At 43.6% G+C, this 286,432-nt stretch overlaps 3 protein-coding genes and 1 pseudogene across 5 annotated transcripts; 1 reads left to right on the top strand and 3 right to left on the bottom strand.

Annotated features, from left to right (window-relative positions):
* Positions 1-1,553: 1,553 nt before the first annotated feature.
* LOC136652270 (band 4.1-like protein 4B) lies at positions 1,554-35,219 on the bottom strand. Its single transcript, XM_066629200.1, has 8 exons — positions 35,100-35,219; positions 32,319-32,386; positions 31,200-31,304; positions 21,246-21,366; positions 20,186-20,263; positions 9,316-9,384; positions 6,026-6,183; positions 1,554-1,623 (listed from the first exon to the last, which is right to left on the bottom strand). The coding sequence occupies exons 1-8, from the start codon at positions 35,217-35,219 to the stop codon at positions 1,554-1,556; spliced, it is 789 nt and encodes a 262-aa protein (XP_066485297.1).
* A 15,566-nt stretch (positions 35,220-50,785) lies between these two features.
* Positions 50,786-123,716, bottom strand: LOC136651492 (band 4.1-like protein 4B). The gene is made up of 16 exons (XM_066627948.1): positions 123,492-123,716; positions 93,724-93,828; positions 79,841-79,883; positions 78,172-78,250; positions 74,629-74,673; positions 71,122-71,174; positions 64,921-65,041; positions 64,738-64,825; positions 64,514-64,602; positions 63,634-63,703; positions 63,290-63,459; positions 62,417-62,526; positions 61,229-61,259; positions 55,214-55,247; positions 53,422-53,489; positions 50,786-51,092 (listed from the first exon to the last, which is right to left on the bottom strand). The coding sequence occupies exons 1-16, from the start codon at positions 123,714-123,716 to the stop codon at positions 50,945-50,947; spliced, it is 1,479 nt and encodes a 492-aa protein (XP_066484045.1). The 3' UTR covers positions 50,786-50,944.
* On the top strand, positions 102,374-102,493 carry LOC136654584 (5S ribosomal RNA; annotated as a pseudogene).
* A 15,353-nt stretch (positions 123,717-139,069) lies between the features above and the next one.
* PTPN3 (protein tyrosine phosphatase non-receptor type 3) lies at positions 139,070-252,093 on the bottom strand. Of its 3 annotated transcripts, XM_066627906.1 has the most exons (27): positions 251,999-252,093; positions 228,921-229,075; positions 222,306-222,413; positions 222,179-222,221; positions 217,020-217,098; positions 213,720-213,764; positions 211,529-211,581; positions 207,649-207,769; positions 204,440-204,527; positions 200,775-200,863; positions 193,396-193,459; positions 187,525-187,697; positions 186,475-186,609; positions 184,656-184,832; positions 184,442-184,468; positions 182,258-182,432; positions 174,807-174,878; positions 173,203-173,259; positions 172,113-172,269; positions 171,032-171,195; positions 164,368-164,458; positions 163,376-163,437; positions 159,475-159,621; positions 155,632-155,760; positions 152,705-152,850; positions 143,739-143,874; positions 139,070-142,564 (listed from the first exon to the last, which is right to left on the bottom strand). In XM_066627906.1, the coding sequence occupies exons 2-27, from the start codon at positions 229,056-229,058 to the stop codon at positions 142,487-142,489; spliced, it is 2,754 nt and encodes a 917-aa protein (XP_066484003.1). In that variant the 5' UTR covers positions 229,059-229,075; positions 251,999-252,093; the 3' UTR covers positions 139,070-142,486. The 3 variants fall into 3 exon arrangements, with proteins under 3 accessions (XP_066484003.1, XP_066484004.1, XP_066484005.1); XM_066627907.1 differs by lacking the exons at positions 207,649-207,769; positions 211,529-211,581; positions 213,720-213,764; ... (3 more) ...; positions 228,921-229,075; positions 251,999-252,093 and having other exon boundaries at positions 204,445-204,492; XM_066627908.1 differs by lacking the exons at positions 200,775-200,863; positions 204,440-204,527; positions 207,649-207,769; ... (5 more) ...; positions 228,921-229,075; positions 251,999-252,093 and adding an exon at positions 196,102-196,164.
* Positions 252,094-286,432: the final 34,339 nt, after the last annotated feature.

Genomic DNA, 286,432 nt, shown 5'->3' with positions numbered 1-286,432 from the left:
GTTGGCATTCAGTAATACTTTGGTAACAATTGTGCTTATTGAAGTATCAAAGCCAGAACAATTTTTGACTTAAAGCACACGGGTTCTTAAGAATAAAGATTGTTTTTAATAAGGATTATTGTATCCAGCCAAGAGAAAATACAGGTCTCCAATCCTAAACAACAAACATTTCTCTTTATCAAAATTGATGGTTGATAGATGATAGTAGTTTAATTTTGAAACTATTAGGCACAGTTTAAAGCCGGAAAGGGAAATTTTCCTAAGAAGCTTGACTTTTAATAGTGTTCATTTTTTTAAGGCTTCAACGTTTACACATACATTTAACTTTTAAATGTGATAATTTCAAGTATAGTTTTCCAGGAATATTCAAAGTATACTTGTAACACAGATCTTTGCACTTCAGTTAATAGTTCAATTTCAGTTGTACTAATATGTTGTAGGAATTAATGGTAAGCCCATATGAGTTACTGGTACACAGTATTGATTTCAATGTGATATAAAGATGAAAGGGATTTTTAATGAGGTTTTAGATGGAATCGTGCAGTGTGATAATGGAATCTAGAAATTCAGAGAGATTTTTAGTTTTCTGTGGATACTGACAGTCCTAGGATAATTTTTTTCTGATTTGAAATGATACTTTAACAAACATCAGTGATTTATGCTTTTTAAATAAACATCAGTAGATTGGTGCAGTTTTCAGTTCTACAAAATGATTTTCTATTTGCTGCTATCAAAATATTTTGCATAACATTTATTTTAATGCAGTTATTAACACATATCTACAGAACTGTAGCAGAGTAGAAATCAATATTGTATTCCTTGGTGTTTGGTTTTGCAGTCAATTTAACAAAACCAACCCTCAACTTTATTTCTATATTTATATAAAATTCCAAGTACTTGGCAGAAATACACAGCAGACAGAATAACAGGCTGAGATTCAAAAAGCTACTGAACTAATAACAGTAATAGGCTTGTGGAAGCCTAACAAATATTTTGACTTCCTTATCTTTGAATAGCAGTCTTCCATGGCATATTACAGACTACTTTTGAAACGTTCAAAAGCAGTTTGCTATACAGGATGGGGGTTGCTTCTGTTTGGGGGAAAAAAAGCAAGGGCAAGGCCCCTTAGGATCATGCAATTAGTTTATGAAGCTTGGCTATAGTATCAAATATATTTATTTTAGCCATTTATAAAGTATATCACTTTTATATCATAAAAATGATGCCTTGGATAGCTTCCAACAGAACATACATAAAAACAATAGGAAACAATATACAAAGAACCCCCTTTTAAATTTTTGTCAAGCTCAAGCTGCAATCCTAACCACACTTACTTGGGAGTAAGCCCCATTGACTACGGTGGGATTTACTTCTGAGTAGACATGCATAGGATTGAGCTCTCAGACTCAATTTTAGCCAATTGTGATGAATCCAAGAGGATTGCAACATATCACATTGTCACGTTGTTACTGTGGTATGTATACAGAAGCAAAGGAATGTAAACAGACAGAAGGCACAGAAACGGCCCTGATCCATTCTCCATGTGAGAATTTTCATAATTCTGTCATCAGCAGTCTTTTCATAATCTTTTCTCTCTCAAGTTCACGCCTCAGAGTCTCAGCACTGTGGAATTAACATACAAGCAATTATGGGCCACACATTTGATAGCAATTAACATCTCAGTACCACCATAATTAAAAAAAAAAAAGTGAAAACAGATTGCTGCATGAGAAAGCAAATTGGTCTGACATTTTGAAGTGCAAACCCGACCAAACATTTTTCAGCAAAATATCTTCCCCCAGAGATCTGTAACAAATCAGGGAACTAGAGCATAGGTACAGTGAATTATAAAAAGTGGCAAAAGGTACAAGTGTTTTTATTATTTGGATGGTGCTTTATTATTATTGTTGTTATTGGGATGTTTTGATGCATGGTCACATGTTGTTGTTATATCATAACATGAGACCATATTTCAAAGTGTCCCAATACATTCCAATTATGAGCAGACCCTTATCACAATAAATCAGGATAGTACACTGTTTATTCATAATGCAAAATACTTGTGCTGATAAACTCAAAAGGTCACTAAACTTATTTTTGGCAGACTCACCCAGAACTTAATGAAGCACAGGACATTTGTTTCCTCAAAGAAAAACTTTTCATGCTTGGAACAGGTTGGAGCATTTTGATAAGTTTCAGATAATCATGACTGGTTGTAGAGAGTAGTTGCTAAGGAGTCAAAGGGCCCAAGTACTCAGAACAGGGCTGTTCTCACCCTAGAAGGCATTGTGAGAGAGTTCTCTGCTTCTGTACCCCACCTCTTGCAGTTAAGGGTACCCCCTGATGGCAGGGCCTAGGAGAGGGGGGTAAAGGGGGTAATTTGTATCCAGGCCCAGGGTCAAAAGGGGGCCCAGGAGCCAAAGAAGGGGGCCCAGAAATTTCCTGGGATCTTATATTTTCCTATCTTACGTGGACTCGCTGCCCGCGTGGGATGCTTGGTCCATGATTGCTGCTGCTGCTACCGAAAGCCAAAATGTGCTGGGCCAAGGAATGCATACATGATACTCCTTAACCCCAGTGTCAAATCTGGGAGGAAACCGGTCTGCTACAGTAGCTCTTTGGTGTGTAGATCCATTTGCCATGAAGGAGCATATAGAAGCTCAAGGGCACAACTGCACGGCTACAGCTGCTGCAGCAGTAACTTTGATCCAAATAGGACACTTTCCATTCTGGTCTGAGCCTAAATATGATGGTGCTAATTTTCTGCAATTATTTTTTATATTTAAAAGATTTTAGAGAAACTTAAGAGTGTGTTTGGTTTTCCATATTCCAGTATCTAGCAATACTGCATGGGCAGGTAGACCTGGGCTCTTCATTGGGAATCCCAGTAGACCTGGGCTCCAAAGACTTTTCCAGCTGTTGCTGCCCTCCCTTGCCCTGTTTTGCCCCCCTTGTCATCTCTGTTTCATCCCCTCCCATTTCCCTTCAGAAAGAGGCCCAAAAGAAACTTTGTACCTCTGATAAAAATTTCTCTTGGAAGACCTTGCCTGATGGGAACTTATCCAAAGGGTTAACAAGTCCTGGAACAGTTTAAAAAAAAAACCCAACGGAATAAGCAGTAAAAATGGAACAGCATTGCGGAAGGATATTAACCCTTTCTTTTGTTTCTAGAACAAGTGAATCTCAGCTCACTTGCGGTAGAGTTGTCTCATTAAATTGAACGGATAGTTCCTTACCCTTTCTCTACATCATTTCATTTAGAAATGGCTTGTGGTGCTCAAACTGATCTCTCCTGCCAATGTGGGGCCTGTCACCCAAGAGATGGGGAGAGAGTGGGAAGATAAACCAATAAGAAAACTATTCAGAAATGGGGCTCCTTTGTACATGCAGTCCATTTAAGTAAAGTCTGAAGTCTCACACTTTGGGTTTTGCAAAAACTGTACAGCAGGACACAGTAAGCGGTTTTTTTAAAGCATGCCATCACAGAGGCAGCAGGAGTGGATCTGGGGCACCAGCGTCATGTGGCAGACCTCGTTGAGCCATCCCTGATTCTAGGGGTGCTGACGGTAGAGTTGATGCCGTAGTCTAAGGGCTCCCCTGAGCATGAAATGCCATGAGTGTGGAGGAAATGTTCCAGCTTGGGAGGGGGGGGGTCATGAATAGGTTAAAATCTAGGCCCAAGTCTGAACCAATTTTGGAGTTTTAACAGTTTTGCTGCAGCTGTGAGAAAGGAGGCAATTAGCTGGGTAGAAAGGAATGTGTTAGCTGTCCCTCAGGGGCCAGGGAGGAAAGGTAGCCAATCAGAAGGTAGAGCACTTTTTGCAGGTGAAGGTGCCCTTATCAAGAGTAGATTTGCTGCAGCTGTGTGATTCCAGTATAGGAGGGGTAGGAGCAGGGGGCATTAGCAACTAGCCCCTTTGAAAAGTTTCTAGTCATCAAGCACTCTTGTTGGTTAGTTTAGAAGTCATGATCATAAAGGGATAAAAAGACCCCAAGGGGTATGGTGTGTTCCTCTCAGGCAGGGAGTCTTGGGTGTGGCCCTGCCTGCTACGTGTGTTTCTCTACTGTCCATCGTGGACTCCCGTCCCAACAGGTAGCCTCTGAAACCTAGGAAAATCTTGCTCGTACACATGCATGAGTATAAAAGGCTGGCTGTGTCCAGCTGAACTTCACACATGATCTGAGAACATTCTCCTTGTGCCTTTCTTGATTAACCTGCAATAAATAGCTGTTTCTGCACCTTCCACTCAGTGTACTATTGGATCAGGGCACACCGGGCATGACTCAATGCTGCCCTTGCATGGGGGGGGGGGGCAACAGAGTGTAGTATATACATCTCCTGCATGGGTAGAAAGCTGGCCTTGGATGCATCATGTGAGCACCTTCATGCTCTAGAGCCCATAGCATTGTTTGCAGACACACACACTGAGAGCAGGAAACCTAGGAAAATCTTTCTCGCACACATGCATGTATGTATGTATGTTTCTCATGTGCATGTTGGCAACAAAGGGCCATCTGTTCTCATATACCTAAAGCAGTCACTTTGAACCCAATTTCCCTTTTGGAGTAGTATTGGCTACCCTTCATTTTTGCACTCTCCCACCTTCCCCCCATTTCAGTGAGGCGATGAAAGAGGGTTTCATCTTTGCTTTAGTGTAGGCAACCCTTCACAGTAAGAGCAGTAGATGAGGGTTGCAAGTGAAGCCCTTGGGAGTACCAGCTACAATGGGTGAACACAGTCCTTTGCATGCAGAGACAACTCTTGTGTTTTGCATGAAACACATTTTTGGAATTGGGTATCTTTATGTTGTGAGAGGCTGAAAAATGGGCAAGAAAAGAATAATAATTCAAAAGAAAATACAGATGCAGCCTATTCATGGATTTTTTTATCTGAGGATTTGTCTCAATGTGAATGGGATGGGGGAACCGAAAGTCACTCACACCTTTGCCTCCTTTGCCCTGCACTGGCATCTTGTTCCATTTCCAGGCAGCCCAAAACACTGCAAAAAGGCTCTGCCTTGCCCAGGCAGGAAAATAGCCCTGGAGCCCTGGAAGAGGTTCCCCTTGCAAAGGAACAGTAACACTCCTGGAGCCCCTGAGCCAGCAAAGAGGCTGAAGAGGGGAAGGGGGGCCTGAAAATCTCTGTAGCCAGAACACGTGCAGCAAGGTGGAGCTCTCTCACTCACTCACATTCACTCACATAGGGGCAGGTGTGGTAGCAACAGAGGGGATTGCTTTAAAAAACCCAGGGAGTGTTTGCCAAATCCCCCCCCCCATTGAGATGGTGCAGGCAATCACGACACAAGCAAACCCCCCCCCCCATGGTGCAGGCAATTATTGACAAGCCTTCCCAATCCTCTCCACACTTTCCTGGGAGTAAGCCCCATTGACTACAATGGGGCTTACTTCTGAGTAGAAATGCATAGGGCTGGACTCTTAAAAGATCAGCATCCCATGTGAAAGAAGCTGGGCAGCTGGCAACGGAGGGCTGAGTGCGGAGGGGTGGGGATTGAGAACAGCTGCCTTAGTTTCCTTCCATCCAGAAGTGTCAGGCTGCAGTGTATTTGTGCAACTATGGAATTTAGCACAACACGTTTTTTGTTCATTGCACCGAGTCACAGAACGGAACTAACGTGAATAAATAGACTCCACCTGTACATAATTTTGTTTGGTAGATGGAGACACTGATAGGTTAATGCTTAGATGAGTATAGATACTCTTTTATATGGAAGAAAACAACATTTTCATTGACACTCCCCTGATGTCACCATCGGTTTTCACAATATGGCATTTGAGTTGTCATACCCAATTTAAGTCCCATCACCCTGAAGTTGGCAAGAACAAACAGGCATTCTGGAAGTCTAGGTTATATACTGAAGCCTTCTTCACCCACCCACCCCTAAAGTTTTAATTTTCAGTGCTTTGCTGCTACATATGTGAACCGCTTCATTTGACATGCAGATAGAATCCTGGGAATGTGCGGAAAGCAAGGCATAAATATTTCTGTGGAAGGATCACACAGTACCTGTCTGCCAGAGAAATAGGTTTGTCCGATGAATAGACGTTCTGAACAGTGGAGTTTGTCTCCACCAGAGACCTTGTCACAGATGCTGGAGTAGCTGCTAATATTTTTGGAGATGACTGTACCACATAGCATTGTAGCTTACTGTCCATAAATTCTGCCTAAATGAAAATAAAAGAGAATATATGTTGTCATTTGTTTTCCTAGTCCTGTATTCACCCACACATTCCTGATAAAGCAATGTTCTTCTAAACATGGGAGCATACTTGGGAATGAAATCAAACCTACTGAAGTGGCAGAAAAACTCTCATAATGGTGGTAGAGAGAAAATTCCATATTTGCTTGCTGAGGATAACATTTTTTATTATGTGCCTAGAAAACTCCTAGAAAGCATTAAAATCCCTAGATTTTAATGGTTCTCAAATTCTGCAAGATGAAGAATTTAAGTACAGAATCATTTGCTTAAAGCAGGCACATGAGCTGAATTTGGTTCACCACTCAAGATAATGAGGTCCACATGGGTCCCAGCTTGGGAGGCGAACGGGGAAATGTCAGACTCATCTGCCCAGGCTAGCAGAGACTCCAGTACAGTTTGATGCCTGGGCAGGCAGCTCTGCTGTTTCCTGTCCAGGGCACAGCAAATTGAGCAGGAGGTTTGAATCCCAAGCTAATCTCCATGCAGCCGCATCTGGGAGCTTGGCAACCTGGAAGTTTGGTGGTGATTATGTCATTGCTGGATATCCAGCCCCTTTGTGAAAAAGTTTCTGACTAAAAGGATCCTTCACTTGTGACAATTCTATCTAAACTACCAGTTTTCCTAAATCAACAACTATGAATTGCATTAAACTCTACTGGAGAGATGTAGAATATGAAAATGCAGAGAAAGGAGAGAGACAGAAAAGATTCTTCTTGGCTGTGGTATGCAAATTATACAATGCAAAGAGATGTGCTTGGCCCTCTCTCTTCCTGCCTTCAGATATATTGTTTAGGAGAGTTTTTTTTTATTTATTAGAGTTCTAAATTCCTCTTTTTCTGTATTTATTATACTGATGAATGTGCATGCATATGTTGCATTTTTAACAAGTTACCTTGAATGCACTTCAGTGCAGAAAGGTGGAATCTAGATTAATAAACTGAATTTAACTGGGCTAGGACCCAAGTCAAGTTAAACAATACCCCTCATGTTTAGGGCCTTGAAAGCCAGCATTGGTATCATAGTCTAGCAGCTCTCACATTGATGTGGTATTTGTGAAAACTGGTGTTTCTAAGGGACACTGAGTTCAATGAGGGAGAACCACATTTCTTCAGTTACATTAATGGAATACTCATGCATGTGTGGCCTACTCACAAACTCAGTGGCAGCTCTTCATGCTCTTGAGGTGCTCGTGTCATTTACAGCCCAATCCTATCCTTTTCCTCACTATAACATGAAGCCATATCAAAACAGGCTGCACTGATTGCTATGGTAGAGGCAGCAATCAGTCGGGTTAATTGGGAGGGGAAATGGGAAATATTTTCCTTTACTCACAGAGGAGTAAGTCCCAGCAATGGGTCTCTTCAGACCTGCACCAGCTTTTTAGCTGGTGCTAGTCTGAGGAGACAAAGGGGACATGTTAGCTGGCATCAGAGGGGATAGCATCTTGCACTTGTGCCACCTCTTCCTGACTCAGACATGCCCCTGGCCCTCCCCCAATCTGCCCCAGTCCCCCCACCCACCTTCTTACTAGCATCAGCAGGGCTCCTCTTTGCCACTGCCATGTGCAGGGTCCTCTTAATACTATTTAATCTGAAAAGGAATTAGGTATTTTCTCTGCTTTCAGAGTTCCAGAATATCCCAAATGTTAATATAATGTTAATAATATCCCAAATGTTAATATTGCACCGAGTCAAAAGAAGAGGATAATCTATCTGGTTGAACTGTGTTCTCAGTTAGGAAAAAACCCACACCCATGATTCACATGTATAACAAATGTAAACAGGCAACACACAATGTAATTCGGCAGACTCATGAACGAATGGAAGTGTGATTTATTGAAGTATCCAAAAATGTAAACACCTGTGCCATTTCTACACTATTCTTCAAGAGTTTCCAGCCTGAACACATAAGGTGAAATTCATTTTAAATCAGTTCCCCCCCACACACACACAGAAAACTTAATTTTCTCTTTATGAGTGGCAACATTATAAATGCAAATGAGTCGTGAAACCTTATGACTTTTCTGCACAAGCAACAAATGAGACGTTTTACATTTAAATAAAGAAGCACTGAACAGATACACATTTGCAAACAAAACAAATTGAGCATGATAGCAAAACATACAGACTGAGGAACCAAACTGCAGAAACTGTCAGCCCAATCGAACCTACATCCCTGCATGGTGATGCAGTGGCTCTGGCACCAGCTATGCTGCATCCAACAGGGGATTTCTGGCTGCTGCAGGTCTCCTTGGGATATGGGGACCTTTGTTCTCTTGCCCTGGGCCCTAGCAGCCCTAACAGCTACACAAAAAAATGATGTGAGTGTGTGTGTGTGGGGGTGTGTGTGTTGCTGATCCTCAAACACTCCAAAGGGGTTTGCATCAAAAATTTGGCACAGCTCAGGACACAAGCGCATGGCCATCTGTAATAAGTGGCAACAGCTTAAGTTGCTAAGATGCTGTCTTTTATGTTGGATAATATGGCCTGTTTTAATATGTGAAGCGTATGCGAAGATCAGAAGCGTAACTTCACCTTCATAACTGCAGGGCTGTTAATAAAACAGGATAGTTGCAAAGTGGTAACTGTGATCTGTCATGTTAGGGTAACTATATATTTTCTTTTTTAAAACAGAAATATAAAAATATGTTCTATATTCTCATATTTTAGAAGATCTGAGCATAACAGTCACCATGTTCAAGACTTCAGAGAAATAATGGCTACATAAAATGTAGAGAACACCTTTGGAGTGCTTCATTTTAATATAGAGTGCATTCTCTTGTTTTTTGAAATGCTGATTGTGCAGCACTATAAATCTTCATGTTCCTAAACCGGTTTTCATGACTATTAGTTAGACAAAGCATGAACAAAAAATTTAGGAATGCTGATATTTTAAATATATGCTATTCTAGTCCAACAGAATTGTGAGTACTGTGGCAAAATATGGATTCAATCTTCATTCAAAAAATTACAATCTAATTTTTGGGCTTAACCATAGTTGTACTGTGCCTGTATTATGATAGTTAATGGACATTATTTTTAAATAAACTGGACTTTCAAGTATGTTAATGCAGCTTTTGATTGCATCTTCTACTTACAGAAAACTGTGGTAGTGTTGAAAAAGGATCGAAAAAAGGATTAGATGTATCAGCAGGGAATGTCTTTATCTTTAAGGAAGATAAAGAAAGAAACATTACTTTCCGAGCGTACAAAGGGAAAAGAATGTGAAGCAAAGCACTACAAAGCCAGCATTATGACAGACACACTAGAATGGTTTGTTTAAAATCACAAATTAACTGGCAGATCCCAACACACATGCAGAAGCTAATGGTGAAGGAACAGCTATATTCCTTTTATTCATGCATTCAATTTGGACATCATTTCCTAAAGTGGTTGCTTTGACTGAAGCCATTTCTGGAGATTTTTTTCCCCCCAATATGACATAACATCATTATGCAAGACAGGCCCTGTTAAAAACTCTGTGATTGCTTTTCCTGGAGATAGTTGCTGATTCCTGCAGGCTCCCAGCCAATCCTGGGTTGTTGGCAAACCTAGAAGTATGTAGATACTGAACAGATTGCACACACTGTACACCCTGCAATTGTGAACAGTTTTTAAAGCTGATTCTCCAACTTGCTTTAATTAAGATCTGCTCAAGATATGTAACCTTGGACCCATTCATATTAACACCAACTGACCAGCCACTCAATTGCATGTAGCTGTACATCTCCCCATCTTGTGTGTTGTTTTTTCCCTTCCAAGTCACCCCAGTCAAGTGGCTAAAATACTAATTTAAAGTAGTATTTACTTCTCCCCATGTTTGGGCTGATGGTGACTGTGAACCAGCCCACTATTCAACAGGGATATATGTTAAACTGATTACAGTATAAAGCTACTGGAGATCTAGTTTCACTTGTTTTAGGGCACAATTCTAACCCGGGTTTGGGTCGGTGCAAGTCCCTTGCGCTGGCCAAGGAGGGTTGCAAATGTGCCGTAAGGCACGTTTGCGCCTCCTCAGGAGGAAACTGTGTTGGCTTGTTTCACTTGTTTTAGGGTGCAATCCTAACCCGGGTTTGGGTCAGCACAAGTCCCTTGTGCTGGCCCAGGAGGGTTGCAAATGTGCCATAAGGCACATCTGCGCCTCCTCAGGAGGAAACTGCATCGGCGCAAGGAGATGCGCCGACACACGGAGGCTGAATCTGCATCCATGGTGGCTTCCCTGGCAAGTCTTGTATTGGCCCAGCTGGGCCAACGCAAGCAGCGAAGGTAGGTGGGGAGGAGGCAGGAGGGAGGCATTCCTGGGCAGTGGGCAGCCCCGGAGGCAGGCAAATGGGAAGAGGGAGGCGGGGCTAGGATCCGGCAGTTATGCAGGATCCCAACCCCTGTTCCTGGGGAGGTGACTCAAGTCCGAGGAGACCCACAGTGGCCAGCAGCCCTTACCCTTGTCTCTGGCTAAGCTGCTTCTGGCCACAATCCTGCACTGGATACAGCGCAAGCCTCTTGGCTTGCCTGTTCCAGTGCAGGATAGGATTTCGCCCTTAATAGACTATTTAAACTTTTTATGTTGATAAAAAATTTAATATGAAAATATACATCAGATACAAATTCATAGTTTTTTCATCACAGCACAAGCAAAACACACTCTGGAATCTTATTCAATGTAGCTGTCACCTTGCAAATTTTACTATCAGCATGAAATTCAGCAACATTACTTCTGCTTTCCCTATTGAATATGAATAGGAAACTAAACTCCACTCCATTAACATTTTTCACTGTTGGATGACTCAATCATGCAGCAGATGTCTCTGTTTTGTTGTGGTGCAAGGAAACAGTCATTTGAGAATCTAAGCAGCATGCTATCGGTCATCGCATCACTATTTTGCCTGAGAAATATCTTCACTGGAAATAATACACACACAGCTGTCATTCATTGAACTCCAAATACAGCTGTCATACAACTATAGCCAAATTGAGCTAATCAGAAAATGGGAACCCACCAATGAGACTTATTGGCTGAGTCCTATTGGGGGCCAGTGTATGATCACAAAAATGTCATAAAGCACTTTGTGACAGTGCTACTCACAGCAGTGCCAACTGGAAGGCCAGAGCCTTTCCACTGGTGCCAATGGACTTCTTGAGGCCCACTGGATCAGGTAAGTTTGGTGCAGGGGTGAGGGGCAGCAATGGGGGCAGGTAGATTGGACTTGGGAGGGGGGGTAGGATCAGCGATGCTAGCATGTACCATATTCTAGCCTCCTTCCTGGTCCTGATCTGCTGACACAGATCAGCTCAGACTTGTGCCAGAGGTATAGCTATTAAGAAGATTTAACTGTAAAGAATACCTCAAATGTTTTCATCACAGAACTTAACACTAAGGCAGAGCATTAATTAAACTTTTGCACTACCCAGATATAAAAGATACCCTTAAAACATGGCCACTAGGATTAGTTTTTTTTTTTTAATCCATCATTCTTGGATGATATCAACAACCCTTCTCCATCTTCAGAGAGGGGATATGTCAGAAATTCAGATCCTGGGGATATACAACAAAAGAGGGGTGTTATCTTCATGCCCTATACATAAGCTTCACAGAGGGATCTGATTGACCATGGAATAAGCTCTCACTTCAAGCAAGGCAATTTTTAAGTTCTTAAGTATTCACAGTGGCGTCACTAGGGTTCGTGTCACCCGGTACAGGATGCCAGCGCGTCACCCCCCATGCAGTGGGTGGGGCAACACCCCAGGTGATGGGCGTGGTGATGTACCATCACTCTGCCCCGACTGGTTTTTTTGGCTGTACCTTTTGATAGAACAAAGATAGAATACATTCTGCATGAAATTGCGCATTGATTGATATATAACATGATGGTATTATTCTTCCAAACTGTGATTTTAGTGATTTTGGGCACTAGTGGTGTCACCCCCCCCCCCGGGTGTCAACTTACTAACACCTTATTGCAGCAGTTCTCAAACGTTTAGCACTGGGACCCACTTTTTAGAATGAGAATCTGTCCAAGACCCACCAGAAGTGATGTCATGGTGGAAGTGACATCATCATGAAAATTAAAATAAATAAGTATAAATAATTAAAGTAAAACAAATAATTAAATATAGGTCCAGCCTATTTATACACAGATTTTTTATACATGGATTTGACTCCACACGAATGGCCACTGCAAATGAAAAGGAATGTGCTGATCCCTGGAGAAAGGGAAAAATGCATCCCTTTAAAATCCATTTAAAAAACAGAACAGTCCTTTAACAATAACCTCCTTAATGGGAGAGAGAGAGGGCAGCTGGCTGACAATCCATCAATCCTTCTCTCTCCAGGTGACCCCTCCCTTCCCCCTGAGCATGTGAAAGAAAGGTGATCACTTTGCATTGGAGGAGACTGATGGATTGTCTTCTTAATGACTCTTATCTTACATCACAAAGGTCATCAAGGCTGTTTTGAAATCACAAAGCAAAGAAACTTTGTTTTTTAAATTGATTTGCTATAGTGCATTTTTTGCCATTCACCTGAGTGCTTGGAACGGAACCCACATGAATAATGAGGCTCAATCTGTAAGCAGAAGCCAGCCCTGTTCCACCAAGTGAATTTCCTCTGCCTGCAATAACATCCCCCCTCCAAAATCAGTAAGGTTTTCAGTCCTACCCAGTGCCCAATTCAATTTAAGAACTTGGACAGTGGATGACAATAAAGCTAGAATTCTGAGACATGTTCCATGGAGAGTGAGGAAGAAGAGAAAAAAGAATTGTCAAGGCAAGGTGCAGAGACTGGCTGGTGGACGAGCCTATAATTAGATTCAAGATTTGGGAGAGACAAATAAGAAGGTTTCCATATGGAATAGACGTCATTTGATAGACTATTGTTAGAAACAAAAGAAAAATATATTTTAAAAATGTATATGTTTTTATTGGATTTTGAGATGTAGGAAAAAATAATGTATGATAAAGTAGGCATAAAATATAGACTATCATATCACAATAGAACAATGGGAACAGATCTAGAAGCATGATATAAAACTTATTAGAGCAATAAATTTTAAAGAAAAGATATATAAAATGTTTTATAGATGGTACATGACACCAAAAAACTGGTAAAAATGAAACAGAATATATCAAGTAGTTGTTGGAACATGTGGTGGATATGTTAAAAAAATGCAAATCGATTGGAGAATGGTAAGAAATGTAATACAAGAGATTGTTGAATTTATGACATTGCTGAAACCTGAATTATTTTTGTTTAATATTATTTTAGATGTTATAGATAAAGAAAACGATGTGTGTTTAGTTGTTATGATTTTAATTGTAGTGGGGATTTTATATGTTAGATATTGGAAGGATTTTAAAATATTAATGAAAGATGAATTAATAGAGAAAATAATGAGGCAACAGACAGGTGTTCAGGAATTTTGGATTAATAATGAAAACCGACACAAATTGTGTAATGGAAATCTTTTTATGCTTGGTTGAAAATGAAGTTTTAGAAATATATGATAGGGCATTTAGATGATTGTATATATAAATCATCTATATATATATATATATTTGATATGATATAATAGACGAAGGATAAATGAAAAATATTAAGAGGTAAATTTAGAAGAGGAAATTGATTAAGTTATGTAATGATTTATTAGTTGTAATGATATATGATAATGATATATGATTTCCTGCACCCCTTTTTTTTTGTGTGTGTAGTAGTGTTATGTTTTTTTTGTGTTATGTGTGTTTGTTTATATTTAAGAACATAAGAACATAAGAACAACCCCACTGGATCAGGCCATAGGCCCATCTAGTCCAGCTTCCTGTATCTCACAGCGGCCCACCAAATGCCCCAGGGAGCACACCAGATAACAAGAGACCTCATCCTGGTGCCCTCCCCTACATCTGGCATTCTGACTTAACCCATTTCTAAAATCAGGAGGTTGCGCATACACATCATGGCTTGTACCCCATAATGGATTTTTCCTCCAGAAACTTGTCCAATCCCCTTTTAAAGGCGTCTAGGCTAGACGCCTATTTGTTTTTGGCTATTTGTTTTTGGAAAAGAAAAAAAGAAAAAAAAACCTTTTCTAATTATCCCAAGCATGAATTAGCCTTCTTCACCGCCTCCTCACATTGGGTCAACACTTTCATTGAGCAGTTCACCAGCACCCCAAGATCCCTCTCCTGATCCACAACAGATAGTTCAGAACCCATTAGCCTGTATGTGATGTTTTGGTTTTTTGCCCCAATGTGCATTACTTTGCACTTACTTACATTGAAACACATCTGCCATTTTGCTGCCCAGTCTCTCAGTTTGGAGAGATCCTTCTGGGGCTCCTCACCATCTCTTCTGGTCTTCACCACTCAAAAAAGTTTGGTGTCCTCTGCAAACTTAGCTGCCACACTGCTCAACTCTGTCTCCAGGTCATTTATGAACAGGTTGAAAAGCACCAGTCCCAGGACAGATCCTTGAGGCACACCGCTTTTCACCTCTCTCCATTGTGAAAATTGTCTGTTGACACTCACTCCCTGTTTCCTGATCTTCAACCAGTTCCTAATCTATAAGAGGACCTGCCCTCTAATTCCCTGACTGTGGAGTTTCCTCAGTAGCCTTTGGTGAAGGACTGTGTCAAACGCCTTCTGAAAATCAAGGTATATAATATCCACAGGTTCTCCCGCATCCACATGCCTCATGACCTTTTCAAAGAATTCTAAAAGGTTTCTGAGGCAAAATTTACCCTTACAGAAGCCATGCTGATTCTCCCTCAGCAAAGCTTATTCATCTATGAGCACAATCCTAACTGTGCCCTATGCTGGCCCAAGCACGTTTGTGTCTCCTCAGGAGGAAGCCAGGCCGGTGATCAGAGAAGCGCTGGCCTGTGGAGGCTGACGGAAGCTTCCATGTCAGCTTCCCCCGAGCTCCTTGTGTTGGCTCGGATGAGCCAACGCAAGGACAAAAGGTAGGCATGGGGGGGGCAGGAAGGAGAAAGGAGGGAGGCATTCCTGGGCTGGAGGAGGTAGGGCAATGGGTGGCCCTGGGGGTTGGCGGGCAAGGAGTGGGAGGCAGTGCTGGGATCCGGCAGTTATGCCAGATCCCAATCCCTGTCGCCGGGGAGAATGGAGCAGCTTCAAGTAGCTCTGCTCTCCTCGGACCTGTGCCACCTCAGGAGGTGGCGCAAGTTCGAGGAGACCCACTGGGCCAGCAGCCCTTACCCAGAGGTAAGGGGAAGAGTTTTCCCTTGCCTCTGGTTAAGCCATTTCTGGCCACAATCCTGTACTGGATACAGTGCAAGCCTCCTGGCTTGCCTGTTCCAGTGCAAGTTAGGATTGCACCCTATGTGTTTTAAGATTTTATCTTTCATGAGGTATTCCACCATCTTACCTGGAACAGATGTTAGGTTGACTTTCCGATAACACAGGCCTAAAAATTGAGGGTCAGAAAAGTTTTTCCCAAACTTTATGGTGGTTTGATATGAATTTGGTGTAGCCTTCCTCATGAGGAAGCTGCTTGAACCATTCACTAATGAGGCTATACTATATCTCCAAAACTACCACCAAATGCCCCAGGGAGCATATAAGACAACAGGCACAACCTGCATCCTGGTGCCCTCCCCTGTATCTGGCAATCAGAGGCAGCTTGCCTCTAAAACCAAGAGCTTGCACATACCTACTACCACGTGTAACCCATAATGAACATCTCCTCCAGAAATTTGTCCAATCCCCTCTTAAAGGCATCTAGGCAAGAAGCCATAACTACTTCTTGTGACAAAGAGTTCCACAAACTAATTACACGCTGGGTAAAGAAATATTTTCTTCTAACGCTCCCAACACTCTTCGTGGATGTCCCCTGGTTCTGTAATGTCTCTACCTGACTTACCGTAGATACTCGCCTATAGTACGTAAAATTTTTGCCACTTGCTCAAGCAGGTCATTAGAAGTAATGCAGAGGTCATTTGTTTCTATAGTAACTTTCCAGCCAAAGTTAACCTTTTATTCTCTTCTGTTCCATTTTGCAAATGCTGTTGCAGCCTGGTTCTGTTTTGCAATTAGCAGAGATCTGTTTTTTTCAACACCAGGATGAGATCCTCCTTCCCATTTGAAGCAAAGTCCCAGGCTACAATTCAGTGCACCATTACTTAAGAATAACACCCATGGAAAGCAGTGGGTCTGCTTCTGAGTAAAAAGGGTTACAAATATATGCAGCTGCATCTCTCTGCTGCAAATTGAATTGCACACTCTCAGTTATGTGTTATGGGTTGTATATTGTATGTAGAGCTTCTGGTTTAACACACTAGACGCTTTAAAGGTGGATTTGATTCATGGTTCTCTTGCAGTGGTTCCCAACCTTTTTCACTTGCATATCCCTTGGCAGCCTATTTCCATAAATTGTACCCTTCATATTAGCAAAATGTTTGTAATTAATAATACAAGCCCTCCTCTCTGTGAAAACCCAGACTTCATGTATTCATCACTTATTTTCTCTTTTCATCTGTTTGAAGAACAGAAGACTCTGCCTTTGCACTGTTTTGCACCAGAAGTGTGCTGAGAAATTCTGGGTTATTGATCACTTTGCATATTATGTTTCAGTTTTTTTACTGTGCTGGTTTTCAATCACTGGTTCATGGATGAATTGATGACCAAAAACTAGTTATTGGTGGGGCTTTCACAGCCAACTAGCTACCTCCCTTCCTGCCTTGCTGGCCCTGCAAAGCATTCTGGACCACGACCTGCCTTTTTCTGCCATTATACCATTCTTTTTCAGGTACCCCTAAAGGTCCTGTTGAGTGTCCCTGGGAGTACATGAATACCAGGTTGGGAACCACTGTTTTACTGGTATGTTGTTTACTGTGCACTTACTCTGATAGTGTTTACAAAAAGGTGGTGAAGACCAGAATTTAAAAAGAATAAATATGCATCTTATTATCTTTTACTTTGTTGTTAATAAATTAGAGACTGTACAGTTCTTAGGTAACAATTAGTGGTAGGTTATTTTTCAGGATCTGGCCTCTGGTAAAATCAGACAAAACTATAGTTGAACAGCCCCCTAAGTTTAACCCCCGACTTATCCGAGGCTCATAGAAAATTCCATGATTTTTGGCTCAAAACCTGCCCTCGACTTATCTGTGGGATCAACTTATAGGTGAGTGTCTGCGGTAATTCCTTGGTCAAGGCGGGCAATTCAGGCAGTGGTATCTGCCTGCGGTCTTCTGCTGTGAAGATGCAAAGAACTCATTTAATTTCTCTGCCATCTCCAAGTCTCCTTTTATCTCCCGTTTCCCTCCCTAATCTAGTGGGCCAACCGCTTCTCTAGCGGGTTTCCTGCTTCTAATGTATTTGAAGAAGCCTTTATTATTCCCTTTAATGTTGCTGGCCATACACTCCTCAAAGTCTTTCTTGGCCTCCCGTATCATCCTCTTACATTTCTTTCGCCACAGTGTATGTTCCTTTTTATTCTCCTCATTAGGGCAAGATTCCATTTACCAAAGGAAGCTTCCTTGCCCTTTACAGCCTCTCCAGCTTGGCTTGTTAGCCATGCTGGCACCGTCTGGGACTTAGTCGAGTCCCTCTTCCTTTGTAGTATACACTTCTGCTGGGTCTCCATTACTGTTGTTTTAAACAACCTTCACCCACTTTGGAGAGATTGGACTCTTTTTTCCTTCCCTATCAACTTCTGCCTAACTAGACTCCTCATTTGGGAGAAGGTTGCCCTTCAGAAATCAAGGGTTTGTGTGTCAGATTTGCTTTGCACTCTTCCCCGACATGCATGGCAAAACAGATAGCAGCATGGTCACTGTTCCCCAATGGTTCAGTAACATTTACATCTCTAACCAGATCTTGAGTACCACACAATACTAAATCCAGAGGCACCTGTCTTCTGATGGTCTCCACTAGCTGCTGTAAGGCATAGTCATTTAGCAAGTAAAGAAATCCAGTCTCTCTTTCACGACCAGAACATGAATTGACCCAGTCAATATAGGATAATTGAAGTCCCTCATGATAACAACCCTGTCTCTCCTTGACATCTCCCTGATCTGTTTCCTCATTTCAAGGTCCTCTTCAGGTTTTTGGTCAATAGCATGCCCCCAGTATTACTTTGCTTCTCAAGTCTGGTAATTTACTCCACAGTGAATCGACAGCCTATCTAGACAAGACATGATGTCCTCAACCTTTGCACCAGGCAGGCAAGTCATCATAGGGTCTTCACGTCCATCACAGAACCCCCCTCTTTGTATTCCTATTTTGCCATGCTAAATAGGCCCTGTGTGTGTAACAGGTAGCACCTCCAAGAACGCTACCTTTGGGACCATGGCTTTGAGCTTCCTACCCAGCAGCCTAAATTTGGCCTTCAGGACCTCCTGGTGACATTTCCCCACATCATTGGTGGCGACATGCACCACAACAGCTTCCTCTTCCCCCCCCCCCCCACTCTCTACCAGCCTATCTAGATGAGACATGATGTCTGCAACCTTGTCACCAGGCAGGCAAGTCACCATAAGGTCTTCACGTCCATCACAGACCCCCCTCTCTATATTCCTATTTTGCCATGCTATTCAATAACTGTACTGGCTATACATCAGATACCCAGTTCTCGCTGTTAAAAATTACAGTAAGTATAAACTTACACCAAAAGAAAATTCACATTCAAAGAAGTTGACATGCATTTCACTGTCACTCATGCAGAATCCAATTAAGGAGATGTTTTTAAGAAAACTCCATCAGCAAAGATGGTGGTATGCTGCAATATGAATGAAGGCAGTGAGAAATGAGTGTATGTCTTGTAATAATTTTGTTCCCTTTAGTCTAATCCTATGATAAAAGGGAAGGTTTGCTTGGAAAGTACTAGCAAGGTTAGGCTGCTTATTCTACATCGGCGATAGAATCTGTATCTGCAGATGGAATTGAATACTAGGATGGAATACTAGAGTCAAGCCGCAAGGATGCAAGTGTAAAGAGCTGGTCTATGTTTTGTTTTTGTCCAGTGCATATATGTCCCTTCTGTGCTGCACTCTTCCACCTGCTTGCTTCAGCAGGGAATCCTAGAGCTATTCCCTTTGCATGAGTGTGTGAGACACCTCATGGCATGGTGGACTCCATGCAGCTGGTCAGAGTTCATTGAAAGTGGTCGGCAGGCATGCTTGGAAGATCAGGAGGAGAGAGAGGAAGAGAGGAAGTCAAGTAGGGACACATCCCACAGGTCAAAGAGGACAAGAATAAAGGTCTGAGATAGGCAGCCTCCTGGGCAAGACACTGCCCCCTAGTGTCCTACAGATGGAATTGCAGTTATTTTGGAACATATATATCACTTTATCATTGAATACCTGAGAACTAGCAGCTGTACATATAAACAACACCATTGAAAAGCATAGTTTCTAAAGTGTCATTAAGTCATATGGAGGTTCCATCTGTGGTGCTACATCTATGACAGCTCATTTACACATGAAAATCATAACTATATGCTGCAGTCATTTATTGAGCATGCACGTATTGACCTAATGATCTGATGGGAGAAGCTGCATCTCTAGAACTTCTGTCACCCTAATCGCTCTTAAGAGTTAGAGTAACTCTACCCCCCCATAAATTATGGTCACTCAAACATATGGGGACAGAAGTGTTTTAGCAAAAGCCTCCCTCTTCATTCAATATTAAAAAAAAAACATGTCTGACAGCTGCAGTTTTGTCTGGAACCTCTAAACCTTTAACATCTAGAACAATTATTGCATCATGATACAAAAAGAAACTAGTAAAAGAAATTAAAAATCACATGAGCTAGTCAGGAAGATGTAATTTCCTCCAAGTTTGACACTATGGGAACATTTTGCAGAAGTTACCTCCAAACAAAATTTGCCAAAACCCAAACTAGTCCAAATATTAGTCCACAACTATACACATGCAAACACTTTACACATGTGTTATTACAAGAACTAGAATTTAAGACAGTCTTCTTAAAGACTTCAGTTGCGAGCTGAAATAATTTACCATAGGGGTTGCCTCTGTGAAATCCATCAAGAGATCTCCTGGCTCCAAGGCAAACATACTTCCAGTATCCATGGGGCTCTGAAGCACAAGAGTTCAATTCCTGTTAAATAGTTTTCATTCAAAATTCAATATGTTTAATGTTAGTAGCTTAATGGCATGAGGTATAAATCATATAGCAACTACCAATGGTCAAGGCACAACAATAGCATCAGGAAGAGAAGAGACTGTCAAGTTCCACATTTTGAAGAAGACAGATACAAAGTCCATGAGAATTATCCTCCCCCCCCCCCCCAAAAAAAAAAAAATCCCCTGGAAATTTTTATGGAGAATGCAAAGATATTGTATCACAAACAAAACATCACAACCATGAACGACTATATTATCAGTTATGTAATGATACTTTGGACTGACTGAGGGGACAACCACAACTGTTGGCCTAGACAATGTGTAGTATCTACACAGTGTGGAGAAATATGAAGTTTCTTACACAGGTCATCCAAGGTATTCTGATTATCAGAAAATTTTTAAAACCTAATGGACTATGTATCTGTCTTCTTCAAAATGTGGAACTTGACAGTTTATTTCCCAAAAGTTTATCTGATCTCATCTGATCTTGGAAGCTAAGCAGGGTCAGGCCTGGTTAGTACTTAGATGGGAGACCACCAGGGAATACCAGCTGCTGTAGGCTTATACCATAGTCTTTCGAGACTGAAGGTTGCCAACCAATCTATTTTCACACTAGCTAGCCAGCTGAAATGCCTTATAGAATGAGTTAGTGTCTCATAGTACATTTCCTCATGTGTTTACCAGATCACAGAGGCGAGTACCCTAGCATAGACCAAGTTAAGCTGAACATGAGAGGTTTCCCTTTGGGAAACCTTATTGGCCTGTGGCACATTTGAATCAAAACTAGATGGGAAAGGGGATATTTGCATTAACAGCCAGTGTTATTTATTAACATGCTCACAGAATGCAAACTAAATGTATTGGTGCTGTGAACTGTAGTTGACCCCATTAGTTCTATATCCTTTCACACATCCTGCTAGTAGTCTGTAGGTACCTTTGCACATGATGAAAGCTGTCCTTCTGAAGTCGTTTTCTGTGACACAGGAGAAGTTGCTGAGAGTGGTGGAGATGATCCCACTGCTGCTGCAAGGGCCGGGGGAAGGTCATCTTCATCACTGTGTTGTTTAAAAAGGCATGATATTTTGCTCACTGCAATATTACAGTACTATTAAAAAAATACTTATTTTCAAGGGTAGGATGACCTGGAAAATGCTTTCAAAGTATGTGCTATTAATTTCAGATCACCCCTTTATTCCTACTACATTTTCATCAGATTTGTAAGTAAATTCTGTATTTAAAAATGTTGGGTACGATCCAGTCTCACTGCTGCATGTGGCTGTGTGCATACCTGGCTCTGTGCAGAGAAGAGTGGAGCCAGCTTGTTGGTATAGGCACATGCAGAACTGTACGTATCAAGGTGTGGGTTGTTGAGAGGGACAGGACTGGTCCTTTAACACTTACTTAACTAGCAGCTTTACTAGATACTATCCACAAATGCACAAACCTTTAAAGGGCATTTATTCAAGAGAATAACTCCAATAACAACTTAGAACAAAAAAATTTGTATACCAACCACAGGCATATTATTGCATTTCAAGGTCTACTTATACATTCTATAAACACAAATAACCACTAATAGTATTTACGGCAACAAAAGTAAAATAGCTTGTTGATATCCCTATGACTCTTAAAAATTAACAAACCATGACTATTTGAATTCAACATTTTTATTTTATAATTTCTGATTTTAAAATTTTATCATTTTTAAAATGTTGCCACGTTTTATAACCATAATAATTCAGTTTTGATTGGCTTTCTGGTGGTTTCCACACTTAAAGTGACATGTTCCATTTAATTCAACAACTGAAATTAAGGGGTTTTATTTTTATTTTTTTACGGTAGTAATACCTGGACAGTTCAACTTTTTATCCAAGTTTCAAATGTATTCCAAATTAACTAATCCACACATGTGTCGAAACTCAAGGTGGGCTTTGGCTTACTTAGTCAGAGTGTTGCCATTTTGCTCTTTCTCTCTGTGCTTTCAAAAAGTATTAATCTGCTAGTTTTGGAATGCCTGCCAATTAGCCTACCAAGTATGGAGGGGAGGCAGTAGACACTGGACAAGGCCTGTGTCTGAGACACTAACAGTGCTATCTTGCGCTGGAATAGGCAGGCCAGGAGGTCTGTGCTGTATCCAGTGCAAGATAGGGGCCCAAAGTGGCTCAGCCAGAGGTAAGGGGAAACTCTTCCCCTTATTTCTGGTAAGCTACTGCAGCTCCAGTGGATCTCCTTGGACTTGTGCCACCTCAGGAGGTGACATAAGTCTGAGGAGAGCGGAGCGGCTTGCAGCCACTCTACGCCGTTCAGGGAACGGGGTTGGGATCCAGCATAACAAGAAGAGTTTTTTCCCCCCTAACTCTTTGTATGAACTCTGACTGAAATGTGTAAAAGTGTAACACCTCAGTAGAGATGTTTCTTGATTTCAGCTTTACCCCTAGAAGCCGCATAGTATGCTTTGCTCAAATCCTCTAAACCTTCCACCTCTAGTGTTGCTTATTGACTCCGTGGCACTGGACCCAAAACCCACACCTGTCTGCCAACTAGCACTGCCCCTTGGAGGGGTAGTAGTACGACAGAGGGAAGGCTGACTAAGGGGCTGAGATGAGAAAAAAAGGAGTTGCACACTTGGGTTTGGGTACTCTCCCCTTCCATCCACTGAGGGGCCCACCACAAGGTTGACAGGGTGATTCATCACCTCCGTGACAACAGCTAGCTTGGGTAATATTATCTGTGCTGTCTGTTGGTTACTGTATTTGTGGGTGGACTGTAAAATAGTTTCCCTGATAGATCTCCTTCTGTGCAGTGGCATACCTGGGAGGGTCTGGCGTTGTCACTTGACCCCAGGCACCATCCCTCTGCCATGCCAACCCCCACTGGTCCTGCCCACTGCCTCCCTTCTGGAGGCCTTCGGAGGGCCAAAAAACATCACTTCCAGTTTCTCAGGGAAACCAGAAGTGACTTTTTATGCCCTCAGAGGGTCAGGGAGACTGTGCACGGCCTCTCCAGCTCTCCAAAGGCCTCCAGGAAGGAGGAAGTGGGTGGGAACAGCCAGGCTGGTGGGGGGGGGGGGTTGGCGGTTTGCAATTGTGGACCCAGTTAGCGCAGGGGCCAAGATCGCCACTGCTTCTGTGTTGTGCTAAGTGCATGTGGTCAAAATAAAAACTGCAGTGTACTTTATTCAAAAGTCTGAGTGTATTCCTTTCTGCCAAGATGAGATCCTGCTTACTGCTTGCAGTGCAGAGAATGGCCATTCTCCAAGCCTAAAGGGGAAGGGGGCTAGCCCCTCCCAGGCCCTAGTACCTCATTTCTAATAAGTACAAGTGTCTGAACAGTTGCTTCTGAAGGACATAGCCCAAATTGGAGACATCCACAGGTCAAGTTGTAACATTTATATGATAAATTTCCAGAGTTCTTTTTTTATGGCTCTACTCATTTTTCAGTGCTTTTTGGCAGTCACAACTGGGTTTATTCCTCCTTGTATTATATATTTTACTGTTTGTTAGGAAACAATTTCGGATATGAGAATTGTTTCTTTTACTATTGTTAATATGTCAGCAATGCTGGAATTTGTGTACAACATCATCTGCAGGACATCATGGGGGGGGGAAATATACTGTCCAATCACTTGAGACCCTTTATCAGCCCTCTATGAAACCTGTAGGAAGTGTGCCCCTTTGTGCAACTTCCTCCCTTCCTCATGTTCTCTCTCTCAATGACCACTGGAAGGAGAAGGATGCAGACTCCTAAGCTCTGTCTCCATTATGGCAGACAGTCATTATGAGCACACACACACACACACAGAGAGAGAGAGAGAGAGAGAGAGAGAGAGAGAGAGAGAGAGAGAGAGAGAGAGAGAACAGCTATAGTGTTCTCTGTGACACAACTAACAGGAGCCTCTGATACTTCAGAGGTAAAACTGGGAAACTGTGAGTAAAGTATTATTTTTTGGAAACCTTAACTGCCTCTGCTCTTCTGTGTGTTTCTTGATAGCAGCAAGCTAGCTGGGTGGTGGAATTTATCAGAGGAAAATGGTTCTTCTGCTGATTGCTTGAAATCCCAGAACCCCCTTTTCCAACAAGCAGTAACCGATTTCTACATACAAAATGATTTTACATGTACTACATAGTAATTTTGCAATTACAGTTGTGAGCATTTCAATTTTCTGGCTTTCTCAGTTGACATAATATTATTTTGTGCAAAGCTTTCCATCATCCACAAAAGTACAATAAGTTGTCCGCACACAAGACCTACTTAACATGCACTCTTTCCTTGCTTGCCAGAAAACAAGAGACTACTATATGTATTAGTTATTTTATTAATGCAAAGTACAGATTTTAATTCCTGACTTGTGACATAATCCTACACTTACCCTGTGCCAGTGTAGTGACTGCTGAGCCAGTGTGCACAGACACAAACGTGCCATAAAGCACGTCACAACTGCATAGAAGAAAGGGAAGCCAGCAGGAAGGCCTGCACAGTCCTGCCTGCACCAGTGCAAGGAGGAACATGTGCCACAGCAGGTAAGAGATGCTCCAAGAAGAGCAGGGGTGGGAGAAGGCTAAGGAGGGGAGGCAGGAATGGACTGAGTTCTGGGAGGGGCAGGATTGTTGGTAGCCGCACAGGCCATATCCTATTATCCTAACCCCCTCCCCAGACCTGAAACTCTAACACAGCTCAACTCATATCTAAGCTAATTATTTAGTAGATGCAGGTCTGAGTAGACACATTGTGCAGGCTGGACCAAGGGGACAAATGTTCCCTTTCCTTGAGAAGACCTCCAGCCTGCTCACTTCTAGCATAGGATGCAGTGCAATTGCGCTGGCCACACTGCATCACCGCTGGTTAGGATGGGCTGTTTCTTAATCTTCAGATTGTATTGCTGACAGTTTTTCAGCTGCTCCCTTCAAACTCAGCAGGGATACCTTGGCTTTCTCCTCATTCTTGACAGGTAAATCTGTTTCAATATTTTCATTGACACGAGTGGAATTTTCTCCTGCAACCTGCCAATTCTGTAAAGATTATCAGTCACTTCAAAGCAGTCACAGGTTGGAATTGTAATCCAGTTTCATAATACTATTGCTTTGCATTCCAACAGCAAGCTGCAGCCCCAGCTGTTGCTACAAATGCTACTATTTAAAAGGTGCCATTTCAAAAAATAAGGATGTGTTCATCACATCTTGCTCATGCTTGCATACCCATTAGGTATTTAATGAAGCTTTGAAACCATGTATAGAATATCTATACATGCGTCAGTATCACTTAGAATAATAGAATGTTCGTGTTGAAAGATACCTTAGAGGTCATCTAGTCCAACCCCGTGCTCTGTGTAGGTGACTACAAAATCCCTGACAGGTGGTGACCCAGCCTCTGCTTGAAAACCTCCAAATGAGGGAGAATTCACAACTGCGTGAGGCAGATTATTCCAGCACTAGGTAGGTCTTAGAATTCTTTCACACCTCCTTCTTCCTCACTATCTAGCTTAAAACTACTTTCATGTATTTTCAATCCATTGGTTCTAGTTCTGTCCCCAGGAACCACAGAGAGCAAGTTCTTCCCTTCTTCCACATGACAGCTCTTCAGATACCGTATTTTTTGCTCCATAAGACGCACTTTTCCCCCCCAAAAAGGTGGGGGGGAAGTGTGTGCGTCTTATGGAGCGAATACTGCAAAAAAAAAAAAAAAACTCTGCCCTCGGCCCCGCCCCCTGTTCGCTCGGCTCGGCTCGGCTTCCCCAGGCAGTCAGAGGCTGAGCTACGGGGGGGGGGGGGGCTCCTGCCTTCCCTCAGCGCCCGCACGGACTGTAGCAGCGCTGGATGGAGTGCAAGGGCAATGAGCAGGGCTCCAAGGTGCCGCAGCCCGCCAGAGCCTGAGCCTCGCAAGCCCATGTGTCTACTCAGAAGTAAGTCTCAGAGTCACTGGGGCTCACTCCCAGGAAAGCGTGGGTGGGGTGGCAGTCTCGCTGCCCAATCCTGTGCATGCCTACTCTGAAGTGTCCCATTAGAGTCAGGGGGGGCTTACTCCCAGGAAAGCCTCTCTTTCCCCCCCCCAAGCCTGGAGCATCACAACTTCTCTGCAACACAAACACTTTCCCCCCTCTCTCACACACACAGGCTGCCCCATTCTCTTACACACACAGATGCTCTGCCCCCCCCACACACTCACACAGCAGGGGAGGGGTGCTTTCACTCACCTCATCCAGCATCTGAATGTAAGCCCCCCCCATCACAAAGAAAAAACTGTCTCCTTGGTCAGAATGCCAGTGTTTGCTTATTGCACAAGCCCCAGGTAAGGCTCGGTTCTCACCATAAATCCAGAGGTTTGTTGTGTCTTGAGAATTCAAGTTGTGGTTGGACTTTCCACTTGTTCATTTGTATTGTATTATATGGGAACTGGCGAGGAGGTAGATGTGGTGTCAGCAGTGGCCCCTTTAAGGGTAAGGCCTGGGCATCCAGCAGAGTGTGCTGCACAGCTGCAGCCACTGGAAGGCAATAGGGCCCTCAGGGATATAAGGAGTACCTGAGGCAGAAAGGGTTTGTGGGTTTTGGAGGAGTGCGGACTGGAGACAGACAGACAGACATTATTGAATTTGGAATCTTACTGTGGATTGTGACTGGACTTGGATACCCTGACGGATTTGACTGACCTACCGTACCTGGAACCTGACCTTGGACTGTAATTTGGCTTATTGGCTCTGGACTCTGATTTGGCAACTCTGATTGATGGGACTGATTTACTTGGCATCTGTGGACTGGAACGGGACTCACTTTTGCTTGCTGCGCTGGTGAGTTGCACAAGGGGGACTGATCAGCCTTAAGCGGGCACAAGGCCCAGTGGATTGGAATTTGGCAGAACATCATTGTAGCAGAAAGATAATGTGATCCCCTATTTGTGTGCACCTGCTTTTGTGAGCTTTATAAATTCTGAGTTCTTGGGGTTTCCAGAAAACTAGAGTACTCAAACCTTTAAGTCTCTCCATTTGTTAATGACAGTGATAATGGTTCTTAATGCCTCTGTTGACTGCTGTTCACTTTACATGGTTCAAATGTTATTCTGTTATAGTTTATTAAATATTTTATTACACTATTTGGTTCAGAATATTTTTTTTCCTGCTTTCCTCCTCTAAAAAATAGGTGTGTCTTATGGTCAGGTGCGTCTTATGGAGCGAAAAATACGGTACTTGAAAGCAGTCTTCTCTTTGCCAGGCCATCTGTCATAGTCATTTGTCACAGCACTTGTTTCCAGACCCCTCACAATCTTAGTCCTCTGAACTTGCTCCAACTTCTCCTCCTTAACAAGTGGTGCCCAAAACTGAATGCAGTATTTCATATGAAATCTGACTAGTGCAAAATAGCATGGAATGATTTCTTCTTGTAATCTGGACTCAATGCCTCTGCTAATGCAGCCCAGCAACGCATTTGCTTTCTATTATAGCTGCATCCCACTGCTGGCTCATGTTCAACGTATGGTCAACTTATATTATTCAGTAATTTGCACTCAAGAAAAAATAAGATTATCTATAATGGTTAGTATGTTTGTGAACAGTTCATACAAACTGAATGACAATATCAGAATCATTTTTATTGCAGGTTGAAAATTGTCCAAAGTCCACTATAGAATGTAGAACTTACTGCTTAACTCTTTGGAGTGTGTTCTATAACTCAGTGCAAACTGAGAATTATTTCAGTCAATTATTATTTGTTGTTGTTCCAGGCTTTTACAATGTGCTTGAACCCTTAGAACTCCATCCTATTCCTCAATTTGAGATCAACAAAATTGTGAATTTAAATTCTGTTTTAAAGGTGTGCCCCTTTTTAGTTCTGCACAAATCATAGTGTCTTGAATTCTGTCCGCAAGGACAAATAACAATTTTGACCAGCTGAAAAAGATTCTTCTTTCACCACTTTCTCCCCATGCAGTGGCGGACCTTCCCTCGAGGCGCCCTGGGGCCAAGTGCCAAGATGTTGCCCCCTCCGCATGAAGCCACCCCCCGCCACTCACTTAGATCTCCACGTGACTCCAGGACCGACAGCCGTCTGAGGCTTCCCCGTGGTCTTAAACTGTGCTTCCCGAAATTTGGAAATCCAACCATGTTGGGAGCCTCATTAAGGCTTCCTGCATGGTCCTGGAGGCGCACGAGCTTCATGCCTGGGGCATTTGCCCCGTTCTTCGAAAGGGAGGTCTGCTGGTATCCCCACATCATGTGCATTAATGGTCTCTCTCTCTCTCTCTCTGTGCGTGCGCGCATGCATATGCTCTTGGGCATTTATCACTGAAGTCTTCAACACATGTTTTGAGAGTGAGACTCTTAAGAATAAGCCTGGTATCTCAGCAGATGTTGTTCAGAATATACATCCTCCCATTGCAATGTTATGTTATGCAATGTTAAGGAAGCATGCCCAATTTAAGTCACTGGGATCCCGTTAAAGCAGCATTTCTCAACCTTCATCCACCAAAATACCACCCGGCACAGTCCACCTATTGGAAGTAACACCAGAAGTAGCTTGACATGATGTCATTACCAGTTATTTCTGGGTTGGGAGGCCAGACATGATGCAACAAACACCAGTAAGAGGCTCAGGGCATGCAGGAGGGCTTTTTCAAGCATGCAAAAACCACACACTGGATCTCTGCCTGCCAAGCAAAGCCTCCTACCGCTGTTTGTCATGTCATAGTCTTGCTGCCAGTTGGCAAGTGTCAGGAGTGCCGCATGTACCACCAGACACCTCCTCACATACCACTTGTGGTATGCATACCACTGATTGACAAATCCTGATTTAGAGTAAATGTAGATAGGCTTCTCCACTTTCAAGAGTGATGAAAATGAGACACAAATATCCTAATTCCAGATCCTCACTCTCCTTCATGTCACTCCACCACGTTAGCTGAGCGTGTGCAGCAAGAGGGACAGTGTTTGCCCCTTAGAGCAGGGGTGCCCAAACCCCAGCCTGGGGATCACTTGTGGCCCTCGGAGACTCCCAATCTGGCCCACAGGGAGCCCCCAGTCTCCAATTAGCCTGTGGCCCTCCAGAGACTTACTGGAGCCCGTGCTGGCCCAAAGCACCCACGCTCATCCTGAGGGCAACTGTTCAACCTCTCACATGAGCTGTGAGACAAGAGTTCCCTGCACCGCTTGCTGTTTCATGTCTGTAATGCAGCAGTGGCAGTGAAGGAAAGGGTTTGTGCAAGGCCTTTTATGATCTTCATTCATTCATATAAGTTCCATCTCTAATATATTCATTTATGTAAATTTGAAATGTAAATTAATTCCTTTTTTCCAGCCCCCAACACAGTGTCAGAGAGATGATGTGGCCCTCCTGCCATCCTGTTTGGACACACCTGCCTTAGAGCAACTGCCATGTGCTTGAATTGGCATGGCCCTGCTACAGCACTGACTCCTTCTTGAGGAACTTGAGGGATTATTCTGGTCTCTCCTGACTCTGGAGGAACCAAGTAAGTGGCTGAGCAGACAACTGGCTACTGCTGCAACATATACACTTTCCTCCCAGCCTTAGAAATTTGCAATGTCTGGAGTTGTCTGCTCCTTTGCCAGAAAGAAAGCAGGAGAAGAGGAAATTGTTCAAACCCTGCAGAGCTTTGTAAAGCAGGGAGAAAACAGCCCCTCTCTCAATTTGTCTATGTGGCTCAGCAGATAGTCTCACAAAGCTTGTGCTCCTCTTTTGCTCTCCTTATTTTTGACTGTATGTTGTTAATGTACATTTAGATTGTTTCACAGACCTTACATGACTGTTAAAATACTGAAAATTCTCTTTCAGTGTGTGGTATTTGCAGCTTTGAGAATGACCAACACATTCAAAACCACCCCTTAATAAACAAAGGTGAATGATTTCTTGGTAATACAGCAGACAAGTCAGTGGATAGTAGAGCAATCAGGGCGCAATCTAAACAGTGCCGTAGGCCAGCACGTCTCTTGCGCCAGCATCTGGGTGTCACAGAAGTGCCATACGGAGGCACTTTTAAGCAGGCAGATCAGCGCATGGAGGTGTGCCAGCCTTCAGAGGCTGAATCTGACCTTCATGGTGCCAGTGTGTGGTAAGTTTGCTTTGGCAGCAGGCCACTAGTGTGGGGATCTGGGGAGGAGGGAGGATGTTCTGAGCGCATTTCAGAGCACGGGGGGAAGGGGACAAGCGTGGGGGCGAACCAGACCTGGGAGGGGGGGTGGTCCAGTATCCAGCACTTAGGCCTGATCAATACCCCCTCCCGGGAGACTCGGCCTAGTTCTAGGCTGCTCGGATCTGCGACGCCTCTTTTGGTGGCACAGATCTGAGTAGCTCCATTTGGGCTACTGCTGCCAGGGTAAGGGGAATCAGTTCCCTTTGCCCCAGGTTGTGCTGCAGCCAGCCCCAGCCCTGTTCTGGGCACAGCACAGGTCAGCTGGCCTGCCTGCTCCAGGGCAGATTCGGACTAGGCTCCTCATCCTTGAGCAATATTGTGCTCATTAGCATTTTCTGAAATGCTTCGTACGGTAAGAATCTTAGTTCCTAGATGTTTCCTTCACATATGGAAAAAGTCTCCTTTTACAATGCTGTTTCCTGCAGAGTTCCCAAAGGGCTACATACCACTGGCATACCTACTTTGATATTTTTTTTTTCTAAAATCAAAACAGGGAGTTTAGAATCTTTATTGAAAATGATACCTTCATTGTACTAACACTGCTAGTGATCTCTTCAGATTTATAAACATTTCAAGCCTAGAATTCTTGAAAACATATCTATCTGAACTGAACTATATGAGTTCATGGCAGTATCCCACATAGTTCTTCCATTCATTCCATTCCAAAACCACAGCTGGAACAGTAAGGTGAATAAAGACGTAGTTCACCTACTGTTTATTAACAGTATGTGGCAGCAAATGTCAGAATTGTACTCACAAGCTGTACTGTCTTGTCAGTTTCCTTACACGAGATACTTTAACTTCCTGCTTGTCTGGCTCACCACTTGTCTCTGTGGTTTCTGGCCTTGAAGGAGCAGGACTTCTAAAAACAGCAATGGTAAAAATTAGTATCCAATTAAAAACCTTTATTATTATTATTATTATTATTATTATTATTATTATTATTATTAACGGTATTTATATACCGCTTTTCAACTAAAAGTTCACAAAGCGGTTTACAGAGAAAAATCAAATAACTAAATGGCTCCCTGTCCCAAAAGGGCTCACAATCTAAAAAGATGCAAATGAATACCAGCAGACAGCCACTAGAACAGACAGTGCTGGGGTGAGGTGGGCCAGTTACTCTCCCCCTGCTAAAAAAAGGAGCACCCACTTGAAAAAGTGCCTCTTACCCAATTAGCAGGGGTTAATTGGCATCAGATGCTTTATTGGCATCACAACAAAAATTTCAAATACATCAAGAAAATACGTAATGGAAAACCACAACCAGCCACTTAATACTTAATGATGCGCACTTGATCATATTCTTGCATCAGTGGGTCACTGGGAAAAATTAGTACTTATTGACAGATTTAAAAATTGTGTGTCAGTCATGTATTGAAACAACTGATTCATTAATTTAAATAAACTCATTTATTGCCAATATCTCAATAAAGGTGCTTGTTTGAGATAATGAAGGCAGTATGAGCTATTTTATTGTTTAATAAGCAGAACGACTCACCCATTGTTAGAGGGGCAGTCCCATGGCCTAATATTTATTTTAGGCCATGACCTAAATCTTTAATAAAAATATTTTACAAATAAAAGTAACTTTATTAATGTTTACTTCCTTATGCTGTATATTTTAATATAAATTATTTTATTATTAAAATATTTTTTTTATTTAAAATTTTATTTTTATTAAATAGGCCATGTCTTAATTAAAAATAGAAATTCTTAATTTATTAAAACCAAAATAATCTCCCCTCGCCATGTTGGGTTTCCAGGGTGGGTTGCCACTGGATTTGAAGAAGCTTAGCAAGTACATAGTAGATTCCCAGGATATTTCAATATCCTCTGTTAATAATCTCAACCCTACAAATAAGAAGTAACAGACCTTGTATCTGGGTCCTGCCGGGTAGAAGTCTTAACAGGATTTAGCAAAGGGGATTTCTCTTTTCCAACCTGTTGAAAGTAGAGCAATAATTTAGTAGTCTGCAGAAAAGACAAAATCACTACATAAATTATCATTTTGCAAATGGCTTTTTAAAAGTCCTGGATCAACAGCAATAAGGTGAAATAGCCATATGTGAGAACCAGTGGTCTCCATATGGATGCTGCTTGTGGTACCCCCCAAAAGAGGCCCCACCATTACACAATAAGCACCAATAACAATTCAACATTCTGTAACTGCTTTGGTTTTTGAGACTTCACTACCAGAACGTCATACTTAAGAAGGCCCAATACAAACATTCAAAAACTTGCATGGAAATCAGCATTTTCCACAAATGTAGCACAGGTTTGGATGCAAAACCATGTGCATATCTGTGTGCGATCCATGAATTGTTGCTCATGGAATAAGGCAAGTACCCTTTTCACTTCTTAATTCGTGAGTTTGGAATCTTCCACATGGGTTTTGAACATCTGGTTGGAAAGTTCAGGTGGTTGATATCCATGAGTGTTGAGACCTCAGATGATGAAAGACGGCTTCCTAAACTATCTCCAGAGGAAGATTTGCAGAAGCAGAAGGGTAAACCCTGCTTCAGAAGGGCAAAAACCTCAGAGGGAAATTCCTGCCCCTTCTATCAGGCCAGTGCTCCTGGGATACATGCAGACACAGGAAGACAGCTGAAGGATGATTGATAGCCCCGAAGAAGGGAGTAGCAGGGATTTTTTCACAGATAAACCCCTGGTTTTGAGCCATTGCAAATCCCATGTGGGGTGAAACTCATGGATGTAATTTCTGATGGAATAACTGCATGTCTGGTGCAGGCCTAAGTGAGAGAATTATGTCTCTCTATCTGCAGAGTGCCTCACATCATGGACACTGGACTCTTCTTTTTTGCAATTCTAGTTGCAAAAATACTCAGTCCGTCCTAGTCTTATACCTTTGGACTTTCTACATTACTAAGAACTTAACCTTTTCCCATTTAGACAAACTGAATTAAATCCTATTGTTATGAACAATGCGGTTGCTGATGTAACAATGATACCAATGGGAGTTGAAGCTCTTATAATATCTTTTTTTTTTTTAAATGTGTGACTCTTGAGGAGATGAATTTATTGCTCATCTGAGTGGTGACTAATAGCAAAATTCTGAGCCACGAAAAGAATTGTGTGCAAAAACGCAGTCACTGGGGGCAGGGCAAAGATACTATTCAGCCACGGAGTCACATCTATTCTTGTCTTACTTCTGAGTCTCTTGCACTGATATCAGATTCATTTGGAGTGTTTCTAGAAAATGCACAAGTTTTCAGTAAGAAATAATCAAAGATGCATCTTTTCTCATACTCACCCTCAGACAGCCTGTGTACGAATGATCATTTCTCATGCAGCAACAACAATAAAACACTTCATATTTTTACAATTTTACAGATGCATAAGGCATGTGCATTGTGATAGACACAATGGGTTCATTTATAACATTGTGGTTTCATGATAGTGAAGTACTGTTGGGAAACTATCATCCTGGCATGGATAGACATTGCGTAAGATTTGGGCCTGCTGCAGATGTTTCCCTAGAAGTGAGGGAAAATTCTCAAAGTTCCTGTTTTCCCTCTTCTTTTACTTGGGGTTCTTTCCTCTGCTTCATGATGTTTGCTGTAAAATCCAAAATCAGCATACATGTAACTCTTAATCCATTAGGAAAGGATTAAAGAAGCACTGAGACATTTGGTTTTCTAGGTCAAAATCTGATGGCCTTTGTATCATTTGCCCTTTCATGCATCAACTTCAAAGTAGTTTCTAGATCTCACAACTACAGATCGAAGTTTGAAGCAAGCACGCATTTTCTACAGATTAAAACAAAACAAAATAAGGCATATAAAACATATAAAGCGCAGGAGGCCAAGTCCCATCAATGTCCCATTGCTCCCCACCAACCCTATGACCTTGTTGGCTAGATTTGGGGGAAGAGAGAGGGAGTAAATTGAAAATTCCTAGGTAGTCTGATGTGTGCAAATGCAGTATCTGAATTTGGATGGTTAAAAAAAAAGAGAGAATATGGCAATTCTATCCAAATCTGTATTGTCCTGTAAAGCAGGGAGATTCTTTCTTCTGCACCTAATCCAGAATGAACACAGATAATAAACTGCATGGAGAAAGTGGTGTGCGTTTGTTTAGAATGTGTGCTAAAATGCTGCAGTGCAGACAGTCACGGTGCTCTTTGTTTTTAACTATCATGTAGATGCTGTTGCTCTGCCTCTACTTATTAACAGCTCAATCCTGAGCTGCCCAGCGTGCGAGGCTGCAGTGGCGCCGAAAATGGCTGCCACGGCATCCAGTGCACGCCAGGCAGCAGCCACCTCCTCCTTGGGAGAAGGCGATTTTCGTCCCCTTCCCCCAGGTAGTAGCCCCACAATGGGGCCACTCAATTCTACAATGACCCAAAGGTTGGCATAGAGTTCAGAGCCTCCATGTCAGGCAGTCAGCCTTACATGGAGGCTCTGGACCAAGTGGAGCAAAGCTCCACCAGTCCCACCTCCCTTCCACTCCACTCCCCCCACCCTGGAACGCCTCCTCCCCGTCTCCCCCCACGCCCCCACCTACCTCTCTGCTTCTTGGTGGTCAGTGTGACCATTCAGCAGCAGAGCTCTGGAACTCCACCGGCACTAGCCCAGCACCGGCCAGCACTGGGCTAGCACTGGTGGAGCATCGGTGCTAGGGCCCACAAACATACCTTATGGCATGTTAATGACAGTGCACACTTGCGGTGAGCCAGCACGCGCTGGGCAGGATTGGGCCTGTCACTACATAGAATGAAGACATTAACAGAAGTCATCGGAAGCTTCTCAGGCATTGCCATACAGTGGTGAGTCTCTCCCCTCCCAGAAGACGTGTGACTTGATAATCTACAATTTTTTTTCTGTGCTAGCACCTCTACTGTACAATTCATTCCCTAAAGCGATCCACCAAGCCAATGCTATCAAAATCTTTAGACAGATACTGAAAATCTATTTCCACCAGGCTTTTGAATTTCTTCAATAATAATATTCAGCAATAATAATAATAATTTCTTCAATAATAATAATAATATTGAGAACTTTTAGTTGAAAAGCGGTATATAAATACTGTTAATAATAAATAATAATAATAATATTCTTTAGAGATAGACAGAGCTAAATTTGCATTAGTTAATTTTCACTGCATGCTTTTATAACATTTATTCTTAAATTTCCATTGCATTATGTAAGCCAGTTTGTGTGCCTCTTATTGCAAAAGGCAGAATGCATATTTATTTCTAAAGAAAATCATTAAAGCTATTGCTGCTAAACACTTGGCCCAATCCTATTCAAAGGAAGCATGGGCGGAACACAAAGCACTGTAAAGCGCTTTGTGGCAGTGCCAGGGAGTGGGAGTGCTGGCGTGAAAGCCAGAGCCTTCCTTTGCATGCTGGTGGAGTGACAGAGGCCCACTGGAGCAGGTATATCTGGAGCGGGGCGGAATGAGGCGGGGTGGGGTGGGGGGTTGAATGGGGTGGTGGTGAGCAGATTTGGCCCAGGAGCAATTCTGCAATCTGCAGCATCAGTGCAGTCCAAATCCCAACTCCCTTCCCAGGCCTGATCCTCCTGCACAGATCAATGAAGACTTGCACCAGTAATATTGCGCCAGTAATCTGAGTTGACCCATTGTGGTTGCTGGAACTTAGCCCGGTGTAAGGGAACAAATATCCCCTTACCCCAAGGAGACCTCCAGCAGTTAAAAAAAAAACCCCACTGGATACAGTATAGCCCGCTCTGGTGCTATTGCAACACTGTGCAGGGATTTAAATAGGATTGGACTGACAGTGAAGCAACATACTTCAAACCACATACTGTTCATGCTGGTAAGTGGCAATATTGTCTTGATCAAGCTGGGTCTATATAAAAGAACTGTACAAAGAGTAGTGGAACAGGACACCAGTGGATTCGTTTTTCCATTGAACTGCCTTTCAATTGCTGCCCACATTGCCATCTGCAGTATTTTGTAAGGGAAGAGATATAGGGTGAAAAATTTGGGGAAAATATGTATTTCTGCTCGTGCTATTGCTCTTCATCCTAGAGATTAGTAATAGTCTTGATCTAATCTATGCAGTGTCAAAAAGAGTAACAGGTTTCTTGAATTTAATTTGTGCTGTTCATATTGCTTTATTATCAAGACCAGCCTTGACAGACTGATAGCAACTATGGCCTGAGGCTTCAAGCAACAGTCTGAACATGGCTACATTTAATTTAGAGGAGTTTTTCAGGATAATTCTTCATTCCCACGAGATCTGTTTGACAGGTGGCAATAACTAACATGTGACTGTTAAATCAAATGAGGCCATCTTTTCAGACAGTTAGGGCTGCAACCATTTTATTTTTAAAACATACCTCTTGGTAAGTGGAACATAATGTGATAACATTCATTCCAGCAGAGTAAGTATGTGACAGCAAGACAAAGAGAGGTGCCACTTGATTTGAAGAAATGTACATAATCAGAAATTGAAAATAGTTGCTTTTTTAATTGAAAAGTTATCAGCTTACGTGAAATACAAAACAAAGTAACATCAATTTTGCCCATAATACAATTTGTGATGAACACACATCACATTGTGATGAATACACATTATAAGAAAATAAAAGTTTGACTGACTTTCAGTTCTGAAAGTCAAACTAGTTGCAGCAGACTTATTTCTGCCTTAAAACAGCAACAGTGTGATAGTCAGATTTGGATGCGACATGGAAATAAGGGTTGTTTAACCCTTTAACTCTGTGCTGTTATCTTGCTGAAATTCCCTCCCACTTGCTAGAAGCCCCAAAGATGCCCCCCAAATTCCCTATTCCAATGGGGGGGGGATTTTCAGCACCACAGGTAAAGGATTGAAAACCCTCTACTTATGAATCTGTAGTTTTAAAGTAAAAATAAGTTAGACAATAACAGTGGGCGCCTGGCCCCTGCCTGACCGCACAACGACCCCCTCCTGCCCCCATCCCCAAGCTCTCACCTGAGCCCAGCCCGCCTCCCTTCCCACCGCGCTCTGCTTCCCCGCACAGCTTCCAAGCCGGTGGAGGGTGCAGGGAACACGCACCAACACTGAGGAGGAGGAGGACGGACAGCCAGCCAGCCAGCGAGACGGGCTGTGGCACCCATGGAACGCCCAGGTATTGGCTTGGCAGAGGAGGAGGGGAAGGAAGCTGGCTGGTGCAGCCCCCGTGCCAATCTGCAGCACGAGCCTAGGCGTGTCTACTCAGAAGTCTCATTATGCTCAATGGGGCTTGCTCCTGGGAAAGAGTGCATAGCCTTGCAGCCTGAGAGCCCAAGCCTATGCATGTCTACTCAGAAGTAAGTTCCACTGTGTTCAATGGGGCTTACTCCTGGGAAAGTGTCATAGCCTTGCAGCCTGAGTAGACAAGCAGAGGAAGGGCTCTGAGGCTGCAGTCCTCTCCACACTTTCCTGGGAGGAAGCCCCACTGCCTCTAATGGGACTGACTTCTGAGTAGACAGGCACAGGATTGGGTTCTTAGGCTGCAATCCTAGGCACTTTTCTGGGAGTAAGCTCCACTGACTAGAATGAGACTTACTTCAGTGTAGACATACCTAGGATTGGGCTCTTAATCCTGGCAGAGATATATATCTGCACCTGTTTTCACATGCTAAGGGCAGGTGAAAAGGGATTCTACGTGTGTACAACGTGCTGTTCAGCCTTGCCAGAGATCCTCCTCATCCTTCCCCCACAAGCATGCCCTCCGCCAGCCAGCGTTTGCAGCTCCTATCCAGCAATGCACAGCAGCTGCTCAGGGCAGCAGAGAACATACAATTGCATGCCAAGCGCCTTCCCAAAGACACAGAGTATTCTGATACCTGAATTAAACCATATTTAATCACTTGTTTGCAAACATAGCTGTTTCTATGTGCACCTAAGGACCCCTCTCATGTAAGAATTCCTTTTTTGTTCTTACTCCCACAGTTGCTTAGAGTAATTTTACTACATGGAACTCATGCAAGCCATTTTTTGGAATCCATTCACTGCTTCCTCTCCTCGAAGTAGTGCCACACTACATACTAAACGCTACAAGTGCATCTGTACAGTATTTTTCCCCATGTGTAGAAAAAGTAGCTAGGGGGAAGGGGATGTGGAGATTGACAGCCCAATCCTATGCATGTCTACTCAGAAGTAAATTCATCTTTAGGGGGGAAGCACATAAAAAATATTTTATTTCTCCAATAAAAATGGTTTAAAAATAAATAAATAAATAAAGATTAACAAGTTGTGAGTTCCTGCACCTTTTTTTTTTTTTTTTTTTTTTTTTTTTACAAAAAAAGCACTGGATATTCCCTTCCATAATGCTTCAAAACCTGTCTTTATAGAAGTCTGCAATTTTAAAGTCTCCTAGGCATGCAACCTATTAACAGGCAAAGAGTTAACTGGTTTGTATTTTCTGTTCTTGCTGCTGCTTTTTAAAGGTTTTAATGCATTTATTTTAAACCACTGGTTTTTTTTAAGTAATTGTCCTTATTCTTCCCAACATAGCAGCTTTTCCTGTGGCTGTTTGCTGGCATACCCCTTGCAGTGTTGTCTCTCTCTCTCTTTTTTTAAATTAAGATTGCAAGCTTCTTTGGCACAGGGAACTTCTCCATTTCTTTTGCTACGTATTTTTTCACTGCTTCAGTTGATTTCATGGATGGGCCAGCCATGCTTTAAAGCAATTTCAAATTTGAAATTCCCATCAAATGTCATCTGTCAAATATGTAGCAGCATATGGAAGTGGTACTGATCAATGAAAAACTTCAGGCATTACAGTATAATCTTACTTACATGTGTATTATAAATGTGTATAAAGTAGTCTTGTGAATCTGGTACAACAGGCTTTTTTGAGTTTATGGTACTAGTCTGCACTACATTTCAAAAGGAAAGTACGTTTAAGAAATTGACAACTAAACTCAGACTGAAAACGTATCATCAGATAAAATAACATCAAAAAACCTGATTTTTACACACACTAAATTCTTGTAGTGGAATGTATTGGGCAAGTCAGAGGAAGAACCTGTTACATGGTCATCCCATCATTCTGGTGAAACCCTTTGCCTGAGTATTTCAACCAGGTTGAAAAGGAGAAAGTTTTTCCTTTTTAGCCCTTGTTGTTTACTTGCCCACGGAAATTTCCCCAAGCAGCTGCACTATCTTAGCTGCCCTGCAGCATATCTGCCCCCAATCTTGCCCTCAAGGAAAAACAAACTATTTAGGTTTGCTGCTTCAGCCAAGAAATCTTTGACACTGAGGTGTAAATTCCAGACACTAAATCCTATGTTAATGCAATGTCCTAGCTCTCTTGAGCAACAGAATGTATCCAAGCAAACCTTCCAGAAACAGGGTGAGAGCCCAACCTTTCTTCAATCTCTTAATCTAATTACCTCTCCCCAAACAGAAAATGATGACAATGACACACTTATTGAAATTGGGGATGGAACTTGCCAGGGATGGCAAGTTTTCAGGAAACAACAGATTAGTTCAGATTGAGTCCAGAGATTCCAAAGATTACCATTTTAGTCTATGGCCAGAAAAAATCCCAAACGGAAAGAAATTGGCCAGAGACCCCCAAATTGCTCTTCATTTCACCTAACTCTGGTATGTTTGAGAATTTGTCCATGGTACTGTATTATGTACTATCATCACATCAGTGGCCTAGGAATCTAAGTGCCAATTCTAGCACTTATCCTAGGTAACTTATCCCTTTGCTTCCCCCCAGTCTTTTGCCTCCTTTTCTGCATTTTATTTTCTCACCTATGTGGTCCAGTGCCTGTTGAGTTTGCACCCAGAATTCTCTTTTTTGACTCTCTCCTGACATATACAACCTCCTAGTTTTAGAAGTAGGCTACTTCAGAATGCCAGGTGCAAGGAAGTGGCAACAGGATGCAGGTATCTTGTTGCTTTGTGTGCTTCCTGAGGCATCAGGTGGGCCACTGTGAGATACAAGAAACTGGACAAGATGGGCCTTTAGTCTGATCCAGTGGAGCTCTTCTTATACTTTTGCCTCCTTTCTTTCCAGCCTGTTTTCCCTTGGTTTGGTTTCTTTTGGGAGCCTGCTGAACATGGCTACCTAGTCTCACAGATCTCTCCTCACATTTCCTGACCCAGCATTGGTGGTGAGGTTTTGTGCTTCTTCCATTTTCTCTTGCATCTTTATTCTAAGTCTATCTTCAAACCCCCATGTACAGTCTATATTGAGGTGTCAAATGGATGTCATATAGCAGGCGGAATAGCATTTATGCCACCTGCTGAGGGCCAGAAGTGACATAATTAAGCAGGAAGTGATGTCATTAAGCAAATGACAGCCCTCATCTTCATAGACACAAATATACCACCTTGTATGTCCTTTCTCCCACTTATCTACTTTGCATCTTCATGTTCTCCCTTTCTCTTTCAAGAAGTCTTTCACCTGCACAATCTTTCCCCCCAAGAATTGATACCTATTAGGTTGGGGTGGGTGTACCTTCTAAATCACTGCGTATATGATTGCACTTTTCCCTAGTATTGCAAATCTATCCCCCCAATAAATGTAACTGTATTTGCACCTTCATGCCATGAGCCTATGGCCCAAAGATATGCAGAACACATGTGTTTGGATGCACGCATATGACCACATACACATGTCTTGAGCATATGTCATAGTCAGGGCCAGCTTTAAGCCAACTGAACCAGTTGCTCCCAATTGGGCCCTGCACCTAAGGGGGCTCTATGCTAGGGTAATCACCTCTAGTCTTGTATTAAAATGTGCTTCGATCCATCTGGTCAATTATAAGAACATAAGAAAAGTGCGGCTGGATCTGGCCCATCTAGTCCAATCTCCTGTATCTCACAGTGGCCCACCAGATGCTTCAGGGAACACACAAAACAACAGGAGACCTGCATCCTGGTGCCCTCCCTCGCATCTGGTGAGGTAGTAGCCTACCTCTGAAATCAGGAGGTTGCACGTACCCATTCACAGCTTGTAACCCATGATGAACTTTTACTCCAGAAATTTGTCCAAACCCCTTTCAAAGGCATCCAGGTCAGATGCCATCACCACGTCCTCTGACAAGGAGTTCTGTGTTTTTGTTTAGGGATTCTTAAGAAAGGTTTCACTGGTTTGCTGCCCCTCTTCTCAAGGGAAGTGACGGGCAGAGTTTGGAGCCCTGGCTTCCTCGCCCTGCTACTAAACTCGCACAGAAGCTTAACTTGCTCTGTCTTACCTTGGCACTTTGTCCCAGGAGGCACCGAGTCCAAGAAGGCTATGCGCCACTTCATGCATTAACTCATATGCATTTTTAAGAGCACATTTTAATTGCTTTTCAGTCTACCATAAACATATGAATTCTATTTCTATTACAAATTTAATTTATATCTACAGACCTTGGCTTGGGCCCTGTAAAAAATGTTTCCAACTGGGCCCCGCTGCTCCTAAGGCCAGCCCTGGTGGTAATAAAGCCTTCCAATTTCTTTTTCACATTGCTTTTTTCTTCATATCTCTTTCCTCTCTCCCTTTGCCCTTTGCCCTTTTCCCAGCTCCAGTCCTCTTTCTCCATTATTTTCCTATGTCTCCTTCCCACATTCAACACCACCACCTGGTTCCTGAACTCTTCAGACCATCCTCTCTAATGCTCCTCCTAATCAGCATCATTTTGTGAGTTTGAAATAAGCAAAGTCTCCCCAATCATGCTTTCCTGTACTGTACCTTGTTCACATTGATGTGCAGAGCAGGCCATGGACCTACTGCTTTCGCAGTGTCTGTCTCTATCTTCTTTATATGAACAGAAGCATCATCATAATGGTGAGGAACTCCTGGGTGCCCAAAATTAGGAAAGGAAAAGTCTGAAAATAACTTCAAAAATCTTACAAATGCTTTGCACATTTCTAAATAACTTGTGATAGTTGACAGTTTCCCTTTTTTAACTTAACTGCATGCATGATTGTAAAAAATAAGGTTTTGAAAAGTGTGTTAGATGCTCTTTTTCTTAGCAAAAGGCTGTGTTGCTTTTCCTCATGCCAACGGAGCCAGGACTTGGCCATGGATACCAGATAATTTAGCTACTAGACAACAGTAGCAAGGAATGGGAAACCGAATGAGTTTAAGGCTCTCCCTCTCTCTGGGCATATAAACAGGACAGTCCTGTCTTATTTATAACAGTTTAACTGTGCTAGCAGAGGTTTTAGAGCAAGAGAGAGTAGTTACAATTCCCCATCAGAAGAGAATGGAAGGGTAAGCTGTTTGCTAGTTAGGAACTAAAAAATGTTTGTTCTGATGTTGTACTCAGCTCTTTCTAATACTTCCCTTTCTCATTAATTTGGCAATCTGACCTAACAAAGGTGTGTTCAAACAGCAGAGGACCTCCCCAGCCCCGCCCCCAGGGCAAAGGTCCACGATGGTGCCCCCTGTAGGCTATCGCCACCCCCGCGCAAAAATCCACCCCCCCCTACTCACCTGAGGCTCAAAGAGCCTTGTGCAACCCAGGACCACGTCGAGGAAGCCTCTCTTAGGTTCCTCGATGCTATAAACATTTTCCGCCCCTGTCAGGAGCCTCAGAGAGGCTTCCGCTGGGTCCTAGTGGCTCGCACCTGGGCTTTTGCCACATTGGTCCTAATGGTAGGTCCACAACTGTGGTAAACGTGCTTCATCTCTAAAACACTTCTGTGAAGAAGGCCTCACTGAAACAGGTGTTTCAGCTTCTTTTAATTAAAAAACAAACAAATGAGGTACTAGACTACATAGACCATTCTGACAAGCTACCATGGCAGTACTTATACTCTTATAATAGGATACCGCAGTAGCGTCACTAAGAGGTGCAGGGTGTGTGGACAGCACCAGGTGAAACCCTCAAGGGTGTGTGTGACACCACTAGTGACCAAAATTGGTGAAAAACTTGATATTTAACAATAATACCATCATGTTATATCATTCAATAGGTTATTTAATGCAGAATGCAATGAAACAAGTCGCGCTGAACGATCTATATTCTATCAAACATTACAGCCAATTAAACAGAAAAAGAAAACACAACTGCCTTATGTATCAAAAAATGGATTTCTTTAACTCAAAACTGACTAAGGAAACTGATTGTTCCAAGAGCCAATTGGGTGCTGTTAAGACACAGGAGGGTATCAATAAGGAGTTAGCTCTCATTTTGATGTATCAGAGCTAATAAATAAATAAAGTTAATAAGGGTTACACGAACCCTAGTGATGCCACTGCATTTAGGTTGTGCATACTATATTGTAATTTATTCGGTATACTCTAGTACAGGTGGAGGACTACCATGGGGGTGACTCAATGAGCTCTTGCAACAGGTGACGTCTCTGGGATACTGTAAAAAAAAAAAATAGGGTTTGGGGCTCGTGAAAATGAATATGGTTTCCTGAATACCCCATTAGCTATGAATCCAGGATTTTTGATAAATTTATAATAAAAGAAAAAAGCACGCTCTTGAGTGGCAAGAAAATTTAACTTTCCAGTACAGTTCCACTGCCTTCCAAACACTGTAACACTGAGAAGTCATCATGGGAGCCAGGATGGAGTAGGGGCTGTCAAACTTGTTTCATACAACAGACTGAGTAGCATCTGGTGCCTGCCGAGGACTAGAAGTGACATTGTTAAGCTAGTGATGACCAGATGGCACTTTGTTCTCACCTAGGAAATCATTAGCTGCAAATGACAGAAGAGAAAATATGCAAATCCTGACAATATTTTCAAGATATGGGAAAACCCAATTATCAAGTGGGCCATCCTTTTGGTAGTGCCATTTCTGCAGAGACATCACTTTACAGCTCAGCAGATGAGCATCTGATTGTGGTGCTGGGAGAGCCCAATGATCATTTGTGTCTCATTAAAAAGCTCATTCATGGGCTGTACCCAGCCTGTGGGACTTCATATTTGACAATCATGGTGCAATGGTTCTGGTGTTCGACTTCAACCTGGAAGATCCAGGTTCAAATCCCCACTCAGCCGTGAAGTTTCCTGGTTGACTATGGGCCAGTCACTCAGACTAACCTACTCACAGAGTTGTTGTGAGGACGAAAGGAGGAAAGGAACCATTTACGTTCCCTGAGCTCCTTGGAGGAATGGTGGAATAAAAATATGAAAAAAAAATACATAGACATTAATTGCATAGACTTACTATTTGGACTTGGAACACCAGGAATAATGTCCTTGCTGTCAGCAGGAGCAAATGCTCCAAAACCGGAGTGGTGGTGGTGATGGTGGTGGTGCTGGTGTCTTCCAGACTTTTTTGTTGTGAATGATGTACCACCATTTTCTTCAATGTTAAATGGGTGAAGTTCAGTGTTGTTCAAGGTGTAGCTATGGAACACAAGTTATAAATCTTAATAGGAATAATGTTAGCCAAGATATACATCTATAAAGCAACAGTTCTATGTATATATTTGCCACATTTATATTCCACTCTATAGCTTCAAGTCTACTACGCTATCCATGCCACTACATGGGGCTCTCTCATTATTAGTGGTATTACTTATTATTAATATAACAATATCCATCCATGTTACAGAAAATAAAAAGACATCTGGTTCCTGGAAGTGATGTCATAGAACCATAAAAGGATGTATAAACTGCTTGTCAAAAGTTGGGAGTAGTTACTAATGATAAGCTTTTTTTATGAAAGCAGAGATTTGTTCCCAAATTGCTCCAAATCTCACCTATTTCCTTAAGCCCTTCTAGTTATTGTGGAGGTGGTAATTCTGTGTCTATGCTGTACCTGCTCACACTGCAGTTGGGAGTTTAAATGATCGAATGTTCATATTATATATTTAAGAACTCTCACAAGCAGGCCAATCCTAACTAGCACTGGCCCAGCAGGGCCACACGACCTCTGCTGTATCCAGCGCTCATTGGGAGCAGGCTGGAGGTCTCCTTGGGGTAAGGGGAGGCCTGCTGTGCTGATCCCGCCCCCTTCCTGGGCCTGATCCACCCTCTCACCTGAAACATCTCTTCCACATCCATTCCATCCCTGGCTGCCCTCAGCACCCAGTATCCATCTGCCAGAGCTGTCTAGCTCAGGGTCTCAACAGCCAGGGGCAGAACGGCCGCAGTGAGCTCTATCTGGTCAGTGCGCAGCACTGTGTCTTGCCTAGGTATCAGGGCTTACTCTAGAAGCTGATCAGGGTGGGGTCTCCTAGATAGCCCTGCAAGCCCTAGGGCAGTGTACGGCCCGCTAGTAGCTGCTATCTGGTCTGCTTCTCATGTTCCTCGTGTCCTGAAAGCCCCTGGCCCACCTTTGCCAAACATGACTGGAACTGTGCTCTGTTGCATCTGGAGGGTGTCCTAAGGGCCAGAGAGGTTGAATGAATGAGCCCATTCATTCATTTATTTACACATCTAAGTTCCATTTCTCATTTATTTATATAAATTTTATATTTAAATTTTTTTTTCGGCCCTCCAAACCGTGCCAGACATTTGATGCGGCCCTCTGGCCAAAAAGTTTGGAGACTCCTGTTCTAGATGCAGCATCACCAGGCCTCCCCACCAGCCTGCCTACTAACATGGTGCTGCAAATGTGCTGTATGGAATGTCTGTGACACTTAACACTGGTGCAGAAGTTGCTGTGCTGGCACTTTAGCGTAATAGGATTGTGCTGTCAGGTGCATACTCTCAAATCTATTTAGTACAGCACAACCTGGATCAAAAGTTATGAAATATAAGTTTTAGTTCACAGCTGGCTTGTGCATGAAGCAAGTAAAGTGGGTTGCATCAAAAGGCAAGTTGCAGAGAGCAGCAAATAGACTAAGAGTGTATTTCATCACAAATCTGCCACTGTCCCACCTTCCTCCACTACTTCCTCATGTGGTCCCTTTAAACATTCCTGAGAATGCTACCAGCATGTTCCACATTTCCTATTTTGCTTAAAGGGACTGTGAGAGGAAGGAACAAGGTGGGGAGGGAGGGCCAAATTGCCACCTTCTGCATGTATTTTGGGTTGGTTCACCACCTTTAGGTGGGGTGGCAAATCACCCTCAATTATGCCTATTCTAGATCCATGTATTTCAGATCTTGTTTCTGTTCTTACTATTCAACTTACCTTCCTATCTTGGTTTTCCCCCAGTTCTTGCAGAATCTGGGTCAACATGCATTGCTTAAACATTCATGGGCACAGACCAACAGAACAAGTACCTGCCCTATGGATTTCCTTGGGCTTAATCCCAAGTCAATAAAAGCAGAATAATTTCATTTGAATGATTAATCTATCCATCTATGGCACATTTTTGCATGTCTTGTTTTCAATAATTTGTTCCATAGTCTTCACTATTTCAGATTTATTCAAGCCCTATTGCTTGGTTTCTGAGGTTTCACTAGACATTGCTCACACAAAGCAGATTTCAAGCATATTTTTACAAACCTGGAAACTTCCTTTCCTAAAATGAATCCCCAAATTCTGTCACATGCCCTCTGTGCCTGTGCAATATTACATTGTGCAAAACTATCCTGGCTTCTGACACACTCAACTGTGCTTGGAATGTGACATATATCCCCTCAAGTATAAACATGAAGTACAGATAAGTACTAGTTTCCTCATGTACAATGTAGATACCATTAACCTTCTGTTTTGCAAGAACCCACGAATTTTGAACCAGTTGTAAAATCTGGTTCATCTGATGTTCCATACTTCTGATGTTAGAAGTATTTCCTACTTCTAAGCTTCCGTATCTAGCAGGAACGAGACACAGCTAACCACTGTGTGCCAGTGGTCATGTAGCAAACCCCACGGTGCCCTATCTGGAGAAGAAGTAGCTCCTATTCAACTGTATTGCAAGAGCAATGGCCCACCCAGCAAAATACTGTTGACACTGACTGGCAGCAGCCAGTGATGTAGTGGTACATTTTAAACATGACACCTCTCATAGCCATGCCCCACTAAGACTACACAGACAGCGGTAGAAACCTCAGAACTCTGCTTCTACCTCCACTTGCCCTTGACTACAGGTCTGGCAGCAGCTCTCAAGCAAAGGTGTTTCCCAGTCATAAATGAGATATTTTCATTGGACATATTGGAATTGATCCTGGAATCTTCCGTGTGCAAAACATATTCTTTACTACTGGTGTTATGGACCATAGCCATTTTCTCAAGGATTCCCGGAAAGTAAATCATTTTTACCAAAGGTGTAAATAATAAGTGGAACTCTGTATAGGGCAGTGATTTTCAAACCGGGGCACTGTGATGCCCCAGCCTAAAAGCCCTGACCTCTGCCCCCTTAAGGGGCAGGAACAGCAAGGAGGCAGGGAAGAGGCAGCAACATGATCCCCAGGATCACATCACTCAGGGGTGCTGCAGGGGCTTGGCTGGATTTCCCAGAGCCTCCTGCAGCCTCCCAGGGGTGTGGGGAGCCCTGCACAAGCATCTGCAGGGCTCCCCAGGCTTCTAAATGTGAAAGTGGAGCTATCGCGCCTCTCCCTGAGAGTTTTGAGAACCACTGCCGTAGGGTGTTGTGATAGCAATAGCACCTGGCCTAGATGCCCTTATAGGGAGATTGGACAGATTATGAAGAAAAAGGCCATCACAGGTGACAAGCCATGATGACTATATGCAACCTCCAAGTTTAGAGGTTGCCTATATCTGAATGCCAGAATGGCCACAGGATAGAGGATATCCTGTTGTCTTGTGTGCTCCCAGAGGACTCTGGTTGATCACTGTAAGATACAGGAAGCTGGACTAAAAGAGCCTTTGGTCTGATCCAGCAACACTCTTCTTATGTTCTTGTTATAGCACCTGAGCAAAAGTGCCAATGCAGTTTTCCGTAATGCAGATTCCATAACTCAGGAAGCCAGTGTAATTCGAAAGACTTGCCTATGGGCAAAAGTATAAGTTCTGAGTGTCCTCTAGTCCAAAGCAATTACAACATAAGTGGGTGCTGTCAAAAAAATGTTCCTGTGGTAAATGTTTAGTAACATCAAATCAAACTAAATTTTAAGATTTAGAGTAAGATTTTTCTCTGTGTTTGCTTTTTAAGGAGAGTAGGTGAGGGTAGGCATATTTTGACAGGAGGACCACATCATCTCTGACACTGTGTTGAGGGCTGGGGAAAAAAGAATTAATTTACATGAATTCACATAAATGAATACATTAGAGATGGAACTTCTATGAATGAATGAATTTTACTGAGCATATTTATAATACAGGCACACAGACCCAGTAGATGATAGCTGTAGGGGCCTGTATCAAACTCAGCTTTAACCCTCTCCTCCCTCCTTTCTTGCTTGGTAGTGGTAAAAGTGGCAGTTTTGTTATTTTGTTGCTAGAGTCACCTCCATTCAGGGACCACTTTTTCCTCATACGGTATTAATGTTAATTGCACCTTGGAAAATCTCAGGTCTCCCTGTGCCCAATTATATTATAGAGTGAAATTGCATCCAATGTGAGAGTTAGGTTCTGAAGTCAGCACATAAAGAGAAAAATCACATCTAGCTGAAACTACCTTAAATCTGAAAAATACACACTGTATTTAAAAACTGATATCATACTACAAGAGATGCAGGAACTGAGATGTCTAAAGGAACAGTAGATTCATTTCCCCATCACAAGCTGATTCCAGGGCACATATTTTAGTGAGTGGAATTGTGGGCAGAATTGCCCACAAAATTTAAATTGGTTTCCCCTCACCGTTTTTTGCACAAGTAAAATGAGCATATGATGCAACTTTGTATTTAAAGCTATGTGAAAAACATGCAACTTTTATAATCCCCGATAAGTCTATTCATCATAAAAACCAAGAGGATTAGGGCATAACTGACTAAATACAGAAAATTCTAATGAAGAGAGGCTGAATTATAGCCCTTTAAAATTTTGCTTTGAATCAGATGCTTTCATGCTTTTTTTCAAGTCCCTCAACACTGTATTTTAATTCTTCTTTTGGAAATTTATGTGAAAAACTCAAAGATATTGTTAGGATATGCCCTTTCTTTGGGGATCCATTGTGTAATTTTTAAAATGAGGTTTTACATTTCCCTTTTTAAATCACCATTTGGGGATTTGTGCCTTATTTTGTAAAGTTGAAAGTAGACAAAAAGGATGTAGAATACACAGAATTCCAAAGATGGGAAAATAGTCATATTTATTATCATTTGTACAAAGATCAAACCAAGTATTGTAATAGCATCTGTAAACATATTTTTAATAATAATTAAACTTATATATTTGCTCTGATTTTATTAAAATCATATCAAAAACACTAACACTTTAAAATATTCCCCAAATATAAAGACATTCCAATCAACTTCAGACTATCACAGCTTTTAAGGACAAATCAACATTAAGCTGGCACCATTTTCATATTCAGGAGAGTCAAAGCCATCACAAGTTCAAACTTACTTAAGAAACTCCATAGAACTTGTTTATTCATATCTCATTTCAAAATATATGATTCTTAAAACTATCCTTAAGATCAGCAGTGGCCAAACTCACCGCTGCTGCACAATGGAAAAGCAGTCCCCTTTCAGACTGCATCTTTCCATTCTGCCTAGGTGCATGTATAGTCACCCATGATCAGGGGACAGAGACGCTCTGGGCAGTTGTGTCTGCTGTCTGGCATCCCAGAAGGCCATGCTACAGCATTTCTGGGCAGACGCAACTGTCCAGAGCATCCCTGTTCCCCAATCACGGAGAACTATATGCAGCGCCCAGGTAGAACGGTAAGGCCCGTGCATCGGGTGGATTTGTCAGAACTTCGGACTCAGCCCCCAGGTTGGGGTTCAAGTAGCCCTCCTTTAGATAGTCCTTGTTCAGACCTCTGAAGTCCAATGTGTGGTGAGATCAGTACCAGGTCTTGTGATTTTCCCTGTACTCTCTTGCTCCTGGGAGTCAGTACAAACAGGAGCAGTGTGCAGTTAATCAGAGTTAACATCTTTTGCACTTGCATAGGTGGAGACCCAGTCTTGAATTCACTGCCTATGAGCACAGAAACAGCATAGATGCTAATAGCTTTACCAAACTGAGGTGTTTTTTTTTATAGCAGCAAATATTGCATAATTAATAATCAATAAAATTGCAACAGTCAAATGCATTATATATAAATAGTAGTTTCCTCATATTTGTTAACTGTGGCACAAGAATCTCAACAAAACAGATTTTTGTTTAAGCGTTTATTAGTCACTGGATCCCTTTATTGCTGGCCATTACGTTAGATAACTACAATTATCGTGACTCCTGACTCCAGTATCAGTCAAAGCAATAACAAAAGGCACCAGTATACTTGGATTTGATTCACAGATGAAACAATACATTTATCAAGCCTTGTGTGCTACAGTAAAATGCACATAGCAAGGAAAAAAACAACACAAGATTGCTTATGATTGAGTTGTAGAAAAATTAGGAGCTACCTATTATTCTGGAGTTTGGCGTAGTAGAATGGATTATTTTTCTCAGCTCTTTCCAAAGTACTAAACAATAAACTTGCAAGGAAATATATGGATCATAACAATTTTTATAATGTACTTGCAATGTGCACAGACAAATTTTATGGAAGGCAACGATGATTTGAGATGATACATATGATTTGAGATGATACATAAATATGGTGCTTTCTCAAAGGCTTGTCATGAGCTTATCCTGATATGATAGGCTCTGCATCCCACTTAAGTTCTTCTGGTTCTGTTCCTGGACATATCGCAAATTGCTGTCTTCTCCACATAAGGATGGCTTCCAGTAGGGCCTGTCATCATGATAGGGTGGCCTAAACCACACACACAGTGATGGTGAATGAGAAGCAAAAAAGCAAAATTATAGTTACAAATGACAAAATAAATGAAATCACCACACAGGACATAATATATGCATGAAAATGAAGAAGTTGTGAGGATAATAAGAATGGAAAGAACAGAGAACAAACCTAAGTGAGGGTCAAAGGGCTGAACTCATACATGGGACACCATTATACAAGAAGTTCACTATCTCAAGTTCTCCTGGCCTGCTTGCCTAACTCTCACTCACTGCAATTTGACTTGAGCAGGAGAATTTTCTGGAGAAAGAGTTCCCCAATGGTTTTCCTACATGGAGAGCATTCTCAACATATAAGCACTGCACACACAATCACTTGTGAACTGTAGAATGATGTTTGCCTCAAGTATACAGACTGGGAAGTTGATGTGTACAGCAATTTTCTCTCTATACAGATATTTCCATGAAAGAAAAATGTGTGCAAAGCAGCCCTAAGAAATGTTCTGCAAAGTGTGCCATCTCACACATCCTTAGAAATACATTTGAAACATCCTAGACATGCACCCAAAAATATTATATGTGCAGTGGCCTCTCCAGTAAATTTTGGATATCTTCAAAATGTGCTGAAATGCATGTGCTCAAGTGTCCCTGTTTAAAGATGAGAGTTTAACCAGATTACATAATAGGCAATATGGGAGTGCTGCTGAATACGGCTCTTCTCTTTTGAGTTCGTACCCCCCCCCATATGCAAGCAACACATATTGATGTTGGTATATCATCAAGTTATGTATTCCCACAATCCCAGTTCACATTGCTGGATGACATAAGGTATAGAAATGCACAACCATGACAACGACCAAGTTACAGTGAAAGCTTGAAAAGGTGTTGTTCCTGGCTGCATTCCACCCACAACAACTACCACCCACAACAAATAATTTGACACACAGACTTTCAAAACAAATTTCATAAAAGTTACTGACTTTTTAAATAATTATTTGTAATGCAATAGCCTTTGTGTACAATTTGCCAGGAAATCATCCTGCACAAATGCCACTGAAACAACTAGAACTACATGACAATCATATTACCAATTTTCTTCCCTTGCTTCTTCTTTTGCCCCCAAACATTGCTTTGCTTTCATCACTATAAATCAAGGAAATTCATTTCCCAAACCTCAGTTGCCTCTCAGAAAAATTCCTTCACGTGACCTCCTCAACACTCATGTACAAATTTAAGTATTCAAAGGACTTTATATATGATCTCTCAAAGCACTAAAAATCTCAGTTCAGTTCTGGTTTAGGTCAGCAGTATTTTTTGACTCATGGATTCAAATGCTAACTCTAAAATGTGATTCAGCAACCAATGTAGACACACCTTAAACCTGTTTAGACACAGGTTTCATGGAAGACAATTATTTTACTTGCAATTCAGTTGTATAAAAAGAATACTGTAACTATTTTTGCTTGTAAAAACAAGAAATATACATGTAACAGGATGAAAAACCCAGAAAAATACCCTATTGTGGGTGACAAGTAGAATGGCTGCAAGGAGGAACTGCCAAGGAAACACGAGAAACATCATGCTTATTCTGTTGAAGCATCCTTTATACCAAACCTTGTTGCTAGACAACAGTCTGTGGGTGAGGAAGCCTCTAACTAGCAATCAGAGGCCTGCCTACTTCTCCTTTCACGTGGCTCACTAGGAAATAGTTTCTCCAACACAGCTGGAGCAGAAAGGAACTTTTTCCATCCTTTGAAAAAGGAGGCTTAAGAGCTTGGTTCCGGTTCTGGTTAAAGGCAGCCCAGTTTTGGTTTAAGTCCAATTTATTGAAAAAGCCTTGCTAATCTGGTTTTTGTGTTTGTCTTTGACTTTCTGCTTACAACACCATGTTACGAAGACTAGAACTGTCCAGATACACACACTCCCCAATTTATGGAGGTCCTATTTACACACATCTGAGTTATCAAATGCTGTGTTGGTGCTTTCATAGAGGCTTAGTAAGTCTTTTGGTGGTGCTTCCACATAGCGGCAATAGTGCTGGGTGGGCATGAACTAGCTGTACCAACCTGCAGTGGTTTTAGGTTACGAACAGACCTCTGGAATCTCACCTCACCGTAAGTGTATTGTAGATAAATAGTGGCTTATCTATTCTCATGTCCTCCCAGGTCACTGCTGAACCTGGGACTTCCTGGTGCACAACTTGTAAGTAATTTTAGCCAGTTACTAGACAATATGTTGTACATGCACAAAATGTACAAAGCTTTCCCTTCCCTAAACTAGGAGAAGAGCTATTTTTTTCTACACTGCACAATTTATACCAATGCCAATAATGACAGACTGCTTACCTTAGATTCACAGGAAGATGGGGGTGCCAGTGAGACTGGCCAGGGTGCATATTTGGGTGATACGGGGGCTAGAAATAAAACATGAACCTATGTTATTTAAATATTTGTAATCTAGTGGCACAAACTGATGGGAGAAAAGAATAAACTGAATCTACTCTACGTTCATGGCAGAAACCTTTATAGAGTCACCTATAAATGCTAGTTCCTGGCAAACACAAATTCAGAAATTTCTTTTGAAATATGAATGGAATTTTTTCCATTTTCTTCTGAAAATTTCAGGATGGATCTAGGCGCAGTAGTTAGAAATGAGGTGGTAGATCTCAGAGATGGCAGAATAGACCATATCACTTGAGATCGATGGGGCGACTGCATTTCTGAATGCCCCTCTGAGTTAACTCACAATTTTCTGCAATTAGAAAACATGCATATGAAGGGGATGATTGGTCAAGAACCTCTCTGTGCAAGTTTTCCTAATTGCAGTGAGGTTTATTTGGAATACTGTATGTGATGGTTATTAAAAACATCCTGCGCTATGAAGTGGTACAGTCTATTCTCCCACCTCAGGACTCTATCATTTCATTCTGCTGCATGTGCAGGTCTGGCTTCAGAGAAACTATTTGCCCTAGGTGGGGTAAAAAGGATAAACACTGCTGACCTATCACATTCTTGTACAGTTGCAATATCCTGGCCTGGGCACAAATACTGATCTATGTGGTGGGGAGCAATTGCTGCACAGTGCATTTAGTCACTCATATAGCTATGGCCATGTCAACTCTCCTTGATTCTAGAAAGTTGTTCTAGGCTGGGTAGCACGTAAATACCTCAGCAAGACTCCTGTATATATACACATTTGTGCAGTGTGATCCCCCTATCCAGGGATCCGGATTGTGCAGATTTGACTCACCATGGCCACCATGAATATGGGGGAAAGCCTGGCTTACTTGTCAAACTGGACGTGGCTTTCTGTTGCCTCAGGCAGGCCTTTTGAGGCTGTGGAAGCCTCTGCAGGCCTCTGAAGGCTTGCCAGAGGCCTCAGAAAGACACTTCTGACTTGCTCGTCAAACTGTAAACAGCCAGGATTCACATTTGTGGATTCCCATATTTGCTGGGTTCCTGGAATGGATCCCCTGCAGATAATAAGGCCCAACTGTATATCACTGCTGTGTCCAAACTAGAATCAAACTGTGCACTGTGGGGATGGCAAGCAAGATGTCAAAATCTCTCAAGTGGTTTTGCTGTGTCCAGCAGTTCTCACACACAGCACAGAGTAAACCTGGTTTTGTCACTGAAGGAACCTCAGCTAATCCTAGCTCCCATGTAGGTATGATACAAGGGTTAGCAACAACAAGTTTGAACCTATTTCTTATTCAGACCTCTACATTTTCAAGTGTGCATTTCTGCATACACCTAAAAATGTAATGTGTGAGATTTATCAAATTATGCTTGTAACCTAATGGAACAAGTTCAGACAATATTTTCCCTCCTGAACTGGCCCCATGCAAAGACATGCAAGTTCATGCTGCACTCACATCCTGGCTCCTCACCTTCCTTCTTGGCTACTTTCTCTAATCAGATGGGGAAGGGAGTTCATTCCATCCCTCTAACATGCGCTGCTAGTCTAACTTACTCAGCAAGCAGTAGCATGTTGATGAGAAAGATATGCAAAAGGAACACAAAGAGACATTTCATAAACACAAATGGCAGAGACAGTGGTGAAAAGATGAACAACTTTGATCATCATACCATTGGTGCCTATAATTAAGGCAATAAAACAAGTAAGTAGCTCCCTTACCTGACAGTTGTGGACTTCTGGATTATTTTTAGCACTAAAACAAAGACACAAGGATTTTTTGCAGTTATTAAAAAGAATATGATAAAAGCTCATCTTATTCATGAGTGAACCAGGTTGATCAAGAAAAAGAAAACGTTAACAGCATGCAGCACCTCCCAACAAATCAGCATTTTCCCTCTACTGCCTCTGAAATGATCATGTTTGTAACAAGTACAAACAATAAGCTTCATGGGCCAAATAAGACATTGCAGAAAATGCGTAATGTGGTGTGCTGGATTGTTTTTAGTTTTTTTTTAAGAGCGACTAGGGAATTGCAAACTGCAGCTGAACTCTGTGTCTGTGAGAACTCTGCACTACTGTAGTTTCGCTCCTTAACTGTACCCTGCAGCCTACCATTAAAAAATAAAAAAAGCAGAAGAACATAAGAAGAGCCCTGCTGGATCAGGCCCAGGGCCCATCTAGTCCAGCTTCCTGAATCTCACAGCAGACCACCAGATGCCTCAGGGTGCACACAAGACCACAAGATACTTGCATCTCACTACCACTCCCCTGCATCTGGCATTCTATTTACCTTAGCACCCCCTTTCCAACGAAGACACCGGACTGCACTTGGGTTTAACTTGGGCCACTTTATTGAACACATTTTTAAAACATGAGACGTACGGAACACACTGTCCCTCCCTCACCAGTCTGGGGTAGATGAAAAAACTGCCATCCATGGCCAATTTGGATGACAGAAAATGATTCCTACCGGCTCTCATGAATGAGCAACCAACTAATCTCAGACTGGCTTTTAACCTGTGATGGAGTTCTCCTCCAGAAATCTTTCCAATCCCCTTTTAAAGGCATCTAGGCCAGATGCCATCACCGCGTCCTGTGGCAAGGAGTTCCACAGACTAATTACAAGCTGAAAAAGAAATACTTTCTTTTGTCTGTCCTAACTCTACTGACACTTAATTTTAGTGGATGTCGCCTAGTTCAGATGCTGTGAGAGGGAAAAGAGCACCTCTCTATTCACTCTATCCACCCCAAAAGCTTCCACTGACTTTCAGTGAAAAATACCCAAATCCACCAGGCAACGTTATGCATTTTGCAAAATGTGAGGACCACTTTTGGGGTGTTTTTTGTAACTTCCTCTGTCTTCCTCCCCCTTCAATCTTGCATGCCCCTTTTCACACTACTCATGTATATGTACTTCTACATAAAAAGTGAAATTCTTACTATGAACTGTATTTCCAATACTCTCAGAAGGAATTCAATAATTCTTTATTATTTTGGTTGGCCCCTCCTCCAGCAACTCTCCCCAAAGGAAGGGTTATCCAAGTTTGCTATATGAAACCCTTCGAGTAGACCTCCTCAACCCATCCAACAAGAAACCAGAATGGACAAAAACAGGAATCAGTATGATATCAACAAAAATGAGAGGCCACATACAAGAAAAGGAGCCAGAACTTAGTTCGCACAACAAAATGGAAAGAAGTGGGATACTTGGAACCATCCCCAGAATCCTTCCACTACATGCACCAGCTGTACGGCAAAAGCAGAAGTATAAAGTAACAGATGATCTGAAAGAAGTGGAGTGGAATATCCTCCAGGTGTACTGACAAACAGAAATTCACAGCAGGAATTATCATTTTTCTCCCAGGGCTCCCAAAAGGCATTCAATCATTCTTTATTCTTCAGGATATATCAGAGCAGCAGCCTCCAGACTACATGGAAATTCACACACATTTTCTCCTAAGGGTGCTCAATCTTTTGTTAAGACAGCTGAAAATCTAACACTACAATGGGCCTTCCTTATCTACAGGCTTGGCATCTATGGATTTCAGTATTCCTGGATGCAAAACCCTCTGCTGGAGGGACTCTGGTTTGTGCTAGCAATTTCTGGTCACACCCAGAGGGGTTCTGAAGCCCTCTATCTGCAGATTTAATTATCTGCTGAATTCAGTATCTGTGGGTTGTCCTGGAAAGGTGACTCATGGTTGTACCCAGAACTGTTCTGAGGACCTCCACTGATGGATTTAATTATGCAGAATTCAGTATCCACAAGGGGTCCTAGAATGGATTCCCTGTGGATATCAAGGGCCCACTGTAATTATAACAGATACCCATCCTAGAATCTCTACCTGCCTTTTTACACCAAAATAGAAAGGCGTGCCAGATAATGTTATACACTGCAAGTGAAAGCCCTACAGCAGTGGTTCTCATACATTTAGTACCAGGATTCACTTTTTAAAATGAGAATCTGTCAGGACCCACCAGAAGTCATGTCATGACCAAAAGTGACATTATCAAGCAGGAAAATTTTTTAACAATCCTACCCACATTTACCCAGCAGTAAGTCCCATTTACTATCATTATTAAAAGAATATACATAGTAGCTTGTTAAAAGAACAGGTCTGTAACGTTTCCCCAAATGCAGTCACAGACCATAGTAGCATCAAGTCTAATACATTAAAAATAAAATATTGAAATGAATGGGAACCCACCTGAATCTGGTTCACGACCCACCTAGTGGGTCCCAACCCATAGTTTGACAAACACTGCCCTACAGGAAGAAGAAATTCTTGAATAGAGATATTCAAGCAGAGGCTCAACAAGCACCTGTTGGAGATGTTCTAAGAGGACTTCCTGCCTAAGGCAGGGGGCTGGACTAGATGACCTATTAGGTCCCTTCCAACTCAATGATTCTATGAAACATGGTATCTAGTATTTCATCAGAATATACCAGCGGTCCCCAACCTTTTTGGCACCAATTTTGGGGAGATTGTCGGGTGCTGCCCTTACTAACAGCTGGGAAGGAGGGGGTTTTGCAAGTCCTCTCCAGTGGGACTTTGGTAGGGTGAGGCTGCTGGGAGGCCTCAGACTAGACTCCAGGGGAAGGGGTTACATCACTCTGCTTTCATCCCTCTGGGGGTTACAGCCCCGAGATGGGTCCCAGGGTGTTCGCTTCACAGCCTCCTCCCTCACCATACTGCCTGCTCAACACTGCCCCCCTGGGCTTTATGGGACTGGTCAACCTCTCTTGGCCACACTCCTTCCTCTCTGGTGGAGTCATAAAGGGGCCCCAGCTCCCTTTCCCTGGTGACTAGCAGCTTCACCTGGAACCCGACAGCTTCACTTACTTGCCCGCCACCCACCTCCTGCTATATGGCCCAGTTCCTAACAGGCCATGGACTGGTACTGGTCTGCGGCCTGGGGGCTACTGGAATAGACCAAGCTCCTTAGCCATTCTCTTTCAGCTTTCAGGGTGTCAGTCTAGCATCTGTGGGTGAAAATGAGTACTAGGCCTCACGACAGCAGAAGCCTGCAGTGCCCCCCAAATGACTAACTTACAAGGTCCAGGAACCATGGGTGATGAGCCCACAAGAATGACTCTTTCTCTACTGCTTGGATATCACAAAGCAGCAGTAGCACAGAAAACATCTAGGAGAAATCTGCCTCAAGGTTGCTTGCACCCATGTGCCTGGGTGCAGTTGTTTTCACATGAACTTTGGTACCTGAGCATTTTCTGTCATGATGAAAATGTCCATTGATGGCAGGCCAAAACAGTAAACAATCTGCTTGAACACCACAGGGTGAAGAATCCACCCTGCTTCCTGTAGCAACGGGCAGAGAAATCCACTACCTGACTGATATCTTTGCCAGGTATTCTGCCTCAACTGACAAGAGGTGACATTCCACTCATTCGAGAACGGTGCAGGCCTCCTAATGAAGTTGTGTGGACCTAGTGCCCACTTGCCTATTGATATAAGCCTTTGCAGATATATCATCTATGCAAACAAGAATGTTTCCTTGAAACTGCACCTTGAAACTCCAGCATGGCCATTTCCATGGCTCTGAGCTTAGCCAGTTCATGCTGTTCTATGGACAACCACATTCCCTATGCCATCTGTCCTATGCTGTGCTTCCATTCCAAAAGGATGATATCCATACCGATCACTGTTTTGTTCAGAAATTGCCAGAGACATGCAGGTGGTCAAAGCTCTGTGGTGGCTTTCCAAACCACCTGCCCTGGGAAACGCAAAACAGTAGATGAACTAGAAATTGGGCTTGATTGACTTTTTCAGGAGTAGGTAGTCTTGAAAAGAACTGCAAAGTTTATGTTACCTGGCGTGGTAACATTACCATCCAGCTATGTCCTGGCAAGATTACCATTTCTGAACGTTTATAGTAAGATATCAGTTATGTTCTGCTAGATTGTTGGGTCATCACAGCTCCAGGATCTTTTTCTGTAACTCCTCTGTGAGTAACACCCCATCATAGACAGTGCTGAGTATCACCTCTTGGTTTTCCAACTGCTGGGACAGAGTTAAGGAGCACTTGTCCAGACTGACCGTGAAATCTATTATTAAAGGCAAGGTTTCCACATCCTGTGTTCCTTTGTCTGGGCATTAAATTTATGAACAAAAAATCCAGTTTAGAGTATAAATAAATGCCTTTGTTGTTTCAGCTATACTACCAAGAGGATTTTTGGTTGCAAAAGAGAGCTGAGCTTCACAAAACTAAACAATGATCTTCTCAATCACTAGGCAGCAGTGACTTGGGGGAATATGGATAGCACTTTTCCTGGAATAGAAAGTTGCAAAACTGCTGGCCCAGCCTACTGCTGACCCAGGAGAAAAGGCCAGCCCAAGGAAAAAGAAAGACAGAGTACCCTCCAGGACTCATTCTTTCTTTCTCTCTGACTGCTGAGGAACAGTTATCACAGGTATGATAATGCTACCCCACAACCAACACCACTCACCCCCATTTATCTCTTTGTTTAAAGACAGTCTTTTGAGGCAGCTTGAATTAACCTTCTAGAACACCTCAATAGCTGAGCCAGTGGCCGACAGATCATTTTAATCAACTGAAGCCAGAATTCTCACAGTCACTCATTACTCTGCGTTTTTTGGAATCATTGCCTCTTTAGGATCATAGTTAGTGCCCAAAGTTGGTTTTGACTTCTCAAAACAGTTGTATTACAAGTGGAACAGCTATTTAGAGCTTATTAATCTGAATTTATCCTTTTAAAAAGTGTATTACAGTACATGGTACAAAATATCCATCTTACGATTAGCAGCACTGGGTCCATACATTCCAAATTTCATTCTTTTTGAATGAATAAAATGAAGATAACAAGTTGAACAAGAAAATACTGATTTAACAATAGCATCAACCCCTGATTTACGTGTTTGTACCTTGGTGGAAAAAATGGCTACATTATTACCCTGTCCTTTAGCTTAAAATTTATTTAAATCTACATGGCATTTATTAAAGTCTACATATTGAGAAGGCTGCAAGAAACAAAACTGCTAAGATTTTGGAAAAAGCAACACTTGATGGAACAGAACTGCAATAAGTTAAAGCTGTTTATTATATTTAATTACAGAGAGAAAGACGTACAGGTGGGGCCGCTTGTGGGGGATGTATTTTTGGAACCCCCACTGTGGAAAAGGAAATCCATGGTTTCAGCCCCTTTAAATCCTCTCAAGGTGACTGGAGATGCCCCCTGCAGGCTTCAGAATGGCTCCATGGTGCTTAAAAATGCTACTCTCAGTTTCCTCAGGAAAAAGGAAGTGACATTTGTATGCCTTTTAAGGCATTCTGAGGCCTAGGGAGGGCCACATGTGTTAATTTCTTATCTCTCTCCCCCCCCCTTTTGCAGTTTTCTCTTAAACCATGGTTTTTCTTTAACCTATTCTCAAATGAATTCTAGTTATCACCAATAGTGGTTAACATTGGTGTTGCTGTAACCCTTAACCATATTTGAGGCCAGGGGGTGGGGGGAGGAAAAGTACATAATCTTGCAGTGTGCTCCTTAACCATGTGTTAAATTGAGACCATCACAGTTACAACACCTTAAAAGGTTTACTGTAGTGAGACGATTTTTTTTCTATGATCCCCAAACTGTCCATGTTTGAAAGAAAAGCAAGTATCTGTGCTGTGACTCTGCACTAGAGACTTTTAATAAAGTATTCTTATGGCAAATGCCAAATCAAAGAAACAATGCAAAAGTGAGCTCAAACTTACCAAAGTTGGGGTGCTTTCAGAGGGTTATTTGCTTAAGAGAGAGCAAAAAAGCAAAAGTAAATATTACTACACTGAAAAGCAGAAAAGTGTTTTAGGTTCAATGGATAGCATAAAATCCTGCATGAGAATTGAGCCAAAAGCAGTTTTGCTTAAGGGTCACTTTCAAGGAGTGTCCTGCCATGGTAGCTTCTTTTCTTGCTAACTGCCTTTAAATGTCTTCAGAATAATTTTTATAGTCCCACTTCCCATGTCCAAAGATTTAGATTCAGTTTCTGCGGTTTCAGCTATTCACGGTTCAAAAATTCCCTGTCACACTCATGACTCATGTTTTTGTTTGCCCTCCTGTAACTGTCTCCTGTGTGTCCTCCAAACTGCTTCTTTGTACTTGCTTGTTAGCAGCACTTGCTTTCCAAGCGCGAAGAGGAAGCAGTTTGGAGGGCCAGCACAACAGTTAAGTATAGGGTTCGCTGCTATGTATGGCTTTGGGTATCCATGGTAGTAAGAAGATATCCCCATGAATACAGGGGGACGACTATATATGATTTTAAGATTTGAACTTGACCAAGAGCATCTCCAAAACTCCCTGATTTGTCTATCTCAAGGGGTGATGCTTCTCAAGACATACAAGATCAGTACATTTCTTTCGGTTCCCTGCCCTGATCCAAACTGATGAACATTTACAGAGAAATTATTTGCTTCAACTAGTGATTTTTCAAGTACTTCTGAGAAGTAAACAAGGAGATAAAAAAGCATAAAAGGGAACAGGAAGAAACAAAGTAGGAGGGACATAAAATGGAAACAAACAAACCAATGGACAGGACAAAGTGTCCAAAGCTTGTTTATTCTTCTACCTCCCCAAAATGTGCATTCTTGCAGCACTGAACTAAAAGTTGTGCCAGAATGAGGTCATTTGTGCTATCATACAAAAATGAAAAAAACTGTAATTTCAGTTATTGTCTTAATGAAAAATGTCAAATAAGGGTGCAATCCTAACCAACTTTCCAGCACTGACTTAGCCGCAATGCAGGCCCCAAGGTAAGGTAACAAACATGCTCTCAGCTTGAGGAGGCCCCCTTGACTACCCCCCCCCCACTGCAGGATGCAGTGCACACCATATTGGCACAGCTACGTCAGCACTGGAAAGTTGGTTAGGATTCCGCCCTAAGTGGGCTGGCTGCAGATTCCAACCTTTGAACGTTGAATGCCTTCGGGATGGATACCGCTTGCTGGGCCGCCTTTCAAATGTACTGGTTCTGCGTAATCTGGATCCATGCGTTGCCTGATACTCTGTTCTGCCACTTAAAAAAAAAGTGCTACAATTATAAATTAATTTCACTAGTTACTTTGCACCTCCTCCAATAAAATCCACACAACCCTTCTCCACCACATAGGCTGATATAAAAATTAACTGCTTGACCTATCACATCAGTAACATTCACTTCATACAGCAGAAGAATCCAAACCCATCCCAGGTATAACAACTGCTTTTGTGACTGTGTCAGGCAAGTTCCCCCTCTTCTCTTACCCAAAAGAGCTTCTCTGCTATTTCAAAAACTCAGAACCCTTTCTTCTCCCTTTAGGCTCTAATTGCTAAATTATTTCCCTCTCCTCTTACTAGAGAGGACTGGACCCCCACAACTGAACCAAGCCTATTCCAATGGCAGAAAAGAGACCCTCCAAACAGAGGCTAGTTTTGTCCAATGAAGGCAAATTGTAACCACATACAAACTCCACCTCTGGTATTCCCCAGAATAAGGGGCTTCTTCCATACAGTATGATGCAAATCTTTTGTTCTTGGGCAGGAGACATGATAGAAGAAAGTGATGCAACAGATTAATGTTTAATGGCAATAGCAGTAATTTTGCATAGCTGCTCACCTTGTTGCTTCCAGTAAATGAGAATCACTTTAGACAACCAGGCTGGAAAGCTTTTGCAAATTAGAAAAGAACAGAATTCCCCCCCCCCCTTTTCAGGCCATCAGTAAGGCACTATGTATGAGCTAGGAATTTTGGTGATCTAATTTACAATAATTTTATAATTTGTTTATTTACAATAAAATACCTGAACCTGAAGCGGGATCCCAATCTGATAAAATCTGACCGACTAGATTTACTGTTTGCTGGTGTACGCAACCGGAAGAAGGCATGATGCTCCACTGCACATTTCCAGAGGTGCTTGCATGTTTTAGCGTTGTCTAATCTGAAAACAAATGTATGCTCTTGCTCTCTACCCTAAGAGACAAAATGGAAGTCTTGTAATACTGCACACACACTATCAAGCTTGAAGTGATGTCACAGAAGGCAAGTTTGAAACAGTTATATGCTGAGCCCCATTAGTCAATGCTTAATAACCCGCAGAACCCTGGACATTACTGGATCAGTCAGAGAACAACATAAGGAAGTTACCTGATCATCGTCTTCCACCACCACAAGTGTAAGCTTTCTCTTTTTAAAGTCCATTTTAGTGATTTTAGGCCTAATCACATATAAAACAGATGAGAAAAATAATGCTCATTTCAGAACAGGCATAGAATAGGTTGCTGAGAGCACATAAAACATGGCTACTGAATTTTACTTGAATATGTATTTCTCCATTGCTTCAGATCTCTTTCTAGCCACTTCCTCAATTTATCTCAAGTTCTCCAATATTGAGGAATTGTAGCCATTTCTTTCTCTAGTCATCTGAACCATGAACTATGTGCTAGAATCACAGAACGTTAGAATTGGAAGAGATCATCTAGTCCAACCGCCTACTCTGGGCAGGCAGCTACAGCATCCCTGACATAGCTGGCCAGCCTCTGCTTGAAAACCTCCAATGAGGGACAGTCAACAACTGCACAAGGCAGACTGACCCAATGCTGGACTGTACTTACACAGTTAGGAAATTTTTCCTCATGTTTATAGCCTAAATCTACTTCCCGTAGTTTCAATCCAGTGGTTCTATCCTTGCTGTCAGGAACAAATTCTCCCCTTCTTCCATCCAACAGCCCTTCAGATACTTGAAAACAGCTATCATCTCTCTCCTTAGTCTTCTGATAAGCCAGATCTTTTAAACTTTGCCCTCTCCCTGCCACCACCTACAATACAAGAATAATAATACAAACCAACCTTACAGGACTATCATAAAGATAACAGAGATAAGTGCTTTGAATGCACCAGAGTGTTATATAAATGCAAGGTATTACTATACAGAAATGGTTTGAAACACTGCCACTCATCTGCTTTGGAGGAGTGGGTTGGGAAAGACTAATGTTGAATAAGAATAGTGCAAGCAGAAATAACTCACCAAAAAAATAAACCTATTTTGTTTGCACCTTCAAAGATCAAGATACCTGTTGGTGTCAATCCAAGAGCATATTCACAACCATCTCTTCCCTACAAGCAAACAAATGATTCTATATTAAATGCAAAGTTTCTGATACTTATATCAGGAGAATGAAATGAGTGATGGAGGGTAGCTGACAGCTGCCCCATTCTCTTCAAAAGTAAATTGACCTGAGGCTCTCTTACCTTAACAATGTGCATATCTACCCCATACATTTCTAACCACTTGGCTTTGTTCAAGTAGCACATTTCAGCCTGTGCAGGGCTCTTTCCCCTATGAAAACAAAAGTGGAGGGAGAATCAGTATCATTATAAGCTTAATTTTCTTTTTCCTTCTAACTTAAATTCTTTTCTGTATGGGTACTGTACCTGAAGTCTTTCCACTTCTGAAATATTTCATATTCCATTGTTTCCGTTTGGTTAGGAGTAAATCTGAATTCTGAGACCAGTTCTGGAGTGTGTTCAGGGGGTTCACACTCACCAAGTTCAGCTGCCAAAGTTAGAAATTCCAAATCAGAGAACTTTAAGAAAAAAGATTTAACTATCACCAATTATATCTCCTTATTTCCTTATTTCTCCTTATTTCAAGATATTTTTAGATTTCTAGACCTCTCCATTTATGTTTTACTTCAACAAATTCAGACCAAAACATTTATCAACAGAGGGAATTAGGATACAGGCAGACTGAGCCATGAAAGAATTTGGGATTCAGATTTGCAACATGTCATGTTATCCTCCTCCTTCTCTACTAACATGCAGCTCGTTCTACAACAAAGTTTAAAAAAAATTATTTGTGTCCATTCAGATATCCATAACATAGATATCCATAAAGTTAAAGAACATGATGAACAAAATTCAAAATAGCAACTACGTGAAGGGCGTCACTTTTTTGCTTTATATGAAAAACACCTACAACATCTGGGTTCTATAAATGGACAATTCATTCCCCTGACTTTCCTTAGTATAGAGGTATTAAATTCTTCCGAGCAGCTACTGACCACCTAATACAATTCCAGTTTCCCCCTTGCATAGTTTCAACTTTTTGTCTAGTCCAAAGCCTGGGTAAAATGTAATAATAAATGGAAGTTCTTACTTGAGAATTCCTGTTCTGGGAGAGGAAGGGGTGGCATTCATAACATCTGGGATGCCCCTTCCCTTGGGAGGCAGGATCAGTTCTCAAAGAAAGATCCTCCCTCTGGGCATTCCTCCTCTCCCAGGCTAAACTTGAAGAGTAGGAAATGCACAATCCTCATCTTGCAGTGGCTTCGAGAGGGTCACTGTTCTGTGCTGCAAGGGTTGTGTTCCTTAACTGAAACTCTAAGCACAACTGGAAAAACAACCAACTATTAACACTGTCTGTGCCAAGTAGACTGAGGGAGGGATTAGGGTGCTAAGCCCTAGGTTGTCTATGGGCTCCACTCTAACTAGGCCTGTGAGCTGACAGGTGGATGAGACTCCTTCTCCCCAAGCTGGCATCTAAGAGGGCTGAATGCCACCCCTTCCTTTCCCAGAATAGGAATTATCAAGGTAAGAAATTCCATTTTTCTCTGGAGGAGGAAGGGATGGCATTCATAACATCTGGGATGTATCAGAGCTGTCCAAATGGGTGGGACCAGCAAGAGTCTCACTCAGGACCTCATCACCTGTTGCAACACCTTATGCCCTAGAGTGGTGCCTGATAAAGCTGTGGTCACCATGTAGTGCTTGGCAAATGTGTGCACAGAGGCCCAAGTCGCATATCTCCGTGAGGGATGTGTAATGTCAAATGCTGCTGAGGTGGCAGCGCTCCTCAGGGAATGGGCGGTGATCTCCTCGGGTGGCACCTCCCCCCAGAAATGGGGTAGACCAGCTCGATGCAGGCCCTTAGATAACAGGCCAGGGAGCTGGCCTGAGGCCTTGTGGCCAGTGATTGAGCCCTAGCAAGTCAGAAACAGGGACTTGGACTTCCTAATGTTCTTGGTCCTATCTGAGGGCCCTGCGCACATCCAGGGTGTGTGAAAGCTTCTCCTTGGGATGTGTCAGGTTGGGCCAGAATGAGGGCAGAACTAACTCCTGGGCCCTGTGGAAAATGGTGTTAACCTTTGGAACAAAGGTAGGGTCTAGCCAAAGGACTACCTGGTCACGATGGAAAATACACAACTTGGCATTAACTGACAGTGCCCCCAGCTCCGATACCCTCCTGGTGGAAGTGATGGCCACCAGGAACAGGACCTTAAAACTTACGCTTAAACTTGAGGGGGACCTTAGCCAGTGGCTTGAATAAGGGCCCCATGAGTGCCTCTAACACTTTGCTCAAGTCTCAACTAGGGGACCTGTGAATGGGAGGAGGATTGATTAGAGCTAATCCCCTCAAGAATATCTGAACATGGGGTGAGAGGTTTTTGCCCTGAACCTGCACCTAACAGGTTGCCTAGGGCTGCCATCTGCCCTTCTCCAGGCCATTCTGGAGGAACATGCCTTACTTTAGCCCTAGTTGGGGGCTAAAGCCTGCCCACTGAAGAAAGTTATGCCAGGTAGACTCATACACTTTCCTGGTGGAAACTCTGTGGGACGTCAACATGGTTGAGGTGACCCTGTTGGAGTCTCCTAGGCTGGAAAGCATGTTCCGCTCAATCTCCAGGCAGTCAGATGGAAGAGCTGTGGCTGCAGGTGCACGGTTGGGCCTTGCAGAAGAAGGTCCCCTCTAGGTGGCAGAACCCAGTGACTTTGGGTTGACAGGCAACGAAACTCCAGGAACCATGGGCGGTGAAACCACTTAGGACAATTTCCGCCTGAAGCAGCTTGATCCTGTTTAACAGCCGCTGCAGCAACGCCGTCATGGGAAAGGCGTACATCGGGCCCTCTGTCCGTGGGCTATCGGTGCCTTCTACGCCCTCTTGTGTTCTTGAGAAGAACCTGGGTAGTTGAGAGTTTTCCTGGGTGGTGAAGAGGTCCACCGGAGGCCCTGAGAATCTTGCTGCCACTAGGTTGAATAACTGGGGTTCAGCCTCCACTCAGTCTCCTGGATCTGCAGCTTCCTGAGCCAGTCTGCTGCGGTGTTGTCCAGCCCCGCCTGTTGTTCCGCTTTAATCATGGCCAGGTGAACCTCTGAACAGGGCCATGGCTTCCCTGTGAAGGGCTGTGGACTGCAGGCCTCCCTGTTTGTTTACGTATGCCTTAGCTGTTGTATTGTCTGTCTTGATGAGCACTTGTTGGCACTGGATCTGGGGGGAGAAGCTCAGGAGATCCAGGCAGATGGCTCTGAGTTCTAGAAAGTTGATGGGTGGCATCTCTCCTTTGAGGACCATATTCCCTGTGAGAAGCCCCCTGGGTGTGGGCTCCCCAGTTGAGGAGGCTGACGTCAGTTGTAATGACAATCTAGGACTGGCCCCCAAAAGGAGACCCCATCGCCAGCCTCTGCCTGTTCCTCCACCATTCCAGGTCCTTCTTTACTGGTGTGGAGAGCGTTGTGGTGGCATGGACACAGATCTTGATCTTCTCCTGAATGGAGTGAAACCTGGACCACAGAATGACATCCTGGCACCATCCCTAGGAGCTGGGCCAAGGTTATGACATCCTGAGACTGCTCTGCCAGAACTTGGTTCAAGGGCAACCACAACTTGTTCTGCCTGTCCTGTGAGAGGGAGGTCCTGAACTTGTCCGTGTCCAGCAGGAGAACCAGGTGCTCCAGCTGTCATGATGGGAGGAGGCAGCTCTTCTTCCTATTGATGACAAACCTGACTTCCTGCAGGTTCTCCACTGTAATCTGCACATCCCTGGTTGCTTCCTGCCTGGATGAGGAGTGGATCAGGACATCTTCCAGGTAGGGGTATGAGAACACTCCCCTGCAGGTGTAGATGTGCTACTAGAGACACAAGGACTTCGGTGAAGACTCTGGGGGCTATGCCTAGAACAGACAATGGTGTGATCCATAACAGAAGTGCAGAAAACATCTGTGACTGGGCAAGATGGGAATGTACAGATAAACTTCTGAAAGGTCAATCGACACCCTTCTCTAGTATTGTGACTACTGACTGCCAGGTCACCATCTTGAATTAATGTCTCAGCAGGAAGTTATTCAGCCACTTGAGATTGAGAATTGCCCTCACGTCAACCTTTTTCTTTGGAACAAGGAAGAAGATGGAGTAGATGCCCTTGTCTCTCTGGCACTGGTTCAATGGCATTGGCGTCCAACAGGTGCTGGATTGCATTCAGCATGTGCTGATGTTTCTGGGGGGTCTCTGGAGATTGCCACTTTCCAGAAGCGGTTTCTGGGCTTGGTCCAGTGCATACTCCTTGGACACCATCTCAAGAACCCAGGCATCTGAGGTGATCCTGTGCCACAGTCGGGCAAAAAACTGGAGACGGCCACCTATCGGGGAACCCCCTTCCACATCCTGGCATCAGGACAGCAAGCAGACTTGTTGGGGTTGCTGGATGTGGTGGCATTGACTTCCAAGGAGATTCTGATGTTGGGGAAGAACCTGGACCTGTTTCCTCTATGCTTTTAGGTGCCAGAGTCCCTGGGGCAAAAGGTGGATCAGGGCTACGAAAGGAACTAGGTGGCCTAATGGGCTTCTTGCTGTCCTTGTGAGCTGTGGGCTGCACTTTGTGTTTGTCCCCATTCTCCACTAGGAGGGGGTCCAAGGTTTGGCTGAATACCTTGGAACCTGTGAAGGGGACCACTACTAATCTGGTCTGGGAGTCCTGATCTACGTCCCAATGGCGTAGTCAGATGTTCCTTCTGGCTACCACATTTGCCACAAGGACTTATGCACTAAACTTCATGGCATCCAGGGAGGAGTCTGCAGTGAAAGCTGTTGCCAAGGATATCTTCTTAAGGGAGTTGCGAGCAGATCTGGACATCTGAGTTATGACGTTGACAGATCCTCAACCCAGGCCATAAGGGCACAAGCAATAACGGAGTTGGCTACTGAGGTTGGAGGAGTTGGCTACTCCACTAAGACCCACGTAACAATTTATCTGTGCCTGAGACTGCCGTGCAACCTGGCCTCCCCCAGGGGCTATGTAACTATGGTTCACAGGGGCTCCTTTGCACTCATAGCCATTGCCCCTGGATGTGGGGGAAATGGCCTCTGAAGTATGCTGTGGTGCTGCTGTGCTGTGCCGCTGCACTGAGGTAGGGGCAGTCAGCACAGAAGGTCTCCAGCTGGGCTGCTTGTGAAGAGGCAGCATGTGGTGGGACTGCTCTCCTCTGTGTGATGCTCCAAGTAGCGTGGCGTGCTGCTGCCTTGTGTGCACTGACTGCTAGCACTGCGAGGTTTGTCCCAAGCAGACGCACAAAGAAAATGGTGGGCGCTGGTTGCAGGCTGCCAGAGAAGCCGGGAGGTAAAGCTGTGTGCACTGGGGTTCCGGTCCAATCTTCACCACAGCTGTGGCATCCTGAGGTCTGGTCCAAGCGCAGAATGACCTCCCTCTGTGCTATGTGTTGGAAGGGGTGGGTGGTTCACGCCGCTTTGGCCCGGTGGGCTCCTGAGGTGTTCTTTGCTATAGCCGCAGCAAAGAAGGAAGTCCTGGAGCTGGCAGAGGCCATGCTCCACTTGCTGAGGGGGAGGACGCCTCAATTTGGCGTTGTACTCCCTCGCCCAGCCAGAGGTCCCTGCCACAGCCCCGGACTGGGGAGAAGCGCAGGTGGGAGGAGTCCATGTGGCCGGTTAGACAGGCTTCTGACAGTTGCCTGGATGGTGGACAGCGTGCTCTCATTTGAGCCTCTGATCTCCTGTAAGAGTCCAAGGACAGAGCGCTAGATCTTCTTTCTCATTTTCTTCTCCTCTTCCTTTTTCCTTCTTTTATTTTTTCTTTCTTAGGGGTTGAACACAGGCTCGACCTGGAGGACTCGACCTTACTCCTTGAGAGGCAGGTCTGGTCTGGGAGACAAGGGACACCCAGAGGGAGGATCCTTCTTCGAGGACCAATCCTGTCTCCTGAGGGGAAGAGCACCTCAGATGTTATGAATGCCACCCCTTCCTCTTCCAGAGGAAGGTTTTCAATACGGTTTTCAAAGGAGAAAAGACAGCAGAAGCAACATCCAAATTTTAGTTAAGAACACCTAAAAGCAAGATAAAATTATAATGGAAAAAATCTGAGTATTAAAATGTATTTACTACTTCGGTGAGTACCATTTCAGAGAAACAGTGCTAGGAGTTTGGGAGCGGATTGAACGCCACCATTTCCAGGTAAAAAACTTTGTTTCTATTATTCAAGTTTGCATCAGTCCTCTGTAAACAGTCAATGCATAAGTGTAATTGAAAGAAAAGGCTACCATGAACTTCAGAAGGAGTCAGAAAGTTGTAATCACCCTCTCAGCACAGACCCAAAAACCACACAAAAGGCCTATTATGTTTTGCTTTTTAAGGCCAGTTCTTACATACTTTGAAAAGGAGTACGTTTGTTCACAAGTTTTATCTGACAGCACAGGGTCATGTGAAGAAGCCTACTGTGTATACAGTAGAGGCAGGATGTGTACTGATTCTGCATCTTGCCAAAAATCACATTAGCCTGGTCCTTAGGTAGCCACAGGTAAAACAAATAGCCAATTATGTGAATTGATCATGCTGGTGTTAGACTTACCTTGGAGGCACAGAGCTGCGAGTTCCACAGCTGTTTCGTAAGGGCATTTTAGTCTTTAAAGAAAAATATACAACATATTATTCTTTGATATCAATCACCCTACACAGGCAGCACCACTCAGCCTCCATTAAATAAATTTCATATTTTAGTCATTAAAATGTTTACACGTTGTCTTTCTTCCATAGATGACAATCAAGTTAGCTTACAAATCATTAAACATAAACGAAACCCTTAACTGCTGTGTTTACACTAATGAAATAAACTGTACATCCATGCACTGTGGATGTAATCTACCAAGTGCTACTGCTGGACAATCTCAATTCATCAAGGAGGCTTCCATGGTGCTCCATTCAACCGTCGCTGACAGGAAGTTGCTAAACAGCAGTGTTTGGGGGCTAGACATGGTGACAGTTTCCTACATATAAACCGTTCATTTTTTCTTTATATAAATATGGCCTAAATCAAACATATTGATTTGATAGATTATATAATCTATCACAGCGTTTCCCAAACTGTGGGTCATGACCCAATGCTCAAATTTGCCCCCCCAAAGCCTTACCTGGCATCCCTAGAGGCTGCTTTCAGGTTGCACCAGCCTGCAATCCACTTCATTCACTTTTGTGGGTCTCAGAATGCCTCCCACATGCAACATAGTCATGGAAGCAAACCAGAAGTAAACCTGAACAAGCTTCCGGTTGTGTCCGGGAGGCATTCTGAGGTCTGCAGAGGCCAATGGATTGGGCTGCAGACTGGCATGACCTGGAAGCAACCTCTGGAGACTCCAGGTAAGGCTTTTGGGGGCAGACTGGAACATTATATTATGACCCACTGCAGAGCATGAGTCATGGCGCTCAAAAGTTTGGGAACCATTGATCTATCAGAAAGTCTCAGGAGTCACACATTTTGGTTGGCCTCTGCTGTGGCTGCCAGTGCATGAGACAACTCTGCTTATCTTGATGCTCTTGTGATGCTTAGTTTTTCACTGAAGTGGTAGATGTGGGTTATATCACTTTAGGCTGCAAGCCAGCCTAGATGAATGAATTCGCTACACAAAAATATTTCCTTCACACAGAAAACTAGCATGTGTGGGAAAAGAATTCTAGCCTAGCCTTCTCCTTGACATGCAAGTTTTCTAAGTGTGGAGAACTGTTTTGTATGGAGAAAAATTCAAGCATGGGATTCAAGCACTTGCAGTATGATGTGGTACAGCACAAGTTTATAAACTTTAGTGAAAACTAAGCCTGAGTTCCTCCAAAGCACAGCATAACTGCAGGGACAAGCCCTTGCCCTTTCCCCATTCTGCACTTATCAGATCAAAAGATATTATCACCTGGCAAGTACACCTGGTTAATACATTTCTTCCCTCACTACTTGGGCTTACCTATTTAAAGGAAAACACATAGCAAACTCACATTAAATTTCTGTAATTAAGATCCCCAGACCCATAAAACTACACAGGCATGATGAAACCATGGAGATTTGCCAAAATGTCTGGGAGCATGCCAGCAAGCCCTGTCTTCGTGTTCCATAGCCCCATTCCCCCACCCACCACACCTGCAGTGATTTTCATTGCAGAGAAATGGGTTAAGTGTGGCGGGAGGGCTATGGAGCATGTCAGCGGTGAGGTTTGCCAGCACACTCCCAGACAAAAAATAACATTGTAAGTATACACTTTTCCAAATTTATAAGTATTTTCACTATACAAATTTTCTCTTATCCATACTGCACATATTTAGACCATCCCTTTTTAATCCATACCAAGGTGTTTGATACAAGGTATGGAAACGATGTGTGTAGGAGGGTTCGAGTCCCTTGTAAAGGCAATGACTACCTCCTTTTTTATCCAATAGGTATACCTTCCTTCTGCTTTGAGCTCTAGAAGGGAATAAATTTGCCTCATTTGCACAAGATCAAGTTTTAGGAGGTCGGATCAAATTTTGGGATTTCTCCCCCAGTGGGACAGGAGTGCCCTCTTTCTCAAGTATGCTTCTGTGATCTTTAGGAGAACTGCTCTTCAGGACCCTCAGAAGACTGAGCATGGCTGGGAAAGCAATGTTCTCCTTCATGTGAGATGCATTGCCTGATGGGGTAGCGCAACCCGATACCTTCAAGGTATGTGCATTACATGAAGAAGATGGAAAAAATCATGGGGAAAATGGGAAAACAAGTGAAATAGAAAAGAGTGCTCATAACTTACAATTAAATCTTGAGGTGCTAAACCTCATTACTTCTGAGGTTTTATCATCTATTTTAACATTCTATTGATAGAGGTGTTTGAAAACGGTGTTATTTTTCTCAGAAGTAAGTTCACTGTGTTCAGTAAGAGTCTGTAATCCTATCTTATGCATCGGAAACAAACACCTCTACCTATTGATGCTGTATAATGTTATTAAAAGTTATTTACTCTACTGTGTAACACAGCTTTTCCCTTCTGTTACTAGGCATTTTGGGTGATTTTTGGAGAGAACTTTGAAATGAATTAGTTTTTCCCATTGAAATTAATGTAATAAATGTACTCCTTATTCAGATTTTCACGACAAGGGCTGTTTTCAGAAATGGATTACGTACATATAAAGATGAAAAGATGTACGCTAAATTAAATTTCACAATAGAGCAGGGGTGTCCAAACTCATTGGCAAGAGGGCCACATCATCTCTCTGACATGGTGTTGGGGGCCGGGGGGGGGGAAAGAATCAATTTACATTTCAAATTTGAATAAATTTACATAAATGAATATATTAGAGATGGAACTTGTATAAATGAATGAAAGTCTTGCAATAGCTCAAGGCGTATAAAAGGTCTTGCACAAAGGTCTTGCCAGCCTTTTCTTTGCTGCCGCTGTTTTATCACAGATGTGAAACAGCAAGCAGTGGAGGGAACCCTCATCCCACAGCCCATGTGAGATGGCAAACAGTCGTCCTCAGGCTGAGAGCAGTTACATTGGGCCAGGATGGGTTCCAACAAGTCTCCAGAAGGCCAGAGGCTCATTGGAGACTGGGGGCTCCCTGTGGGCTGGATTGGGAGTCCACAAGGGCTGCAAGTGGCCCCCAGGCTGGGGTTTGGGCACCCCTACAATAGAGAAAGAAACTACTCAAAGGATATTCTGCACTACAAGTAACAGTTCTCAATCAAATGTTTCCCTTTTATTGAGGAGCCTTTTCTTGGGGACTCTTGTCAGTCAACACAATACAACTTCTGGTTTTCGGCAAGAAAACTTTTCAGTAACAAGATGGTATGTTGTACTCTTATTTTGGATCACATTTACTATTCAGATTTTTTCAGATCCTGCTGTGATTTTAGCTCAGTGATTTTGAAATGCAGGCAGTAATAAAAAAGTGAATTTTAATATTTCTTAGATAATGAAAAATTAACATTTTTGTTTGCTGAAACGTTATCTTACAGCAATAACATTCAGGATTTTGAATTCTCTTTTCTTATTGGATTTATATGTTTTCAACTGGTATTCATAGCAGAAAATTGTGACTCAAGTATAAAAGATAAACTTACTTTCCTGAAAGAATGTCTTGCCTTAGCTGTAATACAAACAGGTACCTAGCAAACATATAAGCAAAAAAGATTAGTCACATTTTCCAACCATGCCTCAAATACTCTGTGAAATAATGAATTTAACTTGGGTATCTTTTTAGATGGCTCCAGTTACAGTCCTCAAGAATTTCCATAGAAAACAAAAGGATTACTTTAGAGCACTGCTGGAGCCCCAGCCATCCCATAAACTTCAGCTGAGCCAAGAGGCCCTAGAAAGCTTAGGCCCAACACAAGCTGAAATTCAGTACAGTACAATGCTTCACTGGCTGCCACTCCTGAAATAAAACACTTTATTTCTATATAGAAGAGGGAAACAGAGTGTTCTAGAGAGAGGAGAAAGTGTCCTCTTCCTTTCTTCATGAACCATTTTTAAATGGTACAACAAAATAGAGTTTTTTTAAACCTCATGAATTGTATCCCCCCTCTCATCCTCAGAATATTCTTTACTGTTAACAGCTCAAGCAACACCTAATTTCCACTTCCCTACATTCTCTTTCCTGCTGCCAGTGACAGTCTCAACATTCCAAGATTCAACTGCCTTCAACATTCCATTGGCCTGGAAGTCACAGTATAAATCCTTGTCAAAAGCTACCATCTTATACTTGTGTGGTCCCTACAAAAGCTTCTACATTATCGTACTAGGAATCTGAATAAAGTGCCTCGTGAGTGAGCCACCGCTGCTGCTGTGACAAGGGACCTCATTCCCTCTAAGATGCAAGATGCAGTACCAGTTGGCACTCAAAAACAGGGAATCAGACTGGTCTCTTCTGTTTTTAGCCTTCTCGTTTCCTGCCACACCCTTTTACTAAATGACAATAAACCACTGCTCAGCACCTGCTGAACCATCTTCCAAGAAGCATTCTTCTAGAAGAGCAATCATGGCTCCCTTGCCTTCCCTCCCTGAAATCAGGTAGGACTACTATCATCTCCAGGTTTGCTTAAAACAGGGGTCTCCAAGCCCTGGCTAGTGAGCCACATCTGGCCCTCGACAACATGTTAAGATATATGATGTGGCCCTGGGGCCGAAAAGTTTAGAGACCCCAGGCTTAAAAGACTTTTTCTTTCTTTGCTCCACCTCTGAATTGGGAAATTGTTGTGTCCTGGCAAACCAGCCCCAAAATACCTGCAGCAACTCAAGTCTCATCCCAGCAGTTACAGGTAGGTAAGAGTGGGCTCCGGTAACCTGACCACTGGCCCCAACATACACTGTCTCTTGTGCCTCATGTGCACTCAAATTGCTGAGATGTGCAAGCCCAAACCCTAACCAGTTTTCCCTCACTGACACAGCTGAGCCAATGGGGTACGTGCTGCATCCTGCAGTCAGGTGGCGGCGGCAGTCACAGAGGCCTCCTCAAGGTAAAGGAACATTTGTTCCCTTGCCTCAGAGCTGCATTGTCCTTACCTCACTGCTGGAAAGTTGGTTAGGATTGTGCCCTTAGGATCTCTTTCCCTTCCTCCTTTTGTTGTGCAAGAGTGTGAGTCTAGAACTTCTGAGACTATCTTTTCTAATAAAGGGTATAAACTCTGCTAGCCTGGAGATTAACCCCATACCTCCATTGTACAGTTCCCCTTGAACCAAGCCAACAAGATCTCTAAGCAGCAGAACTCCTTGACAGCTCTTGCCTGAATGAGAGCCAAGTTTGCTCTCACCCACCAATCCCCTCGCTCATTAATATTGCTGTATAGGTTAAAATTAATTATACAGCAGGAGAGACAAGCTGCCCACTACAAGTGAATGAAGTGCTTTGTGGCCTACCTACATGCTCACTCTTTCCAGAATACAGAAAGCCACAGTCTTGCACTATAACTGGAAACTTTCATCCCTTCTAGCTTCTTTCCCCTTTCCCACATGGTTCTCCACCTCTCCCCTCCTTCTCTCCCACTACTACACCAACCATGGTTCTTTTCTACTCCCTGGTCCCCCATTTAATCTTCCTGCTAATACTCCATTTCCCCTTCCCCATTTTTTGTGTTAATACATCCCCTTCGTGTAAGAACTTAGTCTTTTGTCTTAGCCAACCTAGCACACACTATTGTTTCATACTTCACAATCTTTGGTGTCCTGTGATGCTTCCACTCACTGCAAATGCAGCATGTGGCTCCTGGAAGTGACTGATGATGATATCTTCTAGGTTTAGAAACTGCACAGGTTTAGAAATTGCGCAGTACACTGTAAAGGCTGGTAAGATGCTCGGGGTGAGCGGGAGGGCCCTTTGCAGCATGTGAAAACTGCACCCAAGAGCTTGGCCAGCCAAGCCTCTTACCGGCCCCTTCATTGTCCCATGCAATCTTGCTGCTGGCAGGCTGTTGCGGCAGTTTGGGAACTGCTGGGCTTAGCCATGTGTGTCTATGTCCATGCAAACTTTGCACTGCATATTTTTCCTTTCCCCTTTGTTTTACTGTATATTTACTACCACAATAAAGTTATATCCAGTTGCACCTGCATTCTTGTCTTTCTTCTCTTTATTTCATGGCAATCTATTGAGTTGTGCCATGAGCCATTGCACTCAATGCCTGCACATGGAGTAAGTGCAATGATACACATGTCTCAGAGCACACCAGGTAATATTTTTTTCCAGAAAAAGATCTGCCAGAGGCTTTGAAAAACTGCTTCCAGTCCAACTAGACAGTAATTGTCTAGATCAGAGTTCTTCAAAAGGTGGTCAGGACCCAAAAGTGAGTTGTGACCTAACCTCAGATGGGTCACGGCAGAACTTACACTGCCATTTTGTTCCAAGTCTTCAACCTGCACAATCAGAACAGTAACCAGGGCTAGATAAGGAAAACCCAGCTTTGGTCAAGCCCCAGTGGACTCCCACAGTCTCCCCCGCCATGGCACTCCCTCTGCTCTGCCTCATATAAACTTGTTTTCTTTTTTCTTTCCTTCTGCTTTTTAACATGGAGAGCATGCTGTTGCCAAGCCATTGTCTCTCCCTCTACCCTTCCACATGGCTCAGAAGAGAATGGGCAGAAAGACACTGTAGCAACACACACTGATTGGCCTGCACTGGGTTATTAAAACAAAAAAAGCAACTGTGGCCATGCCCACTCCTCTTGTCTGCTGGACTCTTTTCAGGTAGGTCCCATGTCATAACTTGCTGTTTTTGATTAGTTTAAGACCACTGAACTAAATAAACCAATAGACTGAATGGTAGAAGGCAGTTTCATATGTTCAACATCTGAGCCAACAAGTCTCTTAAATGGTGTTAAGGTGAGAACTGGGAAATTTACTCTGGAAAGGAGGTGAAAAGTGCTCAAAAGCATTCCCATTATTGACTTTTGCTCTCTTAATCATGGTTATAGAGGCATCAACTTCAAAAAAATGCAAAAGTTACCCCTTCCAATAATCACCAGTTTAGGCACTCTACATGCTCAGAAAGTGCTACACAAAAGTTGAGTAGTATTATTTAAGCTGCGTAGACCTTTGTTGAGCAACTGCAGAAAAGCAAAACGCAAAATATATTCCCTCCCATATTAGAGTTGCAAATTGAAGTTACTTCCTACCTTGTAAATTCCTCATGGAGGTTGTTTGGTTCCGAAGAATAGTATTTGATTCGAAAATACAACATATATGGTGGCCCAACTAGATGAAGAAATGTTTTAAAATGTCAAAACTAGAAGCAAGATACCAATTTTTTTTTTAAAGTTCTGTATTATAATGCAGAAAAAAACCTTGTGAGGGCCCTGAATGTCTAGCTTAAGTAAGGCTGATGTCACAAAGACTGAGTATTAGTGCTGTCACAGAAAGACAGAACATGAGAGAGGAATGTGCATTGAGGTTGCTGAAGGAAAAGGACTCTTGAATGAGAAACAAAAGCCTGAGCGACAGCCATACTTGCTAATCATGTGTGTGCACTGTTCATGTCTAAAGCTGGATGGGGGTCAAAATTGATTTTGGCATCAAAAGCATGCATGGAAGAGGCAAGCAAGCAAGCGGAGTGCCAAGACATTTTAAAATGTCTTTATGGTATGTGACAGAGTAGGCTTATATTCTTAAGCAGATGTTCACATCCAGGATCACTTAACATTAGTTAAGTCTTTGCTGTTAAGAAGTATGCAGTTTTACTTTGTAAATTTAATGCACAGTGGTGGACTATGGGATTCCAGGCTGCAGAGAAATGCAGGAGAAGTCACTGCCAGACAGAGGAGGAGGAGGGCATTTTGGAGAAAGCTTCTCTCACACATTCTGGTGGAGGGGAAGTGTCACATGGAGCACACACACTCTTCTTCTATATGTCCTCTAGGTTAGTGTTTCTCAACATTTGTCCTTCATCAAACCACTTCACGTGGTCCACCTATTCAAAGTACCACTGGAAGTAACTGGCAATGACATAATCAACCATTAATTACATCAAACACCAGTAAGAGGCTCAGGGCGGATGCTAGGACTTTATTGAGCACAGAAAAGGATGCTTTGGAGCCTCCTACCACTGTGTGTGGTGTCATGTTCCTGGTCTCGCTGCCAGGTGTCCAGACGTCACAGGAGTACCACCGGGCACCACCTCAAGTATCACTGGTGGTGTCCATACCAGTGGTTGAGAAGCACTGCTCTAGGTGTATGTGGGAATCTCTCTCTCTCTCATGTCAAGAAGGAAAGGGGCAGGAGAAGAGTGCACACTTGCTTTACACTCTTGCTTTACACACCTACTCAAAAGTAAGCCACTGAGTTCAATGGAACGTACTCCGAGGAAAATGCATACAATATATAGCCTTAGTGTCACAAATTTTATCTTAAAACATTCTTGAAATAACTTTTTTGGCTCAAAGCCTTTAGATTTTCTTGCTATCTCATTGACTTTTGCCAAGTTACCCTACTACCACAGGGGTTGTAAATCTGATTGCTAATGCCTGCTTATATGTAAAATCTAATACCAGTCACAAGAGATGTTAAAACAAACTGACTGGTGTTAAAACAAACATCAGAAAAATTTGTCTAGCTAGTAAACCCTAAGTTTGTTTAGCTCTTATCTAACCAGATCAAGATCTGCAAAGAAAAGTACTGAACAATGTAACATCAGGAGAAATATTAAAATGCTTACAGTTCCATTACGCACCCAGACATACACATTTTAATTTGAAAAGAATTGAAGGTAGCGGGTGAGCAATCTGACCCCATAGTTTGGAAAGTCTGAAGTTTTAGCAAAGAATCAAGATTCAGGCTTATCATACTTACTTTTTATTTGCTTCTTAATGGGTTTCGAATGGTCCAACCAATGCTAGGAAGAGAAAACCCTTGTTTGAAATACATATATATGGCAGGACTTTGCTGGTCTTAGCAAACTCTCTAGTTTAGAAAAACAAATGCCATTGAAGATTAATCTCTGCCCCAAGAAAAGAATCATTTGCACTGTTTGCACATGCTCTGGAATCAATTGCACTATTTCTGTAGCCTTGATTTCACAACAAAACATTGATTCAAATAGTAAATAAAACTCAAGTGCTCTTGCAGTTACTATTTAAAGCTATCCCACTCTTCAACAGATATCACTACAGGGCAGCTAACAATTTAATGGGTACAATAAACACAACTCAAGACAAAGGCTTAGATCAGAATGTGCTGTATTTTGAACAGAAGATGGTTCAGTATTGGGGGTGGGGGTGGGATTCCCTCTGACCTTCCCTGATTCCTACCTCCCTGTCCCCACACCTGCAGACCCCTTCACCACATCTGGAAAGTTCTCACTTCACCCTCAGGAGACGTTTCAGGACAAACTCAAGAAGAGTCCTGAGTGTGGAACTCTGCTTGTGATTCTTAGCATTCAGAGTGATAAAAAAAAGAAGTTAATGCACAATAAGTTCCCAAAAGCTTTTCTCAAATTCTGCACAGATCAACATCAAATGACTTCTTTTGGGATGGAGTACCTTAATTGGGGGCATAAGCTAATTGGGAGCAGACAACTTCAAATGTTCTCAGCAGGAAACCGGGCTCGTGTGAATAAAGGGGTCTCACATCATATGCTTTTAGAGCTTTCATTTAAAATTTACTGCACCTCTGTGAGAGTGTAGGCACTCCTGTCCCCTCAAGTTCTTCACCTGGAGCTCAATGTCAAAGAGGGTGGGATAAGGCGAATTAGGTTCCATCACCACTAAGAGAACATGTTATGCCAAAATATGCTGTGAATTACAATTTAGTTTGCATACCAATTCAAAAGTAGACCCAAGTCTTGTCCCAGGGCACCCTAGTTCCTGTAACTGGGAACTTCTCATAGAACTTCTTCACCCCAGACGATAGAGGTTGCCAGACAGGAATGGCACAGGGAAAGATCTTAGGTGTTAACACTGCCATACCTGAACAGCATCACAGCTTTCCTCTTGGTCTGGCTGGCATCTCACAACTAATAGCTCTCCATTGTTCCATTTTGGAGAACTAACCCCCAAGCTCCGATAAGCTAGTCGGAAATTAACAGACCTTCACATGTCTGCAATTCACATGAAATTCACAGACCACTCCAAATCAGATTGAGTGATGCTTTTGGTAAAAATGTAATTGTTAGTGGTTGCAGAGTAAATATTAAGATTTTTTGTAGTATTTCAAAAACACAAATGTTTTAACAGCTTACTACATTTTTCTCCATGAACAGATCTAATGTATTCCAGTTTCTAATGGCATAAGTTATGTCCATAATTCTGCATTCATAAAAACTTTGATTTAAACTTCTGATTAACTTTCAAGCACAGGTACAACCTCAGTGCAGCCCTGAGGTAAGGGAGCAAATGTTCCCATCCCTTGAGGAGGCCTCTGTGCCTGCCTCCCCATCACAGGAAGCAGTGCATACCCCATTGGAACAGCAGCACTGGAAAATCGGATAGGTTTGGGCCCTAAGCTGGTGACATGGTCAGAGGCATATCTGCATCACGCTCATCATTTCTTTTTAATATGTTCTGATTTGGACTTTCTGTCTGATTTTGGGTAAATTGGCTTTGTTTTATTCTTGATTATACTTAGTTGGTTTTTCATTGTTGACTTGTCCTTGATTTATTTCTAAGTGATTATGCCTCCTTAAAAAAAGATAAGCTTACTTCTCCTTCTGCTAAACAGCAGCCTCTCCTACAGGAGACCTCAATGCACTCTCTGCTTTGCTTACAACAATGATCAACTTTCAAATAAGTTTGAATCTCAGCAGTTATCTCAATAGTCTCAACAGCTATCAGAATTCTTTGCTAATGGGAAGGCGGCTATTGAATGTTTGATCCAACAAGATGCTGTTGATGCTATGAAAGCTAATGTTCAGGAGATGAAAAATGAGATAACAGTGTTACAGGATCGAGTAAATAATCAGGAAGTTACTATGGCAGCTTCTCTTAATGATTTAGGTGCCAGTATTTTGCAGTTGGAATGTACAGTACCAACAGTAGTTAGAGTATTCTTGGCATAAAATACTATGTATTATTGTATATTACAACTATTTTGACTTCAGTCTCTGAATAGCTGAAGCATAATATTTTTAATTATCACTGCAACTGAAACAAATGACTATTTAAAATATTTATATCCTGCTACCGCTTCCAACTGAGGCATCCAAGTCAATTTAAATCAATTATAAAAATAAAAATTACAAACAATTAAGTAATCACAAAAATAAAAAAAGAAATAAAATTAAAACACAAACTTAAAAAGTAAAAACCGTAAAAAGTAAAGTTTTAACAAGTAAAACAAAAAACACCAGCAAAGGGGGGGGGGTGGAGAATCACCCAAATCAAACAAAGATTTTTAGGTGCTGCTGAAACACATGCAGAGAGGGAACAATCTAACTTCAGGATGTATAAACTCAATATATGGAACACTATCACAGAAAAGGCCTTCTCTGAATCACCTCATGTCAGATTTTAAAATGTGTTAAGAACACAAGAACATAAGAACAGCCCCACAGGATCAGGCCATAGGCCCATCTAGTCCAGCTTCCTGTATCTCACAGCGGCCCACCAAATGCCCCAAGGAGCACACCAGATAACAAGAGACCTCATCCTGGTTCCCTCCCTTGCACCTGACATAGTCCATTTCTAGAATCAAGAGGTTACACATACACATCATGGGTTGTAACCCATAATGGATGTTTTCTCCAGAAACGTGTCCAATCCCCTTTTAAAGGCATCCAGACAGATGCCGTCACCACATCCTGCGGCACAGAGTTCCACAGACCAACCACACGCTGAGTAAAGAAACATTTTCTTTTGTCTGTCCTAACTCTCCCAACACTCAATTTTAGTGGATGTCCCCTGGTTCTGGTGTTATGTGAGAGTGTAAAGAGCATCTCTCTATCCACTTTATCCTTCCCATGCATAACTTTGTATGTCTCAATCATGTCCCCCCTCAAGCATCTCTTTTCTAGGCTGAAGAGGCCCAAATGCTGTAGCCTTCCCTCATAAGGAAGGTGCCCCAGCCCAGCAATCATCTTAGTTAACCTCTTTTGCACCTTTTCCATTTCCACTATATCCTTTTTAAGATGCGGCGACCAGAACTGGACACAATACTCCAGGTGTGGCCTTACCATCAATTTGTACAACGGCATTATAATATTAGCTGTTTTGTTCTCAATACGTTTTCTAATGATCCCAAGCATAGAATTGGCCTTCTTCACTGCCACCGCACGTTGGGTCAACACTGTCATTGACGTCCACCACCACCCCAATATCTCTCTCCTGATCTGTCACAGACAGCTCAGAACCCATTAGCCTATATGTGAAGTTTTTTTTTAATTTTTTGCCCGGTGCATGACTTTACACTTACTTACATTGAAACGGATCTGCCATTTTGCCAATTTGGAGATATCCTTCTGGAGCTCCTCACAATCACTTCTGGTCTTCACCACTCGGAAAAGTTTGGTGTCGTCTGCAAACTTAGCCACCTCACTGCTCAACCCTGTCTCCAGGTCATTTATGAAGAGGTTGAAGAGCACCGGTCCCAGGATAGATCCTTGGGGCACACCGCTTTTCACCTCTTTCTCAACAGAGAGACAAACACATTTGCTTTCTTCTAGATCTTGTCCCTGCAAAGTGGATCAGCAAGTGGGTCTCCAGAAAGTTAGGACAGAGGGGTTATAAGATCCTTAAAAAGGCCAGGAGTCACTAGGAAAGCCAAAGATTTCACCTTACAGTTCTGGAGAGTTACTCCAGCATACAGAAGGACAAAGATGAACCATCACCCACTCTGTGCATGGCAACCCAATGCAGACCTGATCATTTTATAGCAATTCTGCTTATACTGAACATTATGTAGGATTACTTTCAGTAATAAACCATCTCTAATTCGTAGTTATCACACTTTTAGGCCCTCTGGCATTGTCACAAAAATAAGTAGTGTATTTTACAATAAAGTAGGCAGTGTACCATACCAATTTCGGGGGGGGGGGGAGGCACTGAAGAGCATCCAAAACACTAAACTACTGGGGAAGGGGAAGAATGTAGCCTTTCAGGAATCTTTAATAGGTTGTCACGTTTGCAGATAAGTACTTAGCTACATTTTTTAAGACAGTGTTTCCCAAAGTGTGGGTTGGGACCCGTTTTGGAAACATTAAAAAAAATGTTGCAAGCACCCTTGCCCAGTTTGCAGAAGAAAACTGTCAGCTATTGTGGAGTAATCTCCATAGCCCCAAATTAATATGTCACATTTTCTGATTTCCTCTAGTAATTGGCATGCTGTTGATCATGTATGAACCCAGTTTCAGCCTTCTGCCTGGCCCAGAAGTCCTAACTGTACATCTTACTCTCCAGTTCAGTCTTCTGGATACTCTGGAATGATTGTAAAAGTTTGGGGGAACAGTCCTTGAGCCCTAGACTTTCCAGGAAGAATCAAGCAAATGTCTGCACACATACCCTATGTAAAGTTTCTAGCAGCCTCAGGAGTACAGGACCCCATTACCATTAATAGTGTATTACTTATTAATAAATACAGTATTTTTTTTCTTTCTACATCTCTTTTTTTATCTAGTGGATCACAATAGATTGTTGTTAAAAGTGGGTCCCAGTGCGAAAAAGTTTGGAAAGCACTGTTTTAAGAACTGGTAACAGAAAAGGCCTTCAAGCAGCTCTGGGGGTTTCAGTGTCTAAAGCACTGATTCTCACACATTTAGCACCAGGACCCACATTTTAGAATGAGAATCAGTCAGGACCCACCAGAAGTGATACCATGACCAGAAATGACATCATCAAGTAGGAAAATTTTTGACAACCCTAGGCTGCAATCCCACCCACACTTACCCAGGAGTAAGTCCCATTTACTGTCATTGTTAAAAGAATGTACATAGTAGCTTGTTAAAAGTACAGGTCTGTCACATTTCCCCAAATGCAGTCACATACCATGGTAGCATCAAGTCTAATATATTAAAAATAAAATATTGAAACGAATGGGACCCATCTGAAACTGGCTCGCAATCCACCTAGTGGGTCCCGACCCACAGTTTGAGAAACACTGGTCTAAAGCCTTTCACTCCCTAAAATCTAGCCCTGGGCTGGAGATGTTAAAAGCTCTTATCTACTAAATGACAATTTGCTAGCTACATTATGATCCACACTAATTTTTCACAGCTCTATTTATAATTGGACAGACTACAAACATCACCTCAAAAATAACTACCTGAGTAGAAGAAGAGACTTGGGCGTAAGAGCCTTAAACCCACAAACTCACATGTTCTGGAAGGACAGTATCTAAAGCATTCTTAAGTAAGTAAGGTTTTTCGTGGAAAAAATTATTCCATAGCATTCCATAGTCTATGTAGATGGTAGACTACTGGTGTGTCATCTATTACTGAAATCTTTCACAGTGTTAATATATGCTGAGTTTGGATCTATATTTTTCTATATCAAAGGTCACTGCAAAGGACAGACATTGGATCATTCAAATAATTAAAAGCACCTAATAGTTATCACCAAAATCCAGACATCAGCATACAACAGATTAATAGTCCAATCCTATGCATGTCTACTCAGAAGTAAGTTCTATTGGAGTCAATGGGGCTTACTCTCAGGAAAGTGTGGATAGGATTGGGCTGTAAATCTACTCTAAACACTAAATTCATTTTGAACTCATTCATACATCTGGTTTTCTACATGCAGACTGGAAAAATGAATTAAACAAGCAGTACAGTCAATTCTCATTAACTACTTGGGTTCCTGGAAAACCCTGTGGTTACAGAAACTGTGGTTACTAAATCATGGATTCTACGGGGAAAATGGGGTTAGGTTTCCAGAGACTATCTTCACTATACACTATATGAGCTTTATGAACCTGAATTTTACCTTGAATTCTATGGACTGGGCGATAGCAAGGACAGCTGGATATCTTGGTAAAACATTTTCGTTAGCACTAAGCTTTGCTGCCATTGTTAAGATTGTGGTTGAAATTTGAATAAATATCTGAATAAAATTATTGTAAAGCAGTGAGCACTTGAATTATCACTTCTGTCCATGCACTGCCCAATAAACATGCAAGACAAAGATGTGGGTGAATGGGTCAGTTTTATTATGGTCAGTTACAGAGAGGGAAACATGGGACCTGCACCCATAGGACAAGGGTAGTTTGTAGTGCAGAGACTGATTCGATGCAAGGGCGTCAGCTGATTACCTGACCCTAGGCCAGGTATTCCCACCCTGACTTCCAAGCCACGCTGCCATGCCAGGGTCAACCAAGTCTATTCAAAATCACATGCAGAACGGCAACCACATGCAGAATGAGGCTCAGCCAGTTATACAAACTCAGGCCCCACATCCAATGCATTCAGCCACCCATGGAGTCACTTGTGAAATCTTGTGGGATGGGGAAGTCTGGCAAAGGTGATTCTTACACATGTAGCAAAGGGGATTGGGAAACTGCGACTTGTTAAGCCGGCAAAAACCACTGCAATCACGTGGAGACTTGATAAGCCACGAGAACAACAGAAGCTGCCAGAACTGCCTGAGGCCTCTCAGACTTCTTTTGGCTACTGTGAACAGGCACAAATGGATTCAAAGCAACCACAAATGTGAAGACACAGGTTAACCTTTATTGACATGGAATCCACAGATAACAAGGACTGACTGTTATTTGTTTCTTCTCACTCTATCTAGACCTCAGAACGTGAGCATTATGCAGGAAAATACTCAACTTTTTCAACAGCAAAACTGACAAGCCAAAAGGAGATAATTAGCTCAATTCACACCAACTCACAGTTTGGCATGATGAAGTGAATCAAAGAGGCCACCACCTGGATTTATCTTCCAAACAGTGGTGATGCCAAATTGCTAAGGCTCTGGAGTAAAATCCCACACTGACCCCTCCTACTCCTGCTCCCTGATGGCATACTGAGTGGTACCACTGCCACCAGGATTGAGCATTCAAGGGTTAGCTTTCTTAGATAGGCCTTCTGATAAGTGTGGACCCTTGGCCTGACTTAGTTTACCCAATGCTACCCCAATTTTAAACTAAGAATTGTTTTAAAACTCTTTGTTGTAAATTTCTAAACAGTAACAAAAGTGTTTAGTTCAATTTAATTTTCCCCCGCCCAACATTCTTTGTAAAAATAAGCAATATGCTATTTCCTATTTTGTTTACTTAAGCATTGACTGAGGATATTAATGAAGTTGACCAGGAATGGGACAATTGAACAACGGGAATTTATTGTGCTAAATATGCCAAACATGAAACAATACATTCAAATCAAATGCAGTAATACCTTCCAATTAAAGGATCTTTGCTGAAAATTATCCAGGCATTTACACAAACAGTTGAACAATCCATGGCAACAGTATATACCACAAGGATTTAAAAAATCAGTTGAGTATTGAAACATAGTGAGACAAAGCGGTTCACAAGTTTAGTTACCACAGTTAGCATCCCTCCTCCTTCCAACAAGTAACTGTGACGGAAGGGATGAGACCTTGCTCTCCTAGCTTTGAACAAGGAAGAGGTAGGGACCAAATGTTGCCAAACTCAACTTTGGAGATTTTAAGTGCCTCGGATGCCAGCATAACTACAGGGACCAAGGGTGGCATGGGAACTTGGCCCTGCAGTAACAATGGGCTTTGGTGCAACAGGGACAAGCCACCGCCTCCCTCTCTAGATCAGCTGGGGACAAGGGTAGGGGTTCACTGCCACAGTTACATTGGCTTTGCAGACATTCCAAACTCCTCCCAAGCTCAGTTTGATATTAGAGACAGGACCCTGCGCTGAAAACAGACTTTGGCAGGCCTCAAAGCCAGGCAACATTTGTGTACCTCCGATATGAAAATTAGAAAGGCAGACATGGAAAAGTCAATGAGTAGGATATGACAGGAGAGTAGAGGATGCAATCCCTCTAGAGCAGTGTTTCTCAAACAGCAGTGTTTCTCAAAAGTCGGAGTCCACTAGATGGGTTGCAAGCCAGTTTCAGATGGCTTTCATTCATTTCAATGTGCATGTTATTTTTTAATATATTAGACTTGCTTCTACATGGTAGGTGACTGCATTTGAGAAAATGTTACAGATGTGCACTTTTCACAGGTTACTATGTCTATGCTTTTAGCAATGATATTCAATGGGGCTAACTCCCAGATAAATGTGGATTGGATTGCAGCCTTTGGGATTTTTGGGGAATTTTCTTTTTAAACAACTGCTTGGGAGGGTTAAGAGGGCTCTTTAGTGGCGTCGCTTGCGGGGGGTGTGGGGCGGTCTGCCCCGGGTACCACCCTTGGGGGGGTGACACCACAAGTGCCCCAACATCGCTAACATTGTGGAGGTTACGGGTAACCCCATCATGCTATATATCGTTGGATGTGGAATTTCTAGCGGAATGCAATGCAAAAAACCAGATTGAAATATCTCCATCAAAAGGTGTGGCCAAAAAACCGGAAACCAAAAAATGCATGGAACCCTATGGAAAATGAAAATGAGCCATATTGCCTGTTTACTCGTGAGTAGGCGAACTTGCCACAGTTCATCGGAAAGGGCAGGCTGAGAGGAATCCAATGACACCAGAATGTTTCCTATGCAATGAAAGCAGCCCCCCAAAAACACCCAAGAAGGAAGTCCCTCCCTCCAAGCAGAAGAATGTATTGAGCCCTATGGAAAGCAAAGGTAAGCCACATGGTCACGTTTACTCGTGAGTAAGCAAATGTGCCTTGGCTCCTGGTCAAGTCAGGCAAATGGAAATGCAAGGCTAGCTGCATGGTCTCCATCTGATGAAAATGGAGCTTAACAAATGCTCCAGAAGGCAGCCCCCCCCCCCAAAGAATAAACCAGAGGCTTGAGCTGGTAAGGTAGGCACTGGGGAGGGCTGAAAATCTCACTGACCTATTTGTGGGGGGGTGTTATTGCAGGCAGCAACTCCCTCAAAAGAATAAATCAGAGGCTTGAGCTGGTAAAGTGGGCACTGGGGAGGGCTGAAAATAAGAACATAAGAACAGCCCCACTGGATCAGGCCATAGGCCCATCTAGTCCAGCTTCCTGTATCTCACAGTGGCCCACCAAATGCCCCAGGAAGCACACCAGATAACAAGAGACCTGCATCCTGGTGCCCTCCCTTGCATCTGGCATTCTGACATAGCCCATTTCTAAAATCAGGAGGTTGCACATACACATCATGGCTTGTAACCTGTAATGGATTTTTCCTCCAGAAATTTGTCCCATCCCCTTTTAAAGGCGTCCAGGCCAGATGCCGTCACCACATCCTATGCCAAGAAGTTCCACAGACCGACCACACGCTGAGTAAAGAAATATTTTCTTTTGTCTGTCCTAACTCTCCCAAAACTCAATTTTAGTGGATGTCCCCTGGTTCTGGTGCTAAGTGAGAGTGTAAAGAGCATCTCTCTATCCACTCTGTCCACCCCCTGCATAATTTTGTATGTCTCAATCATGTCCCCCCTCAGGCGCCTCTTTTCTAGGCTGAGCCATAGCCGTTCCTCAAAAGGAAGGTGCCCCAGCCCAGCAATCATCTTAGTTGCCCTCTTTTGCACCTTTTCCATTTCCACTATGTCTTTTTTGAGATTTGGTTACCAGAACTCACTGATCTCTGATTAATCTCACTGATTAATAAATAAAATTATAATAAAAATAAAATAAATCTCACTGATTTATTTGGGGGGGGGGTGTTATTGCAGGCAGCAAACCCCCCCCCCAAAAAAAGAATAAACCAGATGCTTGAGCTGGTAAGGTGGGCACTGGGGAGGCTGAAAATCTCATTGATTTTTTTTTGGGGGGTGGGAGTTATTGCAGGCAGGCTATAGAGAAAATTCACTTGTGAAACAGGGCTGGCTTCTCCTTATCTGTCTGTTTTTCTTTAATTTAATTATTTATAATTATTTTATTTTGCTTGATGATGTCACTTCCAGCCATGATATCACTTCTGGTGGGTACTGGACAGATTGTCATTCTAAAAAGTGGGTTCTAGTGTTAAAAGTTTGAGAACCACTGCCTTAACTCAAAACAGGCCAATGAGACACCCGGGGGGGGGGGGTGACACCCTAGTGACCAAAATTCTGGAAATTGTGGTTTTTAGGAATAATACCATCATGTTATATACCATTTGATGCAGAATTTCATCCATTGCTTATGGGGAAATATTCACTGCATTGATTTTTCTGGCCATTATTATTCATTCCATGTCATGACTATTACCATCTCTGTCTCACCTACCTCACAGGGTTGTTGTGAAGACAAAATAAGGGGAGGAACCATGTATACCATCCTGAGCTGCTTAGAGGAAGGGTGGTATAAAAACGTGAATTAATTAATATAATTAATAATTATTAATTAATTATGTCCTATGGGGTGACAAAAATTTATGGGCACCGGGTGTCCTACCTAGCTACGCCTCTGGGGTTCTTCTTTATTTTAAATAATTTTTTAAACTTATATTTATTGTAAACTTTTAATGAATTTGATTTTGACATATGGGGAATGTTAAAAATTTTCCGACTTGATGATGTCACTTCTGGGTTAATGACATCACTTCTGGTGGGTCCAGACAGACTGTCATTCTAAAAAGTGGGTCCCAGTGCTAAAATGTTTGAGAACCACTGCTCTGGAGCAATGTTTTTCAGTGTTTGTCCCCCACTGTATCACTCTGCATGGTCCATCTATTGGACATACCACCAGAAGTAATGGACAATGATATCACTGCCCAATACTTCCAGATTGGAGGCCAGACACAACACGACAAACACCAATAAGAGGCTCAGGAGGTCTTTTTCGAGAACCTGAAAAGAGTATGCTGGAGCTGTGCCCGCTGAGCTGAGCTTCCCACTGCTGCTTGTCCCGTCACTTTGCTGGCCCCACTGCATACCATTTGCTGGTATGACCTGCATACCATTGGAACTATCTCAAGTACCTCTTGTGGTACAAGTACCACAGGTTGAGAAACACTGCTCTAGAGTAGCCTGCTTGCCCTCAGTACCATCTGAGACAAGTTATTGCAACTGAGTTTGCTTTAGTTGGCTAAAGAGACTGAACTGCAAAACAGGATTTCCTCCAATTTGAATCTTGCCTCTGCCAAGAACTTCCTAGCTAGCTTTAGGTGAGCCATTTCTTCTCATCCTCAGCTTCCTAGTTATAATATGGGAATATGCCTTACATCATCTTGCAAGGATTATATCAAGATAAAACACATTATGCACTTGGCAAGACTGAGGAAACACTGGACCAAATGTTATCACCATTTTCTTAACAAGTTCCATTTATAACATTCCTTGTCATCCATAATACCCTATACACATAAACCTACTGAATTCCCTCTTTACTTCAGGAATCCGTTTGTAGTTTTCCAACTCAAGCACAGATATGTATTTTCCATACATGTCAGCCATTTCTGCTCTCTCTACTTCTTCTAAAAGCATTAGAGCGCAGATTTGAAAAAAGATATTTAAACCCAAATTTTGAATTAGTCAGTATCGATTCCTAAATTATATATTTTGTGCAAATAGTCAGTGGACAGTTATAATGCCTTGCTATTTATTTTAAACAACAAAGCAAAGGTTTTTTGTTTTTAAACAACCTTCATCAAAAAACAGGCTCTTGGTTAAATAACATTTTAAAGTTAACTACTCATTGACAAATAACTGAACTGTAATTTTGTTTTGAACTTTTGTTTTAAAAGTTTAAAAACATTTAAACACATGAAAATATATTTCTGCTACATTCCTCTGTCATACTAACATACAGAACAGTGTCTTTTCGTAAATTCCAGTAGATAAAGTATATGACAGATCAAATTATGTGAAAGATTACTATAAGCTCACTGAGAAAACAAAATATCCTACTGTTAGAAGCAAATTATCCAAGGGTCATCAATATAGTCAGAAGATAAATCATGTTCAATGGTACTGAAAGCTCTAACAGGACCAGCAGAGATACACTCCTCCTCGTCTAATCCTCAGTGAAGATCATCCAGCAGAACAAACAAAGCCATCTCTGTCCCAAAGCTTGATCTGAAGCTGGATTGTAAGGGGTCTGGATAATCAATCTCATATAGGATCCCCTGGAGCTGAGATGATGTTTGAGATTACAGACAATTCAAAACAGCTCCACTGGTTGGCTCCTTGCAGTTGCAATGGTGGGCAGAGAAAAATGCCTTATTTGTTGCCAACACCACCACAGAATAGGCCCTAAAATTAGTCTGACTGAACACAAGTTACAGCATATCACAAGTTTTTCTCCACCCTATGCATTGGCCAAGTTGTTTCATGGTCCGCAGCTTCTCAGTAAACCAAGAAGTCGCCTTGGATCTACAGCAAGGCCGAGGCTATTCAGGAGCAATCTGCTCCAAGACTCTAGCAGTCTCCCCATACCAGCCAGAGCATCAGGTAAATCACTAATGCGGGAAGCTGGGAAATTCCCCCCAAACCCTCAGGAAGCCATCCAGATCCATCAGCCTATGTGAGTGAACCATAAAATTTGGATCCCCATCTCTGCAGGGGCAGTCAATCATTGCCAGTCTAAAGCTCACCAGATAGTGATCTGTCCATGACAAATGAGTGATCAGTTTCTTCCACAGCCAGATCACCATCCCCATGCCCAAGCAGTGAACATCGTCTAATGTGTGTCCTGCCGCATGTGTCAGGGCTATGATCCAGAGACAAGCCCACAGTTGCCATGGCAACCATGAAGTCTGAGCTGCCACTATTGCGGTGGCCTCTGCACAAACATTAAAGTCCTCCAACACTAATAGGCCTGGAGACTCTGATGCCACTGGGAGATATGGAAGGTGCAGACATGGAAGGTTCCCATTGTGACAATGAAGGCAGGCTTGCAGTGATAAATGCCCTGCCTTCTTTGCATCTCCACACTTGGGCTACAATTCTGTGCATAGCAGAATGATTCACATCTCACTGGCAGCACATCATACAAGATTGAACTCCCTGGTTATTAGGCTCTGCCAGAAAACACAGCCATGCAGCAAAGGTGGTATACATTCATGTAGCATGCCCACTTTATCTCAGCAGAACATAATCAGAACAGCAGAACATGAGAAAAATGTTATCATGGCCCCAACTATGAGATATCAGGGTGGGGGTTCAAACCCAAGGCTCAAGGACCTACTCACTTTAGCAGAGTAATTCTGTATTCTAGGTCAAGCTTGAGTTTCTCTTTATGTTGCACAGGGACATAACAAGAAAGTGCAAGTATGCTGTCAACAACATCAGCAAAGCGCAGGCATGCATGAGACAGTAAGGGTGTTAAATACTATGCTTCAAGTTGCTTTTAAAAATCAAAACCATTATACCAGTTGTTCCTAAACCTTCTCTTTTCACGGTGCCCTAGCCTAGACCAACTGTAATTTTTCACATCATCCCTTGCTGTACTCCCCTTTAAATAGCCCACAGTGCCTTTAAACCATCTCACAGCGGCCCTTTGAGTTTGCTGCAGTGCTCTGGGTTCCCAAAGGGCACAGTTTGGGAACTGCAGCCTTATACAATATGACATCTACTTTACATATGAACATGGAACATTTGCATGTCTGAAACAGGTGCCGGTTTCCAGGCATACTTCGAAAAAAATTACCTAGCATGTTAAAATACTAGCATGTTAAAATACCCCTTCTTTGTTGCATTACTGTTGTATATACTCTTTCAGACATTATAATTATTATAATATGAAAGTCACATACATACCATCATCTGGGATGCATCCATGAACTGAAGGCCAAAGTAATCCGTTTCCACAAGGTCCAAATAATATACGATCTGGTCAAACAAATCCTGCCCTTTTGCATGCTTCTGCAGGAAAACCAACATCAAAAAGGAGACGTTATATGCATATATTTATATTATGCAAACCAAACATATAGCTTAGTTTTTATAGAGGACTAAGGCATATTTCTTTCTTAACATATGTTAAGCACATGTGTGTGCTGAGTCAAAACTCGCTTCTCTCAAAGCCTGCCTGACAGTAAGGAGAACAGAGGCATCAAGGAGCCCTCAACCCAATCTCAAGAACAAAAACAAACAAAACCCTATGTCAAAGAAAGAAAGAAAGAAAGAAAGAAAGAAAGAAAGAAAGAAAGAAAGAAAGAAAGAAAGAAAGAAAGAAAGAAAGAAAGAAAGAAAGAAAGAAAGAAAGAAAGAAAGAAAGAAAGAAAGCTTGGCAAATATTTGGTCTGACTGCTGTTGTGGAAAAGACTTTACAACTTTTATAACTCAAAATGTAGCAGAAGAAAGGCCCAAAAATTGGTTGAGATGAAGAATACATTTTGTCAGGATTCCAGGGCCCAGCCCAGGTTGCACCCCTGTTGTCAAGAGAAAAAAATCTTGATCAAACTTGAGAATATTTAAGGAAACTTATTTCTGTGTATTTATGAACCTACTATTGAGATGTTCTGAAATTTACTATAGCCAATCAGGAGCAGTATTAGAAAAGAACATTCTGGACAGCTGCTCCAGAAGAGGAGAGCGTGTGCTTGTGTAACAGTTAAATTAGGTCCTGTAGTCTGTGGTATAACATGCTCTCTTAAGAACTATCAGGCTTAATAACTTCCTTGTACATAGACCAGAGGGAAGAACAGAAGCACCAAAATAATCCAGGGACACTGATCCCAGGGATATAGGGAGCCGGTGAAGAAGGTTTACAAAAGTCAGGAGACGGGTACACAATCAGATTCATGGCTACTGAATTTTTTTCAAAGATCCTGATCTGTGGATCTGATCCCGATCAAGGTTCTCTCCAAAAATTTGTCTACCTTTCCTAATGGGATCAAAATAAATGGTCTTCTATTGTCCTGTAACAGCAGAATTTTGATCTCCATGCGGGCATATGACCTACTGCACTGGAATTGTGTTCAGCCTGCTGGCAACTTTCATTTGGATGAAATAATCCAGTGTCGTTACACCCCTGCAGACACAAAATAAAGTGTTGCCCACTAAATGAATTAAAGGTGACAAAAAACAGAAAGTTAACTTCTGGCAGGGTGCAGGAATAATACATTAAAAGCTTGCTTAACTGGCACGTCATTAAGTAGTAGACTCAGTTAACCAACATCTCTGCCCAGACACAGCTACTTAAAACATTGGTTAAGCCATCCTCTTGCTCACCTCTCAGCCAATGCACCCTGTGTAAAGGGTCTGTGCCATGGTCATAACACCATCTCAGGGTACTCAGCAATAACGTCACATGTCATCATCAGGTTTGGAAAACTTAACTAAGGGTTGGGAGGGGAGAACAGAACTTGAGCCAAGGAACAAACACTGAATACGCCAACTAGTTGGGCACCCAAGTTATACTACATGCTCAACTGACTTTTACAAGGTCACGTATATACATTTATGTTGATTCTGAGAAAGCTGTTGATTTCCCATTCAGGCATTTGAAACCCTACCAAGAAATTTGATCATCCCACTAACAAGGAAGGTTGGGTATGGCCTTGTTTAGCTGTTCACTTCCTGCCACCTCAGTCATCATCCTCTTGCCACTGTTGAGAAAATTCATGATAACCATCAATGGGGGTCACAACAACATAGAAGGGAGGTTGTTAAGGCACGAGGGAATGGGGCCCACTAGAACTGAAGCTGGCTCTGAGTTATGGTAACTGAAACTGAAGACCAAAAGCTTTGGGTACCTAAGTCTTAGCTAAGATAAATCAAGGGCAATGCTAATTGATTTTCTGAAGCAGCAAAAGAGGACACTGGAGTAACTCATGCTACTAGTGCCCATCTTTCCAGGTGTTGTCTAAGGGGAAACAATAAAAACATCTCAGGGTTAAGACTTATGAATTCTGAAATGGTTTACCATAGAGTCAAGCAGTAACCTTTGTATCCTGCTAACTGATTATTTGGAGTGTGTTACTTCTGAAACATGTGACAGTCATTTCCAAAGCAAACTTAAATTTTCAGAATAACTTGAGCACAGCATTCCAAATTCATTTCTTAAGGATAATTCAGCCTAACTGACCAACCTACAGCTAAGTTTTCAAAATATAAAGAAACTATCAAGCACTGTTAGTACCAATGCTAAGCCAGCATGCAAGCTTTTAATTGCTCACAAACATGCAGACATTGATCTTGGAAGCTAAGCAGGGTCAGGCCTGGTTAGTACTTGGATGGGAGGCTGCCTGGGAATACTGGGTGCTGTAGGCTTATACCATAGTCTTTCCAGACTGAAGGTTGCCAACCATGCAGACATTCTTTCAGCATACTATTTTGATGTTCAAAACCAAGGCAGAGATATTCTGGTTTGCACTGATTACTTCATGTTACTTTCTGTTAGCAGGTACTTCTTGCTGTTACAAGTTTTAACTAGCACAAGGTTGTTTTTTCCCCACGACACTGAACACAAGAAAACGTATACGTAATTTTTCTGAAAGACAAGGTGTGTATCTCAATACCTCTGCCAGAGTGTTATGAAGCTAAAGACTCAGCCTTCCTTTCTGAAAGGCTGTCCTGGTGTCAGCTGTGCAACCAGATCCACTTGCTTCACACATTTTTAATACATTGTTTACCATTGACTTGCAAAGTTCTCAAACTGTGCTTTTCCCAAGTACTTATTGGATCAAACTGATCTGATCTGCTGTCTAGAGTGGGAATGAATCTTCTAAGATCACAATATGAAACAGAAAAACTCAACAGATCAAATAGAAAAGGCCATGGTGGTGTAAATGAGAATGCTCCCCATTATTACAAGCTGATGACAAAGGGTTCAGTATAGTTATTTGGACATTTCTGATCCTGTTAGCATCACTCACACAACAAAGGATAGAGTTTCACAGCTGTGAAGATCACCACCAATCTGAGTTTCAGTAGTGGAAATCCCACAAAACAGGGAATAGTCCCCAGCCCAACAGTGCTTCCAAGCTGCACCCCTTCATTTCTTCAAATACAAATGAATGACTGCTTCCATTTCCTTGTAGTAATGAAAATAGGCATCCCCTCATATCTGCGGGGGATATGTTCCCCACCCCCCCACAGATACAGAAACCGCAGATAAAGGGAACTCTACAAAAAGCAGTTCAAAAATCAGTCTTTGCCGACTACAAAATGGAAGCAGGAAGCTCTCACAAGAAGCAAGGCAGAGGGCTGAAAAGAACGCAGCACTAAGCTCTTTGAACTCTATGATAATTATTGTGTTTTTAGCCATCTGCTTCGCTTTGTGTGAGAGCTTCCTGCTTCCATTTTGCAGTCAGCAAAGAGCCAGCAAGACCCAGGAACAGTGACAGGTGGGCTGCAGTCACAAGCAGATAAGTCATTTGCATGGTGGGGGGGATTTTTAAACCATGGATAATTGAAACAGTGAATACTGGATCTGTGCACTATATTACGGGGGATGCCTGTACTGCACTTGAGGAAAACACTGTGGCAAAAAAATCTGCCCTCCATCCTAGACATTGATGGTCTGATTTATAACTTACAGCTGCACTTCCCATGGAACACCTACAATATACAGGTCGTTCCTTCTCTCCCATACACATCTTGTCATGACGAGCATCAAATATTCTATAATTCAGAAAAGCCACAAGAGTTCATTGTTTTTCATACCAAATCAGTGTGATTAGAACAATCACATGCACTCAAGGACTACTGACTCACTATTTATGCTGGAATGGGACTCCTCAAGAAAACAGGCACACAACAGCACAAAGTAATTAGTGAATTGCCTCCTTTGTATTGCAATTGTCACTGGCCGAATTTCCAACATCAACATAATCCTTTCATGTGTTAATGCTTAACATTCCATCTGGCTAAAACTAAATATCACTAAGGTAATATCAGTTTAACCCAGTCATTAACTGTTATTTTATTGCCAAGTGGACATGGTTTAATCACCCTTGCCAGCAGGCCTAAAATTTGACACACTGTTCACACAGTTATAAAAGGAGTCTTGGGTGAAGTTATGCAATTTCTCAGCACTTGCTAAATCTTTCCCTTGTACCAGCAATTAAAAACAAATAGTGTGCAACAATGACGTAAGTCTCTGAGGAAATAAGCATACTGAAAAGACAAGTTCACCTCACCTTAAAATTCAAGTTACCAAATAGACAGTGAGAAAGTTAATGTAAGTGGTATTTGGTACATAACAGAAGGGGATGGAGGGGGGAGAAATGCTAATCCAGACTGTAACACAGCCCAAATTGAAACATGTCACAGCAAAGCACCTAGTATGAATAAGACTATGCTTCAAGCTAGATGCTTGGCAAAGAAAACATGAAACCAATTCACCGTGTGCCTGATCCTGAACAGTTCCACACATTTCACATGTGTTATCCTCATCTGGTCATATCCACTGGCTCTAAGTGACCATAATTACAAGATGCCAACCACCAAAAGAAGAACTTCAACATCTACGGTTTTGCTTCTCTGTCCCTCAATACAGCACAGGAATTTGAGTGAGGACATCACATTGATTTGAAGATCATCCAGTGTCTTGGGGACCAAGGCTTGAATCTCGCATCTGTCTCTTCTGCAAGAGGAAGAATTTCAACCCACTGCTGTGCTTACTTACCAGTGCCAGGGCCCATTGCAAGGCTCTTGCACATGGAGCAACTGTTCAAAATGGTGTGTCGCCTTTTGCAACAACCTGAAACGAACTTGCACTGCTGGAATATTAATTCTGGCAGCACAAGACTCCCAAAGGATTGTGCTGTAAGTACTACTATTGTTATAAACAAAAGCCCTAAGCATCTTCAAAATATGAGTTTCATATGAGAGACAAGTTCTCATACAACTCTTTACTGGTAAAAGCTGGAATAACCTATTTTCAGTAGGCCTAATTACACCCAACTGCTGAGGCAGAAGTCCCCAAGCTAACATACATCAGCAATCAGCCATGCAGCAGAACTAAAGGATCAGGAAAAATAGAAAGAGGCAGGAGTCAGAAGATATACTTCTTTTCTGGAGGTATTCTCTCTGGGCCAAAAATTAGTTATCTGGTAGGTTTTGAAAGCCAATGGAAATATTTCCACATATGATTAGGAGAATCATAAGGGCTGGAAATGTAGAACAGGTTAACTGGCAACACTTATGAGGTTAAAACTGCCTGATCCCAGAGCACAAGGAACAATTTAGACCAGGGATGGTGTCAACAGTCAGACAGGTTGGACACTGGCCAAGGATATATGTCCATCAAAGGGCTGACCCCTGGTCATTCACACCTTGGGCACCAACATAAGTGGGGAAAAGGCAGGAAAGAAATATATTATATCAATAATATATCAGGGATTGGGTGCCATACAGGGCCCAGTGCAGGCTTCCAGGGTCCCATATATCTGATGCTAGTACTGATTCAGACTATACTCTTGCATAGAGGCCAAGAAAGGTGAATAGGAACTGAATAGCTGAAAAGAACACAGAAACTCAGGCAGTTTTTTACAAGCAAGAAAGATAGTTTGGACATGACACTGCAGCATCAAGCAAGCCTCTTTTCTTCTTTTTACAAAATTCCTAGCACATTTTTCTGTCTTCACCACAAAGCCTGAGAGAACTACTGCCACACAGTTAATTCACAAAGTTGAACTAACGTAACAGGCATTTAAAGATACACCTCTTGCCGACAGACATTATTAAATTTATCACAAATATGTTCCCATTAAAGAGTTGTCCTCTGACCACAGAGACATGGCAAGAAAACAGCTCAAAATATAAATACAGTGGCTATTAAAAAAAAAGAAGAAAAGAGTATGGAGATGCAATCTATTAACAACAAATATAAAAGCCAACTATATATAGAGTTAGGAAGATATTTGGAAAATGCTCTTGGTACTTTCGACAAGAAGCACTTTAAATTTCTTCAGCAATAGAGACAGATTGTGTTATAAATTCTCAAAAATCTTGATTGTGATGTTATCTCATAACCAGAAGGTGTCCCTCTAATCATCAAATATTAGAGAGTTCAGGACAGAAGTAAGCATGCCACCCTTGATAAGCTGTATCTATTCCCCTTTCCGGATCCAATCCGGCAACATGGGCAAAAGTGAATTTATTGCCCCACTGCAGTTGCTTGAGATTTCCCTGGAGCAAGGGGATGAATGCCCCCTTCCCTCGGTGACCACTAGTACGCAAAATCCCCCCACAGGGTGCTGCACAAGAAGCACTAGTACCTCTGCTTTGGTGTGAGAGAACTTGGATAGGACTGGGCTATAAGCCTAAACTTTATAAGGGAAATCAAGGAAACCATAAACAACAGTGATTAGGAGTATTGGCAACCTTCAGTCTCGAAAGACTATGGTATCGCGCTCTGAAAGGTGGTTCTGGCACAGTGTCTAGTGTGGCTGAAAAGGCCAATCCGGGAGTGACAATCCCTTCCACACCGGGAGCAAGTGCAGTCTGTCCCTGGTCTGTCTCCCTGGCTATGGGCCTTCCTTCTTTGCCTCTTAGCCTCAGACTGTTGGCAAAGTGTCTCTTCAAACTGGGAAAGGCCATGCTGCATAGCCTGCCTCCAAGCGGGCCGCTCAGAGGCCAGGGTTTCCCACTTGTTGAGGTCCATCCCTAAGGCCTTCAGATCCCTCTTGCAGATGTCCTTGTATCGCAGCTGTGGTCTACCTGTAGGGCGCTTTCCTTGCACGAGTTCTCCATAGAGGAGATCCTTTGGGATCCGGCCATCATCCATTCTCACGACATGACCATTCTCACGACATGACCAAGCCAACGCAGGCGTCTCTGTTTCAGCAGTGAATACATGCTAGGGATTCCAGCACGTTCCAGGACTGTGTTGTTTGGAACTTTGTCCTGCCAGGTGATGCCGAGGATGCGTCGGAGGCATCACCCACGTCAGTAGCAGTATGCCAATCTAAAAGTCTTGTCAGCAAGACTGTCTTATATTTCAGCATATAAGACATTTCAGCATATAAGACAGCAAGACTGTCTTATATGTCAGCAACACTGTCTTATATTTTTTTGGCTCAAAAAAACACACTAAGTCTTATTTTAGGGTAGGTCTTATTTTTACTATCACAAATTTGGGAGAAATGGTTTCAAATTCAGCTCACCCATCAATCTGAGCATGTCAGTGTATCACAGTTGCAGTTTTATATGTAAAATATGGTGACATACCTTCAAAAATTTTGCAACAAGAGTTGTTTTCTCATCTGCAGTTTACAGATATTACAATCCAATATATTAAAATATAAGTAAAATAGTGGCATAGGGAGAACAAAATGCCAGTCTTAATGCCAGCCTTTAAAGTGTACACATATAAAGTGTACAGTTGGGGCTCTTTATTTGCAGATGTACCTCACTGCAGATGCCAAACCCCCGGATCGCCCCTTGTAGACCTCCCAGATACATCCAGAACCTTGTTCTGATCACACCTGGGAGATTTTTTGAGCCTCTAAGAGATCATGCCTGGATGCATTTTTTTAAACTTCTGGTTAAACCAGAAGTTGTTGAAAAACTGCTCTGGGTGGCTTGCTGAGCCTGGAGAAGCTGTGCACTCTCCAAAGCTCAGAAAGCCACCGGAGCTGAGAGGCTCAGAACAGCTCCGTTCGCATCCAGAGCAAGGCTCCGGTCACGTTCAGAGCTCAGATGGGCTCTGAAAACCAAGGATTTTGTTATCCAAGGTTTTCAGTATCTGTGGGGGTGGGGTGTGTGTCTATGAATGGATCCCTCACTGATACAGAAACACCACCAGTATACCAAAATTACAACTTAAAATTTACAGAGCAAACAGGTAGTTTAATTTATTTGGAGACTCATCAATCTCAAGTACTACATGCAACTCCTTAAAGAACTCCTGGGTCACAGAAACCAAACAGAATACAGGATGAGTCCTAATGGTCTTTGGGATTTTGGCGAGTTATATTACTGTAATGGTAAGGGATACCAAAACACAGTGCTTGGTGATAGAAGAGAAAGTATCCAAGTTTTGTATGCACATACACTGGAGAATTGGCATGTCCTTGACTGGTAGGGAGAGTTCCAGTCAGTCAGGATGGTGTCAAGCAAAAAGAAAGCTTGCTGCGTTTTGAAGTACACAAAAAACAAGTCCATTATAATGGTTCAACAGCAGTTTCATGCTAAATTTCCTCTAGGGCTCATTAAGGACAAGGTATTTGCGACACCCCATCTCAAAATGTAAAGGAATTGAAAAAACGCATTATAGATATCACTCAGGTGGATCAGGCAACACTGATGTCAGTATGGGCAGAACTGGATTACAGGATAGATATTTGCATGTCACAAAGGGTGGACACATCAAGCATTTGTAAGGTCTGTAAAAAGTTTGATCATTTCTCTTTCCATTACCACTATGTTACCCTCTTTCTGATGAAGTGGTACACTAAAACCCTGAAGACTATTATGACTCAACTTGTATATTTTTCTTTGCCAGCATTCAACTTGGGTAGACAGCAACTGTTACCCTGCACATGCCTGATCCTGTCTGATCTTAGAAGCTAAGCAGGGTCAGGCCTGGTTAGTATTTGGATGGGAGACTGCCTGAGAATACCAGGTGCTGTAGGCTTATACCATAGTCTTTCCAGACTGAAGGTTGCCAACCAACCAACTTGGGTAACACACAATATACAGCTACGCTCCGTTCTGTACTCCTGCTCCAAAAATGACAAAGTTTCCCTCCTGTTTGGCCAACCCTGCAATGTGTATTCATACACAGCTAAAGTCTGCATGTGAAAATGGGTGGTTGTCCATTTGATTTGATTTATTATAACTTTGAAATCCTCACAAATGCAAATGGTCAAGTTAGGCTAAGCCAGTGGTTCTTGAACTTTTCCAGCTCACGCCTCCCCTGATCCTTGTAGCTATTGGCTCCCCATTACAACACCTCACCTCAGTTACCCCCAAAATGGGGATGAAGGTGTTATAATTATACACTAGAAGCAAAAAAAAGCTGCCAGCACTCTGAGGCTGCAATCCTAACCACACTTACCTGAGATTAAGCCCCACTGAGCAAAATAGGACTTACTTCTGAGTAGACCTGGTTAAGATTAAGGGAGGGGGGGAAGTGATGAATTTTCTGGGGGAGGGGAAGACTTTGTTTTGTGTGCATCTGCTAATTGCAAACTGATGCAAGCTGAGACCCAGAGACTGTGGCTGCAATCCTAACCTCATTTCTTGGGAGTAAGTCCCATTGAACACAATAGGACTTACTTCTGAGTAGACCTAGCTAGGACTGTGCCTTTTTTCTTACAGTAGCAACCAACAGAGTACCCCCTCCCCCCCCCCCAAAAGGGGCAGGAGGTAAAAGGGCATGGCTGAAAAGGAATGGGGATTTTTATTTTTAATCAATTTTTGGAGACAAAGCCATCAAGAGTGGCTTTTTTTTTTTTGAAGGGGGAGGAAAAAGAGAAAGGTGAGGATCCTTCCTTAAGCTGACACAGACCCCAAGCCTATGTAGGTCTGCTCAGAAGTAAGTTCCATTTGAATCAATGGTGCTTACTCCCAGGAAAGTGTGGAAAGGATTGCAGCCACATACAGCAAGATTACAACTCACCCCAAAGTAGATGGGGGCTGCTCACACACATACACCCAGCATGCAGATGCCACCTGTTTCCCCCAGGCAAGATGGAGGAATGCAGGCTGGGGCATTTGGACACCCCCCCCCCCACTAAGACCACTGGCTCCCTCCTTCACTGAGCTGCAAACTCTACCCTCCCAGTTTGAAGCCTCTTCTCTCCTCCAGCCGTGACCAATCCCAGGATGCCCAGGGCAAGGGGCACACTGGGAAATGTAGTCCTTGTGCGAGGTTGCATATGGAGATGCGGCACCTGGAGAGATGAGATGCGGCACCTCTGCCTGCCTACCCAGTCAGCCTTCTCTCCTACCTCTCCCACCATGTTTCACATGCCCTCTCAGCCTCACGCTGACCCACTTGATGGAAGATGGCAGGCAGGATGACCAGGGTAACATAGCATTTGAGTAAAAGCAAAAGCCACACTGCAAAAGTATAGAAAAACACAGAAGAGGCTGTTTGACTTCATTTAAAGGAAAAATTGTATTCTCATAGAGCTGCTTAGTTGTAAACACCTTGGAATGTAAATAGATAAAATTGCTAGGTAACGAGCAGATAGGCCCCAACTTGGCAGTCTTAGGAAGGACAGTCTGCCTGTGTTCGTTTATAGTTTAGTGTAACCAACATATATGGGGACATAGTAGTCATTAGAAGTAAGTCTTAAGCAACCTTTGCTGCTTGATTTTAGAAAAGTCTTAAGAACAGACAAAAGCTTTAACATTGCAGGAAGGCTTCACAGGTGTTTCTATGTTGACATTAGCATAGGAGAAAGGCATGCAGAGAGAGATAATGGTGCCAGTCGAAGTACACTGTGTCATCTCTCTAATCAGGATGGTATGGAGACCTGTCAAGGAAGTCCCTAATTGGATTGATGGATATGAGTATGGGATCAGTACTGGATAAAATGATATTACAGCATCCCCTGCTGGTTCTTGAAAACTTTGTAATTCAGTATGTTTAATTTCACTTTTTTTTTGAAACCTGTAACTTGAAACTCACCTATGAGGTGTCTCTAAGATTATCTCTAGCCTATTAAGAGTTAGCCCCATCAATGATGTACGATATGATCATGATGATCATCTATGATCTATGATAGCCCCATCTATGATGCCCCAATTCTATGCTTGGGATCATTAGAAAAGGTATTGAGAACGAAACGGCTAATATTATAATGCCATTGTACAAATCAATGGTAAGGCCACACCTGGAGTATTTTGTCCAGTTCTGGTCGCCGCATCTCAAAAAAGACATAGTGGAAATGGAAAAGGTGTAAAAGAGAGCGACTAAGATGATTACGGGGCTGGGGCACCTTCCTTATGAGGAAAGGCTACGGCGTTTGGGCCTCTTCAGCCTAGAAAAGAGGTGCCTGAGGGGGGACAAGATTGAGACATACAAAATTATGCAGGGGGTGCACAGAGTAGATAGAGAGATGCTCTTTACACTCTCACATAACACCAGAACCAGGGGACATCCACTAAAATTGAGTGATGGAAGAGTTAGAACAAGCAAAAGAAAATATTTCTTTACTCAGCCTGTGGTTGGTCTGTGGAACTCCGTGCCACAGGATGTGGTGATGGCATCTGGCCTGGACGCCTTTAAAAGGGGATTGGACAAGTTTCTGGAGGAAAAATCCATTATGGGTTACAAGCCATGATGTTTATGTGCAACCTCCTGATTTTAGAAATGGGCTATGTCAGAAGGCCAGATGCAAGGGAGGGCACCAGGATGAGGTCTCTTGTTATCTGGTATGCTTCCTGGGGCATTTGGTGGGCTGCTGTGAGATACAGGAAGCTGGACTAGATGGGCCTATGGCCTGATCCAGTGGGGCTGTTCTTATGTTTTTATGATGTCAAATCTTCAGCGAATGAGTAGAATTGAGGACAAAGGGCTGTGAGAGGTTTAAAGGTTAAGGACCAGCATTCAGAAGGGGCTCCACGCTTTGTGACATGAGTCCCATGGGCCAATTGTATACAATTCAAATAAAAGTCTGTGAACCTTCACCCTTGAGTACTGAGTCTTTCTGAGTTGCTTTCTTCAGCCTTGTAACACACCCACCTCGTTCACAGCTGCAGAAAAGCAGCAAATCAGCATTCAGCACAGGCAGCAGAGCAGAGCAGCCCCTCTCCCCGAGATGCCTGGCAACGCCCCTGGAGGGTAGCCATGCCTCACCAGGGAGGTGGGACACACAGATTGAATACCTCAGGGCTAAGCCACTGACACAATTAGGGCTGCCCATTCTGAAAATGCCACAGGGGAGATTAGGCCATCTTTCATCAGTCTGTCCACAACAGCTTCAGTCTGCTCCCTGAAGGCATGTGGGACTGGTCCACCTTGAAGCGCTTTGGCTAGCTTCCCCTTTACATATAAAGTCTAGCTTCAATTGTCTGCATAAGCAGACATCAAAGACTTCTTTTACTGCCCACATTTTCCTCAAGTGACAAATTTCATCCAGTCTGAATTCTTTCAACCAAGTTCTGCCAAACAGGTTTGGTCTTTTTCCTTCTATTACCAGTCCTTTTAAGACCTTCTGATGTCATTTATATTTTACAGGAACAAACACAATCACAGGAATGAGTATAAGTATGCAGTTTCACTTTGGTCTTTCCCAGAGGCTTCAGACCTACTATAATAAAGAGACTTATCAGCAGAGTATTCACTTGTATCTGAAGCCCCTGCATCTTATCCTGGCTGATAATTTAACTTTACAATCATTTTGTAGGGCTCCACTTTTTCTTGTATTACAGGGAATATGCTATGGACCAACTTCCTTTGCCTCTTCCTCCTCCTCTAGCAGCATGTCCTCTGCTTCCCCTCTGGCTTGGTTGGGATCATTCTCTTGCACTTGTTTTGACTCTCTATTTTTGCAAAATGTCCGTTTTTTTTTTCATTTATAGCACAGGGATACTTTATGCTTACAAGCTGCAGCTGAATGTACTCTTCCACACACATACCTTTCTAAAACTCTGACTTTTTGTGGTAGCTTTTGTATTTTATTTACAGAGTCTGTATGAATTGTATGTATTTATGAATTGTCTTGTTTTCTAAATGTAAATCCCTTTTGCTACTTCCATAGCTGTTGCTAGTTGTAAGATTTTTGCCTAGATTTTATGCTTCCTTCTGCCAACAACTGTCTTTTAAATGTTCTCCTCATACTAACCACTCTCTTAGTATCTCAGATCTAGGACATCACCAAATGAGCAGTACTCAGCTTTTCTTGCTCAATGAAATACTTAAATGTTCTATAAAGTTTGGCTTTTGTGTATAATATTCTATTTAGATGTTTTGCAGATCAGCTAGACTTTTGTCTACTGGCTTCTGAGGCTGCAACAAACTTCATAAGAGGGAGTAAGTTTTGCTGTCAGAAACATAAATTTGTGTTTGACCTGATCCATGGTTTTATTTAAAAACAGTGGCCCAGCCTTTCAGTGTAATAGCTGCCAGTTATCTTTTTCTGGCTCAAACTCTTCAATTTTTCTGTAGGAAGCCATACCTAGATTTCTTCATCATTGCTTTCGAAAGAAAAAAAGTCTTGTCACATTATAAGTTCTTTTTCTCAGCAGGTCCTATGTAGACATAACAATCACAATTTGTTTTATTAAACAGTTACATAAAAATACCTAAACCATGATGGGTTGACCACAAACCAGACTGTACAACAGGTTTGCAAACCACAATTGGTAGTAATCATGGTTAAACAATACACCTACACCAAATAAACCTTTACCACAATAGTTTCCCAGCCTCTCTGCTTGAAAAGGTGACAAGCAAGCCTCACTTGTATATCTACTCTCTGAGAAGGAGGGCAGGGCTTGGTAAGTTAAATCATGGTTGCACTGTACATGAGACAACCAGGGTTAAGGAAACAACCTCATCTTCCATAAATGTGAAGAAGGGCTTATGACATTTTGGCAGGGACATGAAGTCAGGGAAGGCAAGAGAGGAGGAGGCACACCAGACCCAACAAGTTGTGTTTTGTTTTTTTTAAGTACCTTGCCTTTCTATGCTGCTCTTTTCTTCTCCAGCACATGTCAGTGAGTTAAGCTGCAAACACACACATACACCACAATACAGCTGGAGGCAGCTAGCAGCCAATTCACTGCAATCATGACTGGCTTCCAATGAAAAATAAACAGGGAGCCTGTGTTAGCAATCACTGGGGAAGTAGCAGACAGAAATACCTCAGTCAGACTGCAAACAGAAATAGGCAGGGCAGTTGGCTTCCAATGAAAAAACAGGCAGAGTACCTGCACCAGCAGTCACTGGGTAGGCAACAAGCATTACCTCTGTTCTGTGCAAAGAAAGCCATGACAACAGCAGGAAGTCTATGAGAAGGGACTCAGCTCTCTAAAACACCAGGGGAAGCAGTTACTGATCTACCTCAGGGGGCATTGTTGCCGAGCTTTCCCCAACTCTGAATGGAGAAAGAAAAGGATTTTTTTAAATTTTTTTTTGGGGGGGGGGAGACTTTCAAGGAAGGCAAGATCCACTAAGGGTGCAATCCTAGGTCACCCTTGGGTCAGCACAAGTCTTTGCATTGGCCCAGGAGGGTCACAAACATGCTGTAAAGGACGTTTGTGCCTCCTCTAGTCAGCTGGGCTGGTGCAGGGATGCGTGCCGGCCCGTGGAGGCTGAATCCATTCGCCACACTGACTCTGATAGAGAGCCTTGTGTCGGCCAAGCTCAGCTCTGGGGTGGGCGGGGAAGAGGTGGGCAGGAGGCATTCTGGGGCGGGGAAGGCAGGTGGGTGGGGACTGGGAGGCTGGGCCCCAACAGATATGCTGGATCGTAACCCCGATTCCTGAGCAGTGCTAAGCGACTGCAAGCCACTCCACTCTCCTCAGATTTATCCCCCTCTAGTGATGGTGCAAGTCCAAGGAGACCCATTGGGGCTGCAGTGGCTTACTTGGGTGTAAGGGGAAGAGTTTCTCTTTACCTCTGGTTGAGTCACTTTGGGCCCCTATCTTGTGCTGGAAACAGTGCAGGCCTCCTGGCCTACCTGTTCCAGTGCAAGATAGGATTGCACTGCAGGAGATTGAGTTTAAGGGCAAGGGGAAGAAGGTGTGTATTCATGTGACTGTGCCTCACTGTGTTTTGGTGCATAATTCATGACTGCTAAATGTTTTGAGAAAACTACTGTAGATACTTGCCTAAAAGGTGAGAATAATAAATAATTAATAAATCAAGCTTAGATAATCACCTGGCCTTATCTCTGAAGGCACTCAGGGGGCAGAGCTTTTCAACTGAGGAGAATGTTTTACAGGCAGCACTGGAGAAGCAATTCAGAGATAATTAGAGGGCCGTTAATCTCCAAGGCAACCCCTGGAAAGCTCCAGCCAAAGTTAACCTTTTCAATATTCCTGAGACTTCCACTGAATTCCACTGAATTGAAACAAGTCTCCTTCCTGCTGCAGCCCAATTCCGTTTTGCAAATGCTTGCATTTTGCATAGGTCTGTTTTTGTAAACACCAGGAGGTCATCCTCATTTCCATTTGAAACAAAGTCCCACGCTACAATTCAGTGCACCATTACTTAAGAATAACACCCATGGAAAGTAATGGGTTTGCTTCTGAGTAAACAGGGTTGCAACTATGTGCAGCAGCACTTGCTCATAGTCATTCCTTGCTGCCTGTCTCTCTGCTGTGAACTGAATTGCACAATCCCAGTTATGTGTTGTATGTTATATGTAGAGTTTCTGTTGATCACCTTAATACTGAGGTATTCAATCTGTGCGTCCCACCTCTCTAAGGAGGCCTGGCCAACAGGGGCATTGTGAGGCTTCTGGCGAGAGAGGTAGCCACAGCTGCTCTGCTTTGCTCTGCTCAGCTGCAGGTGCTGCCTCCTGATTTGCTGCTTTTCTGAGGCTGAGAAAGAGGTGGCTGGGGTAGCGTGAGGTAAGGTAGGTGGGTGGGGGGAGGTGGGAGAGAAGGCTGGCTGGGTAGCTGCAGAGGTGCCACATCTCATCATGGAGCTCTCTCCATGTGCAACCTTGCCCCAAAGACTACATTTCCCAGTGTGCCCCTCACCATGGGCATCCTGGGATTGGTCAAGGCTGGAGGAGAGGAAAGGAGAAGAGTGCCGAGGTGCTGCATCTCATCAGCACAGGGTGTGCTCCTGGCAGGCTTCAAACTGGGAGGGTAGAGTAAGTTTTGCTCCCAGGGACATCCTGAGGCAACTGGGGAAGAGAGGTGGGCACAGCTGCTCAGCTTTTCTGTGGGTGGGACTGGGTGGGCGTGTGAAACATGGTGGGGGGAGGTGGGAGAAAAGGCTGGCTGGGCAGCAGCAGCTGAAGTGCTGCATCTTATCAGCACAGGGCCTGCTCCTGGCAGGCTTCAAACTGGGAGGGAAGAGCAGCTCAGTGAAGGAGGGAGCCAGTCTGCTCTTGGGGGGGGAGGGTATCCAAATGCCCCAGCCTGCATTCCTCCATCTTGCCTGGGGAGGAATGGGGTGGCACCTGCATCTGCTGGGGTGTATGTGTGTGAGCAGCCCCCATCTACTTTGGGGTGAGTTGTAATCTTGCTGTATGTGGCTGCAATCCTTTCCACAGTTTCCTGGGAGTAAGCACCATTGACTGAAATGGAACTTACTTCTGAGCAGACCTACATAGGCTTGGGGTCTGTGTCAGCTTAAGGAAGGATCCTCACCTTTCTCTTTTTCCTCCCCCTTCAAAAAAAAAAGCCACTCTTGATGGCTTTGTCTCCAAAAATTGATTGAAAATTAAAATCCCCATTCCTTTTCAGCCATGCCCTTTTTCCTCCTGCCCCCCCTTTTTTTTGGGGGGGGGGTACTCTGTTGGTTGCTACTGTAAGACAAAAGGCACAGTCCTAGCTTGGTCTACTCAGAAGTAAGTCCTATTGTGTTCAATGGGACTTATTCCCAGGAAAGAGGGGTTAGGATTCCGGCCAAACAGTTCCTAGGTCTCAGTTTGCATCAGTTTGCAATTAGCAGATACACACAAAACAAAGTCTTCCCCTCCCCCAGCAAATTAATCACTTCCCCCTCCCTTTCCAAACCCCTCCAGGTGTGCTGCTAACAAACTTGGGGCACAATCTTAACCAGGTCTACTCAGAAGTAAGTCCTATTTTGTTCAATGGGGCTTACTCTCAGGTAAGTATGGTTAGGACTGCAGCTGCAGAGTGCTGGCAGCTGCTTTTTTGTTTCTAGTGTATAATTATAACACCTTCACCCCCATTTTGGGGGTAACTGAGGTGAGATGTTGTAATGGGGAGCCATGGCCAATAGCTACAAGGATCAGGGGAGGCATGAGCCGGAAATGTTCAAGAACTACTGCCTTAATGGATTTGATTAATGGTTCTCCTGCAGTGGTTCCCAGCCTTTTTCACCTGCATACCCCTTGGCAGCCAATTTCCATAAATTAATAATAATAAGCCCTCATCTACTCTGGGTATTCACCACAGTATTTTCTCTTTTTGTCTGTCTGAAGAACAGAAAAGTATGCGTTTTCACCGCTTTGCACCAGAAGTCTCCTGAAAAATTCTTGGCGATTGATCATTTTCCATGATTTTTCAGCTTTTTTACTGTGCAGGTTTTCAATCACTGATTCATACATAAATTGATAAAAAAATTAGCTATTGGTGGGGCTCTCACAGCCATCTAGCTAACCCCCTTCTTGCCTTGCTAGTCCTGCAAGGCATTCTGAAGCACTATTTGCCTTTTTCTGCCATTAGTCAATTCTTTTTCAAGCACCGCTAAAGGTTCTGTCAAGTGCCCCTGGGAGTACATGTACCCCAAGTTGGAAATCACTGTTCTACTGGTATGTTGTTTACAGTGCACTTACTTTGATAGTGAAAACAGGTAAAAATCAGACAAAACTATAGACACCCCCCTAAGTTTAACCAGCTGACTGATCTGAGAGTCATAGAAAATTCCATGATTTTGTCTCAAAAACCTGCCCTTGGCTTATCTGTGAGATCAGCTTATAGGTGGGTGTGTGCGGTGCTTGGAATCTAGCTCCATTTCACAGACCAAAATACAAGGTAAGATGTTAACACACTCAAATGCAGAGAACAAAAACTAAGTATCCAAAGCTCAATGGCAATAGATGTAGATAGTGAATATATTAGAGTAGATCTATGATGGGAAACGTTGTAGTGCAGAGGCTAATGAAGTGAGCTGAGCTGCATCCCTGTCACTTTTTGCATGAAAGGTATGTCACACTTCATGCATCCAACAATAACTATCGTACAATTAACCAAAACAATCACATCTTTCATAACTGAGGTATCTATATTCCAGTACCTTTTTTGGTTTTGGTCTGTCTCACTGAAGCCTCTGCAGTAGCACTGAACTGTTAGGCATTGCATTCAACTGTTGGCCTGCTTCTTAAAGGCACAGTACATAAGAAAATGAAACTGAAGGCCAATATGAACAGAACATCATATACAGAAAGGTAGGGAACACATCAGCTTAGTTCTATACCAATTTTATAAAGCGGACAGATAACTCATTTTAGGTGCTGGTAAAATCCTGCAATGTTTTAGTGGACCACTCTGTTATGTAAAAGAAATAAACTTGCATAACTTATACAGCTTGCAGAATTCAGCTTGCCTTGGCACCGATTTGGATTACATTGGCACAATATGTGCAAAGGGCAGATAGCTCCAAAAGCAGTCTTCTTTCTCCTGGGCTACAAGGCTGTTTCCCCCCATTTAGGGAACAGCTGTGAACAACCTATCTAGCCAGCTCAAACCTCCAGTTGTATTGGCTTCCACGTGCAGAGTAAGGCTGCCTGCGACTTGGGATTACAAAAGGCAAACTTAAAGTGTAGAGGACAAACAGATTGCATGTGTTCACTTTAAGTTTCTGTCTCATGGTTAATTTTCTAAAAAAGCAGTATGATTCAAATATAAGCAAGTAAATTTTGTTTTCACCATGTTACTGCTTCTGTTCTCCAAGATAAATCTTCCATGTTTGTGGAGACTAAGGATCAGGACCATCCCTTGGGTGGGCCCGTGCTTGGGCCCTGTGCTTGGAATGCATTTTTTTCAGGTGACCATTTCCCTTTTAAAGAGCTCAGTGGAGAGCTCTAACTCATTGGCACCTGATTGGAGCAATTGTAGCAGCAAGCCAAAAGCACTGGGAGACAAGAGAATTGCTCCTTCCCACATGTGGGCAGGAGCTTCAGCAATGAGGCAGCCCGAAATGGGTCTTCACACAGGAAGCTGCCAAACCAATCTTCCCCCCTCCCCACATGAGAGTGGGGACAAGAGAAGGCAGCAGCAGGACAGGGAAGGGAAGGGCAGCAGCACCTTCCAGCCACATGGAGCAACAAGACTCCATGTGTGACACCTCCACCACTCAATAGGATGCAGCAACTAAGCTGGAAGAAACCAAACTTTGACTAGGTACCCAAAATTATAGTATGATCCTTGGGCTACAGTCCTACCCCCACTTTCCCGGGAGTAAAACCCATAGACTTTAACAGGACTTACTGCTGAGTAGACATGCCTAGGATTGGGGCTCAGTGATGAGACTGCCCAAACAACTTTGTTTTCAGTTTTGGCACCACAGAATTGTGCATCTAATACGATGTACAAAACAGCCAATAAGGGGTCACAGTTTATTAACTTTGTGAATTCTAATTTATTTACTGATAGGTAACATGAAAATCAGAAAAAGATTCAGAAAAGAAAAAAAGTTGAAAATACTATGAAAATTTTTCTAGACAAATTTCTGTGCCCAATTCTGGGCACTTCATTTTAAGAAAGATGCTGGAGCTGGTTCAGAGGAGAGCAAAAAGGATGGTTAAAGGGCTGGAGAACAAGCCCTACAAAGAGAGGCTGAGGGAACTTGGTATGTTCAGCTTGGAGAAGAGAAAGCTGAGAGGGGATATGATAGCGCTCTTCAAATACCTGAAGGACTGTCATATGGAAGAAGGAACAAATTTGTTCTCACTTGCCTCGGAAAGTAGAGCTAGAACCAAAAGGTACAAACTGCAACAAAAGAGATTCTGATTGGACCTCAGGAAAAAAGTCGTGAGGATAAGGGCCGTGGACCAGATTGCCAAGGGAAGTGGTAGACTCTCCCTCACTGGAGATCTTCAAGCAGAGGCTCAACAAGCACCTGTTGGAGATGCTCTGGGAGAATATCTTGCTACAGGCAGGGGGTTGGACTAGATGACCTATTAGGTCCTAAGTATCACTTAAAACTACACTAACTACTGCAACAATAGAGTCTACCAATAGCAACTGTGTGAGTGTTAGTCAAATGTTAATTGTATTCAAAGAAAGGATGCAGGCAGTATTGAGAACAGTCTTTGAAAATGAACAGATTCTAATTATGATAGTGACACTGAAAATTATTTACATGATCCAGCTAACTGGCCAATATCTGAGGATATTGCCTCCGTGCTGCCTTGCTTTTGAACCAGCAATAAAAAAGCTCTTTTCTGCTATACCTTCCCTCAATGTGATCCATTTGGACCGTGGCATGCTGGGTAACGAACTCACACTGCCTTTGTAGTTCCAAGAGTAACAGCGTCCATAACACAGAAACCCCACCCTCTCTTTAGACCTCACTGTTACTTTGCTGAGGTGGGATGGGCATGCAAGGTGAGAGCAAAGATCGATTTTCACTGGCATTGCCCTTGCCACAAAGTACAGGAAAACAGTTTGTCACCAGTGTGACTATCTTTATCACTGTGAATTAGTAGCTGGGGATTTAACAAAAGAATTTTAAAAGTCCCTTGACAGCCAGGAATATTTGTTTATTTACGGAACAACAAGCAGAAGCAAAGCAATACCTGGAAGCAAAGAAATCCAATCTTGGAGTGAAAAACCCATCTGGGTTTTTCCCATCTTCCCAGTCTGGGAAGGCAAAAGCCTTCATTGTTAGAAACACAGAGAAACAGTATGGAGCCAGGTTTGCAATTTTAATTTTAGAAAGGAAGTCAAGAGCTTCTGCTGAGAGTAGGTTACAGTTGCTACCACTGAGAACCTGATGCAAGATTAACAGTTTTACTATTTGAGGAAGGTATTTGCTTCCAGGTAGGCTCTGCTTGTTGATCCATAAATAAAACAAATATTACAAAAGTCACCATAAATATCCTCTGCACTCTTTGTATGGAAACAAAAGCCCTGTAGGGTTGCCCTGGACATCTCACCCTTGAAAAAGTGTATAATACTGCACAATTTTTTTATCCTATGCAGTGTATAGGGGAAGAGACAAACTGCAAGTTTCCTCCCAATGAAATGTGTTTCTCAGATTACACAGGCCTACAAAATTGAAGGTCAGAAAAGTTTTTCCCAAAATTTATGGTGGTTTGATATAATTTGGGGTGCCGATTCCAAAAAAGGCATCTGTTTTGCCCTGTCTAGTTTTGGAGATACGGCATAGTTTCATTAGTGAAGGGTTAAGTGGCTTCCCCATGAGGAAGCCGCTTGAACCATTCACTAAAGAGGCTATGTCGTGTCTCCAAAACTAGATGTGATAGGGCAAAACAGATGCCATTTTTGGAATTGGCACCCCAAATATACCCAGGAATTGGTGTAACATTTAAGGAAGCAAAATGTGTGTTGGCCTGTGTTATCTGAGGACGAAGACTCAATTTCTGCTTTCGGCTTGCCCAGGAGGGGAAAAAAAAAATCTTCTGGTTAAAATGTTGAGCCTTTTGGCAAAAAGAACACAAGGTCTTTTTTGGGTTTTTTTTTCATTAGACAATTGTGCCTGCAATGCCACACAGCTGCATACTGGCATCAAAACACAGAACACACAGGAAAGGAGACAGTTTTACTGTGTCTCCAAAACTAGATGTGATAGGGCAAAATGGGTGCCATTTTTGGAATCGGCACCCCAAATATACCCAGGAATTGGTGTAACGTTTAAGGGAAGCAAAATGTGTGTTGGCCTGTGTTACGGTTAGCAGCTCTCCTGCCTGTGCTGACAAGTGGTGCAGAATGGACAAAAAGATTTCAGAAGCATAGGAAATTATGATAAACGAGATGATGATGCACTGCATCACCGAGACAATCTTTTGTACATTTTAACAAGTGTGGTTCTCTTCTTCTGTAACCTGATGGATCACAACTTTATGATGAAAATGTTGAAAGTGTTTCACATACATCATCTTAGTAATCACTGCAGCATTGCTGTTGGTACACCAATATTATCCCCCCTGCTGCAGGTGAAAGGAGAGGCTGAGAAATAGAGGCTTGCCTAAGGTCACATGTAGGCCAATCCAAAGGTTTTTTTTTTTTTTAAACACACTAAGGAATTAATCCCAAGTTCAATTGACTTGCAGTCAGTAAACATGGTTAGGACTGCAACCTTATGTGGTTCATGGCAGATGAGAGGCAAGATTTGAACTGTGAGATTTATAGATTCACAGCTCAGTCTTTTCACCACTATGCTACATTAGCTCTCATTTAAAAATGCCTCCTTCAGACCACATATCCTGCCCATCCCAGATACTGAAACAAAGAAGAAGAGTTATATTTTAAGACAGATGCCAAGCGTTCCTCTCATTTTTTACTGTGCTATAAAACAGTCTAGAAATTTCTGAACTGGTTGTAGAATATCAGCTCAACAGGAACTAATAGCATTTACACCTTCTTCTCCATGGGCAATCACTCCACAGCAAGAGAACAAGTGAACTGAGGTTCAAGTCTGCAGATCAGAGATAAGCTGAACAGAATCTCTGCAATTCGGGGGGGGGGGGAGCTCTAAGCTTACAAAACTAGCTAGTACATTATTCAATTTAGAAGGATAGGGAATGCTTTTCAAAGTATGTATTGTGATAATGTTAAACCAAAGGGAAAAAAGCAAGGATCATTAAATGATGATCAAGCGTAGACTGTTACATGAGAAGTCTAAGGAGGAAACTGCTGTTACATAAAAAACCATTATCAGTCTTTTATGGCTTTTCCAGGAAGAACAGAAATGCAAAAGTAAAGGCAAAAGCGACAGAGCAAAATGGCACATGGAAATGTAAGTGAAAACAGGCCGAACCCATGATGAAGTGATAACCCAAATTTCCATCCCTTCCTCTTTTGTGTGTGCATGCCCAAACCCACTTTGGCAGCAGCTGCTTTGTCTACTCTGTTTTGAGGAGAAAGGCAAGGAGGCAGGGCAACTGAAGAGCGCACGCCCCATGTCCTCTGCCACACTGGGTTCTTTTCTGCACCCAATATCACCTGGCCTGTTTTGAAGTAGCAGCCAGGCACAGACAGACAAAGTAGCAGAGAGATCCTGTTTCAATCAGAACAAAATTGCAACAGCCCCCCTGCATTCGTCTCCAGGATCATAGCTACAATTGTTTGCTTGCAGAAGCAACACAGGAGAAAGAGGAGAATTGCTGCCGTTCCAATCCTCTTCTTGCTCATTCACAGCAAGAGAGAAAAGACAGTGTGAAATGGTTGGTTGGGCAGGACAGATTCCCAGTCTCATGCTCAAAGCAGGGCCTCATGGATAAGAATATAAATTCAAGTGGAGATTTTGAACAATTTCTTTAGAACTAGAGGCCTGCAACTAAAGACTTGCCTGCTTCTTTCCAGTTTAATGAATTTCAGCCTTCCTCATCTTTGCAGATTCTAGCCAGATGCAACTTACCCCTCTCACTCACATTTTCTTTCCCCGCTGAACACCTTTTCCTTTAATCTTTCCCTTTATCCCCTCTCTTGAGGCTGATTCTCTCCTACTACTAAGGTACTGGCATGCTCCTAGGATTCTGTTCCCCCTTGGCAAAAGACAGATGCCACCCAGAGCAAAGTAAGAATTCTGGGTGGTTATAAAGACATTTGGGGTGGGGGAAGTGACCAGCCTGGGGGGGGGGGTGATGCTGTCCTTCTTGTCAGGCTGTGAAGTCAGACATGGAGGTTCTTTCATCTGCGCTGGCAAAATAGCTGGCACAGACTTGAGACGCCCTATTGTAGGGGTTGGGGTTTTCCTGGGGGGAAGGGTACAAAAGTGTCCATTTTGGCACCACTGCACCCAGCAGTGGCACCAGAGATAGGGTTGGGCTATTATAATACAGATTCTGAACCATGATGAATTACTAGATTTGAACTGAGGAATTTTGCCTAAGAAACTCATAAAGGCCTGTAAATATTTTATGTTCTTAACAACAACATCAATTAGGTGGACAGTTTGAATGAACAACTAGCACCAGAAATGGCAAACACGCATGCTCAAAGATGCTACAATTACACCATCACAATTTGAGCACATTGATCTGAGAATGGCAGCAAAGAGCAAGCTCATGAATCACTAAACATAGAACATAACCTTTAAGGTATCTTCCAGCTCTAATATTCTATGATTACGTTTGTTTATCTAGTCCAGGGGTTGGCAACCTTAAACATTCAAAGAGCCATTTGGACCCGTTTTCCGGAGAAAAGAAAACCTCGGGGGCCATAAAACCCTTTTGACATCTAAAATGAAGATAACACTGCATATATAGTTGTTTTTTTTTACCTTTATGCTCTTATAGGTCCCATTTTTATAACGTAGCCCCCTCTTGTAGCTTTTAGTTAGTTTTGTCATACATTCTTGTCCTGTGTTTTCAGATGCCTGGTCCTCTATGGCGGTTATGACATCTGCTTATCTTACATGGATACTAAAGAACTCCCCCCACCTTCCAGAGGCACCTTGCTGGAAGGAAAAAAGGACACAGACTCCAGAGGTGGGGAAAAGAAGAAGCCAGAGCTGGGGGGGAAGGTGGGGGGCAGCCACAGGCCAGCCTCTGCCCTGTCTGCCTGTCCTCCCTCACTCGGGCTGCAACCCTCTCCACACTTTCCTGGGAGGAAGCCTCACTGACTACTTGTGAGTAGACCTGCATAGGAGGGGGCTGAGGCTGCAGCCCTCCACACCTTCCTGGGAGGAAGCCCCACTGACTACAGCGGGGCTTACTTGTGAGTAGACCTGCACAGCAGTGGGCTGAGGCTACAGCCCTCCACACCTTCCTGGGAGTAGCCCAGGGACTACAGCAGGGCTTGCTCACGAACAGACCTGCAGGCTCCCACTCACCCGTCCTTGTGCTTGGCCTTGAGCAGGCTCCAAGGCTGCAGTCCCAGGCACCCTTTCCTGAGAGTAAGCCTCATCCCCTGTAATGGGGCTTACAACTGAGTAGACACGCACAGGAGCAGGCTCCAAGGCTGCAATCCCAGGCACCCTTTCCTGGAAATAAGCTTCATCCGCTGTAATGGGGCTTACAACTGAGTAGACACGCATAGGAGCGGGCTCCAAGGCTGCAATCCCAGGCACCCTTTCCTGGGAATAAGCTTCATCTGCTGTAACTCCCTCACAGCGCAGGCTGTGCGCCCTGGTACCGCTGCGCAGGGAGTGAGCCAGCTCTCCAGGTGCCCCCCTGCCCACAGAGAGAGGCTCTCCACTGGTGCCAAACTCCCCAAGTGGGCAGTGCGCGCCTCACCTTGCTCCTGGGGGTCTCCGGGGTCACGCGCTCTCCCTGCCCAGCTGGGGGAATGGCAGCTTCCCGCGCGAACCAACTGCCCAGAGGCGTTCGGGGAGCCAAAGCAGACAGCTGAAAGAGCCGCATGTGGCTCTAGAGCCACAGGTTGCCGACCCCTGATCTAGTCCAACCCCCTATTCAACAAGGGTAACTACAGCATCCTTGACAAACGGCCATCCACCTTGAAAATCTCTGTAGCAGCACCACAATTTTGGAAGTCCCTCACAACAGTATTAAGAACTGCTTGCTCCCTGGTGACCTTCTGATGGGGGCTGAAGACCCTTTAAAGTTAGCCTTCTCTCTCTTAGGCAGGGATGGCCAAACTGCAGCTCAGGAGATACATGCAGCTCTTTGACAGATAATGTGTGGCTTTCAGAAATATGTTGGTGAGTTCCTTTTTGCATCACAGTTAATATAAAAGGTAAACAACAAGTGTTCAAGTTTTTAATTATTTACTTGGTATAAACTAAGAGTCCACCGGATTAATACACCTTAATGTTCCTGGTGAGTAAATATATATAAAAACTTAAAAGCTTCTTAAATATTGTAACCCTCAAACATCTCTCTTGTAACTCTCAAACATCTGAAGTTTATTGTATGTGAATCTTACATTAAACAAATTTATTTTAAGCACTCATGCTCTGGCTATCCCCTCTATTTCTGCTCTTTTATATGCATTGTATTTTTATGCTTTTGCATCCTTGTTAATTTACTGTTTCAGCTTCTTATATTTTGTATTTTTATTGGTCATGAACTGCATTGGACATCTTAGTTTTTAAAAGGGAAGCAGCATGTAAATCTTCTAAATACTGTAAATAAACAAACCTCTAATGAGGGAGAGTCAGCAAAAGTAAAAAAAAAAAAAAAAGAGTGTTCCTGTACCAGATAGCTGTTATAGTTTGGAGATTCTTCCTCACGACTAGCCTAAATTACTCCCTTGTAGTTCACGTATTTCTTTAAAAGTTTTCTAATCACTTTTCCAATGCTCATAGTTTCAACCCACTGTTTCTAGTCCTGCCCTCAGGAGTCACAGAGAGTAAAACCTTCTTCCATGTGAAAGCCTCCAGATACTTGAAGAGGGCTGTCCTATCTCACTTTCTCTTCTCTAAGTTATACATACCAAGCACTTTTACCTGTTCTTCATAGGACAGTTTCCTGATCCCTTACCATGTTAGTTGCCCTTCTCTGAATCCACTCGAGTTTATCAATGTCCTTGGCACCAAAAACTGGATGCAGTATTCCAAATAAGATCTGACCAGTGCAGAACAGAGTGAAAATATTATTTATCATGATGTGGACTCTGTTACCCTGCAGATGCCTGATCTCCTCTGATCTTGGAAGCTAAGCAGGGTCAGGCCAGGTTAGTACTTGGATGGGAGACTGCATGGGAATACCAGTTGCTTATACCATAGTCTTTCGAGACTGAAGGTTGCCAACCAACAATGTACCTCAAAAAGCATTAGTTTTTTTTACCACTGCCTCAACTTGTGGTCCACTAAGACACCTAGTTCTTTTTTACACAGGGTGGTGCCAAGCCAAGTTTCTCTCATCATGTACTTGTGTCTCTGATTTGTTCCTACATCGAAGACTTGTTTTAAAAGATACCGGGTGTCTAAAAAAAATTAGATACAGGTCCAACCTATACACAGATTTGACACGAATGGCCACTGCAAATGAGAAGGAATGTGCTGATCCCTGGAGAAGGGGAAAAATTCCATCCCTTTAAAATCACAGCTGAACCAGGCAAAGGTGGGTGTCCTTGGTCCTCTGCATTTCTAATTGCTGGCTGCCTCTCTACAACAGTAAGAAAAGCTGTTTTTAACCCACAATTGTAAAGGGATGCACTTTTTAATTTTTTTAAACTGCTTTTATTTAACACATTTTATGGTATCAGCAGGGAGTCCCAGAATCAAACCCCTGAGGATGTTGAGGCACAACCTTATTTCATTAGAAGCAATGGAGGAGCAAGAAACCTGGAAGATTGAATAGAAAATGGATGCAATTACTACACACAGGCTGCAATTCAATGTACAATTTCATGGGAATAAGTCCCAATGATTGAACATAGTGGACTTACTTCTGAATAAACCTGTATAGTAGCGGTTCCCAAACTTTTTAGCACCAGGACCCACTTTTAAAATGACACTGTATCAGGACCCACCTAGCTTTACAAATCAAAAACAAGTTTCACTTTACCACCTGCTCAAGCCTCTGATTTTATCCTTTTTGCTATAGTGGGGGAGAAAGTTTCTGGAGCATTTGTTGAGCTCCACATTCATAGGATGGGGACCATTCTGGTGGCCTTCCACTCCCCTTTTCCTGGCCTTTGATAAGAGACGAGGCACAGCTGCTTACTTGCAAGTAAACGTACACATGTGGCTCGGCTTTGCTTTCCACAAGGCTCAATACATTTTCCTTGTCAGTTATCAGCTTGTCAGTTTCGAGACACACCAAAAATCAGGTCGCAACCTACTGGTGGATCCTGATTCACAGTTTGGGAAAAACTGGATTGCACTGTCAGAGACTCAGATTTCATACAAGTTCGGTCTGTTAAATTATTTCAGTCCTTTGTCCCATAATTTCCTTGGGGTAGTCAGCCCTGCTTTGTTTAAAACATCATCTTGATTCCTGAGAATCAGAACTGAGAAATTCCACTGAACTCAATGAGACTTATTTCTGACTATAAATGAATAGGATTTCATTGTAAATTAACCAACTAAGGAATCTGAGCTTATTTATTAAATATAACTGCAATAATATTTAATGTTTTAGAAGTATGGACGTTTAACAGATCCTACAATTCTAACTTAATTGTGTATATAAACAAGATCAATAGGTCACTAAAGTGTGTAACAGAATAACTTGCACATAATCAGTGACTCCTATACACAATTATGAAATGTTCAAAATCTAACCAAAGATTACACATTGCAAAAACTCATATAGTTGAGCTTTGTCCACAAAACTAAAATTTACTTAAATTTTATACATCACAATACAAGTATCCGGAATCCATAATACATAATCTGATTATAGGCAAGTATTGGAGTATTCCAATGCTTATGCCATTTCTGCCCCAATGCTGCATACACACAACAGGAACCAAATGCGTACACCTGTGGGTCAGGCAAAAATGAGTTGAGTGTCACTTTCTTTGTGCTACAAGATTCTAAAAGTAATCAGGATCACAATCCAGAACTGCAATGAATCGCACTGTTGTTGTTTCTACCCAGAGTGATCAGGTACATAAACTTACCAGACCAACATCTATGACTAAATCATCAAGGTGCATTCTTAGACAACAGAAAAGTCACTCCACACCTTTTTGGACTTGGAGTTCACCTCAGTATCAACAGTTCCAACTAGAAGTCTCCTGTTTACCATGGGAAAGGGCAGCCTGATGCTTAACTATGCAAACCAACCCAGCTAAAGCCTGAAAAACAATTCAGTCCTGAAGTGGCAGCCTCTGTAGAAGATCCAGCCCCTTTGGCAAGCATGAGACAGGGAAGACTGGCTTTTGCAAAGCTCAAATTATACTTGATCCAAGACCAAGGCCCATGAGAGGGGGGTAAAGGGGGTAATTTGTGCCCAGGACCAGGTCAAAAACAGGGCCCAGGAGTCAAAAAATGGGGCCCAGAAATTTCCTGGGATCTTATATTTCCAGACTCACTGACCACAGGGGATGCTGGGGAGGCATGAGGCGGCAGCTGCTGTTGCAAGCCACATGCATGGGCCTGGGAATGCATACATTCCTGGGGTCACACTGGGAGGAAACTGGCCTGCTACAGCAGCTCTTAGGCTTGTGAATCTGCTATCGTGAAGGAGTGGATAGGAGCTCAGGGACCCAGCTGCTGGGCTACAGCTGCTGCAGAAGCAAGTTTTGGTCACACAGGACACTGCCCATTCTGGTGCAAGCCTCAGTATGGTGAGGCTCATTTTCTACAATGATTTGCTCAGAGATTACAGCGAGGCGAGGCTCTGTGTTACTGTGCCTGGCTACCACCCTGCACAGGCAGGCAGACTGGGCTCCGCATTGGGAAGCCTGGTAGACCTTGGCTCCAAAGTCTAACCTGGCTGTTGCCACCTTCCCCACGAAAAGTTTGTCCCCCGATGACAATCCTCCCTGCAGGCCCCCGCGCTGCCAGTGGAATCATCACCGGCACTGACAGCAGTTCTTCACCAGGGCGAGGAAGAAGCCTGCCCGCCCGCCCTGCCCTGGAGTCGCGCTCAGGCCGAGCAGAGCAAACAAACAAGGCGGTGCGCGGTCCGCCTCAGGCACAGGGCAGGCAGGCAGGAGGGAGCGACTCCCGGGCGGCGTTGTTTACCTGGCAGAGGGCGGCCAGGTGCGCTCTGAGCGGGGACACGCACGGGCGGCGCCTGGGCCCCCTCGCGGGCAGCGAGCGTGTCCGGGGTCTGGGCTGCGGCGCGGCAGGGGGTCGCTGCCCGGGCGGACCTTCGGGGGAAGGCTCCCGGAGGGTCGTGGCGGCAGGCAGAGGCGCCCGCTCGCGGCCGCCCCGGGCAGCAGGAGGGCCGAGCGCGGAGACGCCCCCCCCCTCTCGCGGCCGGACTCACCTGCAGCTCCACGCTGACTTCGGTGCCATCGAGCAGCTGCACCCGGCACTGCAGCGGGGGTTTGCCGCTCGCCGCGGCCGCCTGGATGTGATACGCCGGCGCGGCAGCTGCTCCCAGCGGCGAAGCCGCCGCCGCCGCCCCCCTGGACGCCCCGTCGCGCTCGTCGCCGTGCCCGTAGCGCTGCATGGACCGCCGCCCGAAGGTCCTGCGCAGGAACCGCAGCATCCTGCGCGGCGCTGAGCTGCCGGGGGGCTCGGCTCGCGCGCACCCCCAAGCCGAGCCCCGCCGCCCGCAGGAGGCGGCAGCCCCGAGCAGCTTCCCCGCAGCGTCGCCGGCCGGCCGGGCGGGAGGGCGGCACGCAGCGCCAGACGCTGGGCGGGGTCGTCCTGCTCCCCGGCCGGCCCTTCCCTTCCCCGCTCGGCTCCGCTCCGCCTTCCTTCCTTCCTGCTGCAGCGCTGCGCAGAGCCGGAGGACAACCTGTAGTGGCGGCGCTGCTCGGAGAGGCGGGGCGGGGCGGGGCCGCCCGCCCGCCGCGAGGGACTAGCCGGAGTCCCCTCCTCGCCCGGGCCGCGCCGCCTGCGAGTCTGGTCGCACCTGCCGCCTCGCTCCTCCCCTCGGCTCCAAGGTCCCCCTGCACGCCGCGCTGCTGCCGTCGCCTGCCCCGGAGCCGCCTCCGGAGAACACGCTGGGAAGGAGCCCCGAAGCTTGTACTCGGAAGCAGGTCCCGCCGATCAGTGGCCCTACTTCCAGGGCACTCCCGCAGCTGCAGAGTCCCAGCCCCATCCTGTCCCCACGTACCTGGGAGGAAGCCCCATTGACTCCAAGTCTTCTGAGTAGGCCAGCCTGCACTTCACCATGGAGGAGACCCGCAGAGTAAACAGCAGTGCGCCTGGGAGGAACCTGCAGGTGTGTTCAGACGGGCGGAGTTCCCAAGCTGGAAAGGAAGGGACGTTGGGGGGAGCAGAGCTGCACTTGGACACCTGATGGGACACAAGAGACCCATTGGGAGTGCATGAACACCCCGTCCCTCCCTCGCTCGCCAGTCTGGGGAGGCAAAAGAACTACCATCCCGGGCCAGTCTGGATGAGAGAAAAACTTCCTACCTGGCCCTCACGATGAGTGACCAGCTCCTCTCAGACTGGACAGCCATGACGTCATCATGGCTTGTAACTTGGGGTGGACTTCTCCAGAAATCTGTCCAATCTCCTTTTAAAGGCATCTAAGCCAGGCACCATCACCACATCCTACAGCAAGGAGTTCCACAGACTAATTACATGCCACAGACTAATTACATGCCAATAAAGAAGTATTTTCTTTTGTCTGCCCTAACTCTTCCAACACTCAATTTTAGTGGCTGTCCCCTAGTTCTGGTGTTGGTGAGAGGGAAAAGAGTATCCCCCATCCATCCCCTGGCTTGCCTGTTCTATGCAAGATGAGATTGTGCCCATAGAAGAACAGGCCTTGCTGATGGAGAATCATTTCCTCTTTTAATCTCTATCTGACTTACAGTGCAATCAGATCTTGTGCTGGAACAGGCAGGCCAGGACACCTGTGCTGTATCCAGTGTAAGACAGGACCCCAGAGTGGCTCAGTGGATAAGGGGAAACTCTTCCCTTACCCCTGGGTAAGCTGCTGCAGCCCCAATTGGTCTCCTCAGACTTGTGTCACCTCTGGAGGTGGCATAAGTCCAAGGAGAGCGAAGCTTGCATCTGCTCTGCATTGCTTGGGAATGGGGGGTGGGGCTAGGGTCCAGCATATCTGCCTGGTCCCAGCCCCCACCCACCCCTGTACCATTCTCTCCCACCCCAGAATGCCTCTCTCTCACCTCCTCCCTGCCCACCCCAGAGCCTTGCATTGGCTGAGCTCAGCCGACACAAGGCCCTCCCATGAGGACAGCGCAGAGGTAGGAGCATGGGGAGCCCTGCAGAAGGCTGCACAGGACTCCTCCGTGCCTCCTGGAGGCTGCAGCAGCCCAATGTTAGTGAAAGTGAGTAAAAAGCATCTCCCTTGTCCCCTTAGTGACGCAATCCTTGGGATCGCCTCACTGCCCTGGCCCCTCCCCTGCAAAGACTTACTTAGGGAGCAAATCTCCTTAAAAGTTTGAGAACCACTGAATTAGGGAATACATCTAGCTAGTAATCATAATGCCTTACTTTGCTTTTGCCTGTTTGCAGTCATTCCAGCTCATGTACAAAGTCTCTGGTTTAACTGCAACAGTTTTGATTTAATGAGATTCCATAGCAACCCAGCTCCATCTGCTGGTGACAATTATTATTGCAACTTTTTTGAAAACTTCTATGTTTTTCTGCCATACTGATCTCTTCTTTATATGCTTTTCTTGCCCATTTTGTTTATTATTATCCCTTTTTGGTTAGAATTTTAATAAACTGTCTATATTTTAAGCCTGGGTCTGCCTAGTTCCCTGGGTGACCAGATACAGTGGATAACAAAATGCCTATACCTTTAACCATTATATAGAAGAGGGAATTTTGGCAGGTGCAGTTCAACATGGAAGGATTTAAAAAGGTGCACCTGCCAAAATTCCCTCTTCTGTACAAAGGTTAAAGGTATAGTCTGTCCTCCATTGTATCTGGTCATCCTGCTAGTTCCTGGCATGGGAGTACAGTGGATTTTCACTTCTCACTCTGCCAGTGTTTCTTTAATAGGGACCCCTGAGATTCAGTATTTTCGTGGGAGGGTCTTTTTGCTCAGATGGCCCCCCTCTGTCTGACCTTATCACCTGGATTAGTGGCAGTGGATTGCATTCTACCAAGACTTTTCCCCATTCAGCTGCATGTCCGAACAAGAGAGTAAGGGGAGCAGGAAGGGAGTGGGTGCGCTAACCAGTAGCCATGACTGCTATGAATCAGGCTGCATATACTGAAAGCCCTGTCTTTCTACTCTGACATGGCATATAACCCAAGTTCAGATCAAGGGCTGAAATCAGCAGTAATGGAACTAACAACACCTTTAGATCTGTTGGAGACTCCTCAGGCAGAGACCTGCTTTTTGTCTGCTACAGCATAAAGTCATGATGCATGTTCATGGTACTACACTGATAATTAATCATGCCATTTCTCAAGCTGTTAAGTATCCAAGAGGAAAATCAATTACCAAAGTTATGTGTCCAGGCATGTTGAGGATTACACAGGCCTACAAAATGGAGGGTCAGAAAAGTTTTCCCCAAAATTTATGGTGGTTTGATATGAATTTGGGGTGCTGATTCCAAAAATGGCATCCGTTTTGCCCTATCACATCTAGTTTTGGAGATACGGCAAAGTTTCATTAGTGAAGGGTTCAAGCAGCTTCCTCATGAGGAAGCCATGGTGTAGGCTTCCTCATGAGGTAGCTGCTTGAACCTTGAAAGGAGGCAGTTTTACTCTGTGAGGACTGCTACCCACCAGTGCTACTAATTCATGTTGCCAAATGGCTGTGGGACTATATAGATAGGAGCTGACTTGGCTCAGTGGCTGAGGTCACCATGGGCTGGAAGTAGAATAGGTCCCACTCTAATGGTGGCAACCCTTCTTCTTTCTCCGGAACAGGGGTGTCCAAAGTTTTTGGCAGGAGGGCCACATAGTCTCTCAGACACTGTGTCAGGGGCCGGGGAAAAAAAATTAATTTAAATTTAAAATTTGAATAAATTTACATAAGTTTACATAAATGAATATATTAAAGATGAACTTATATGAATGAATGAAGGTCTTGCAATAGCTTAAGGGCTATAAAAGGCCTTGCACAAAGCAAGGCTGGCCTGTCCTTTGCTGCCGCTACTGCATCACAGATGTAAAACAACAAGCAGTGGAAGGAGTCCTCATCCCACAGCTCACGCAAGAGGTCAAACAGTCTCCCTCAAGCTGAGAGCAGTTGTATCGGGCCAGTGTGGGCTCCAACAAATCTCCGGAAGGCCAGAGGCTCACTGGAGTCTGGGGACTCCCTGAGGGCTGCATTGAGAGGCCTCAAGGGCCGCAAGGCACCCCTGCTCCAGAACAATGAATTGTTACCATTCACTTCACACAGACAGGGCTGCTACAGGAAAGATGCAAACCATCTCTGGGAATGCCAGCAATTCTTACAATGTACAAATCCTCATTCCATAGATAATTTACCTGTTAAAGTGGCAGGCATTTTACTAGTTTTTCTTAAAAGTATTCATTTTTTGTAAGAGATAAAAAATTACATTTAAGAACACAATATGAATACAAACAAAACAATTGCAAATGGAAATCAAGATATATCAAGACCATTACAAAGAGAAACTAAGATGTATCTGTTTGCAAAAAAGGGGGAAGTTGGGGGAATAAGGATATTTAAGTGATCAGTATTATTGCATATTTCACATGCTACACACAGACATTTCCAGGAAAGTCTTTCAAATATCCACAAATATATCCATTCACAGTTGTGGTCTGTAAACCATTAGCTGAAAAGTTGATAGGTCAAAAGGTCTTCAGTCAATTGACCAATTGTAGGGGGGGGACTTATGCTTTCAATTTTTCAATATCAGTCTTCTTGCTACCATAAGGGCACAGAGAGTCAATTTCTACTGTCCCACTGTTAATTTCCATGATACTGGAAAATAGTTTAGAAGGACATAGGTATCAACAAATGCCAGTGATTGTTGTAGTATGTAACAGGATTCAGAACTGTTTCAATGTCATATAAAGACATTTCTTTATGATGGACTATCCTCATACAATTGCTATATCCAGCCTGGGATCTGGGAGAATTATTTTTATGATCTATATAAAGACCCTGATGCTGCTATTAGAGACCTTTCTATTGACCTGGAGGGTATCCCATTATGGCCACCAATGTCTGTCTCAGAAATTCAAGGACTAGACACCCAGTTGAAGTTGGGCAAGGTGCTAGGTGAAGATTTTGTACCGCCAGAGACAGTCAAAAATAATCTGGATTGGTGAGCTCCGGGAAATCACAGAGACCTCCTCAAGGTAACATTTTTCCCTTACTTTGGGGCTACATTGTGGCTGCATCAGCCACTGGAATGTTGGATAGGACTGGGCCCTAAATTCCTTGGATGATCTTCTAAATATTTGTTTAGATAACTGCAAACCGCCATGTGTTCCCATCTCTCTCTCCAGTGTCTGTCATGCTAGATATGATCAAGAGCTTGCTGTAATGTCTGAATTGACATTATGACTAGCACTTGCTATGATTAGCACCTCCAAACCAGAATCAGAATGCGTTTTCTAATTCTGGCTTGAGGACAAATGTTAATCACAAATATTGCACAAACTAAGGTTACAGGTTGAGCACCCCTTATCCAGAATTCCAGAATATGGAATATTCCAAAATACAGAACTTTTTTGAGCACCAACATGACTTTTTCATTTTTGCCTAAAGAAACAAACTATTTCATGCACAAACCTTGTTTTATGCACAAAATTATTTTAAAATATTGTATAAAATTACCTTAAAGGCTATGTGTGTAAGAGGTATATGAAACTTAAATGAATTTTGTGTTTAGGCTTGGGCCCAATCCCCAAGATCTCTCATTATGTATATGCAAGTATTCCAAAATATGGAAAAATCTGATATCCAAAAACACTTCTGCTCCCGAGTATTTCGGTTTAGGGATGCTCAATCTGTACTACCAAACAGGAAACTGATGGGGAAGCCACGTGCACAGGGGAGAAGGAATTTGGCAGATAATCTGGACTGAGATCAAGCATTATTGCTTAGGTCCTGTTCATGTCTCAATCCAATGCATGCCTTTTAGGTTATAAATTTCACAGTGAAGCTTATTTCTGCAGATCTGCAAGTATATTTTTTTTAAGTACTCCTTGTGTTGAGATATCTTTTTAGTGATAAATTCCCTATTATGGTGACATTTTAGCAAACTGATATTAAAACATCTCTCTAGTGGATTCCTATACACTATAACTTTGATGTCCTTGACCTAACCCATTTTTGCAACTGGCACTGGATCTTTGTTCTAAGCTGGTACTTTTCCTTCATTGCCCTAATTTTCATCAATGTTTAATTTCTCAATTTGTTACTGTTCCTTGTCTCTCCCCTAAGATTCTTTGTTTTTTTGTAAAATACGCAGGTAAGATGCATCTGTTAGATAGTCTTAGAAGGGCAAAAAGGATTCTGCAGTTTTTATAGACCACTATATAGCTGGATTGTTGCAAAAATAGGGAAAATTGAGGGACAGATAGGAAATTTAAAATGTATAAAATATTTTAATATTTTAAAATTAAGATATTACATTATCTGCATAATTCTGGGTACACTGCAGTCCCCCACCACAAAATGCAGCACACATTCTGTGTGAAGAGATGAAGAGGAGGAGGGAAATGGAGGCAGTGGCACCCCCCCCCCCCGAATCCTAACTCCCTTTCCAGAGCCAGTGATGCAGCTTGGGTCCACACGGAGTAGTTTGCCTCAAACTAGTAAGTTCACAGCAGAAGTGAAACTTTCCAATTTTTACTCTGAACCACTACACTTCACAAGTTCCCAATATCATTTTGCTGAAGTATAAACATATGAGCAAAAAGGTCTTGTAATTCTATATCACTCTGGGCTGCCCCTCCTTCTTGCCCCCCTTTTAAAAGGGGAAGAAGGGGGAAAAAATGAGGGGGTGCCACCGAGCTTTAAAAAAAAAAAGCAAAAGAAGCCAATGGCAGTGCTCCTAGCTTCTTGCACTTGAAGAAAAAAAAAAGGGCACTGGGGCGTGGATGTTGCCCTCTCCCCCACAGGAATGGGGGAAATCCTCCAGGGCATTTCCCACCTTGACCCAGAGCTGTATCCAGTGCAAGATAGGGGTCTAAAATTGGTTCAGCCAGAGATAAGGGGAAACCACTGCAGCCCCAGTGGGTCTCCTTGGACTTGCACCACTTCTGCAGGGCTAGCATATCTGCCAGGTCCCAATCCTGCCTCCTTGCGCCTCAGTGCGCCTCCCCAGAGCCTTGCGTCAGCCAAGCCCAGCCGATCCAAGCCTCCCCTTCGAGGTCAGCACGGAGGCTGGATTTGGCTTCTGTGGGTCAGCACGCATCCCTGAACTGGCCCAGCTGACTCTCGAGGAGGTGCAAACATGCCTATGGGACTTGTGTCGGCCCAAGGGCACCTTAGGACTGCGCCCATAATCAACTAAATTTCTAGTTTTGCACAAAAACATTGCTATTTTTCCCCTTCTCCAAACAGGAAGAAAGTTGATGGAGCTTATTACCTTATTACTTGGACCTGCATCAGCAAAATTTCTGTAATTGGAGGCATTGGCATAGCTAGCGAGGGCCGGGGGGCAGTCTACCCTAGGTTTCGGTTTTGAGGGGTGCCACCACAAGTGATCAACATCGCTAAAATCACGGTTTTTAGGAATAGTTATATGCCATTATATATACCACATATAATACCATATATACCATTATACTGTATATACCATATACCAGGGCTTTTCAAACTGGGGCGTCATGATGCCCCAGCCTGAAGCCCTGGCCTCTGCCCCCTTAAGGGGCAGGGCAGCAAGGAAGCAGGGAGAAGGTGGCAACACTATCCCCAGGATCACGTCGCTAAGGGGGCTGCAGGGGCTTGGCTGGACTTACCAGAGTCTCCTGCAACCTTCCGGGGGTGCAGGAAGCCTTGTGTGAGTGTCTGCTGACGTAGTGAGCCCTATGGAAAGTGAAACTAGGAGCACAATCCTATCTTGCGCTGTATCCAACGCAGGATAGGTGCCCAAAGCAGCTCAGCCAGAGGTAAGGGGATACCCTTCCCCTTACCTCTGGGTAAGTCACTGCAGCCCCTATGGGTTTCCTTGGACTTGTGCCACCTCCTGATGTGCCTCCTGAGGTGGCACAAGTCCGAAGAGAGTGGAGCGGCTTGAAGCCACTCCATGCTGCTTGGGAATGGGGTTGGGATCTGGCATAACAGCCGGATCCCAGCCCTACTTTCTGTTCCCTCCTGCCCATCCCCGGAACTACCCTCTGCCCATCCTCCTCACACCCTGGAACACCTCCCTCCCGCACGCCCCCCCCAGACCCCTGCATCAGCCGAGCTCGGTTTAAATATATGAAATATTGAACTGGGCCCTGGATAGGGCTGAAAATCTTACTGTTTTGGGGGGGGGGATGCTATTGCAGGCAGGCCACTTGGTGGCATGGGGCTAGCTTCCCCTTATTTATTTTTCTTTATTTATAATAATTTATTTTACTTTGCTTGATGATGTCATGCCATGACATCACTTCTAGCCATGACATCACTTCTGGTGGGTCCCGGACAGATTGTCATTCTAAAAGTGGAGAACCACTGTCTTAACGCAAAACGGAACAATGAGACATTCTAGGGGGATGTCTAATTAATTAATTATGCCATATGAGGCTGACAAAAATTTATTGGCCCTGGGTGTCAAATGACCTAGATACACCACTGGTTGGAGGTACAACTGAATAAAAAATTTATTTCCTGCAGGGAAGGAGAGTTAAAGCATCATCCATATTTAGTTTCCAATCATGACCCTAAACATCAATTAACGTTGTTTCTTAGTTTGCATATGAACATAATTTAAATTGAATATTTATGAGGGTGAAGTTCAGCCTCACCCTGAGTTCTCTGCTTGGGCTGCTGCTCTAGTCACAGGGCTGGCCAGTAGGCAGTGATAGACTTCCCAAGCTCTGCTTCCGGGGCAAAGGTCCACGATGGCGCCCCCCATGGTATGTTGCCACTCTCCTGTGGGCTGTCACCGCCCCCCCTCATGAAAATCCACGCTCCCCACACTCACCTGAGGCTCACGGGGCCTCGTGTGACCCAGAGATGCGCCCGAAAAACCACTCTGAGGTTCCCCGTTGTTATAAACTGTGCTTCCAGGAAACCGGAAGCACGGTTTCCGACCCCGTCGGGAGCTTCAGAGAGGCTTCTGTGGGGTCCTAGAGGCTTGCGCCTGGGGCATTTGCCCCATTGGACCTAATCGTAGGTCTGCAACTGCCAGTAGGTCCTCACTGAATGCTGCTTGCAGTCTGCACTTCAAGTGGAGACTGTGATGGAAGTTTATAAGTTCCCTGGGTATGATGCCAACCCTCCCCTTCCTGTTTCTTGACCCCTCCCCTAGATCCTGTCTTATGTCCAGGCCCGATTTCCCATCCCCCACCTTGCCTTGTGGAAAAGTCCCCCTAGTGGGGTTGTAAGCTTCCACTCCCTAGATTCGCCTACCTTGCATGGGGAGCTCTGCTTCTGAGTGAGTGGAGTGGTTGTTGCTTGGCATTCTGAGCAGCAGCCCAAAGGGGTCTGCCCCACTAGCAGGACTCACACTCTGCACTTGCACTGGCACCAGCACTATTGCTGTCTTCAGTGCCTTTGCAATTACCACTGGTAGAAACCTCCAAATGAGGTGGGCAGAATGAGTTGTCATATGCCATATCCTTAACCCTCTTCAGATGATACGCTCCTAATGTTAGCAGAACACTTCATTGACAACAGAGCTGGTATGAGAAGCAAAAAATTCATAGGAAACAATTGAGGTGGGGGAAAAACCCAAAAAATCTCAACTCCTGTGCCCCCTCTGCGCCACCCACTTTCCTATAGTAAAACTTAGGATACAGACTACACTCAGCAGCCAATAATAGCACACCAATTCCAGTACTAAAGCCCATACCAGGGGAGTACATCTCAGATTATAAGGTACACAGCATGGGGCCATAGCTCTCTGGCCTCTTGCCACTTGTATGGAAAAATATGCTGTTAACACTTGTCTTCTCAGATTTCTTATGTAAGTACTCTGCCTAAGGAGGACTCCACACACATTCAAATGGAATTCCCCACTTCACCACCCCTCCCCCAACAGTGAAAGCAAGGACAATGTGCCTCATGCAAGTAAGCAAGGGAGGGGAGGAAATCCCATGGCACCACACAATGAAGCTGCATTTCCAACTCATGTCCCTATCCCCCCCCCCCAATACTGACTCTTCAGTATCATCAAATGTGTCTTTGCCATAAACTACATTTAGCCATCCTTCCTTTTGTAACAGCTAATAACAATGAGGGTCTGCTCTCTTTTGGTGAATACTCCAAACATTGTCACTGCTGGTCAAACAGTCCTCTGATGCCCTTTATTTTTCAGACCACCACTGCCACATGGGGCACATCGTTACTTAGAGAAAATTGTTTACACATGTAGGCATTTTGCAATTCCAATTTTAAAGCTGCATTATGACATTGTAGACACATTTTGATTCAATGGAAATGGGAAAATAAGTCACTTTTGGATGTTGTCAACATTTTTTCTTTTGCTTTTTAGGTATTTTAACTTCTGTACTCTTTCTTCCCTACTCAGTTTCATTTCCTGTGGTATCTCAGCAACATATTTCAGCAGGATTTAAACAATCCACAGACAAAGCCCTTTGTCTTTACAGGCACAAGCATTCATTCAGGAAAAAAATAAAGCAAAAGCATAACTGCCATATATTTAGTAGAGTTTCTGAAGGTCAAGATTAAACCTCTCTCAGCAAAAACAGTACAGGCAGTAAGGAATTCATTATGAGAAACAGTATAAGAGCTATTGATGTTTAAATTTTGATTTTAAGCTCCTCTGGTCAGGAGCTTTTACTTATGTTAGTTTGTAAAGCACTATTGATGATTCTGTAAAATAAAAAAATAATGATAACATTTACTTCTCCTTCACCAACCTCACTGGATGTGAACCAATTCTCATAGGTAGCTGGAGTTTGTAGCACACGGGAGCAAGAGCAAGTGAGTCTGCAGTAGGCCTGGCAAGGGCACAGAATCAGGACTTCACTCCTAAGCTTCTTCTCTTGTGATGTTACTGTTCCTCTATTCAGTTTACTAGAGGCAAAACCACATGGATAACCCAATCCTATCCAACATCCCCCACACTGATGCAGCAACACCAGCAAGGGTTACACTGCTTCTTATGGGAGAAGTTGCAACACTGGTGGTCGTCTTATTGTAAGGGGACATTTGACCTTTTTCCCGGAGTGGCTACATGTACCTGCACTTGCTAAATAGCCAGTGCAAGTTAGTCCACATTGCCTCATGATGGCGTATCTGACCTGGAAAGTAGGATTGAAGCAAGCCCTGGGTGTGTGTCATGAATATGTACAGTTTAGGCCTAGTAGCATTGCAAAGCCTGAACCGAGCTAAAACAGTAACACGGAAGTGGCTTGCATTTCCTAGCTGCTAGGAATTTACAACTCAATGGAAGGTGATTATGTAGCACCTAGGCAGCCAGAAAGAAGCCCATCAAGGATGGAATGCAGCTGTAGATCTCCAGGGGGGAGGGAAAAGCTGAGGGGGCAAGCTTCCAGCCCCACTTCTGGAGGACAGGTCTTTGTTCCTTGTCTCTTGGTGAGCAGCTACCTCTTGGTGAGACAGGTGGTGGGTGCACATCCTAGGTGAATTTTGCCTAAGAAACTCATAAAGGCTTGTAAATATTTTATGTTCTTAACAACAACATCAATTAGGTGGACAGTTTGAATGAACAACTAGCACCAGAAATGGCAAACACGCATGCTGAAAGATGCTACAATTACACCATCACAATTTGAGCACATTGATCTGAGAATGGCAGCAAAGAGCAAGAGATTAAGCTCATGAATCACTAAACATAGAACATAACCTTTAAGGTATCTTCCAGCTCTAATATTCTATGATTACGTTTGTTTATCTAGTCCAGGGGTCGGCAACCTTAAACATTCAAAGAGCCATTTGTGCCGGTTTTCTGAAGAAAAGAAAACCTCGGGAGCCACAAAACCCTCTTGACATCTAAAATGAAGATAACACTGCATATATAGTTTTTTTTACCTTTATGCTATGTATAAAAAAAACTATAGTGTGTTAAAATCAATGGGATTTCGTTTGACTCCAAAGTGGAGTCAGGGGAGAGGAAAAAAACCTGACAGATGCTGTTTTGCGCTGAATCGAATGGGAAGACTTATGCAGGCTTACTCAGAAGTAAGCGCCTCTCTGATTTCCATGGGGCTTCCTCCTTAGTCAGTGTGTGTAATATTAGGATCGCATCCTCCACCCTCAGACTTCTTTTGGGAAGTCTGCCCTGTCGGTTTCAGAGGGACTGACTTCCATGATCAGGCGCACTGACCGGGAGAGAAATTGCCTGAAGGCCAGAGGGGCTGATTCCGGAGTCGGCTCCCAATCCTAAGCATGCCTACTCAGAAGTAAGTCCCATTCAGTTCAATGGGGTTTACTCCCAGGAAAGTGTGCACTCCTTTCAGGCGCACTCCAGGGAGCTCCAGGGTCGGTCACCCCATCTCTTCTGCAGTGGGGGGGGGCAACATTAAGGCAAAGGGCATCACAAAGCCTGCCAGAGGGATGGAGCCGAAGGATCCCCCTGCCTGCTCTGTGCCGGGGGGAGGGGAATGGTGCCAGGGTGCGAAGAGTCCAGCCTGGGCGCAGGGGAGGTGCACGTGCACCTTGGGCTGAGCACTCCAAGTTGCAGGGAGGGGTCAGAGGAGGCTTCGGAGCACGGCTTATCTGCCTCAGAAATGCCTTTGTATTTTTACATAGTAATTAGTTTCGCAAAGGGAGTGACAGAGAGGCGCTCTGTCACCCCCTTTGCCACTTTCACCCACTTTCACCCGCCCTTCCCCGCTGAGCCCATGCGCCACCAGCTCTCCCTGCCCGGCCACAGGGGTCCCTGCAAAGCGCCTCCCGCACCTGCCACCAGCGGCCCTGTCCCACGGTTCAGCCCCCTGCCTGCTGCAGGGAGAAGGAAGGAAGGGCGCAGGGAAGAGGTGCCCGGCTGCCCCCTGCGCCTGCTCGCAGTGGGGCACGGAGAGCAGGTGCGGGAGAGCACCACTGCCCCTGCCTGCCAAAGGAGCTGCTGTGGGCGAGGGCAGCGCCCCGACCCTGCACTCACCAGCAGCCAGCGCCCGCAGCACATCGCACCAGAGAGAGGCGCCCTCGGGGCTGGGCTGGCTGGGCAGCGGCCGCGGGGAAGGCGCCCCGCTTCCAGCCCCCACTTGGGAGCCACAGCAGACCACTGAAAGATCCGCATGCAGCTCTAAAAACACAGGTTGCTGACCACAGGCCTAGAGGGTCTTGGTTTCCCTGGACTGAGACACTGGCTCTTTCAGGGTGGTGGCAGTACTACTGAACAGGGATCTTTGAGGGCTCTGGGGTTCAGAACCAACAATTCTGAGCACCCCAAAACCCTGGGAGTGAGACCAAGTATACAACAGTGTGGTGATAGCCTTAAAGGGGGGATGTAGGGCAAGAGAGTGGAGCTGCTTTCCCAGGGACATGTTGCAATGAAGACCATAAGAATGACTGTCCAGCCTGTGCTGGCATAGCAACTTTGGTTGCTCTTGGGGAGAGAAGAGAGAAAAATGTTACACACAGCAGAGGTTACTGATCCTGGCTGCCAATTTGACAAGTGTTTCTTATATTTGGCTGGAATGAGGGTGGCTTAACACAACAGTATCAGGCCAAACAAAATGAACCGAGAAAGAGAGAGCAAGGCAGGAGGGTGAACAAAGGGCAAAGGACAAAATGACACAAGGAGTCTTTCATGGCTTGATGGCTCAACCCTGATCCCTTAATGAGTCTTTGTATTCTTCTTGCACCTTGCTGAAGCTGTGATAGCTAGCTCAGGAGACCAGTTGCTTCATAGCATTGTTATTTGATTGAATTTGGTCATAAAATCTGATAATAGGTAGGGTTAGAGGGTAACTTCTTTTGTGTTAACCTATTTGCTGCAAATCAAGAACCTGCTAGCAGGTGGCTTTTGTTTAGAGTCAAAATGTGTTGTGCAAGTGAGGTGCAGTTGCCCATGGAATTTTCTAAGGAACAGACAAGAGAGTGAAAGGAGGTGATTGCACTGACAAAGCAGGGACTCCCTCTTTGCTTGTGAAGGTCTGAGGCCTCTTGCCATCAGCCCAGCTTCTAACAGCCAAATTCAAAATGGCTGTCCATTAGACAATAGAACACAATTTGTTCTGGTTTTTGGCCATCAGAAGCTATTTTGGGTCTGCCATTTTGGGTCCAATGCCAAACAGCGGCAGTGCCCAATCCTATAGGCGTGCTATATGGTCCATGCTTTATGGTGGTCAGTAAAGGTAATGAGCCATTCCATACGGCCAGACTGCTGCTGCAAGTGGCGAGTGGCTGCAGCCATGTGCCAGCAGCCCCAGGAAAAGCCACCATGCCAGTTAAGTCAGTATGAGTGCAGGTGGAGACTGGGGCAGGGATGGGTGTCTGTTGAGGCCAGAGAAGGGAGCAGAATCAGGAGCAGCAGTGCTGTGAATATCCTATCCACCTTCCTCGGTCCACTCGAACTTGTACCAGCAAAATTAATAATAACAATAGATAGGATTGGGTTGTTAGACAATGCTTCTGCTAACAAATTCAATTTAATATAGAGGGAATAAGTCATGTTTCAGTATAGTGATAGCAGTGACATCAAATACCTGTGTCAGGCCTGGGACACGGGGGACCCCGTAGGTCACCAGAGGCAGCGGTGGGACACCTCAGCGTTTGGCCTCAGTGATGTTGGCCTGGCCCAAGTGGGCTGTAGAGGAAGTAGGGTTGTGGAGGAAGGGGGTTGTATCACCCAGGTCCTTCTCCTCACTGTCTGGGACTCTCCCAGCCCCAGGCTGCTTTGGCTCATAGGCTAGCCCACATCTGCTCCAGACAGTAGCCTAGCCAATTCTGCCTTCATCCCTGGTCAGGCTGGGCTTTAGGCTGAAGACCAGCCCCCTTAGGCTCCACCCCTTCCTCCCTGTGAGGGTTATAATGCTGGCCACCTGAGCCTTCTCTCCCTTCTTCTCACCTGTGCCTCACCTTCCTGCTCCGCCTGCCAGCCAGGCTAAAGGGACTACTGCCCACCCCCTCGCCCCTGGAATGGGTTGGGCTTGTGTGTGATACTGCCCCCGCAGACTAGTAGGCAAGGGGTTAACAGTGGGCCCCGAAGCTTCATGACATCTGTCAGAGGCCTGCCCAGCTGGTCAGGGGCTGGCTTGGTCCCCCACGGCCCCAGCGCCCAGTTCAGGAACAGGCCAGGTTTGCCACTGAGTGCCCAGTCGTGGCTTGTCATAGCTTGCTCCCAGGAGTCTGGAGGCCAGTCCCCTCTGGCCTCATTACTGCCCTCCTGGCGGGTGTGAGGATTTGCCTGTGGCCACCCCATGGCTCCATTAGGCTCCCTCCCCCAGCTGCTGCTGCTGTCCAGCCTGAGGGCTGGCTCCTGGGCGGCTCTATTCCCAGGTAAGTCAGGGGAATCCTGACAACCTATAAACAACAACAATACAGCATTGAAATTTTCTATTCAACTTTCATGCAACATTTTGCAAAAGGTAAAAGGTAGTAATTCGATATCAGATAAATTCAAAACAGAAGTCCATTTAGCTCCAGGAGCCAAGTTCAAACCACCAGGCAACAGTGGTTCAATGTAACAATCGCAGATGAAACCTTATTCAAATAAAAGAGAGCCAGAAAAATAACCAATTGCCTTTCCAACAAATATAGTTCATGGATAGGTTAACCAAACAGACAGAGGCCACTCCACCATGCATGTCACTACACACAATGGATTTGCAATGCAAAGGAGCACATGTGCCATTATTTGTAAAGTATTACATTTATTTTCAAATTGCTGTTGATTTCACATATAATAAAAATGCTTCTTGGGAAAAAATAATCCAGATGATTGCTACAATAATACATCTACAGTTCACTGTTACATACAAAAAAGAAACATTCACTCTTAATACAGATTTTATTTACATATGCTTGCACACGCGTGTGCACACAAATAATGTTTTTCAAATTTCTAGATGGTTTTCCTCAGAACCTGTCTTTGTGTAGCACTATTTTATACACCCTTATGGAAGAGTTTCTTTACATTTCACTAACAGAGGAATTATCAACAAGGGCAAAGAAATACCTTTGGTGCGATTATTTTTTTCAAATTCTCCCCTTTGAAATGAAACTGAGACCAATGTACCTTAAATCAAATTATACTCATTCTTACTTTACATAAAAATATTTACACTCATTCAAATTTGTTTCCACGTTTCACTAGTACTATGTAAAAAGGCCAATGCATACCCATTATCTTTGTAGTGTGGTTGCAGCTTAGAAGCCACTCCCACTGTGGCCCATGTCGTTATCATACAGATGTTTGCATCGCCACTTGAAAACCTCCAAAGCTGCAGTTAATTTATCTATCAAGGAATAAAGTATGTTTTGAGCCGTGGCTCTTCATTGGGGTAAAAATCTATAGAGTTCTTCATCCTAGCCATAGAAGTGCTTTCAAGCATATGTCTAAATAAAACAGCACTTAACCCATTTTTACCCGGCCCGCAGGTGTACTTGTTTGGTCCCTGTTGCATATATGCAATGTTGGGCAGGAATGACTTAACTCCCTGCTGTTCCTGTTTTTTTTTTGCTGTGGAATTTCTTGCTGTTGCACGGACAGAGATGATGTTTTCCTCTAAAATCCAAATGTAGGTTGGATCTCATAGGTACTTCCAAATGCAAGTAACAGTATTCAGACGGGATGCCAACATGTACAGATCCACAAGATCTAGCCCTACCATGTCATACAAGCACTCATATGTTCCTGAGGGGGCCTAGGAGACAACCACAAGGGGGTCTTTTATCAGAACAACAATGCAGCAAATGCATAAACTGGTCCACAGTGGATAAACTGGTCCACAGTTAGAGTACTTTTACCAAAGGGCATTGTTTTAATAATTAAATATTAGAACATTTATGCCCTTTCACATTTTAGCAGCAATAGTATTTTCATTTCAGCAGTAAATAGTTCTCCAACACTGGATTAAACCAGTTTATGCTAACAGTAAAGATATTTTAGCAGCCATGTGCAATAATTGTTAGCCATTTGCATCTGAAGACTAATGGAAACAGATTAAAGAGGGAGTCATACAAGCAGAATTTAAAAAAACAGCACCAGTACATACACAGAATGTAGAAATATGAACTAGAGATAAAAAGCTAGGGGGTGCGGGCTGCACCGGTGACGCGCCAGGGGATGATGTGCCCTGGGGGGGAGACGTGCTAAAATTGTGGCTTTAGGAGCTACCCCATCATGCCATACACCGTTGGATGTAGAATTCCCAGTGGAATGCAATGCAAAAAGCAGAATTGAAATAGCTCCTTTCCTTCAAAAGTTATGGCCAAAAAACCGGAAAGAAAAAAATGAATGGATCCCTATGGAAAGTGAGCCATATCGTGCATTTACTCGTGAGAAGGCGTACTTGCCATAGCCCATCGGAAAGGGCAGGCTGAGAGGACTCCAACAACATCAGAATGGTCCTGATCCAATGAATGCAGCCCCCAAAAAACACCCGAGAAGGAGGTCCCCCTCCCAGCTGTGAGTCTATTGAGCCCTACGGAAAGCGAAGCAGCCTCACAGTTATGTTTACTCAAGAGTAGCCAGACATGCCTTGGCTGGTGGTCAGGACAGGCAAATGGGAATGTGAGGACACCAGAATGGTCCTGATCCGATGGAGCTGGAGTGCAACAAATGCTCCAGAAGGCAGCCCCCCCCCCACTAAAAAGGACAAAGAAAGAGGCTTCAGCTGGTAAGGGGAATGTTTTCTATTTTGCATTTGCAAAGCCAGGTGGGTCTTTATCTTGATGTGCCTGAAATAGAAGAACTTTACACTGGGCACTGGGGAGGGCTGGAAATCTCACTGATTCTTTTTTTTGGGGGGGCGGGTGTTATTGCAGGCAGACTACAGGGTAAGCTCCATTGACCACTATGGGACTTACTTCTGAGTAAACATGCATAGGCTTGAGCTCACAGGCTGCAATCCTACCCACACTTTCCTGAGAGTAAGCCCCATTGACCACAATAGGACTTACTTCAGAGTAGATTCACTTGGTGGAACAGGACTGGCTCCCCCTTATTTAATTATTTCTTTCATTTTAATTTAATTATTTATAATTTATTTTAATTTGCTTGATGATGTCACTTCTGGCCATGACATCACTTCCAATGGGTCCTAGACAGATTGTCATTCTAAAAAGTGGGTCCCGGTGCTAAAAGTTTGAGAACGGCTGCAATAAGGCATTAGTAAGTTGACACGGGGTGTGTGTGTGTGTGTGTGAGACTCTACAAGTTTTCAAAATCACTAAAATCAGAATTTGGAGAAATAATAGCATCATGTTATATATCAATCAATGCATAATTTCATGCAGAATGCAATGAAACAAACCACAATGAAATATCTGTGTTCTAACAAAAGGTACAGCCAAAAAACTAGTGGGGGCAGGGCAATGGTACATCCCCATGCCCACCACCTGGGGTGTTGCCCCGCCCACTGCATGGGGTGACGTGCAGGCCTCCTGCACTGGGTGACGCGAATCCTAGTGACGCCACTGATAAAAAGCAATACAAAGGGCACATAAATAACCAGCATAAGATGTGGATTGCATGCGCTCTTACATGAAGCTATTCCAGTGCACTGTTCTCTGTTTCACGCAATCTATGATTGGTTTGTGAACATTTCATACCAATGCAGATAGATTTACAAAGGTTATAATGTAATTGCTCCAGCCTCACAAGACAGCCCTTGGATTCCACTTCAGAAAAAAAGCCTCGAGAAGCTAAGAAATATTGCCAGTGTTTCTTTGTTATCAGAAAATTCAATTTTGTGTAAACTGTGAAGTAAACTCTCTAGGAGATGAAGGCACTTCACATAACAGGGTGTTTTGCTATTGCTGGTCTGTCCTTTCCAGTTTACAATGGTAAGCACTGGAATTACAGTAACTTCTAAAGAAAACAAAATTAAGGCAATAAAACGTGCATACAGAAGGTACAAGGTGGCTTCTGTGTGTGTATGTTCCACAACACGTACCTTTGCAAACCTACCTGTTTCTTATATATAGTACATGATTCAGTGATTTTGCTATAGAATTTAAAGTGCCAGAGTACAAACTTGCTCATTTCCCTTCTGAAGAGCTCCACCATCATTTCTAACCACAAACCATTTGGGTTTGAGTCACGTGTTCTCAGGAAGGACAATCTTCATTTCTTCATAGTCTTGCTAACTAGAATCCAGTGGGTGAACTATTCCTTCTTTATAAACATGAAGAATAGCTTCACAGACAAATTTATACTGACTCTATAGGAAAGAAACATTGAAATTTAACATTCAAGTTAAATTGCAGTTATATAATAGTAATATTCAGCCTTCATCTTTCATCCTTCTGTTAAATACATCAGTACTGCAAATGTTATGTGGCTTTTAACAGCAGGATAGAGGCATGCACAGCTGTCATACTTCAACAAATTCTCTTTCTTGCTGGAAAAGACATTACTGTTTTAAGTCTTGCTTTAAAGGTCTAAGCCAAACAGCAGCAGGACTACAGCAGCAATTTTTTTTCAGTTATAAGTGAAGTTTCATTGAAAACTGCTCTATTTGGCTAGCTACTGGTACCTAAAAATACAGTGGCAGAGGAGAGGAATAGAAGCAAGGAATCCTGTAATACTCCTGCTTGTCTAGACCCAGGGCCAGATGCAGCCCACAGCAAGCCTCTTTCTGGCCCATGGCCAAACTCTTGTCCCCTGAAAGCCTCTGGCCCACTCAACTGAACATGACCAGAACTGTGCTCTGATTGTGTCTGGAGGGTGTTCTGAGGGCCACAGAGGTTGAATGAATGAGCGCATTCATTCATTTATTCACTCATCTAAGTTCCATCTCTAATTTATTTATTTAAATTTTATATTTAAATTTTTTTTCTAGCCCTCCACACCATGTCAGATATTTGATGCGGCCCTCTGGTCAAAAAGTTTGGAGACCCCTGGTAGACCAACTGTTACTTCCCCAAAGCAAGGATCAACCGCTAGTTCTTCAATATATAATTGGCTTTAGTTTACAATAATGCCTATCATTCACAAAAGACTTCTTCATTGAACCAGAACGTTATGTTTGAACCAACCTATGTTTGCTGCAACCAGCATTGCAACAAGCAATGTTTGTTGCCAGGTTTACGTTTCAGGAAACATTAGCTCAGCTGATGAATTATCTGCCTTGTTTTATTATGTATAATTATCAAAATCATAACTGGTAAAGACTGGAAATCATATTATATCATCTTTGTACATTCAAAGATGTTTCCTTGTTTTGTAAATAAGCTGTTGGTGTTCAACACATCGCTAAGGTGAAGCACTGAGTACAGCATTTATACTATCAATTTGAAAGAGATTTTTTAGAGATCAAACATATAGAAATGTGACTCAACTTGTCATTATGAATGTAAAGCACACGAAAAAATGCTCCTGTTTCTCTCACTTACTGATGTTTGCACCATCATAGCACGATGGTCTCTCATTTTTCGTACAATATCCAGTGGATAAACAGGTTCATTTCTTTCAATTAGGCACATAGCTGTTTCCATGGCAACCAATACTCCAGTCCGGCCTATTCCAGCACTGCAAGATGTAAGCAACAGTACTGCATGAAACACAAAGCATTTGCTTTGTACTGTATTCAGATTACAACTTCAACACTTCATTAGCCTAGAAATCTCTTGCAAAGATAACAAGACACTGAATACAATGCAACACTTACCATCACTTGTCCTTTGTACATTTGCAAGAAAAAATCCAAAAAAATGGCTTTTATATTTTAGTAATTAACAATTAAAACTACAATATATTCAGATTAAGTATTGTGCTTAGTACTTTTTATGTGTCTGTGAGAGACAGCGAGTGAGAGAGGTAGCAGTTTATTAACCTTTTTTCAACAAGAAGTTCTCAAAGAGGTTTATATAGCAAAAAGGAATGAAAAGATAGTTCCCTGTACCAAATGGGCTTCCAATCTAGAAAGAAATACAAGGGAGAGAACAGGAACAGTCACTGGGAGAAATACAATGCTGGAATGAAAATGGACAGTTGCTGGTCCCCTGCTAAATATGAGAGAGCCACCATTTTAAAAGGTACCTCTTGTCCTGTTTCCAGGGATATAGCAGTTAGATTCCATATTCATCCCCTCCAAGGGCCAGTGTGTATGTAGGGGCTGAACTATAGTTAACTAGGAGCAGGCAAAGGGATTCCCTTTCCTCCTCAGAGTCAGTTCTCGCCATCCACCATCAATCTGTTTAATGGATACTTTGGCATCAGTGTCAAAGAGGACAGGTTATTTACCAGTAACTATAAGTTCTTTGAATGGTACCTGTGCAGACACACTGTGGTATCACAGCTGAAGAAGTACAGTTACAGGTATGAAACTTGTCTTCCTCCTCTGTATTGTCTCTGAGTAGTCACACTGGTAGAGACTCGCAGGCTTTATACGCTTACCTAGAGATGGATGCACATTGATTATGGTTCTGCAGCACAGCATGCCCCAATGAGGCATCTGCTCTCAACCTCATGTCCAGGGAAAAGTCTAATAAAGGTCGATCATCTGCTGCTCTGTAGGGATGCTCCAGGGATGAGACATCTTTCAGGCTGGTGGCAGCCTGGTGGAGTGTGCTCTTAAGGACACCACAGTATTATCAAGTTGCAATTAGTGTCACACTTGCATATCTTGATGATTTTGGTGTTGAATGGGAGGGTAACATGGAATAGACACCCTTCCCATGGAACTAGGAAGGCATCTCCACATGGAGCAAAGACTGAGTCCAGCTCAGGTGTAACATTTTTGGCATTTGGCACTGCAGCTGTAGGGCAGAAGGTTTTGATGCTGAGGTTCCATTTATGGGTGATTGCATTAGTCACAAGCTCTGCAACATCAATAGATCTTGTTGGACACCCCAACGACATAGACTGTTCTAGTACTAAACTGCTGTAATATACAGCAGTCCCAAACTGCGCAAACTAACTGCAAAGGGTTTTTGATGCTGTGTCACCTTGTTGATGAAGTATATGGCTGCTGCGATAACTGTTAGAATCTGTGTTACCTGGTCTGTCAAAGATAGTAAGGACTTCAGCACTTTGGAGGATGGTTAGCAGTTATTAAAAAAAGTAGATGTGGGTCATCCTTTGCTGCAGTGACAGAGTCCTGTTGACTTTGAGGAAGCCATAGTGTGCTCCTCCTCTTTACAACAATATGCTGGTAAGCTATGGTTTTGACGACTACTGGCTCCAGCTCTGTTCCGAGATACAGACAGCAGCTGACACGGGCAACATCAAGGGGATGTATGATGGTATCAACCAGGCCGTAGGTCCAACACAGAAGAAAATTGCCCCTCTGCCGCAGGTGAGGTCATCCAGGATCGGGCGCAGCAGATGGAACGCTGGGTGCAGCACTACTCTGAGCTATATTCCAGAGAAAATGTAGTCACCGAAGAAGCGCTGAACAACATTGAGTGCCTGCCTGTGCTGGAGGAGCTTGACAGTGAACCAACCCTAGAAGAACTTCACGTGGCCCTGGACTCCCTTGCCTTTGCCAAGGCACCTGGGAAAGACAGCATCCCTGCTGAAGTCTTAAAGTGCTGCAAAGAGATCATCGTCACTGAGCTGCATGAAATCCTCTGTCTCTGCTGGAGAGAAGGTGGAGTACCTCAAGACATGAGGGATGCAAACATCATCACGCTGTACAAGAACAAAGGTGACAGGGGTGACTGCAACAACTACCGCGGCATCTCTCTCCTTAGGAAAGCTGTTTGTCCGAGTTGCACTAAAGAGGCTCCAGGTACTTGCAGAGAGCGTCTATTCAGAATCGCAGTGTGGATTCCAAGCCAACAGGTCCACCACTGATATGGTATTCTCCCTTAGACAACTGCAGGAGAAATGCAGGGAGCAATGACAGCCACTTTTTATAGCCTTCATAGATCTCACAAAGGCTTTTGACCTGGTCAGCAGAGACGGCCTCTTCAAGATTCTCCCCAAGATTGGATGTCCACCCAGGCTCCTCAGCATCATCAGATCTTTCCACAAGGACATGAAGGGCACTGTTGTCTTCGATGGCTCCACATCAGACCCCTTTGACATCCGAAGCGGAGTGAAGCAGGGCTGTGTTCTTGCACCAACCTTGTTTGGGATTTTCTTCACTGTCCTGCTGAAGCAGGCCTTTGGAACTGCAACAGAAGGCATCTATCTCCGGACCAGATCAGATGGAAAGCTCTTCAACCTCTCCAGACTGAGTGCAAAGTCCAAAGTCCAGCTGAAATGTCTGCGTGACTTCCTCTTCGCTGACGATGCAGCTATCACTACCCACTCTGCCAAAGATCTCCAGCAGCTCATGGATCATTTTAGCAAGGCCTGCCAAGATTTTGGACTGACAATCAGCCTGAAGAAAACACAGGTCATGGTTCAGGATGTGAACTCACCTCCCTGCATTACAATCTCTGCACATGAACTGGAGGTTGTCCATGACTTTGTGTACCTTGGCTCAAAAATCTCCGACACTCTTTCTCTCGATACCGAGCTAAACAAACGCATCGGTAAAGCAGCTACCACGTTTTCCAGACTCACAAAAGAGTCTGGTCCAACAAGAAGCTGATGGAACATACCAAGATCCAGGTCTACAGAGCTTGCGTCCTGAGTACACTCCTGTACTGCAGTGAGTCATGGACTCTTTGCTCACAACAAGAGAGGAAACTGAACGCTTTCCACATGTGCTCCCTCCAACGCATCCTCGGCATCACCTGGCAGGGCAAAGTTCCAAACAACACCATCCTGGAACGAGCTGGAATCCCTAGCATGTATGCACTGCTGAAACAGAGATGCCTGTGTTGGCTCAGTCATGTTGTGAGAATGGATGATGGCCGGATCCCAAAGGATCTCCTCTATGGTGAACTTGTGCAAGGAAAGTGCCCTACAGGTAGACCACAGCTGCGATACAAGGACATCTGCAAGAAAGATCTGAAGGCCTTAGGAGTGGACCCCAACAGGTGGGAAACCCTGGCCTCTGAGCGGCTCGCTTGGAGGCAGGCTGTGCAGCATGGCCTTTCCCAGTTTGAAGAGACACTTGGCCAACAGACTGAGGCAAAGAGGCAAAGAAGGAAGGCCCATAGCCAGGGAGACAGACCAGGGACAGACTGCACTTGCTCCCGGTGTGGAAGGGACTGTCACTCCCGAATCGGCCTTTTCAGCCACACTAGACGCTTTCAGAGAACCACCCAGAACCACCTTTCAGAGTGCGATACCATAGTCTTTCGAGACTGAAGGTTGCCAACAACATGGTTTTGACTGGTTGTGGAATGGAAAAGCCCAAAATGTTGGGTTGGAAGAGTCTACCACTGTAAGGAATATAGGACTTAGTCTGGAATGATAACTTCTTGGGAATATATCCAAGGCCAGAACAGTGACAGAAATGATCCCTGTAAAGGATTCCCGTGCAGATGTGTCAACTGCCACAGTGGATATCATAAGGCCAAGGAGTCATGGAATCTGATGTGCAGGTTGAAACAGTGATGTTTAAAATTCCATAATGAAAATTATTATGGTGTGGCTTTCAACTGTGGAAGATAGGTGCAAAACCCAGCAGAACTTCCATAAACTTGATCCACTGAGTTCGTTCCAGTTGAGATTTCATGTGGTTGACACAGCCCAAAGATGTTAATACAGCCAGAGGTGTACAGGTGTTTTAAGAGTTGTTGCTTGGATACACTATACACTATTATAATACACTATTGACACTAGTTGGCAGTTGACACTATTATAATACACTATAAGCTTGGACAATTTTCCCTTTACAACAAAGAAAAACAGTTACCAAAGGCATGTTGTCTAGCTTTCTATTCTCCAAGTCTGTTGACGCCAAGCCTTCAATTTTACTGGACAATGAATGTTCCACAATCAGAGAGTTTGGCTGTGGTTGATTAAACAAGAATGCACCCTTCATCTTGTACATCAGCACGAACTTGAATTATGTAGATGGCACAGACAACGGTTTTCAATGCAGTTTTCAAGAAAACCAGCAGAATTGGCAAGACCACCTGCGTACCTAAACTTGACTAAACAAGGCATTTTATGCACTGGATTTCAGATCCATGATATGTGCCATTATGCTGATGCTCTCAATGTACAATTTAGGTTCTCTATGGGAGAAACTACCTTCCTGGTGATCTGAGGGAGATTTGGACGATAGGATGGAGGTAGATATTTCTGACTCAGAGTCTGGTTCTGTTGATAGGATGTTGTCTTAACATCAGACAGTGAGGGCTTACCACGTGACCCAGTGGATAAAAGAATAGAAGTGGCAGCCAGACAGGTATTTGAGGCCTCTGTTAGCTCCCTTAGAGCATCCGTGGCTTCCTCCTTTTCTGCTAGGGCTCTACTGCTATGGATGCATAGTTTCACAGAAACAGCACAAGCTGTCAGCTCAGGCCCATTCTGACCTTCGGAGGATGGCTTCTGCTGCTGCCTTCATAGTAGACACTATCATGGATTCCATCCAGCGCTCAGCCAGGACTATGGCAGCTGGGGTGGTGGTTCGTAGGAGCACCTGGCTTTGTAACTGGGACGTCGATTCAGCTTACCATGCCAAGGTAGTGGCTCTCCCTTTTTATGGATCCAAGCTGTTTGGAGAGGACCTAGATCCTCTGTTAGTGGAGACCAAGAGGAAATGCAAGCTTCTTCTCCTCCCGGCCTACCAAGGCCACCTCCAAGCAGCGGCAGCCTTCCCAATCTTCCCTTGGTGCCAATGGTTTCTATAGATCAGGGGTGCCCAAACCCTGGCCCAGGGGCCACTTGCGGCCCTCAGGGACTCCCAATCCAGCCTGCAGGGAGCTCCCAGTCTCCCTCCGGAGACTTGCTGGAACCCGTGCTGGCCTGATGCAACTGCTCTCAGCAAGAGGGCAACTGTTCTACCTCTCATGTGAGCTGTGGACGAGAGCTCCTTCCACCTCTTCCCGTTTCATGTCTGTGATGCAGCAGTGGTAGCGAAGGAAAGGCCAGCCTTGCTTTGTGCAAGGTCTTTTATAGGCCCTGAGCTATTGTCAGACCTTCATTCATTCATATAAGTTCCATTTCTAATATATTCATTTATGTAAACTTATTTAAATTTATTCAAATTTGAAATGTAAATTAATTCTTTTTTCCCCCTGGCCCCTGACACAGTGTCAGAGAGATGATGTGGCCCTCCTGCCAAAAAGTTTGGACACCCCTGCTATAAATCCCAGCACCCCATCTAACAGCCATAGAAATCCAGCTTTAAGCCTCACTCCCAGCAATCTAGCCTCTTCCCTGCCAAGTCTACATCCAAGCAGCAATGACTACTTGAAATCCTGTGAGCTCCCAATAGGAGGAAGCCTGCAGTTCTTTGCTCACAGGTAAGACTCCATAACCCCAGATCAGTGGGTGAAGGACACCACGTGTCAGGACTACTCCATAGAAGTAGTTTTTTTTCCATTTCCATTTTCTGAGCAGGGCAAGGGAGTCTACTCCCAATCCTTCACAGTGCCCAAGAAGTCCAGGGACACTAGAGCCATCCTGGACTTGAAATGACTCAACCGATGGCTCCATCACCAGCATTTCAAAATGGAGATCCTCAAGTCCATCTTTCTGGCAATTCAGAGTAACAACTTCCTTGCCTCCCTGGACCTCCAGGAAGTTTACCTTCACCTACCAGTTCTTCTGGCACACAGGCATTTTCTCTACTTTTGCTATGAGGGCTCCCATTACCAGTATAAGGCTCTTCCATTTGGCTTACCTTCGGCGCCAAGAGTGTTTTCTAAGATCCTGGTTGCGCTTGTAGCTCATCTTCGCACTTGGGGGGGCAGTTTACCCTTACTTCGATGACTTACTCATGAGAACAAAGTCTTTTGGACAAGAATAACAACATGGCTCTTGCACCATCCAGTGTCTGACTCTCTATGAACTTGTTGTCAACCAGGACAAGATCCACCTGATCCCTTCCCAGTCCCTTCTCCACCTGGGGGCAATAATAGACACTCGCCTTCATCAGATCTTCTTGTCTCAGGAGCGTCAAAACAAGATTTTCCAACTTGCCTCTTCCACCTTGCAGTCTACCCACCAGGACGTCCTGATGTTGGTGTGTCTCCTGGGGATGCTGACATCCTGCTAAGATATAATTCCCTGGGCCAGATTCAGAGCCAGAGCTCTCCAACATCTGCTGTTTTTCTTCCAAGATCACATAGCCTCCCAGAGAAACAAGCTTGTCATATTGGACTAGGAGACTCAGAGAGACCCTCACAGGTAGCTGCATCCACACAGACTGAGCCAGGGGTCTCCGATCCTGGTGTCTCATCACACAATCATGCACACCGATGCCAGTCTACTTGGCTGGGGAGCACACTGGGAAGACGAGACAGTCCAGGGCAGGTGATCTCCAGCAGAGGCAAGGCAAAGCATCAAATTCCTGGAGCTCTGAACTATCTTTCTGGTGCTGAAGTCCTTCACTCCCTTCCTGAGGGCCACAAACATGTTAGCATATACACCAACAACATCATGGCCAGAGTTCACATCAACCGTCAAAGTCTCAGTAAGCCCAGACACAAGCTCTCTTTCTCTGGGCTGAAAAGAACCTCTTTTCCATCAGGGCACAGTATATCCCAGGAGTTGACAACGTGATGGCTGGCTGGCTCAGCCGAAAGGACATTGATCAGTCAGAATGGCAGCTCAGTTACCAGGTCTTTTGCATGCTTCAAGAGCGATTCAGCCCATTTTGCATGGACCTATTCTCATGTCATCTGAACAGTCAACTACCATGTTTCTTCAGCAGGGGGCGCTGTCCAGTCATTGGGCATGAATGCTCTCCACTTACAGTGACCATGAGACAACCTCTACACCTTGACCTTTTGGGTCAAGTTTCTCCCGAGAGTGGTCCACAAGATCAGAGCAGAAGCAGCGGGGGTCCTTTGATGGCCCCCCCCCGGCCTCATCGTCCCTGGTTCCCAGACCTTGTGGAGATGTCCCTCTCTCCTCCCTTCTGACTTCCTCTGAGACCAGATCTCCCTGTCTAAGGCCCCATGCTACATCCCCAGCTGCAGATGCTACATCTAGCTGCCTGGAGGTTGAGCAGTGCAGATTCACCAGGCTAGGGTACTCAGAGTTGGTGCTTCAAACCCTACTATCAGACGGCCTTCCACCAACAAGGTCTATAGTTACACCTGGCAGGCACCGTCACAATGGTGTGTGCCCCAGGGTATCTTTCCTGGGCCAGTTAAGGATTTCTTAGATTTTCTCCAGGTTGGCCTGGACAAGGGCTTTAGCACCTCTACTCTCAAGAGGCAGACCTCTGCCATTGCCTCTATTTTGGGTTGCCTCATGCCTGGCGTCCATGTTAGAAAGTTTATCAAGGGGGTTTCCTTTCTTAATCCTCCTCCCATTGTCAAGAGTCCCTCCTGGGATCTCAACCTTGTCCTGCCCTCTCTAGACCTCCCTTCGGACCTCTGGCCACCTGCCCTCTAAAGTTACCTACTTACAAGACAGTTTTCTAGTGGGTATTGTGTCAGCTAGAATAATTTCGGAGATAGTAGTCCTTTCCTCCTCCAAGGGCTTGTGCCAGATCCACAAGGACCAGGCGGTTCTCCTTCCTGATCCCTCCTTCCTTCCCAAGTTTAATTCCATCTTCCACTGGTCTGAGGAGGTTGTTTTACCTTCCTTCTGCCCTAACCCTTCCCATTCCAAGAAGTGTGAGTGACACAAGTTCGTTGTGCCTCCAAGCTTTACCTAGATAGGACCTCTTCCTTCCAGAAAACAGAGGCTCTCCTTTCCCATGTACTTCTTTCTATATTCCTTCCTGGAGATTTCTTATGCAGATTCCTTCTGATGATTTTGCAGTCTACGAATTGAGAGAGACATCACTGCTGTGCGTGGAGTGGGCTTTCCTCTATGCTTTCTTAGTCTGGGGAGCAAGGGGGAGCCCCTCCACTCAGGAAGCTTTTGCCTGACCCCGCCTATCCTGAGAGGAAGAGTTACCCACCTTAGGAAAACTGATCCCGCCATGGAGTCCACAGAAAAGAGAATTCACAGGTAAGTTCAAATCTCCCCTTTCATGCATGGAGGCAGTATGCCACAAAATAACAAGTTTGTGGTGGGAAACAGTGAAGGATGACTATTGGCTTCATGCTTTGCTTGGGATCCTTCTGGCAGTGGTTGACGAGCATTAGATGAGAGCCTACATAAAGTTTGGTCCCGGAGAGTTCATCTTATAAGCTTTGCTATATTTTAAAACAACAAGGTAACTTTAAACACACACTCCAATCACATTCAAAAAAAATGAGCAAGTTTCTAGGTGAGAAAAATGTTGACTGAGCCCTAAAGTAAACATATTCAACACAAGCAAAGCAACGATTCCAGAATGATCACAGACCATTGTTCCAAAGAGTTATCTGTATAATTTAAGCAATACCTGCAATGAACAAGAACTGGCTCATTTTCTACTCTCTTTGATCTCACATAAGTCACAAATTCCAAAAAGTCTGTGGAATCATCAGGAACACCATGATCAGGCCAAGCAACATACTGGAGATGTGTGACTATATGTTCTTCCTCTGTCTGAAATAATATGAAAGAGGCATAACTTAAAATCAACATTCATATAAAACAAAATCATAGAAAAACATGTTTTATAAGTTTCAATAAAAATATTTTTGATTGATGAGGGGAAATATATTAAAAAATGTACAATTTTCTCCTTGAGATAAGAATGGAGGATGCGACAGTTAAAGATGCAATGGTGTGCTCTGCAAAAAATTTTGGATATAATATACCGATTGATGACTGGAAACAAATTTGGAATATAAATATTAAGATAACTAAAGCGGTATCTTTTAAAGAGAATTTATATAAAATGTTTTATAGATGGTATTTAACTCCAGAGAAATTAGCAAAAATGTATTCTGGCTTATCAAACAAATGCTGGAAATGTAAAGAGGTTGAGGGAACTTTTTATCATATGTGGTGGACCTGCGAAAAAGCAAAAAAATATTGGAAAATGATACATAAATTGTTGCAAGAGATATTGAATTGTGTATTACCATTCAAATTGGAAATATTCCCCCTAAATGTGATATCAGAAATTAAAGACCAATATACCTTATTGTACCTATTGCTACAGCCACAAGAATATTGTATGCACAAAAGTGGAAATCTACAGACATTCCAACTAGAGAAAATTTAATAGGTAAAATTTTTGAAATGGAAGTTTTAACAGAAAGAATGAAAGAGAGAGAGAGAGAGAGAGATTTAGGTAGAGTAAGAAGATATTGGAAGCCTTTTTATGATTGGATAGATAATTTTAGTTAAACAATATTAATTGTTTAGATAAATCCAAATTTTTATACTGACAAATATGGCTTCTGCATTGATGACTATTTTTCTTTTTAGTCGTTTTTTATTTCTTTTTTTGGAACAATGTATGTTGTAATCTATGGCCAATACCCCCCTGTGTAACCTATGTAGTCCCAGCCCCATGTCTAACCCATTTTCCTCACCTGTATCTGTAATAAATAAATAAAATAAAATAATAATTATATATATATATAAAAGAAAAACACATTTCAAATGGTAATTATGCAATTGTCAGTTTAAAAATTATAAAAAGAAGCCATAAATTGGTTTGTGGTCAAAAACATCAGTTTACTATTTATGCAATCCAGTTTTTGAAATGAAATTTTTCAGGCCTCCAGACCCATTTTCTCTCTCTGTCCTCCTACCAGCTCTCTTAACAGTCACTGTATCCCTACTGAAAATCTGTCTTCTGGTTAAGTTCTTATCTGAATGCTTTCCAAGTTCCTCATACCCATCAAGTAAGTGAAACTGTGCCATGGATGTTTTCTACAGAAGCTCATTATTTTAAAATACCAAATTGTTCCTAAATTCATTTGTTAAAAAAATAGTGTTAAAAAATTCTAATCCAAGGGCCACTGGTAACCTATTCCATATCCCTTGTGATTCACTTCCACAGTACTAATACTGTGGAACTGAACACTAATAGTGAGGGCTAATAAACTGAAATTAAATCTTGACAAGACAGATGTCCTCCTCATCTGGAAGACACACATTTGTGTAGATGCACAAATTAGATCTACAACTTGCTCTGGATGGAGTAGCATGCCCTCTGAAACAGCAGGTTTGCAACCTGAGAGTCCTCCTGCATGCACAGTTGTTCCTGAATGGTCAAGGCCAGAACTACGGGCCCAATCCTATCCAACTTCCCAGCACTGATGCAACTGTGCCAATCGGGTGTATGCTGCATTGGGGGGGCAGTCACAGAAGCCTCCTCAAGGCAAGGGAATGTTTGTTCCCTTACCTCAAGGTTGCATTGCAGTTGCATCAGCACTGGAAAGTTGGACAGGACCGGTCCCAATATGGTCATTTTGTCCCCAACAAAAGTAAGAAATCTTAGTGCTTTGTTTGTACCTCAAGAACACACTGTTCTCAGTCTCTGTCTGTCTGTGAAGTGGAGCGATGCACGACATTCTTCTTTTTTCTGTAAATAATGTTTCTTCTTGACAAGACTCAACAAAAGTTGAGTTCTAACAAGAGTTCTTGTCAAGAGTTCTAACTTGACAAGAGTTCTAACAAAACCCTATACACTGCTAGCCAGTCTGAGAAGTTAGGTAGTCTGTTTGTTATCTTAGCAATCTGATCACTGCCCAAGAAGAGATGCAATCACATATCAATACCTGCCTCCCTTTAGCATCTTTGAATGCTTAAGTTACGGCCTTTTTTCAGTCATTTTTATACACAGTGAAATCAGGAGCAGATCTGGGTCACTCAATCCCCTAAACTATCACATTGCACATAGAGTTGAAGACCTGGGACAGGAAATTTCTCATTCAAACAAATATGGGTACGAAAAACATAAGAATATCAGAACGATCAGTGAAGTCATATTTTGCGGTGCATGCTTGTATATGTATGAAGATGCACTAGTGGCACAGAAAAGCACCTGAGTTCTATTCCTGATCTGACATGTAGGACGGAAATATTGTTGGAATGAGCCTTTAGTTAAAAAATGTATATTAAAACTTATGTGCAATTATTGTTGTAAGGAGAATGTGGCCTGAGTAGTAAGGTAGCCTATCTCACAGATATACAAATCTGGTCAAGCTAATTTTCTGGTTATTACAAAAAAAAAAAATGCAATTCCAAAGGGCTTCCTAGGAAGTTTATTTTTAAATGCACCATAAGGTAAGTGCTTATTTAGAGAGAGAGAGAGAGAGAGAGAGCGAGTGTGTGTGTGTGTGTGTGTGTGTGTGTGTGTATGTGTGTGTGTGAGAGAGAGAGAGAGAGAGAGAGAGAGTTTCTAGCGCCAGAATAAAAATCACTTACTTCAATATTTATAATAACCATTTCTCTGAACACATAGGCAACAGTGCAATCTTCAGATCGACACTTGACACGAAAGTTGCCATACTCCATGATGTCTGGAGGATCAGGCCAATAATGATGGCATTTTGTCTAAAAAAGAAAAAAAGTAATGCAATATTCTGTAGCATCTAAACCTCCTATAGCAGTGGTTCTCATCCTTTTCAGCCCGGGACCCACTTCTGAGAATGACAATCTGTCTGGGACCCACCGGAAGTGATGTCATCAACCTAGAAGTGATGTCATGGCAGGAAGTGACATCATCAAGCAGGAAGTGACATCACTGTGATATCAGAGCCGGAAGTGATTTCATCAAACAGGAAGTGACATCACTGTTCTTACCTAGGAATTCAAACTGTAAATGATAAGAGAAAATATTCCAGCTCAGAAGCTTTTTCCAATTCTTCCCCCACCCCCGCTACCATTGTACCATACCAGAAGTGAGCCCTTCTTACTGCCCAATGTGTTAAGTTGGGAACATCATTTAATGTAGCTTTGTGATATTCTCCAAAAGGAAAGGTCCTTAAATCTTATTACTCACTCCTTGGAACTAGCCTGGGTCATGGTGCTTTGGAGACAAGGATTCCAGCAAGTGAAACAGTGTTTGGGTGTGCATAGGGCAATGTGGAAGTCAGGGCTCCTGAGTTCGCAAAATTAATGACATGATTCTGTGCTCTGAAAAGTTCTGGTGTTTATATTTTAAAAGCAATTATCCATTTCTACTGAATATCTTAATGCTTCCAGGAATAAATATGAAAGTTTAACAACCTGCATCTGTAAAACCACCACTAAGAAGTAGGAAGTTTTAAGTATATGCCAGAACTGTCAGCTGGCAACAATAAAGCAAAATTGGTGAAAGACCATGGCAGAGCTGTCATTCTCTGAAGATTGAACCAGAGATACAAGCAAGGAGTGAGCCTTGTGGGCTTTGAAATCACTCAGCTGCCAGGACAGTCACCACCATTCCCATCATCAGTAATGCACCCCCCATTTCACAAACTACCGTGAAGATTCCAAATGCTTCTCTGCCACATACACTGACTTTACTTTCAGTTAATTTCACATACAAACCTAAAGTTAACCAAAATCATGGAACTGGAAGGGACATAAGAGGTCATCGTCCACCCCCATCTGTAGCTTCTCAGACATATGCTTAGTGCTTACTTTCAGCCCACTGAAACCCCATCAACAAAATCATGGAATGACCTAAAAGGTCATCTAGTCCAACCTCCTGTCTCTAGCTTCTCAGACATATGTTCAGTGCAGAAGAGATGACCAAGGCACTTGGAGAGATGTATCATATCTGTTTGACTACTTTTAATGGTGTGCATCAGAGAAGTGTGGGGCAGGGCCATGGAGCATCCCCCTCACAGCTGGAAAGATAGGGATGCCCTACTGTTCTCCTCCCAGCTGCTAAAAGGAGCCAAACAGTGGGGTAGCTATATTGGGAGCGCTCGCTTGTCCTGGCCTCTCCACACTCCCTCTCGCCTGGCTGAACGCGTGGCAGCAGAGTGTGGGCAATGAAGCTGCCACCCATGGTCCCCACTCCAGGGCGCTTTTCCACTCTCCCTCTCACCTGCCTAAGGTTAGCCAAACAGAGGGAACCTGCATTCCCCAAGAATGAGGGAGCACTCACCTGAAAATCTCCAAGCAGGCTCTCCTCTCCTCTCCTTTGAATGGGGCTGGGCAGCAGCACACTCACAGAGGAAAAGTGGCATGCTGCATGCCCTGTGCATGTGCAAGCCGCTCTTTGTGTTTGCTTTTTCTGTGCCTGGAAGCCTAAAATAGCTTCCCAAGGATTTGTTTGCCCTGTCCCAAAATGGCTCCCCCTGGGTCTACTTGCCCTTTCTCAAAAATGGCTCTCCCTGGGTCACTTTGTCCTTTTTCAAAATGGCACTGCCCAGGTCTGCCCTTTTTCAAAATGGCACCGCCAACTTCATTTTGCCCTTTTTCAAGATGGCGGCTGCCATCTTATCACGACCCTAGCCACACCTGGAGTACTGTGTCCAGGTGCTGATCGCAGCATCTCAAAAAAGACATAGTGGAAATGGAAAAGGTGCAAAAGAGAGTGACTAAGATGATTACTGGGCTGGGGCACCTTCCTTATGAGGAAAGGCTACGGCGTTTGGGCCTCTTCAGCCTAGAAAAGAGACACCTGAGGGGGGTGTATGATTGAGACATACAAAATTATGCACGGGAAGGATAAAGTCGACAGAGAGATGCTCTTTACACTCTCAGATAACATCAGAACCAGGGGACATCTACTAAAATTGAGTGTTGGGAGAGTCAGGACAGACAAAAGAAAATATTTCTTTACTCAGCGTGTGGTTGGTCTGTGGAACTCCTTGCCACAGGATGTGGTGACGGCATCAGGCCTGGATGCCTTTAAAAGGGGATTGGACATGTTTCTGGAGGTAAAATCCATTACAGGTTACAAGCCAAGATGTGTATGTGCAACCTTCTGATTTTAGAAATGGGCTGTGTATCAGAATGCCAGATGCAAGGGAGGACACCAGGATGCAGATCTCTTATCTGGTGTGCTCGCTGGGGCATTTGGTGGGCCACTGTGAGATACAGGAAGCTGGACTAGATGGGCCTATGGCCTGATCCAGTGGGGCTGTTCTTATAACCCACCAGAAATTCAATCGCGACCCACCAAGTGGGTCACGACACACAGTTTGAGAATCTCTGTCCTATAGCAATGTACTTGCTCTCATTCATATTTATTACCACCATGTACAAAGAGGCATGTAGACTCTTCGAAAATTCATTCTGTACAATCATGTTAGCTATGTGAGCCAATTATCAACATTGTTTTTTTCAAGTAAGGAACAAAGGCCAGGGTTCATACTCCATATGCAGGTCTATTTTAGAGTACATTCAGGTCAAAATGTGGGACCAAAAGAGGGACCTAATAAAAACTATGGGAACAATAAAAACAGCACTCAAAACAACTTTTTAAAACTCCTATCACTAAGGGTGCAATCCTAACCAGCAGTTATGCACCGTAAAGCATGTTTATGCCTCTGTGGGAGGAAGCTGCATAGGCGCATCCAGATGCCAACCTGCGCCAACACAAGCAGCGAAGGTAGGCATGGGGGGAGGAGGCGGGCGTTTCTGGGCAGGGGAAGGGTGGGTGATGGGCAGCCCCGGAGGTGGGCATGCGGGGAGCCAGAGGGAGGGCTGGAACCTGGCAGTTATGCTGAATCCCAACCCCCGTCCCTGGGTAGAACAGAGCAGCTTTGAGCCTCTACACTCTCCTCGGACTTGCACCACCTCCAGAGGTGGTGCAGGTCCAAGGAGACCCATTGGGGCCAGCTGCCCTTACCCAGGAGTAAGGGGAACAGCTTCCCCTCGCTCCTGGCTGAGCCGCTGCAGCCAACGAACCCGCGTTGGATGCAGTGCAATCCTCCTGGTTTGCCTGCTCCAGCGCAGGTTTGGACTGCGCCCTAAGCTAGTTAAGGTCAAAACAAAAACCTTTTTTTTTTACTCTTTTCAATGCATATTAACGCTTTAAGTTCAATTTTTAGCTTGTCTTTAACTCAGCTGTTAAGTTTGATTATTTTAGCCATATTAAACAACCAAAAATAAGTTTCAACAAGTTCACAAAGCAGTGTACAGAGAAAAGCAAAACAAGAAATGGCTCCCTTAAGGTGAACCATAATCTAAAACAATGGAATCAATTACAGAGGGAAGGGCATTGAATGAGATTAACTTTGAAGGCCCCTTCCAACTCTGTGTTTCGCCTCTCATACTCTCACACACCTCACCCACCCCACTCTTCCATCCCATTCCTGCCCTACATACCCGTCCTCGTTCTGTAAGGGTTGTCAACATGATAATCAATGATAATCTGTGATCCCAAACAGCCTGCCAGAAATGTGCACACGTGTGCGGAAGGGGGCCTTGAGTGGCAATGTATTTGTTCACAGGGCCATCAGGAGGAATTGCCATCTATCAGGAGAAAGAAAGCCATAGAGTTTACATTTACAAGAAAATACTTTGAAGGGTGATTACTAAATACAAGTTGATCACAAAGAATTGCAAGTACAGGTATAACCTAATTATCAACAGATTTTTCACCCATGGTTTTATCTCACAGAGATAAAAAGAGCCCTTTAAATTAAAGGAAAAAAGTCATTTAATAATAGCCTCGTTAATGAAAGAGAGGGCAGCCAACTGACAATCCATCAATCATTCTCTTTCCAGGCACTCAGAACAGCTTCACTCTGAGGCAAATGAGCCCTCCCTTCCCCCTGAGCACATGAAAGAAAAATAATCACTTTGCATTTTTTCCCCAACACTGCACTCTGGGTGAAGTGAGGGGTCCATGCCTGGGAGTGAAGCATTTCTAAGTGCCTGAAGGGAGACTGATTGATGAATTGTCTGCCTAATTACTCTGTCTTATATCACAAAGGTCAGCAAGGCAGTTTTTTAAATGGATTTGCTTGAATGCGATTTTTGCCATCCACGTGAGTTCTGGGAATGGAAACCTGTGAAAAATGAGACTTAACCTGTAATCACTGATTATCCTATTAACATATGTAATCAGATCACTAGATCAGATCTGAATCAAAGTTCATACAAATAAAATTGGTAATACAATTTATTATCATCATCATCATCATCATCATCATCATCATCATCATCATCAACAACAACAGTATTTATATACTGCTTTTCAGCAGAAAGTTCACAAAGCGGTTTACAGAGAAAAATCAATTATCTAATGACTCCCTGTCCCAAGAAGGTTCACAATCTAAACAGATGCAAGAGACAACTGGCAGACAGTCACTAGAAAAGACACTGCTGGGGTGAAGAGGGCCAGTTACTCTCCCTCTGCTAAATAAAAGAGGAGCACCCACTTGAAAAAGTGCCTCTTATCCAGTTAGCAGGGGGATTATATTTCGTTATAGTTCTGCTATATTTAATGAAAGTTACATGCTTGCATCACATGAAATGTAATTATTATGAAGAGTACATGAAATTGCATTGACATGGCAAGCCACCCTGTGTGGTAAATTATTATGTGCAGTGATTTACAATGAATGGATCCTCACTCATACCATCACCTAGGTTTGCCTTGCTACAATGATTTGCAAAACCAAAACATAGTTTGGGGGCGGTCTGATAAACTTGATGGTGAAGACTGTGAATACCTTCTTAATAGAGGACGCGGTCCCATCAGCCTTGAAACAGTCTGATGTAAGACCTTCACTGAAGAAGCCCATTTTAGATCTTACCAATCTAGGTAACCACAGACTTGAATCTAACTTGCTATTTGGAGTAGGTGCTGATGACCGCACTCCAGTCTTTCCTGACTGAAACCAATTTTCCAAATCCTTATCAGTTTGGGTTTTAACCTAGTTTCAAAACTGAAACTGCCTTGGTCACTGTGATGAAGGACTTATGCTGGGAACTAGACAGAAATAATGTGTTCTTGTTGATTCTGGTGATCCTTCAGTGGTTTTTAATACTATTGACTATGCTATGGTATCCTTATGGGTCACCTTGCTGGACAGGAGTTGGGGGGCACCACTCTGCACTGGCGCCACTCCTTCCTGGAGAGCAAGTTCCAGAAGGTGATGTTGAGAGTCAGTACAGTTAATAATAATAATAATAATAATAATAATAATAATAATAATAATAATAATAATAATAAACTTTATTTATATCCCGCCCTTCTCCCTAAAGGGACCCAGGGCAGCTAACAACATATAAAAAACACATTTAAAAACATAAATTAAGACAAATAGCAGATAAAAACATTAAAAACACATTAACAGCGACCTTAAAATACAGTAGTCAGATTAAGAGACAGAATAAAAAGAGTACAAAAGAGCAAGTTACAGAGGAATCAGGCCTGTAGAAACTACAAAATGTGTAAAAAATGTTAAAAAGGCCAAAGAATCAGAAAGCTTGTGTAAACAGCAGTGTCTTCAGGCCTCGCCGGAAACTCTCAAGAGAGGGAGCCATTCTCAAGTCAAGGGGAAGGGAGTTCCATAATGTTGGTGCCACTACCAAGAAAGCCCTATTTCTTGCAGCCGCCCCCCAGACCTCCTTGGGTGGCGGCACTTGTAAAAAGGTTAAACCCCTTGGCTTCTGACCTATGGGGTTACAGTGTTTCATATTATGTCCCCTGCTGCTCAACACCTACATCATAATACTACATGCAACCACAGGTAAAGGTTGTTCAGTAGTTTTGAATGATGCATCATCAGCATGCCAATGACATTTATTTCTACCTCTTTTTTATCTGATTGTAAGGAGACTGTAAAACAGAGGTTCCCAAACTGGGACGTTGCCCAGGAAGCCCTGCCTCTGCACCTTTAAGGGGTGGGGCGAAGGTAAAGGCAGCAATGTGATCACTATAATTGCACTGCTGCCAGAGGCAAAAAAGGTTGCTTTTTTTTTTTTTAACTTACTTGAGGCAGTGCTGGCCTGCAGACCCCTCTGTAGGGCTCCCTGCACCTGCAAATTGCCAAAAATAGTAAACGACAGCCACTTCTGGTTTTGTCACAAAACTCAAAGTGACAATTTTTTTTTTACCATTTTTGGCAGTTTCCAGGCATGGGAAGCCCTGCAGAGGCTCCCAGAGGCCAGCTCTGCCTCAGGTAAGTTTTTTTAAAGAACCCTTTTGCCCCTGGCAGCAGCACAAACATAGTGATCACGTTGCTGCCTTCGTCCCTCCCCTGCAGGAACTTACAGCAGTTCCCAAACTCCCAGAGAGTTTAGGAACCACTGCTGTTAAGGTTAATACAATGATCAAATGGAGGTGAATTACCTGTGAATGAATCCAGATAAGACAGAAACTGTTAGTAAGAGAGCTGACTTAAACCTGAGTGTTCAGTCTGTTCTGGATGGAATAGTACTTCCCTGAACAGGTTCTCAGTTTGGGAGTGCTCCTGGATCTGGTCTTGTATAACAGATGCCTTTTAGTTAAAGTTATGTTGAATTCCTGCAACGTGTCCAAAATGGAGGTAGCCTTAAAGAGCGTACAGAAGTTTCAACAGCATAAAATACTGCAGCACAGATTTTAGGTGGGACCTGTGTTTGGGAACATATCACTCCCTTTTTGTACCATTGTCATTAACTACCAATGTGATTCCAGGTATTGGTTAGAACCTTTAAAACTTTCAGTGGCCTGGGACCAGGATAGCTGAAGGACCATCTGACCCATATGAATCATCCCACTCATTTTTCTTCACATTTGTTCCATGTGAACCAACATTGGTTCCCTCTTCTGAAACCGGGGGACAGAACACTTAGTAGTTGTGACAGAATTTTTTAAATTGTGGCCTCCAGACCACCTTACTGGTTGTTTGCTTTTTGTTAAAGCACGTATTTTGTTAGTTTGCACTCCCTCTTGTACTATGCTTTTTGGTTTTCTTGTTGCTTCTCAGTTCCAGTTCTATTCAGTGGGGCTGTGGTTTGGACTCGGTCTGTTATATATGCATTTTAAAGTATATTTTTTGTTCTTTAAAATGCATATTATTTTGAATTTGTGAATTTTTATTGTATTTGTATTGTACATTGTATTATACATTTTTGCTGCATGCTGCCTTGGGGGCCTCCAGAAGCTAAAAGTTGGAATATAAGTGTTTAGATAACAAAAAAGTCTAAAAGTTTAGTCTACTACTAAACTTCGTAATAGGTAATCATCTATTTTAAACAAGATGGGTTATAAAAAACCAAGTCTATCACTTACATTCACATAATTGGCATTTATATAATCTTCATTTCCTTGTAATATTACTCGGGTGATATCATCTGATGGAAGGAAACAAACAACTGTTACATTGCATAATTTAGCATTCTCCCCACATCATGATAAGGAATTCTGCACATGCTGAGGTCCATTCCTGAAGCCTGCACAATTACTTACCTAGAATCTCTGGAGGCTTCCCCTGGGTCATGATGGGCTGGCAACCCACTCTATTGGCCTCTACAGGCGTCAGAATGGCCCGCAGAAGTTCTGAAAACTACTTCAAAGTGGAAGTTGTCTCGGAAAATCAGAGACATTTTGTATGTACAGTGGACTCTCCACGGGTTCTGTATCCCACCCACGGGTTCTATTCCCACCCATCATCAAGCAGGAAAATTTTTAACAATCCGAGGCTGCAATCCTACCCACACTTACCCAGAATTCCCATTTACTATCATTGTTAAAAGCATATACATAGTAGCCTGTTAAAAGTACAGATCTGTAACATTTCCCAAAATGCAGTCACATACTATCGTAGCATCAAGTTCCAATATATTAAAAATAAAATATTGAAATGAATGGGGACTCACCTGAAATTGGTTTGCAACCCACCTAGTGGGTCCTGATCCACAGTCTGAGAAACACTGCTCTAAAGGCACCCATGTGGATCTTCTGTATTTGCAGATGGTTAAATTCGCCAATACAGAACCCAGGGAGAGTCCACTGTACATACACAATTGACAAATGGATAATGTAATTTGTAAAGATATACTGGATTAGATTCCAAGGTGCTCTTCAGCACAAGGAAGCTGTCTTCCATTCTCGGAAAAGACTGTTTTCTACTTCGTGCTGCAACGTTGCATGAGAACAGTGACACCACATCTAAAGACGCTCTTTTGTTTAGCAAATGTTTGCGCAAGCAGTTGCACAAGCACTAGCAGTTATTTTCCATCTGCTCAACAATTCCTTTGATCCAACCCATCATTAATACTCACATGGTAGAACATCTTTGTATCGATTTTTGTCCATATTTTGAGGTAGTTTTGCACAGGTAATAGCTAATCCTGGCTTCTTTCTATAAAGTTGCTGAAAGAAAATGAGACACTATTTTAGTAATAATAGGGGAAGAATAAGGATTAAATTCAATTATGATTAATATTGGGGAAATTATTTTACAATGGCACAAGCTAACAGCCCATTACCAACCTATGGACCTTAAAACCTGTATCTGCAGGTCCCAAATCCATGGCTTCACTTATCTGCAGTTCTCAAATCTCCCCCCTCCCCGTCATCTTCTTCTCTTCATTTGCCAAAGCATTGCAAATGGAAACTTTTTGGCCAGAATGTTAAAAAAACCAGATCGGAGTGTAACATCTTGAATGTGGTGGTTCTTGAAAGAGAGAACCTTCTTTCAATTTGTAAAAATCCCTGCGTGGATTTAATAAGCCTGCCTGTGTAAACCGCCTTGAATAAAGTCTTGAATAAAGACCAAGAAAGGCGGTATATAAATACTGTATATTATATTATATTATATTATAAAGGAAGCAGGCAGACAGCTAAACGCGTAACTGCTAGAAGAATCCTAGAGGAGGCAACAGAGAGAACCCTAACAGGAAACAGAGTATAGTGTTCTTGCTATCTGCCTACTTCTGCAGTCCTCATCCTGTTGGGGTTCTTGCTGTTGCCTCTTCTAGTGTTCCTCTAGTAGCTACAAGCAGAAGCGTAGCTAGGTCATTTGACAACCGGGGCCCATAAATTTTTGTCACCCCGCACAACATAATTAATTATTTATGTAATTATTTATCATTATTAATTATATTATTAATTAATTGATTGATTCACATTTTTATAACACCCTTCCTCTAAGCAGCTCAGGGTGGTGCACATGGTTCCTTCCTTTATTTTGTCTTCACAATAACTCTGTGAGGTAGGTAAGACAGAGATAGTAATAGTCATGACATGAAATGAGTAATAAATAAATAAATAAATGGCCAGAAAATAACTGCAGTGAATATTTCCCCACAAGCAATGGATGAAATTCCGCATCAAATGGTATATAACATGATGGTATTATTTCTAAAAGCCATGATTTCCAGAATTTGTCACTAGAGTGTCGTCACCCCCCCCCCCCCCGATGTCTCATTGGCCTGTTTTGAGTTAAGGCAGTGGTTCCCAAACTTTTAATACTGGGACCCACTTTTCAGAACGGCAATCTGTCCAGGACCCACCGGAAGTGATGTCATGGCTGGAAGTGACATCATTAGGCAAAATAAAATAATTATAAATAATTAAATTAAAGAAAAACAGATTAAAGGGGAAGCCAGCCCTGTTTCACCAAGTGAATTTTCTCTGTAGCCTGCCTGCCATACCCCCCCCCCACAAAGATATCAGTGAGATTTTCAGCCCTCCCCAGTGCCCACCTTACCAGCTGAAGCCTGTTTTATTCTGGGGGGGGGGGTCCTGCCTTCTGGAGCATTTGTTTAGCTCTACTTTTATCAGATCTGGACCATGCAGCTAGCCTTGCATTCCCTTTGGCCTGACTTGACCAGCAGCCAAGGCACAGTTGCTTATACGCGTGTAAACGCAACTGTGTGGCTTACATTTGCTTTCCATAGGGCTCAATACATTTGTGTGCTTGGAAGGAGGGACTTCCTTCTTGGATGTTTTTTGGAGACTGCTTTCATTGAATAGGAACCATTCTGGTGTCGTTGGATTCCTCTCAGCCTGCCCTTTCCGACACACTAAGGCAAGTTCACCTAATCGCAAGTAAACGCATGATATGGCTCGGCTTTACTTTCTATAGGGCTCCATGCATTTTTTGGTTTCCGGTTTTTTGGCCATAACATTTGATGGAAAGGAGATACTGTATTTTACCCTGGTGTTTTGCGTTGCATTCTGCTCGAAATTCCGCATCCAACGGTATATAGCATGATGGGGTTACCACTAACCTCCGCAATGTTAGCTATGTTGGGTCATTTGTGGTATCACTCCCCCATCCCTCGCTAGTTACGCCACTGGTTACAAGTCTAGCATTGAGCTGTCTACTTCCTTTTCCAAAAACCTTCTGTTTGCAAAGCATTTTCAAAAGAACAGAGGTGTGTCATGAGCCTGAGTGGGGGGGGGGGGTTTGGGTTTGCTCCAGTGTTTCAGGTATCTTCAGGAGCAGCAGAAACATATTGGGGGGTGCTTCTATCAGCAATTCATTCCATATCCTCACTCCTATAACTGGGTTCATACCCCAGCCTCCTACTGGCTTCCCTTTGAAATGCCATCAGCTATAGCCATAGCACTGCACACCTAACTGAAATGTAGGCAGTTATTTCTGGTACCGGCAGGCAGAGGCTTGGGGAACCTGGCTGAGGAGTCTGAAATGCACCCAAAACTGTCTGGAGTCCATCTCTTTGGTTAGACCCTCCCAGAGCAGATGCCCAAGGTGGCTTACAATTTATAGGAAAAAAATACTATTTATAAAAACAATGAAAAAAACTTCAAAAATAAATAAATAAAATAAAATCAATAGACTTTTTGGGGAGGCCGACAACCCATCAGCCAGATGAAACAAAAAGGTTTTCAGCCCTCACTGAAATGCTATCTTAATTCCCCTGCTAAGGAGTTCCATAATTGTGGTGCCACTACCGAGAAGGCCTGCCCCCGTGCCACCACTCCCCTAACTTGGGAGAAAGTTGGCACTTGCAGGAAAGCCCCTGCAGCCCACTTGCAGGATGATCTAAGAGGGTGGGCCAGAAAATATGGGAGAAGGTGGTCCCTCAGATAACCTAGACCCAAACCATGAAGGGCTTTAAAGGTCAAAACCAGCACCTTAGCCAATAGTGGTTGTACACTGTCATCATGGAAAAAATATTTAATTTTAAAAGGCACACATTTTGTCTGGAAGATACATCCAAGTCTGAACTAGCTCCATACAATTAAGGACATGCATATTCACATCCTGGTTCTTCTCTTTGCATCCAGATTAGTTTGTTTAATTAGTGTATGGGACTGTTTGTCTGTACTGCTCGCTCAAACAATTACTCAAACTGGACATGATGTGAGGAGAGCAGCCAAAACACTTGTGAATCATGACAGCGCATGCCCTTAATCATGTGAGGTCAATTAGAATTTGAAAGTGTCATCTGAATCAGCCTATAATTTAAGATAAGATCTGGGTACTGGGAGGGAAGGAAGGAATTTAGACCTCTCTCACAACAAGATAGTTGTCATTTGTGCTCAATTACAAGGAACCAAGAGTCCATCATGTACAATGCTGCACAGCTCTATTTAGCCTCTAAAGAACAAATGATCCATATCACGTCATCATTAAACATTGCTGTCAGCTATTAAAAATGCATTACCACATTAATAACCAATTCTCATCCCACTGCTTCCAATACACCTTCAGAATTCTCTTTCCACCCTCAGGCTCCTAACATAAGCGGTTCAAAGTCTTGACTAACCCAACAGACAACTTCCCCTTCTATCATCACAAAGTGCCTTCTTAGTGCCTGTCGCTTTGCAGCTGCCAGACACCCTTTGAGAAAGTCTGTCCAAAGGTTAATAGTTCCAACTGTCACTTCCAGCCACCTCTCTCAGCTCCATGGCAACTAGAATCTGCATCACTGATCTCCTGTATCTCAAAAAATCCACAACAAATCCTTTTACAAATGATACTGCTGTGGGAGAATTTTAATAGTTAATATTACTATCGTTCTGATTGGCCAGAAGACGTCCCCTTTTGACTTTTAGCTAGACTGAAACAAAGTTGTTAACCCTTGAGTGAACTCTGCCAGTTGCTGGGCAGAGAAAGGGGCCGGAAGGACCTGACTGAGAACTTGTAACATTAGAGGGCCACATGCAGAGATTTGCGGGCCACATGCAAAATTCTAGTGTACTGTGTGCAGCCTCAGTCTATACCAGGAGTGTCAAACATAAGGCCCGGGGGCCCGATGCAGCCCGCGAAAGCATTTTATCCAGCTCTCAGGCTCTCAGTTTCTGAGCAGTGCTGAGGTGTTACTGCTGAAAGGGAAGTCCACATGAAAATTGGACTGTCCCTTACCTTGAAATATGATCAAGATTTACATGTTTTCTCTTCTGTCATTTGCAGCTAATGAGTTCCTAAGTGAGAAAAAGTGTTTATTTTTGGTTATGACCAGTCTAATGACATCACTTCCGGCCCTAAGCAGGCAAGACAAATCCTATTCAGCTCTCGATATGAAATGAGTTTGACACCCCTGGTCTATAGCGTGTGCAGCTCTCTTGAGATCAGGGCTCCCTGACAGTGTCATTTCCTTGCCTCGGGTCCTTCAGGAACAGGATTGAACAGGCATTGCTTGGGTCTAGCTGGAGGAGGTGATTATAAGGGAAAAGGGAGAGGGTTGGGATTTAGTGACTTACCTTGTCAAACATATCTTGTCATGATTATTTATTCCTTCCCTGCCCTTGTCCTTACCTTGTCTTCTTGGGTTGAGTGAATAAAGAATATTGAAGTTTTAATGCTCATCTGTGTCTGGTCCCTTCTTGTTTGGGATTTGGGTAGCTCATGTTGGACTCTCCCTAGATTGGGCCCTTAATCCTCTAAACCAGCCATCTTATTCTACATTCCAGCTAGAGAAACCTTTCTAATTCATCCAAGAACCCTGCCTGCTCTTTTTGTAGTCAAAATGCTAGGAGTTCCTTACAAGACAAAAAATGTTTAATAACAGAGTAAGTAGAAACAGGGCAAGCATGCCAAATGACAGGTCTCTGCAGGGAGAGTTTAAATCCATGGGGAAAAAGTCTCTAAAAGGCACAGACCAATCTGACTTCAATGCAATTTCCTAACCTCAAAGAGACAATGAAATATGTCTACTGAGACTTTGGAAAAAGATAAAAATGTCTAAACACTAGTGAAAATAAATAAGCCTTACATTTGTAGCACATTCAGATACATGTGATACCTGGGCCTCCGAATGCCTTATAAGGCAAAAAAAGTCACTAGTTTCCTGAGGAAGTTGGAAGTTGCTATTTTTTGGCTGAAAAAATTATTCTGAGTCTCTGAGGCTCAGAGCATAGCTCCCCTCAACTTCAGAGGTATCCTTTAGTGTCGGGTGTTACTTGATGACTGTGCCCCCGTCATTAAGGGATGCACACATGTATTTTTAATCTCCTAGAAATATATGTCTGTGTTGTGTTTCAGTGTTTCTTTTAATTCCACAGTACTACATGATTATGATCGTTACACTTTTTATTTCATTGCTATTTTGCATTTCACTATTTTCCCAACTATACGTACACCACCCTAAGCGTTCCAATTATTCAAAGAGAAACGTGGGATACAAATCACTTAAATAAATATTTATGCATACATTTCAGGATAGCTTGTGGCTACTCTATAGGATTATGCCAGAGATAGCACCAGCTCTCCACCAGCGCTAGGGCCCACATACGTGCCTTACATACATACGTGCCTTGAGCTGGCCCAGACAGGCTGGCACAGGGGGTGGAAAAGGTTAGGAGGGAGGGAGGAACAGAGAGGGGGGAGGGGGTGTTTCATGGCAGAGGAGAGAGCACCCCGGTGAGAAGATTGGGCCTGGGAGGGGGGTAGGATCAGCTGCAGTGGTGCAGGCCAAATCCCAACCTTGTCCCCAGCCTGAGCAGCATTACTCAGGTCGCTTGGATTTGCACCCACAAAATTGCAGGTGCTGATCCAGGTAGCCCCATGAAGCTACCTGTGCTGTTGCTAAGGGTAAAGACACTAAAATCCACTTACTCAGAGTTGTGACCCGGGCTGCACCAAAGCTACACTGAATATAGAGCAGGCCAATCAGCCTGCCTGTTCCAACACAGGTTAGGATTTGCACCCTAACAGAACTGCTAAAAGGCTAGTTGTATTCCAGTGCTAAAATGCACCACTCAATAAAAATTTTCAGTTTAACAGGAGAACACAGAAATGCTTATGTCGGAAAAACCTAGTTTATGCATTTCGAACAGTTACAACATATTTTGCATGTTAAAGTTAACAGGACTTTATAAGAATTGTCAAAAGGTAAAGAAAATTATTTTGAGTAATCAGAAGATATTGGTAAATTAAAATTAAATGATGACATTATGTAATTGGCCAGGCTACACTGCTAAACATTAAAACCGTTAATTAAATGGCTGCTTTTACATTTTTGTTTCCTGTTGACATGTTTGGGGAGGTATAGATTTAAATAAGTCACTTCAAAATAAGAATTACTGCAACTTACTGCATGAAATGTTCATTTTTCTGCATTAAGAACATATATTTTAGAAACATAAGATTGTACTCCAGTACCATTAAAAAAAAGAAATCCAGTGCCACAGCATTTGGATTATATGCTGCAACTGAAATTCCTTATTTTGGGGGGGGGGGGGAGGGAAGGTTGCTTAGAAAATCTAGATAGCAAGTAGAAGTTATGACTTACGAAGGTGGTTTGGGAGGTCTGCTACTGCACTTGTCAAAGAGAAGGTGCTTAAATGAGACTCTGGGTTCTGAATTCCATTTTTGGAGCAATATTAGCAACAGAATCAGCAGACAGCCAGAGAGAAGGGTTAGCTGGGAGAGAAGAACAGCCAGGAAACTAAGGCAGAGTCTGACAACCTCTTCTGGATCTGAGTCAGGTACAGATTCAAACCAAGGGTCCAATTCTGATAGCTGCTTACCTCAAATTGAATAAGAACTGTTCCACTTTCTAGTCCTTTCTTCAGTTGTTCCATTGACTCTTCTAAAGTCTCACCATATTCAGAACAACTGGGAGGAATTGTTTCTGGCAAGTTAAAGCTATCAGCTTCATCCTCTGACTTACTCTCAATAAGAGGTCTGACAACTGAAAGACACAGAGGTAAATTTAAAATATTTTGTCTTCAAATGGTAAGGTTTAAAATATGTATAAGGTTTCAAATAGAATTCAGTTTTGTTAATAGCCACTTTGCTTTTCTGGCAGTGGCCCATTCAGAGTTATAAATATGGGTCCCAGGCAGGCTAGGCCACTTGTTATAGAGTGCTAGAGGAGGAACGCAAGGAAGTCAGCCAGAACACTTGAGGAGGGAGACTAATAAGAAGCAGGAAGCTTCCTGCTAGCATTCTCAAGAGTCTCTCTCTTCTAGCACTCCGGATGGCTGCTTCTTGCATTTCTCCTCTACCATTCTATAACAGGCTGCAGTGCAAGAGAGATGAATGCTTGGCTCCACAGTAAGTATATGGTCCCCTTTTATCTGTGGTTTTTATATCCATGGGTATGTGTGGGAACATATCCCCCATGGATATGCCTGTATATGGGGGGTGGGATGCCTGTATTATGACACAAGGGAATTTTTAATGTTATTCAAACAGATAACTGTTGGATTTTTGAATAGGATAGAAATGTGGTAACTCAAAGATTTATGTTATATGATTTATAGAAAAACTACTTATTTTTCAGGAGTGCACAAAACCTATTCCAAAATAGAATTTTTTTTGTAATACCTGCTGAATGTGAAATCAAGATAAGAATATATCAGACCAAAATAATAATATAATGTGCTGGCAAAATCTTAACTGTCTGCAACAAAAATACAAAAAAGTTGAGGCTTTCCTATGGGAATTCTTTTATACTGAATTGCTACGATCAATGATAGGCTGTAGTTGGGATCATTGCAAATTTCAAGATTCAAACAGCTTGCAAAATCCAAGAGATGTGTTCTTATCAGGAATTGACAATACTGTACCAAGGTCTTAGCAGCAATATCGACATAGCATAGTTACCTTTCCGCCTGATCAAAAGCACAAGCTCTCTTGTATGCGACTCCCTGCTAGCTTTTATAAACATCACCACTTGGTCATGTGTGTGCTCAGAGATGTCCCGACCATTGATTAATATTATCTGATCACCTTCAATCAATTTTGGAGTGCATTTATCAGACTGTCAAAAAACCAAAGAAAATGTTGTCAGCATTTTCAAAACACACAACCAAAAAAGAATGTGAACTTTCTTTTCAGTCATGAAAGCAATCCATTCATTGATTAGCATTCAGGCAACCCTAAGTTCCCCCACACCAATGCAGTAGCATCAGCATGAGGAATTTAGCAGCCAGGAGGTTTCCTTGGGGCATGGGGACATTTGTCCTGGGATAAGCCCTATCCACTGATATGGGCAACTTGGACCTGCGCCAGCAATACTGCTGGTGCAAGTCTGCGTTGATCTGTGTCAGTGAATCAGATTTGGATGAGGCCAGTACCGCTGATCCTGCCCCCCTTAGGCCCAATCCACCGCCCTCCCCCAATCCTGTTCCACCACCCTCCTCTCCTCACTCAGCGCAGATCATACCTGCTCCAGCAGGCATCCTCTGCTGTGCTGGCACACGGCAAAATGCTCAGGCTCTCTCACCAGTGGGCCTAACTGTAACTCCGTCACAAAGTGCTTTACGGCACTTTTGCAATGGCTAATGCTGGCACAGCAGCACTAAGGATTATGCCATAATGCTGTATCTCCTATACACATTTCCATGGGAGTAAGTTAGACTGAACATGCATAGTCATACATAGGGTTGCACTGTTAATCTCTCACTCTGCATCAAAGAACAACTGAAAAGTTCTGTCGTCTTAAATATTTACAAATTCAGAATAGTTTTGGACTTATTTTCTATCAGTAGTAGACAATATGACTTGTATGACTCATATGACAATACGACTTGTATTATTAATCTCAGATGAGAAAGAAAATGGCGAAGAGGCCCATACAGATTTTTTGTATTTCCATTGAGAAACTTTAACTAAATCAGGCCCAGATTAGTTTTTCCTCAATCCCTTAACTCTGCTACAAATGCAAAAACAAGGTTCAAGAAGTCATACTTACAGGGGAACCTGGAATTATTTTGGAGACCACCAGAGGCATTTTCTGATCAATACCACCCTAAAACATTATGCCAGAAAAATAGCTGAGATAAAGAGATTAACTGTGTAATAAATACATTATCCAAAACAGTGGCTTTCAAACTGTGTTCCCAAAAAAATACCAAGAGGTCTTTAGAAGCTTCAGCAGGAATTCATCAATGAGAAACTGTTTCTTAGCCAGCCATAGGTCCACCTGTCTACATTTACCTGATGTTAGCATCTAGTACTAACTAGTATCTAGCCCACTTCTCGACTACTAGGATGCTGTGGGAACCTTGTCAAAAGCCATACTAAAATCCAGATAGGTTTACAACCTCCTTCCACTCTACCAAACTTGTCACTCTATCATAAGTGGCAAGGAGATAAGATTTTTCTTGAGAACACCAAGCTGGCTCTTAGCAGTTAGCACCTTCCTTTATAAAAGCTCAGAGAGAGAGAGAGAGAGAGAGAGAGAGAGAGAGCACTTAATTATTTGCACTGGTGTTAAGTATTGACTTGAAGTTGGCTAGCTGGTAGTGTTAGAATCTTGAAACATCGCTTGTAGGACTCTGGAGGACTGTGTCACCTGACATCTAGTCACTTGAGACCATCTATCTGCCCTCTCTGTGGCTCTTGCAGGAGGTGTGATTCTTGATACCAATTCCTTCCTCCTGTCCTCAGAGCCTCCCTCCTCTTTTGTCTTCAGACTTCTCAGGATAAGATGGGTCCTGCTGCACAGACATTATTAGAGGCACTGAGATAGCTTCCACAACTTCTTTGAGCATCCTAGACCCCAGAGTCTTAAATTCATTTAAAGTAGTTAAATAATTGTGAATCACATCTTTACCTATTTTAGGCCATAGTTTCTTTACTCTCTTCTTTGAACAAATTACAGCCTAAGAGCCCAATCCTATTCAATTTTCCAGTGCTGGTGCAGCTGTACCAATGGGGCATGCACCACATCTTGTGGTGGGGCAGCAGTCACAGAGTCCCTCCTTAAGGGAACAAATATTCCCTTACCTTGGAGCTGTATTGTGGCTGCACCAGTACTGGAAAATTGGATAGGACTGGGCCCTTAGTCAGGTAGAAAGATGTGGTTTGGGATCACATCTCCTGCCTCCTCCAGGGCAGGAGGTCTGGTCTAGAGCCTCCGTCTGCCTGAAGATAACATCTACAAGGTCGCCGGTTTGAGGCCACCGGCACCGTGCGACCTTGAAGCAGCTGACAAGCTGAAGCCAAGCTATTCCATCTGCTCTGAGCATGGGAGGATGGAGGCCAGAATGTGAAGCCAGATCGGAATGAAACACCTTGAATGTAGTGGGTCTTGAAAGAAAGAACCTTCTTTCAAATTGTAAAAATCCCTATTTAATAAGGGATTTAAATAAAAGCCTGCCTATGTAAACCGCCTTGAATAAAGTCTTGAATAAAGACCAAGAAAGACGGTATATAAATACCTGTTATTATTATTATTATTATTCAGCTACTCTTTATCAATAAAATTTTATATTCAAAATATAAGCAGCATTTCTGAATTACTTCATTCAAACTACAACTGATTAGCAGTATCATTTTATCTGTTTCATTTACCTTCAGATTAAATCCAAATTTCCCACTTTCATCAGGCAAGATGCGTATCAAAAGCAAATTTCCATCATTGTTCTGAAAGACATTGAAAATAAGCACATGGTGTAGCAAACTAAATTCAACCACTGTGTCTTGATTTGGGTGATATTCTCTCTAGGTATGTGGGGCGAGGGGGTGCCCCAATTTTGCCCCACAAATTGGCTATGCTATCATCTGTTCCACTGGACATCTATGTCAGCACAATGTATGAATATAATATACACATGTAAAGCCCAACATACAAGAGCCTGAAGAGCATAGGCAGCATCTTAGAACACAGTCTGAGAACTGACCATGTGGTCTGGACCTTCACACACTAGGCTTCATGCATGTAACTCTATTCAATGTTACACCCACACATGTGAGACAGCCAGTGTCCTTGGGTGCAAAATGGGCCATCATGCATAGGTAGATAAAGGAGAAGGTTGTCTGAACCCAACCTATGTTTGCCTTATACGTGCTGTGATTATTTAATAGCCCTCTTACAGTTTAGAATAAATACATTGTTTCATCTTAGAGGTTTAGATTTGAGGCACCATCTAAAACTATTTTTTGGAGACAGTATTCTGATCCTCTTTCAACCTTTGGTAGAAAGATAAAGGCTGGAATACTTCTTGAACATTTCATATAAAGAACAATAAAGGAACAGATTGTCTGTTATAATGCTTCTTGAACATTTCATATAAACAACAATAAAGAAACGTTGTCTTCTGTACATAGTTGACCACAACAGCTTCCAGAGTTTTATAGAGCATTTCTGCCATTGTGCTTGTGGGAATGCGCAGGAAGAATGCCCAGTCCTTTAGTTCCTGTGAGGATTGCCTACTCTGATTCGAATTCTCTTTATAAGCAACAACTCCAAACCTCAGAGAGAGTGCCAGGCCTTGGAAAATGAGACCTGTAGAAAATATGGTTGGGTGGGTTGTCCACATAGAGGACCACTTGAAGAATAAGATAGAACAACCTCTTCTTCTTGATCTCTGTGCAGTCACATCTACTGAAGACTAGCTAGCTTTGGAGGTTGATTCAGATCAATTGCAACAGATACTCTGCAGCACAGCTTGCACAACTGAGACATCAGCTGTCAAGCTTAACCGATAGCACACAGAATTCAGCACGACTCCTAGGAACTCGGTTGCTTCACTAGGTTCCAGCTTTTAACTGAGGTATAGGCTAAGAGATGTTAGTAGGGCCAGCGTGAAGTTCAAATGTTTCAGGAGTTGCTATTTGGATTATGAAAGTATCAGCCAATTGTTCAGTTATGAAAAGACCATGATCCCTCAAAGTCAAAGAAGTATTGTGACCACAGCTGCACACTTCATGACGATCCACAGTGCCATGGAAATGCCAAAGGAGAGTACTCAGTACTGGAAATGCTTGGTTCCTACTAGAAATTGCTGATATATTTGATGCAGAGGCTATAATTGTGCTATGGATGTAGGCATCTTCAAGTCTATGCCTGTGAACCAGGCTGCCTCAAAAAGCAGTGTCAAGATGTTCAATATGGCAATCATGCAAAATGTTGTTAGCCTTGTAAAAGTGTTGACATCTCTTAGAATTCCAGTCTCTCTTTACTACTGTGAAATACTTTGAGGAGAACCTCTGATAGTGTTGGCTGAGGGGAACCCCATTTTGAAGAGGTGTATCTATCTTGATCTGCTTAGGTGACTCTAAATACACTTGATGGAAGGTGAGTGAACTCAGTGGCATAGTTCATCTGGACTATGGCAAGCACCCTTTGGTCTGACATGTCAGAATTCCAAGCACTTACGGAAGTCCTTAGATATTTTTTTGGAATGAGGGGAGGCAATGCCAATCTTGTATTGTGATGCATTGGATGCATTACGGTGTCTTATGGGTATTTCATTGTCAATGTGGGTGACACCGTTTGTCACAACTTCAACATCAATGATATGAACATTAAGGTTCAGTGTGATTGGGTTAATGCCGAACTAGCTGACACCAATATAGTGCGGACGAGTCAGTTGTGAGGTGGAGAACCAAAGGAGCTGTTTGTGCTGGTAGAAGCAAAGGTAAATTAGATACAACCCTCTGGGGAGAAGGATGGGGCTATTATTGATGTCAAGCTGGAAAAGCAAGTACTGACAGTGAAACCAAGGCCTGTGATGTCACAAAGTTCTTCTTGTTTCAATAAAAGTCACCTACACTGTGGAACAGCCTCCCTTGTTACCTGTGTGTTGGGCAAGAATGATGACTAGAGGCCCATAGTAGCAGGTGTAGTCCTTCTCCCTGTACCAGACAGGACTGGCCCATGGTGAGTGGCTATGATGGTATAAATAAAGCGAATGGGTGTACTTGGAGAACCTTGAAGAAGTATCTCATTTACAGTGATGTGATGCCCTTGGCTGCCATACTTCCACTTTGCTGGAGTGAGGGCCATTTCCCATGGTGCAGATCTGTAATGGAGCTCCAATCTTCCCACAACTGTCTGGAGAATTTTTTGGGATGAGGGCAGGGGTCCACCACCATGACTCTCCCGCAAGCACAGGAGACTGTCGTGGCCATCAGTTGAAGAGATTTTCCCCCACAACAGTGACACTTTTGACATGTGTTCCTACTCATGATATGCCATACAATAATGCAATGAAATGAAACTAACATCGTACCTTAAATTAATTTACTCTCTAGTAAGAGGTTTTTGTTTTAATAACACCATTACTATTAACTACAGAGATTATGAAGAACATGTTAAGAGATGTTCAGGCATTCAAAAATGTAAATAGAGAAAACTTCTATAAGCAGACATTCAATAATGAAGGAAAAAGGCTGGGAGACAAACTTCAAAAAGCGCTGACTTTTTGCAAATTATATGCCATATATGAACCCAGGAAGTTTTAGCGTGACTGACTTTCTTCAGGAGCACTGAAAAGAATTTAAAAAGGCATGAACTCCCACTACGATGGCCTTTATGAATCACAATCCTTACTTCCAGAGCCTCATTACCAGAGCAAGAGGAAATTAATGGCTTGCAAAATTATCATTTGAACCCTGAAGATGTCACACTAAAACCTTTTGGATTCATATATGGATTTACTATTGGCAATAAATCAGCTATCATCTACACCTTCTGGAGTTTGCCTGCCCCCCTTTTTTTCCTTCATTCAAAATATAAAACTACAGAACAGTACTTAATATTACCCAATGTATTCCTAAATGTATCCCTTCATGTCCTTCTACTGAAACAGTCGCATCTGCCAAGTTGCCTTTTTTAAGACAGCTTTCTTTAACAAAATCTTTTAGTCTGAAAGGATAGAATTCCATGGGCAAAACTGTGACAAAAGGTTGTGCCTGCACTTTTCCATTGGAAAAAAATGGGACTTACTACCAAGGAAACATGCATAGGATTGCATCCTGTGCACATCTCACTGGTATCAGAAACAATATATAGTTTAAAAATGTCTATGGTGTTAGCCAACACCACATCTTTTGGCTGGCAAATAATCTGATATCAGAATTTAGGTACGTTATACATAATTTGAAAACCTTTTCTCTTACAAACAATATAAATCAATTGGCATCCTTCAGTCTCGGAAGACTATGGAGACTCTGAAAAGTGGTTCTGGAACAGCGTCTAGTGTGGCTGAAAAGGCCAATTTGGGAGTGACAATCCCTTCCACACTGGGAGCAAGTGCAGTCTGTCCCTGGTGTGTCTTCCTGGCTACAGGCCTTCCTTCTTTGCCGCTTTGCCTCAGTCTGTTGGGCAAGCGTCTCTTCAAACTGGGAAAGGCCATGCTGCACAGCCTGCCTCCAAGCGGGACGCTCAGAGGCCAAGGTTTCCCATCTGTTGAGGTCCATTCCTAAGGCCTTCAGATCTCTCTTGCAGATGTCCTTGTATCACAGCTGTGGTCTACCTGTAGGGCGCTTTCTCTGCACGAGTTCTCCATAGAGGAGATCCTTTGGGATCCGGCCATCATCCATTTTCACGACATGACCAAGCCAATGCAGGCGTCTCCGTTTCAGCAATGCATACATGCTAGGGATTCCAGCACGTTCCAGGACTCTGTTGTTTGGAACTTTGTCCTTCCAGGTGATGTCGAGGATGCGTCAGAGGCAGCGCATGTGGAAAGCGTTCAGTTTCCTCTCCTGTTGTGAGTGAAGAGTCCATGACTCGCTGCAGTACAGAAGTGTACTCAGGACGCAAGCTCTGTAGACCTGGATCTTGGTATGCTCCGTCAGCTTCTTGTTGGAGCAGACTTTCTTTGTGAGTCTGGAAAACGTCGTAGCTGCTTTACCGATGCGTTTGTTTAGCTCGGTATCGAGAGAAAGTGTGTCAGAGATCGTTGAGCCAAGGTACACAAAGTCATGGACAAGCTCCAGTTCATGCACAGAGATCGTAATGCAGGGAGGTGGCTCCACATCCTGAACCATGACCCATGTTTTCTTCAGCCTGATTGTCAGTCCAAAATCTTGGCAGGCCTTGCTAAAACGATCCATGAGCTGCTGAAGATCTTTGGCAGAGTGGGCTGTGACAATGGCATCGTTGGCAAAGAGGAAGTCACGCAGACATTTCAGCTGGACTTTGGACTTTGCTCTCAGTCTGGAGAGGTTGAAGAGCTTTCTGTCTGATCTGGTCCGGAGAAAGATGCCTTCTGTTGCAGTTCCAAAGGCATGCTTCAGCAGGACAGCGAAGAAAATCCCAAACAAGGTCGGCGCAAGAACACAGCCCTTCGCTTCACTCCGCTTCGGATGTCAAAGGGGTCTGATGTGGAGCCATCAAAGACTACAGTGTCCTTCATGTCCTTGTGGAAAGACCTGATGATGCTGAAGAGCCTGGGTGGACATCTGATCTTGGGGAGAATCTTGAAGAGGCCGTCCCTACTGACCAGGTCGAAAGCCTTTGTGAGATCTATGAAGGCTATAAAGAGTGGCTGTCGTTGTTCCCTGCATTTCTCCTGCTGCTGTCTAAGGGAGAATACCATATCAGTGGTGGACCTGTTGGCTCAGAATCCGCACTGCGATTCTGGATAGACGCTCTCTGCAAGTACCTGGAGCCTCTTTAGTGCAACTCGGACAAACAGCTTTCCTACAACGCTAAGGAGAGAGATGCCACGTAGTTATTGCAGTCTCCCGTTGCCTTTGTTCTTGTACAGTGTGACAATGTTTGCATCCCTCATGTCCTGAGGTACTCCACCTTCTCTCCAGCAGAGACAGAGGATTTCATGCAGCTCAGTGGCAATTATCTCTTTGCAGCACTTTAGGACCTCCACAGGGATGCCGTCTTTCCCAGGTGCCTTGCCAGAGGCAAGGGAGTCCATGGCCATGTGAAGTTCTTCTAGGGTTGGTTCACTGTCAAGCTCCTCCAACACAGGCAGACACTCAATGTTGTTCAGTGCTTCTTTGGTAACTACATTTTCTCTGGAATACAGCTCAGAGTTCCATCTGCTGCACCCGGTCCTGGATGACCTCGCCTGTAGCAGACTTCAGAGGGGCAATTTTCTTCTGTGTTGGACCTAGGGCCTGCTTGATACCATCATGCATCCCCTTGATGTTGCCTGTGTCAGCTGCTATCTGTATCTGGGAGCAGAGTTGGAGCCAGTAGTCGTTAGCACATCTCCTGGCAGTTTGCTGAACTTTGCTGCGAGCAGCTCGGAGGACCTGCAGGTTGCGCTCACTGGGACAAGCTTTGTATGCTGCTAGAGCTCTCCTCTTTTCCTCGATGACTGGTGTCAACTCCTCAGAGTGGGATTCAAACCAGACTGCTATCTTGTTGGTCTTCTTGCTGAATATGGACAAGGAAGTGTTGTAAACAGCATTCTTGAAATGTTCCCATCTGTTGGATGCATTTGCATCGGCCGGGCCTGGGGGAATTCCTCAAGCGCTCATGCAAATTTCTCCACTTTTCCCTGATCCTGGGTCTTGCTGATGTCAATTCGAGGTCTGCCTTCCTTTTTTGTGTGATACATTCGCTTTGCTCGCAGTTTCACTCTGCTGCACACTAGCGAGTGGTCAGTGTCGCAGGCAGCACCCTGATAACTGCGTGTGATCTTGATGCTAGGAAGGCTGGAGCGTCTGGTGAGAATCAGGTCAAGCTGGTACCAGTGCTTTGATTGTGGGTGTCTCCAAGAGACTCTATGTTGGGGCTTCGTGTTGAAGAATGTGTTGCTGACACAGAGACCATGATGACAGCAAAACTCTAGCAGGCGTTGGCCATTTTCGTTCATCTTCCTAGTGCCAAACTGACCTAAGAAAGTGGGCCACGAACTGTGATCAGCGCCAACTCTAGCACTGAAGTCACCGAGGACAATCACAGAAATCAATACAAATAATCGCCGAAACATTGTTTCATCGCCAAAACAATACAAATAATCACGTACCAGTAATTGAATACTGATGCTGCAGTGGCTAAGCATGTGATGTGCTCCATCAAATGAATTAGTTGCCCAAACTTAACGAGCCATAGCACTGGATGTTGTAAATGTGCCGTAAAGTGCACTTACAGCACCCTCTGAATAGGGAGCACTGGCACCGGACTAGTGCCAGTTGGCACCGAGCCTAGTGTGGGATGGACCCCATCCAGAACAAGGTAAGAGCTCCAGGTTCTTTTGTAAGGACTTTTGGGGACAGGGGGAGGCATCCCAGGGCAGAGGGAGGAGCTGGCCTGGGGGGGGCAGAGACAGCAGCACATTCTGCCACCACATCCTATCCTCCCTCCAGGCCTGAGCAGCCCAACATGGGACTCCTCAGTTCTGTGCCCACTCAAAACGCAGGTGCAGAGCCGAGGAGACCCACTGCTGTCAGCTGCTGTCTACCAGGGGCAAGGGAGCAAATTCTCCTTTCCCCCAAAGAGATCTCTGGCAGTATCCAGGTGCCCACAGGCTCTGGTGATCGTCATTTTTGGAAATCATAGGATTGGGCTGCCCATCTCTCTGCTTGTTCTGAAAATAAATTGGTAAACTGATGAGCCAATTAAAACTAACAATTATGGTGGAAATGGTTTTGTCTGTTTATAATGATTTCAACTGCTATGACAATTTTACTGTTGTTGTAAAACACTGTAGGTCCTGTGGGAGGAGGATGGTACGTAAGCTTTTAAAAATAAAACGAATATGTGAATTTCACAGCATCTGTTTAGCTCCACCAAAGCCTTGCGTATTCTGAAGGAGCCATTAACTTAAAACACCAAATTCAATGATAAACCTGATTTCAAGTAAACATCTAAAGTAAACATCACTTAAAAGTAGCAGCCCATAAAAAACCAACATGAATATACATAGAACCGTCAATTTAGCCTATGTGAATCAACATCTGAACTAGGAAGCTTTGTGCAAAGGCCCATGCAGAAACACCACAAAAGACATGCAATTCAATGACAAGTGATCAACTTCTACGTTTGTGGTTGTCACAGCTAATGCTGTTCAATATGGACTATATACATATTTAATCATTTATCATACCTTATCACAATAGTACTGATTGGAATCATCCATTAAAATTTCCTTTGTAACATTTTCATTTACTCCTACAGACAGCTTATCTGTTCCTTCTAAAGGAGAAGAGCCTGATAGGTTGCCAACCCCACTGAGAGTCTGAGACAGGGAATTTTGTGTTGAATTATTTTCCAATATGTTCCTTCAATAAGAGAAAAATAAGGAAAACAAGTGCAATATTAATGTCAAACTACCACACATTAGCCACAACCTTCATGCCAAATTGTTTTCTTTTTTTCTGTGAACATCAAGCAATCTTTTCACTTAGAAAGGTATGTGATTTTTCAGGATATCAAAGTCTCCAATTTTAATTCATTACACATTTTAAAGGCTAGAGATGTTCTAATTGAATTCTAAGTTCTGGATATTCTAACCACTATATAAAATAGGCTTTCTAGAAATTAAGGTTATGAATATTTTATGTATTCTTTTTACTAAGAGCCCAATCCTATGCTTACCAGCCTTTGTCAGTAGAGACCTTCCTCTAGTGCTGATTGCCACAGTACGAAAAGGTGCACCAATACCACAGGAGAGTTGCCAGGAGTGACACCAGGAAGGCCTGTACCTTCCTGCCTGCATCGCGCTTCTCCCGCTGCTCTGGGAAGCCTTATGTAAGGCCAGCAGGCCCAGGAAGGGGGTTAGGATACGGTGAAGGCCTCATCTACCAATCTCACCCCCTCCTGGGCCTATCCCACCCCCGTTTCAACCTCCCCCTGCCCAGAAACCTCCTCCGCTTGGTGCTTTTTTTACCTTCACTGGGTGCTGTTCCTTTGGATGTAGTGCCAGAGGGCCAGTGAAGGCCTTTCCACTGGTGCTGCCTGCACACTATAGCACAAGCGTGCCTCAGTATCCGGCGGGGGGGGGGGGGGAATCCAGAAGCCCCTGCAGATTTGTGAAACCATGGGTACCAGGGAACACCCCCTACCCTCCGGAGGCAAGGGAACTCTTCTCCCCTTGACTCTGGAGAGTCCTCTGAGCCAAACAGAGGTCAAGCGCATGCAGCTGCGACCTCTGCTGGGCTCAGAGTGAGCCTTACAGGTAAAGAACCACGACTTCCGGTTTCATGGAGAACTAGCTGGTTTTTTTTTACCTATAAGCTTCAGCCTGAGCTCAGCAGAGGCCACAGACAGATGTGTGCAGCCTCAGCTGGGTTCAGAGGACCCTCCGGAGGGGGTGCTTGGGGGTCATGGAAGCAATCAACAGGTAAGTGAATCAGCAGATATGGAATCCGCAGATACAAGGGCCCCCTGTAGTTGCAAATGTTCTTTATGGCACATTGGCGACACTCTAGGCCTGTGCAGCAGCTGTTTTGCTGGTGGAGGATAAATATAGGACTATGCTGTGAGTGGAGTTTTGCTTCAAATTGTATTTAGCTTCACAGGGCAAGGCTGAAAAGAGAGAGCTATTGGAAATGGAGATCATAAGAGGGGATTCAAGGTTTGCAGAGGATTTTGTACTGAACTTGTACCATATGTATTTTATTTGCTTGGTAAACCACTTTGTGAACATTTTTGTTGAAAAGCAGCATGTAAGTATTCTAAATATCTGATGTGACTTGAAAGCAATATCTGAACAGGCTTGTTCGAATAGGCTAAACACCCATTTTGGGGTCTTTGACTAAAAAGTCTGCCCAAGCAAACTCTGCCTAAGCAGAGAGGATGCTACGATATACCATTTTGGGTGGGGGTGAATCAGCAAGGTGCCAGTGTCAGTTTGACCCAGGCAGGACTCCCCAGACATTTTTTGCCACACCTCTGCAGGCAGCAATGGCTTTCACCCATGCTTTCAGTGCTGACTGATAGCATTCTCGGCAGCTAGCTCCTGCTGACTGACAACTTTCCTCTTCAAGAATATGCCCTATATTTTGCTGAAGGGCTATTTCCTGGCACATTATAGAGGGGGAAAAATGGAAACTGAAAAGCTGATGGCTGAGAATGCTAGCAACAATTTAAATGCTGCTGAACCTGCTGTCCCTGCCTGTCCACGTAAAGAAAAACATTTCTAAGAAAAGTCTTCATTGATACCACTTGCCCACTGGAAATTCCAAATTGCCACAGATGACTGTGTGAGTGGGTAAAGTCAAGTCTGGATTTAAAGTCACAAAGATATCTCCGAATGTTAGCCACAAAATGTGTTCATGACAAAACTCACTTTGGTGATTCTTGTTCTGATGATCCGCTGAAGAACAAAAAAAAAAAAAGACAGACACATGGATAATTAAAATCGCAACTGTTTCTTAAACTTTCAGATGTTTTCAACACAAATATTTCAATTTTTTAAATCTAAAATATAATTTTATTAAACTGTTCAAAAGGGTTGAACACAGTTGAGCAGCAGTCATATTAGTATTTCAAGTGGTCATTACCTTCTGCATGGGTTTTGGTTCTGGTACAATTCTGAATCACTATCCTTAGAAGCAGGGGAAACCTTATAGGTGTAAAAAACATCTTCTGTTTCAGTTATATAGGAAATTTCATTTGCAAGATTATCTACGGATGAATGCCGTGTCTTACGGATTTCATGTCGTAGTCTAGGACTCCGCCTTAAGAGAGGTAGAATTCAAGTCAGTTACGATGAAACCTTTTAATAACAATCTTTTATCTAGAAAATTTACAGCCCACTGACTTCAAATGTGAACTATAGGTTGTAATCAAAGAAAGTGAATTCTGATTAAGTCAGTTCTCTTTATATGCAAATTCACTATCTGTGAATCTGCATATCTGCGAGAGGCAGAACTGCCACCTACCTCTCATTATCTGTGACTCTGTTCTCGTGAATACTTTGCTGGTGCAGTTGGGGTGGTGGTGGTTGGGTGTAGCTATGAGCAGGCAGGCGGAGGTGAGAGGCAGTATCAGAGCCTTTACTATCACCCAGCCCCACAGACTTCAATATATGATTCAGGTTCATAAAGTTCATAGAGTGTATGGTGAAAAGGGTCCCCTGGAACCCAACTACATTTTCCCCATAGGCTCAATGATTCAATATCGGCTAATTCAGTACCAAACAGGTTTTCCAGGAACATAACCCTAGCAGATAACAAGAACTGACTATACTATTTGATCGGGGTGTCCAAACATTTTGGCAGGAGGGCCACATCATCTCTCTGACACTGTGTCGGGGGCCAGGAAAAAAAAGAATTAATTTACATTTAAAATTTGAATAAATTTATATAAATGAATTTATTAGAGATGGAACATATAAATGAATGAAGGTCTTGCAGTAGCTCAAGCCTATAAAAGGCCTTGCACAAAGCAAGGCCAGCCTTTCCTTTGCTTGCACTGCTGCATCACAGATGTGAAACTGCAAATAGCAGAGGGAACCCTCATCCCACAGTTCAGGTGAAAGCCCGAACAGTCATCCTCATGCTGAAAGCAGTTGCATCAGGCCAGCACAGGCTCCAGCAAGTCTCTGGAGGGCCAGAGGCTCATTGGAGATTGGGGGCTCCCCGTGGGCCTGATTGGGAGCCCCCAAGGGCCACAAGTGGCCCCCGGACCAGGGTTTGAGCACCCCTGCATTAGATGAGTTAGTCAAAACTAACTTAAATCTCCTTGATTTCAATTATGCTCAGTTAGGATTCTGTTTCTTTGACTACAACCTTAGTACTGACAAACCCGAAAATATTTGACAGAAGCAGTGCAGCACTTTTCATAAGAAGAAAACAAGGAACCTGTGCCTTTCTCTATTTTATTTGGGTGGCTAGCACTGGAATAGGCCCCTCTTTTGAAGCGAGGAATGCAAGCCTTCAATTTTACCATGGAAAAAGGAGTCACTGGACCTAAGAAAGCTCCTACACCAATACACAATGAACTATAACCAACTACTATTAACAGGTTGCAAATAACTGCAAAAAATTTGAAAAAGAAACAACAGACTAAAAACCTCCAAGTCGCCCTATGAAGGACCGGGATCTGTTTGCTACAACTGGGCTCTCTGGATTCAGTTAGTGGAATTTTATCACTAGGAAGGAAGGTGAGAAAGACTCCGGTGATCTCTTGCAGAATTTACTGCCTAGTGGAGGGAGAGGTTGGGCAGGATGATCTTTGATGCTAAAACTGGAGGAATGACCTATCCCAGTGCTTTTGAAAGATAGCTCTCTTAGGCAATCCTATCTTGATAGCAATAAGATCTTTGCTTTGTGCTCCTGTCCCCTTTCATTTTTTTTTAATAGCCAAAAAATACTGTACCAGTTTGGGGTAACTGGAGGAGACCGAGAGGGAAGACTTTTGGTTTCTAGGTGTTCAACAGACAAAGATCGTCTCATGGCTGGATTCCAAATCATGCCACCTATTACTTTTCTGCAGTACTGAGTATTAGAAGATCTGAAACAAGATAATACATTGCAAGCAATCCACTTTGTGCCGGGAAACTGTTTTTATTTTTTGCTAAAATAAAGATCTCTTTCAACACATCAAATACTTCCATAGTAAATGATGGAAATATTGGAAGATAATTCAAGACTCGCAACAAAAAAGTTTCAGAGAACTGTACAGATGCCAGTGCCTAGCAAAAGCAAAGAGCGTTTAGAGCAGGGGCCTCCAAACCTTTTGGCAGAGGGCTGCATGAAATATCTGGCACAGTGCTGAGGGCCGGAAAAAATTTAAATATAAAATTTAAATAAATAGAGATGGAACTTAGATGAATGAATAAGTGAATGAGTGGGCTCATTCACTCAGCCTCTCCGGCCCTCAGAACATCCTCCAGATGCAATCAGAGCACAGCTCTGCTCATGTTCAGTCAAGTGGGCCAGAGGCTTTCAGGGGACAAGAGGCTGGCCGCGTGCTGGATAGAGGCTTGCTGCGGGTTGCATCTGGCCCCCGGGCTGGGGTTTGGAGACCCCTGTTTTAGAGCAAGCCATTTCACACAAGAGTGTATCCTATTTACACTTGCTTGATGGCAGCAATTCAGAGCAGCCTATGAACTGTAAAAAACACTTTGCCCCGCTCTACCAATTGCTGTGTCCCACAGATGGCCTTATAGCTGACTTCTTTTACCTCTAGAACTTGTCCTCTCCCTCGGTACAGTTTTACCCGCAGTAATCCCTCCCCTAGTCTCTCTGGGACAATTCCCATGCTTCTGATTGAATAATAAAAAAAAGTTTATAGCAGAGGTAAATACTCAATAACCTACACATCTTTCAGTTCTTAGACTGAATTATTAAAAAATATGGTTATGCACTAGCTATCAAAGGACTATTTTGCATCACATTACAACCCTGTAAAACAGTGCATGCTCACTTGGTTGGGGTTCTAGAACCCATGGTCCAGTAATGTGAGAGCAACTTCTTTTCATAGGGTAGCAGCTTCTTTGATTGGAAAAATGTGTGAAGCTCTACACAAGATTTCCACAGGTTCTTGCATGCTCGGTAATTAAACATGTTGAAGGCAACTATGTGCTCCCTGGATTCATTCTGCAACAATAAAAATATGCATCAACATTGTTCTTATCAACCATTTAATTCCAAATATACAAAACCTATTTTCACACAGAATTTCTATATTTTTTAAAAAAGGAATAAACATATCCTTTTCCACTGTAAACCACATCAGCAGCTTCAGAGAACGATATCTTACATTTCCCAGATCAGTGTGAGCAATGACATTTCAACCATCATGCTGTTGGAATACTTTCATGAAGATTATATAGAAGCAGAGATTGCTGCTAGCTACAGATTACACAGAAGTTGTGAGATTTTGACTATGGTCTTATGTGTGTCATATTATTAAGATTTTTTATATACCATTTTTCAACAAAAGTTTCACAAAGTGGTTTGTGTTCCAAAAGAGCTTGTAATCTAAAAAGCAGCCACTAGAAAAGATACTGTGCTGGGGTGAAAAGGAAGTTATTCTTTCCCTGCTAAATACAATAGCTTTTGTAAAGCTTTTCCCTGCTAAATACAATAGCTTTAGCTAAATCCTGAGCTTTTGTAAACTCACCTGGCAAGGCCAGCCCCCTTTCAATCAGGAAGGAGGGAGGGAGGAGGAGCCAGCCAGGAGTATAAAGCTAGGCGGGCCATCGCGTGAGGCTCTCTGCAGACGCGTGTGGCCTCTGGGAACCCCAAGTGCCTCTGGGAACTAAGTGCCAGGTAAGGCACAAGAGTTTAGCATCTGGGCGAGTTCAGCAGCAGGGCGAGGAGGCAAGGGCCCCAAACACTGCCCTTCCCTTGAGAAAAGGGCTGCTATCCAGTGTACGGTTTTTAAAAGGACCCCTAAATAAAACAACAACAACAACAACAACAACAAAAGCTATGCAGTCAGACAGCCAGCGGCAGGGTGGGGGCTATCCAGTGTTCTGCATCGAGTGCCACATGTATGATTATATGCCTCTGGGGCATAAGTCATGGGTGTGTCCTCAGTGCAAGGAGCTCCAGGCTCTCAGGGAACGCGTCCGCTCCCTTGAAGCCTTGGTGGCCGACCTGGAGAAGCGCAGGCAGCCAGAGGAGGACCGTGGGGAGACTTCCGGGGACAATCAGGCTTCGTCCCAACCTCAGGCGTGCAGCTCCTCGGCTGCCCGGGTGGGAAGTCTCGGGACTGGAGGACGTCATCCTGGAGAGGAGGGAAACAATCCCCTAGGGGGGATCCCTTCTCCAGGGGATGGGCCCATATCCGAGCGCACTCGGGATACTCCTCGGCGGGAGGGGGGTCAGGGGCTTCTTGTAGTGGGGGATTCTATTATTAGAAACATAGAGAGGGGGGTTTGCGACGGATGTGAGGACCGCATGGTGACTTGCCTGCCTGGTGCGACGGTTGCGGACATCACTTCTCGTCTAGACAGGCTAGTAGACAGTGCTGGGGGAGAGGTAGCGGCTGTGGTGCATGTCGGCACCAACGACGTGGGCAAGTGTAGCTGGGAGGTCCTGGAGGCCAAATTTAGGCTTTTAGGCAGGAAGCTGAAAGCCAGGACCTCAAAGGTAGCGTTCTCTGAAGTGCTACCTGTTCCACGCGCAGGGCCAGCTAGGCAGGCGGAGATCAGGGGTCTCAATGCGTGGATGAGACGGTGGTGTAGGGAGGAGGGGTTTAGATTCGTTAGGCACTGGGGAACGTTTTGGGACAAGCGGGGCCTGTACAAGAGGGACAGGCTCCATTTGAACCAGAATGGAACCAGACTGCTGGCGCATAACATTAAAAAGGTGGCAGAGCAGCTTTTAAACTGATCCCTGGGGGAAGGCCGACAGGAGCCGAGGGGCATCCGGTTCGGGACTCCTCATCCCTATGGGATGAGGATGGGGAGGTTAGAGAACAACAAGACAAAGGCAGAGTAGGAGAAGAAATTGGGAAAGGTAGCGTGATGGGATGTGAGAGACGGTTTGGCACAATGAGAGGATGCGGGGACAAAGGAGCGAATAAGCAGCCCATCCTGGGGCATTCCGTGTATAAATGCTTTTATGCGAATGCCCGAAGTCTACGAGCAAAGGTGGGAGAACTGGAATGTCTGGTGACAAGGGAAAATATTGACATAGTGGGCATAACGGAAACCTGGTGGAATGCGGAGAATCAGTGGGATACCGCAATCCCGGGCTATAAACTCTACAGGAGGGACAGGCGGGGGCGTGTTGGAGGTGGGGTGGCCCTTTATGTTAAGGAAGGGATAGAATCCAGCAAAGTAGAGATTGAAGGTGGGTCCGACTCCACCGTAGAATCTCTGTGAGTTAAATTACCAGGCTTGTGCAGCGATGTAATACTGGGGGCGTGCTATCGTCCTCCAGACCAGAAATCGGATGGGGACCTTGAAATGAGGAAACAGATCAGGGAGGTGACAAGGAGGGACAGGGTTGTAATCATGGGGGACTTCAATTATCCTCATATTGACTGGGTCAATTTGTGTTCTGGTCACGATAAGGAAACCGGATTTCTTGACGTGCTAAATGACTGTGGCTTAGATCAGCTAGTCACGGAGCCCACCAGAGGACAGGTGACTCTAGATTTAATATTGTGCGGTACGCAGGACCTGGTTAGAGATGTAAACGTTACTGAGCCATTGGGGAACAGTGATCATGCTGCGATCCGTTTTGACGTGCACGTTGGGGGAAGAATACCAGGCAAATCTCTAACAAAAACCCTTGACTTCCAATGGGCAGACTTCCCTCAAATGAGGAGGCTGGTTAGAAGGAGGTTGAAAGGGAGGGTAAAAAGAGTCCAATCTCTCCAGAGTGCATGGAGGCTGCTTAAAACAACAGTAATAGAGGCCCAGCAGAGGTGTATACCGCAAAGAAAGAAGGGTTCCACTAAATCCAGGAGGGTACCCGCATGGCTCACCAGCCAAGTTAGAGAGGCTGTGAAGGGCAAGGAAGCTTCCTTCCGTAAATGGAAGTCTTGCCCTAATGAGGAGAATAAAAAGGAACATAAACTGTGGCAAAAGAAATGTAAGAAGGTGATATGGGAGGCCAAGAGAGACTATGAGGAACGCATGGCCAGCAACATTAAGGGGAATAATAAAAGCTTCTTCAAATATGTTAGAAGCAGGAAACCCGCCAGAGAAGCGGTTGGCCCTCTGGATGGTGAGGGAGGGAAAGGGGAGATAAAAGGAGACTTAGAGATGGCAGAGAAATTAAATGAGTTCTTTGCATCTGTCTTCACGGCAGAAGACCTCGGGCAGATACCGCTACCCGAACGGCCCCTCCTAACCGAGGAGTTAAGTCAGATAGATGTTAAAAGAGAAGATGTTTCAGACCTCATTGATAAATTAAAGATCAATAAGTCACCGGGCCCTGATGGCATCCACCCAAGGGTTATTAAGGAATTGAAGAATGAAGTTGCAGATCTCTTGACTAAGGTATGCAACTTGTCCCTCAAAACGGCCACGGTGCCAGAAGATTGGAGGATAACAAATGTCACGCCTATTTTTAAAAAGGGAAAGAGGGGGGACCCGGGAAACTATAGGCCGGTCAGCCTAACATCCATACCGGGTAAGATGGTGGAATGCCTCATCAAAGATAGGATCTCAAAACACATAGATGAACAGGCCTTGCTGAGGGAGAGTCAGCATGGCTTCTGTAAGGGTAAGTCTTGCCTCACGAACCTTATAGAATTCTTTGAAAAGGTCAACAGGCATGTGGATGCGGGAGAACCCGTGGACATTATATATCTGGATTTTCAGAAGGCGTTTGACACGGTCCCTCACCAAAGGCTACTGAAAAAACTCCACAGTCAGGGAATTAGAGGACAGGTCCTCTCGTGGATTGAGAACTGGTTGGAGGCCAGGAAGCAGAGAGTGGGTGTCAATGGGCAATTTTCACAATGGAGAGAGGTGAAAAGCGGTGTGCCCCAAGGATCTGTCCTGGGACCAGTGCTTTTCAACCTCTTCATAAATGACCTGGAGACAGGGTTGAGCAGTGAAGTGGCTAAGTTTGCAGATGACACCAAACTTTTCCGAGTGGTGAAGACCAGAAGTGATTGTGAGGAGCTCCAGAAGGATCTCTCCAGACTGGCAGAATGGGCAGCAAAATGGCAGATGCGCTTCAATGTCAGTAAGTGTAAAGTCATGCACATTGGGGCAAAAAATCAAAACTTTAGATATAGGCTGATGGGTTCTGAGCTGTCTGTGACAGATCAGGAGAGAAATCTTGGGGTGGTGGTGGACAGGTCGATGAAAGTGTCGACCCAATGTGTGGTGGCAGTGAAGAAGGCCAATTCTATGCTTGGGATCATTAGGAAGGGTATTGAGAACAAAACGGCTACTATTATAATGCCGCTGTACAAATCTATGGTAAGGCCACACCTGGAGTATTGTGTCCAGTTCTGGTCGCCGCATCTCAAAAAAGACATAGTGGAAATGGAAAAGGTGCAAAAGAGAGCGACTAAGATGATTACGGGGCTGGGACACCTTCCTTATGAGGAAAGGCTACGGCGTTTGGGCCTCTTCAGCCTAGAAAAGAGACGCTTGAGGGGGGACATGATTGAGACATACAAAATTATGCAGGGAATGGACAGAGTGGATAGGGAGATGCTCTTTACACTCTCACATAATACCAGAACCAGGGGACATCCACTAAAATTGAGTGTTGGGCGGGTTAGGACAGACAAAAGAAAATATTTCTTTTGGAATCAAGTTAAGTGCTTGGGGGGGGGGGCGGGAAGGCAGCCATGCAATCACCAGGATCACGCCACTGCCAGGAATGGGGGGTTGAACTTACCTAATACAGCACCAGCCTCCAGGGGGTGCAGAGAGCACCGCTGACCTCTTCTGCAGGGCTTCCTGAGCCTTTACAAATCTAAAAATAATGATCATGACCCACTTTCAATTTGTGATCGTGAAACTGGAAGTGGATCATGATCATTATTTTTAGACTTGCAGAGTCGCAGGAAGGGTCCACAGGGCTCCCTGTATCCTCCAGAGGCTGATGCTGCATTAGGTAAGTTCAAAGCCCCCTGTCCCCAGCAGTGGTGTGATCCTAGTGATTGTGCCACTGCCTTCCCCTCTTCCCTCTCATTAAGGGGGCCGAGGCAGGGTTTCCCTGGATGGGGCGTCACAATGCCCCAGTTTGAGAACCCCTACACGTAGCCTGAAGGTAATTTTATACAATGTTTTTAAATAATTTTGTTTATGAAACAAGGCAAAGAAGTTAAAAAAGTCATACTGGTGCTCAAAAAGTTCTGTATTTCAAAACAGTCCGTATTTCAGAATTCCAGATAAGTGGTGCTCAGTGGCGTAGCTAGGTCATTTGACACCTGAGGCTCATAAATTTGTCACCCCATATGACATCATTCATTCATTCATTCACATTTTTATACCACCCTGCCTCTAAGCAGCTAAGGTGTACATGGTTCCTTCCCTTATTTTGTCCTCACAATAACCCTGTGAGGTAGGTGAGACTGAGATATATTAATAGTCATGACATGAAATGAATAATAATAATGGCCAGAAAATAAATGCAGTGAATATTTCCCCCACAAGCAATGGATGAAATTCTGCATCAAACGGTATATAACATGATGGTATTATACCTAAAAGCCATGATTTCCAGAATTTTGGTCACTAGGGTGTCACCCCCTCACCCCGGAGAATGTCTCATAAGCGTAATTCATTGGTTTATCTTCTGATAAGATTAAAATAATTAGTGCATATTCATTTTAAAATGTTAAGAAAAGACCCTATGCAAATCTACTCACATGCTTTTGCCGTTGTTGAATAAAGAACTTCTTTCGCTTAAAAGAAATTTTTACTATGTTTACCCTGAAAATAAACACAGGCATGATTAAAATAAGTCAGTGTCAGTAATTTAAATAGCTTTTCAGTTGTGCTAAAACAGTAGGTAAGCAATCACAATGACAAGAATCAAACATCAGACTTGAAGTATTACAATGAACTGGAATTGAAAAAGCTGCCTAGGATGATCTAAAACATTTTCTTTTTTTACAATAAAAAAGAAAATATTTGTCACCACCATATACTAGAAGGAAAATCTTAAAGAGGCAGAGATTCTACATCAGGGGTGCTCACACTTTTTTGGCTCGAGAGCTACTTTGAAACCTAGCAAGGCCCGGAGATCTACCAGAGTTTTTTTTACAATGTTCGCGCCATCATAACATATAACATTTATGTGTACAATGTATGTTGGTGTACCTTGAGCCCCACTGAGTATAACAGGACTTACTCCTGAGTAGACATGCCTAGGATTAGGCTGTGAGGCTGCAATCCTAGCCACACTTACCTGGGAGTAAGCCCCATTGAGTACAATGGGCCTTACTCCCGGTGTTTCCTCCCAGAGGCACCTGAAGGGGGTGGGTCGGCACTCCGCGATCTACTCATTTTGCCTCGCGATCTACCGGTAGATCGCGATCCACCTATTGAGCACCCCTGTTCTACATAATTGCCTATTATCATAATAATTGCCTATTCAAGTTAATGTAACCACTATTGTCATATAAGAAATAAAAATGCTGTAGTCTGAATAGTTCCAGATTTGAGAGATAGAAAGAAATTTGAATACTGAAATTTGTGCAATGAGCTTTACTACTGAGCAGTTTCACAACAAGAATTTGCTTTCAGAAAACAAGATTGTATTGGGTTGCACAATTCCTGAAAGAGACTCATACATTCTGCTACAATAAATCTTATCCAAAACCAGCTGGTAATATTATCAAGTCTAGCTAATGTGTCCATCAAGAGACACTCATGCATTCTGAACATTCCTAAGAAACTGTGCATATCCCTGGACAGGTGTGGTACATTCCACTCTATTAGACTGTCCTCAGAACTAACCAGGAAGTCAAAGTGATCCCTTCCCAAAACCATTTCAGATCGGCTTTCCAGGGAACTAAACTTAATTCAAACCTAAAAACTCTTGATTGCCTTGAGCCTGAACTGGAACTGAATTCCTGAACATAAGAAGTTGTAACCCAGGGGTGTTAAACATAACCCCCGGGGGCTGGATGTGGCCCCCAGAAGCTTTTTATCCAGACCTCAGGCTCTCAGCTGCTGAGTGAGGTGTTACCACTGAAATGGCAGCCCACATGAAAATTCGGCTTTCCCAAATCTTGAAATACGATCAAGATTTGCGTATTTTCTGTCATTTGCAGTTAATGAGTTTCTATAAGAGAACAAGGTCTGGCTTCTGGCCATTAGCTGCTTAATGATGTAACTTTTGGCTTAATGACATCACTTCTGGCCCTCAGCAGGAGCCCTGAATGCTAACTTCTGCCCTCTGTATGAAACGAGTTTGACACCCCTGTTGTAACCTATTCAAAACCAGTTCAATAAATAAAAATAAGAAGACTCTTTTAGGGTGGTGAGGGCTCTTCCATATCTGCGTATTTTTCAGCAGGAAAATATTCCCCAGTAAGCAATCCCAGTAAGAAAATAAGAGGAGGAGGAACGGGAGATTGGATCCAGGAAAAGGCGGAGCATTGAGCAGTTAAGAGTAGGGGAAATAATATTAAAGAAAGGAACTTTGTGAGATTGAGTAGGAGAGGAAGTCCAAATTTCAAAGTAAGTTTATATGACTGGCTAAAGCTTTCCCACTGAACATCAGCTGAGATTTTCCTCCCAGAATAGTTTCATTGCATATTACCTGCTTAGTTATTTATTATGTTTGCAGTATCAGAGAAGCTATTTATTTTGTTCAATAATGTTACTACTAAAAGGTCTAAGGAAGAATCCCAGTTCCCTAACCTTAGATTCAACAGAACAGATATAATAGCATGAGTGCAGAGAATCCAGTGCAGAGAATCTAATCCAGATTTGGGGGGGGGGCGGCTTTGGACAAAGCGCCCCCAGGCCCCCTCCTACGTCATGGGCCCCCAAGCCATGGGCCTTGGCTTACTGAGTGACATGGTGGTGGCTGCTGCTGCTGTGCAACTGCAGCAGTGGCACTTATGGAAGCAGTGCTCCTCTCAGCACCGGCAACAGTGACAAGTGCCATTTTAATTTTTTCCATAAAAAATTTGCTAGGAAACATCAAGGAATTAGTGTCTGTGCAATCATAAATGGTTATGGGTGCTCTCAGTACACTGAGGCCCCAACAACCAGTCCAAAATCAGTTCAGAGTATCTAAACCAGTCACCAAACCACTTGTTAAAGTTAGTGCCTGAACCAGGGAGTTTAAACATATTGATGAACCAGAACAGAACCAAATTTTTTTTAATGGTTTAACTCTTTGGTACTAACATCCTACTGTATCAGCAGCAGTAGCTAAGGTTTGTTATTTATAGAAAAACTCAATGCCCATTTCGGTGATAGATCTAAAGTCACCTCTTGTCTTAGAATCAGTTGACTTGAGCAAATTAAACTACTGAATGAATATACACTATGCAAAAAAACCAAATACACGCACAGAAAAATACAAAGGCGTAAATAGTGAAGGCAATTCCACTTACTAAATACATGCCTGAAAGTAAGCCTGAGATTGGAGAACGAAGTTGCTGTTCCCTCTGTTCCCGCCTGCTTCTCAAATTTTTTAGAAAGACAGAACCTATTTTTTCGATGTCAGGGATTTTCAATGTAATTTTGAGCATTTGCGATTTTAGCTTTATGCACTGATTCTGGAAAGCAACACTCACGTAAGATGGGGGGCGACTGTAGTAACAAAACATAAGATTCCAACTGATGACAGAACTTCAAAAATTTAGAAGAATAACGTGCACACATATGTAAATCTGACGAGGATGTAAATACCATTCCTACTCCCAGGCCTTCAGTCTTTGTGATCAAAATCTGTACTGTTCATTATTTTCCCACGCTGCCTGGATGTCTTCTATTTTGTTCTTCCATCTGACTCTAACCCATGAAGTATTCCTTCCTTCTAACAACAAAATGCTTCCTCTGGACAGGAATAGTTCAGCACCTTAACAGATGGGCATATAACTTTTTGGAGAGTTGTCTACAACGAAATTGCTCTGGTAATAAGCAGAATGGACAGGTTTGGGAAAGAATGAGTAAAATTTTGTACTCTTCTGTACCTGCCATATTAACATATGGAAAACAAGTAATGTAACGGATGCTTATAAGAGTCTCTAATTCAACTTGGGAAGTCCAATCCTATCTACAATTCAGTGCACCATTATTTAAGAATAACACCCATGGCAAGCAATGGGCATACTTCTGAGTAAATAGGCTTGCAACTATGTGTAGCCACACTTACTCATGCCCAGGCCTTGTTGTTTGTCTCTCTGCTGTGAATTGAATTGCACACTCCCAGTTATGTGTTGTAAATTGTACATTATATGTTGAGCCTCTAGCTTAACACACCAGGCACCTTAAAGAAGGATTTGATTAATGTTCTCCTGTAGTGGTTCCCAACCTTTTTTTTTTTACTTGCATACCCCCTGGCAGCCCATTTTCATAAATTGTACCCCTCATATTAGCTAAATGTTTGTAATTAATAATAAAAGCCCTTATCTTCTCTATATGAAAACCCATATTTCATGGATTCATCACAGTATTTTCTTTTTATGTCTTTATTTGAAGAACTGAAGACTATGCTTTTTCATTGTTTTGCACCAGAAGTGACCTGAGAAATTCTGGGTGAATGAAAACCAGCATAGTAAAAAAAGCTAAAACCTAAGATGGAAAGTGATCAATCGCTGATTCATACATGAATTTATGAGCAAAAACTAGCTACTGGTGGGGCTTTCACAGCCAACTAGCTACCTCCCTTCCTGCCTTGCTGGGCCTGCAAAGCATTCTGAACACTACCTGCCTTTTTCTGCCATTATTCAATTCTTTTTCAAGTACTCCTAAAGGTCCTTTCAAATGCCCCTGGGGGGTACATGTATCCTAGGCTGGGAACCACTGTTCTACTGGTGTGTTTACAGAGCACTTACTCTGATAGTGTTTACAAAAAGGTTGTGAAGACCAGAATTAAAAAAGTTAAAAAATAAAAATGTATCTTACTACCTTTTACTATCTTTTAAATAAATTAGAGACTGTACAGTTCTTGGGTAACAATTATTGTTAGGTTATTTTTCAAGTTCTGGCCTCAGATAAAATCAGACAAAACTATAGTCAGACACCCCCGTAAGTTCCCCCTCCCGATTTATCCAAGGGTAATAGAAAATTCCATTATTTCTGCTCAAAAACCTGCCCTTGACTTATCTGTGAGATTGACTTATAGGCGTGTCTGCAGTGACTGGACTGCTGGCGCAAATCAGAGTGGATCTGGAGAGGCAGGCAGAGGCCAGGAAGGGTAATATTGTATTGGCAGTGTTTCTGCCACTAATATTGCCCCCTTTCCATCCTTCACCCACCCCCACCTATCTCTTACCCTCTTGCATTGACTTCCCAGTGACAGGGGTTGTTGCAAGGCAGTTGGCATGTGGCTGCTCATCACTCATGGCAGATGTCCAGCTGCACAAACTGGTGTGACGCCTTTTATGACAGCCATAAAGGACCTTGCTCTGCTGGAATACTAGTTCCAGCAGCACAAAGCCCAGTAGGATTGAGGCCTTAATTACATTTACAAATCTGGTTAAGAGTCAATGTTTTAAGAGTTAGACTTGGTTTGATAAAATCATAAGAAGAGTAAGAAAACGTTAGCCACAAAATTTAAGAGACTGAAGTAAGGAGATAAGATCCCTGTTTGTGAAGTGTTCAAGCTTGTTTACAGTGCTGTTATAAAACTTTGCTTTATCTTCATGTTTATCTTTCCTGAAATAAAGATACTAGCTGAAACAGAGTTATATGATGCAGCAATTTGAAAGGACTCCAAGAGATTTTGGTATCTTGATGTTCAAGACATACGAAAAAATGTTTCCTTAGAGGCATTGCAAGAAAAGACTTGTTCAATCTGTCTGAATGGTCAGATATTACAATAACCAGATTGATGGCTAATTAATTTGCAAGGCAGGCAAGTAATAAAGCACATGGAGAAGATACAATCAATACACAATTGTATAGACTGACCTTAAAATAATGGATACCTACCTACTTTTGTACAATTAGTTTCTTATAGGTTGGGTATACATCAGAGGGTTAGAAGTTAAATGTTATTTTCTTCATAGATTAACCCATTTCTGCCCAGCCCATAGGTGTACACATTTAATCCCTGCTGCATATATGAAACGTTGGGCAGAAAAGACTTAAAAAAAAAAAAGAGAGATCCCATGCATGCACTGGGACAGATGTTAGCCTTCTGGATATACCTTCTAAATTACAGACAGACAGAAACATACAAGTTAATGTTTGATGTACAAACAGGTTTCAAAATGGCAGGTCTGTGTTGCAATCTGTGTTGTGTGATAATTTTTAAGAAGAACTGTGACAAATTAAAACAGGTTCACAGATGGCAAGAGGTCTAGAAATCAAGCCCTATGAGAAATGGTTGAAGACCTTGATATGCTCAGCCTAGGGAAGAGAAAAGGAATACAATTTTCAAATATCTGAAGGGCTATCACATAGAAGACAGACTGGCAATCTCTATGGATCCTGAGAGCAAGACTAGAATAAAGGGAAGTACAGTGGGCCCACTGTAACCATAGGAGATTTGTTCCACGATCCCCTGTGAACACTAAAATCAGCAGATGTGGAAATCCGGAGGGAGCCAGGAGATAGGTGTCCCTAAAACTCACCTGGAGGCTGTGCTGGCCTCTCAGCCTCCTCAGAAGGCCTCCTGGATGCAACTAGAAATTGCCGACACAAACCAGAGGTGGCCCAATCTTACTTAACTCCCTACGTGGTGTCCCCTATATCTTGCAGGTGAGTTTTGGTATGTTGATGCTTCCTTGTGTAAGTCTCAGCAGCCACCACAGGTCAACACTATTGCTGGCGCAACTCTATAGCAAGCTCTATATCTGGCACAAGTCTGTATTGATCTGTGAAGGTGAGTCAGGTCTGGGAAGGGGGTTGAGATGCAGCGGACACCACTGCTGCCAAATCCACCTCCCTCCCTTCCCCATCTCCTCCCCATTTCGCCCAGTCCTGCCCAGTTTCACAACCTGCACTGGCAGGTGTCCCTGGTCCATCAGAGTGCTTGTTTGCAGCAGTGGCCAGGCTCTGCTCAATGGCACAGTCGTGCTTGCGACTGCCATAAAGTGTGTTATACAAGTAGGACACATTTTCCACTGGAATATGTTCCCAAAGGATTGGGCTGTTACTTATATAAATAAGATAATCCTTGGTAGTGGTTTCTCATACCTTAAATTAAGAATAAAAGTGTGTCTCCATATCTGCGGGGTTCCGTTTTGGAACTCCCCATGGATACCTGAATCCTACAGAGGCGAGGGGAGCTTTGCTTTTAATGCCTTACTAGGCATTAAAAAGTCACTTTGAGTTTTACAAAAAAACTGCAAGTGACTTTCTTCACTGTAAAGCTCAGTCTGAGACTGGCAGAATGGATGAGCCTGGATGGATGTCTGTGGCCTCTGTTGGGCTCAGAGGACGCTCTGGAGGGGAATCCCTGTGAAGGGACGCCTGTGTGAGGGCCTGCGGACCCAATCCACAGATAAGTGAATCCACGAATACAAGATCCATGTATACTGGGGCCCCCTTGTATTTTACCACAGTTCTTTAGACATGATTTCTTACCTCTTACCTAACAAAAATAACTAGGTATATAGCCCTTTTCGACACCACTGCTAAGAAAATTAGGAGAAAGGCATTTAGCTGAGATAATGGTTAGCTATAGGCAGCTGTGGTTACCCTGGTAAAGAGTTGCATCTATTTCATTATGACCAATGTCTGTTACAATCAGCATTTTATATTTTGTATTATGTCATGCTTTTAATGTTTGTATTGTGAAATGGGTGCATTGCTTTGCACAGGCCTTCTAGTTAAAAAGCAATAAAGAATTGAGACTGCTCCATAAAGAGAAAACCAAGGTGGCAAGTTAGAATCACCTGTAACAAGATGCATGATATTTTTGAGCCCTGACTGTAGCCTGATGCAGAATATCTGCTAGAAGCAGGACACATAACTTCTGGTTTGAGAATCTGCATATCCAAGCATTGTCCTCTTCTCTTTAGAATAAGCACTATCAAAAAGTGAGAGATTTTCAAGTACCTAGGCATAATTATAAAATTTTATTTTTACATAAACTAGAAAACAAACATCTTACCATGGATAAAAGCTTGTGCAAATAAGTTTTCTATATACAGCAATACCTCCTGAGGCAATTCCAATCATCAGGTCAAGGTTATGCAGGTCCTAGAAATAAAAACACATAACATAATGAACTAATAAATGTGTGCTCCAAAGTACTGGTGATCCTAACCTACTAATGGCCCAATCCTATTCAAGGCCTGTGTCAGAGGAATGCACATTCTGCCAGCACAGGCTGCTGCAAAAGCACTGTAAAGTGCTTTGTGGCAGTGCAGGGAGTCAGTGCACCAGATGGAAGGCTGGAACCTTCCTTCAAGAGCCAGCAGAGCAACAGAGGCCCACCAGAGCAGGTGAGCCTTGCATGGGGAGCAGAACAAAGCAGAGGGTGAGTGGGGAGAGGATTGAAGGGGGCAGAGAAGGGCAGAAGGGGGAGAGATGAGGCCCAGGAGGGGGGTGGGTTCATGCACATGAAAAATCCAAACCTACTTCCTGGACCGGATCCACCTGCATGGATAGACTTGCATCAGTAATAAAACTGGTGCACAGTGGCCACACGCAGGGCCACGATCTCAGAATGCACCAAAACTGGCACCCAGCCCCTGAAACTAGCTCCCCCTCTTACCTGGGCACTCCAGAGTTCACACGGCATCCCAGTGCACTCACAAAGCCTTTCGAGCTTCTGAAGGGCCCTTTACTTCCGGAAAACCGGAAGTACTGTTTATGGGCACTCTGGAGGCTCAGAAGGCTTTCCAAGTGCTCTGGGATGCCGTGTGACACTTTGCCACTCTGTATCATGTGGCCCCCTAGCTCTAATGTCAGGGACACCACTGCTGGTGCAGGTTCAAGCGGACCCATAGCAGCTGCTGAGGCTTACCCTGGGGCAAGGAGACAAATGTTCCTTTACCCCAAGGAGACCTCCAGCAGATGAAAACCCCCACAGGATGAAGCATAGCCGGTGTTGGCACTGCTGTTGCAGTTGTTCAACTGTTATCTTGTCAATGCCTATGTTGGACACATATTTCTTAAGGGCCTTGGGGATTGAGCCTACTGCATCAATGACAATAGGAGTGGTGGTTGTTTTCTTTCCCCAAAGGTATTCTGTGATCTTTTCCAATTGCTTCTCTTTGATTTGATTACCTTCTGGAATGGCCGCATCAATAAGCAACACTTGTTTCAGTACCCTTGATGGGGTTTTTATTATAATAGTATGTGTGTTTTGTAAACTACATAAAGAACCTCCTAAATCTGCAGAAACTATTACCTTGTCAATGGGCAACCCCAAAATGAAGCCGAACTGGTAGGCTGAGGACCAGTGAGTTTAATAGTGAAAGGTTTAAACAGTGAAATGTTAGCATATTACAATATTGTCAAATAACTGCCTCAGAAAAGTACTTCAGAAAACTAATACTGAACTACAGTTCCCAGTGCCTTGCTGCAATTGTGAGCACTGTCAAGAAGACATATTTAATCACAAAATGCAAGTCAAAGATGTTAAAAAAAGAATAATGAAGAATATCTAATAAGATCCATGAGTGACACGAGAAGTCACTTCCTTACAAACATTAAAATCATTTTATGTCTGTTGGTCAGACTTCTTCACATGACTCTAATTCTTTGGTCATGCTTGCCTCCCTTTTCAACCACTGCATCCTCCTGTCTTCTAAATGGGTTTCACAATATAAATACAGTGAGACCAAGATAAGGACCTATAGTGTTGTTTACTGATTTCTATGGGGAAGTTTAAATGGGCTGCAGCTGGAAACTGCTGAGAGGATGAGAAAACTAGCTCCCCTGATGTTTTTGAGTTTTTCCCCTTCTCTAAAAGCGAATGTTTTTCTCTATCTCTGAGTTCAATAACGGATACAAATTAACTATGTTGCCAATACTCTGTTCCTGCTCACTGCCTTTGTTGTCACTGCCCTGATAGCGAACTATGTTCCAAACTGCAAACAGTTTAGATTCATCCACATAAGACAATGGCTTCTGTTGACTCCTATGAACAAAAGTAATTACAGCCCAGTGTAGCAATAGCTGCTGGGTAAATTAAAACATTTACTACAGTCAGAATCGAAAGAACCTTACAAGTATTTCCACCTGCCCAAGGAGGGTTTGGTCTGGTGTTTCTCAAACAGCAGCCCCCATACCATACAGCAAGCCTCATTTAAAACTATGTTTAACATTCAAAAACAATTAGTGATATGCTAAGGTGCTTGGGGGGTAGAATATGTTCTAAGGGGAAAAAAATAGCAAAAAATTCCACTGGATATGCTCAAGACTTTGAGCACATCTATATTAACTCTTTGGATTCTGGGCTACAAATCATATGTCAACTAAAGAGTTATACCACTGTGGGGATTCCCAACCCTCAGTTTAGGTCAGAAAGGGGTTTCACCCCATTATATTCATGGCAGTGGTCTGACAGGTTTCAGAGTGCCCCCCTCCCTGTTCAGCTAAGAGGATCCTGCTGATCCTGCCTGGCAGGCTTTCCATCATTGCCTCAGTGCCATTTTGAGAGGAGGGAAGGTTTTACAGCACCCACTTCCTCCTCTTGTAGGACAGCTTCCCTAGGAAGCTATTTCTCCATGGCTGCAGAGCCAAAGACCTCAGCTTTGCATTCTGTCACTCCAGCCTCATCAGTAGCACTGACTGAGGCTTTTGTACTGGAGCCTGACTTATGGGTATGTGCGGCTCCATCCCTTTCCTACCCAAAGCTAGCCCCCAGTGTACTGGTACCTTGGTGCAACAAGGAAATCTGCATGTGCAGCCTCAAGGGAGGTGTTAAGTAGTTGCCAAATCTGCCCAGGATTCATTCCATAATTGGAGTGTTGGCAAAGCAACTGATGGCAAACTTTTTGATGCTGTGATACTCAGTGGCCCCAGTGACCTTGGCAGTGAATTTGATGGCTATGCATGGGGGACTCCAGAAGGGGACCTGGTAGGTACAAGTTTGGGAAGACCTTACCACTTCCAGACAACCACTTTTCTTGCCTAGGTTTTAATGCTGGAATTCAGATAGTTCTAGGGCAGCCAATGGACAGTTTAATCTAAAATTACAGTACACTATACATTATTTTATTGAGCCAGGTTACACAGTCTGTGGAAATACCTTCTGCAGTATCATCTACATAAAGACTGCAAAAAAAGCAAAATACTTGAAAACTGTTGTCAACTGAGTACATCCCAAGTTATTCCTGCTATGTGGAAAACGTACAATTTTAGACTACAGTTGGCCCTCTGTAACCACATGAGATCTGTACTCAGACCCCCTGTAAATACCTAGTTTTGGAGATATTGGAACTCCTGGAAAGGGCCTCACTGTTCCTTCTGGACGTGACTAGAAGAGTCTTTCAGTCGAACCTGTGAGGCCTTCGGAGGCACAGGGAGACTATGCGAAACCAAAAGTGCCTTCTGGAGACCTCCGGCAGACCTGAGGCCGCACACAGCCTCCCCATGTCTCAGACCACTTCCCAGATGTGACTGGAAGACCTTTCTGGTCATGCCTGGGAGGTACAGCGTGGTCCTCCTGACATGAGTCAGAACCTATGCTGAGTCAAACATGTGAGTAAGGTGGGCCCACTATATTTAAAAATTTTTCTCTACAAGAAAAGTATTATAGCTTTCAACAACAAATGCAGCTTTAAAAGGCAAGATACGCTAAATGTAAAAACACCGTAAACATACTCTACCACTGTGTAATTCTACGCCATAGAATTCAAGAGTTCTTGCTATATTAATGTAGCAGGACTCTGCTTCCGATTGTTTGAGGCCGCTAGGGGGAAAAATCAAGAAAATATTAAGGTAATAAAAGGCTATGGTAACGGAAAAGTCATTTGTCTATGGGCAAAGAATTTTGAATGCCATTATCCAAATACATTCCGTGTGCTTCAAATAAATATCAGAACCTCTTTTTTAAACAGTATTTCCACATTTCAATCATGAAGTGTGAATGCATGACAGATTTGCTCATATTTTTACCACACCAGTTCTTCATGTTGATTTCTCCTCTCCCACGTATTCATACAAATGACATAACTACATATAGATCCAACTTTGCTATGGATCTGAATGTCTCCATTCTGTCCTTTCCAGCTCCATATAATCATGGGATAATATAAAAACCAGTTTTATAGAACTCTATCTACACTATCACGTTGACAAAAATGCCCATTCTCCCAGTCAGTAGTGTAGCAAGCAGGGGCCGGGGGGCAGGCCACTGTGGGTGCCAGGTGGGAAGTGGGGGCCATGTGAGGTCTACCCAAGATGGTAGCAGCCGGAGAAGCAGATGCAGCACCAGGTATGTAGTGCAGCTTCTGTTTCCATGGCTTTGCGATGTTGCTGCCGCCCCATTCATTCTCGTTTCAAGCTCAGCCTCCAGAGGAGAAGGAAAGGTGCAGTAGCAAAATCACAAAGCTGCCACAGCCTCCTCACCTTTGTGTCAAGCAGCCGCTTTTTAACTTCACCCCAAGAGTGAAGTGAAGAAGCAGCCAAATGGCGGTCTCCACATCGCTACCAATTACTTCTGGGTTGTGCTGCCTCAACATCCCTGACAGATGGCCATCAAATCTCTGCTTGAAACTGCTTGAATGAGGGACAGACCATGACTGCACAAGGCAGATTGTTCAAGTGCCAGACAACTCTTACAATTAGGACATTTCTCCTTGTGTCCAGCCTAACCTTATATCCCTGCAGAGAAACATTAGTGTCCTCCTTAAAATATGATGCTCCCAAATTGACAAAGTATTTCAAAGAGATCTGACTAGTGCTGAAATCAGCTGATCTGTTATTTCACATGTTCTGGATTCTACACCTCTGTTAATGAAGTCCAACATCCCATTTGCTTTTTTCTTTTGCAACTGAATGCTCCCCTACTGTTGCTATTTTAACTTAAAATGCACACACAGTGCCAAGCTAAGTGTAAGAACATGTAATTTGACCCTAAAAATATCACCAGATTTTTTCTTAGGTAAGGACCCTTATTGTCACTGTGTGACACTTATTAGTCAAAGAGATTTTAAAAAGCGGTTTCTGCTGCTGCTGTTCAGAATAAGCAAATAAATTTCGGACTGCAAAATCAAAACTTCAAGCTTTCTGGATCAAGGCCTTTGTATAATACTTATGGTGCAAAGTTATACATACGTTCCTGGGAGGAAGTCCTGTTCAACACAGCAAGAGTTACTTCTGAGGAAACTTCCATAGGTTTACACAGGGGCAGCCCAATACTAGCCTATGCTGAAATAAGCAGGCTAACTGGCCTGCGCCATATCCAGTGCGGGCAGGAGGTGACTGCCACACAACTCGGAGTATGGGAATTTATGTCCCCTTACCCCATGTAGTGCAGCAGCCATCCCTATCGGGCTGCTCAGAACTATGCCAGCAAAATTGCTGGCACAGATCCAAACAGCCTGGAGTAATGCTGGGCTGGCCGGGAGGGCGGTTAGGATATGGCCTAGATCACCCAGGCTCGTCCTATCCCCCTCCTGGGCCCAGTCCACCATCCTGTCACCCTCCCCAACCCCCCCCCCCCATCCCAGCCGCCCTTAGCTGGCACAATAGTACAGGTATAACCTAATTATCCACAGATTTTTCACCCACGGTTTTATATCAATGTGATGAGAAGGGCTTTTAAATTAAAGGGAAAAAGTTGTTTAACAATAGCCTTAATGTGAGAGAGGGCAGCTGGCTGACAATCCATCAGTCCTTCTCTCTCCAGGCACTCAGAACAGCTTCACTCCAAGGCAAACGACCCCTCCCTTCCCCCTGAGAACGTGAAAGAATGCTAAATGGCAGTGATTATCACCTCCTCCATTCTTTCCCCATGCTGTGGTTCTTGGTGAAGGGAGGAATTGCTGCCTCAGAGTGAAGCCTTTCTAAGTGCCTGGAGAGAGACTGATTGTCTGGTTGATCCATTACAAAGGTCAACAAGGCTGTTTTTAAATCACTGAGAAAAGGGACATTGTTTTTTAAATGGATTTGCTTTAATGAAATTTTTGCCATCCATGTGAGTTCTAGGAACGGAACCCTTGAGAATACCAAGACTCATCCTGTACTTATTTTTTGTGGCACAGAGGCTGGATGCGGTGTCCGTGCAACTCTGGAGTAGTTGTGAACAAGCTTTATGGCATGTCCACAATACTCATAGCACAAAATAGGATACTCAAGCGCACCATTAGGGTTACACTTGTGCAGCGCAATCCTATATTGCACTGAAACGGGAAGGCCAGGAGGCCTGCACTGTATCCAGCTGAGATAAGGGCCCAAAGTGGTTCAGCCAGAGGTAAGGGGAAACTCTCCCCTTACCCCCAGGTAAGGCATCGCAGCCCCAATGGATCTCCTCGGACTTGTACCACCTCTGGAGGTGGCATAAGTCCGAGGAGAGTGGAGCGGCTTGCAGATGCTCTGTGCTGCTCAGCAACAGGGGCTAGGAACTGGCATATCTGCTGGGTTCCAGCCCTGCCTCCTGTTCCCCGCTTGCCCCCAGGACCACCCTCCCACTGCCCTGGAACGCCTCCCTTCCGCCTCCTCCCCACCCACCCCAGACCCTTGAATCGGTTGAGCTTGGCTCACGCAAGCCTCCCTGCCAAAGTCAGCGCGGAGGATGGATTCAGCTTCCATGGGCCAGCGTGCATCCCTGCACCGGCCCAGCCAACTCTAGAGGAGGTGTAACATGCTTTATGGCATGTTTACAACCCTCCTGGGCCAGCGCGAGGGACTGATTATCTTGACAGATTTCTATATGACTAATATGATTCTGAAGGTGAAGAGTTCCTTTACTTTCAAACTATCACAGGAAGAATTAGCATAAATGTGTCATTATGTCTGAACATTTTGTCACAAGTTTCAAAATCCACCTGGTAGTGAACATCTAGAAAGAGTTAAAAATACGTAATTACCTGTGTTGTTCATGTAATGATTCTACTTTGGCTAGAAAATCTTTATTTTGCCCTGGTATAAACGAAAAGCTTGAGAGATATCCTGGGAGATGGATGGAAGAATTATAGTCTCCAAGGTGAGCTTGTAGGAGAGGAAAAAAAAATTACTTTTATGTAATATAATTACTTATATACGAGAAAGGTGTTCAGCAAAACCTTATTCTGTATACAGAGAATAGTGAAATTGTTAAGTATCTTAAGTTGCAATCTATACACGCTTCCATATAAGAATCCAGCCCTTGACTTGGGCTGGTGCAAGTCCCTTGCGCCAGCCCAGGAGGGTTGCAAACATGCTGTAAGGAGTTGGCTAGGCCAACGCGCAGAGGCACATCAGCCTGTGGAGGCTGGAACAAGCCTTTGCACCGATGGAGGCATTGAGGCTTGCGTTGGCCTGGCTGGGCTGATGCAAGCCTCTGAGGTAAGCAGGAATGGGTGGGGAGGAGGTGGGAGGGGGGCGTTCCTGGGCAGGGGAGGGCGGGCAGTGGGTGGTCCTGGGGGCTGGTAGGGGAGTGGGAGAGGCTTCAAGCTGCTCCACTCTCCTTGGACTTTTGCCGTCTTAAGAGGTGGCGCAGGTCCAAGGAGACCCATAGGGGAAAGGGCACCTTTCCCAGAGGTAAGGGGAAAAGTTTCCCCTTGCCTCTAGCTGAGCTGCTTTTGGCCCCTATCCTGCGCTGGATACAGTGCAAGCCTCCTGGTTTGCCTGTTCCAGTGCAGGGTAGGCTTGTGCCACAAGTCACACTGTACTCAGTGGGACTTGGTAAACACCAAGAACACAAATTCTATTGCGCATAGAATTGTACAATAATACTGCTTCACTTTACTCCCTTGAGACTGGCGATTCATGTAAAACAGCATATTTAAGTATAGTAGTTGTTCCCGAGCTGTGTGTTGGGACACACTTGTGGGTTGTGACCTGATTTTTGGTGAAACACCAAAGGGTATTTGGTGTTTCAAATACCAAATACAACTAATTGCCTCAAGCCCTGAGGCCAGTGGTTCTCAACTGGGGCACTGTAATGCCCCCAACCTGAGAAGCCCTGCCTCTGGCCCCTTAAGGGTTGGGAAGGGAGCAAGGCAGCAGGACTGTGCTGCTGCCAAGAACAAAGGAGGGGTTTCTGCTTACTTACAACCAGCTCCAGCCTCCTGGAGGGGGGAGTCTGGGAGCCTGTGGACCCCTTTGCAACGCTCCCCAAGTCTCCAAACTTCTGTAAAAAGTTTTTTCAAAACCCACTTTCTGTTTTTGTCACATCCCCAGGCTCCCCAGATCCCCCAGTCATTATTCAGACCACTGAATAATGAATGTCAACACAATGATCCCAGTTGAGTAACGTTTTAAGACGGGAAGATGCTAGCACTAGCTCAACATTGCTTCTGCTGAAGAGCTGAAGTACGTAACTATTTTGGGGGAGGGGAATTTTTGTTCCCATAGTAATAACAACAACAGAAAAAGTTTCTCTATAACCAGATATTTCAAATTTGTGTTTAGGAATTCATGGAAGACTCCAGGCATCATACCATGCTAACCCCACTCCACATATGATGCCTGCTCTCAGCGCTATCATCTACACCAGGGGTGTCCAAAGTTTTTGGCAGGAGGGCCACATCGTATCTCTGACACTGTGTCGGGGGCCGGAGGAAAAAAGAATTAATTTACATTTAAAATTTGAATAAGTTTACATAAGTTTACAAAAATGAATATATTAAAGATGAACTTATATGAATGAGGGTGCAATCCTAACCCCTTATGTCAGTGCTTTCCAGTATTGACATAAGGGCAATGCAGCTCTGAGGTAAGGGAACAAACATTCCCTTACTTTGAGGAGGCCCCCCCTGAGTGACACCCAACTGCAAGGTGCAGCACACGTCCCATTGGCACCGTTATGCCAGTGCTGGAAAGTACTGACATAAGGGGTTAGGATTGTGCCCTGAATGAAGGCCTTGCAGTAGCTCAAGGACTATAAAAGGCCTTGCACAAAGCAAGGCTGGCCTTTCCTTTGCTGTCACTACTGAATCACAGACATGAAACAACAAGCAGTGGAGGGAGCCCTCATCCCACAGCTCACATGAGAGGTCAAACTGTCGCCCTCACGCTGAGAGCAGTTGCGTCGGGCCAGTGTGGGCTCCAACAAATCTCTGGAGGGCCAGAGGCTCATTGGAGATGGGGGGCTCCCTGAGGGCCGCATTGAGAGGCCTCAAGGGCCGCAAGTGGCCCCAGGGCCGGGGTTTGGGCACCCCTGATCTACACAGTTAGTGACAAACAGAAGACAAGGAAAGTTTCTTCCCATGAGTGGCAGCCTGATGCATGGAGGGCAGGGCCAGGGCTAAGTATGTGCATCATTGGCAGGGATAGGCTTCGTACAACTCAACATAATCCTAGGAGCCCTCTATACGTTCCTATACCTCTCAATCTACATGGGGCGTTATGTTCCCAGAAACTCGTGCATATATTGAAAGCACATAAACCTACTTTTCCATAGGAACCAGTTTAATTTGGTACAGGTTACTGGAAAAGTAATCAAACACTCATGTTGACTATTAAGCTTAAGGGGGAGATAATGGAATTGAGACAATGAGGCCACTGATGTTGATGGCTGAGATCATTTGTTGCCAGACGTCGGATCACATGATGTTTTGGAAAAATACAAAAATGCCTTTTGTGTGGCTTTCAGATTTTTCCTTGCAAGTTTTCTCGGTAACACTGCATAACTGAGCATATTATTGCTGCTCAATTTTGAGTTACATTTGCTGTTTGGATAGTCTTTGGGCCCAAACCTATCCAATTTTCCAGCTCATGTGCAGCCCCGAAGTACGGTAACAGACATTCCCTTACCTTAAGGAGGCCTCTGTGCCTGCCCCCTCCCACTGCAGGATGCAGCGCATGCCCCGTTGGCAAGGCTGCATCAGCACTGGAAAGTGGATAGGATTGGGCCCTGCGCCTAAAAAATAGCCAGAGCAATCTCAATTAAACTGACTGCTTCTATCAACCTCTTAGCTTTCACAGTTCACAGAACTTCAACCTCCTCTTTGCCTCATCAGGTTCCTTTTCCTTTTCAAGAGCAAGCAAATTTTGGGGAGAAATTTATTTCTTCTTTCCTGCACATCTAACTCCACTTCATCAAGACCTACTTTCTTAGCAAAGCTCACAATGTTTTCTCTGGTTTTAGACAGGTCAGTTTCAACACTGAAGTTTCTCCACATGCTAGATATGGGAACAGGTTTCCCCCCCCCCCCCAAACATTCATACACGAACAATTAACTGCCTCCTGTGCCTCACCAACAAACATTATAAAGTTTCTAATGTTAACAATTTCCAGAAATCTTTAAGAGTTAATTTCTCTTTGCCAGAAGCCTTCAATGCTGCATCAAAGGTTTTCTTTTGATTATAAGCCTTAAACATGCTAATTGCATCCTGACCCATTGGCTAGATCAGGGCTTCCAAGAGGTGGGTGAAGGGGGTACATCATATCTGGTCCCAAGGTCAAAAAGGGGACCCAAGAGCCAAAGGGAAGCTGGAAATTGTAACTGATATTGTCTGGAGGTTATGCTACCTAACTGCATTCAAATGTTCAAACCTGTATATTTTTAATATTATAAAGGCATCACATGTCTGCAATGCTCTCTCATACAAGGGAATCCAGAACACACATAGTGTGGCACTCTAAGAACTTTTCACCTTCCAGAGAACTGGAACACAAGCACATAATAATATTAACATCACTCACGCAAGATCTGGCCAGAAAATCAGCCAAAATTGATCAAAAGTAAGCACTTTTTAGACTGTGTCTCAATGAGTTTGAAATAAACATTTTGCTGGTAATTATATTTACATATCAGTACTTACACTGAACAGCATATGAAGCAAGTACAACAGCTGAATTCACAGGGCACAACAACCTGAAAGAAAAAAATTGAGACAAGATGATAAATTTTGTCTGAAATGTGGGTGTATCCCAAAAGACGGCAAGAAGATTAGGTACCAATGGGATGGGGCTGTAGCTCACTGGTTGTGTATGCTTAGCATGCAAAAATTACCAGGTTCAATCCCTAACATTGCCAGGTAGGATTGGGAAAGACCCCCATTCGAAAAGCTGGAGAGTTGCAGCAAATCTGCAATACAATACTCAGAGTCCAAACTCCAGAATTTGGACAATACTCAGAGTCCAAACTCCAGAATTTGGACAATACTCAGAGTCCAAACTCAGTGGAAGGCAGCTTTTAGAATGCTTTTATATAACCTTCTAGCATCACTTTTCTTATTACTCTTTGGAACCTAGAATAGGCTTTAGATTGAAATAAAAACTGTTGCCCCTTCATTAGAGCTACAACAAGGCCATAAACTTCATAAGCCACATTAACTGCTTTTTAAGGCAAATGTATTCAGTTTACATTCAGCTGTTCAGGTCTTTGGGATCCTTCAAGCAGCTCACAATGTGTGAGTACATCCATGATCTTCAATGCATACATCCACAGAATGCATAATGTAGCATTCACTGAATAGCGAAGCTACATGTTTTATGGTAACCCACTTAAAAACTGTATTTTATTTCAAACATCCTTGTTTTCCAAACAAGAATTTCCATTTCTGGAAAACCAAATCAAACATATTAATCTCACAGCATTTCTTGTTTGTCCCTCACCAAACCACTTTACACAGTCCATCTACTGGAAGTACCACCAGAAATAACTGTTGATGATCTCATTGTCAGTTACTTCTAGTTGGGAGGTCAGGTGCAATTTGAGAAACACCAGTAAGAGGCTCAGGATGGATGGGAGGCCTTTTTCAAACATGTGAAAAAGCACGTGTTGTAGCTCTGCCCACCATGCCAAGCCTCCTACCACTGTTAGTAGTGCTGTATCACTGGTCTCACTGCTGGGTAGCAGGTATCCCTTGTGTACCACCAGACACCACTTCATGTACCACCGGTGGTATCTGTACCACTGGTTGAGAAACACTGATTTGCCATGTAAGATTACAACGCACTGGCAATTTGTTCCTTCATGCACTGGAATTCAATTCTGATAGAATGCCTGCTCTCCAGAAAGAAGAAAAATGGCAATGAATCAGTGCACTTCAGACAGCACTGCCATTAGCAGTCCAGACAGGCTGCTTTCAATCTAAAAGCAGCCCAATCGTATCTGTTTCTACCAGTACAAGGCTATCCAGCCCCTGGCTCAAGTTGCGGGGCGGGGCAGGGGGCTTCTCCCTTGCCATACTCACGGCATCACTATGCTGGGCCTCATCTATCCTCTCCATTCACCTGGGAAGGATCCTGTTCCCTGGCCTGGAGAACCTTCCCTTGTTGACTCAGCAAGTCTTGGAGAGGGGAATGGTTATACATCACCTCCTTCCTCCTCTTCTCCCCAGGACAGCCTCCTCAGGCTACTATCTCTATGGAGACAGAACCCTTAACCTTGCATCCTGCTGCTACTACCCAAAGCCTTTATATTGGGGCTATCTTGTGGGCACGTATAGCCTGCCTTCTTTCCAGCTCAGAATATGCTTCCCCAGCACCCCAGCAACCAGGAAGCCTGCCTTGGGAGAGGTAGCAGTTGCAGGACCTGCCTGGGGCCTACTTTATGGCTGTTGTGTTAGTTGACTTAGTGACTGGTTTGGTAACAATGTGCTACTTGATTGTATAGGACTGTGATTCCTGAACTGTGCACTGCAGCACCTGCAAATTCACAGGGCATTGCAGGATGCTTTAAATTTCCAAAGAAAACACAGCGACAGAACTGTAGGGGCATTGTGGAAAAAATTACTAAGATACAAAGGGTGCCATGGACAGAGAATGGGAACCTCTGATCTAGGGAACCCTGGCACAGAAGGAAGGGTTAAAAGCATCTTCCAGGGGGTTTGGTGGGTGCAAGAATGAGGGTGACAACACTGCTCCTGGACAACCAGCACAACCACCAGTGTCTCAGGGAGACTCTAAATCCAAGAAAGCTTTTCTCACAGCATTGAAGGTATATCTTCTTCCCTTGAATGTTTTAACTCAAATTCAATCAAAATTGCTTTAGTAAAGATTTGTTACCTTCCATCCAAAATATCAGCTTTCAGTTGCAAGAAGAACAAATGTCTAAAATACAAAGTTTGAAACATTATTACATACTTAACTTTTAACCAACTATGTATTTAAACCTTTGTGTATTTAAACTCACTGTAACTGTGTAATCTAAACAGAACATTCCCCAAAATAATTTACACCCTAACTCTCTGAGAAATGTCCATTACGATGAACACATACACCAATGCATTCAACACTTAAGTTAAAATTTCAATCATCCAAAACCGAAGAATAAATAAGGCTATACAAGGAACCCCTGATTTAACAGACTAATGGGTAAAGGGAAGCTGTTAATTCTGAAAGTTAATTAAATCTGAATATATTTCTGACAATACACAGATGCACAAAACACATGACTAGTTTTTAAAAGAGGCAGACAACATCCATTATTTCCAAAATCTGTTAAATTGAGGCCTGTTAAAAGCTCACTATAAAGCCAACGTTTTATATAGATCAATTTTACCTCGAAGGTAATATAACCTAACAAACAATGTTAATAGCACTCTGGAGAACCTTCATGTAAATAACATAACAGAATTTGCACTCCTATTATGCACAATTTATTCGTATAGATTAATTTGCAACACTGTTCACTTTGCTGCGCCATTTCAGTCACATGGATATAGTCATATGAATTACTCCAGCTTCCCTGGTATTTTAATCTTAACAATTTCTGCCAAAAATGAAACTGGCCAGAGTAGAAGCTGTGCTTTTCCTTATCACAAGCAATTAGCTACTGTATTCTCTAAAACACTCTTTAATTGTGTAGAGGGAATTTCAGCAGGTGCAGCTTGTCATCTTACAGACAACAAGCTGCTCCTGCTGAAATGCCCTTTTCTACACAATTGTCAAAGGTCCAATTGACCTATAGTTGAAAGCTGGCCACCCCAATCTAAAATGAGAAGCCCAACTCCCAAACCATTTAAAATCCAATTACAGAAAAAGCAGCTGAACACTACCTCCTGACTAAAGCTGCAATCATAACCACACTTTCCTGAGAGTAAGCCCCATTGAGCAAAATAGGACTTACTTCTGAGTACACCTGGTTAGGATTGTGCCCTAAATTTGTACCACATTACCAAATACCATATGCAATCGCTTGCACCTGCCATTTCCTTTGATATGCAAAGTGCCCTGAAAGTATATTAATATATGTTAGTATTAATACTAATATTTATATTAATTACAAGTATATTAATTACAATACATTGGTACCTCGCATAACGAATGCTTCGCGCACCGAAAAACTCGCAGAACGAAAGCGTTTTGCAATTTTTGGTGACTCGCACAACGAATTTTTATGACCCGTGCCTCGCAAGACGAATTTTTTGTTTTGTTTTGTTTTAAGGGGGGGATCTTCATGCCAGTTTATGATCCCGTCCATCCTAGTAAGGGGAGGATCTTCATGTCAGTTTATGTAAGTAAGTCCCATTGTGCTTGCTCCCAGGAAAGTGTGCACAGGATTACAGCCTTCAAACTCCCCACTCAGCATCCCCCCATCGCTCATTCACCCTCTCACTGCCCCATTTCCTTCACGTTTCCCCCCATGATCACGGCAAAAGCAAGCAATTGAGTGCAGCTGCTCTGTCCTCCTCCTCAGCTTAGAGCACAATCCTGTGCGTGTCTCCTCAGAAGTAAGTCCCATTGTGCTTGCTCCCAGGAAAGTGTGCACAGGATTACAGCCTTCAAGCTCCCCACTCAGCATCCCCCCCCCCATTTTTGAAATCCTCTATACAGTATGTATGCCTTTAAAGAGCACTTAATAAACACTTTGTAAACCAAATTTGACTTTGTTCTGACTTTTCTTGCCCATAGGAACGCATTAATTAAATTTCAATGCATTCCTATGGGAAAACGCGCTTCGCAAAACAAAAAACTCGCATAACGAAAGGACTCGCGGAACGGATTAATTTCGTTATGCGAGGCACCACTGTATTTATATTGATTAATTACATGTTTTACAGAGAGTAACATGCAATTGTATATGTGAATGTCTCTCAGCCGAGATTTTAAAAAAGAGATCCTGGAATATTTTCTATGAATGCTAAGGTAAAGGTGCAAAAGAAAAGAAAAAGCCAGGACAGCTCAAAAATTTGTTTTCTAGCTGGGAGGAAGAGGAGTGAGTGGCCTGAGGGTTATATAAGTCTCTGGAACCTTTGGAGGGCCAAATCTTCTTATTGGCTTAGACAAGTAACCCTTTATCAAATCTTTCGCTGGTAGAGAGGGAGGAGTCAGACTTTAGTAGTTACTTGGGTAGGTGTTGAGCTGGGAGCATGAATTCCCTATGTGGGGAAGCTGGGGGTAAAACCTGGCTTTCTACTAGGCCCAGAAGCTTTGAGGGCGATCCAGAGCACTCTTTGGGGCAGCGCAAATCCCTTGCACTGGCCCAGGACTGTTACAAATGTGCCGTAAGAAACATCTGTGATGACTTGGATGTGCGCTGTGCATGGATGTGCACTGGCCCGTGGAGGTCAAATCCAACCGCCGCACTGCTCCAGGTAGTAAGTTCGCGCTAGCTGAGGGCAGCCAGCGTGGGGTGGGGGTTGGGAGGGTGTTTTGGGGCAGGGTGAGCAGCAGGTGGGCAGACTGGCCTGGGAGGGTAGTGGGACTGGCCTCCAGCACTTAGGCCGGATCCTAACCCCCCTTCTGAGCAGCCTGGGCAGCTTGGATTTGCTCCAGTGATTTTGCTGGTGCAGATCTAAGTAGCCCCATTGAGGTGGCTGCCACACAACACTTGGCCAGGGGAAATAAATCCCTTACTCCAAGTTGCACGGGACCCACTTCAAACCCTGCAATGGATACAGTGCAGGCCATCTGGCCTGCCTATACCAGCACAGGATAGGGTTGGGCTGCCCGTCACTTACAGAGTGTGAGATAGGGTTTCAAGTTCTGGAGTTATGCCTTTTGTTATTTTGTTTTTCTGCATGTTTGGCTTTATATCTCTGTCTGAACCTTTGCCTTCCATTGATGTATGTTCCCTATAACTGTTCTCTGAAATGAACCCATTATATTGTATGGTTGGAATTGATTAATAATTTTACAGTTTCAGGCTCATTTAATCTGGCCTGGTAGCTCATCCGCAACCAAACTTGGAAATTACACTTAGGTGTTTGAGGCTTGACATCCCTCTAGAGAGGTGGGCCTGTAACCTGGAGACAGTGTTCGTATACAATCAATCTACTCAGTGTCCTGGTGAGAGTAGATTGTGACAAAGGGGAATATCAGTAGTTATAAAAAAAGGTTACAGATTTTGAAAAAAAAAGTTACCTGGTTTGCTCCTGTTGAAGTGTGTTGGGATCAGGTATAAAAAACCTTACTCGAAAATGCAGGCTGCAGGGAAAGCCTCCTATAATATTTTACAAAATTAAAATCAATATATATGTTCTTATTTGTACATATTTTAAACCTCAAAAGACTTTCAGTCTCTTTCCTGCATCACAGAACAAAGAGCCTCTGCACTTGAATGTGAAAACAGTGATCATCTTTGTTCATCTTGCCTTATGCCAAGTCGCCAAATTCGGCACAACACATTTGTGCTCTCTCTTTGGCTCTTTTCAAAGCATGGCTGCAGCTCACCCACCCATTATAATCATCATCAGTATTATTATTATTGATTTTCACATAGTCAGACAGTATTATTGACTGGTTTGTTTTATCCATACATCGTCCTTTCCAAGGACCTGGGATGCCTCATTTTATTATATTTTGATGTTATAAATACGATTGCAAAATGTAAGCTGTTCCCAGTAAAGCTGCTTTTAGCAGTTGATTGATGGTAATTTCTGTGGCCCTTGTGCTGTTAAGGTGCACTTCAAGGTGTTTTGGAATTGCACCAAGGTTGCAAATAACCCCTGGATTTACCCTGGTCTTCTTCTGCCACAACCTTTCAATTTCTATTTGTAAATCTTTGTATTTTTTTCCCCCCAGTTCTTTTTCTTCTACAATACTATCACCTGGTATTGCAATATTATTTTGTTTTTCTATGTCTGGTGTGTGATAAATTTTTATCTGTTTGTAGTCAGAAATCCCATAATATTTTTGCATCTTCATTCTCAACAACTTTTTCAAGGTTGTGGTCCCATCAGTTTTTGGTTGCAGGTAGCTTGTATTTTTTTACAGATGTTCCAGTGTTGTTATTGCTGCTACCTTGTCATGTCTTTGTTTATGGTTCGTTTGTGCTATCTTTTGACAGCAACTAATCAGGTGGCCGGCTGTTTCATCTCTTTCCTTACAGAGGCAGCACTTGCTGTTTGTAGCTGTTTTTTCAGTTTTTGCTTTTATTCTTAATACCTGTTCTTGCCATTATTAGTCCTTCTGTTTCTTTCTTCAAATTGCCTTTTTTGAGCCACTGCCAGGTCTTGGTGATGTTTTTCCAGTAATGTCTCACAAATATTGTCCACGTAGTGGCTTATTTTTCCATGTTTCTGTTTAATTCTTTACTTGTTCTTTCCTGTAAGCCTGCTTTGTTTCATTGGTATTTAATAATTCCTCATTTTTAACCATTTTAAGTGCAGTCTCTTCACTATTCTTTATATATTCTTCAAGACCTCTTTTTTTCTTCCTCTGCTATTTGATGGACTTGCAGCATTCCTGTTCCACCTGAGCTGCGAGGGAGATACAGTCTATCTACATCACTCTGGGGGTGCAAAGCATAATGAATGGTCATTACTAGCCTGGGCTTACAGTCTAATATCTCTAGCTCTGCCTGAGTCCAGTCTATTATTCCTACAGTGTATCTAATGTTGGGTATAGCTCAGGAGTTTATGGTTTGTATGGTGTTTCCACCATTAGGTTTGGACCTTAAAATTTTTCTAACTTGCCTGATGTATTCACTTCCAACTTTTCAATATGTCTGAAGTTATCTGCCTGAAGTATACCCAGATATTTATAATGTTCTTTCTCATCCAGGTTCCTAATATTATTTCCATTGGGCAAATCTATTCCTTCAGTTTTCATTATTTATCTCTATTCATTATTAACGCAACACACTTGTCTAGTCCAAATTCCACTGCTATACCATTTCTGTATCTAATAATAATAATAGCAGCAATAGCAGAATTTATATCCTGCCTTTCTCCCACCCTGAGGGGGACTCAAGATGGCTGACAACATAAAATTAATGCAATTCATTTAAAACAATAAAACCACAGAGCATAAAAACGATTAAAAACATTAAAACAGCAAACAACCAGGATCATGAAATTATTAAAATTCATCTCAATAAAATTGCCAGCCCACAGTATTAGTTAAATGCTTTCCTGAATATTACAGTCTTGAGGCCCCGCCAAAAAGTCTCAAGAGAGGGAGCTGTTCTGAATTCCAGGAGAAGGGAATTCCATAAACAAGGAGCCACCACCAAGGAGGCCTTATTTCTCACCACCACCCCCCTCACCTCTACTGGTGGCAGCACTGTTGAAAGGCCCTCTCTGAAGACCTAAGAGGTTGGGTAGGGTTATATGAATGAAGGTGGTTCCTTAAAAACCTGGTCCTGAGCTATGAAGGGCTTTAAAAGTCAGAACTAGCACTCTGAATTGAGCCTGGAAACGAACCAACAGCTGGTGCAGTTGCCAAAGCAGTGGCCCAACTGAATCAGCGGCCCAACAAGCCCCAGCAACCACACAGGCAGCCGCGTTAAGCACTAGTTGCATTTTGAAAGGCAACCCCACATGGAGCATGTTACAGTAGTCTAATCTCAATGTCACTAGGGCATGGGTCACTGTGGCTAAGTCTGAGTGACTCAAGCATAGTTGCAGCTAGCGAATCAGCCGAAGCTGCCCCATGCAACTTATGATTGTGCAAAATTGGGCTGTCACACAACCAGGACTATTTTGGTTCCTTTCCTGAATTGGCTGGTAAAGAGGAATCATTTTTACCTAAAGTGCACTGTCAGACAGTGTAACTGTCCCAGCTGGTGGTTTCTATTGTTACATGGGCACAATTATCAGGTTCAGTGTGAGTGGGAAGGGAAAAAAGAATCATAGAACTGGAAGGGACTTTCAAGATAGAGTCCAACCCCCTACCAAAGCAGGCTGTCCATAACTACAACGTCCCCTGACAGATTGCTAACCAACCTCTGCTTAAAGATCTCCAGCAATGGGCAGTCTATTACTCTCCATGGCAGACTACTCCACTGCTCAACAGTTCTTTCCAAGAAGTTCTTCCTAACATTTAAAAAGCAAGCTGGAAACCAATGATGAGCACCTGGGAACACAAGAAGGGTGAAAGCAAGTAGATCCAAACTTCACAACTTAAACGCTTGAGGATTAATAGGGATGGGTGGCAGCCTTGAGATCCTGATGGCCTCCTTGGACCCAAGTTTACTAGCTCAGGGCTGACATCACTAAAGTTCTCCACAACAAAGAACTGCATATGAAGACAGAGAAACACATGGACTGAACCTGATCCAAAGCTCAGAGCAAGAGTGGCATCATTCCTCTAAGGGGATTGAGTGAATAGAAGTTTCCTGGATAACACTCTGATAAACACCCATTTAGATAGTTAAGTGCAGAACAGATTTATATTTAATGAAGTTATGGGTTTTTACCTATGAGCCACACCTGATACATGTCCTCTTTCAGGGGTGTGGGAGACAAAAATGTAACAGTCCAATCCTATCCTTTCAGCCACCATGGCATGCAGCCATGCCAAAATGGGCTGTGCTGCTTGTTATGGTGCTTGCATCAAGAGGCTTGGGAGAGGTAAGGGATAACTTTTTCCCCTTCCCTCCCAATAAGCCTCCTGCTTGCCAATGGGTCTCTTTAGACCTGTGCCAGCTCTTTAGCTAGTGCAAGTCTGAGAAGAGAAAGAGGGTGTATTGGGAGGTGAGGAAGAGGGAAGCATCTGGCACCAGGTGCCACCCCCTCCCACCTCCACCAATGATTTCACATCAACCTGGAGGATGGTTTGGAGTGGATTGTCTAAGGGCTCTGTCTTGGGCCTGGTTCGTTTAACATCTTCACCAATGCCTTGGAGGAAGGGATACAAGGAGGCCTCATCAAACTTGCAGATGACACCAAGCTGGGAAGACTAGCAAACAAAATAGAAGGAAAACCTTCAGGAACACTTTGACAAAATGGAATACTCAGTACCCTTGGAGCATCTCCTGCTACGGGCAGGCAGTTGGACTAGATGACCTTGTAAGTATCAGTTCTATGATTCTATGATTTCCAGCTCCAAATTAAAAAAGAATAGTGAGTATTCCATTTTGTCAAGGTGTTCCTGAAGGCTTCTGTTGGCTTCTGCTGTGTTTGCTAGTCCTCCTGGCTTGGTGTCATCTGCAAATTTGAGTCTATGAACCGCTGGAATACCAGAATGAATGAATAAGATGAAATTCAACAAGGACAAATACAAAGTTCTGCACTAAGGCAAAAATAATCAAGTGCAGTTATACAATGAGAAGTACCTGGCTTGACAACACATCGTGCAAGAGGAATCTCATAGTTGCAGTGAATCATAAAATGAACATGAGTCAGCAGTATGATGCAACTGCAAAGAAGGTGAATGCAACTTTAGCCTGCATTAGTAGAATCATAGTTTCCATGTCACAAGAAGTAGTGGTTCCACTTTATACCATGTTGGTCAGACATCACTTGGAGTACTATGTCCAGTTCTGGGCATCTCACTTTAGGAAAGTTGCAGCCAAAATAAAATGGATTCAGAGAAGAGTGAAGAGGCTAATCAGAGGACTGGAGAACAAGCCCTGCTAGGAAAGATTGAGGGTATGTTAACCTGGAGAAAAGAAGTCTGAGAGGGGATATGATAGTGCTCTTGAAATACCTGAAGGGCTGTCACATGGAAGAAGGAACAAATTTGTTCTCAGCTGCCTCTGAGGACAGAACTGGATCAAATGGGCTCAAAATACAAAAGAGGAGATTCCAGGATGGATACCAGGAAGACATTAATGGTAAGAGCAATTCAGCAGTGGAACAGATTGCCGAGGGAGGAGGTGGATTCTCCTTTGCTGGAGATCTTCAAGCAGAGGCATGACAGATACCTGCTGGAGATGCTCTTGGAGTATTTCTTGCTACGGGCAGGTGGTTGGACTAGATGACCTTGAAAGTGTACCAGTTCTATGATTCTATAATTACCAGATCCAAATCAGAGAAGAATGAAAACAATTCTTCTCAGTGTATAAACTGCTATGTTGCCAATTCTTTGACAGCTGTGAGTTTCAGTATTGCAGTGGATTAAAAAATATTACAAGGCTGGAAACTTGAAATTACCATGGAAAGTTAATTTCGAAAAGGAATAAAATTCATGAAATTCTTCATAGGATCCTTTATATCCATAATTTATTCCTAAACATGCACTCAACAAATAGATATCATTAGCTACTATGACAGTACTGACATGACATCACTGTAGTAGTTTTATGCGGGCATACTATACTTACTGTTGAATAATATAAGAGATGTTAAATGTCTTACCTTTTAGCTGTTTTCGAACAGGTTTACCAGATTCAAGCCATCGCTGTAAAAGCAGACAAATAATAAATTGATTTGCTAATTGCAAATTTTTTGAGTCTACACTCTAAATATTAATAGGTTTCCTTACTGGTGAATCTTCTGAATCTTCATAATGCTGAAGACCAAAATATTCCTTTTCTGTCACACCCAAGTGATTATAGGCCAAATCTAACAAAACGTGACCAGTGTCCTGTTTCTGAAAAAGGAAACGTATTTAGTACAATGATCTAACATCTCAGCCTGACAGCAAAATTATGCTTATCTGAAATATTACCTAACAGTTGCACAGAAATTTCTACTGAGATGAAGCTTATCAATTACTCTTCAAAAACCATTTGTCATGCAGCTGCAGGCAAGAGCATACATGCATACATATTTTCTCTCTCTCTCTCTCTCTCTCTCACACACACACACACACAGAGCTCCTTTCACTAGGTACAGACCAATTTGAAAATAAAAGGATTCTGGTTACCTACATTATGTGTTCAACAGAATTATTTAGAAGATTACAGTACAGCATTGTAGTAAACACCTACACACTTTAGGTTGAATTAGATGGTTTGGAACTCCTTAGTTAGCAACAAATCTCCCCAGGTTGATGCTATGTCCAAAGAAGGTGCTTTTCATAAAAAACGAAAACAGCTGGAAACTCAACATGAGAGAAACTATCCACATTCAAGAACCCTCAAGGTTTAGCTAAACATCAGGACTTCGGCATTGTTGCTTTTTAAATTCTAGAAGGGGAACAACTTTATGCCTAAGGCACAGTTCAAACAACAGCATGATCAGCATGAATTCCCTATAGCAATTTAATGATTGCCTGTGCCCCAGTCATAGGCTGGGGACAAACAAGTTTCCTCAGATGGCTGAAGGCAATTTGAAAGAGGGATCACTGCTTGTAGAGCATTCCTTCATCCTACTTTCACCTCTAGTAAACACTCTCAACTCTGGTATCATTTCAACTCCCTGAAAAAAACCTGTTTAACCAAATGACAACAGAAAGGTGTGTAAACATGCCTCTCTGACTACTTTCAATTCTACCTTTGGCCAGAGACTGCTAAACAATACACCGGCAGGAGCGCTTTTATGAAATAGTATAGATTGTCTGAACAGTTGAAAGGCCCCTCTCACCTCTCCCATCAGCATACATCCTCTCTCACCTTCAGAAGAAGGGATTCAGTATGTCAAGTCCCATCAGGGTTGAACATGGAACATTAAGTATAGTCCATGCCAGGACTGTCAAACATAACTTCATGATGTAGCATCAGAGATGTGCATAGACAAGATCTAGAGCCCTCCAATGCTGTTCAGAGGTCTCACAAGACTTTGGAACCTAAGATCTCAAGGAATCACACAAGATCATGGGGGACCAAATACACTGACTGCCAAAAACACAGGAGAGGAAGGAGGCTGGGAGGCATAAAAGAGAGGTGAGAGAGAGGTGGGGGGATAGAAGGAGGAGAAGGAGCAGAGATCCTAAGAGAGACATGCAGAAAATGGGAGAAGGCAAGGTAAACACCAGAAGAGAGGAAGAGTGAACAATAGTATCCAGTAAAGAGAAGGAGACTGTGAGAGCAGTTGATGGGGACAGAGGAAGGAGGGCAGGGAAGTAGTGTGCTAGATTGGGACCAGTGATGCTTGGCTGCAGCTGCAGAACCTCAAGCCAAACAAAAAATGCCAAGACGCTTTGGGGGCTACACTAAAGACGGGTTACCCACCTCCTTATACAGCACTGGGATAGTGGAGTAGAATATAACTGAGAGAGACAGATTAGTGGGAATTACAAAGCAAGTGCCAAGTAAAACAGCTGATGTAGTCAGATAAGTGGCACAAGCATTTTATTGGGACTAAATTGATGGCACAGATGACTTGGAATTGTAAGACAATAGTTTTATTGTAAATAAATTCCTTCCCCTGGGAGCAGCAAATGTAGAGCCAGGTTTGTGAGTCAGGATGTCACAGAACAACACCTTTGTTGCAGAATTGCCTCATACAGGAGATCCCATTGGGATAATTTCCCCCAGATTCAGTGAGATTGGCTCACAACTGTGTGTGGATAAGGGCGCAATCCTTTCTTACTCTGGAACAGTCAAGCCAGGAGGCTTGCACTGTATCCAGCACGAGATAGGGCTGCAAAGCAGCTCAGCTGAAGGTAAAGAGAAACCCGGAAGTGGCCTTCCAACACCTCTGGGGGCCTTTCTGAGGCCCATGGAGGCCACACATGGCCTCGGCACATGGCCTCTACAGGCCTCAGAAGAGCCTCTGACCAGAGCACAGCTCTGGTCACTTCTGGAAGCTGCAGGTTGGGCCAAATCTGGCTCAATACTGTTTTGGTGGACCGGCGTTGAGTCATACCTGCAGACAAAAATTCCATAGATAATTAGGCTCAACCTGTAAATAATTTGTAGTTGAGAACAAAGTACTTATTTCAGGCCAAATTCTGCTTAATGACATCACTTCCAACCCTCAGCAGGTGCCATGAATGCAATCTGACCCACTGTACAAAATGAGTCTGACAACCCTGCTCTATGGGTGTTGCGTAGTTCCTGAAAAAGAAGGGGGAATTAACTTGCTGTGGAAGGATTGCTTTTACCTCTTGATTTCTTACAATTTCTAAAGGGTGGTTTTGACCAGAACCTCACCCAGTCCTCATAATTTATATACTAAATATCTGCCTCTCATGTTACTGCCACCCTTTACAAATTGGCAGAAGGGAAGTGACACATTAGACACTTCTAATAACCCACAGGTTACTGCTATGCCTTTGCATTCTAAAGAAGGCTGCTGAGATATCTTATTGCAGTACCCAGTGTCCAAGGATGCTTTCCATTCAGCATAATTGATGAAAGACTGCATGGCAAAACTGCCATGTCTTTTGTGGATTGCTCATCTTTATATTGTACATATTCCCAAACAAGAGATCCTAGGCAGCCCTCCTGCTGGAACTGGACCATAAAAGTAATCGAAGCCCACCTGACCAGGTCAAAGCATAGGTAGGGATGCCCAGATAGTTATAAACATTCAGATGGACCCATGATGTCAAACACCCTAGTTTTCTCAGGTAATGCAGAAAGATGCTAGTGCATCCTCTCATCTCTTAAGAACATAAGAGCCTTGCTGGATCAGGCCATAGGCCCATCTAGTCCAGCTTCCTGTATCTCACAGTGGCCCACAAAATGCCTCAGGGAGCACACAAGACAACAACAGACCTGCATCTTGGTACCCTCACTTGCATTTGGCATTCTAAGGTAACCCACTTCTGAAATCAGGAGGTTGCACATACACATCATGGCTTGTAACCCTTGATAGACTATTCCTCCAGAAATTTGTCCAATACCCTTTTAAAGGCATCTAGGTCAGATGCCATCACCACATCCTGTGGCAAAGAGTTCCACAGACTAACTACACGCTGAGTAAAGAAATATTTTCTTTTGTCTGTCCTAACTCTCCAAACAATTTTAGTGGATGTTCCCTGGTTATGGTGTTGTGTGAGCGAGAAAAGAGCATCTATCTATCTACTCTATCCATCCCCTGCATAATTTTGTATGTCTCAATCATGTCCCCCCTCAGGCGCCTTTTATCTAGGCTGAAGAGGCCCAAATGCTGTAGCCTTTCCTCATAAGGAAGGTGCCCCAGCCCAGTAATCATCTTAGTTGCTCTCTTTTGCACCTTTTCCATTTTCACTATGTCCTTCTGGAGCTCCTCATAATCTCCTAGTCTTCACCACTTGAAAAAGTTTGGTGTTGTCTGCAAACTTAGCCATCTCACTGTTCACTGTCTCTAGGTCATTTATGAACAGGTTGAAAAGCACCAGTCCCAGGACAGATCCTTGGGGCACACCGCTTTTCACCTCTCTCCATTGTGAAAATTGTCCATGGACACCCACTCTCTGTCTCCTAGTCCTCAACCAGTTCCTAATCCAGGAGAGGACCTGCCCTCTAATTCTCTGACTGTGGAGTTTTTCAGTAGCCTTTGGTGAGGGACCGTGTCAAATGCCTTCTGAATGTCTATGGTTCTTCTGCATCCACATGCCTGGTGACCTTTTCAAAGAATTCTAAAAGGTTTGTTAGGCAAGACTTACCCTTACAGAATCCATGCTGATTCTACCTCATCAAGGCTTGTTAGTCTATGTGTTTTGAGATTCTATCTTTGATGAGGCATTCCACCAACTTACCAGGAATAGATGTTAGGCTGACTGGCCTATAGTTTCCCGGGTCCCCTCTCCTTTCCTTTTTAAAGATCGTGTGACATTTGCTGTCCTCCAATCCTCTGGCACTGTGGCCATTTTAAGGGACAAGTTGCATATTTTAGTCAAGAGATCAGCAACTTACTCTTGGGTGGATGCCATCTGGGCCCAGTGACTTACTGATTTTTAATTTGTCAATTAGGTCTGAAACATCTTCTCCTTTCACCTCTATTTGACTTAATTCCTTGGTCAGGAAGGGCCGTTCGGGCAGCGGTATCTGCCCAAGGTCTTCTGCCGTGAAGACAGATGCAGAGAACTCATTTAATTTCTCTGCCAGCTCTAAGTCTCCTTTTATCTGCCCTTTCCCTCCTACACCATCGAGAGGGCCAACTGCTTCTCTGGCAGGTTTCCTGCTTCTAACGTACTTGAAGAAGCTTTTAGTATTCCCCTTAACGTTGCTAGCCTTGTGTTCCTCATAGTCTCTCTTGGCCTCCTGTATCACCTTCTTACATTTTTTTTGCCACTGCTTATGTTCCCAAGACCTGAAAAGTGAACTAACCTTCCTGCCTTTGAATGAAGTTTGCAAGATTTGCATTAAATGTTGTTTCTATGAATACACAATATCTAGTTATATACTATATCTGAGTTTAACTACCAATTAACACAACATTGCTATTTAACATCAGTAATATTCCAAATCAATCTTATGTTCAAGGCTATATTAACATTGCTATTAAATTCAGAAAACCACTATGCTATCTGCATAAATAAGGCTGATCTTAATTTTTCAAGCGGCAAGTAATGCTTGCTTATTTAAAATATTCATACCCTGCCTCCTCCGCCCCCCCCCCCATTAACAGGACACCCAGGGCAACTTAACACTATTAATTAAAATATATTTTAAAGGCAACACACAGTAGTTCACATACAATATCATTAAATGCAAAAACAATGCATAAACAGCAGCTGCAGCAGCACTAAAAACTTGCAAAAACAAAGAGAGCATCCCATAATTTCCCAATTAAGCAACCTGTAACAAAAGACCAAACATGAGACCAACATGACCAAACCAAAAATGAGAACTAAAACTAAGGCAGTAAGGCAAACTGAAAAAGAAAGGTTTTTAACCCTCTCCAGAAGGCTGCCAGAAAGGGCACAGTTCACAATTCAACAGAAGGGGAGTTCCATAATATTGGCACTGCAACAGAGAAAGCCCTACCTCTCACTGCCATCAACCGTGATCAAGACTCACTAACTTAAGTACAGATGCAGCTGATACATCAGCCTTAACTGGGCAAAGGTCCTCTACCCACTGCCACCGCCAAGTTGGCCCAGAAACAGTGAAGAATCCAGAAGGACCCCCAAGCTACAAACCTGCTTATATACTAAAGATGCACATCTGTTTCAAGAAACTAACCTTGAAAAATGTGGTAACTTAATGTTAATCTTTTCTTTAAATGAAAAATGAAAAAAATGAAGTCACAGATAAGGCTATAGAGAGCTGGCAAAGAGATGGGCAGCCCAATCCTATAGTGGATAATGGCTTGATAGGATTGGCCCATTAAATATAGTCATAAATTGGGTTACTGTTTACAAGACCGGGCCCAATCCTATCCAATTTTCCAGTGCCGGGGCAGTTGTGCCAATGAGAAGTGCACTGCATCCTGTGGTGGGGAGGCAGTCACAGGGGTTTCCTCAAGGTTCCTCAAACATTTGTTCCCTTACCTTGGGGCTGCAATGTGGCTGCACCAGTGCTGGAAAATTGGATAGGATTAAAGATTAAGAATACTTAATAAACTGTCAACTATGTTTTTTAATCCATTAAGCTCCATAGATGAATTTGCCTCATATGCCCAAGAAAAGTTTCAGGAGGTCAGACTAAATTTTGAATTTCTCTCCCTAGTAGGACAGAAGTCCAGAAGCACTCCCTTTCTCGGGTGTGCTTCTGCAGGTTTTAGGAATAGCGCTCTTCAGGTCCCTTGGAAAACCAAGCACAGATGGGGAAGAGGTGCCCTTCGCATGAGATGCAATGCTAGGCAGCACATTCCCACACTTTCAAGGCATACATTTCCTTTCATTACACATTTTCTTTTACAATGTACAGGTCCAACCTTGTTATAAACGGATTTTTGATACACATATTTGACTCAGTGTGAATGGCCACTGCAAATGAGAAGGAATGTGCTGATTCCTGGAGAAGGGGAAAAATGCATCCCTTTAAAATCAAAGTTTAAAAAAATGCTTTTCTTACTGTTGTAGAGAGACAGTCATGCAAGCAATTACAGGTATAACCTAATTATCCGTGGATTTTTCTATCTCAACAGTAAGAGATAGAAATGAGATAGAAATATACTTAAGCTATTGTTAATAAGCTATTGCTAAGCTATAAGCTATTGCTTATTAACAAATTCATGGATTTACAATTTCTGTCAAGCCGCAAGAACTTTCTGATGCTAACCTGGCCCATAAACACTTTAAAGTATAAGTCATCACATAAACAAATGCTTAAAGACTTACACTAACTTTGAAGTTTTGTAAAGAGCCATCCAGAAAGTGGACGATGCAAGTAATCTCAGATCGAGTTCGTTCTTTTGGTAGTTCTGATGTTCGAATGTTATTTATTCTCCCACCTAGTGCTCGTAATCGAGAGTTCATAACTATTGTTGAACAACCTACAAGGAAAGCAGAATGGTAAAGTATAGTTTATCTCATACATCAAAGATGATATGCTGCCAATATTCAAGCTTTTATGGAAAATTTGTCATACAAGCGAAAGAAAGGCAAATGGAAAATTACTGGGACTCAGGAGACTAACAACACAGTCCTACCTGGCAGCTGCACCACCAGAACGCATGTTCCAGCGGTGCAGCATGCTTTCAATGCACTGTGCTACAGAGTGCAGCCTGGACACTGCCACAAATGATAAGCAGCGGCAGCCATGGGAGCCCCAGCATTGGGAACCAGACCAGGGATGGGGGGTGTTGAGGGCGAAAAGGGGGCTGTTATGAGCTGCAGCAGTTCCACTGATCACTCTTCCTGACCTCTATCCACCTAGTGAATCCACTCAAACTTGTGCCAGCAAAATCACTGGCGCAGGTCAAAATAGATTCATCAAGGCAGCAGAATCTTACTCCAGGGCAAGAGAATAAATGTTTCCTTACCTGGAGTTGATTTCTGGGACTTCCCAACCCCCCATCCTGTAGGATGCAGTTGCTTGATAGTAGCACAGCTGCATCAGCAGGGTAGGATTTCAATATGATTGGGCCAGTAGTTATTTTTTAAATAAACTGATTCAGAACCACATAGGATAAATACTTTAGAAGCCATCAAAACACAAAACAAAACTTGAATTCAATACATAATTTAAAAAAAAAACAGGATACAAACAAATATTCAGGAGCATTTATTACAATATAGTTTTATTTATATATCTTTCAGTATGAACCTCAGTTATTACAACTGGACTTTACAATCAGATCAAACACTTGTAACAGAAGAAATGAAGTTCCTAATACAGAATTGTCTCCTATTGCCGGATCCAGCAGTGCAGCCAGCCATGCTACAGGGTGATGATTTAACTTTCTGCACACGCTCAAGAGCTATGTTCCCAGGTGAGGTTAACCTGTGTTAGGGTGGGAACTTAGGGCCCAATCCTAAGCTTTGCATGCTGGCTCTCCACCGGTGCACACTGTCACCAATGTGCCGTAAGGCACGTTTGTGGACCCTAGCAACAGTGGAGCACTGGAGCTTTGCACAGACTGCTGAGCAGTGGAGAGGTAGGAGGGGGCACGGGGGGGACGGGGAGGAGGCATTCCAGGGAGGGGGGAGGCAGAGGGAAGGAAGGGAGAGGGCGGGGAGGAGGCGTTCCGTGGAGGTGGGAGGCAAGACTTGTGGAGCTTGGGCTGTTAGTTGTATTGTTTTCTGTTCTGCATTTTGTATACTTACCATAACAGTATTGTGAGTTTTTGGTTATTTTATGCTTTTATCCTTTAATACAATTTAAACTTTACAGCAGTGTGTGATTCTTGGATGGGGGAAGCCCAGTACAAATAAACCAAGTTTGGACCACAAAGGCACACTACTTTGCCACTACTTTGCCAGTACAGCACTCACATGGGGAGGAGTTCTAGGCTTGAGGATTTGTGCCTCTTCTGGGTGGGACGTGTAAAGGTCTAACTTTTGTCCCACAGAAGGCCTGGATGCAGCGTCAGTGGAGTGGTGAAAGCCTCCCTGCCAGCGCTGCTTACTGTCCGGGTTTCACAATGTGCCTTATGGCACATTTGCAACACCCTGTGCTGGCGAAGAGACCACTGTGCCTGCAGATCACTGAGCTTGGACTGTGCTGTCAGTCATGTGAATGCTGCTGATTATTTCCTATAAAAATTGAGTCCCTCTCTGTCCTGATAAGAAGTATATTACCTGGGCATGAACTGCCTATTAGATTATTTTCACCTTGGTTTCTCGCTTTTTTTTTTTTTTTTTTTTACTAACACACATACAAATGTGATAGCAGTTTCTCTAATATTTCAGCATGATTCAGAGACTTGAACAACCACTTCTGAAACAGAATCGTGCTCCTACTTCAAAGACAAATTCAGTGGAAGAACACAAATTGAGAAGAATTGTCAATTCAGCATCTTCATCCTTAAAAGAGAAGAAATTATGGCTTCTTTCCAGGAAAATGTTTGATCCCTGCTTTGGATTTGGGAGTTCCTAAACATTCAACTCCCAAGAAGAGAGATTGTATCCAAAGCTGTAAAATATGGCATTCTGAGCCCAGAATTAAACTCCAGGATTCAGTCACCAGGGCACAACCGTAGAATAAGCAAAACTTGCCTATCAGTGAGTATTTATGTTCCCCAAAATACTGTGCAAATTACATACTGCATTAAGGATCTGCAATATGTTTACAAGGAGGGACCTTCCTTCTCTAAGTGCTTTTATAAAGGCAAAGTCTATCCCCAATTTAATCTGATACGCAATGCTACACAAAGACTCTCTTACTTAAACATTTGGATCAGAAAACACTACTTCTAAATATAGTTGTCCATCATATTTAAAATTACATTCCATACAATGACTTCCAATTCATCTGTTTCCTTAAGAGAAATATTCAGGAATTCAATTGCTTCCTTAAGAAACTGCTGGCACTTGAAGAACAAAGTCATTGTATGCATAAACAAACACAAGGCCTCACAAAGCAGAACAGCATCTTAGATGTTTTACTGCACGGTTTCTCAAACTGTGGGTTAGGACCCACTAGATGGGTCACAAGTCAATTTCAGGTGAGTCCTCATTCATTTCAATATTTTATTTTTAGTTTATTTGACTTGATGCCAACATGTTATGTAACTGCATTTGGGGAGATCTGTACTTTTCAGGCTACAATGTATATGCTTTTAACAATGATAGTCAATTGTGCTTACTCCAGGATAAGTATGGACAGGATTGCAGCCTAGTACCACTAAAATTTTTCCTTCCTGATGATGTCACTACTGGCCATGATATCACTTCCGATGTGTCCTGACAGATTATCATTCTAAAAAGTGGGTCCTGAACTAAAGTTTATTATTATTATTATTATTTCCATGATCAATTATGACAATAATATGCAAAATAGGCATATTTTGACTATCTAGCAAAATCTTTGTTCGTGCATATGATTCAAAGAAACAGACTTTATTGTTCTTTTATCACCTGAGAGGCTATAGTGGGTATTGAGCAATGGGATGGGAGGAGAAACAGGGCCTTCTTGGTGGTGGTGGCGGCCCACCTGAGGAACTCCTTCCCACTGGAACTTAAAACTGCTTGGAAACCTTTGGGTAGGGCCTTGAATTTACACTGAACCCACTATTCAACAGAGTAATAGGAAGGAAGAAGTCCCAAACTTATCCAACTTTTCAGTATTGGTGCAGCCTCAATGCAAGAGACTAAATGTCACCTTGTGAAGGCCTTCAAGACTGCCCCCCCCCCAATCGTGGAATGTAGCACATGCCCTGTTGGCAAGGCTGCATTAGCACTGGAAAGTTGGATAGGACTGGGCTTAAAGTGTGTCCATAACATACACATCTATAAGGGGCAGAAGAGGCCAAAAATGGAAGGGAGGGAGTATTTTCCTGAAGTGTAAATCTCTAAGGAAAAGACAGATGATGGAAGATTAAAACCACATATTCAGTTGAACAGATTTAAATGAGCTCTCTGCTGACAAAAAAATGCAATGTTTTAATGTTGCAAATTCGCCTTCCTGCATGGCCCTCAATGGGGCCCTCAATTAAAAAATACAACCTGCATTTTACACACATGCATGTGTGCACACATGCACATTCTCTGACTCTCTCCTCCTCCTCCCTCCCTACCTAAATAGCAGGAGAGAGGCTTTATGTGCACATGTGAAAAACTTCAGTAGCACATATGAAACAGCATATTAAGTCCCCAAAGTAGATCTTAAATGTGTTTTATGCATAATCTTAAAAGGGAGTTGATGTAATATACGCCAAGTAAATTCCATCCAAAGCCTTAGAATTACCACAAAGAAAGTCCTGCTCCTATTTATTATTGATCTTACATCTATTAGACTCCATGGCTCAAGAAGGAGTTTCACTTCTTGACCCCCCCCCCCCATTCCTCTATTGATCGCCTGACCTGTCAAAAGCAGCCAAAAGTACAACTTCAAAGAACCGGATCAAATGCTTCTCATAAGCACAAAGTGTGGTTCCCAAATGTGATATAAGACACCAGACTGGTAATAGTGGCATAAGGAATTCAGCATTAATCTTCTGAAGGACAGATATAGAAAATATACTATTTCCATCAGTTGTTTCTAGCCATTGATAGGAAATTGTCTATGGTATGGCATGATATTGCATGATTAACTATAGTAATAGTAATACTGTAACAGCAAATATCATTGCACTTATCTAATCTTAACAGGGACAAAACACGAGAATAATACTATCTCACAGGGACACTATAAAGATTGCTGAATAATGCATGCTTTGAGCACTCAAAGAGCACTATATAGATACTAGATGGTCTTTAACAACACTGAATTTCTGTCTTATTTTTTTAAATCAGGCAGACCATCTAAGCTATAGTTCATTCTCAATAAATATTGTCATGAATTATACATTATGCCTATACATTATACTATGTATGACAGACTCTTATCCACTATCATTACTCATTTTTATTTGCTTCAAAAATATAAGCAATTCATGGCTTTGAAAGTAGACATTATAATAAAAGACTATAATCACTAAAGAGACTATTGAAAGCAATCAACTACAACATTGTAGTTTTCCTGTTATAGCTTTTGAGTTTCTTATTAGCAGATAAATATTTTATCTGCTTCCTCCATATGTCATTTCTGCTTGCTGAAGCAACTGATTCCAGAAGAATGTGGGCACTATGTCAAATTGACAAGATCTGTACTGAAAGACTACAACAAAGCAAGAATTCTTCAGTGGGAAGGTACAGATTATTTCCTACCTTCCAAGTGTTCCGGAGCTTCAAAAGGCACTTGTCCTGAACTACAGATTTAGTGGAAGTATATGCTCATGGGGAAAAAGTGAAAATATGGTAAAGTATCCATTTTGGAGAGCCAATTGTATATAGAGTGGACTCCCCCCACCAAGACACATACTTTAGGATGGTAATCCATTCCACAGGCACCACTGAATTGGGAAAATATTGTAAAGTGAACCCAATAATGCAGTGGTTCCCAAACGTTTTAGCATTGGGACCCACTTTTTTAAAAAACAATCTTTTGGGACACACCTAAGACCAGAAGTGAAGTCATTATGAAGGAAGTGATGCATTAAGCTGGTGATTACTAGAAATAAGTACTTTGTTCTCATCTAGGAACTCATTAACTGCAAATGACAGAAGAAAAAATATGGAAATCTTGATCCACCTCTGTGTGTGCATGCACACATTCATGAACCTTCCCCTTTTCCCTGGTTGCTGCTAGGAATTTCTCCTTTGCTCTCCCTGTTGGTATGAGCTGCTGGATTCTTGCTTGCTCTACAATGCAAGTTCCCAAGTAGTCCCACCACCACATCACACTAGTCTGCTCTAATCCAGATCAATGTTTCTGGCGAAGATATTGGGAAGAGCAGGTCCTCCCAAAAGGCACTACCTTAGAAAGAGCTAAAACTGCCTCCCACCAATCACCCCCACCCCAAGACCATCTAAACTGCCCAGAAGCAACTACATAAAGTTTCCTCCGAGCCAGATCTGAAAGGTGACATAATAGCAGTGCTGTGTCTGACAGGAGGTCCCAAAGGGCCAGTGCAGGCATTCCTGCACTGGCTCTTCCCCAGCTCTCCCACTAGTTACCAATAGGTGTTCTTGCCCTGCTCTGGCCTGGGAAAGAATGGCCCTGACTCCATCCCCCTCCATGACATTCAGTTTGATTTTTGCATTATTGCCCCTCTCTGGCTGTGGGCAGCACACACAACTTCTGGCTCACACATGCCCTGGCAGTTGCTCACACCCACACAGGTGCCACCTTCACCACACTCCGTGCATCACCTCCATGCATTTTAGGCTACAATCCTATCCATATTTTCGTGGGAGTAAGCTGTACTGACTACAGTGGGATTTACTTCTGACAGGTATAGGATTGTTAAGCTACTGCACATACTACACAAGTAAGGAGACAACTCAAGCAAAAACTTAAACTATGCAAAAGAATCAGAGAAACAGGCTCATCTCAAACACCTGCGAATTTCTTCCCCCTTGAAGTATCAAAAACCACAAGGTCAGGTACTTTCTGAAAAAAACCAAGGCACCAGTTCTTGGACTTGTGCCTTGTAGTTCTTTGCACAAGGCAACATTTTCCATCACACTACTAAGCATTTTTTACAGCACCAGTAGCACATGAGAGCTGCACAGGACCCCAGTGAAGCTTTCCTCCCTGCAGAAAGTTTGCCAGAAGAAAGTATAAACAACTATAGTTTACTTTTGTCAATAACAAAATAATGGTAACATGAATGATATAAAAAAAAATGACTATTTCACAACTGACTGGGAGGTGGAACAGCAGGTGAAGAGTGCCCATGAGGGAAGGGCCTCATAGAGCTCCCACACAACACTATCTGAACAACTTGCACTGGGCAGAAAGTGCACTATTTCTTTGCAGGAGAACTTCCAGGGGTCCCATGGGCAAGGCTCCCTCTTCCTTTTGCCCTTGGGCTGTCCTCATCCTGAGCATGGGGCAGGAAGAACAGAAGCAACCAAACCTTGCACTTCCTTCCAGAGAGTCCACAGCAGCCCTCTCCTCCTGTCTCAGCCACTGGGCCCTGGTAAGGCACCCCAGTGTACAGAGCTCTCTCTGCAAAGGCTGGGGTCAAGAAAGAGAGAGTGGTGCACTGGATGGAGAGGCAACGATTGCCCTCTGCAGTGCCCTCCACTTACTCTCCACCCACAAATGCTCTTGCCAGGCCCGCATAGACTAGGACTCCTTTTGTACCCCTCCTCACCCCCCCCCCCATGTTCTCTCCAGCCCTGCAAAGACTAGGACTCCTTTGCTGCAGGAGAGAAATGGCAGGTGAGAGTTGATGGTGCAGCCATGGATAATCGGAGGTCTGTAGAGACTGGGTCTGAGAAAGAAAGAGGGACGCACCACCAACTCTCACCTACCTGCCTCTCCTCAACCCATTTCCCTCCAGCTCCACAAGGCTAGAGAGAGCGTTTGAGATGGGAGTGAGGGGAGGGCGGTAGCTTGGGCTCGTGACCCACCAAAAAATCAGCTGGCAACCCATTGGTGGGTTAGGACCCACAGTCTGGGAACTGCTACAACAACACATTGTTTTAGGAGAATTCATTGCAAAATCTTGGAAGTTTACATTTTTGCCACAGAACTCCCTACAAGGTGATTTAAAAAGGTACCTACCGCATAATTTAGGGGCCATGGTTATCAGTTTACACAGTGTTGTAATTATAAAACACAAATTACAAAGCTGTATCCTTCCCCCAATACACACAGCCACAGTGTTAAATAATATGCTACCAGTTAAGATGCTACTCTAGAAAACTTGTGTTTCCTTCCCTAGAGACCATGACATTAAAAACACTGCTATTGGCTGAGATTCTACCAAACACTTGCATTCACATCACTGATTGGCTTATCTATCATCCAAAGGTCAAAGGTGGCAAACATCAACCAATTGTAAAGTGAACAACTTACCATATGGTAAAGAGTGTTTTACTAAGGAGAATCCATTGTAAAGTGATTTAACTGTAAACCAAACAGTTCACCGTACAGAAAACTTCTACCAGTTTAGACTAGGATAAAAGGAGACCGAAGTCCACAGTTACTGATATTCCCTTTCCACAGAATCAAATTCTTTACCAAATCAGCAACACACACAGATGGCCTGTTCGAACAGTATACCTACTTCACCTTCTACCCAGGATGACACTGAGAACAGAGCTTGGGCAGATGCTCTCTCAAAGATTCAAAGTTAGCTTGAATCTTCTTGCAAGTGAAAAATACAAGTTCCAAATCTACTTTCATTTCATATAGTATTCATCACATAATGAAGAGTAACATGCTGTTGCATTGAATGCTAAGAGAAGAATGTGCCATGAATAATCTGTTGCAAGCAAAAAGGTAGTTCCAATTCAACCCAAGTCACAAGAGTATAAACTCTATAACACTAGCTCTAAGAAACCTAGTGACTCATAGGGCTTACAGGTTTGCTATCATTTCCAAAAGGTATCCCAAACAGGTCATAAAATGTAGTATGTTTTCTCATACTATAGCTCAGTGCAACTGTGGGTTGCAAGCCAATTTCAAGTGGATCCCCACTGATTTCAATATTTTATTTTTAATATATTAGACTTGATGCTATCATGGTATGTGACTGCATTTGGGGAAATGTTACAGACCTGTACTTTTAATGTTACTATATATAATCTTTTAATAATAATAGTAAATGGAACTTATTCCTGCATAATAGGATTGCAGCCTATTATGCAGGATTGCAGCCTAGGATTGCAGCCTAGGATTGTTAAAAATTTTCCTGCTTGATGATGTCACTTCTGGTCATGACTTCACTTCCAGACAGATTCTCACTCTAAAAAATGGGTTCCGGTGCTAAATGCGTGAGAACCACTGCTACAGCTAGATATATTAGCCCTCTCTCTCTGGTATTCAGTACAATGCCTTCCCTGAATGTTCTGGACAAGGAAGACTAAAAATCCAAGCAGAAGAACCAAGAATTTTACCAGCATTTACATACACATAAATGGCTATGAAAGTAGAGTTACAGTCAGTTCTCAGTATCCGTAGGGGTTAAGTCCCTGGAAACCCCAGCGCATACTGAATCTGCGGGTAGGGAATCATTGATCCTATGGAATAAATGAAGTTAGGAGGAGGGGCAGCTTACCTGCCAGCAGCGGAGACCCTCAAGCAAGGCTATGGAGACTTTCAAAATAGCATCTGTGACTAGCGTGGACTGCTTTAAAACAGCTGTGGGAAGCTTCAGAATGCCAGCAAATAGCTATTTTTAAAGGGCTAGTCGCAGGCACCATTTTGAAGGTCTCTGATGCCTTGCTGAGGGTCTCCATTGGCTTCCTGGTGTCACAGATTGGTCAGGATGGCTGGGGATGGTCCGGAAACCACAGAGAGCCAAGAACAAGTAGTTGGCAACCTTCAATCTCGAAAGACTATGGTATCGCGCTCTGAAAGGTGGTTCTGGAACAGCGTCTAGTGTGGCTGAAAAGGCCGATTCGGGAGTGACAATCCCTTCCACACTGGGAGCAAGTGCAGTCTGTCCCTGGTCTGTCTCCCTGGCTATGGGCCTTCCTTCTTTGCCTCTTAGCCTCAGACTGTTGGCCAAGTGTCTCTTCAAACTGGGAAAGGCTATGTTGCACAGCCTGCTTCCAAGCGGGCCGCTCAGAGGCCAGGGTTTCCCACTTGTTGAGGTCCACTCCTAAGGCCTTCAGATCCCTCTTGCAGATGTCCTTGTATCGCAGCTGTGGTCTACCTGTAGGGCGCTTTCCTTGCATGATTTCTTCACAGGGGAGATCCTTTGGGATCCGGCCATCATCCATTCTCACGACATGACCGAGCCAACGCAGGCGTCTCTGTTTCAGTAGTGCATACATGCTAGGGATTCCAGCACGTTCCAGGACTGTGTTGTTTGGAACTTTGTCCTGCCAGGTGATGCCGAGAATACGTCGGAGGCAGCGCATGTGGAAAGCATTCAGTTTCCTCTCCTGTTGTGAGTGAAGAGTCCATGACTCGCTGCAGTACAGAAGTGTACTCAGGACACAAGCTCTATAGACCTGGATCTTGGTATGTTCCGTCAGCTTCTTGTTGGACCAGACTCTCTTTGTGAGTCTGGAAAACGTGGTAGCTGCTTTACCGATGCGTTTGTTTAGCTCGGTATCGAGAGAAAGAGTGTCGGAGATCGTTGAGCCAAGGTACACAAAGTCATGGACAACCTCCAGTTCATGTGCAGAGATTTTAATGCAGGGAGGTGAGTCCACATCCTGAACCATGACCTGTGTTTTCTTCAGGCTGATTGTCAGTCCAAAATCTTGACAGGCCTTGCTAAAACGATCCATGAGCTGCTGAAGATCTTTGGCAGAGTGGGTAGTGATAGCTGCATCGTCGGCAAAGAGGAAGTCACGCAGACATTTCAGCTGGACTTTGGACTTTGCTCTCAGTCTGGAGAGGTTGAAGAGCTTTCCATCTGATCTGGTCCGGAGATAGATGCCTTCTGTTGTAGTTCCAAAGGCCTGCTTCAGCAGGACAGCGAAGAAGATCCCAAACAAGGTTGGTGCAAGAACACAGCCCTGCTTCACGCCGCTTCGGATGTCAAAGGGGTCTGATGTGGAGCCATCAAAGACAACAGTGCCCTTCATGTCCTTGTGGAAGGATCTGATGATGCTGAGGAGCCTGGGTGGACATCCAATCTTGGGGAGAATCTTGAAGAGGCCATCCCTGCTGACCAGGTCGAAAGCCTTCGTGAGATCTATGAAGGCTATAAAGAGTGGCTGTCGTTGTTCCCTGCATTTCTCCTGCAGTTGTCTAAGGGAGAATACCATATCAGTGGTGGACCTGTTGGCTTGGAATCCGCACTGTGATTCTGGATAAACGCTCTCTGCAAGTACTTGGAGCCTCTTTAGTGCAACTCGGGCAAACAACTTTCCTACAACGCTAAGGACAGAGATGCCGCGGTAGTTGTTGCAGTCACCCCTGTCGCCTTTGTTCTTGTACAGCATGATGATGTTTGCATCCCTCATGTCTTGAGGTACTCCACCTTCTCTTCAGCAGAGACAGAGGATTTCATGCAGCTCAGTGATGATGATCTCTTTGCAGCACTTTAGGACTTCAGCAGGGATGCTGTCTTTCCCAGGTGCCTTGGCAAAGGCAAGGGAGACCAGGGCCACGTGAAGTTCTTCTAGGGTTGGTTCACTGTCAAGCTCCTCCAGCACAGGCAGGCACTCAATGTTGTTCAGCGCTTCTTCGGTGACTACATTTTCTCTGGAATATAGCTCAGAGTAGTGCTGCACCCAGCGTTCCATCTGCTGCGCCCGATCCTGGATGATCTCGCTTGCAGCAGACTTCAGAGGGGCAATTTTCTTCTGTGTTGGACCTAGGGCCTGCTTGATACCATCATACATCCCCTTGATGTTGCCCGTGTCAGCTGCTATCTGTATCTGGGAACAGAGCTGGAGCCAGTAGTCGTTAGCACATCTCCTGGCAGTCTGCTGGACTTTGCTGCGAGCAGCTCGGAGGACCTGCAGGTTGCGCTCACTGGGACAGGCCTTGTATGCTGCTTGAGCTCTCCTCTTTTCCTCAATGACTGGTGTCAACTCCTCAGAGTGGGCTTCAAACCAGTCTGCCGTCTTGTTGGTCTTCTTGCCAAATATGGATAAGGCGTTGCTGTAAACGGCATTCTTGAAATGTTCCCATCTGTTGGATGCATTTGCATCGACCGGGCCTGGAAGAGATTCCTCAAGCGCTCATGCAAATTCCTCCACTTTTCTCTGATCCCGGGTCTTGCTCGTATCAATGCGATCAATGGGCACCTGGAACGTAAGGACAATGACACCTGGCTTCTCTAATGACCTGCAAGCAATAGACGATGCATGCAAAACAGCTGTCATCAACATGGAGCTGAGCAGAATGCAGATGGACATCGTCGCCTTTCAAGAGACTAGGCTGCCAGATTCCGGATCTGTCAAGGAGCGAAATTTCTCGTTTTTCTGGCAGGGAAAACCACCAAACGAAACCAGGGAACATGGTGTTGGCTTTGCGGTCAGAAATACCCTGCTGAAATCCATCATCCCACCTACTGTGGGAAGTGAAAGAATTTTGTCCCTGCAGCTCCAGTCATCAGCAGGACCTGTCACTCTCATCAGTGCTTATGCATCAACTCTGTCGTCTCCAGCAGAAGCCAAAGACAAATTTTATGATGACCTGGCCACCACTATCAAGAAGATCCCTGTAAAAGAGCCACTGTTCATCCTCAGCGACTTCAATGCTAGAGTTGGTGCTGATAACAGTTCGTGGCCCACTTGCTTAGGTCAGTTCGGCACTGGGAAGATGAACGAAAATGGCCAACGCCTGCTAGAGTTTTGCTGTCATCACGGTCTCTGTGTCAGCAACACGTTCTTCAACACGAAGCCCCAACATAGAGTCTCTCGGAGACACCCAAGATCAAAGCACTGGCACCAGCTCGACCAGACGCTCCAGCCTTCCCAGCATCAAGATCACACGCAGCTAGCAGGGTGCTGCCTGCGACACCGACCACTCGCTGGTGTGCAGCAGAGTGAAACTGCAAACAAAGCGACTGTACCACACAAAAAAGGAAGGAAGACCTCACCAAGAACAACACTCTGCAAATACCAAGAGATAAGCAAATTTGCAGGTAGCAAATCCATGTGTAGAGAGAGTTGTGACTGTATGTACAAAAACAGAACACAAGTATGGGCATGCTAAAGTGACATAATAAAAAGTGGACATGATGCTTGTATTCAAATAGTTTTATTTTGATGAAATAGAGGGCAATTAGAATGCTTAGAAGTGTACAATAATGTTAGTATGTTAACAGCAGAAGAATAAGTAACAGAAAAAAAACAATTTGGTATTTAAGCAAGAACTAAATAATGTGCAGCTTCTCTTATAAGCAACACTGTAAGTACTAAAAGTCACCTTTCACTTACTCTTTTTAAAAACCCACATTTTAAGCATTAAATTTAATCTTCTATTTAAGATAGGAGGCTCAAAAAGTTTAGAAATAAATACGGAGTAATGTAATGTAGCTAGTTTTTCTTCATACAAGCTATTATCTGCTGTCAACATGCACGTTGGCTTTTTATTGCCTTTGAGCAATATGGATGAACCAGTAATACCAGCTTACATTTCCTGTGATTAAGGGTTCACGCCTCCTTCAGAATTCATGCCAATTCATATAAAGTTAGGTCTCATCCCTGCCTTGTAGACAGAAAGCCAATATAAAACACTGTGCTCTAAAAAACAATGTGGGTTGCCTGAGAAGATTTTAAAATTATAACATAAAAACATAGATTTCCTGTTCACTCAGAAATGTTGATCTGTATATTTACATAATCTAACCACACCTCTGAGGCAGTAATGACTACTGAAGTCAAGGAAGCTTTAAAATTGGGTCTTATCCTAAAGTCTTTCTTCTCCAGATCTTACAGGCAAGTACTTCTAAATATGGAGAAAGTGTTTCCCTGCCTGATCAGGTTAGAGTAGTGCTTCCCAAACTTTTTTGCACCAGGACCCACTTTTTAAAATGACAATCTATCATGACCCACATAGTTTTACTAGATCAAAAAAAAAAGAGAGAGAGATCTAAAAATAAATACTTGTACTTATTATTAATTTTAAAAAAACCATTAACATTAATAATAATAAGGGTTCTGTTCTCGCAAGGTTGCTAGAGCCCTTACATATATAGTATGTGTATGTAGACATTTGCTAGATTATTCCTAATAACTGAGCAAGGACTGTTCCAGGGTACCCAGAAGGCTGAACTGGAGAACAAGATGTGCAGTTAGGAACTTCCAGGTCAGACAACAGGCTGAAACTGAGTTCACACATGATCTATGATATGCCAATTACTACAAAAAAAATAGGAAAATGTGACATTTTAACTTGGAGGTATGAAGATTACTTTCATATCACAGGTTAGCATTTCAGCCATGAGAGCAATCTCTCCAGCTGGATCTCCTCCTGCTGCAATTTTCTTCTGCAAACTGGGCAAGGATGCTTGCAAATTTTTTTCAAATATTTCTGAAACTTTTCACAACCCACCAAAAATCAGCTCATGGCCCACTGGTGGATCCCGACCCATAGTTTGGGAAACTGGAGCGATGCTTATCAAAACACCATCGGACTGGTGCTAGGAACTATCATTTCAGAGAGACTTTCAGAAGAAGACTTGGAAATTGATTTGTGGAGACTAAGTAAGAGTATTGTTAATATATTTGAATGTTTTCCGAACACAGCTTTCATTTTCAATTTATAAAACATCCTCCCAGCTGGTTGACAGATTAATTACAACAAATACAGAAGGCGATTAGCCAAGAATATCTATAGAAGGCAAAATCTTTAAGTGAATTCACGTCAGTCAGTGGCTTTACTAGCACAAAATAAATTAGTTAAATATTGTCAACATATCCAACACAGTATTTAAAAAAAATGTGTTCTAATTGCGCTCCTTTCTTTCTGTTTCAAACACACATTATACTTAGATGAGTGAAATTCTACTGAGATAAGGGGCAGATTGCAAGCATAGCAACTATTCCATTTAGGTAGGAAAGGAATAAAGTGTCTAATGGTAAGGAGTGTTTCTGACAAAAAGTAGCTGTAGTTTTCTGCTAGGCAAATGTCTTAAAAGTTGCAAAAATGAACATTATCGCTCATTTCATTCGCCCTGCCCTTCTAAGCCAAGGAACTCCAAAGAGCATTTTATCTTCACAGTAACCCTGTGAAAGAGATTAGTCTGAGAAATGGCACCTTGCCAAAGCTTCCCAATGAGCTCTGCATGGATTGGGACGTGAGTTTTCCACATCTAAACACAACACTCTAGTTCAGGGGTGTCAAACTCATTTTATACAGTGGACCAAACAGCTTTCACGGTGCCTACTGAGGGCTGCAAAATCACACCATTAAGAAGGAAGTGGTGTCATTAAGCAGACAACGGTCAGAAATCACTTTGTTCTCACAGAAATTCATTAGTTGCAAATGACAGAAAAGAAAATGTGCAAATCTTGATCATATTTTCAAGACATAGAAGAGCCCAAATATCACAGGCCACCCTTTCAGCAGTGTAGCTTCTATCACAGGATCACTTCACAGCTCAGCAGCTGAAAGGTGGTCTGCGAAGTGATACTTTGGCAGAAGCAGTGCTGCTGAAAAGGCAGTCCATGTGATAATGGGGCTCCTCCAGCATCTCCTCTCACCCCTCTTAGTCCACCCCTTACCCTGTAGTGATCTTTGCCTTCTTCCATCTCTCCCTCACTTAGCCTTACAGCTCTGAGACAGTGCTGGAAGAGATAGTTAAGGTGCATATGGGAGTTGTAGGCTTTGTGAGGAGTACAGTGCTGCACTCCCATAGCACTCCTATAGCAGCAGCCCTCATACACACTACAATTCTTTCACTTCTCTTAAGTGCCTTCACTTCTCTTCCTGTTAGGAGAAGCTAAAATGGCTACCTTTTTTGTTGCTGCCTTTGAATAATTAGTGGTAAGTAAAATTACTCCTTCCCTTCCCCGTCTGCGATCTGCTTCTCAGCCCAGTGTCACCCCATCTCACCAAGCATCTCACCTACTTATACACGAGTATATACAGTAGGTTATACAGTAAAACCTGCACCATTAGTATCTGCAGAGAAACTTCGCTGCCCCCCCCCTGAATGTTAGAAGTGCAAGGTTAGTGTGTATTGCCAGAACACTGAATGTTTACTCAAAAGCAAGAAATGCAAATGTGATGAAATCCTTCCTCCAACAGTTAATAACCAAATGTGTGTACTTCATATCTTCAAATTTACTTTGACCACTGATTTCCAAACATGACTCAAGAGCCCATCGCAACCATGTTATAAAAAGTTTTACCATTCTTAAGAATATAAATTGAGAAAGAGGAAAAACTATTTTTAAATGTATGAAAGAACAGAAATACTGACAATGTTAATACCATGACCCCAACCGAGTCTCAAAAAGAATATCAGAACATATTCTAATTTGCAATGTAAAAGTAAGCATAAGGGAAAAACAGATTGGTATTTGCAGACTTTTTAGAATTTTCATGACTATATTCACACATTCCTTGGAAGCTATTGTCATGTCTATTGCTTTGTAAGTTACACGAAAACAACTGTTAACAAACTGTTAAATGTTATAAAAACGATCCAATTAATTTTGCAGTTTGAGTCCGATTGCTAGATTGGTATGATTTCACCGTGAGACTTGTTAAATCAGATGTACAAAAATATAAAATAATGCTCTGCATGTTAATGAAAGTCAATATTAAAAGCTCTAAATTTTATGCTGAAATATGTCAACTGTCATAATTTAAATCATGTCTAAAAACAAGTGTTTCAGCTATGGGTAATTATGAATGTAATTACAAACTGCCTGACAAATACTTCAGAATTTGCACAAGGAGCAACAGTGGCATCAGTAAAATAAGAGAAAAAAAGCCCAACTGACAATTTAAAAAATGTTAACACTTTGAATAAGAAATGTTTTAAATCCAGACTAGCCCAATTAATATTTATGACTATTTTTTTTTTTTTGGGGGGGGGGGGGATTCCTATAAGACTAAGGGCCCAATCCTATCCAACTTTCCACTGCTGATGCAGCCATCATTGATAATCACTGCCATTTAGCTTTCCTTCAGGTGCTCAGGGAAAAGGGAGGAATGAAACCTGGAGAATGATTGATGGATTGTTAGACAGCTGCCCATTCTGGCAATAAAGAGGCTATTTCCCTTTAATTTAAAGGGTGAAAAATCCGTGGTTAATTAGGTTACAACTGTAATCACTTGCATAACTGTCTCTCTACAACAGTAAAAACAGTTTTTTAAACTGTGATTTTAAAGGGAAGGATTTTTTCCCCTTCTCCAGGGAACAGCACATTCCTTCTCATTTGCAGTGGCCATTCACACTGAGTCAAATCCATGTATAAAAAACCTATGTATAACAAGGTTGGACCTGTACTTGTATTTTTGAGTGCTGATAACCAAGAATCATTTACACTCAGCATCTCCTCTCTCCTATTCATGTTGTAATGTTATGATGTTTATAAATCTCTATTGACTCTCTATAAATCTGAGTGTGAAAATGATTGGCAGTGGACAATGCTTGTGTTTGCTTAAAATCCATCTGCGCCCAGTCTCAACCACATGCTCTGCAATGGCTGATTTTAAGCGGGTTCTTAACAGAAGGAAATAGCTGATGTTTCCTCTTTCCTCCTCCTCCTCATTCAGAAATTACACTCCATAGTAAAATGTGAAAAGTAAGTAATTAACATATTGCAATTTGCACTACCTTCCTTTTGAGGCATGCTTTTTAAAAGTACTAAATATTCCCAAAATATAAATCAATGCAGGAAATAAACAAGCTAGCAATCATAGCTACTAATTTTTAAAAATAGAAGTTTTAATAATATTCATTTGAAGCCCTTAACTATGTTTTGTAACACCCAGTTTTGGAAAAACTGCAGCGAGCAGTTCCAGAACGTAAGACTTTTAGGGCCCAATCCTATCTAATTTTCCAGCACTAATGCAGCTGTGCCACTGGGGCATATGCTGCATCCTGCAGTGGGGAATAGTCAGAGAGAGGCCTCCTCAAGGTAAGGGAACATTTATTCACTTATCTTGCGGTTGAATTGATACTGGATAGGATTGGGCCCTTAGTGCATCATCTACCATTACATTTTGTGAACAGTCAATCTGTGACATAGGTAAGAGCAGCTAGAGGCTCTCCTAGATAGAGCCCAGTGGTCTCTGTGAATTCCTGCCTCTCTTCCACATATGACACTGATGCCTACGCTCTAGCTCCGGAGGTTGGATCACAATCTCCCTTTCTGGCCCCCCACTCCTGCATCATTCCCTGGGGGCTGAGGATAAGAACAGGCCCTCAGTTTGGCTGTACTTGTGGCGACGAAAAGGCCACCGGGTAGATGAGACTCGTCAGCCTGGAAAGGCAACTTATCTGAGAGAAGGAAAACTCTGATCCCAAACCTCCACTGCCTTGTGGCTATATCCAGTTATGGAAAAGGCTTTAGGAGTCAACCTCGAGGCAAAATCTGAAGCTGGAGTCCCTGAGGCAGTTCACAGCTGAATATAGTCACAGTCTGGCAACTCCTGCGACACTGCTGGAACCAACCGCACTGGCTTCTGCCTTTCCATTGGACCATTCCAGTGACGTGGAGGGGGGGATTTGCTGCATGAGTAACAGCCTATCCTCCATACCTACTATAACCAGGCTTCGCACACTAGAGAGAACAACTTCGCCATACAGCGTCGGCATAACACGGGAAGCAGCAGTTTACCGGTTATAAGTCTTCACTCGATTCGCATAGAGTGTGACGCCAGGGGCTGCTTCCAACGGTGGGATCTCTTTTCCTCAATGACTAGTGTCAACTCATCAGAGTGGGCTTCAAACCCACTCTGGTCTGCCGTCTTGCTGGTCTTCTTGTTGAATATGGACAAGGCGGTGTTGTAAACAGCATTCTTGAAATGTTCCCATCTACTGGATGCATTTGCATCGGCCAGGCCTGGAAGAGATCTCTTGTTGGAAAAGACGAGAGCTCAAGCAGCATATAAAGCATGTCCCAGAGAGTGCAACCTGCAGGTCCTCCAAGCTGCTCACAGCAAAGTGCAGCAGATTAGAGAGATGTGCCAGGAGATGTGCTAATGACTACTGGCTCCAGCTTTGTTCCCAGATACAGATAGCAGCTGACACAGGCAATATCAAGGGGATGCATGATGGTATCAAGCAGGCCCGAGGTCCAACACAGAAGAGAATTGCCCCTCTGAAGTCTGCCACAGGAGAGGTTATCCAGGACTGGGCGCAGCAGATGAAATGCTGGGTGCAGCACTGCTCTGAGCTGTATTCCAGAGAAAATGTAGTCACCGAAGAAGCGCTGAACAACATTAAGTGCCTGCCTGTGTTGGAGGAGCTTGACAGTGAACCAACCCTAGTAGAACTTAACATGGGCCTGGACTCCCTTGCCTCTGACAAGGCACCTGGGAAACACAGCATCCCTGCTGAAGTCCTAAAGTGCTGCAAAGTTCCAAACAGTCCTGGAACGAGCTTGAATCCCTAGCATGTATACACTGCTGAAACAGAGACACCTGCGTTGGCTTGGTCATGTCGTGAGAATGGACAATGGCCGAATCCCAAAGGATCTCCTCTATTGAAAACTCATGCAGGGAAAGCGCCCTACAGGTAGACCACAGCTGCAATACAAGGATATCTGCAAGAGGGATCTGAAGGCCTTAGGATTGGACCTCAATAGATGGGAAATCTTGGCCTCTGAGTGTCCCACTTGGAGGCAGGCTGTGTAACATGCCCTCTCCCAGTTTGAAGAGACACTTGGCCAACAGACTGAGGCAAAAAGGGAAGGCCCATAGCCAGGGAGACAGACCAGGGACAGACTACACTTGCTCCCAGTGTGGAAGGGATTATCACACCCAAATCGGCCTTTTCAGCCACACTAGATGCTGTTCCAGAACCACCATTCAGAGCACGATACCATAGTCTTTTGAGACTAAAGGTTGCCAACAACATTTGATTCTGCAATTCCTACCAGGAAGCAGGAGGAGCATATAGAAATCAGCATGAAGTCAGATAGCACATGGACTGCAAAAGTCATACACACCTTCAGCCTATTCACATACCATAGAAAACTAAAAAAGAGATTCATCAGTTACTCTCTGTGTGATTCATCAGTTACTCTCTGCACCAGGATGCAGGTCTCTTGTTATCTGGTGTACTCCCTGGGGCATTTGGTGGGCCGCTGTGAGATACAGGATGCTGGACTAGATGGGCCTATGGCCTGATCCAGTGGGGCTGTTCTTATGTTGGAAGTAAGGGAGCAGAAATGAAATGCCAGCAAAACATTAATCCTTGAGTGCCCCAGTTCTCAAGGCAAAGGAATGTGCAGGAGGGTGCAATGCAAATATGTGTACAGGGTGCATGTACATGAGAGAGAGAGAGAGAGAGAGTTGTAATATAAAAAACCCCTCGCCGGATATGTGCCTGTTGACAGACAGGGTATTTGGTAAATAATATCTATAATATTCATTTCATTACTGTAACTGGTTGAATTAAATTGATTAAATGTCTTTTGCTCAATTAAAGAGGTGTAACTGACTAATTAGGCAGGTTAGAACAATAAATAAAAACTTAGTACAACTTGTAGGTACCATTTTAGAAGAGGCATTCCCCTTTTCTCACACACAAGGAGGAATGCCTCATCTCAAAGGAGCAGCCACCTCTGCTCACTTGCCTGCCAACTCCCTCTGGGTTTTGACTCAAAACTGGTACCTACTGAGGCATGAGCATACGAGCGAAGGTTTCTGTTCTTTGGGCAGGAGAGTGAGTGATGGTGATAAGCAATAGCCAGCTCAATCTGGACAATGCAGAGGACTGCACCCATTTCCTTGCAAGCAGTGGCATTACTAGGGGGATGACACACTCAGGGGGTTTAACAGGGCTTAGGAGAGGGGGAAAATGGGGGTAATTTGTACCTGGGCCCAGGGTAAAAGGGGACCCAGGAGCCAAAGGAGGAGGCCCAGAAATTTCCTGGAATCTTATATTTTCCTATCTAATCAGACTTGTTGCCCACATGGGATGCTGGGGACCCTACAACGAGAGTGCCACTGCAGCTACTGGCAAACCATATACAGGTCCAGCCTTCTTACACACGGATTTTTTATACACAGATTTGATGCAACACGAATTGCCCCTGCAAATGAGAAGAAATGTGTTGATCCTTGGAGAAGGGGAAAAATGCACCCCTTTAAAATCACAGCTTTATCTGTGATTAAAGCAGTTAAAAAACTGCTTTTTAGTGTTGTGGAAGGACAGTCATACAAGTGATTACAGGTATAACCTAAGTATCCACAGATTTTTCTATGTCAAAGTTGATGAGAAGGAAAACACTCTTTAATAATGCCAGAGAGGGTAGACAATCTATCAATCATTCTCTCTCCAGGCATAAGGCAAACCCCTCCCTTCCCCCTGAGCATATGAAGGAAGGCTAAATGGCAGCAATTATCACCTCCTTCTTGCTGGAGCTCCCGGGGAGGGATTGCTGCCTCCTAGTGAAGCCTAAGCTCATGGAAAGAGACTAACGGCCTCTGTGTGCATTACAAAGGTCATCAAGGCTGTTTTTAAATCACCAGAGCAAAGAAACTTTGTTTTTTTAAATTGATTTGCTATAGTGCCCTTTCTAATAATGAGACTCAACCTGTATGCTGGGCCAAGGAATGCATATGTGACACTTCTTAACACAGTATCAAATTTGGGAGGAAACAGGCCTGCTACAGTAGTTCTTTGGCTTGTGGATCTGCTTACCATGAAGGAAGAGGTATAGGACCTCAGGGACACAAGCTGTGGGCCTAAAGCTGCTGCAGAAGCAAGCTTTGGTATGCACAGGACACTTTCCATTCTAGTATGAGCTTAAAGACGATGGTGCTAATTTTCTGCAATGATTTTCTATATTTAAAAGATTTGAGAGTAATCTTAGGTGTTTGGTTTTCCTTATTACTGTATCTAGCTGCTGATGCCACATGGGTGGGTAGACCTGGGCTCCAAAGACTTTTCTAGCTGTCTCCCACCTATGCTGTTTTGCCCCTTTGTCCCAATATGCTCACCCGACACCACCCTCCCCCAGTCTGTTTCACCCCTTCCCCTTTGCAAAGGGGCCCAAGAGAAACTTTGTACCCCCTGATAAAATTCCTCTCAGAGGCCCTGGGAGGTAATACTACTACTAGCTAAAATTGTGAAATCTTGGTATTGCCAAATAAAACACTTGTGTTATATATCATATGATGTGTAATTTACTGCACTCTTGACCTAGGAGGAGTTGCAGCTAGCTGCATCAGTGACTCCTCTTCTCCACTCACTCCCCAGCTCTGGGAAGCAAGCAGGAAGAGAAGACAGGAACTGCTGCTACTGCTGTCTTCTCTTCCTGCTTGCTTCCCAGAGCTGGGGAGTGAGTGGGGAAGAGGAGTCACTGATGCAGCTAGCTGCAACTCCTCCTAGGTCAAGAGTTGCCTTCGTCTTGCAGTCAAAAGCCAACTGCCTCTCAGCCTAGCAGCAGCAAGAGTTACCACTACCATCTCCTATTCCCAACTGCTCCCCAGAATCAGTGACATGGCCAGCTGCAACTCCTCCCAAAAAAGAAGCTTCTGCCACCATCTCCTCTTCTCCAGGAGAGTCAAGGGAGGGCAGCAAGCCCAGCTGAGACCAAGTGAGCAGCCAGTGGAGACAGCCCACAGGTGAGGAGCGTGGACAAGGCATCAGTCTCCTGCCTGGAGCGATCACTTCCTCCTGGCACATGGAGGGGCCAGCCCTGGTTCCAGTCACCTCAGAGGCCAGCCCAGCCCTGCTCTTAGGGGCTGGAGAGGGTGCTGTCCTGCACGCCATGCCTGCCCACTGGGGCACTCTCTGCCCCCAGCCACCTCCTTCCACACTCCAGTCCTCTTCTCGTTCTGGGGCAACAGGTGGGAACGAGTCACCGGCAACCCACGCTTTGGCCGGCACCGTTACCAGGAGCAGGCGCGGCCACGGGAACCTGCTGGCTCTCCGGCTTGCACAAGCCATCCGAACGGGAGTGCTCGGCCTCCCCGAGAGGTGCAGACAGAGCTCGCCTCAAGCTCCACCCGAGCGTGCGGGCAGCGGAGTCCTGTCCTCTCCCACTCCCAGCACGTTCGAAGCAGCGAGACGGTGCGGCTCGGAGGCAGAAGCGCGGCGGGGGACCTGCCCTTCCCCTCGCCGGGTCCAGGCTGGCAAGGAGCGGCACGGCGACAAGGCGGGACCCGCAGGTATGGATCTGCTGCAAAGGGGGCCAGAGCGAGGACTGCACAGGTGCCGCTTCCCGTGCACAGGCGGGCTGAGGAGCGGCACTGCGCGGCTGCCCCAGCGCCCCGCCGCCTGCTCAGGTGAGCGAGGCCGTGGCGGGGGAGCAGCCACGCCGCCTCGCTCGCCCTTCCCCTCTGCGACGCAGCGCGCCGCTCGGGGCCAGGCTGGAGGCAACGCCGCCTGCTGCTGGGGCTGAGCCGTGCGGGAGCGGAGCGCGGAAGCAGCAGCGCCGTCTCCGGCGGGGCGGGGCGGCCGGCTGCACCAATCTCCGAAGGGGCGCAGAGCAGGGCAACTCCACGGCGGGTCACCTGCTTCGGAGGGAGGGCCAGCCTCTGCCTCCCCTCGCTCGTCCTCTTCCTGGGGCGGGCTGGGCCCAGCGGCAGAGCAGAGCCAAGCAAACCCTCCCCCGCCGCTCCCACCACGACGGACTTTCCCCTCCGCCCAGAGGCTTCGGCCGTCTCTGGGGCCAAAGCGGCGCGGGCACGCTCTGCGCACGCCCCCCCGGGGTACCTGCCGACTCCTCCGCTGCCGCTGAGCCGAACCCCGACGCAGGTGCCGCGGGCCGTGGCGAGCTGCGGCGTCGGAATCACAGCCGACCAGGAAGCTGCCTGCTACCGCTGCCACCACAAAGCCGTCCCACTTCCAGCACCACCCACCGCCAGCGGCGAGCCTTGGCCGAGCGCCGCCACGCGCCCCCTAGCGAGGCCTTCCCCAGTCGTCGCGCGGCGCGCTTGTCCCCTGCCGGCTCGCGGGCGGCGGGACTGACTCCTGACGGGTGTGCGGCGCCGCGCCCGCCTCCGCCTGCCCCGCTCCTGCGCTCCTTTTCTGGGAGGCAAGCGTCACACAGCTCCGTCCCGTCCACTCTTTCCGGGGAGTAAGCCCCATTGACTCGAATGGGACTTGCTTCTGAGTAGACATGCATGGGTTGGAGACCTGCTGCAGGTAGATGTGTGTGCTCTCTCGTTTGTCCATTGCCCAGGTGGTGAGATGTTTTAGAGAAGATTTCTTAGGAGGCAAGAGCTCTTCAGCACAATCCTGTTTGTGTTGCTCAGCTGTAATCCTCTCTGTTGTCGGGCTTCCTCTTCGGGTGTGGGTGTGTGTGTGTGTGTAGTGCAGTCGTAGGGCCCAATCCTATCCAACCTTCTAGCTCCAGTGTAGCCACAATGCAGCCCTGTGGGAAGAGAATACATGTTCCCATATCTTAAGAAGGCCCCAGTCACTGCCCCTCCACCACAGGATGGAGCATGCACCTCAGTGGCATTGGAACATTAGACAGGATTGGGCCCTTACAACCCAATCCTAGGCATGTCTACTCAGAAGTAAGCCCCACTGAGTTCTGTGTGATCTACTCCCAGGTAAAGGAGGATAGAATTGCAGCCTTATAGTGCACCTATAATACCAGTTCATTTACAAATATACAAGCAGAGAGGCAAGTACCAGGTGACAAGTACCCAGGCTAGCCTAACAGACAGCATGCACTTTGAGGCTCCTCCCCTCACATCTTACCAGCCCACTATAAAACTCAAACCTCTTCCTCCTTAGCTGGATATAAGGTATTACAAGTGCCAAACCATTTACTTCAGTCTCCACCCAAGCAGATAAGGTGTATGTCTAGTAGCTAGTACCTAGTTTGTGTCAGGCATCAAAAGTGATCAGTGCTCATTTACAGCCCAATTTTGTTCCCCACCACCAGTATTGATGCAGCCACACCAAAAAGGTGCATGCTGCATTGGGGGGATGACCTGAAAGCAAACAGGAGGCAAGTAAAAAATATTTTTACTTAATTTTGCATAAGCACTGCGGCTGCCTATGAGTCTCCTCAGATATACACCAGCTATTTTGTTGGTGTATATCCGAGAAAAAAGGGGGATCTGAAAGGGGAGATAAGATCCGGTGTATGCCACTGCTGCCAGATCTGCCTCTTCTCTGCTTCTGGTCCCTCCCCCACAAAGCCTGGTTCCACCCCCTACCTGCCTGTACCTGCTCTGGAGAAGGTTCCGGTTATGAAGCAGGTCACCACAGTGGCTCCAAAATGGCCACTGGTGACCCATTGTGCACACTGTTATATGACCTCTTACAACAATGCAACTCTGTTCCAGTGTTGTATGTTGGGAGATACGATTGGGCCACCAAGCAAGCAAACTATCCTGTAAAACAAAGGCTGCTGGAGGAAGTGTGGTTTACTGACAACCACAATATTTATGTATTTTACATAAAATATATATTTTACCTTTCCATGAACATTCAAAGCACCTAACAACCTCATCACCCAAATAATACAAATAATTCAGTGAAAACAGTAATCAAACAAAAATACAGCACCAAACTGAAATCATAAAAATAATCATCACCAAATATTCCTCAAAAACCTGGAACCAGCCCAGGCTCTTAGGACTCCATTAAACATCTAATTTGTCCTAAGTCTGGAAAACTGGTTCTCTGCTAAATATCTAACAACACAATCCTATGATGTCTACCCAAGTCCCATTATGCTCAGTGGGGCTTACTCCCATGAAAATGCATATGACTGCAGCCTAAAAAATGGCAAGGGAGAGCATGATTTGGAAGGGAGAAACCACAGATACAACAAGGTTGCCCAACACTTTTCCCTTTTGCTTCTAGCTACTGTTTACCAAGCTGTAGCAAATCCCAGTTGCATAAAACCAACTGGGGGAGGAACTCATAGAGGAGAAGTGAATGGGCTTAAGCACCACTCCCCAGCTACTTTTAACCATTCAGATTGTTCTGTTTCCCCCCAACATTTTCTTAGACATTCTGCAAAAACATACATTGCCAAACATAAATCTGCCTCCTTGTTCATTCTACTACCTCTGTTTGTCAGATAAGGCAAGAGATGGTATCCACAATCCTTCTAAGATATTTTATGCATAGCAATCAGTATTTTTGATGTTACACATATGACCCAATTTCCTTTATATTAAAGATATTTGCATAGCTGCCCCGGTCATTGTCCCTATTTTGCCTTTGGGAATGCTTTTAAAAAAGAAATTTGTGACCTGCTAGAGTTGCCATTCATCAGGTATCGGACCACTCCACTGAGTGTCAGAAAGTTAAATCTCTGAAGGGAGTAGTCTGTACCTTTCACATACTATAGTTAGGGAATTCAGGGCCCAACCCTACCCAATTTTCTAGTGCTGGTGCTGCTGTGCCAATGGGGCATGCACTGCATCTTGTCATGGAGCAGCAGTCACAGAGGTCCCCTTAAGCCTTAAGGGAACATTTGTTCCCTTATCTTGGGGCTGCATTGCAGCTACACCAGTGCTGGAAAATTGGATAGGATTGGACTCTCAGTTCATTCTCAAGAATGTTCTTATTTCAACATGTTGAAGCAGTGGTGTCGCTAGGGGGGTGCGGGCCGCACCAGGTGATGTGCAAGGGGGGGTGACACGCACTGGGAGGGTGATGCGCTAAAATCCTGGTGGTTAGGAGTAACACCATCATGTTATATACCGTTGGATGCGGAATTTCCAGCAGAATGCAATGCAAAAAACGGGAGTGAAATATCTCCTTTATATCAAAAGTTATTGGCAAACAACCAGAAAACAAAAAGGCATGGAGCCCAATGGAAAGAGAAACCAAGGGGTATTTCGTGTTTACTTGTGAGTAGGTGAACATGCCTTAGTCCATCTGAAAGGGCAGGCTGAGAGGAATCCAACAACACCAGAATGGTCCTGATCCAATGAATGTAGCCCCCAAAAAACACCCAAGAAGGAGGTCCCTCCCTCCAAGCTGGTGAATGTATTGAGCCCTATGGAAAGCAAAACTAAACCACATGGTCACGTTTACTCACGAGTAAGCAAATGTGCCTTGGCTCCTGGGCAGGTCAGGCAAAGGGAAATGTGAGGCCACCAGAATGGTCCTGATTTGATGCAACTGGTGCTCAACAAATGCTCCAGAAGGCAGCCCCCCCATAAAAAAAAAATGAAACAGGCTTGACAGGTTAAGGTGAAATTTTTTTCTGTTTTAGGCTGCAGTCCTATCCACGCTTTCCTGGGAGTAAGCTCCACTGACTATAATGGGACTTACTTTTGAGTAGACAGGCATAGGATTGGGCTCTCAGACTTGCAAAGCCAGGTGGGTCCTGATAATGATATGCTTGAAATATAAGAACTTAAATTGAACTGGGTACTGGGTAGGGGTGAAAATCTTACTGATTTTTTTGGGGGGGTGTTATTGCAGGCAGTCTAGAGAGAAAATTCACTTGGTGGAACAGGGCTGGCTTTCCCTTATTTATTGATTTTACTTTAATTTATTTATAATTATTTATTTTAATTTGCTTTATGATGGGTCCTGGACAGATTGTCATTCTAAGAAGTCGGTCCCAGTGCTAAAAGTTTGAGAACTGCTCCAATAAGGTGTTAGTAAGTTGACACCCTGGGGGGAGGTGACACCACTAGTGACCAAAATCACTAAAATCAGAGTTTGGAGGAATAATACCATCATGTTATATATCAATCAATGTGTAATTTCATGCGGAATGCAATGAAACAAACCACATTGAAATATCTTTATTCTATCAAAAGGTACAGCCAAAAAAACAGTGGGGGTGGGGCGATGGTAGATCACCACGCCCACCACATAGAGTGTTGCCCCGCACACTGCAGGGGGGTGACGCGCTGGCCTCCCGCATTGGGTGACACGAACCCTAGTGACGCCACTGTGTTGAAGGATATGGTTACTTTACATGCAGGGAAATAGATCTTATTGCCTACACACTATCAATATGTTCTGAAAACAGTCATGCTACAATCTATCATCATGCTGTTAGTGAAGTGCAAGACAGGGAAAGAACAGAGGAGTATTCATCTGAAGGTGACAATGTAAAGAACGAAACCTGTGCGCCACTGAATTAAGTAGCTACAGGCATGCCCCCATAACCGTGGAGGGTTCCATTCCGGAACACCCTGCAGATACCTGAATCAGCAGGTATAAGGGGACACCCAACCCCACCCTTTGGAGGCGAGGGGTCTTCTGAGCCCAGCAGAGGTCATGGATGACCTCTAAGCCCAGCAGAGGTCAGGAAAAACTGGAAGTGACTTTTTCGCTTCTAAGGCTCAGTCTGAACCCAGCAAGAGGCCACGCATGGATGTCCATGGCCTCTGCTGGGCTCAGAGAACGCTCTGGAGGGGGCGCGGGCCTGATTTGCAGATAAGTGAATCCATGAATACAAGATCTGCGGATACGGGCCCCCCTGTATTCCTGGAATATATAAGCATGGTGCTTTCTCATTTACAGCAGTTCTGCCCTACTGCTTTCTTCAGTTATAAAATACCTACAGGGGGAAATGAATAAATCATTAGGCCAGGAGTCAGGGGATCAGAAAAGCAACAACTGATTTAGCCTTAATTGATTTTCACATTGGTGTGTTTTTAAAAGGTGTATCAAAGGCACAATGATGTACTGTATGTCTGTATTTGAGGTTGAAAATAATGTTTGCAATTTTTATTGTTATTCTCTCATTAATTCTTGAGTCCCTTAAATCCAAGCAATGCCCTACTTAAATTGTTATGTACCATCCCTGCTTTATTTGTAAAATTAGAAGTGTCTACTGAAAGCCACACCCCTCTGACCCAGAAGCCCTACTCTTTAATTTGGTATGTGTGAGTGCTCTCTGTGGTTACTCAAGGATGCAGGAAAGGTACTTTGTTCATGTGCAAATCATTTTCGGCTTAGCTTGCAGTTCAAAAATAAGTTCAAAAATAATAACACTTAATACAGGACTTGTCCCAGAAAGTGACACTTGGCAAGAGTTGTGGAGAAATAGCAAATATGTGGTAGGAGTGCCCTCACATGGCTGAGAGGAGTATAGCAGTGGAACAAAAGAGAGCAAACTAGATAGGATGGGGTGTCACAACAGAACTTATCCTCCCATTGCCTGGAAGGGCATCAGTCCAAGGAGAGTGAGCCAAAAAGTTTGTATTTATATCTGGCTTGTATACAGAAGAGGATTGTAGCCCCTAGGCCAGTAATGCAGGGAGTTTGGCTCGGTTTTGAAGGGGACTGATGATGGTGTTAGATGCAGCATCCCTCCTAAAGTCAAATGTGTTCAGTGGTACTGCAAGAAGGTGCTGTCTTAGGCACAGTGGGGTCTTGCGCTGCTGGAACTAGTGTTCTGGCAGCACAAGATCCTTTATGGTGACACGAAAGTCAGGCCACTATTGTGCACTTTTAGGCCACTGCCACAAATGAGCAGTGGCATGGTACATACAGCAGTAGCCCCAGAGATCTTTGTAAGCACTGGTAAGTTGGCAGTGCCGGCATGTCATGGGGAGGGCAGGGTGAGTTTTGGGGAGGATCAGTGGTGGGGAGGAGTGGATCTCAGCAGCACTGTGTCAGATCTTATGCTTTTTCTCAAGCTGCCTCACTCCTATATATCAGCAAAATTGCTAGCTTTTGTCCAAGGAGACACATAGGCAATCAGGTTGGCTACTTAATTAATTAAATTAATTAATTAAAAAATGGGAAAATGTAATTGAAAAATTATCTACTGGGGGTAACTAAAAGTTTTTTTCCAGTATTTTTACTTATACTTATCAAGTTTTTTTACTTATCACCTGCTGTCTGTCCAATTCCCCACCACTTGACGCAGTGCACGCTTCACTAGCATGGCTTCACCAGTGCCAATGGTGGTGAATAGGAATGGGCAGTTAGAGATGCAGTGATTTAGCAGAAGTGATTACAAGTTTAAACTCTCATTTACATAAAAGACTTTGGGCCTATCCAATTTTCCAGCACCAATGCAGCCACAATGCAGCCCTGAGGTAAGGGAACAAATGTTCCCTTACTTTGAGGAGGCATCCATGATTTCCACCACCAAATGCAGTGTGCACTTTTTTGGCATGGCTGCATCAGCGCTGGAAGGTTGGATAGGATTGGTCTCTTAAATTAATTCAATGACGAACAGCCCTCTTCAAATGTTATGTAAATGTGGACACTATTCACAGTTATACAATAACCAGAAATGCACCAGCAAGCCCTCCCCCAGTACAGATGCACTTTGTAACTCTGTCCTCCCCCTTCCTGGGGACAGGGTTTATCTGCAGAGACAAACACTGCACCTAGGGAGAGATCCTCCACACAGTGTGGAATGCTGGGCGCCCAACATGAGGAAGACCTTTTTCTGATCTTTCTCTTCAGCAGGTGTCTCCGTAGATGAAGATGTCCCTAGGAAGGTGGCACCACAGAGTGTATCTAGGCCCTCTCAGAGGTCCAGAGACACCCAGGCAACTTCCAGCTTTTGAGACACCTAGCCACAAACAAAAATTTTAAAATGACACATGAAAACAAAATAGGGCTTCAGAAAAGGAAGGCATAATTTGAATATTTATGTCTTTCACCAAATTGCATATTATTTGCCAACATTTTATTTACCTACATTTACAGTTCTAAGCTGAGTGTGGTCCAATAGGGATGGACATAAAAGCAAATTATGAAACTTATCAAATGTGTGTGTGTTTATGTGTGAGAGAGAGAGAGAGACAGGGGGGGTGTTTAAATTTGAGGCCCTCTCTTGAGCTTGAGGCCAAGGCCAAAGGACCCCCTGGCCCTCCCTCTAATAATAATAATAATAATAATAATAATAATAATAACAACAGGTATTTATATACCGCCTTTCTTGGTCTTTATTCAAGACTTTATTCAAGGCGGTTTACATAGGCAGGCTTTATTAAATCCCTATTAAATAGGGATTTTTACAATTTCAAAGAAGGTTCTTTCTTTCAAGAACGACTACATTCAAGGTGTTTCATTCCGATCTGGCTTCACATTCTGGCCTCCATCCTCCCATGCCCAGAGCAGATGGAATTGCTCGGCTTCAGCTTGTCAGCTGCTCCAAGGTCGCACGGTGCCGGTCGCCTCGAACTGGCGACCTTGTGGATGTTATCTTCAGGCAGACGGAGGCTCTACCCTCTAGACCAGACCTCCTGCCTAATTGGCCCTGAACCTATCAGCACTGGAGCACTGGAGGCTTCTCTTGCCTACATGCTTCTAGTTGGCCTGTAACAGTCCATGGTTACAGAATGTCTGAAGAGTACATACGAGTACGTTCCTAAAGTACAGGCAGGAGGTCTGGCTGAGTGGTAGAGCTGCTACTTATGAAGCCTGAAGAACAGCTGGGAACACAGTTCAAAACAGCTGGAAGTATCTGAGAGCTGCAGAAAGTGCTGAAGAGATGAGTCATCCTAGCTCTGGGGTCGGCAACCTGCCATTCTGGAGCCGCAAGCGGCTCTTTCAGCCTTCTGCTGTGGCTCCCTGCGGGGCCAACCCTTCCCAGGGGGAGGGGCTCGCCCCTCCCGTGACGCATGTAAGTCCCATTGTGCTTACTCTCAAGAAAGTGTGCACAGGATTACAGCCTTCAAGCTCCCCACTCAGCATTCCCCCCATAGCTCACTCACCCTCTCACTGCCCCATTTCCTTCACTTGGAAACTTGAAAGGGGTTTGGAGACCCCTGCACCAGATGGTATTCTGTATATGTTTGTATACGTTATGTGTAACATACTGTATATATGGCACCAAAGCATATTTCATGGTTGGGAAGTAATCACTGTTAGTATGCCTTTTACTTTATGCAGTTTTGAACTCTTAGCTTGTTTGTTCAGGAGCACCTTTGTGAACAGTGTTAAGTAGTACTAAGGGGTCTTGTTCAGAGGTAGTATTGTGTGGAAAGGCATTTACAGAAGTAAATGACAGTAAAGAATGACAGTATCCTTCACAAGCAGTTCACCCATGCACAATCTAAAACAGTTGTTCTCCAACTGTGGGTCTGGACCTGATTTTTAGTGGGACCTATAAGGGGAGTGTATTATATAACTGTGTCCTACAAGAGAGGAGTGTATTATATAACTGGGACCTATATATGCAGTGTTACTTTCATTTTAGATGTCAAAAGGGTTTTGTGGCTCCTGAGGTTTTCTTTTTTTGGAAAAATGGGTCCAAATGGCTCTTTGAGTGTTTAAGGTTGCCGACCCCTGTGACCTAGCTGGTGAAAGAAGCAAAGGATGACCAGTGAATGGAGTGCAGCACCATCAACTATGTGGTGGAGGCAAATGCAGCCAGAAAGTAACCAGACTGTGAAGGACTCCACCTAGGATAAAGGTGTTCTTGAAAGATCAAACTTGTAATTGTAAAAATCCCTATGGGAATTTAGTGAGCCTGCTCATGTAAACCTCTTTGAATAAAGTTGAAGGGGAAACCCAGTGACAAGAAAGGCGATATACAAATAGTGGTATTATTTTTATGAGATTTTCGCAGTCAGGTATTGACTGGTTTGTTTTAATCAGATATTGAGTACTTCCTAAGGACCTGGGATGTCTGGTTTTTGTCCTATTTGATGTTATAAATACCATCACAAAATATCAGCTGTTCCCAGTAACACTGATTTTATTATTATTACAATTTTATAATAATAATAATAATAATAATAATAATAATAATAATATTCAATTTTCACACAGTTATGTTGTTTTTGACTGGATTTTGTATATATCCACCTATAAAGTCCTTGCTAGGATAGGCAGCTATTTTTTATTTTCATATTGTTACATTACAAATATCGCTGTAGGATTTGTGCTGTTCCTAGTAAGGTGGCCTTTTGTAATTGATTACTAGTGCTTGTGCTCATCCCAATGATGTCCAAATGCTTTTCCAGGTGTTTCAGGATAGCACCCAAGGCCCCTATGACTCTTGCTTTCTTGTGCAACGGTCTTTCAATTTCTAATTGTAGATCTTTAAACTTGGTGATTTTCTTCAGTTCTTTATCTTCTATTCTACTGTCACCAGGTACTACAATGTCTACTAGCCAGACTTTCTTATGATGGTTATGTCTGGTGTGTTGTGTGGCAGATGTTTGTCGGTTTGTATTCTAAAATCCCAGAACACTTTGATTTCTTCGTTCTCTACTACTTTTTCAATTTTGTGGCTCCACCAGTTGTTACTTAAAGGCAGTTTATACTTTTTACATGTTCTAGTGAATTATTGTTGCAACTCTGTATGCCTTTCTTTGTAGTCTGTCTGCACGATCTTTTTGCAGCAGCTGACCAGGTGATCCACAGTTTCTTCAGCATCTTTACAGAAGTGACATTTCCTGTTCGTAGATGTTCTCTCAATTTTGGCTCTATATGCATTTGTTCTTAGTGCCTGGTCTTGGGCAGCCAAAATTAATCCCTCGGTCTCCTTCTTCAGTCTACCTGTTCTTAGCCAATGCTAAGTTTTATTGACAGCATTTCCTGCAATGTCTTTATGTACTGGCCATGGAGTGCTTTGCTTTGCTATTTTTCTTTCCTGATCTTCATTTGATCTTTTTTATAAGCCAGCTTTGTTGTTATTGTATTACCATCCCCGGTATTCATCATGTTTTCTTGATAAACCAGCTAAAATGCATCTTCTTCACTATCCTTTATATATTCTTGCAATGCCCTTTTCTCTTCTTGTACAATTTGGTGCACTTGTAGCATTCCATGGCCACCTATGCTCCTGGTTAAATATAGTCTATCAGCGTCACCATGTGGATGTAGGGCATGATTCATGATTACCTTCCTGGTCCTTCTGTCTAGCACTTCTAATTAAACCTGGGTCCAGTCTACTATACCAGCTGTGTATCTTAGGACTGGAATTGCCCTGTGTTTATTGCTCTGATGGTGTTTCCTGCATTGAGTTTGGATTTCAAGATCTTCTTCACCATTCTAATATATTCATTACTAATCTTTCTTTTAACTTCTGCATGGTTAATGGTTTCCACCTGAAGTGTGGTGTTTTACAGCTTATGCAGAAGCACACGGAAACTTTGGTAACATGGCTCCAGGCAAGGCAAACCTTCCCCCCAATGGCACACCAAAGAGGGTGCTAAGTTCCCGAAGCCACAGTGTGAAAATAGCTGATACGGCACTCTCTCTCTAAGGCACCCATTGTTCTACCCCTGTGTGCAATTCTAATGTGGCACTATCTGGGAACTGGATGTAACTTATTAATGTTGCAATTACAATAAAGACAGCAGAGAGAAGGCTTGGACAGGCAGCAGTCTCTCTCGCTCTGCATTCTCAGCCCTCAATATGCTTGCTGTCTCATGATTTCTGTCTGACTTTTCATTGCTTCTGCTCTCGCACCCACATCCAGCAACCTGTTTGGTTGCTCCCCAAAAGTCACTGCTACATCTGGCACCCTGGAACAGGGACCCTCGCTCTTTCCTTTATCAAGCAGCCTGACTCTCCTGGTTGCTTCCCATTCATTGCTTCATCTGCCCCTGGAACAGGCACCATGCAGATCACAGCTAGCTTACCACGCCCGGCAAGGGTTACAGAGCAGCTCATTCATCCTTCGGGATCCGGTAAGTATAGTATTGATAGGTAAGTATAGGTACAAGCTTATCAAAACCACAGCAATGATTTACTGTTTCTTCTTAGCAAAACTCAGCACCATGTTTCCTCCCAAGAGGTCACAGACTTAATTTACCATCCAAACTTTCGCTCTGCAGGCAGAGCTGCAAAAGCAGTCAGAGGAAACAAACAGTGCTACAAGCCCACCTTCACAAGACTACACATCAGCTTATATTCCTCCTCTGCACCAGCCCAGCTGGAGCAAAAAGAGCAATCAAACATGGTCACTAACAAGCAGCCATCCCTTATGGAAACAATGGCTCAAAACACAATAAAATCAGAAAACTTAATAGCAGAGGAATCTTTTAAAGTTGTCCATAGTTCTCCCTGTAAAACAAGGCCACAATGCATGAACGCAAGCAGTCAAAAAACAGAAAACTCTCCCGCATTCTGTGCCAAAGGAGGTACAGATTGTACTTAAAGACTTTAGCATCACTAGCACAGATGCCAAAGAATTACAGGAAGGTATAATAAACACATATCATCTAGCTATCCTTCCCTATAGCTAGAAGCCCCTAAGAATCTCTGCACAGAATGCAGTATAGCTCAGTACAGTTCCAACCACTTAAAAAGAAAGCCAGAAGTACCATCAGCTAAGTTTTTCCCCAATGCATGCTAAACAGCCTAAAGCATGTTAAATAGCCCAACTTTGTGTCTGCTGTAACCAAGTTGTTTTTTATAGTTCTTATAGTTCTTATGTCCCCTCTCTCAAGCACGTAAAAGGTGCCTTCATAAAAAAGGATTAAAAGTTAAAGCTTTGTGCTTCACAGTAACCTTTGCCTCTTTAAACAAGCACAAGCAAAAAATATTGCGCAACATCAGTCAAACCACAAGAGCAACAATTGCTCTTGCTTTATAACAAGAGCAAACTGTACAATAGAGCTTTAAACACCTTAGCTCCAGTTCTGATCCTCAAACTGCTACCAACACCCATGTAAGTTATTTTCCTTTAAGAAAAGCTTCCACCAAAAGCAACCCTTGTATTCTTCCATCAATTCTTCATCTATGACTCCAAAAATTAGCTTTAAGCTAAACTCACCCCTCTCTTTCAGCTTGGTTTGCAGTAGTTCCCAAACTTCTCAGTGTCTCTCATTCTACACACTTTTCAGAACTGCAGCCATTAGCCATTTTACCCATCGGCAGCAGTTATCATAGCTTTAAAGTCAAACTAAACCTTATTTTGTTATTTATAGTCAGAGTTACACCTCTTTTTTCTAAGATGTTTATGTAAAGGTAATAACAAAGCTATTCAGGCTTTTAAAAAGTCTCCCTGTTCGCATAGCTTTGACTGATTCTATCCTGTTCCATCAGAAACCTTTTCTGATCCCAAAGTTTTCATCAGGCCCTTAAAGGACCTCCGGAATTCACCAAGAAAATGATTTTCTGATCCCATTCTGTTCCATCAGAAAATTTTTCTCTGGTCCCATTCTGCTTCATCAAAAATTTTTTCCTGATCCCATGGTTTAAATTCATCAGGAAAAAGATTTTTTGATCGCATTCTGTTTCATCAGAAAATGACTTTCTGGTCTCATTCTGTTCCACTGGAAAATTTTTCTGATTCCATAGTTTTAATCAAGCCCTTAAGGCTTTTCTGTTTTATTCTTATAAGATGTTTTTTATTTATCAGTTTATAAAATGTCAGTTAAGCAATTGTTCTATGAAATTAGCCAGGGACTATAGACTTCCCAGTCTGTTCACTCTAATGAAGGACCACTCACCCTTTACTTCAAGTCTAGTGGCCCTGAAACCTCCGTATTTTTATAACACTAAAGGAATACTCATTTTCTTACAAAAAAGGAAGAATAGCATCTTCCACCATGCAAAGATATCATGCACTCTGTATATCAGATGTGCCAGCAAGTAGCCAGGAATTCATGCTGATCTCTCTTTTGTTACCTGTATATATATGCCTGTTTTCATTGTTTTTAAGCCTTCTTTTTGTTTCCACATGTTAGAAGGTACAGTGGTGCCTCGCAAGACAAATGCCTCGCACACCGAAAAACGAAGACGAAAGCGTTTTTGCGATTTTTTTCTGGTGACTCGCAAGACGAATTTTCTATGGCCGTGCTTCGCAAGACAAATTTTTAAAATTAAAAAGTTGAAGTTTTGTGCTTGAAATTTTTGAAATCCTCTGTACAGTATGTATGCCTTTAAAGAGCACTTAATAAACACTTTGTAAACCAAATTTGACTTTGTTCTGACTTTTTTGCCCATAGGAACGCATTAATTAAATTTCAATGCATTCCTATGGGAAACCGCGCTTCGCAAGACAAAATTTTCGCAATACGAAACGACTTGCGGAACGAATTAATTTCGTCTTGCGAGGCACCACTGTATGTTATAAGTTAAATGTCCAAGCAAGTTCAAGGAAAAAACAAAAAAACACAAAACTGGAAGTCAAACGGATTGCTGGACTTGGCTGTGTGCCCAGTGTTCTCAATACAACAGATAAGATGCAAACACAGTGAATATTCCTTTGTTTTCAAACCACAGGAAACATTTCGGTTTGAAAGCGTCTTCAGAGCACCACTTAACAATATACACACTAGATCTCATCTTCATTTTAAAACCAGTTTGGTGCATACACAAGTGACTAGCAAATAGTAATATTTTAAATTAGTTGTGGTGGTTTAACTATATCAGAAAGGTTCACACAAGGTTATTTCCAGGTTCAAAGTTCTGATTCTCACAGAGGGTGCAGAGGATAGCAGTTTAGCAACAGTTATGTTGCATTTCGAAGGCCAGAAGAAAAGTCATACAATGGTTATGAGAAATGAGGTCATTGTGATTGAAAGTGCAATGCCATTTGCTGACTGCAGGGGGTATGTGATAATTGTATGTGTAAGATGGAACAACAGAATTATCTCCAGTAAAAAATGTATGTGTTTCAAGGAGAGAACCCCACATTGTAGTAAAAGTCAGCTGAAACTGACGCTTTTTTTCTTTGCACTTCCTGGGCCTCTCTGCTTCCCACTTCTGACACACACAGGCTTCTCTTTTTCTCACTTCTGAATCTTACACACATTCTCAATGCTTAGACATGAATCCCTTGAGACGTTGATATGACTTCACTCACTCTCACTTCTGACTCTAACACTCTCTCAATGCTTGGAAATGTTCCCTTGAGAAGCTGTGTTAACTTTTTGCTGAATTCTGACTTTCACATTCATTCTCAATGCTTGGAAATAATCCCTTGAGATGTTTGGACAACTAAAGGCCTAGGAATGATCACCACTTTTGCCTGCTCAGTTTGTTTTCGAACCTAAGCTTATCTCTTACAACATCTTAAAGTACCTTGCAACACACACACAGTGCATCTTACAATTTTTTTATTTAAATAATTAAAAACGAGGGATATGAGATCATCATTTGTTTACACTAATTAGCAACACTTTACAAGGCTCAGAAGCCTCCCTGTCTCAAGGCTCAGAAGCCTCCCTGTCTTATTAAGTAAAACACTAAATGCAAATATAATGTGCTTTTACCCCCCATGTGCTTTTACAGATAATCGCCAGACCCAGAGCGAAAGGGCCAGCTTCATTAAAAACCTAGCAGCAAGGCTCTGCTGTTCTGTTTATTTTCACAGAAACGTTTTAAGTGTCAGCAAGGTGCGTGAAGATGCGTGGCACTAAAGTTTCCTGATGACATCCAGTGAACCAAGAACCCCTGAGAACAAGTTCAATGTTGTCGTTCTTGTGTTTGTTTTTGCTTTTTATAATCTTGTTGAAAAATAGTCATCCAACACCCCCCTTAAGGGAGTGTGTAGTATGTAACCATGTTTTTTAAGTTTCCCAATGTTTGCATAACTCATAGTACAATGTCTTGTAATGTATGGTGAAATCCCAATGTCTTTCACTGCACACTCTTTATGTGGTCAGTGGCAGCAATTTAACATGTGCAAAAATATTTGACAAACCTTATATGCCCGTGGAAATGGGCTCCATGAACTGTTCTAAGTATAAAAATGTTTCTTTTAATTATGCAAATGTGTTGTTACCTAACCACCACCTGTTGTTTTAGTTAATTTATAATAATTTTGCTCACAGCAAATCATTTTTAGAGAAAAAAGGCGTTGCCTTTTCTCTCAACTGTAATTTTAGCATGTATTCACTCAGTCATTTCTTTTATGAAAATTTGTGTGTTACGACACCACAATGCCAATCTGAAGTCCTCTTGTTTGGCTGACAAGGCCTACACTTGTTTCATACTTCATAAAATGCTATCTCAAAATTAAATAAATAATAAAGGGGAAATGTGGTGTTTTAGAGCGTATGCAGAAGCACACGGAAACTTTGGTAACATGGCTCCAGGCAAGGCAAACCTTCCCCCCCAATGGCACACCAAAGAGGGTGCTAAGTTCCTGAAGCCACAGTGTGAAAATAGCTGATACGGCACTCTCTCTCTAAGGCACCCATTGTTCTACCCCTGTGTGCAATTCTAATGTGGCACTATCTGGGAACTGGATGTAACTTATTAATGTTGCAATTATAATAAAGACAGCAGAGAGAAGGCTTGGACAGGCAGCAGTCTCTCTCGCTCTGCATTCTCAGCCCTCAATATGCTTGCTGTCTCATGATTTCTGTCTGACTTTTCATTGCTTCTGCTCTCGCACCCACATCCAGCAACCTGTTTGGTTGCTCCTCAAAAGTCACTGCTACATGAAGAATGCCTAAATACTTGTAGTGATCTTCTTCTTCCAAACACTTGATGTTTCCATATGGCATTTCATCTCCTTCAGTTCTCACCACTTCTCCTCTATTGATAGTTAGGGTTGCGCATTTGTCTAATCCAAACTCCATTGCTATATCTCGGCTATATAGTTGGACAATGTTTAACAGCGATTCTATTTCAGATGGTGATTTTCCATGTAACTTTAGATCATCTATGTAAAGAAGGTGGGAAAGCTTGTTAGATGTTTTGGATGTTTGATAACCCAAATCTGTTTTATTTAGTAGTGTTGTTAGAGGAATTAATGAGATGACAACACTGGTGATAGTGAATCGCCTTGAAAAAACCCTCTCCTGATGTTAACTTCACCCAACTTATCACCACTGACGAGCATTAAATGTGTCTTCCATTTTGCCATTGATCTTTGCACAAATTGTCTGACACTTTTACTGATGCCTGTTATTTCTAGGCACTTCAGTATCCAATCATGTGGCAATGAGTCGAATGCTTTTTTGTAGTCTATCCAAGCTACATTTAAATTTGTTCTCTTTTTTAAGTTTTCCAGAATCATTTTATCAATTAATAGCTGGTCTTTTGTTCCGCTTGTATTTGGGTAATTTCCTTTCTGCTCAAATGGGAAGAGCCAGTTCTTTACAAGATGCTGTAAGACTGCACCTGCTATTACCTCAGTTAGCTACTCAAATGTTGTTGGTAGGCAGGTTGGCAGGTCTGTAGTCACTAGGAACTGCTCCTTTTGATTCATCTTTCATGATTAGGTAGGTCTTGCTAGATGTCATCCAGTCTGCAATTCCACCTCCACAACAGTATGTTAAACTGTTGGGCTTAAGCTTGTCAGGTGTTTAAGCCAAAAAATCATGCAGTTCATCTTCTTCTGTGGCAGACTAATTTTTAATTTTTTTCCGCCCTTGTGCTAATAATTTCTGTTATTATAACTAGATTTTCCATTTCTGCTTTCTCTCTTTTCCTTCCTGTTTTCTTCTCTTCTACCTCTTTTATCCAAGCTGCAGTCTTGTTGTATTCTTTTGGGTTGTCCCATAGGATTGCCCAGAATTGCACTATATTGTCCTTATTTGGTTTTGTTTGCTGGCTGTATGTAGTCTTTCCACCACTGTTTACTTTGGTAAAAGCACTTCTGATTCTGCCTGTACTGTGCAATTTTGCATCATACCAGCTGATCTTTTTTGAAATTGAAATATTTGTTGCTTAATTATTTCCAAAGCTTCTTTGATCTTCCTAGTTACTAGATGGTATTTGTTAATCAGGTATTCTCTGGTCTTTGTATTTTTCAGTTTCTTTTCTGTCATTTCCTTCAGCTTGCTGGCGTCAGATCTTAACATGGCAATTTTGCTCTCTAGCCTGATCTTCCATTTTGGTGATGTATTATTCTGATGCTTTAGTTTTACAATTTTGCAGCCAAGTTCTTCAGTTATTACTGCAGTAGTGCTGTGCATGGGTTGGTTTGTTTCCTGCAGTGAACTAGTGCTTATGGTGGTTAGTACAATATTTGCGTTTTCTAAAACTGGCAAGATGTCTCATGTCCACATGTTTTAATGCAGGCAATCTAACTCTATTGTTATTTTTATTTATTTTCCATTTGCTCAGTTATTTTTACCTTTAGCTCTAGTTGGTTTTCAATTAAAGGGCGCTGCTGCTCTTCTTGCTGAGGCAAGGAGAGGCAAAGGAGAGGATGCCAGGGAAAGACTCTTTGAAATTGAATGCACAACAGGGGCTTCCTCTACTGCCAAATTCTCCTGTGTTGCCTCCTCAACTATCTGGGTTGCTAAACCTGGCAGTTGTATTTCTGTGCTCTGGGCTATTCTCTGCATTTCAACACCAGTAAACACTTTATTCCTTATAATAAATCAGCACTGATCAGCTAATCTCTGCTCTGCGAGTTCTAATTTTGGAAGTTTCTCTTTCCAGATCTTATGCATTCTCTTCCTATAACCCCACTTTGCTGGATTTGATTCATAGTAGCAGATCATAATTTTTTTATTCTCAACATTTGTAAACTTTTGATGATTATGTGACACTTGTTCTTCCTGTAATCCACTTGTCACCAGATGTCCAGGAACTCTGACAACCAGTGCAGTTCTTGTTGACCTGGGTGTCGACCGATCCAGTATAGGATTCTTTTTTGTTTTTTTCACCATACTTAGAATGGGTTTGGGACACATTTAGGCTGACTTCTCAGCAGAGGCCTGTCTGGTTTGGGTGGCCCTGTCCAGCTTAGCCCCCTGCCTCACTGAAGCAGGCAAGCCCCACCACCACTATGAGCTAGTGTCCCAGAGGGGGATGATGATGGTGATGATGATTTTGCATATCACAGCTGCCCATTCTTGAGCTGGACTTTGTGTTAATTACTAGTTTGGCCTGACACAACTGCTGTCAGTACGACGGCCAACTGTTCAACCTCTCGCGCAATCTGTGGACCAAGAGCTCCCTCTGCCTCTTGCTGTTTCATGTCTGTGAAGCAGCAGTGGCAGGAAAGGAAAGGCCAGCCTTGCTTTGCACAATGCCTTTTATAGATCTTGAGCTGTTGCGAGACATTCATTCATACATCTAAGTTCCTTCTCTAATATATTCATTTATGTAAATTTATTCAAATTTTAAATGTAAATTAATTCTTTTTCCCAGCCCCTAACACAGTGTCAGAGAGATGATGTGGCCCTCCTGCCAAAAAGTTTGGACACCTCTGAACTGGACTATGAGTTTATACTTCCAATATGCCTGATTATATCTGAGGAGTTTTACTTGCATATTCAGTCATATTGGAAATACACCCCACACACAAATGCCACAACATGCACCACACACAAACCTGCTGCTGCAACACATGCAAAGTGGGGGTTGCAAAGCATCAAATCAGTGGCAGCCTGTGATGAATCCCCTGTTGTTTCCATGTGGGTTCGCTCCAAAAATTGGAATGTGCCTGCTGACTGGCTCACATTTTAATCTGTTTTATTCCACCCTTCCAACCAGGAATGCCAAGCTACCACTCCAGCATACGTGAAAACTCCCAACACACAGGAAGTCATGATAGTTCCCTTCCAGGAGCCTGAGAACCCATGCCATGGGACTCAGCGAGGAGCACCCACTCACTGAGCAGTAAGTGAAAAGAGGTTCATTCAGGCAAGGTGACCTAGCTAGGGAAAATGTCTCTTTAGATCAGGTTGGAATTTTAGCAGTCTCTACAGTGATGTAATAAACACCAACATTATGCACATATTTGAAGCAGAATTTTCAGATTCTCAATTCCGTCCCTCCCCTCCCCACACTGCTTTAGTGCAAGGATGTCAGCCCTAAGGCCTGTGGGCTGGATGTGACCCTGGAAACTCTTCCCCTCATTATACTTGGGCTGTTCTAGACCTGCCCTTTTGGAAGTACCTCTTCTGCTGAGGTACTAGGAGGGAGAGATGGCAGAAGACCTCAGAAGGCAAGGAATGCTAGGGGCAGAACAAAACACCCACAAAAACCAGGCAGCAGAAAGCTGGTCGATTTACACAGGTATTTAGACGAGGCAAATTGTAACACAAATTACATACATTGATGGTCCATCCTCATTGGCAATCTTTCCAATGTGGCCCACACTCCATGTTTTTTGGTCTAGTGCGACTGTTGTCCAGTGCGGCAGTCCCTGTTGTTTAAATGACCTGGAAAGGGTATCTGACCAGCAAGTAGCTGGTCGACCGGGGGTTCTTTTGACATGGTATGGGATCCAGTGCGTGATTCTGGTGCTCCATCAGTCATCTGTTCGGCGGATGACATGTCCTGCCTATCTGTGCTTTGAAGAAGCCATGTACATGAGCGGGTTGCAGATCTTGGATTCCTGCCGGAGGTCTTGACTTATGAGACCATGTTGCCATTGCTTTCGGCGATTCGTTCCAGGGAGGCATCTTTCAAGTGCCCAGTGGGCGGTTCGCATGGCAGTAAACAATGGTCTTGTTATCAGCCCATGTTTCTGTGGCATAGCAAAAAGCCGGAAGTACTATGGAGTCAAACAGATGAGCTCTCAGCTGCGGATCCTGGATCTGACTGGTGACTTCTCGGATTGATCCCATGGCGGTCCATGCAGCTTTCCTTCATCTCCCGATCTCAATCGTTAGATCGTTGGCCATGTTCACTTCATGTCCCAAGTAGATTTAGCTATCAACTTTATCCAGGGTGGCACTACAGAGTTGCATGTTGCCATTGTCGCACCATTGGTTGGTTATCGTCTGAGTTTTCTTTATATTCATCTCCAAGCTGATAGCTTTGCCTACTTTATTCAGGTAATACTTTATTACCTATTTTTTTTTAATGAGCTGAATAAAGTAGGTAACACAAATTTGAGCTAACAATTTGGATGTTATTGTCATATGAGCTTTCTTCCCATTCAAAACTTGAAATATTACCCTTCGAGTGCTGCAGTTGCTTTCCGAGAATGTAATGATAAACATCAATGGCAGCACAATCCTATGCTTGTTTACAGAAGTCCCACTGAGTTAAAGGGGACTAACTCAGGTATGTGTGCATAGAATTGCAGCCTCAGATGGTTGATTGCTATCAAGGAGTATCAGTGAAAAAATAGCAGTGACAGGGTCTTTTGCAACATCTAGTGCTGTAGTAGAGTTCAGCAACTGATAGAATTTTTTTAAAAAAGCAAAGTAGTTACTGAGGAAAAATTTATTAAAAAATATTGAAACTATGGGAGCCAGACTGGCCTGACCCACTTTGAGGCAGCATGCCAATTGTAGCTCCTTCTTACCTGGTGATGTGCCAGCCTCCACTCCTCTGACACTCTAGCCCAGGGGTGCCCAAACCCCGGCCCGGGGCCACTTGCAGCCCTCAAGGACTCACAATCTGGCCTGCGGGGAGCCCCGAGTCTCCAAAGAGCATCTGGCTCTCCGGAGATTTGCTGGAGCCCATACTGGCCTGACGCAACTGCTCTCAGTGCGAAGATGACTGTTTGACCTCTCGCATGAGCTGTGGGACGAGGGTTCCCTCCCCTGCTTGCTGTTTCACGTCTGTGATACAACAGCGGCAGTGAAGGAAAGGCTGGCCTTGCTTTGTGCAAGGCCTTTTATAGGCCTTGAGCTATTGCAAGACCTTCATTCATTCATACAAGTTCTATCTCTAATATATTCATTTATGTAAATTTATTCAAATTTGAATTGTAAGTTAAGTCGGCCCCCGACATAGTGTCAGAGAGATTATGTGGCCCTCCTGCCAAAAAGTTTGGACACCCCTGTTCTAGCCCACTGGTCTTGTCTCTACCACACTTCCCTTTTCTTCCCCTTGTCATTTTCCAGTCCAGGGAATGGAAGGAGAAGGCTCAGAGAAGGTGAGCAGGTGGGCAGAAGTGAGTGCCCCTTGCTGCCTGAGGTGACTGCTTCAGTTGGTCTCATGGATGGGCTGGCTTTCCACAAGGAGACTGGTGCCTATTGTTTCCAAATCATCTTTTTTTTCCATCTTGGAGATGGAAAGATGTAAGAACAAGTGTGACACTGAAGACATGTAAACATGTGCCTTATAAACACAAGATCCAAAGGTGTCCTTTTGCTAGCAGAAGAGCCTCTTTTATTCCCATAAAACAGTGTTTCTCAAACTGTGGGTCAGGACCCACTGGGTGAGTCGCAAGCCAATTTCAGGTAGGTCCCCATTCATTTCAATATTTTATTTTTAATATATTAGACTTGTTGCTTCCATGGTATGTGACTGCATCTACGGGTTACAAGTCTTAGTACAGGTTACAAGTCATAGTACATATGTGCAAGCTCTTGGTTTTAGAGGCAGGCTGCCTCCAATTGCCAGATGCAGGAGAGGGCACCAGGACGCAGGTTGTGTCTGTTGTCTTGTGTGCTCCCTGGGGCATTTGGTGGGCCACTGTGAGATACAGAAAGCTGAACTAAATGGGACTTTGGCCTGATCCAGCAGGGCTCTTCTTATGTTCTTATATTTGGGGAAATGTTACAGACCTGTACTTTTAACAAGCTACTATGTATATTATTTTAACAATGATAGTAAATGGAACTTACTCCTGGGTAAGTGTAGGTAGGATTTCAGCCTAGGATTGTTAAAAAATTTCCTGCTTGCTGATGTCACTTCCAGTCATGACATCACTTCTGGTGGGTCCTGACAGATTCTCATTCTAAAAAGTGGGTCCTAAATGTGTGAGATCCACTGCCATAAAAGGCTGTTTCTGACATAGCAGAAAAGGGTTACTTTTAAAAAAATAACCCCAAGTCTGGAAGAATCCCTGTATTTGCACAAGCTCTTGTACAAGATCAATTCTTTTAATAGTTTACTATATGATACAGCCTGTATTCTCCTTATTCATCATGTTTCTTATCATGTAATATAACCCCCAGTGCATTTTTGTGCTCTGCTGCAAGAAGTCTTCTGCCAACACTTTTGTAAGAGCTCATGCTCATGGAACAGGAATAAGGCTGCACTCCTGCACACATGTACATGAAAGTAAGCTCCATTGTCCTCAGTGGACACTTGTGTGAATGGAAGGACCCTAAAACAAGAATCAGTTCTGGGCTCCTGCAGTGGTCTGTGGTAAATGTATATCTTTAAATGGAAACCTAGGGCAGCTCATTCTGTCCCACATGATATAGCTAAGCCTCCTTTATTCCAGTGAAAGAGTTATGGCTATGCTGTGCATTATAGTTCTATGCATGTTCTATGCATGTGCAACTGTTTTGCATGGAGCTTATTCCACCTAAGTATGCATAGGATGCAGCCATAAATCTCTCCCAATGAAATCACTGGGATTGAAAAATGCTTAACTTTGACTGGATAGCGGTAAATTGTGATGCACAAGAGCTCATCATGAAACACATACTCCATAGCCCATTAAATCTATGCAACAACAACAAATCAATTTTACATTTCTTCATTAGAAGGTTTTCTTCTCCTGCCACTTATTTCTAATCTCTTATTATTTATTTAAATGCCTGGTTCATATCATCCCTACATGCTTGGAGTGAATTGCAATAGCTTTAAACAAATGAACAAAAATTGAAAAATGGGATTAACCCCCCCCCCCAATAAATATAAAAGGTATATTAAGAGTGCTAGCCTATGCACTTTCACTGAAAAGTAAGTCCCACTGTGTTCAATAGAACTTACTCCTGGGCAGTGGCGTAGCTAGGTCATTTGTCACCCCATATGACATAATTGATTATTTAATTGTTAATTATTAATTAATTACATTAATTATTAATTTATTCACATTTTTATACCACCCTTCCCCTAAGCAGCTCAGGCTGGAGTTCTCACAACAACCCTGTGAGGTAGGTGAGGCTGAGATATAGTAATAGTTATGACATACAGGGCACAACAAACCTGTGCTGGAGCAGGCAAGCCAGGAGGCTTGGGCTGCATCCAACGCAGGTTTGTTGGCAGCAGCGGCTCAACCAGAGGCAAGGGGAAACTCTTCCCCTTACCCCTGGGTAAGGGCTGCTGGCCCCAATGGGTCTCTTATAATTAATATAATTAATTAATTAATTATAAATAATTAAATTAAAGAAAAACAAATAATTAAATAAGGGGAAATCAGCCCTGATTCACCAAGTGAATTTTCTGTGTAGCCTACCTGCAAGAACACCCCCCCCACACACACACACACACAAATATCAGTGAGATTTTCAGCCCTGTCCAGTGCCCAGTTCAGTGTAAATTCTTCTATTTCAAGCATAGCACTATCAGGACCCACCTGGTTTTACAAGTCTAAAAACAAATAAAATTGATCTCACCAGCTGAAGCCTGTTTTATTCTTTGGGGGGGGGGGTGCTGCCTTCTGGAGCATTTGTTGAGCTCCACTTTCATCAGATTGAGACCATGCAGCAAGCCTTGCATTTCCCTTTGCCTGACTTGACCAGGAGCCAAGGCGCATTTGCTTACTCGTGAGTAAATGTGACTGTGTTGCATATTTTCGCTTTCCGTAGGGCTCAATACATTTGTCTGCTTGGAGGGAGGGAGACATCTGCTTGGATGTTTTTTGGGGGCTGCTTTAATTGGATAGGAACCATTCTGGTGATGCTGGATTCCTCTCAGCCTGCCCTTTCTGACGGACTAAGGCAGGCTCACCTATTCATGAGTAAACATGCAATATGGCGCGGTTTCATTTTCCGTAGGGCTCCATGCATTTTTTTGTTTCTGGTTTTTTTGGCCATAACTTTTGATGGAAAGGAGATATTTCACTCTGGTTTTTTGCATTGCATTCTGCTAGAAATTCCACATCCAATGGTATATAGCATGATGGGGTTATTCATAACCTCCGCGATGTTAGCAATGTTGGGTCATTTGTGGTGTCACCCTCCCCCCTGGCTGATACCTGGGGCAGACCGCTCCCCCCCCCCTCGTGAGCTACATCGCTGCTCCTGGGTACATTTCCATCAGTGCTGTTGGTGGGGATAGGATTAGGCTTTTAGTGTGACTCCTGCTGATTCTAATGCTTCTTCTTGGTTAAGGCCCTTTGAAAAAAGTTTCAAAGGCAACACATACACACTCCTGCCAGTGATGTCACTAGTCCTGCTGTAGCAGAAGTCCTAGAGCTCTGCTCTCTGCCCCAGTTCCCCCTGGACTACACGTCTGCCCATAATGTGCTGCCAGCCCAAGAAATCTGGTTGCAACTCCCTGTTTTCACTGACAACAGTGTGAGCCATCTGCTCTCATGCTTATTCACAGCACTAATTAGCCGCCTAAGCTTGTTATGTTTTCAATATTGGACAATTTGAGTGGATGCAAACAGATGAGTCACTGCTGAAAAAAGAACAGCATGAAAGCTTGGTATTGCATTGGCCTATAAAGCTGCTTGTCCTCCTTATTGGGCTGTAAAATGAACAACAGCAAATCTGCTTACTGGAAATGCATTAATTCCTCTGTAGCATTTCTTGCAGGCTCCCTAGCACTTGCTAAAGGCTTCAGAGACTGTCTGGTTAATGAGATTTTACAACTCCTATTAAAACCCGAGGCAATAAACAAAAGGATTGCTATAAAGTTGCAGCGCAGCAAACTTGAAAGTGCAAATCTGGAGCACTGAACATACCATCAACACTTTTCTGCTCTCTTCCTAGAAGAATTCAAATTGGTGTAAATGGTGGGCCCGGTTAGATGTATGCACAGGCACTCACTATTTAAGCTCACTTCCAGTGGGAAGATCTTTTTTGATAAAACTGCTTGATTGTGGCAGGGTACACCCCAGTGAGGACATGCGGGGATAGGGAGCTACTTCCAAGTCAAAAGGGGGTGATTTTCACCGCTAAAATGGTATCGGAAATGAAAGAGTGAAGCTCCCTCTTAGTCCTAGTTCCGAAACAGGGTCCTTCCACCCCACATTGGCCAGTTTTATAAAACAAAAAGTATTTCTGGTAGGAATCATGCTTAAATAACATACATTTTATGCACGTCTATTCGGTCCCTTAAAAAATGGTCAATCTGTTTGCTTCAAGTAACACTGTCGTCTCCACTTCTTCCTCCAGGAGGGGCTCCACTTCCAGGGGGCTGGTGAAACTGATGTACCAGGCTGGTACATTCTGTGCAGCTCACAGTCCTTTTATTGGGCCAAACAATAAAGCCCAGAAAAAGGAGAGGAGTTGGCACCCCTCCTCAGGTGGTCACCCTCTTTGGTTTCAGCCTTCCCCCTCAGCACAGCTCGCTTGGTGCCCTATGGGGAGGACTTCTTTCAGTAGTGTAGCTTCAGGGGGTGTCTCCCAGGGTATCTCATTCTCCACACTGCCTGCTGGATTATGAGCTCACCCAATCTCTGCTATAGATGGACTTGGGAGCACTTTGGTAGATCACTTCAGCACCTCTTCCAGGTTAGTCCAGGCTGCAGCTGCCCCCCAGTGAGCCTCTGCCCAGACAACCAAGCTGCCTCCAAGTGCAGCAGTTCCCCCTGGGGAACCTCATCCCTTCTCCAGGTCTTCCTGCTTCTCTCAGTCCCTTCAGTCTGGCTCCTTCTGCTCCTCTTATCTCTCCTCCTTTTCACCTTTATGGTCCTGACAGCTCCCTTCTGCTTCTCTGGTCCCATCTGCCTCCTGCTGTAGGTCAAAACCATAGGTCAAACTGCAGGTCAAAACCCTCTTGCTCCCAAAGAAGTCCTTCAATGGGCCCTGCCCAGCTCCATGCTCCAGCAGCCAACAGCTGCCCATTTGGCCATTTGTCAGATGGCCTTGAATCTGCAGCAGCCAGTGACATAACTGGCCACTGCTCTGCCAGCCAGCTGATAGGTGGAGCCACACCTTCTCCCTGTCACCTGACAGGGTTGACACACATTTTCCAACTGATGTTGCAAACTATGTGCAAAAGACTAGCAGTGAAAATAACATTTGGTGTTCAGGGTATATCAAAGAATTATCACTTATTTCTTCTGCATTCAAGAGCAGCAGTTTCTGGGTTCCTTTACACTCCAGTACCACATTCTATTTCAGCTGATCAAGATAATGGCCTAGGGTGGGTTTATGCTGGTGGGGTCGGCCAGTTCTTAGTGCTTCATATGACTCACTCTGGATGCTGCTTGCCCTCTGGTTTTCAGTGGAGGTTAGGATTAACACTAGAAATGACTGGTTCTGTCTAACTTTGCAGGGATGGCTAAATTTCTGCTGCCGCTGAAAACTGCATACATTACTGCTGATTGGCAGGCTGCTTGCGTTATAGAGCATTTTTCTGCTGCTGCACCTATAAGCATGTGCAACAGCCTTTACGTAGGTGCAGTGCCACAGAGAGCTAGCGTGGGCACTACAACCCACTTAAACATAGAGATACATTTACAGTAAAAGAGCTAGTAGCATGGAGTGTACATTTCGACATACAGTGTTTCTCCACACGGGGAAGAAAGCTTCCTGGAAATGCCATGGAGAAATTCAGCCTGTGCCCTGGTATGCTAGTTCTGCTTGCAGGGAGGATTTTATTTTTTTCCATGTGAGTATTCAAAACTGTTATTCCCCTGCAGTGGTTCTAGCACCCCGTGCTAGTACACATATAGACCAGATCTGTCAGAAAGTTTGATGGGTTATTCAGGTGTTTTATGGGAGGGTTGGTGCCCATAACCAAACTAGTTTCCTGCGTGACTAGAACATTTCCCCACAGAAGCATTTCTACAGGGTTCTCTCACGGTTCAGAAAACCATGGAAGTCCGTATTTGATACTGCTAACGCTAAACCACCCAAAAATGACTAATCTGGGAAGCAAATGTACAGAGGAGGAAATGGAACAATCCTTCCCAGGCTCTTTGACCTTTCTAACAAAACTTGGAATTCTGTTACGACCGAGATGGTCATCTAGCCAGCATGTGGGTAGGCTCACCTCAGCAGGCAGTTCAAACACACAGTTAAGAGTGGACTTTCTAAACATTTTGAAAAAGACACTCACTAAGCCATCTGGCATCATTCCACATTTTGAATTAAACATTTATGCAAGACTATACACAAGGCTTTCTTGTACTGATGACCGCTAGCTAAGATGGCCAATAAATATTAGGCTAATAAATTGTGAATAGTAGCTATGATACTAGCAACCAGGAAGTTTTTAACGGAACCTCCGTATACAGAGACTGCGTACTTATCAATACTAAGCGCAAACAACAGAAGAAGGCGATCATCTTCACGTGCTGCTTGCTGGTGCCCACTGGCATCTGCTGTGAAAACAAAACGTTGGACTTTGGTCCAAGCTAGTGTTGCGTAGGCCGGGGCCACCATCACAAATGGCTGGCAATCCTGGGCACATGCCAATGGAGTGCCCGGCCCCCACCAGAGCAGGAAAGTCAGCAGAGGGGGCATTCTGGGGAGGATTGGGGTGGGTAACAAGGCTGGCCAGAGGTGTGTTGAGGGTGGGCTGGGAGCAGATTTCAGTAGTGGCAGCTCTGCCAAAATTCTATGCCTCCAGCCTAGCCTCAACAGGTCCCCCTGGGCCCACTAGGAGTTAAATCTGTCAAAGAACTGGCGGAGATTCAAGTAGGCCCATTGGGGGTCATGATGAGGTGAAATATGTAAGTACTTTACTTACATATTTCACCTCACCATGACCCCCAATGGGCCTACTTGAATACTTACTACTACTACTTACTACTTACTTACTACTACTACTACTACTACTACTTACTACTACTACTACTTACTACTCCATCACTGCCTGCTCCCCAATCATGCTGCGCCAGCACCACTGCATGTTGTGGGGCGGCCCAGGATAGAATTGGGCTGTTAATAAAATGCAAGACCCAGGTTTACTCTAATATGGCATTGAATTTGAGTTTATATAATAACTGGGTGTTCTGTGTTGTGTTTTTTTTCCCTGAGGGGAAGGGTGCGTCTGAGGACATGAATTACAAACCACGAATGCTGATGTGTAAATAAATTGGTTAGTCATTAAAGTAAAAACAAAAAATAGTGGGATCTTTCAAACAACTTCATTCGCCAGTCCCTCTTGGTGCATTTGTGGAGTGAGAGTTCCATGAGTGCTCATCTTCCATCTATTTCCCAGCATGCAGAGGCTTTCCCACTAAACTGGGGGGGGGGGGAAGGCAGCCATCTGAGTCACCCCTCAACACATGGTTAAGTGGAAAAACTCCCAGCATGCTGATAAGTAAGTGGAGCATGTGTATACATGGTGTTCTTGCTCCACAAATGTGGAGAAAAAGGGCCAGCAGACACATCTGAACTGGGTGTTGTTTTCCTGAAGGAAGGGGCAGAACAACCTCTAACTCAGGGGTGTCCAAAGTGTTTGGCAGGAAGGCCACATCATCTCTCCAACATAGTGTCGGGGGCTGGGGGGGAAAAATTAAAGTTTGAATAAATTTACATACATTTACATAAATGTATATATTAAAGATGAACTTATATGAATGAATGAAGGTTTTGCAATAGCTCAAGGCCTATAAAAGGCCTTGCACAAAGCAAGGCCGGCCTTTCCTTTGCTGCCGCTACTGCATCACAGATGTGAAACAGCAAGCAGTGGAGGGAGCCCTCATCCCACAGCTCATGCAAGAGGTCAAACAGTCGTCCTCATGCTGAGAGCAGTGACGTCGGGCCAGTGTGGGCTCCAGCAAATCTTCAGAGGGCCAGAGGCTCATTGAAGATTGGAGGCTCCCTGAGGGCCACATTGGGAGTCCTCGAGGGCCGCAAGTGGCCCCAGGGCCGGGGTTTGGGCACCCCTGCTCTAACTAAACAAAATAACACCATTTAGGCCACAGTATCTGGCAGTTTTCCTACATTAATAGGTATTTTCTCTTTAAGCTAGATTACTGTAATTATAGCTAAAAATGTTTCTGTCATAACTGTATTATTTGATGTGCAAACTTTCCAGAAGTGGTCTCATGTGCCTGGAGGGCCTCTACTGCTGCCTGTGAAAGATGCAATTGCCCAAGTTTAAGGGGGCCCTTTTGGAATGCGCTCATCCCCCACTTTACAGATAAACTACATGGGCTGTGCAATCCACAAAATTGACTTCTTATGAGTAGGGGAGTCCAGGGCATGGGTGGAAGTAAAAAAGGTATTAGCCTGTCCTTGGACCAGTGATAATTTAAACTTCTCCACCCTCCACAGGACTGGCCCGTTCTTGAGGCCAACTGGAGCAGTTGCCATAGGCAGCAATGATGGAGAGATGCTAATCTCTGCCTACTTGCCTCCATTGCCTTTCTTGGATTGGAAGAGGGAGCAGAGAGGAAGAGGAAATGTGGAGGGGAGGAGAGAGCTGATCTAGAACATTGGAGAGTGGGAGGAGCAGAGGCTGGCACATCATTGGGTAAGGGGGAAGGATTTGACATGCTGTCTTGGGCTTCAGGAGAACTTAGGTCAGCCCTGACCCTCCATGATGCTTTGAAGAAAAGAGATGCCTGGATTTTTTCATACTCATTCACATGTACCATGTAGCTGAACACTTAGACTCAAGTACTAAGGAGCCTCAGAACTACTGCTTATCCCCCAAACAAATGAGTTTTAGGTGTACATATATGAAGTTTTAAGTATATGCAGCACTTAATAATGCAATATACAAAGAAGGTAGGTTTAGCAGAAAACCCAGGACTGGCTGCAGCTCATGGTTTGTTGCAAACCAGGTTTACTCCTACTTAAAAAAAAGTACTGCATTTAAAATTAGTTGCTTTGGGTGTCTTGACAAAGGCAGAAAAGCGAAATAGTATAAATATTTTAAATCACATAATATGTGGAGAAGTCTTCTGTGACTTATCACTGCCTCTCCCCCCTCATAATTACCCAATCATAATCAGATTGCCTGTGTTATATTCTGAATCTCAGCTGATATTTTGACAGGTAGAACAAACTTCCAACAAACGTCTGCTGGTTCCAAACTGGGCTGTCACAACATCTCACCACCCAATGCTAACTGGGCTGCCTGCACCGTGATACAGTGGTGCCAAAATGGTCACTGCTGTATCCTGTATGCAGCTGGAGGTCTCCTTGAGGTAAGGGAACATTTGATCTCTTACCCCGTGTTGAGCCCCAGCAGCCTGTATGGGTCTACTCAGAACAGCACTAGCTCAATTGCTGGCACAGAACCAAGTAGCCCTGTGTAAGGTTTTCAGGCTCAGGACAGGGATTAGGGTGTTCCTTCTCCGCTGTCCCTGCCCCCTCCCAGGCCTGAACTGTCCTCCCCGTGCCCCCAAACAACTTCTCCGCGCCCCTGTTCCACCCACCTCTGCCTCCTCACCACTTACCTGATGTAGGAGCTATCATGCTTGGCAGGTGCTGCTCCAATGCCAGCAGAGGACTGCCATAAGAGGCCTCTCCACCAGTGGCATGGACCTCTGTGTGGTCAAAATGCGCTATAAGGCACCTGCAGGAGCCAGTTTGGGATTGGGGATGCCCATCTCTCACTCAGTTTAAACATGCAGAAAAGTCAAGTGTTCCGATCAAGCAACCAATCTGTTTCTTTATAGCAGGAAATGTTCTTCCACACCAGGCATTTTGCATTGTAAATGCCACAATTAGAAGCTTACAATTCATTTTTTCTTCCCCTCTTGATATTCATCTATCCCATCATCAAGCTTTGTATATAGACAAGTTTTCATTTTATATACAACTTACATTTTTCTGGAGCACATTCTAGCCAGATCTCTTGTTCCACCATTGTACTCCCTGTTGGTTGTTTCCAGCAGTGATCACTTCAAAGATGTTCAGTCCTATATGTGGAAATACTAACTTCAGAGTTGATCTCAAACTCTGCACCCGCCTTGTCCTAATTATCCTAATAATCTTAATCGTTTCTCCTCTAGACAAACTTGCAGAACAGGCCCAGGAACTCCTCTTGTTATGTGTGTGACAGAAGAGGCTTTAACTGATTCATTCCAACTCATATCCAACCTCCGAACAACCACAAAAAGGAGCAAGGAACTCAGGCTTCACTGAGAATTGTCACTTTTTTCAGGCAGGACTCCTGCACATTTATCAGTTGCCCAGCAGGCATGAATTCAAGGTGAAACGTTTTCCTCATCACTGCACAACCCTTCCAAGAAAACTTGCAAGCCCGGTGTCCTTGAGAGTAAGGTAGCATTCTGCTTCAATAGCTGCCCTATGACTGTGATACCTGAAATGTGGTTACCCAACTGCCAACAAATCACATTGGTTATGCAACAACTTCACTATTACCAAGAAGAAAGATCAACCAGGAAAAAAATAGTGCCAAAGAAGCATCAGGGTTGTGATGCTAGTGAATGGGCATGACAGAGGTAAACACTGGGAGAGCTGGGGGGCATTTAGTCCCTCACCCCCTTTCATACCAAAAGCATTTGCCTTAAAAATAATTCAACTCAGCTGATATTATTATCAACAACAACAACAACAACAACAGTCTTTATATGCCACTTTTCAACAAAATTTTTTTCACAAAGTTGTTGTTGGCAACCTTCAGTCTCGAGAGACTATGGTATCGCGCTCTGAAAGGTGGTTTTGGAACATTGTCTAGTGTGGCTGAAAAGGCCAATTTGGGAGTGACAATCCCTTCCACAACGGGAGCAAGTGCAGTCTGTCCCTGGTCTGTCTCCCTGGCTATGGGCCTTCCTTCTTTGCCTCTTTGCCTCAGACTGTTGGCCAAGTGTCTCTTTAAACTGGGAAAGGCCATGCTGCACAGCCTGCCTCCAAGCGGGCCGCTCAGAGGCCAGGGTTTCCCACTTGTTGAGGTCCACTCCTAAGGCCTTCAGATCCCTCTTGCAGATGTCCTTGTATCGCAGCTGTGGTCTACCTGTAGGACGCTTTCCTTGCACAAGTTCACCATGGAGGAGATCCTTTGGGATCTGGCCATCATCCATTCTCACGACATGACCAAGCCAACGCAGGCGTCTCTGTTTCAGCAGTGCATACATGCTAGGGATTCCAGCACGTTCCAGGACTGTGTTGTTAGGAACTCAGGTGATGCCGAGAATGCGTCGGAGGCAGCACATGTGGAAAGCGTTCAGTTTCCTCTCCTGTTGTGAGTGAAGAGTCCATGACTCGCTGCAGTACAGAAGTGTACTCAGGACGCAAGCTCTGTAGACCTAGATCTTGGTATGTTCCGTCAGCTTCTGTTTACAGACAAAGGGCGCAATCCTAACCAAATTTCCAGCACTGGCATAGCTGTGCCAGTGTGGGGCATGTGCTGCATCCTGCAGTTGGGGGGGGGGCAGTCATGGAGGCCTCCTCAAGGTAAGGCAATGTTTGTTCCCTTACTTTGGAGTTTCATTGCCCTTACCTCAGTGCTGGAAAATTGGTTAGGATTACGGCCTAAATCAAATAACAAAATAGCTTCCTGTCCCCAAAGGGCTCACAATCTAAACAGATGCAGAAGATATACCAGCAACAGCCACTAGAAAAGACATGGTGCTGAGAAGCCCCCCATAAAAGGGTTTAGTTCTAGCCAGATAATCAGGTTAGGAACTGGCAGGGCCAGTCCAAGGCCTCTTGGTCCCTGAGGTGGTGGGCCAAATGCTTCCCCCTTTTTACCTAATGCACCAGCCTGTCCGCCACACTTCCTCTTCTGTTCTTCCATTTTCCAGTTCATAGTGTGGAAGGAGAAGGAGCAGGAGCAGTAGGTAGATGGAGGTGGGGCACCTCAGTCAATCTGCTGCCTGAGATAATGGGCTGGCTCTGGAAACTAGGACAAGTAGGTATCTGGCTGCTAAATGCTTTGTCTTTTGGTGTTGATATAGTCTTCATTGTACTCTAAAGGTGAATAAATCTGCTTAATTGGCTGTGAGGAGGACTCTGTTGTTACTTCATCATGCATTTGTGGCCAGGGTAAATTGAGATAAACATTGAGTTGCAGCTTGGTATTTAAGGATGCACTAATTGGGAATTGATAGCAGCTGTGGTACTCCAATTGACAGGTGGCAGAGTGAGTGACCAAGAGTGGCCTCAAGGTATTGCAGCATCAAGTCAGAGTATTTTTTTTAGCAGGCTTGTCCTCTGATTGGATGGTAATTGTCTTTGGGGTATAAAGATGTCTTGCATGTTGGCGTGGTTATTGCTTCCTTGGGTATTTTCTCACCATTTCAACACAGATGCTTAGCTTACCCAGTTGGGGAAGAACAGATAGAAGCTCTGTTATTTGCTTATGCTCAGAGGTAGGAAGCAGGTGAGAAATGGGGTTAAGTAAGCTTGAGAAGCTGAGCTTTCTTGTTTGAGCATTATGCATGTCTTGTCACTATGTCTTAAAATGCCTTATCTGTAAGACAGTGGGTTCAGTCCTAACCAATTCTCCAGTGCCAGTGCACTGCTTCCTGCTGTGGGGAGGCAGTCATGGAGGCCTCCTCAAGATAAAGGAGTGTTTGTTCTGTTATTTCGGGGCTGCATTGTGGTTGCACCGGTGTTGGAAAGTTGGATAGGATTGGATCCAGTGTTTGTCATCCTATGGGTCATGACCTCAGTGGGGTCGCAAAGCCTCATTTGGGGAGCAGAGTTACAGCAACCTTTCAAAGCCTGTGCAAGAGAGGGCTTGAAACCAATCCAATAATGGTATTGCCTTATCAAAACTGGGTTGATTGGGCCCCTGGAGAGGGACAGGATCGGTGGTGGGTCCCACTCTGATACTTTGTTTGTTGGGGTCATGGCATGAAAAAGGTTGAAGACCATTGCTGTAAGATATGTAACCTGTGCAATATTCTGAATCTCAGCTGTTATTTAGACAGGTAGAATCAACTTCCCACAAACTTCTGCTGGCTCCAAACTGGGCTGTCACAACATCTCACAACCCAATCCTAACCAGGCTGCATTCTTTAAGTCTATTCTTTAAATAAACTATTCATATTACAGGCTTCTGTCTGCTGTGAGTACAAAGGAACTGGCTTCATCGAAATCTAGCCTAGCCACTCAGTCTGATACTGGAAAGGGTTACAACACACCTGAGACTTGAGGCTCAAATCCCCTGGAAGTCTTTTGGTGGAGAAGTCTGAGTCGGTAACAGCTGGTTGAAGGACCTTGGCTTTCTCTGGAGCTGAGAGACTGCCTATAAATCAGGGTGGTGGCAGCAGTAGAATTCCCAGAGCACAGCACTAAGTTTTGCAGGTGCCTCAACATACTGTGTAAGTGGTCCCTTGGCTTTCGAGCCATTCTAGGTGGTGAGAGCAATGTGGAGGCATCTCCTCCATGTTGCTCTTGCCACCCAGAATGGCTTTGAAGGCTAGGGGTGTGTGTGCCTGCAAAACAGTGCTGTGTTCCCTCTGAGAACACTACTGGGTGGCACTGACTGACATAAATTGCCCTAAAAGAAACATGTGCCCATCTGACTTGCAGGTGTTAAAGCTAGCCAGTTGGCTATGCCTTGTACTCAGCAAAGTACAGTTCTTAAACCAAATAGCTACCTCTGGTGTATATAGGCCCTGGAGATGACCAGGGACAATAGAAACAAACTCAAAACAGTAGCCTTGTCTCTTCAGCTAATTGTAAAATA

This window comes from Tiliqua scincoides, chromosome 5 (genome assembly GCF_035046505.1).
Source record: "Tiliqua scincoides isolate rTilSci1 chromosome 5, rTilSci1.hap2, whole genome shotgun sequence".
Lineage (NCBI taxonomy): Eukaryota > Metazoa > Chordata > Lepidosauria > Squamata > Scincidae > Tiliqua > Tiliqua scincoides.
This window is presented reverse-complemented; position numbering and strand designations above follow the sequence as displayed.

Bases quoted from the DNA above. Each gene is read 5' to 3' on its own strand.
- LOC136652270 (XM_066629200.1), bottom strand. From the start codon at position 35,219: ATGCCTGAGAAGCTTCCGATGACTTCTGTTAATGTCTTCATTCTATGT. The intron at 31,305-32,318 runs GTCTGTTACTTC...TGCTGTTTTTAG, and splicing joins CGGCAGGACCCAGATACAAG to AAGTCCTGCTCCTTCAAGGC. The intron at 6,184-9,315 runs GTAAGTAGAAGA...ATTTTCATTTAG, and splicing joins CAACACTACCACAGTTTTCT to GCAGAATTTATGGACAGTAA.
- LOC136651492 (XM_066627948.1), bottom strand. From the start codon at position 123,716: ATGCTGCGGTTCCTGCGCAGGACCTTCGGGCGGCGGTCCATGCAGCGC. The intron at 61,260-62,416 runs GTTGGAATCTGC...CTCTCTCTTAAG, and splicing joins AAGGCATTCAACGTTCAAAG to CAAATAACCCTCTGAAAGCA. The intron at 51,093-53,421 runs GTAAGCAGTCTG...TGTGTGGTTTAG, and splicing joins CATCTTCCTGTGAATCTAAG to GCCACCCTATCATGATGACA.
- PTPN3 (XM_066627906.1), bottom strand. From the start codon at position 229,058: ATGAACTCTCGATTACGAGCACTAGGTGGGAGAATAAATAACATTCGA. The intron at 193,460-200,774 runs GTAAGATGTTTG...GTTTATTTTCAG, and splicing joins TGCACAAGCTTTTATCCATG to GGTAAACATAGTAAAAATTT. The intron at 184,833-186,474 runs GTACAGTATTTT...ACCTCTCTTAAG, and splicing joins CCTCCAGTTACCCCAAACTG to GCGGAGTCCTAGACTACGAC.